This window comes from Echiichthys vipera (genome assembly GCF_963691815.1).
Source record: "Echiichthys vipera genome assembly, chromosome: X".
Taxonomy (NCBI): Eukaryota; Metazoa; Chordata; class Actinopteri; order Perciformes; family Trachinidae; genus Echiichthys; species Echiichthys vipera.
The window spans coordinates 21,436,814-21,647,858 of NC_139825.1; the positions used below are offsets into that span (position 1 = coordinate 21,436,814).

Sequence of the window (211,045 nt, forward strand, 5' to 3'; positions counted from 1 at the left end):
CACACTCTCTACTTGCCCCTGTGACTCTTTGCTTCTGTCTGTCTTACCTCATTAGTGTCCATTATCTGTGGGGATAGCTGAAGATGCAGCATTCAGAATCATGATGTCAACAAATCATTTCCTGCCAGAGTCGCCGGACGGTGTGTGTGTGTGTGTGTGTCTGGGCTACTAATGATCTACAAATCCTGTGGTCGTGTTGCAGCCCAAGCTCCTTGTCAGTGCTACTTATTGGCAAACATGGATCTGGGCTTTACAGCACAGCAGCTGAAACACACACACACACACACACACACACACACACACACACACACACACACACACACACACACACACACACACACACACACACACACACACACACACACACACACACACACACACACACACACACACACAGATTAGTTTCTATCATCACACAAAGTGGAATCCCTTAAGTAGAAGAGGGATTTCTGCTCTGTAAGTACTAGCTCAGTAAATTACATCTGTTAAATATATCCTGGTATAAAAAATGCATTTATTGACAACAGCGTCTTAAAATAGAAGCATAGGAATATGTTTCTTTATCATGAAAAGATGAATCTGAAAGTGGTGAACTTAAACAGATACTTGTTTTTCACCTCAGTTAACATGTCTTCAGTTGCATTTTCAGTGGGGTTTTGTTGTTGTTGTTTTTGTTATTGTTGTTGTTGTTCATGCCTAAACCCCACTATTGATCTGTGGGGTCAAAATATTTAGTTTTACTTTTTTCTTGCAAAAGTCTGGGAGCTTTCACCTCTTTTATCCTCAGAAAAAAAACACTCTTTGGTTGCCTCCAGCTCATGTCAACACTGAAGCCATACCCTGAAGGATCACAGACATAGCTTAATTTTATGGGGTTATAAGCCCTGAATGGATGGAAACGACAGTCAGTTTAGCTGCAAACCATCAATCAGAGTTTTAGTGTCTGAAACTTACAATAACTCTAAAACTTTTAGCCTTTAACAAGCTTCCTAGTCTGTCAAAACATAAACTGTTAATGGCTGGCAAACTTTTTAATGTTTCAGGGGGTTGTACTGCAGTCGAGTAACACCAAATGGCGTATGAATAACAAGCCTTTGTCTTAAATTCTTTTGCAGTTTTATCACAAGGCATTTTCTGGCTTTTTGCATTTAATTTCATGTAATTTAGTTTGACTGACTTATATTGTGACGTAGTATAAAGTGCTATACAGTCTACATAGGAGGGAAGAAGTCAGGTGGATGAATTGGTCAAACAAACTGGGCATATGAACATGTGAATCTGAGTTTCAGTTTCCTCTCTCACAGTTGGTTGGTGGTTGTGATATTGTTTCTGATTAAAGTGTTAGCCACAGCATGTGACAGGGTCAAGTCAAATCTGACCTCTCCCTCTCTCGGCTAACAAGCCACACAGTGACACATGGTGAGTTCTTGTGAGCTAAAAACAGATCATTAATGTAAGATGCTCTGCTGTGAGCAGGGATGAAGAAACTAGGAACATCTCAGAACATATACACTACACAACAATATCTACAGTACACAACTACATTACTGAAAGAAAAATGTATTGTTGCAATCAACCTCATCAATCTTCTCCTTGGTAACAGAAGAATCTCACCACAAGGACCATTATTAGCTGCTCTGAGCTTGTGATTGTATCACGCAAGCTTCTTCCGTTGATGAAATTTTTCTTTTTGTCTTTCAATACTGACGCCAACATTTACGAGAAGTCCTTTAAATGTTTAATTTGAACATAAAATATATGTCAATCAGGCAAATTTACCTCTATTTTGGTTAACAACTGGGCTTTTATTTCTTGATACATGGGGCATACTAACAGATAGTGTTGCTCTGTCCTGAACTGACAGAAGTGACTCTCTTTTGCTGTCTGTCTGTCTGACTAATGCTCTGACTGTGGGAAAGTCTTGGCCTGTCCTTGGCCCGTCACGACGGATTCCACCATGTGATCAAAGGCGACATATTCCCTACATTTCAGACGACTCGGGTGTCCACGTCCGCTTCCTGCCCTCACGGACACACACACACACACACACACACACACACACACACACACACACACACACACACACACACACACACACACGCACGCACACACACACACATACATGCACATGCACACGCACACGCACACGCACACGCACACGCACACACACACACACACACACACACCCACACACACACTGGCACTTAAAACCCCAGTGTCCATTCTGCCTTCCTGTCCTGTGCTCAGGGCCAGTGGCCCAGTCCGGTTCCACACAGCTGCCAGTCGTCTCAGGTTGCAGCACTCGACCCGAAAATAGACTCTATGACCATTAACATCTAACGTGCTAACCACCGAGCTTCCTGTTAAAGCAATGATGTGCGCATTGGGTTACAGAGAGAGCAGATGAACCACTTATACTACTTATGGTTAAAAAGAGGAGAAAAAGAAAATAATAAAATAGATTAGAAAAGGCTCATGTGACAGACTGTAATTTAAAAATAACCTAATGCAGCTAAATAGAATTCAGCCATTGTTCATTGTATTATTTACACCTCTGCTTCCCAACTAATATCAAAATGCCTTCTGTACGAAAAGGTGCATTTCCTCTCTGCCCTCCAGTTTTCCATTTCATTGCCTGAAGTTTATATTCACTTACACACCTAGTCCCACCTCATCATTTATATACTCGTCAGTATATAAACCAGCCCCTTTGCCCTAATTACCTGCTAGATCATCTTTTGTGCAACCCAGCCTTACCGGTCCAGTTGTCTTGTCCCTGCCTGTCTTGTTGTGACCTTTTGCCTGTATTTTACCTCACTGCAAACAAGCAGCACCTCTCCTTCTTAATTATTTTGACATACATATACATATATGTGTGTGTGTGTGTGTGTGTGTGTGTGTGTGTGTATGTATATAAAAAAAGAATAAAAACAGTATTTTCTGAATGACAGGTCAGTCCCTCTCTTGAACTAGCTGGACATTGGAGAGTCACTTGAGTTTACATGTCCAAGTTCAATCAGAATAAAGTCAGATAGGCCTTTTTGAAGACTTTTTAACTTGTAACATTAGGAAAGGAGCATTTCCTAACCGTCAAATGCCTCATTTCCACTGCACGGTTCAGCTCGTTTCAACTTACTCTTGGCACAAGGGACCAGAATTACAAAGAAATTTTAGACTACTCTTTAGTGTTAGACCAGTCCTACAGTTATTTTGCTGCTGGATTGGTCTAGACATTTTAGACTTCTTTAAGCCTAAAAAGTAAGCCACCCTGTCCCCAAACTAAAAGCAATGTTATTCAGTTATCGAGGACAGAGTCAAAGTCCTTCTCTGTGAAACCAACCCCGGGTGGTTTTCTCTTTTTTCCTTCTCTGCGGATAGTATCCCCTCTGTGTAGGTGGGATTCTGATTTCCACAGTAGGTGTTGGTGTCTGGCTCTACATGTTGCAATAAATCATCTGATTTAGTATATTTTATCCTAATGAAAAGTTATAATGTAGACCACATTTTGCAAAAGTTAGTCAACCGGTTGACTCAGGGAGAAAATTCACAATTTTTGCAACAGAGTGATTTTCAGTCTGGGCTCAATGGAAAAGAGGCCCTTATCTGGAGAGTAGGTGTTCACAAGGCCTATTTCTGGTTGGAGCGCCAACAGACAAGCCCAAGTGTTTCCTCTGGTTTATCATCCTCACACACACACAATGACACACAGCAACACACACAAGTAAAGGCACACACCGAGATAGACCCACACACATTTGCGTGTGAACACACAACAGTTCTGTGGCAAAGCACTGATGAAATCCCTACAAATCAACACTCAAGACGATCTGGGTGAAGTGTGACAAAACACACACACACACACACACACACACACACACACACACACACACACACACACACACACACACACACACACACACACACACACACACACACACACACACACACACTGAGCTCAATATTCTGTCACCCTGTCACTATGGCAACTGGGGCACAGCAATAACTGGTGTGTTGAAGTGTGAACGTGTTTATGTGTGAGTATGAGTACCTCTATACATGTGCACATTTGTTTGTGTATATAAACATGTGCTTATGCGTTGAGGTGTCTGTGTATGTGCGGCAGTGAGTAACTTTTATGGATATACAGTAACATCTCACCTCTCTTTGAGCCTGTGAAGAAGATTTAAGAGCAGTTACTGTGGGGATCCTCTGATCTCACATGTAAAACAACATATGTTCTTCCTCACAACGGATGTGTTGTTTTTTGGACCCCAGGCAGGCTGTTTCCAAAAGTGAATGTGTCTCACTACCCTTTAATCCAGGTCTAGAATTTTAGGATAAAAGGGTAGTGAGACACGTTCATGTCAAGTGCTTGAGTGGTCCTGTTTTTTATCCAGCTGAGGAAGATTGTAAATACAATTTAACCAATGCTCTACAGTTAAATTGTTGACCACAACTACATTTTAGGGCGCACTCACACTGTCCATCCGTACCGTGCCCAAGCACGCTTCACGGTTAAAGTCTAGTTTGTTTGACCATTGTGAGTGCAACCGTAAGGAGCGGTACACTTGCCGTCCACGACCCGTTTGGGAGAGGTGGGCTTTTGTAAAGCATGTTTGCACGTTTAAGAGCACGAGCGCCTACGTTCGGACATAGAAAAAAGAAGGACGGACCATGCGCGGACATTTAAAACAATGGCGGCGAAAGGTTCACGTTGGTCTGATGTGGGGGTGGAGTGTTTACTGCAGATTTGGTCGGATGAAAATATTCAAAAACATTTGGCCAAAAGGCAGCGCGCTTTTGTAATCAAAGCAACGCATTGCAATGACATCAATCAATGCGTGTGACGTGTTACGGCGTGATGCCGTATAGGCGGGCAAGAAGCATTTGTGCCGAGGACAAGGTAGTGTGAGTACAAACGGGACTGGGCCGTGGGGGGAGGGGGGGGGCGGGGGCGTGTACCCTAAAGCACGGGGCACGGTACGGATGGACAGTGTGAGTGCGCCCTAAGTTGTCCCACAGTGGCCCTGAGGGGCAAATCACAACGACAAATCTGAAAGCACAACAACATATCATAAAACAAAACAACAAATCCTAAAGCACAATGACAAATCTGAAACAACAACGACAAATCCGAAACCACAACGACAAATCGTAAAACACAACAACATTAACTTCTACCGGAAAGGGTAGGTCTCTGTGATCAGAGGATGGACCCTCCTGATTGGACAGACGGACTGTCTGTCTTTTAACAGGAAGGAGAGATGGAAAACCCGGAAAAGAGCCTTTTTTCAAAGCATGAGTATTTCCGAAGATACTTTCGTTATTATTAAGGATTATTTTTGATGCAGGGCAGCCGTACGGCGTGACAGATGATATGTTTTCAACCAACCTAAACATCAGGATGAGTATATCGGACTATGTGGGAAGTACTTCAGCAAAAACACCAACTGCGTGTTAAACGCAACCTTAGCTCACAGCAGATAGCCGAGTAGCTGCCCTGGTCCACGCAGCTCTGGAAGGACGGCACGTCTCACCTCATCTGGATGTGAACAGTTTTTCCTTCTGTACAACCCTGCTTCTCTCAAACGTGACTTTCATTATTTACCGTTACACTACGTGTATGTGTAATGTCCCTGAAGAGGGAAATGTGAATGAATAAAACAGACACGGTGTTGAACCTTTTGCCAGCTTCATTACAAGTGAAAACAAATATTATTTTTCCATGTTACATTCACATGTATCAACATGGCGTAATCAATACAAAATATCAAAAAACTGTATACATATTGCACTTAAAATACTTACTTACACATACTATATACTCAATATTAATAAATAATACCCGTGAGTATACTGTACATGACTCAACATAACCATTATGTATAAACATCTCGCTACTTAGCTTCTCTCTCTTGTTCTCTACACGCGCGCACACACCGTGTCTTCTCAGACCTAAACAGTATGCCATGAGCCACATGTCGCTAGCTAACTAGCTCATACTACACTAAGAGCTACATGAGAACTAAACAACAAAATAACTTTTTCTGCGCGACTCTGCTTCACGTAAGGGCATTCATGCATTGTAAACAAAAATACAGCACAACCACATTATGCATTGACCGTGTTTTTCGTACCTGAAGAGGGAAATGTGAATGAATAAAACAGACACGATGTTGAACCTTTTGCCCGCTTCATTATAAGTGAAGCAACGTGCGGCAAGGGCTCCCCCTTCAGGCCTGCAGGCAAAACTAATCGATCACAGAACACAGATCCGAAGCCACTGTAATGACTTGGTGTCACTATACAGATGTTTTTATCACCTCAAATGAATTAGAATGATTTTAACTCTGGAACACAGGCTGGCATACTGATAACTCAACTATCTCTTGAATATAATATCAACATAATAACTATTTTGAAATGACAATAAGTCTGGATGTACTACCTAAAGATTAATAACTTTCAACTATCAAATTAAAGGAACATACTCACACTAAATACACCAACTGTTACTCTGCTGCTGATAATACCCACCGCTCAGTATGCTGGCAACACAGATAATTCAATCCGTCACATATGGGGCTGTAACGAACCGCAGGAGAGCGAGGACAGAGAGAGAACTCATTTATTATTTTTACTTTATCACATTTTCTAGACCAAGTGGATCTACCATAAACACTGATGCTGAGTGTTCAGCAGCTTTTAAAACCCAGAACTCATTGGTTTTGTAACATACCTGGTGTTTCATATGTAAGGTTGACTTATCTCTGAACTTGCAAATACAACTAAATAGATGAATAGTAACATTAAAAAAGGGTATCCTATAAATAAAACAGTAAATTGAAGACCATTTAAAAACTGAATCTGGGTTATTTTCTGTACTATTTTTTAAGCATGAGATCATCATTACCTATATCTACCTTTGAAATGTCTCTCTCATTAACTGTAGATATTGTGTCCATATAACCACGCACTATTATTACACAGCTAGGAGGCAGGTCGTCTGCTCGGCCTGTGGCTGGCACAGAAAGCCCTTACCTTCACTAGGTCCATCATCAGGAGACAGTTTCCAGAAGGAGGAGGACTTTAGATTATGAAATTTCCCGTTTAGGTGACAATCTACAAAAATACTCAAAGTGTCATACTGTATAAAAACATTTCATGCGGTTAAGATCAGTTACTGCATTAACGTTAGACCTGCATACAGAAGTGAAACTATTAACCAACATCCCAAAATATACAATTAAATATAACTATTTATGTACTTTTATATTCAGGAACTACAGTTAAAAGAAACATTCTGCAATACAAATGTAAAATAAGTATAACTGCACCAGCAAAACTTAAAACACAAGACTGGATCTTTTTGAAATATGAATGTGGATGTGCCAAATGGTCAAAAGTAAAAAAAAAAAAAAAAGATGTATCCATTTAAAACTAGAAAGCACTCATTAGATTTGTACGATCCTAAATTAATTATTTTATTATTAGAAAAATGTTTTAATTGATCAAAATACATAGACAATCATGAGTTATATGGAACATTTTTTTCTCAACGTAGTAAAATATGCAAATGTGAATAGTGACAAAGGTAAAAGCAAACATCTTGCAATGTTTTCGTAAACATTTTTTTTTATTCATATGAATTTTAGACTTTGGTCTGACTTTTTCTTGACGAATAATAATCTTAAGCTTAAAACTTTCACACTGATGTCCTGTGTTAAACTGCAAATGTTGTGTGAGAGACAGGCTGTCCAGCTGTCCCCGGTGATGTTCTGGCAGGATGTGGAAAGGGCAGGCAGCACGGCTCTCTGATACAGCAGTCTTAGATGAGGTGATGATGTGATGAAGACCTCTCTGTGACTCTGTTAGGGCCGATGTGAAGGCTGAGGAAGCAAACACATGCATTTAGATCACATTCAGTGATTCAGCGTCTCATTGAAAGGGCGATCAGACGTCACCATCACTGGTCCAACAACCTCTCAGCTGCCATCATGGTTTAAAAGCAGGACTGCCAAGAGAAGCCTGGAGGAAAAGCACATTATGCAGTTTACAATGTGATCATTTGTGAAGAAACACAGAAGTAAAGAAAATCTAGTATACAAATAAAATCTAGTATGTAGAACAAAACACATTTTTTTGTATTTTGTAGATTAGGGGATCACTACCACTCTGATAAAACTGTTGCATTAAACACTGACAATAAATCAATAAATCAATAATGTAGTCAAACACAAGGGCCCTGCAATGAATTCAATATGCATGACGTATATAATGTGTTTGTTCAAACTGTTTTATAGATGATTTAACTTTATTGTTTTTGTTAGCTGGTGTGTTTGGGCTGCTTTACAGCAAGAGTACTAACCACACTTCGGTTCTTATGACTGAAACACTAATGCTGGTTCATGTAGACGCTGACAAACATAAAGAAATTAAGCTTACGATGCACAGTTCATGTTTTTGTTCAGCTGAGTCTTCATGGCCATGACCAGCCCTCCCACCGGGGGCGTCAGCTGTGTGTCGGTGTCGGCTTCAATATCTCACTCTGAAACCCGCCATATCACCGGGAAAATCAGAGAGCACCCTAATGTTACACGGCCATGTACAGCTGCAGCGGGTTTCCATCTTTCCTTCCTGTTAAAAGACAGACAGTCTGTCTGTCCAATCAGGAGGGTCCATCCTCTGATTAGAGAGACCTACCCTTTCGGTAGAAGTTAATGTTGTTGTGTTTTACGATTTGTTGTTGTGGTTTCGGATTTGGCGTAGTGTTTTCTATTTGCAGTAGTGATTTGCACTTCAGGGCCATCGTATTGTCCTGTTATAGGCTATCTGAAAAATGACACACTAATAACAAGGCTCTAGAGATGGTTATGTTGGTTGTTGGTCAGTCCGTCACTATGGTTTAGACTGAGATGTTGTTAAGAGTTGACACCGGGGAACTGGACCTAAATGCTAAGGCACCACGAGAAGTCAAAAAACAAGTGATTTAATTGGTGAAATAATTATTTACAAATTGCACGAAGCATGAGGGGAAAAGGAGTGTAGGTTGTGAGTGACAGTGAGCACTCCTGAGAATGCCCAGTGCTGGTGAAGTCTGTAGGATATGAACAAGGAGTGTGTAATGGTAACAAACAATTCACGAAGAGGGAAACAATGGCCACTGGGAAAGTACATGCAGGAGAGCTGAGGAGTGGCGAGCAGGCAGGCAGACTCTCAGACAGGAACAGAGCAAAAAAACAACTTAAGACCGCTCACTACCACTCTGTCTGATGAAATGATGTGGCGACGAATGAGTCTCAGTCCGTTCTATTTATACTTGTGCAGATGATTAGTTGAGATGAGGAACACCTGGTGCTGCTAGCAGGAGATGTCACGCCCCCAGCTCCAGAATGCACACACTCACAGACACACACAGAGAGGGGAGAAACAAACAGGAAAACTAACACAGAAACAAGAGGGAAGAGGAGGGCTGCTATGAAGCCAACTTGACAGTTGTTTCTTTTACAGACATTCATGCTCCCAAGAGAATAGGTTGTTCTGAATGATCCCTTGAATTTTCCACTAGTACCACCAGTAGGTAAGAATATTATCCAGTAACATCTCTCTACATCTACTAAATGCACTGGCACACAATGTTGTACATTCATGGTTCCCAGAGGATGTATGACTCTAGACCTTTTATCAAGTTAAACTTTCAGTTTTTGTCTTATGACCAAATAATAATCTCATCATCCTTAGCTTTACTGAGGTATGCTAATAAGCTAATGTTAACATGGTATCACCCTCGCCCATTATGGCGACCATCATACCTTCCAAACATCAGCATGTTAGCCCTGTCATGCTGAGCATGCTGACTTTAGCATTCAGTTCAAAGCACCAAATACAGAGCAGCTAGCATGACCGTAGACTCGTAGTCCTATTTCCGTGACTCATCCAACTTGGATTACTCTAACTCTCTTTTTATTTCCATTAGCAGAGTGAAAATGCCAGTCATCTGACAAGGTGCGCTAAAAGGTCTCACATTACACCCACTGATAATGACCATTGACCATAGATGTATTAAGAGAGCTGGCTACGGCCCCTGCACTCAGCCATGTTGCAAAATCATCCCAGTGGCCACTTGCATTAGTACTGCAAAAAAATAATAATCACTGCGGTACAAAAATCATTTCCCCTTATACCTCTATTATAAAAGAGACAACCGACACGTCCACCTGCAAACATGGTCTATTATTACACTGTATATCATGAATTTCCTTAACCCAGGAAAGTATGGTATTCACCTCTTTTAATACATCAATGAAACTGACTCCCCATCCAAAATTAAAATAGTCCTGGGTGGGAAGCCAGCGAGGGACCTGTCTGTCTGTCCAGCTGCATGCCCGTCTCCTCTGTGCCTGGATCATTAAAGTTAAAATGAGTGAGCGTACTGGGTTACAAGGGGCTTTCCCTGCTTCATTAATAATCTATAAAAGGCCAATTCCCCTCCAGACAGCAGGAATACTAACTAACCTCTTCGTCTCTCCATCCACAGACTCTCCCTTTCTTCTTCTCTGTGTTAGTGTGTCTCACATATCTTCTTGTTTGTTTGGTCTACCTTTTGTGTCTGTGTTTTTTTATAAATGACCTCTAGACTAGTCCCGTCTGGAGGTCAGCTTGGTGAATTAGAGAACGTCTCCTGTTTACCTTCTAATATATTTGCTTAAGTAAGCATGTGGCTGGTGTTGTGTGAATTACCTACACCTCCAACATGTTTGATTTCTTAGCTGGGACCATAGTCACAGCTATGGCTATTTTGCACTTGTTTCATTTCCTAAGACGTGGGGTCATATGAAAAAGTTTGCTGTATATTTAAAAAAAAAATGCATGTTATAGAAGAGAGCATCACACGAGGCCAAGCCCCCATTCGGGTGAAAACAAACTGCTTGCTTTGAATGGTGGTATATACAAATCCTGCCATAATCTATCCTGATTTTCGCCTTTTTTACTGGCCTGGAAACCTCCTCGAATGACTAACAATAGTCAGGCGGACAGCTATATTACGTCGCTGCAGAGTGATGACCGGCATTACATGGATAAAATGAAAGAGTTAGGGAATGTTTGTTAGTTTACCGGCATAATAGTAGTAGTAATTGTATATACAGCTGTACATCTCCGTTTCTTTTAATTAGTTCAATGCAACATCACCAGCATTGAAATCAGTTGTTGTTGTTGTTGTTGTTGTTGACAAACACGTTGCCTTTCTTGAAGGTGCCCCGGCCTGTAACATCAGACTGGACTGAACCAACGTAGAAGGATGGATGAGCGGATGACATTAATGATTCATGGCTGGGGCTTGGTTGTTGTCTGTAACTGGCAGAGCGCCTGATGTCCCTGCAGACTGGCTAAACGATGATGTCATGCTTTAGAGTATCGATTAACTTCTACCCTCTAACACATCACTCTGTCCCTCTCTTTCTCTGTTGTTCTCTGTGTTTTTCGATTCACTCATGCCTCCTTCTCTCCTCTCCCCCAACACTGACCTCATCAGGTCCATCATCAGAAACCATATGCGGCTACTAAAACAATAAAGCTCCCACCCAGAGAGTCATAAAACACATCATAATCAGGTGGTCCATGCCAGGATCAATAATTTCCAGTTAGACCTGGTACCCTAGAAGGCAGTTTTGGATGCTGCAGTGAGATGCAGAAGGGGGCTGAGAGGATTGATGGGGGCAGAGAGTTGGGTTACATCTAAAGTGCACCATACAATCAATAGTTTGCGGAGGCCTTGGCACACAATCAGAGTTATGGACCGCTCTCTCATGGGATCTGGAACACATAGGCCTGCTCTACAAAACAGCCCTGATAAAAACAACAGATTGGATTTCATTTTCAAAAAGCATTACACACCTCATCAATATAAATTAAAGCAGTATTGTCAGACAAAATATGCATATATTGCAAAATATGTATATATATTTTTTATCCATCGGCTTTGTTACAAATTGCCTTTGAATATAAAAGTGAGATGTTATTAGGCGTGTCAATATCAGTAAAAAATTTCATGGCAATCCATCCAAAATTCTGAGTTATTTCATTCTAGAGAAAAATGCTGGACTGACTTGTCACTACTTTAACACACCAGATTCTAATGATCTGCTCGTTATCAAGAAGCTGAAGCTTGCCAAGGGTTTGAAAATCATTAAAGTAGCATTAGCTCTCCAGGAGCAGGGTTGGACAAAATGCAAATGGTTTGTCCGTTTGGGCTCCTGTAGTTACATGATGCACTCCATGGAAGAGGACCTGCTGTGTATATAAATGTAATGGCTTATTCTAAGGTAACAAAAACAGCGATTTGTATTTTCAGTTGATTATACACTGCAGAGAACATGCACATTAATGTCACAACTCAAACTGGTTGTGGTGTAGCCTGCGACTCAGCTTTTCAAGTCACCAGCAGTAGGTTTTAGAACGTAAGACACGTCACTGTTTCAGAAGCCAATTCTCTTGTAGCATAGTCCGCTGGTCGGGTCAATTACAAACTGTCAGCTGGTCGGAAAGGCAGAGTTTTGGACAGAGGCTCAATGAGCATGCAAAAGAGTGAAAAATAGACGGAGAGAGACAGGGTCAAGGAATCTTAAATGATACACACTGAACCTTTAAGCCTTTTGAGGAAGGTTGCACACTAGCAGTAGCAGTATAATAGATAATGGTACAAAGGACCTGAATGGTGCATAATAAATGCATATTTTACCATAGTGTGGCATTGAAAAGATTAACATTCATGCTCAGACATTCAGGAATTTTTATGTGACATTTACAAACGTACATTCATGCAATTTTGCTCAGAATTTCAAGGTGCTATAAAAGCAGCAGATAACTTGACACTAATACTACTAAGTTACTGTAATTCATAGAAAGCAAAGACAAATATATGACAAATGGCCAAATGAAGCCTTTTCTTTCCATCTGAAGTTTGCACTGTTGTCTGTAAGGGCTGTGAAGCAGCAAAAGGCAATAGTAGACCTACAAACTCTTGCTGTAATTCATAAAAATCAAAATTTCCCCCTTTTCTTTGTCCATCTTCTCATTCTTAATATGAGCCCAGCTACTGCTGGAGTACTGACTAGAGTGCTCCTCAGAGCAGAACTGATCATCAGACTATTCACATATGACTGTGCTTCACTCAGGATGTTTGGACACAGCCACAGATTCTGCTCGACCACGTTTGTGTGTTCACACGTACGCACGCACGCACGCACGCACGCACGCACGCACGCACGCACGCACGCACACACACACACACACACGCACACAAACACACACACACACACACACACACACACACACACACACACACACACACACACACAGTGAGTTCCCTGCATTTGCCTTGCTGACTGGACTGCAGAGCTCCATTCATAGTTAATCAATGGAGAGGAAATGTAGATCCTAGATTCTAATTATCCTTTGCAGTGGCCTCTTTCCTTTCTCTCTTTTTTCTTCCTTCCTATATGTACCTCTCTGATATCTTTTTTTCTACTAAATGTATCTCCCTTGCCTCAGCCAAAACTTGTATTTAGTTGAATGATATATCAAACAGAAGTGAGATGTTGAATGAGAGGGATTTGCCAACACTCCCTTCTTTTGCACTCTATCTCTTTCTCACACACACATATGCATAGCCATCCAAAGTACTGAGAGATCCGCAAGAAGGGATCAAAGGCAGCATTAATTACATTATACTCAACACACACACACACACACACACACACACACACACACACACACACACACACACACACATTATACTGAGAGCTATTCATCCATTAATGCTGCACATCTCAGTTTCACACATCAGTGGCCTTGAGTTAGTGAAAGAGACAGAGAAAGCGAGTGTATGTGTGCATGCCTGTGTATACTTTCTCAATGTTTTGTTTTTCCTGGTACATGCATACGATTTTGTCTGCACATACGCAGACAAAATAGGGAGTCTGCAGAAAGGAGTATGTGCTAACAAAGCACGTTTGCTCTCACGCCTGGAGAGATACATTAGTGTGTGCATGAAGAAATGCGCAATTGTGCATGCATGCTCCTGTGAATTGTTGTATATGCAGTTGCTCTCTGCTGCCTGCTCGCTCGCTCGCTCGCTTGTATCTGCTGTCACATGGCCTCTGCTCAGGAGCACACGAGGCAGCAGCAGTACAGAGGAAAATTATCACACTGTCAGGATTTTCTTCAATCTCTCCACCTGCGTGTGAGAAAGTCTTTTAGTGAGCTTGTGTTCATCAGATTTGTTACAAATTCTCTTTGGCTATAAAAGTGAGAACTTATTAGTAGTGTGAAGGGTTACTGCAATAATTAATCAAGTGAAAAATATCCTCAACTGGGACCACATAGTGTTTTTTTAACCCACCCCTGAGGGATTTCCTATCACTGCAGCTCAAACTCTTACAGATGCATCATCCCACTCCCACCCTGATCACTCCACCCACACCAGTGTTTTGTATTGGAAATCCGTCTACCTCACCCCTGCAAGAAAACAACACACATGCAGCCCTTATGGATTACTCTAAGCTGTGGGACCTAAAATTGGATAAAAATGTTATGGATCGGGTCCTTTTTTCTCTGATAGTTTGTTCTGTTTCCCATAACAGCAGATACAAACCAGATGCTGGAATGTCTGATTTCCGAGAAGCAGTAATATTTGTTACTATCTTTACAGATTTAATTAGAGTAAGGGATAGCGATTTTTGAGTCATTTATGAAGTTTACTTAACTGTATATTATGAGTGTACATAGTGCAAGAGAGGAAGTGTGAAGGACAATCTAAACAGGATCGTTTAGTGCATATGGTGCATATTATGGTGAATGGTTTACTGGAAAGCCACACAAGTACACACACAGTGAAGCCCAGGGATATTAGATCTCCATATTTATATATATAGATTTTTTTTTCAATAGTGATGCTGACTGCCTTTTCCTGCCCACATTACAGTAAATACTGTATATCTGGTGCCCACTGTATATCTCTTTGCAGTGTTTGTGTCTACTGCACCCAACAGGAATTTTGTGAGTGGGTATAAGAGTATCTCAACCATTCAAGAGGGATTCTTGGTTAATATTACAGGATCATTTTTTTATTTTATTTTTAAATTAAAACTCAGGCCTTATTTTCAGAGTTTTAGGTCAATTTACCACATTTGAGAGATTATTACTAACATTTTGGTTGTGCTCACTTATGGTTTCTAAATAAAGGTGCAGGTATCCTGGAAAGCATTGTTTCCAAAAAAGATGTTAGCTGAGGAGAGATGTTATCCCTCTGATGTAAAATATATGTTGTTGTCTGCCATTTTTTCCATTATTTTGAGCGCCTTATAGGCATTTAAATCATACACATAGATTATGTAATCAAAGCAAACTCACCTACTTTATTTTAATGTATTTTGTTTAAGCAAGCCAAATAGTGAAATCCTACTATGTTAAAAGATGAACCTGTCCAAGGACATTTTTTACACACCTTATGGGAGAAAATACTTTCCACCAGAGGAAAAAATCCTGCAGGAAAACACAGCATCTGATCAGCAGAGAGATTTTGGGCTGACCTAAAAATTCCCTCACCATAAAAATCCTCAGGCAGAGCTGCAGCTCTCTTTTTCTCATGCCAATGTGTTTAATCAACACCTACATCTAGCAAACTGCATATGTGCGATTAACAAGATGAGAGACCTACTTTTCCCCCCATCACACACACAGCAGCGGGTTTCCAGCTGTAAGCACCGCTCTCCCTCTCTCCCGTGTCGACATGTACAGGCCATCCACAGAGCTTCCACTATAATTACACATACCTTGACAGCAGATTAATTCCTGCTATGAAAAAGAATGAAAAGAGAGGATATTTTTAGACAGACTCCCTGTGCTAAATGTAGGGCTAACATTGTGAAATCAAACATTGTTGCCATGTTGCCATCATGTTGATGCTCCAAATCCTCTCCATGACACAAGAAGCAATACTCCTATTAGCTTCATTACATTATAATAATTTCACTCTTATCCAAAGCTTATTTTCAATAAGAGCATTAAACCATGTGAATACAGCCAAAAAATAGCAAGAATCATGCAAGTACATCAGCGTATAGATTGAAGATGATTGTTTTTGGCCCCTTTCGCTGCTGCAGCTCGGTGCAGATTGAAGGTCCGCTGAGGGTCCACTATTCAGCCACAAAGGGAAGCCAAACACTGTTCATCTGCACACACTGTCCACACTAGCATAACTCAGATGGATTCAAAAAGCAAAGTATCGTTTTAAGTTTTAGTCAAGTCAAACTTTATTTTTGGCCACACTCTGGGCTGCCCGTTGCACCTGAGCCAAAAGACAGAGCGATGCAGGAGATTAATGCTCTCAGGACAGAGTAGACTCCTGCCATCTGTTGTGGCAAATAACATGCTTGTTGGCATCAACGTGGCAGAAAGATCTATAAGGACGAGACATAGAGCTGTATGTTTTTCTGTCCTTTACCTGATACACACCTATTTCTGTGGGTTTACAGACATGCTGCATCATTGTCTCTTGACTGCTCAGTTTGTCTCTGAATTAAGTTGTGTTTTTTAATTTTTATCCTTGTAAAAGTTGCCGTTTGCTGTTTTTATTGAATTCTCCTCCCAAACTTTTAGAGAATCGAAGACTTTGGCGCTCTGTTACGTAAAATTGTTTGAGAAACAAGGCCACCAAGCATGCCTTCTGTGAACTCTAACAACTGCACTTCTAAAAGCAAAAAAAAAGATCACTGACCTCAGAGAACACACAAAGCGGCTCTCCAATGAACTAAAAAATAAAGACATACTTTTATCAATTCAGGGAAATAGCCACAGAGCAGGCCAAATGGATTTCCTCGCTCCAGGACACAGTGGTATGGGATCCTGACACCGAGCCATCAGCCGTCTTGGTCGGAGGTAGTGATCCGCGGTTGTAAGGGCCGCTAAGACGGGGCTGTTTCATCTGGCTGCTCCTCACCTGGACCCCCCTCAGTCAACGGCTCCGATGGCCACAACGTCTCTCTCGTCGGTGGTATACACTGAAGAAATGGCCTCCAAGTCCACTGGAAATCTAAATCCCTCATCCCGGTCAAAGGCCCCTTCTTCTCAGCATATGCTCCTGAAAGACGCTGTGATGAGACGCTCTAGAAGTTTTCCTCGCTCCCTTACCACCTCGGCCACTGCCTCACTACAGTACCAGACGGATAGGTCTTCACCAGCATCCCCGCGTCCCCTTTTTTCTCCTACCACACAGATTGTTAGGGACTTCATAACTAGAAACATCCGCTATTTCAACGCAGTTACGCACTGCATTCCCGGAGCCACGGTCCAGGCCGAGAAGGATTTTAACAAGCTTTTAAACTTTTTAAGTAACTGTGGAAAGACTGTTTTTATTTCCGGACCTATCCCCACACTGGGCAGTGGCGCTGGTTGCTTCAGCAGAATTCTAAGCCTTAACACATTTCTTCACAGTTTGTTTTGGAACCTTCCTTCTGTAACCCTGTTAAGTATCCTTACTTATAAAATAAATAATTTATGGTATACATGAGTTCATGTTTGGTTAAAACTTTTATTAAAAGTCTATCAAAAATGCAAAAGGAATAGTGTTACTATTGTGTACATTGTTAAATATTTCATTTTATTTTGAAGAAACTCATGAGGAGAGAGGAAGTACTGATTGAGAAGAAGTGTGATCCTGGCCATTTTGTTGGTTAAGGTGTGATTGACAGGTGTAGACCGGAAGTGTGTTTGGGGAGAACTGAACAGAGAGAAAAAATTGTGATATTTCCTTTGCCAAAGTTGAAAGGGTGAATTCATCTAGGTGTATCAGTTGAGTGTGTATAAAAGACAAAGTCCAAATTACTTTCAGAGAATTACTTAAAACATACAGTAAATGAACCCAGAAGCCTCCCCTTAGTAAAAGATCTATTGAGGGGAGTGCTACACTTCTTTGGAAGTGACAGAGTCCACCCCAACAAGCTGGGTAGCCGGACGCTAGCGGCTAACCTGCTGCAACGCTGTACAGTCTGCTCCACCAACTGGCTCCACATGATTGACTGTTTACATTCCACACACATGTCGACCGAGCCACTGTTCCGGTTCACCAATCCTGTGTTTTAGAAGCTAGCCCTCCTGCAGTAATTCAGTGCTCCCTATTTCTGTACTGATAAACCACAGAAAGGCCCTGGAAGAAGAAGAAGAAAGAAAGTCAGTGGTCCCCTTTTTGTTCATAAAAGGTCTCTTAAAAATGTAGATGGGGAAGCATTCTTGCACGACCTTCATTTAAATGGAATAAATTCACTCAAATTTATTCCTGATATTGAAATGGCTTTTGATTATTTCATGTCTGTTTTTAACTCTGTTTCTGATGTACATGCCTCTTTAAAACAAAATTAGGGTAAAAACAGATTTAATCCATGGTTCACCCATGAAGTAAGTCAGCTCATCCACCAAAAGAATAAAGCATGGCAAGATCTCCTGGTACAACAACCAACTGGCAAACCTTTAGGCAACTTCGCCACAAATATACCTATTTGATTAAGACATTTTATGTAAACAGTCTGGCTACTTGTGGAAATAATTCATCTAAATTCTGGAAAACAATAAACTCAATTAATGGGGTTTCTCCATCTTCCTCACCTGCACTCCCAAAACTAATTGATCTCAACTCAGAGGTTTTAAATGACCCAGTGGAGATTTTTTAATGCTTTTCATAATAATTTTTATTAAAAGTGGTGATCTATTTGATCAATGCTATTGTAGGACCTTATAGGAAGTGCTCCATGTGAGTCCTCTGTGTCTGCTTTTCTGCTCAGCGTCACAGGAAGGGAGTGGGAGATAAGACTTGTCTTTTATACTTGTTTCAATATGAGATAAGGTGTGTTATACAACCTCAAACCCTCCTAGGGTAATTAAAACCCAGAACTTCAGCATGAAGGACCCTTTTAACCTAAATCAACATCCAATCTGACCGCAATTCGAACTGGAGGATCGGTCTCTGTTTTGGAGACAGAGGGACTTTCAGTGAATGACTACACAACAGGATTTTATTTGAAAGTTTCATCGCGACTGGCTGTTCAAAGACATTCTTGCAAGTGTGTAACAGTATATGCATTATTTGTATCTTGTTGTGATTCTGTTTATGTGGTTTCAGAAGTGCAAAGTCTCTGTGTAATTCCTGAAATATTTTTTGTTTTAATAATAGGCCCCGTCACTCAGTATCTGTATCCGTTAAAACTGTCTGCCTAAAGATTGTGGTTAAATTGGATATCCAGAAGATTAATAACGGAAAATCAACCTGATATAGTTTAATCCTCCCTGTTAGAATTCTGGCATATAAAGCAGTTAATTCGCTCAGAACCAGAGGGCTGGGTCAGAAAGAGCCGCCTTCTCACTCACCCCGTAGATAAGGAAGGGACAGTGCTGTCTCTCCTCTCTTCGCACCTCTGACCTTTCTGTTTACTTCACTTCCGGCACTTCTCTCTTCTTTCCCTCTTCTGCCCTTCCTGCGTTTTGTTTCTTTTGTTCAACTTAGTTAACCCAAAGTTAGCAAGAGACGTTACTTTATATTTTGTATTTTTCGTTATTAATCTATTTTTATCGCGCAAGTTTTCTACGACATGTTTTATCTTTGATAAGTATAGTAAAACCCCTCGCGCTGTCTTTGCCTTTTTGTCCGGCCGACAAATTACATCAAACTCTAGTTTAGAACCGATCAGAATTTTTGTCAACCTACAACAACAGCCAGAGGCAAGCCACGTGGAGAGCTGCAAGCCACCTGAAGAGCTGAATCCGATGGACGGGGGCAGACAAGCCCCGCCGATCCAACTGCGCAGCTGACCCAGTCTACAGACCAGAATTCAGGTCTGCCAAACACCGGGACGCGGACCCACGGAACCTGCATCGGTACTGTAAGACGCCAGGGCGACTGTAATATCAACAGCAAAGTAAGGTTGGCCTTTTAATACGGCTCCTGGTTGAAACGTTGGTGAATTCTGATCCGAGTTCTGTTGACAGGCTAAGTAGAGCCAGTTTAAATCCACCAGTAATATTATAAACCAGCCCCGTAGGTCTGAATCACTCTGGTCTTAAGCTTTTTATATCCACATTAATCCCTTTTTCACTTCTCTATTCAGTGTTGCACTATCCTGTATTCTCCTTGCTAGGTAGTCAAATAAATGTTTATGACCTTACGTCATTGTGAGAATCTTCCGTTCTGTACAGAAAGTTTTGGTCACTGATAAGGCTCTGGTATGAACTAATGCGTTCAAGACGAGACTGATAAAATTTAAACAATCAATTACTTTAAATTACTAACAGGTATTAAACCTTCACCAAAGTTTAATAAACATCCTGTCTTATTTTGGTGTGGTGCCCTACTTTGAGGTAAAATAAATCCTAAATTTCAACAAGTCGAGTTAATTCATAATTAATTCAGCGACTAATATGTTCTAGCCATAACAAAGGTAGGCTTACTCTCCTGCATATTTGGGTGCCCCGTGTGAGGCCTATCAAACCAGCCTGTCTGCAAGAACGGAAAGATTATTGTCAGAATATCAGCGGGTATTTAACCCCTTTCCAGTGCAAATTACTCTGTATGTTTATTTATTGAATGTGAGCGTATGATTAAACACTGAGTGTGTTAATGTTATGATAAAAAACTTTTCCACTTCGCTGAACGCGGAGGGAATAAATACTCCAGGCTGCGATTGTGCACATTTATAAACCGGTTAGAACCGCTTGCGCTGTGCCGAGGTTCTGGATAATAAAATTCTGATCATATAGTTGTTGCTGCGCGATGCCAGATCAAATTAATAGACAGAAATAGCCCGTTTCGTTAAGAGAACAGCTGACTCCAGGCTGCGATTGTGCACATTTATAAACCGGTTAGAACCGTTCGCGCTGTGCCGAGGTTCTGGATAATAATTTCTGATCATATTGTTGTTGCTGCGCGATGCCAGAACAAATTAATAGACAGAAATAGCCTGTTTGTTAGAGAACAGCTGACTCTGACGAACCGCTGTTTGCAGCATGAGGCCCGTATTCCTGCATGTGAAGGAAACAAAAACCCACATAGCAGAAGAAAATATTCCGATCACTTGAATAAAAGTGAAAATTAGTGCTTGAGAAACGTTGTGAAAGTTCCCTGCGTTCTGAGGTCTGTTGTTGAAAACCTTGCATTCTGAGTGTTGATGACGGCAGCTGAAGCCGGTCTGCGTGTATTGTGAATTACTGCAAAGCAGCTGCGGTGAAGTTAACTCTTTAGCGTCTGGACCAAACTGAATGAAGCAGTTTGAGTGACAAGCGGCCTGATTAGAGGAGGCGGAGCCAAGGAAGCTCTTCTTAAAACTTCCAGTCAGCCTCTTCCTCTAGGAAATGAGACTCACCAGGAAGTGAGATTCACCAGGAAGTGAGACTCACACAGGAAGTGAGATATCGTGACTGCGCAAACCCAAGACAGCGCCCCCGGTGGCTGGCTGCCTAAGGAACTAGGGCCCCTAGTGGCCGAATTGAATAGTAAATTGTAAAACCTGGAAGTGGCTACATCTGGTGGTGACATTCGGTAATTACAACCTGGATTCTTCAAGTCAGCAAACTGAGGCCCAGGCAATAGTGAAGCCCATTGACGTTAACGTTATAGCAACACGCTGTCATACTGCAGTATTGAACTGATGTGCTTTGTTGTGAAATAGCAATCATTGATTGAGTTTGTAAACAACACTTTAATTAATAACCATGTTTTTAAACTGTATTATTGATTTGAAGGTTTGATTTAAAATAATCTTGTAAAAACCTCTTAGGTTTAGAACCATTGTCTCCCTTATATTAGAAACTTTAGATTTCTTAAAAGTGAACAAGAATAAAACCACTTCAACACCCAGACACACTAACAAAGTGTTGTGTTAACCCAAAAGAATATATTCAAATAGCAATTGCAAATACACATTTGATATTGACTCTTATCCTAATACTGATTGACTTAGGGATTAATTGACATTCACTATCACACCTTTCCTTAGGTTTTGCCTGAAACGGCATTGCCTTGTGAAGCTGATATCAGGTGTTTTTAATTTGAATTTAAATTAAATTTAAATTAGAAGTTTAGGCATCAAAACCCTACCCAGCCAACAATTTTTTTTGCTTTGTTTGTGACTCTTAAATAAAATTTCTACAAAATGAGTGCAAACGAAGAAAGGAACAAAAGCCCTGGCAGTTTCACGCCAATAAGCATAACAGACCCCCAGGAACACCTGGAGACAGCCTTGGTAGACCTAGCACAGGAGGTGATACCTGGTTATGTAGACACGATACGTAACACAACACCTCCTGGCCTGGAGGGAGTTCTGTCTGAACTTTCATGTAAAGCCATAACGACACCAGTGGAAGATAAGGCCCGCGAACAGATGTTGGCATCCTTGGCTGTGGCGTTGTTTTACAAGCTTAAACAGGCTAACCACCTGTTAGAACAGGACAAGTGTAGACACGAGTTCTAGGTACTGGAGACCCAAGCCCTCAAAACAGAACTTGAGGAAACGAAGGAGTCTTTAGTAAAAGCAGAAAAACAAGTTTCTGAGCTAAAAGACCAACGTGAGCAACCACGGGATGAATCCACAGCGGAAAGAAGCGAACTTCAGCTCAAACTGATAGATGAGAATGAAGTGCTCGCTAGGCGCCTCAAAAAGGTAATAGCCCATGTTGTAAACCTTGACACTCGTCACGAGAAGATTGAAAAGCAGCTGGAGTCAGCTAAGGTCAAGCTGGAAACTCCTGAACTAGCTAGAGAAGCTTTACTTACACGTTAGAAAATTAGAGACGCTGACATGTTGGAGCTTCAATATGCTGTCGAGATGGCTCGACAGCGACAGGAAAGAGCAGAGGCTGAGCTTGAAAACCTCAAGCAAAAGACATCCTACCGGGAGCATATCTTGTATCGACAAGACCCCTTAGCTACCGCTCTTCCGAAACTAAACCCCCTGAGATCATTCCTGAAACTCCTTGGCAACACTCTCTGCCGCCCACAGCCTGTTTCATATTCTCAAAGTGGTTTAAAAACACTCCAACCAGGTAGGCGCTCTCCCTCGCCTCAACCTACTCCACCATCCAAAGCATATCAGTCTCACGGTTTCATTGACCTGAGGATTCGTGACGCAAATCGCGCTGGACCCAGAACAGGTGCCTCATACAACTCGTATGACGCGACCTTCCCACATCTCTTACCGTTCTCATCTCTAGCCCTTCCTTCACGGACTGGCATAGGGTTTTCTGATCATATGAGGGGTTTCTCCCCCTCAGCCTTCCCCACCTTCAACCGGTTACCCCATGCCTGGACCCTCTGACCGAGACCTGGATAAGATGGCCCGCAATGTAAGCCGATTTGAGCCTAAACCAGGGGGCGTACATGACATCGATTCTTATCTTGAAGATATAGAGGTTTTTTTGCGGAAATTCCCCAATGCTTTAGTAGATGACAAAATCTATCTGATTAGGGTGACTTCCAACCAACGTGTCAGCAAGTTCATACAAAGACAACCTTCTCACGTCAAAGGTGATTATGGTAACCTTTGTAAAGCTTCAGTTCAAAGGCTATACACCCACGCCGGGCTTGACCAACGCCTTGACAGTCAAACAAGGTAGGCAAGAAACCCCTCAGGAGTACTATGAGCGTCTCCATATGGCGTACTTTGGGTCTAGAAATTACATTGAAATGGAAGAAGAATTCCACTTTAAGCAACTTTTCGTTAGGAATCTTCACCCAACAACCAGTCATCACCTTGGGATCATGGCATGCCCGGAAACCCTCAACAGTCAACAGCTACGTGATCTAGCTATGAAGGGTTTTGCCAAACAACAACAAACAATGATGAAAACCATGGAACCTACTGGTGTCTTGAACATCAACACTCCGTCCTTAGACCTGGGGCCTGTTTCACAAAGCAGGTTTAGTGAAAACTCTGAGTCTGTTAACCCTGAAATGAGGGAAACTCTGAGTTTTCCGTTTCACAGAGGGAGGTAACTCAAACCAGAGAGAGAGGGGTAACTCTAGCCTGTTTCACAAAGAGCGGTAACTTCACCTCTCGGTCAGTTACCATGGTAACATGCTCTCTGAAACTAACCTGGTCGGGACCAGGTTTTTCTCAGAAAACCTTGAGTTTCTCTCTGTCTCCGCCCTCTTTCAGCCACACACGGTGTTTGATTTCCTCATTCATTCAGTCAGCACTCGAGTTTTGGCGTAGTATAGTTCCGTCTGTTTTTTCAGAAAATCATTACAAAAATCAGACATTAGAAGTTATATTAGGTGGCGACTATTTCACTACCATGGCATGTCCTTTTGATAATGATCCCGTGGATGAAGGTGACGCATTACTGCACAGAGAATTAAATATTTGTCAGGAGATGATTATCAGACCGCGCATAGACGTCCTTAATATACTGCAGCCATAATTACAAAATGAATGAAATGGATCTTTTGAGCAAGTTGAATGTATTTGACTTAGCGTTTCTTAAATATAATCCAAGCTTTTCTTGCAATTCATAGGTTCAAAAGTGTGTGCTTTTAGTTGGGTTACCGGTATATAAACTACTCCTATAGGTGGAAACAACAGCCTTCTGATCCAGAATATCACCTATAATGCGAGGGGGTCAATTTCACGGCAGGGGTGCTGAATACGCACAACACCGTTTCATGTCACAGTCCATCTCATCCCTCCTTACATTTCCAACATTAACAACCAGTAATGCTCTTATATCACAGCAGATATTGTGTGTTGCGCTGCTTTTTTTTGCAAAAGGGAGTTTATAAAACAGCCACTTACGGTAATATTTACTTTACCATGTAAAACATGCTCAAAATGAGGCGTCACCATGAGATTGTGCCGATGTTTTACCTGTTTGAACAATGTTTTTATTTTCCATCTTAAGCTGCTGCCAAGTGCGCTTCTCCCCCGCGGGGTTGCACTTAAATGAAATAAACTAATAGGCTCCCACTCAAGCAGTTCCCCCTGTGATATTACTGTGATTGCAACAGGACTACATTTAAACTTATGCACTGACCCGAGCAGCAATGTTCTCCCGCACCGTCTCCCTCTCTTTTGCTGCTGCAGCGGTGTAAACCTGCTCAAACTCACCGTATGAGCGCATTAATATTTCCAATTCCAGTTGTAGCATAGCCCTTCGCTTCCCCGTTGCCATGGTGACTCGTCGAATCAGGGCTCCATTGATGCTGTCTTTTTTTACTTGTGGTGCACGCGCTTAACTCCAGGTCAAACTACTCTGAGTTGATCAACCTAACGCAAATCTGCTGTTCTGGAACTGAAAACTCAGAGTTTTCTATCTCAGAGTAGATCAACTCAGATTTCAGGGTTAGACTCAGAGTTTTTTGAACCTGCTTTGTGAAACGGACACCTGGAGTTGGAAGGAGCTGCAGGGGCTAAGCCAAGGCCGGCCCCAAACTCCTCACAGTCTTACCAGTCGGAAAGCAGACATAAAGGTTACCCCTCTCAACGATCTGACTCCGGACGTGAGCGCACACAAGCACCATGGTCAGGTAGAAACTCATACTCACAACGGTTTGACTCAAACCAGCATCCCTCGTATTTTCGTCGAGATAGGTCTCCCCCTAACCGGTGGAAAACCTGGCAAAACCGAGATTATAGGGATTACAATGGAAATGGGTCACAAGACAACACCCGGAAAGACGCGGCCGCAGTCCGTCTGTCGATGAAAATCCAGACGAAGAGAACAAGCAAATAGGCGAAAACAAGGCAGACAAAACCAAGGGTAAGTCTTACCAACCACAGTCAGGTGAAAGAGACATTGAAAGCATTAGACGCCTACTACAGGAACTGAGTAAGGAGGAGAGGAAAAAGGTGGGACTGTTTACAGTGATGGCCGCTGTGCCTGCAAACCCTGCCTCCTCTCCGAACACTCCACCTTACCAGCCTGATGTGATGGAGGAAGAGTTGTATCAAGGTTGTGAGGAACCTCAAAACATGACTCTGCCAAGTCCGACTCCAGAAGCCCAGGTTGCTACAACTACATTACCAGAAATGAAGGGTGAGGACCCAGTCCCACCCGCAGTCCTAGTGGTCCAGGTAAAACCAAACGACACCCCAAACAGAGGTCACTCTGTCATTCAGGGTGACCCACCTTTTCGACAGTTCTTAGGTGACCTGAATAGAAAGGGGGTTGCAAAAAAGCTTTACCTGTCAAACATACTTGAAGATGAGCTTGAACACGAAGCGCTTCTGGACACAGAGGCAGATGTCACCTTAATGTCCTCTTCACTATTCAACAAACTACAGGGAATGGTGCGTAAATCCAACAGGAACTTGACCCTACAACCCTGCTCGCTGGAGATTCAGCCGTACTCATCCACATGTGAAACTGTGACCGCAAAAGCGGCAATCCACTTCACCATCGGGCCTATGAGCCTCATCCATCCAGTGTACGTGTCTCATCTAGGGTCCATCCCTCTTCTAATCGGTCAGGACCTCCTTAACCGCTTCGAGCCACTGCTTGATTACAAGCGTTTGGAACTCTGGGCACAGGTGAGGAGGCCTCTTTCCTTGACCCCTTCTCAGGGCGCTGTAAATGACATCCAGTGGCAATTCTACACTGAGTCTTTTCCCTGCCCTCCCAACCCACTGGTCTGTGTGGTCACTCGGGCCCAGGCAGCGGCTCCTACCCCCGCTACGGCGCCGGCGGCTGTTCCTGTTGCACCCGAGTTCACCGATCATGATCCCCATGCGCAGGCCATAAAGGAACCAAAGCAACATGCCAAGCGCTCCAACAGGTCGCCTATGGGTACTTCATCTTTGCTCAACTGAACAGAAAGGACAACCAGGGAGCCTGGAAACTTACTCGCAAGCTTCTCCCTCACTGGGCTGGTCCTTATGTAATCACAGACAAACTCTCTGCCGTGGTTTACCAGATCAAGGTTAGCAGAGGTCAGAAAGAGCCAACGTTTAAATGGGTACATAGAAACCAGATGAGACCACACAAGAACCCCAATGGGACTTGTAGGGGATGCCAACGTCTCTATTTAGGGCATAAAAAGGGGATAAAAACACCTAAAGCACAGAAGGTGCCAATAGCGAGTAGGAAAAGAAGAAATCTCAGAATTATTATACATTTTTTTGTTTGTTTGTGGTGTGTTGTTTGCAAATTCAAAGAAAACCGATTGTAGGTTCCCTTTTTGGATTGGGACTCTCAACGCTGTCAGCCTGTCCACGGTAAAACGCCAAATGGGTGAATTACAGGCCAAAATTCCAGACCTCAGAGGACAGGTTAACCGACAACAGCGCGAGTTACAAGTGGTGAACACTCACAGCGAGGCCCTGAACAAGACCATCCGCGCCGTAAACTCTCTCCTGTGAGTCGTTTCGGTTTATTATGCTCACATTCAACTAGTTACTCTGCTGATGAACGACATGCTTAGATACATAGGATCGTCAGTGGATAGCTTAGCGATGGGTAAGGTTCCCCCATACCTCATTCCCCTTTCTCTGGTGCAGTACATTCTGGCAACCACCACAAGGGACGTAGTCACCCCTCTTCAGGCCCATTTAGCATATTCACTAGGTAGCACCATTCCCATTTATGCCAATCCAGAACAGAGAGAGATGGGGTTCATCATCAACCTCCCTATCATTGCTGCTGAAAACATTTACAGATCTGCTGATCGTGAGAGCTGGGTCTGTCTGACGTTCCTGCCTGTAATAGGGAATGACTGCGAATAACCGAAGAAATCAGTCTAGAGATAGCTAGGTTTCTTTATTAACGGTATGCCCCTATCTTTCCTTATTCCCTTTTACCTTTACAAAATCAACACCAACGTTTAACCATGAGCTGTGCCATAACCATTTTTGCCTCCTCAACAACGACGGGCAGAACTCCCCATCGATGACCAGCGGAGCCCTTCCACGAGGCCTTCACGACTTCTCGAGCCAAAGGTTCCAAGTCCTTTGCTCGACAACAGGGGGGAATTGTACGACCTTAAAGGAAGTGCTCCATGTGAGTCCTCTGTGTCTGCTTTTCTGCTCAGCGTCACAGGAAGGGAGCGGGAGATAAGACGTTTTTATACTTGTTTCAATATGAGATAAGGTGTGTTTTACAACCTCAAACCCTCCTAGGGTGATTATAACCCAGAACTTCAGGATGAAGGACACTTTTATCCTAAATCAATGTCAAATCTGACCGCAATTCGAACTGGAGGATTGGTCTCTGTTTTGGAGACAGAGGGACTTTCAGTGAAGGACTACACAACAGGATTTTGTTTGAAAGTTTGAAAAACAGTTAAAGTTCGATGTTTCATCGTGAATGACTGTTCAAAGACATTCTTGCAAATGTGTAACAGTATATGCATTATTTGTATCTTGTTGTGATTATGTTTATGTGGTTTCACAAGTGCAAAGTCTCTATTTTGTGTTTTAATAATAGGCCCCGTCACTCAGTATCTGTATCCGTTAAAACTGTCTGCCTAAAGATTTTGGTTAAATTGGATATCCAGAAGATTAATAACGGAAAATCAACCAGAGATAGTTTAATCTTCCCTGTTAGAATTCCGGCATATAAAGCAGTTAATTCGCTCAGAAGCAGAGGGCTGGGTCAGAAAGAGCCGCCTTCTCACTACCACCTCTGACCTTTCTGTTTACTTCACCTCCTGCACTTCTCTCTTCTTTCCCTCTTCTGCGCTTCCTGCGTTTTGTTTCTTTTGTTCAACTTTATTAACCCAAAGTTAGCAAGAGACGTTACTTGATATTTTGTTTTCTTACATTGAGAGGACACTGGTCAAGTCCCTGGAAAAGACGCCTAGTTGGTACGACAAGGTCACAAATCATTTTCTTGAATAGGAAAGAAGGGTAGAATTTACATACAAACAAACAAATACATTTATGATGTAGGCCGGAAAACTTAGCTTCCCTTCCTGAAAGACCAGCAGCCGCCACTGATTCCAGTGGTATGGAAATCTAGTGGTGCCATTACATAAAGGAGGAAATCAAAAAGATTTGAACAATTACAGACCCATATCAAAGCTCCCCTCTCTAGTCGTAATTGAACAGCTCATCTCTTTTCTCTCCACAAATGCTATTTTTTGTCCCACCCAGTCAGGCTTCAGAGCTGTCCACAGCACCACTACAGCTGCAACTGTTGTGATGAGTGACATAGCAACTGCTATTGACAATAACCTTTATTGTGTGGCATGGTTCATTGATCTATCAAAAGCCTTTGACACTGTCAATCACAATATTCTTCTGGAAAAACTAGCCTCCCTTGGTTTTGACAATACTTCCCTCATATGGTTCCGGAGCTACCTTCATCACAGAAGGCTACATTTTGGGCCCACTATTATTTACACTCTACATCAATGATATTTGCACCCCATTAGCTGAGTGTAAAACTCAATTTTATGCAGAAGACACAATACTGTATGCCTATGCAACCTCTGTAGAAGAAGCAGTGTCCAAGCTCCAATATGCCTTTGATGGTGTACATAAATCCCTGCTAAGTCTCAAACTCATCCTAAATGAGTCCAAGACCAAATTCATGATTTTTTAAAAATCAAGGACGCCCATTTCTTCAGACCATACGATTTTGTCTTTCAATCGTACTTCAATTGAGCGAGTTCTTAGTTATATTTGGTCAGATGACAGACTGTCTTTTAAAACTCATGTACAAGAACTTGCAAAAAAGGTTAAAAAAAATCCCCCAAAAAAACAACTGGGTGCACTTTACAGAATTAGGCCATGTCTTAGGGCGCACTCCCACTGTCCTTCCGCACCAGGCCAAAACAGTTTTTTCAGCTAAAGCCTAGTGCGTTTAAGCAGTGTGAGTGCACCCGCTCCGTGCATAACTGCGGACAGCGGCCCGTCTGAGAGAGGTGGGCTTTTGTAGAGCCCGTTTGCACATGTACGAGCATGAGCGTGCGCACGTGTATGAGGTTCTGACGTCCTTTATGTGCGCCTGTTCGGACAAAGAAAATAGAACGACGGACCATGCGCGGACATTTAACAACAACAACAATGGTGGCGAAAGGTTCACGTTGGTGTGATGCGGAGGTGGAGTGTTTACTGAAGATTTTGGTCGGATGAAAAGATTCAAAAACAGTCGGACAAGACGCACAAACACTCCGAGGTCCATGGAAAGATTTGTAAACAAAGCGACGCATCGCGATGACGTCAATCAATGCGTGTGATGTGTTACGGCGTGAAGACATATGGACAGCAAGAAGCATTTGCGCGAGGCCAAGGCAGTGTGAGTACAAACGGGCCTGGGGCGCGGGGGGAGAGGGAGGGGGGACAAGTACCCTAAAGCACGGGGCACGGTGCGGAAGGACAGTGTGAGTGCGACCTTACACTGGAAAACAGAAAACTGACTGACTCAATAAGAGTTTCATTTCTCTAGATATTCCATACATAAGATCTGATTTTGGAAAACTGTCTTTTAGCTTTTTTGCCCCCTACAGATGGAATACTATTCAAGAAGCTCTTAAATTAAAAATGTTTGTCTGTAAATGAATTTAAGAGCTTACTAAATGAGATGGATGTAGCTCAGGGCTTTTGTTTTAAATTAGATGGATGTATCTCAGTGCTTTTGTTTTTAAATGAGATGGATGTAGCTCAGTGCTCTTGTTTTATTTCTAGTTACGTATACTGTTATTTATTTGATTTTACTCAATGTAATTACTGATGTAATGTTCTGTCCTCTTATCAGGGAATTGCTGTAAAAGGCCCCAGGGTATCTATCGCCAATTTCGCAGTGCTTCCTGCATCCCCCTCGTGGCACTAGAGAACATACCAAACATGTTTTTTGTTGTTGCTCTTCTTCAAGTGTAGAACACACATTGAAATTTGAATGTAAAATGGATGAATTTTGTCCTATCAAGCTGACTTCCAATTGCCAGTAGGTGGCGCTGTGGCTGTTGGTAAATATTGGCATGTTTGTCTTCAGGCCTGGACTCTGATCATGTGCAGGAAATTTGATGCAGTTTGGACAATGCATATTATAGTTAGAGCGACTTCCTGTTTCATGGCGAAAAGCCCAAAATGGCCACCATGCCATTACCCAACATGCACAAAACATGCCTTATGTTTCCATACATAAAGTGCAGAATCCACAATGGAAATTTCATGTAAATCGGATAATCTTTGTAATTTTTCATCCTGCCAAGAGGGGGCGCTATCATTGTGAGTTTATATTAAAATGTGGGTGTCTTCAGGCCATAACACTTGTCTTACATGAGAAATTTGGTGCAAAGTGGACAATGTATGCTCAAGTTGCAGCAACTTCCTGTTTCATCGGGAAAGGCCTAAATTTGACGCCAATCTATGGCCACATGGAGCAAAAAATAGAAAATGTGCCAAGTATTGTTTTGTCAGACCGCTCTTTAGATGATACTGACTGATTCTGAAGTCGATCGTGTTAAATCCCTAGGAGGAGTTCGACACGGGCAAATGTGAAAAAATGGCCATAGAATTCAAAATGGCTGACTTCCCATTGACTTTAGCATATCGCTCCAAGAGGCTTTTTTGTACGTTTCAATGAGTTATATGTGCGTACAGGTTTTTAGAATCAGTCAATCCTGGGGGAAGGGCTGTAATTAAACTTTTGCCAATGGGGATGCTATCCCTATAAGTAAATATTGAGATATAGGTATGTTCAGACCTGGATTCTTGTCATGTATGAGAACGTTGGTGCAAATTGAACAATGTATGGTCAAGTTACAAATACTTCCTGTTGTTGGCAATACGGCTGAATTTCAGGCCAAGCCAAGCTCGTTTTCAGTATCGTTTCATCTGATATGTGTTTAGATGGTTCTGATCTCATTTTGGAGTCAATCGTGTTAAATCTCTCGGAGGAGTTCGTTAAAGTATAAAGACATGTAAAAACATGTGACTTCCTTTATATTATAAAGCTTCCGAAAGGGTAATTTATTTGCATGAATAACAAAAAAAAACCAATTTCTATTATTTTGACAGTAAAGATTAGTGACAGTGGAAAGTGTCAGGAGTGATTTTATTTTGGTCAGACAGTCACTGAGGGTTATATGGAAGACTTTGGGACAGGGGCTAGAGAGTTAATCAGTGTTAAAGTGACACACGTGGTTTGCTTCTGATACAATTCCTTTTACACTTTTCACTTTGTGCCACTCTGCATTAGTAAATGTTTATATTTATGCATTTATTACAGTATGAAAATAGATCTAAAATTGCTATGCTCTGTGTGTAGGATTTAGCCACTATGAGGTGCCAGGAGGCCATGTTTGAAATTAACTCTCCCACAGCAAAGGTGACAAGGTGCATCTGTTATTTTGACAAGTTGTAACATAATTATACATGTAGACCATGTATCAAATTCAAATATGTGTTGTGGATAGAAAGTGATTATATACTTCTTTTTTTATTGGTTGTATCATTGTTTTGGCACAGTAATAGGCAACACGAAGCAATCGAAATGTAGACATGGCAGCATGTGACACTTAAACTAACTACCAGTGCAGATTGCATGGGCTAACTTGTGCTCAGCTGGTAAATTTAAACTTGGTGCCAGGTTTTCTTAATACATCAATGCCTGGGGCCGGTTTCACAAAGGCAGATTTTTACTATATGACTCAAACTACTCAGACTTCAGCACAAGGCTGTCTAGTTATTGACCATCTCAAGCAGGACCAATTTGCTATGAATTCTGGGTAACATAGAAATTGTAAAAAAAAAAAAAACGAGCCCTGTTCACTCTCAGTTTGCCCTTTAGAAGGATTAAAAAGTTACGTGGACATAAAGTGCTGCAGGGATTACATATTTTGTAGTCCAACCCAGAAGTTAGCAGCACCCTGGTTCTGTGGACAAATTGGATTGGATTGGATTTTGGATCAAAATAAGCTCTGTGGCAAACACAAGTTTTTGATACATACACGTTTCGGTAGGATCATCTTAAAAAATCAACACCACTTATGATTTTTGCAAAGTGTAAAGTGTAAATGAAATTGCCCGTGGTAAAAAGCTAACATTAGGCTATTTGAACTACACCACGTTCTCATGACTACATCACTACCACTATCTTCCAATTGATTTTGCACGTTCAGTGGGATGACATTTGACAACCTCTGTAGTCTAATTTAGCTGCTTGTTAGCAACAACCTTTTTAAGACATGTAAAAGCTTCTAAAATCATGAGACAGGTATTTACCAAAGTACATTATGTCGTAGAACAAAGCATGAAAATCTCTTAAGCTTGTGTTAATCATACTTTATTTAAAGCATCTAACCAAAAACCCATTGATTTCAAGACGAGGGAGCAAGAATGCTAACTAATTTCCGGGTTTTAAGAATCATTTCTGCAGCACTCTATGTTCTTTGAAAATGATTAAGAAGAATACAAAAAAAACCTTCTGTAACATAACAATTAAACACAATGCAGACCTGTAGCAGAGCTCAGCTGCTGCTTCCGTTTCTTAATGTAGCTAGATTTGCAATACTACTGCATTGTCAGTCAGGCCCATGGGGGAATGAAAATGATGTCCTCACTGCCGTATATTTCCAACAGATACTGCACTCTCTTAAACTTGTTTTTACTCACGCAAAACAACACAAATCATGAGCCATGTTTTTTTGTCATTTAGTTACACTGGTCAACAAGTGTCACTGATGATCACCATGGAAACACTTGTTAGCAGGTGTCACAGGCAGGTGTCACTGACTGTTACCATCATTTGGAAACTTTGTTGATTTTGTCTGATGGTGCTGATAGGGGTTTGTCTCTACTTTTTTACAACACCGCTGCTCTGATTAATTACTAATTAATGTCTAATGTCTAGGTTCTAAGAGGAGACTGAAATTAAAATAGAACAGTAAAGTTGTAAATGAAACACTTTTATTTCTTCCCAACAATAACTCATATCAAACTGTTTCAAATCACGTATTGGTTTCTGTTTCAATGTTCAACGGTTTGTTTCACTTTTTTTCCAGTATTCACCTTTAAGTTAAACACTAGCTTTACATGGATATTTTTCACTTCAGTACACTTTTTTATACTTGTAACGAAGACCTTTAACTTGTACACAATTTGGCATGACAAAATTGAAACACACATCTGGCCCAATTTAAAGTTAAATTATCAAAACCGAAAAAAATATGGCAACTTAATTATCACCATGATATTTTCACAAATAAATTGTTGGGACCCAACCAAAATAAAAAAACAAAACAATTGAGATCTCAATAAACAAAACAAATGTACACAACAGAGTGAGTATGAGTCGGTCTTTGGTTACTCGACCCAAGTTTGTGAATGTTTCAGTTAAATTTTGAGTGCACTCAAGTTTCCTACCATCCTTTATGAGAAAGACTGTCCATCCTGGTTACAGACGATGAAGGCTGTGAGGTGAGTAGAGGAGAGGTGGACAAAAAACATGGATAATCTGATACCAGAATGGCTGTTTAAACTGCCGGGCCCAGTTTAGACCAGCAAATCGGGACGACACGAGATGAAACTTGCAAGTAATGGTAGCTTCATCTCATTAACTTTAATATGTCGTTTAGAGAGATACGTTACCCATTTCAATCCAGTTCTGTTACATGGCCATGTGTGCATTATGTTCAGATGAACAGTGTTTGGTCTGACTCTACGGTGGAAGTACCTGCAGAACGCAATATTCATGAAATCCACCAGATGACTCAAAATGTGGACCAGACACTGTTTATCTGGACACACTGCCCACATTGCCATGGCACAAACCCCCCCTCTCTGGAAGGACAATAGTGAGTCGTGCGTGTTAGTGAGGCCGGTCTCTTCTGCCCACCTTCACACTGAGATAGAAAACAGGTCAGAGTAAGACTCACTGCCTGAGACGCAAATTGTATAACAGGCTACCTAACACTGTGTTCAAAAATACCCAATGCTGCACTGCACTGTGTCCAAGTGTGTGCGTAGGTGTGTTGTGAAAGCATATATATAATGAGTGTACTGTATGTGCGATAAATATGTGTGCACTGTGTTAATGTGAGTGAGTTTGGCAGTGGTACAATTGAGTCACCAGAATGTGATTAATACAGTTTGTTTGCCTCTGTTTCTGGTTATTTAAAGGAGCTGTAGTCAACATTCAAAGCGTAAATATAGGGCGTGTTTTGTTGTGTAATTTGGAGGACTTGTTGGTGATAGTTGGTTGATGACACTCTCAAACTGCTGCTCCTGAAATACAATTTTTAAAAGATAATAAATTGAGGAAAAAGGAAAAGTGTAGAGGCTGCACAGGTTCAAAAACACAACTTGTGTTGTGTGCATGTATGAGTATTCTCAATGCGCCAATGAAAAGAGGCCAGTATAATGTAACTATATTTACTGGCAAAAATTTTCTAGCTGCTGAGTTCTGAATTAGTTTGATTGAGATGCCAGGGACACTTACATTTCAGCAACACTGGAAGAAATGACAGCATGGAAGTCTTATCTTGGGTGTATTTCTAAAATGATTGGATGTTTTGGATATCATGTTGATATAATTTTCAGAGAAAAGGTTAGATTCTTGAAAATGTGTTAATGTCTATCACAAATGAAATCTTTGTGAAATTATTTATCTTTGCATTCACTCGGATATGTAAATATTTTATATTTTTTTAGCTTTTATTAAACACAAACGCATTTATTGCGTGTTTGTACAGTCCATCCCTAGATGGCAATAATGTAATCTTACCAGCTTAAATACACAGACATGTCAACCACATATACATTAAACATATCAGAGAATAACATTTATATGTATGAGTAAAACTTGCACTGATATGTGTGTGTATGAGTGTATGTGTAAATTTATTTACACTGATGACTCTCTAAACTACAAATCCCCCTATGCATAGCATCCAACATGATGTTCCAACTGATGTCGGTGTTAGTTTAGTCAATAACAGTGGTAAGGATGTTTTTATTGCTAACCAGGCAGGAAGATATACGTCACATGCCTCGCATGTGGTGAAATAGGATTTGCACAAATATTCACTACAATTCTTCCTGCTAAACATGAGCAATCAGTGATTAATTTGTTGCTCAATGGCACTACTGCAGAAGCTGTTCAGGAAGGGCATGTTTGTATTGTCACTTCAGCTATTTTAGAGGGCTGTGCAACTTCAAGAGATATTCTACTTTTACATCTACTGCATCTATGTTTTTACTTAATTCTTCTGACCTACTGTGATGACAAATGTTCTGTATGTAAACCTACTATATCCTGAGTTATTTATCTAAGTTGTATACAAAAACCTGTATACCTGCAATTATCTAATAGTGTGTTTAAGTGAAGGAAAAGGTGTTTATTCTCTCCACCAACTCCTGAGGAACATCTATTCTTTAGTTGCTAAATGTGTCCATCTCTGCTGATACAGAGCTTTTTCGCGAAAAACTACGCTGATGAGAGCAGTGAGGGTGAACCAAAAGAGTAAAGCTGCGGGACAGAAAAACAAAACAACAAGCTTAAAGAAGGATGTTCTGCAGAAGAGAGGAACTGCAGGCTCAGGTGATAATAATCTGTGGCTTCTTTTTAACCATTGTTAACATAGAAATATTGGTTATATGCTTTACGTTAGAAGTGTGTGTACATCTGTCAAAAGTGCCCATGTGTTACTGTAACAGGGATTTGACTCAGGAAGTATATCTTAAAATAAGTTTTTAATGTTTGAAGAACTCATAATGCAGTTTTTCCCAATTGCTAAGACACGCCTAATGAAACTGGGATCCATCTGATCTTTATTATCACTTTCTGAGAACAGCAGAAATCTTTTGCAAATGTGTTCACACTTTTTCATTGGTTACACACATTTTTTCACAACCTTTTTCAAAACAGTTGATACACAAAAAGACAAAAGACAAAGGCAACAGAAAAAAAGAATAGATTAACCTTTATAAACCAAAGGAAAAAATCTATTTACAACTAACAGAAATGACCTTTAATTCCCCCATGTGAAACTCCTTTGCACAATACTTCAGTCAGCAATCAGTCAAGGACAAATCATACATCATACATCTAAAAGTGAAGTTCTGAGTATTTCACCTCTTTATTTTGTGTTGTAGATATTTCTAACCATACGTTTTCTTTGGTTGCTTTGGTGGACTGGAATTGAGGACCTCAGCTAACAAAAGCTAATTAGCAACAAGATGCCTCCCTTTTCCAGCGATGATTACTACAAACTGCTCCAGAAGATAGCAGTATTGGAAAAAAAAATGCTTCGGCTCGAAGTGAACGTGGGGATAAATGGACAATATTGGAATGAAACTACTTTGCCGATAACCTAAAACACTGAAAGGGAGCAGGCTAACAGAAAGCTAACTAGCACCACCAAGACATGGCAGGAGCCAGGTATAAATAAAATAATTTCCTTCTGGGATTATTAAATTATTTCTGATTCTGATTCTGATTAAATGGCAGTAAATCAAACAGTTCTCCCTGGAACTCTCTTGGTGCAAAGCAAAAGCACTACAAATTCCCTCCCTCAAATAGGGGTAGGCGGTCATCACGCCGAACCCAGCACCCAGCACTCATCATGACACAGAGGGGCCTGCACTGTCATCACACAAGAATGTCTCTTCAACCCCAATACAACGGAGAAAGCAACCACAGACCGAGGCTAGACACAGGGATTCTACTAGAGAACAGATTTGCTCCACTTTCACAAAAACCCAACCCCCCAAAAGAAGGCTCATCTCCTGGGACCAGAGAAAGGTATGAGGCTAAACCATATGCTAAAGGTCTACAGAAAGAGCTAACCACTGGGCCTCAAACTCTGATCGTGGGTGACAGAGCTGTGAATGAGATAAAACGCTTTTGCATCAAGAAAACACCAAGGTACTCTGTTTTCCCAATGACATGGTGTCTGATGTCTCAAGGAAGATCCTGAAGGTATTAAAACAAGACTTAATTGATCTGATAAACAAAGTTCAGTGTTTAAATACTGAAGTGTTTTTCAGAGGACCTCTACCAACAGTTCGGTGAGGAGATGAGAGATCTAGCAGGCTGATGATGCTAAACAGATGGCTCATAGACAGGTGTACTGCTCAGTCAATGTATTTTATTGACAATTTCAACATCTTTTGGGAATGCAGGCACCTCTTTAAGGCAGATGGATTTTGCCTTAACTTTGTTCTTGCCCAGGAAAAGTCAGGGCCATGGAGTTCAGGCAGCCTTCTCAATCCCTGTGATGATGAACAGAAAAGTGTTCAAACTGGTGAGAAATAAAAAGGGTTCAATTAAATCTACCAACCTATTGAGTATAGCTTGTCAACCTCAAAAGTCGCCAGTGTCTCCTGTTATCTCCACAAGGTTAGCTTTACTCAATATCAGATCACTAGCCAACAAATCCTTGTTAGTAAATTAAATCATTATGAGCTATAATCTAGACTTTTTATTTCTTAGTGAAACATGGCTGACTGAATGTAGCTGTGGTACCATTGTCAATGAGGCAGCACCAACAAATTTCAGTTTTATGAATAAGTGTTGAAGTGGTAAAAAAAAAAAAAAGGCTGGGGAGATGCTGCCATTTTAAAATCTGTATTTCAGTGCAAGGAAACTATATTTGGTGTTTTTAGCTCTTTTGAATATCTCTATTTTTACTAAAGGGGGAAAAGTTCTCTTCCTAATTATTTATAGACCACTGAGCTACCCAGGAAAATTATTTGATGAGTTTGCTGAACTGCTGTCAGTTATCTGCACTGACTACAACTTATTTATCATAACAGAGGATTTTAACATTCACATATACAACAACATGGACACAAATGCCAAATAAATTTGTTCTCTTCTTGACACTTTTGGCCTTTTCCAACATGTGAAAGGGACTCACGCACACAAGGCTACAATCTGGATCTAAGGTGTTGAAATTACTTCTATTGATATTAAGGACTTGGCTCTTTCTGATCACTTCTGTGTGTTTTTTGACTTACAGATAACTCTTATCATTCAGTTAAGCTCTGCGTCTGTTAAGAAGGGGTAAATTAATGAGAATACCAGTGTTAAGTTTAGGGATAATTCTCCTGGATAATTTCAACAGCAAAAAACTCAAATGTCATTGATACCATTGCACCGAGTAAAACTAAGATGACCATGACCAGACAGAGAACACCGTGGAGGAACACTATGATGGTAAAGGCTCTGAAAACTGAATGCTGAAAATCAGAGCGTAAATGGAGAAAAACTAAACTTCAAATTCACCATGACCTCTATAAACAAAGTCTTTGCAATTTTAACCATGGGTTATTCAAGGCTAGACGGCAACACTTTTATGAAATGAATAATAAGAACATCAACAACACTTGTGCTCTGTTTGCTATGGTTGATAAGCTTACAACCCCCCCCCCCCCCAAAAGAGAGTTTCAGAACTTTCCTCCACAGAAAAATGCAATGAATTCACTTGGTTTTTCAATTAAAAACTAACTAACTATCCACACAAATCAGCGAAATAATACAATGATGCAATCCCTAAAATCACCTAGAAACGAATAGACTGTAATGTCAGAGTTTAATACACTGACCAAAAAACTGTCAAAGAAACAGCTCTTATTAGAGTGTTAAATGACATAAGGTTGAACCCTGACTCAGGCAAGGTGCCAGTTTTGGTCCTGTTGGATGTCAGTGCTGCCTTTGACACTGTGGATCACAGTTTACTGCTGAACAGGTTGGAAACCTGGGCAGGACTCAGCAGGACAGTCCTAAAATGGTTCAGGTCCTACTTGGAGAAACAGAGTTCTTTTGTGACCATTGGTAGTTATCAATCCGACCGAGTGGCTATGACATGTGGAGTTCCTCAGGGGCCAGTCCTTGGACCCCTTCTGTTCAACTTATATATGCTTCTCTTGGGTCAAATTCTGCAGAATTCTAATGTCAACTATCATCGTTATGCAGATGACACACAGATATATCTCACACTGTCTCCAGATGACTGCAGTCCAATAGAGTCATTATGTCACTGTTGAGAGCAAGTCAAAAATCGGATGAACCAAAATTTCCTTCAGTTAAATCAGGAAAAAACTGAGATCATTGTTTTGGCAATAAAGAGAAGACGGTTGCTGTCAGTAAACATCTTGAGTCACTGTCCTTAGAAACTACAGACCAAGTCCGAAACCTTGGCGTGCTGATAGACTCAGATCTGACCTTCAACGGCCATATCAAATCAGTCACCTAATCTGCCTTTTATCAACTTAAGAACATATCCAGAATTAAGGGTTTTATGTCACAAACTGATCAGGAGAAGCTGATTCCTGCTTTCATCTCCAGTAAACTTGACTACTGTAACGGTCTTCTGACAGGACTCCCCCAAAAAGTATCAAACAGCTGCAGCTCAAGTTTTAACCAGAACAGAGAGATCAGATCACATCAGCCCAGTTCTTAAGACCGTACATTGGTTCCCTGTCAGCTACAAAATAGATTTGAAGTTCTGCTACTGGTTTACAAATCTCTGAATGGATTTGGTCCAGAATACATGAATGACATGTTAGTAGAGTATAAACCCAGTAGAGCTGAGATCTACAGACTCAGGTCAGATAGTGGAGCACAGAGTTCAGACTATGGTGAAGCAGCATTGAGCTGTGATGCTGCACACAACTGGAACAAACTACCAGCAGATCTGAAATCAGCCCCAACTGTGAGCACTTTTAAATCCAGGTTAAAAACATGTCTCTTTTCATGTGCTTATAGCTGAGCTCTTTTTAATGACTTTAAACATTATCTATTTTCTTTTCTTTTTACTTTTTTATTCTTCTTGCTTTTAACTGTTTTTTGTTTTGTTTTATGCTGTTTTAATGTATGTAGTGCTCTTTATGTAAAGCACATTGAGTTTTCTTGGTAAATGCGCTATTGAAATATAGATGCCTTGCCTTGCCTTATATCTGTATTCTTTTTTTCCGTATTCAGTATTTCTAATTTTTAAAAGGATGGAAACAAGACTCCGAGTTTATGGCTGTGGTGGTCCAGACAAAAGAATGACATTGAAATCTCTGATGCAGTACAAAAAAATAAAATAAAAATCCTTTTTGGTTATTTGGTGAAGAGAGAATGCAGCACAAAAGCTAAACCATAATGAATGTCTGAATGTGTCTAATCTAGACACTTATTGTAGGTCTTATATGGAATCAGGAGTTCTTGGGCAGAGTAAGACCTGCACACAAAATTAACAGTTTAAAAAGTAATAAATCATTACATTCCCTTTGGAAAAAAATAACTCTGTGATCTGCTTTCTTGCCTTTTTGGCACATACTATAAATATCAACATCAATAAATCAATCAATCAAATTTTATTTGTATAGCCCTTTACAATAGCCAGATGGTACCCAAAGTGCCTTACATCAAGGCAATAAAATAAGACATAAAAACAACACATAAACACACAAAAAAGGTGCTATAGTGCTGCAGGGTGTTAAAGGCCTTCTTAAGAGCATAAATTATACAAACAGGCAAAAATAAGTACACAGAACTACACTAGTCAGAGTTGAATGCCAATCTCAAAAAGTGTGTGGTCAACTATATCAAAAGCCGCTGTGAGGTCCAGCAATACCAGCAGAGCAGGGTTCCCAGCATCCACCAACAAGGCAATGTCTTTATGCACCTTAACCATACTGAAATGTATCAAGAACAGAATTAATCTCTAAAAGAGTTCGTAATTGAATAAAAACAACTTTTTATACCTTAGAAGAAAGGCAAGTGGGAGACAGGCCTACAGCACAGAGGGGTCAATATGTGTTTTTTTGAATGCAAACTTGATTCAACAGAACTAAAAACCTGCTTCAGAAACTAGGCTGAAATAATGTTTAAGGGACAGTTAGTTTGTTTTAAGCCACTAACCACCTTAGTGAGAGACGACAGAGAAATAGACTCAAATTGCTCGAAAACAGCAGATTGTGCAGGAAGAGCACACACATCATAAGCGGACATAAGCCTATTACTGATATTCTGCCTGACTGATGCCACTTCATCTATAAAGAAAAAGAGACAAACTCTTCACAGGTTGTTGTGGAGGCATCACGCAGGACAGTAGAGCATGGGTTAATAACAGTCAATAGTTTTAAATAGCACTCTCGAGTGATAATATAATATGAACAAACACAGGCTAAATCAACTAGATAGCTGCATTTTGTATTTCGTTGTCCAGTGTGTAATAATTGATTGAAAGTATATATTAATTTGACCACAAGTTGTGTTGTTAGATGGAAATATTTGCTTTTGTTACATGTGTTTTACATCATTTTGCAAACAAAATGTATCATTTTGTCCAGAAACTTTCAGTTTTTGAAGACCTCACATCTGAGTGGACCAATGTGTACAAGCAAGTGAGGAAAAACTGTAAAAGGTAGGTCTTACAGAGCTACAGATGAATCAAATAAAAAAAGACAGTACTCATTATTGTAAGCATTAAGATTTACCCTCCTCATTAGCTCTCACTTGTGGTATGAGCAGTAAGAAGAATTTACAGTAAACAATCTCAAAAATACCAACCCCTGTTGTATGGGCTTGTCAAATTTCGACTCTTAATTTACAGCCAAAGAACATAACCACTGTGACTCCTCAAAGTCTTCAATATCATGGTGTTTCCCCCCCTGTTTATTCGCACTGTTGTATGCAACACCTAATGGATCCTCGATTCTGTTTGGATGTGCCTCCCTATAATGCCTTCAAAATTCAGAGACATAATAAGCAGCCTCTTTCATGTGCTGAGGTGATGTGAGTCCCTGAGGAATTGACTCTGTGCTGCTCAAAGTCAAGATTTCCTCTCGCAGATGAAAAGGATATTAAAGTGGGTGGGGAGCGTAAGGGGGCCTGAGAGCAACACAGGGAGTTCAGGGGTAAAACTGAAAGACAGATGTGAAGTGGGAAAAGAGCAAAAAAAATAAGTTAGAGTAAAAAAATAAGAAAAAGGAGTGGAAATGGTGATTATTTGAATACAAGTAGAGCAGAAAGATAGGAATCATAATTGGTGAGAGATAACAGTTTTCTAATGCTACAATGTTAAAGTCTAGCAGTCATAATTAATAGAAGTGAGATGTCCATGTCTATTTTTCTTCATTGTAAAGCAGGTCGAGGTGCTATATACATTCTGTGAGTATTTCAAAAATGCTAAATCCAGACAGAAATGCACACAGCCGGTATTCAGAAACCGTATTAAATTAAATGAAAAGGACAGAAAATTCGAAACACCTCTATGACCTTAGTAATAAACACTAAAAACATAATGATATTCACGACAATGTCAATAAAAACTGAACATTATGAACTTCATAAAGATATATGCTATGGCCAGGTTGATGTATTGAGCTGTATGAGATTATACAGGTGTATTTATTAAACTGACTTAAGCAATCTGGCCATTCAATAAATGTAGTGGAGTAAAGAGAATATGTCCCTTTACAGTTAATGGTGTAGAACTATGACATAGTATTTGATTGAACTATTAACAAGGAAAAAATAACGGAGTGAAAGAGAAAGAAACAATGACATCAAGAGGATGACAGATACAGAAACAAAGCCACAGAGAGCCCCGCTGCATGCTTGATTACTTTAAGTAACAGAGCAGTGCTGCTGCTCCCCTATAGACTTCATTATAGGTGGGCGTTAAAGTACAGCATCTCTGAAGATGCTGATCATTCTGCAGAACCATCATTATACTGTACATGTTGTAGCTATGTGGTTTTAAATGAGAACCTCTTCTTGATCATACTTAATAGGCCTTTAAAGCTTTCTACCCTAAGATAATTGCAACAGACCAATCATGGCATCAAATGAAAATGTGATACGAAACTTTTCTGTGATACGAAAGTGCAATGCAATATCAGAGAAGCAACATAGCGAAATATTTAATAAACATAAACAATAATGGATGTGTATGCACAGTGTTTTTTTTCCCTTTATGGAAAACTGGTTAGATTAAATGTAAAATGTATTCTGTAGCTGAATAAGTGTTGGTCTTGGGAGAACTGATAGTGTGTGAGGGTAGAAGCTCTCAGTGCTGGCCTGGTGCATCTGGTAGGTTCTTTCAAGAATGGAGTTACGACCAGATTGGTTCTCAACGCAGTACAATACATTTTTTTAAATGAAAAGCTTGATCATCATCAGATGATAGCCGATGGGTTCCAAGACTGCATTTCAGCCTCTTTTGCTCCCCCTATGGACTGTTTATTTGATGTTCAGTTAAACTAACTAGGACTTGTTGAAAAAACAGTAAAAATCAAAACTAACTAGGCAAAAATATGGTTAGATAAGAAAAGCGATTCCCCATTATGTCTGCTAGTTTGTATTAGCCAGGTTATCTCTGGTTGGTCTGGTGATCAGTGAACCTTTACTTTGAAAACTTAAAAAAAAAAAGCTTACCAAGCATATTCATTTGTAGACCATTACTTAGTGGACATTTTGAACACTTGACTTTTCAGTTCTGTTTCGCTCAACGATCACAAGGTGCAACAAAGAGCCTTTTCCACATTCGAAAAATAAGATATTTTATACAATAGTTTGTTTGAAGATTTTCTCATAGCATCACATGGGGAAAGTTATGATCACTTTGAGTTTCAATCAACAAAGGGAGATCATTAATAAAAATTTCACATGGATAATACTGTGACATTTTTCACAGAGATGTGTTTGTTTTGCTGCATAAACTCACACTCCTGTACCACCAAAACTATCACGTGTGAAGAATCACAGGGGATTTGGAAACCCGTCCTCTCTTGACCACTATGAGATTGAGAACAAAGTCTGAAATAACGCATGCACCCAAGTCTGTTTACTGAGCCGAGCTGAGCGTTGCAGAGTCTAGCGAAGAGGCTCGTATGATCAAACAGGGGTCTAAATATAGAATGCTGCTGCATGATTTCTTCTGCTTGAGCAGGGATTCACCCAACCTCGGCTGAGAATGAAAGGAGAAAGAAAGGTAGGAGAAAAGCTCTTTCAGAACAAGTGTGCAAGTGTGTGTGTGTGTGTGTGTGTGTGTGTGTGTGTGCGAGAGAGAGAGATGTGAACTCAGTCACATGGCTATGGAGGTAGAATTGTCTCAAAAAGATTAATACATATCGAAATTATATATATTAATATGCATACATTTATAAATAAACAAAACACAAATATAAAATGTGACATACAAATAAATAGACTAATTTGTATAAATGAACGTGTATTTGTAAAAATATTTTTGGGATTTAAAAATAAATGTGCTTGAATTTGCGTTTGGATTCTGCATTCGTGGATTGCTTTTTTGGCTTTTCTCTCGATCACGTAATTTTTGTGTTGTAAAGCTCATTTGTTGCACGACAACAGAAATAGAATTTCCAGGTTGTCTGTGGGGAGCTGAAGCAATTACGGTAATAACGCTAGCTTACCTGCTACTGACAGACCATCTAATGCAACATAGTGTAAAAACCAAAACATAAGTCCCGCTGTTATTAAAGCCGGTAAGTGTTCAAAACTTCAGCGCCAAGTAAAGAAGACTTCTCTGCACTGCTGTGTACCACTTCATCATGGTGTAATTCCATCCTGAGTTTCCATCGTTTCCCTGTGAATGAAGAGGTGAAGGCTGTGTGGACAGTAAAGGTTTGCCGGGAGAACTTCTCCCTGACTGCCGGTACTTAGGTTTGCAGTGTTCATTTTTTTTCCAGGGGATTTTGTGGACTCAACGACTGGGCCGAGATGTTTAAAGAAGGGCGCAGTCCCATGTCTGTTTGCCTCTCTGGCACCTAGGCTCAATGTGCTGACGGCGGACAATGTTAACCGCAGATAGAGTCTCTGCAGCTGCGGTCTACTTTTACTGTATAACACATCGCTGGGAGTTTGTTACATGCCCATCTTTCAAGGACTGCAGTTAGCCATTGGCTAAGAAGAGAGTTATGGCTACAATTGGACCAAGAATCAGACCAGGGACGAGTGTACTGAAATACTTGAGCAATTTTTCGCGGCCAATGAAATTGACAATGCAGATTGGCAAAAGGCTATACTGATCAGTGTCATAGGAGCGCAAACCTACAGCTTGATGCACAAGAGAAATGTCAAGCTTGTGACAGAGTTGGACATATAGCAAGAGCTTGTAGAAGCAAAGCTCAACTGAACCCGAGAAAAACGTAACTTGCAAATGAAAAGAGTTCACGCTACCATTCTCACAAAATACACGAAACAGAAGATGAAAGTAAAAGTGATAGCTCTGAGCAAGACTCCTACACATTGAACTGCATCAAGAGTAGACCAGAGCAGCGAAGCCAACTGTACAAATTAGGACGTCGGAGCACAGCGTTCCCGCAAAAACTAGTCCCCTAAAATGCTGATATGAAACTCAAGGAGGAAGATGTAACCTTTGAAGTTGACACTGGATGTGGCCTAACAGTCATGAGTGAAGAGATATTTAAAGAGACGTGGAGACACACTAAACTCCCTAGTTTGAAGCCCATCAAAATTAAACTGGAAACTTACAGAGGGGTTTCTGTAAAGGTGATAGATGCCACACATGTCAGAGTCCGATACCATCAACTAACAAAGAAACTCGCCCTGATCGTGGTCAAAGGGGATGGGCCCAGCTTGCTAGGACGAGGCTGGTTAAAGGACATATAATTTGGACTGAAGAGAAATAGAAAAAAGATGCAAAACTGAAAAAGTGCACCAGATTACAACAACAGAATAAACACTCGTGTTTAAAGTGTTAAATAAGCATGAGAAGGTGTTCAAAGAAGAGTTGGGCACCCTAAATGGCACCAAAGCTACTATTTGTATAAAACAGGATGTCGTCCCACGTTTCTTCCGCCCATGGTCTGTCCCATTTGCCAAGCGAGCAAAATTAGATGAGGAAATAGACCAACTGTTGAAGGAAAACATCATCTCGTCAGTGAAATACGCCAAATGGGTGGTGCCCGGGGTGCCATTCTGAAGCCTATAAGGACAGTAAGACTGCGCGGGGATTACAAACTTACAGTAAATACAGTGGCTTCCCCGCAACAGTATCCAATACCCAGAGTGGAGGACCGGTTCACAGCACTGTCTGGAGGAAAGCAGTTCTCTAAACTAGACATAATAATAATGGATTTTATTTATATAGCACTTTTCTCAGTACTGAAGGCACTTCTAAGAGTCCAGGTTCCATTCATTCACACAGACATACTGTATATGGTGGTGAAGCGTGGCTGCTAATCAGCACCTGCGGCTCCTCTGACCACCTCCTCAAACATACAGCAGTCATACACATTCACACGAGGCAAGGTGGGTGAAGAGTCTTGCCCAAGGAAAGCACACTGCCACAGCCCCAGCTGTTATGCTTACTAACAAATACTCCTGGATGAGGAATATGCGAGAGTAAACAGGCATCGAGGGCTATTTACGTACAACAGACTGCCTTTTGGAGTGGCGTCAGCGCCAGCCATATTCCAGAGGACAATGGAAGGCCTTTTGAAAGGGATACCTAGATGATATCCTGGTGAGCGGGGAAAATGAGGCAGACCACCTGAAGAACTTAGCCAAGGTGTTGAATAGGTTGGAGGAGGCTGGGCTGCGTCTGAAAAGAAGCAAGTGCGCCTTCATGCAAAAAGAAGTGGAATATTTGGGGCACAGAGTGGATGAACAGGGGCTCCACCCAGTGGAAAAGAAAGTTAAAACCATCATGGATGTTCCTACTCCCCTAACATCACAGAACTCAAAGCATACTTGGGTTTGTTATATTATTGCAACAAATTCCCCCCCAACCTAGTAACCCTGTTGGCTCCCCTACACAAACTTTTGAGACAAAATGTATACTGGTCATGGCAAAAGAAACAAAAAGAAGCGTTACAAAAATCCAAGAAGCTGCTGAACTCAGCTGATGTGTTAATTCACTCCAGGAATGGGAATTAATTTTAACAATTATTTGACATGTTTGGATGTAGTTTGTGTGTGTGTGTGTGTGTGTGTGTGTGTGTGTGTGTGTGTGTGTGTGTGTGTGTGTGTGTTTGCATGGGTATTTGCGTATTAGGAACCCTAACAATGAAATCGCCACAGATATCTAAATGTTAATTTCAGTTTATTGTCATTGTTTTTTAAAACCCAAATGGGTTAATGTCTTGTTTTTATTTCATTTTATTTCAGATATGCATCGTACAAATCTTTCCTGGCCTTTTGGAAACAAGTGGAGCCAGCTGCAAAGGCAACATTTGTCAGAATCTCCTCTGCCAATGCTGCCTCAGGTATCACACCACACCAAGCTACAAAACTGCTACTCGTCGATGAATTGCTGCTATTTCTGATGTATCTTTCTGTGGGCCTGTCTCTCAGGGATCTAGCCAATCATTTTTCGATTCACCGGACCACAGTCAGCAGGATTAAAATATCATGGACTCCAGGGTCCTCGCTGAAACTGTCTGCTGCCGTGCTGGAATCTTGATTGAAAAACAATATTGTTCAAAAAATGTATTTGTTGAGAGTGGATAAGTGTATGAATGTATGTACCTGTATTTGTTCAAGAGGGGGCGCTGTTGCGCCAAATATGGCATGGGGTCACGTGTGACTGATGACACCACTACCTTGTAAGGGGAATGTTTCCCTCTTCTCTCTGTACCTGACTCTCACAGAGAGCAACATGTTGTGCACAGTTCCAATAAACAACGTCACAGATTGATGGCTGAAGAAACAAATGTCTGAACATCTGTTCATCTCTTTGGAATTATTAGTTTGCTGTGTAAGGTAGGCAGAAGGAATAAGCCTATCCGCTATAAGGTTATGGGCCCAGGAACCGAGAATGATTCGAAAGTTTGACGGACGCGTGCATCGATAGTTAGCAAGATGGCACTAGCATACAGTAGTAGAATACAAAAGAGCTAGTTTAGCATCAGAAGTACTGGGAAGCTAAAGCTAGGCTGAAAAGGAACAAAACTGATCTACAAACACATAGGCATGGCGAGACATGAGGTAATGGGTCACTGCAATTACGAGGATATCTTGAAGCTGCAGGATGTAACAGAAGACATGCACATTAAATGTGCGAAACGTAGACCTGATAAAGAATGTGCAGTGTGCATAGAGAAAAAGTTCACCCAAGCAAGAAACAGAGATCCGACGGATAAGGTAAAGACACCACAGCTGGTGAACACTGATCTAGCTGGTCCAGTAAACAATGTGTCCATAGACTATACATGCAGTCTTTCACAGATGTGTGTATGGGGGCAGTGTTTGTTTACTTCTGAAAGCAAAAACGTGATCTACCGTAATTTCCGGACTATAAGCCGCTACTTTTTTCCCTCGTTCTGGTCCCTGAGGCTTATACAACGGTGCAGCTTTTCTACGGCTTACGGTAACCAGGGGCGCACACTACCGAGGATGCGCGAGACCGAGGCAGACATCTGGCGCCAGGTAACGAGAGCAAAACAAAGAGTAAGAGAGCTTCAGCGACAGTTTGCGCGAAGGAAGTGTTCATGCAAACACCCTCAACATGGAAAACAAACGGAGAAGTGCATATGATGCTGCTTTTAAGTTAAAGGCAATCGATCTGGCTGTCAAAGAAGGAAATAGAGCTGCTGCACGTACCCTTGACATCAATGAATGGCTGGTTATTTTGATAACGTAAACGGCCGCGGGACTGCACTTTTACTGCCGTGTTACAGGCGAGCACTTTGTATTACTTTGCACCGTTGTATTATTTGTACTCTGCACAAATGCTGTTCGCCATGTCAAAGATGTGAAAGTTTGATTGAATGATTGAAAGATTTATTGTTAATAAATGGGACGCTTTGCGTTCCCAAACAGTCATCTCTGTCCCGACAATCCCCTCCGTGGTAGCAGGAACCCCTATATACTACGGTAATTACACATCAAAACGCCTGCGGTTTATAGTCGGGTGCGGCTTTTATATGGAGCAATCTGTATTTTACCCTAAATTTAGCTGGTGAGGCTTATAGTCAGGTGCGCTTTATAGTCCGGAAATTACGGTAGTTTGGGCCACTGAGAAGTATCTGGCAGATGTAGTGCCTTATGGCACTGTAAAATGTTTTAGATCAGATAAACAGGGCCGAGTTCACAACAGCAACAGAGAGTTTGAGATACTACTGAGAAAGAACAAAATCAGACACAAGACTTCCTGCCAATCTGAAAGGGAAGGGCACATTATTTTCGAGATGGCCGGATGAAAGCTTATTGACAGTGACCTACCTAAGAGTCTTTGGCACTATGCCATCCAGGAAGGAGACTATACCAGGAACCGGTGCTTTTAAGCACACAGGCACTACCCCATATACAGCATTGACAGGTAAAAGGGGCAATCTAGCCAGGGTGCATAAGTTCAGGTCAGTGTGCTATGCCTACCAGTAGGTATCTAGCTTACTACCCCGGAAAAGGAAAAGTGCAGAAGCACAGACCTGTGAAAAACGAGACTCAGACACAGGAGCGAGGGCTGGACCCCATAGTAGATCGGGAGTAAAGCAGTCGGGGCGTAATTGGAATGAGATGCTTCACACATGTCTAGTAGATGACCACTACACTCAGAACCCGACACACCACTGCGTCTACACGTCTAAAGAGACAGGGAAGGTAACAGTAGTTATCTGGGTGGATGATCTTATCATCGCAGCCAGCAACAATGTGAGTCTAGAGAAAGTGAAAAACATGTTTTCTATCAGATTTTAGAAGAAGGACCTAGGTAGGTTGAATTGATTTCTGGTCATGGACTTCAGCCAGCCAGACAGCTGTGTAAAAGTGTCACAAAAGATGTACGTTGAAAAGATACTGGAACGCTTCGACATGCAGCAGTGTAGGTTTAGAGAGACACCATGTGTTTGACTACTCTGAAAAGGCGCCTAAAATGTCTGATGTGAAGAAGTACAGGGGGGCTGTCAGCAGTCTCATTTACTTGATAACCTGTACACGACCTATGTTTTGTGGTGAGCAAGTTATCACAGCATTTGGCTGAACCTACAGATGACCACTGGGTTACGGTGAAACATGTTGTGCTGATCTGTTTCAAAAAGATCAGCAAGAGTCTAGGCCTAAAGGCATACAGTGACGCAGACTCGGCTGCAGACACTAGTGGCAGACGCAGTACCACTGGGTATTGTGTGAGTTTGAAATGCTCCTTAGTTTCTTGGAAAACCAAGAAGCAACCCACAATAGCACTATCCACATGCAATGCTTAGTACATGGCTCTAGCTCTAACAATACAGGAATGTATCTATTTGGAGCAACTCCTGGAAGGCAGTCTTCTTATACTTGCTTCCTTGTTTATGAGGACAACCAGGGGACAGTTAGAAACCAGTGTTTAGACGAAGATATAAGCATGTGGACATATCCCTTTATCAGATCTCTTGCTTACTGTCCCACAGATGACATGATTGCAGATGTTATGACAAAGCCTGCCTCCAGACTTAAGCTGGGGAAATTTGCAGCAGCCATGTTTGGTGTGTAAAATGTTGACATTTAATTATGCCATGTTTTTGTTTTGTGTATTTAGTTATGTAAAAGTTGTACAGTATACACGTCATTCATAAGTGGAAGTGTTGAGAGTGGAAAAGTGTATGAATGCATGTCCCTGTATTTGTTCAAGAGGAGGCGCTGTTGCATTGGTGGCATTGGGTCACGTGCGACTGATGACACTACTACCTTTTAAGGGGAATGTTACCCTCCTCTCTCTCTCTCTCTCTCTCTCTCTCTCTGTCTCTCTCTCTCTCTGTCTCTCTCTCTCTCTCTCTCTCTCTCTCTCTCTCTCTCTCTCTCTCTCTCTCTCTCTCTCTCTCTCTCTCTCTCTCTCTCTCTCTGTACCAGACTCTCAAAGAGAGCGGCATGTTGTGCACAGTTCCAATAAACAACGTCACAGATTGATTGCTGACGAAACGAATGTCTGAACATCTGTTCATCCCTTTGGAATTATTAGGAATAAGCCTACCTGCTAACAGTATTAAAAATATTTTGCACAATGTATAAATTCTGTATGAATATTCTGGGAAATGATTTTGACACACGTAGGCTATTAGGTGTATTTTGTCATTTAATGTAATAAGTGTGAGGCCTAATCAACACAGGTTCATGGAAGTTACATTGTCATAGTCAGCCAGGCTAGTGGTCACCGAGTAAAGAGGTTTCCCGCTTGTTCCATGCAGCATACATCCATGGCAGAAGCAGATTAGCAAATTAATATAGACTAATGACAGAACAAGTAAGAAATATGGCATGGAAAAGCATTTCTAACACTGCAACCACGACAATGGAGAGCAGCCGGTGAGGAGACTGTCCGCTCGCCTCTGCTGCAGTTGCAACGACAGGCCCAGCCCCAGCACCCGCAACCCAGGCTAGCGTGATTTGATTGGACGAGCCTTTTCAGCCAACATCCAGTTTCAGATTTCCATTGGGCTAATGAAACATTTTCACATTCTGTGGCACCGGCTTGGTACTTGGAACTCCAGCTCAAAATGCTTGGGCCAAACATCGCCAAAAAGCTTACCGATCTCACAAAAGACAGAGGGCTTAAGTGTGTCACAGTCCAAGATGTAGCATTGTGTTTGACAAAGCTCCAGCCACAAACAAGAGCCATGTTTTTAGAGACAGAAAAACTGATCAAGTTATGTCTGTGCCTACCCATCTCCGTGGCCTCACCCAAGTGCACTTTCTCCGCCTTCCGTGATGCAAGGCGCACCTCGACATTCGTTCACCTGTAACCATGGCGCCCTGCCTGTAGCTCAAAGTAATTGCATGGTGCCTCTGCGCAATTTCCAACTCCTGCTATTCATGCAGTTTAACGTCACACAAGTATTTGTGCAAGGTGGTAGCGATGGAGGAGAGAGTGTTATTTTGACTGTGTCTTCTTTGCATAATAGATGTGGAGAACTGTTCAATAACATTCAAATTGTCAGAGATTATTTCCTTGTGGTTTGCATAAAAAGGTTGAAGATGGAGACAGAAAGTGTTAATTTGTGTGAGTGTTCTTTGCGTAATGGATGTGGAAAACTGTTTAATAACGGGCTTAAATAGTCAGATATAATTTCCTTGTGATGTGCATAAAAGGATTTTGGAGCTAACAGAGTCGCGTGTGACATAAACATAGATGGTGCAGTGACTCAGGGCCCGTCCAGGGCACTACTTTAGTATCGTTTTGGTCGACCATCCACACGCAGGCGGCATTATCAGAGCCTGAAAACGGTATTTTGTGTAACCAGGTCCCGTCTGGACGACGATTTCGTTATCGCCCTACCTCCGACCTCTAACCCCGCGGTGTCACATAACAAGAACAGTGTTGCTGCGAGAGGAGAGAGACACAGACCTGTGGACTGAACTGTACTCTGAGCGGCTGCATGTGAATTAATTTGGCAGACTATATATTTCTCCTTTTCACTGATGGTCTGAATAAGTCGCTAAATTGGTCGCTTGTAGCTTTTTATAAATAAAGTTGCCAAGAAGGTCGCGAAAAGTAGCAAGACAGTGCCTGTCTGTGAGTGCTTTGGGATAGGGAAGGGCTCAAATCAGCACCCGCTGCTCGTTGAGTACTCTAACTAAAGAGTGATTTGTGCATCACACCACAAAAGTATCCAATAACACCAGAAACAGTCGACAGATCTCTCACTAGGATGGAGGAGGATTTGGGAAGTCACCAGATTTGGCGAGTAAGTCTCCGGTGTGTTTGACACAACAGCGGCTCTCCCTCTCTTCTTCTCCTTTGTTGCTGCATTTCTGTGTGTTGAAGATTGTCGAGATGGGACAGGCTTATGGAGAGGAAAAGATTTAAGCTGTCTCTCCCCTCTGTTGTGATGGGAAATGTATGGTCACTCTACAACAAAATGGATGAACTAACGGCACTAACATGGAGCCACCAGGAGTTCCGTGAGTGCAGTCTGATGTGTTTCACGGAGACATAGCTGCACAGGGACATCCTGGATCAGAACGTTTTCATGGATGGCTTCCACAGAGACTGCATCACCTACCTGCTGAACAGAGTCTACAGTCATCTGGACAAGCCTGCGAGCACTGTGAGTGTCATGTTCTTTGACTTCTCCAGTGCATTCAACACCATCCATCCGGCTCTACTGGGTGAGAAAATGTATGCGATGCAGGTGGAGGCCCCCATCGTGTCCTCGATTATGGATTACCTAATGGGAAGACCCAGGTATGTACACCTACAGAACTGTGTGTCTGACAGGGTGGTCAGCAACACTGGGTCCCCACAGGGGACTGTCCTCTCTCCATTTCTCTTCACCCTCTTAACCTCAGACTTCAACTATTGCACTGAATCTTGCCACCTTCAGAAGTTTTCTGATGACTCAGCAATAGTTGGCTGCATCGGAAAGGGGGATGAAAGTGAATACAGGACTGTTGTGGGCAACTTTGTCACTTGGAGTGAGCTGAATCATTTGCAGCTCAACGATTAAAACAAAGGAGCTTGTAATGGATCTGAGGAGGGTAAAAACACCTGTGACCCCTGACATCCAGGGGGTCACTGTGGACACTGTAGAGGAGTATAAGTACCTGGCGGTGTACTTTAATAATAAGTTGAACTCGACTAGAAACGTCGACTCTTCTTCCTGAGGAGGCTGAGGTCCTTTAACATCTGCCGGACGATGCTGAGGATGTTTTATGAGCCTGTTGTGGCCAGAGCGATCTTCTTCGCTGTCACATGCTGGAGCAGTGGGCTGAAGGTCCGGACACCAACAGACCGAGCAAACTGATCAGGAGGACCGGTGATGTTGTGGAGAGGAGTTGGACACCCTGACAACCATGGCAGTGAGGAGGATGCTGTCCAGGCTCCGGTCTATCCTGGTCAATGTCTCCCACCCTCTCTATGACACACTGGCCCAGTAGAGGAGCACCTTCAGCAGAAGACTCCTCGCACCCAGATGCACCACAGGAAATCTTTCCTGCCTGTGGTCATTTAACTATACAACGCATCCCTTGGAGAGCCTGTCGACCCTCTCTGTAATACGGACTCAATCATAAACAAATGTTCTTTTGCATATTTTACGGTACTTTGCAAAACATTATAGTACTTTTGTATATATTACTATTGTAAAGTTGATATTATATTTATATATATATATATATATATAGTTTTATATTTCTGTTTTTTATATTTATGTTCTCTGTATAATATTGTTGTTGTTAAATATGTTGTTTGTATAGCTGGAGTTTGCAATGAAAATAATTTCCCCCTTGGATTCAGAATCAGAATCAGAAACGGTGTGTTCCTAAACCATCTGTTTGTACAGTTGGTCGAAGAGTAAACCATCTTGTCACTTATAGTAATACCTCCACACAAATGACCGCAGTCGAGGTCGAGATGACGGAGTTAGCATGCTAATCCTGACAACTAGCCTCCGGGGCGAAGTGATAGCCAGAGGCTAGCTGTCACTCAAGAGGCTGCACCCCTAATTATTCATAAACTTTAACCTCCAATAAAATAAAAACAAGCCTGTTACAAAAATATTCACCCTCCTAATTGTTGTCATGGAGATATGACTTAAACATACAGACTAGAGTGTTTTTTTGTAAACAAGCCCTGAATAGATTTAATTATGCTGTGAAAATCGGCCTGTTTAACATGGGGGTCAATGAGAAACTACTCTATTGTGCAAACTACTCTTAGTGGCAACTCGGAGAACTGCAGTTTTTGGATCAACCAGGAAGTCGCTGTGGTGGGGGCTTGGTTTTCCACTCAGAAGTGTCTGTACGCCTGTTGTTTACAAACATTCTGAAATGTCACATACTGAAAAGTAAAAATGATGAAATGGCCCTTGCTACTGATTTATGAATATACAGTAAATCCCTCTATTAGATTGTTTACACAGATGCATCAATGTGTAAGGTAGCAATTTATTGTCATTTATGTTTTCAGTTATGTCCTGAGATAACCTTTGTCATGATTTGGCACTATAAATAAAATTTAATTGAATTGAATTGAATTTAAATGAATTATGTCCAGTGGGTCCCAGCCTAGGGGCCGGGCCCCCCTAAAATGACTTAGAAGATAAATAACGTTCTGCTACAAAAAACGGTATTATTTTTGTGGACTTTTTGGTCAAATGTGGGGTTTGACCTCCTTGGGGTTTGTACAGTTATTTAAAGTAAACCATCTGAGAAGTTTAGAGGGGAAACATTTCTCACAGCTCATAGATATCTGAAATCTGATAATGACACTCATGTAAACATGTTAATTGTCTGTGCACTATACCTTTAACATATTATTTCTTTAACATTTTTTTAACAATATAAAATCTTAATCTCCAAAGTAACAGATAAATATAGCTGTGAAACAGGTGAAGTCTATTGCATTAAGAAATACAATATTTCCCTTCAAGTAGAAATATAAAGTAGCAGTAAATGGAAATATTCAAAAATGTACGTAACTGACAGCACCTCAGTAAATTAGCTTAGTTATAAGAAAAGACACAGGAAATCATGCCATTTCCACACTTTCATTTCTAATGAAGAAACGTGTGTTAACTTTACACACACACACACACACACACACACACACACACACACACACACACACACACACACACACACACACACACACACACACACACACACACACACAGTCACACCACAATCCACCAACAGGGGGCAGCGTCTTTAAAACACACCACACTGACTTCCTCCACTCTTCTTCTCTTCTACCGAGTTGGATTTCCTCTCCTTTCTTTTCCCGTTGTCGTCTGTTCGTGTAGCAGGTACGTCAGTTTTCTCCATCTATGGGACATTAAAATCTTAATCAATCCTCTTGTTTTTTAAATCCCCGCACTTAATCAGCCACGGATGGTGATAAATCACTTTATCGGTAACATTTCCACCGTAGTATTTTTAAGATGTGATCTTGATTAATGGTTAAATTTCACATTTTGGAAGTGCTCGCTACATGAACAGCCAAAACACGGCTTAGTTGTGTTTCAATGTATGTTATAGTCTAGCACCCACTTTTTCATTCACATTTGAATGCTACTGTTAACACTTAAAAGTGCAACTGTTTACGTCGTGCAAAGTTTACTTGACTGCCGATGTTGTGCTGATTAAATTATAACACGTAATGTACCTTTTTTTTCAGATTAACCAGTGTCGAAATGGCCAAGTCTAAGAATCACACAACCCACAACCAGTGTAAGTATGACTACTGTGTGTCATAAATGCATGACCAATATGAATGTGTTATTTAGCTTTATTTTACATGCGTGTACCCATTAACTTCCTGTCCTGATATATATATTCCAAGGTGTTATATTTAATACACAGTATGTTTTTTGTAGTATGTATATGAAGGTAATGTTTAATGTAGTTTGTATATCCTATTATGCTTATTAGTGTATTACATTGCATGTATTTTATTACTGTGTAATGTAGTGTTAGCAGGTTGATCATTTGTATCATTTTGTGCCGGTTATGTTCAAGCCCAACTGGGGACAAGAGTTGAAAATTAGCAACAGCGTGCAGCACATCGGTTGCATTCTTCGTACTGGATCCTTGTTAAACTGAATCATCCCTATTTAATGAGGATGCAAGGAGTGTGGCAAATGGTCTGTATTAGTGTTAATTGTTCTTTCCCTTGTCTGAATAGCTCGCAAAGCCCACAGGAATGGCATCAAGAAGCCCAGGTCGGACCGTTACGAGTCACTGAAGGGAGTACGTACAGTTCTGTCATATTTGCATGCACCCAAGAAAACTAATTATTTTGAGAAAGAGGTGATGCAGGAAATCAGATGTTAACAGGTGTGGCAGTAACCTGCTTAACTGCAAAGTGTCTGTTAACATGCAGCACACCAGTAATAAGTTCTGGCCTGCTCGGATCTTATTTTGGACCGATGGTTTACTGATTTTAGGTATATTAGTGGTACTTAGGGTATTATTGTGTGTTGGAACCTTTGGACTAACTACAATGAGTAAGTGGTTGTGGAAGACAGCTCAGGCTTATGGAGGCTACCTCCCTGCTTCAGTGGGCTTTTTTTGTTTATTTTGAATAGGATGATGTGTCCCTAAAGGTAATAATATATCCTTTAATCCTGATGCTTGCCTCTCAAAACAGTTCTTTCCATGTCTGAGATCTTTAAGCACTTGTAGAAAGTGGAGTGAAAACAGAAAATGGGCTTTGTTCAGGAGAAATTATTTAAGTCCTTTCCCAATCACAGAAACTGGTGTTGTCATATTTAGGCATGTAGACATGGTGAAGACGATGTGCTGCATTTCAAACCAGCATCAGAACGGGGAAGAAAGGTGATTTAAGTGACTTTGAACGTGGCATGGTTGTTGGTGCAAGACGGGCTGGTCTGAGTATTTCAGAAACTGCTGATCTACTGGGATTTTCACGCACAACCATCTCTAGGGTTTACAGAGAATGGGCCGATAAAATATCCAGTGAGCGGCAGTTCTGTGGGCACAAATGCCTTGTTGATGCCAGAGGTCAGGAGAATGGCCAGACTGGTTGGAGCTGATGGAAAGGCAACAGGAACTCAAATAACCAATGGTTACAACACCTGTGAACAGACAACACAACCTACTTTCCAGCAGAGAGGGAACAGCAGCAGAAGACCTCATTGACACTTTATTAAGCTCTAGGTATACCTAATAAAGTGGTTGGTGAGGGTAAATGTTTTTTAAATCAAGATTACTGCAGCAAGCCATTGGTAAAATGGCAACTAGAATATGAGTTTTTATTATTTAGCTAATTTAGGAGTTGGTACTGCTGTTAAATTATCACGTTGTCTTACAAGGAAAGTTGATGACAAATCTTTTGCAAAAATATTAACGCTACATGGGCAGCTGAAAAATGACGAATTAAAAAATGATAAAAGCATTGTTGGAAGTTGTCATCCTGTTGGTTGATTGCATCGTGGCTGGACAATATGTAGAATTCAAACATTAGTTTTTGACCAAAAACTATGTCAATATTGCATTGATACGGCAGGGTTCACTCTTAAGGCTTTCATAAATATTTACAGTTTTTTCTTAAATAAAAATGTGGATGAAGGCACACAGAATGGCTAGAAACTGTTTTAGTAAAGAAAATCACATTGTAATGCAGCCTTTAAAACAAGACAACACTGTTATATTATAATACCCAAAGATGATCTATAGTCTCATAATGATATGCAATGCCATATTAATGGACAAATCAGTTTTGCTCAGCTGAGACTGAATCATTGCTTAAATATTCAAGTGTAAAACTTGGGAACATCATCTTAAGATGCTCCATAATTGTTTTTTCATGCAAACCATACCAGTCTTAACCATGTCTCTCACAAGAGTGCCTGGGAAATAATGCTACTGGTTACAGTTGATGCTGGTGTTGAGATGTAGTGTTTAGAATTAATTAGCTAGAGACAGACTACTGTCTTGTGGATGAAAATGTGTTGTACCTTGGCCACTGGTTATTTCATCTTAACTGTGGGAGTGACTGCACATTTGCAATTTGTATAGACCAGATATACTAGTGAGAGTTCTATTACTATATAACTTTTTAATCCCGATACTACACAGCCCTAATGCAGATTAACACGTTTTTGTCTTTTGCTTAAATTGGTTGGAAGTTGGTTGATTATTTACCTTTAAAAAAAAAAATAGATCATAGATTTTTGCACCACTTCAGCACCTGAGTCCCACCTGCTCACTTCACTGTCTGTTTTTTCTTTCTTGGCTACAGGTGGACCCCAAGTTCCTGAGGAACATGCGCTTTGCTAAGAAGCATAACAAGAAGGGCATGAAGGCTGCACAGAAAGCACAGAAAGCTGCTCAGGCACCGAAATAGATCGCTGGTCACCTCCATGTCTGTCAGTGTTTCATAGACTCCACCATCACAATAAAGCTATGCTTTAACAAACCAATATCAGATGTTTCCCTTTTTATTGTACGACCTCAGTTTGATCCTACGTAATGAATTCCTTGATTTGATGCCTGGGGTTCCTCCAGTGCGGTGTTGACTCTTTGTTCATCAAAATAGGGAACGAGGAATGAAATTTCAGAGGGCTTGTTTCTGGTCAAGAACCTTTGTTACAGGACTCTACCTACGTTTCTGGTCTATTATCGCTCAAATAAAGGAAAACACCCCTAAAATCTATTTTATTTTTAAATAAGGTTCAAATTTTAAAAAGATTACATAATAGTGAGTTTTCTGACACGTTTTTGTGATGGAACCCCGGTTTCCACCAAGCTTGTTACCGCCAGTTAAATGTTGAGATCCATAAGACTTGAATAGTATCAAACACAAGATTGAACTCTTGTCAAGTTTTGGTTATGGGTTTAAAAAAAAGTAAATTTATGTGCATGACAAATTACAATAGAATACTTAATTCACCCCATCCAAAATACTGCGAAGCATGACAAATTATAAAAGTAAGGTCATAAATTGATTTGATAATAAGTATAAAATGCATGTGTAGAGGTGAAGTTTGCCAGTACACGTTTCACACACTTCACTGCTTTCAAAAATCCTCATAATTGGATATTTAAAAAGTGGGTAGATGTTAAAGGAATTTATATATGTATCATCCCACAACTATTTTGAATAAGATATGCAACGGCTATTCTCAGTCATTAAATCAGAGGAAGTACATAAATACTTTACTTAACAGCAATACCTCAGTCTAGAAATACTTCTGTTACAAGTGGAAGTCAGGCATTCAAAATATTAAGTTCAAAAGTCGGGAAAGTAAAAGAGCTCATCATGCAGAAACACCCGTTTCAGAATAATGTATATAGTATTTCTGGAGTATAATTAGTGATGGATTAATGTGTAAATGTTGTCAAGTGAGTCTATATGTCAGATTCACAAGTTTGTTTATATGTTGTATTAATAATCTGAATGTCCTTCGTCAATAGTAACTTAAGCTGTCAAATGTATTAGTCCCAGTATAAAGTGGCATATTTTATTTTGTTTGTCATGCAGATTTAAATTTTAACATTTTTATTTTTTATTCATCAAAAATTACAATCATAGACATACAAAAACAATACAATTTCAGAGCAAACATAAGTTGCACATATTCAAGATGTGTAGAAACCAAACGACAATACATGTAGAGAGGTGAGGGATGAAAATAATATTGTAAATATACAATTGTAAAAGGATACACAGTAAATAACACCACTAAACAGGTAAATTAATTATACAATATAAATAAATAGAGGATTATCATCAGGGTGGCAGGTACTGCTGCATTGGATACATGGTACCTGGCGCCTTGGCCTCACTACAACAATATCCGACCCAAAAGGATTTCTCGCTTAATAATTTTGGTGCTGTACCTGTTTTTTCTGCTGGGTACAAAGATGGGGAAGTTGGCGATCTCGAAGTATCACTCCAGCAAACATCATGTCTGATTGCAATATTGGTCAAATGCTGATAACTCCAGTCCCGGGCAGATTCATCCCAACTAAATACATCCACTCAAGCCAGCTTGTGCCTTAAACAACAGCAGATGAAAACTGTTCCAGACTGCCCGTCATGCACGCGTGTTGTGGGACGCTACAACGAAACCGAAAGGCCTTACCACTTGTTTGCTATATTAAGTAATTCATATATTTTTATGATATTAATATGCAGAAAATATCATTTTTGGTCAATAGCTTCCATGTCATGTGACCCAGTGATTCCAGAAAAAACTGGTGTGTCTTATTTGATCCCTGTATTAAACGATGTGAGAACTTCACCGTGGTTGAATACGTGGGGCCAGAAATTACTTTATCCCCTCAGACGTCCTTCACTGTTTCGTATGGAAGTCTGGATTATTGTTTTCATGTTGGCTGGCATGTTAAGTTCATCCAAGCAGTGACGTGCAGTGAGGGTTGGGGTTGGGGAGGCACTGACTCACAAGTCAGATTTACAAACATACAGTAGGATGCCAATAGGATAGGAGGAGAGAATAGGATGCTGAAAACCATTTTAAAACACCAGTGCAACTGTATATTGCAGTATATCTTACCTTTACTGTAAATGACTGTATATTGAGGTATATTTTTCCTCTACTGACTGAAAGTCCAGCTTTGAAAAATGTCTTAGTTTAGAAATCAAATCCTCCATTTTCAGGGGGAGAAATGACAGCTTGTCGCTAAGCTCTACAGCGTCGCACAGCACACACTGTGTTTCCTTTTTGCACACAGGTCAGAGTTCATCGTGACCTGGCTGGATGCAGGCTATCAGGCTGCTCACTATCGCCGCCTTCCTTGAGGCAGAGGTACTGCCTGCCTCAAGGAAGCATTTTCCCCTGTGGATTTATGTCACATCAATAAGATGTAAATATTACACACATACGTAAAATACATCACTGAACACCATGGAAAAGAAGACGTATGCTTTTATTTCATAAAAGTGTCCTCAACCATCATATTGGAAACATAAACAGAAATGGGAACAAGCACGCGCAGAGGGCACGCGCTCAATCCAGTTTGTGAGTGATTGCGCAATCTGGAGGGAGGCACGGACTCACCTCTCGTCTCCGAAGACTCCGTTTATTTAAGCAGGAAATACAGAATTTTCTGCCATTTTTACTATAAAAACTGTGAAAATACATTAAGAACCACACCAAAATCATAGTCCAGAGGACAAATATTAATACTTGTGTTATTTTATTATTTCGTTTCTTTTTCCTCATGATGACAGGGGAGGCACTGCCTCACCTGACCGCATGTCACTGCATCCAAGTATTGTAAATTCTCCATGACGTTACAACACAAATATGCAAATACAACGCATAAGCCCGCAGCCCCTTTGCCCTCTGCTTAAAAAATCCAATGATTTTGTCCACATACACAGCTGTAATCTTTAACTCATGGCCAAAATGTGTTTGAAGAAGATCTTTGGCCACCGTGTACCCTCTGGTAGGTGGCATGTACTGACAGCTGCGCAATAGGTCCTTAGGCTGCCCCCTGGTGAACTGCTCGAGGTAGTGCAAGCGGTCTCCACTACTGGGTGTTTTAGCCTATGCACTGCTCCAAGGCTCCAATGAATGATCTATATTGCTGTGGGTTTCCATCAAAAACAGAAATATCTCTGTGTGGTAGAGATTGGTAACATTGTATCTGTGCAAGAAGCGCTACGGTGTTGGTTTGGCTTTGCAACAGATTGTAGATGTCACCAGTAACCCGTGGATTACCAGGATGTGAGTCTGCTTGATGTTGTCCTATTTGATGAGATGTGGTTTCATGTCTGTTCACTTCCCTTGGTCTTGTTGGGTTTGATTGAGTGTTAACATACAATTAATGTTTCTGCTGAGTTGTAACCGTTTGCGGTGCATTGTACTCCTTAACGTGATGTTTGGGTCCTGTACCTTTTCTGAAGTAAGATTCCAGTCCATCTGTGCAGTTGAACCACCTGCAACACTGCTATGACATGATGCCCCAACAAACACTGACAATTTTGCTGCAGATGCTGCCAATTCAGTCTCCAGCTCCAGTTATTCCTTTTGCTTCCTTAGCTGGTCTGCTTGCTCCTGCAAGTTATTTTTCTTTTGTAGTGCAGCAGCACATGCCAGTAGTGCAACTCTTTCTGCCTCTGCTTGCAGCCCTGCAGAGGATGATGTTGAAGATCTACTGGTCTTTGATACACTACTTTTATAATAAACACTGGATTTGACATTTGAAATACTGTCTTGAGGCTCTACATTAACTTCTTCCTCTTGAGGATCCACATGTAACCCATCATTACCAACACAGATGTCATGAACACCCTTTTCCTTCAGAACCAACCATTTGTTTATTTATGACACAAACTCATCGACACTAAGCATTTTAACCTTGTACCACATTCATGTTTTTCCACTTCAACTTTAGGCAGTAAACCCATCAAAATGCACATTTTGTCTTTTGCTTCATCATAAAAACGTTATACTTTGAAAATGTACCCTTTTCTTCTTTTGCATAGTTTTTATCAAACATTAAACCCACAATTGTTTTTTTTAAGACTGAATGCCCTTTTGAGGTTCCCACCTCTTTCCTTTTCTCAGTCATTTTCACTGTCCGCTTTTTTACATTGGGATTTAAAGGATTCACAGAGCCAGACGCATCCTGTTCCTTTTCAGTAAATAATTCATAGTAGAGTCTGCGCTCTTCATCCATAGTTATTATGCAAATGCAAATTGGCACAGTCTCGAATAGCACTTTTCTTTATTGTCATTTATTTGCAAGGATATGTGCAAATCTATGTTTGTGTGTGCGTACTTTAACTGTTTATCATCTTTTAGTTGACAGCGCCACACATACCTGACGTCAGCCGGCAGCTGATGTGAGGTCGGGTTTACTTCTAACGACTCACTGCCAGCCACTTACCACAATCCTGTAGCCTCGACTGCAGGGCTCTCAAGTTTTGAAGACAGGCAAGAGTGACATTCTCTTTCCTGGACGGGGATTAGTAAACCTATTTTTGAAAATATATTTCCTATAAAAAAATGTTGTATGTTATGATTATTTTCTCATTATTAGGTAAATTCTATATACACACGAATTGGCAAGCCATTTCTTACTTCTCTTCTTTCTTACAACCTCAAAGCTGTGAAAACCAAAGTCATTTGTAATGAATTTGATCTGTAATTATTTATGTACTTCAATGTTTTGTTTTATTTATGATATATGCACTACCTCGAGCGATATTGTCACTATTGTTATATTGTTTGAAGATTGAACAGTAATCACTGGTGTACGTCGATTTGTGTGAATACAGTTATGAAACAAAAAAAGAATCACCTGAATAAAACTATTTCATTGGTTATTGGGATGTACTATATTTGTGTATGTATGTATGTGGCTGGGGTATCAGAGAAACTCAGGAGGATCTTCAACAAACACTGCATCCCTGTGTATTTCAAACCCAGTAACACACTCAGACAGAGACTTGTACATCCCAAGGACAGAATACCACACACACACAAAAGCAATCTGGTTTATTCTGTCCAATGCAACGAGGAATGCAAAGATCTCTACATTGGAGAAACAAAACAACCACTGCATAAACGCATGGCTCTGCTGTCCACTTACATCTGAAGGAGAAAGCCCACTCCTTTGATGACAACAATGTCCACATCCTGGACAGAAAGGACAGATGGTTTGAAAGAGGAGTAAAAGAAGCTATCAATGCAAAAGTAGAGAAACCATCGCTAAACGGAGGAGGAGGTCTGAGACAACACTTATCTCCAATTTACAATGCTGCCCTTTCATCCCTACCAGGAGATTCAACAATCTAACCTCAAAGAACAACTGTTCACAAACGGCCTCCTGTGACTCCAACGACTGTCGTTAAGACTCAATAGAGCACTAACGAAGTCTAAACCAACTTCCCACCAACGACTGTCACTCTAACGACGGTCGTTGGCACTTGGAGCACAAAGGGTCCCAGTGACATCATCACCCTTGTGAAAGGTTAAATACCTGGATCTCCACACCAGATAGCTGGACCAGTCCCAGCCTGGTCCTGGTCCAGTCCCAGCCTGGTCAGATTCGTACATGAACTGATGAAGCCTCTTAGATGAGAGGTGAAACGTCTTCCTAGACAAAAAAACAAGTCCAGTTGCTTTTGACTGAAATAGCTTTGGGGACTTATTTTGATTGTATATAACTTGTAAAATTGTAAACTTCAATAAAAAAAATTTCTTTTTTAAAAAGAAACGCCTGGGCTCCTGCTGAGGTGGGGGAGGAGGGGATGATGACCAGGGGCTCAGACCTGCACTGTTCTTTAAAACGGTAGTAAAACTCATTCGGGTTGTTGGCGTGAGTCGTCACTGGAGTAGGGGGTGGACGGTCAGTAGTTGGTGAGCAGCCTTAGACCCGTCCAGGCAGATGCTGAGTCGTTTGCTGACAACTGCTGTTGGAGTCTCTTTGACTACATGCGTTTAGCACCTCTCATCGCTTTGCTAAACCTTTCAGTCAGATATATATTTTTTGGCATGCGCCTTTTATTTTCTTGATATAAACCGGTTTGCGTGTCGTCACTTCTGGTCTACCCGACTCCAGTTTACACCACCGGTCCTCTTACGCCCTCTCTCTCTCGCCGGGGACAGACAGCATGTGAGTACATCCATTGAAATTTGGTATTCACCACACAAATGGGTAATTACAGTCACACTCCTCTTCTCATCTGGCAGTATTTTTGAGTGAGCGTCCAGAAACGCTGTCTTTCACAAACTTTACTATCCGTTTAGCTACAAGCTAACTAGCCAGAAGCATTGGCTAGTTAGCCTGCAAGCTAACGATAAGGATGCGTCATTATTGTGCTGCCGTAAGAAAAGTTACTTAATGATTTATTAGATCGTTTAACTAAAGCGCACACAATGTTAAAAAATATCGCATGTTCTGTTAAACTGTCCAGCACTGACATGTTTTGAAAAGTCGGCTATTAATAAGACCCTGAAGTATTTGAAGAGTGTGGGAGTCATTCAATCAAGAGGGCACATTTTAATACACATAATGTAGGTTTAATTTAGAAATGTGTCTCACAATGTGTGCTTGAAGTGGGATTTACTCAGTATTGTTTCAGCTTTTTGTATTAGGGGCAGTAATAATACAATTTCAATACAACTTTATTAATGGAGCACATTTCACACAAAAATTGCAACTCAAAGTTCTTAATGTTAAAAGCCTAAAAATGAGAAGAGCATTTAAACATGAAACATAAGCAAATCGATAGGGGGCACAAGAAGAACAGCATTTACAGTATTGAAGAATAATGAAATATTTAATAATGAAATAGTTAAAAAAATAAGGGAACCGAAGTGACAAGCAACTCATGGTGGAAGCAGCTGAAATTATTGAGCAAATCATACAATAATAAATGCCAATTAAGGCAGAAAATGTCTTAAAAGATGTGTAATTTGGTGTTTAAGACATGGTGTGGGAAGGTGTTTTTTTTGTTCTAGTCAGGCATCTTTTAGGGAGGCCGTTATTGAGTCAGGCTGTATATGGGACATCTATGTTTTGAGGCTGGGGTCCTTACAGTGAGCGTGTTTTCATGTGTGTACGCAGCTAACGGCTAATATTCGTTCTTCTGGGTGTTCACCGATGGCACCACAAGAAAACAAGTCCTTCCTTGGAGGGGTTAAGGGGGTAGTTTGTTTGAAGGCTCTGTTATTGAGGTTTTGAAAACTTCCTAGACAGTTATCTTTCGACAAAAAATAAGAACAACTACACTATAATTGCACGAACAACTCCTGAGCCCAAGGAGTTTCTTATTTTCGAGGCTGACTTTTTTTATACCCTCTGTTTTACATCTTGGACGAGATGGCTAACGATAGCCAAGCAGCTAAAGCTCAAACACTAACAGACGCCGACTTTAACCTGACGGTCCTGCGAGAGGCAGGTGTTGAAGAGGAAATAGAGGCGATGGAGGAAGAACACCGGAAAATGCTTCACAACCACACACCACTGCCCAGCCCAAAAAAATTAAACCAAGGAATTAAGAAGAGAGAAACCGGTCGGGTGAGATTACAAATGAAACCACCTTTAATGCAATTCAAGTTTGATAAAAAGATTTGATGAACAAGGTGAGAGACTGAAAACCTTTGAAATTCGAATGGAAACTAACACACAGGCAGTGAGAGAAAATAAGAAAGAAATGATGTGCTGAAAAAAGAAAATGTTTCACTAAAGCGGATTTGTTTGGAGCAAACCAGATATAAGAGACGTGGGGATCTCAGACTGATGGGCCTTCCTGAAAAAGACAAGGAGGATACAAGAGACTGTGATCGGCATCCTTACAAGAGTAATCCCGCGGTCAGTGGAGAGACTATGTAAGTCAGTAGACACGGTGAACCGCCTGGGAAAGAAGAACGATGCAGCCACCAACAAGATGACCAGACCTGTAATCATCCAGTTTGCCTTTCGAACTGTTAGTGATGAAGTAGGGAAGAGATCAAGGGAGGCAAGAGTACGAACATGCAGTTCACGGAGGACTTCTCAAAGGAAGATCGTGAGGCTCGTGCTAAGCTGTGGCCCAAGGTGCAAGAAGCCAGATGAAATGGAAAGGAGGCCTCCCTAAGGGAAGGATGTGCACTCATCGATGGACACTTCAATGTCAAAGTTGTTTTTCTTCTTTTTTTTCTTCCACATTTTTGATTTGATTTTTTGGACATGTTCATTCCTGCATGTGAAAGAAACCCGAAGTGAAGCGCATATAGAAGCAACCATAATGTCTTTTATGTCATTCCATGTTAGGGGGTTTAAAAACATTACAAAGCGTGTGTCTTGTAAGGATCGAAAATCGCAGTGTTTCTTTTTAATTTTAATTTTAATTTTTTTTACAGGAGACTCATTCTGTTATTTGAATGTGTTTATGGCTTCAACAACCAAGCAATCGATGTGAACTTTTATGCTAAATTAAGCCAACTTATAAATGAATGGAAAACAACATATAATTCCACAGAACAGAAACAGTATGTCTGGAGCAATCCGATGAAAAGTTTGCAATTTGCAAGGGTAGGATGGTTAGGCTACATGGGTTAGCCGGATACATAAGTGTTTTGGAAGGAGTGTATGGATGGGTAGATGAATATCTTGGAACTATAGTTAAATCTTTAAAAGCACTCCATGTTGTTAAACTGTTTACTTTTTTAATGAAGAAAATACTTGAAATACAGTAGCCTATGTGTTCCAGACTATTTTTCTCAGGTTGTGAGAGTTTGATTTATTGAATTTGCTACAGTTACTGTAAACACATATACACTTTATATTGTTTGTGTTTACCTTTGAAGCAAATGCTTAAAGAATGTCTACCAGACCAGTCGCCTGAGATTGGGAGTTTGATTTATTTAATTACCACTACATCATTAAATGCACTTTTTTGGTTTAAATGTTGACTTTTGTTGTGAACAAAATACTTGGAAGTACAGATTGTTTACTTGAACAGTTGTCTCAGGGTGTGAGAGTTTGATTTAATTTGCTATAGAGTTAAACACACTATATTGTTTACTTGTACTGTTTACTTTTGTTACAAAGATAATACTTGAAGTGCAGGATTATGTATAAGTAACTGCCTGTTCTACTGATTTCAACTGTCTTGTGAAAACTGCTCAGAAAAACCGAAATTCTTTGACATATAGCAACTTTTAAAAACAGTAACGCAAATAGTTACTTTCCCTAGTAACTAGTTACTTTTATTATAGAGTAATTCAGTTACTAGCTCAGTTACTTTTCTGAACAAGTAGTGAGTAACTATAACTAATTACTTTTTAAAGTAATGTTACCAACACTGACTGTAATAGAAATTGAAAATGCATTAAAACAAATGAAAAAGGGTAAATCACCAGGGATTGGTGGTTTAACATCTGAGTTCCTAAAACATTTTTGGACGGATATCCAGAAGTTACTATATAACGCTTTTCTGGACGTCTGTCCCCTATTATGAAAACAGGCTTGATTACCTTATTGCCAAGACCTAAAAAAGATTTGTTGATGCTAGACAACTAGAGACCAATAACCTTACCACGCAATGATTATAAACTACTTGCTTTAGTTTATGCAAATCGCTTAAAGCATATAATTGGAAAACTTATAGCAGAGTATCAGTCAGCTTTTATAAAGGGAAGATAAATTCACAACCATATGCGACTGATTTTGGATATGATTGACTACCAATCATTCATTCAGTCAGATAGTTTTGTGTTATTTGTAGATTTTTCTCAAAGCATTCGACACAGTGGAACATGATTTTACGTTTACGACGCTCAAAAAATTCGGATTTTGAGAAGGGTTCTGCTAGATCAGATTTTATAAATCTTTCTTTGAAAAAGCCTTGGATATAATATCAATATTTTCTAGAGCTTCAGGACTATGTCTAAACTTGAAAAAATGTGAAAAACTTTCTCTTCATCCGTGAGCTGAGACAAATATAACCTCCATTCCTGTCAAAAGTGAATTAAAATACGTAGGTTTAATAATGTCTAACGATAGAACTAAACATTGAAGAGGAAATAGCTAGTATGAAAAAATCTCTCAACCATTGGCTTATGAGAGATCTCTCTATCCTTGGCAGAATCTTATTAACAAAAGCAGTAGGTTTATCAAAATTAGTATACCCTTGTCAATCTCTGTTGTTTACAAACATTCTAAACTGGATGTTGGCTGGAAAGGCTTGTCTAATCCAATCACACTAGGCTGGGTCTGGGCCTGTTTTTGCACCTGCAGACAGTCTCCCCACTCCGGCTGCTCTCCGTTATTGTGGTTGCGGTACTAGTGTTCTTCTTCACTAGAAGTGGTTTTCCAAAGAAATCAGAAATGCGTTTCTGTGCCACATTTTGTCCTCGTTCTGTCATTATACTGTAAATTTAGTAGTCTGCCGCTGACCTGGATGTTTGCTGCAGGAAACCTCTTTACTGGGCGTCAGGCGTGTCGCTAGCTAGTGAAAACATTCGGGGGTCCTTGTGAATGCCTCTGTTTAGTTTTCATTACAATGTTAAACATAACGTTACCTACCTGATCAGTCTTTATAGTTTTGTTTGAGTAAATGTGTCAGTGGAGTTTTGTTTTTTGCTTATTGGTACAGTAAACAGGAAGAGTGAGTTCTTAATATTTACTGTATTTCTAATTAATTTTCTAAATAAATCCATTTGTCTTTGAAACCCTCTTGTGTTAAACATGTGTGCGTAGAATTTTATTAACCACTGAAAAAAAACAACCCTTTTTACTCCTTCGTAGTCATGCTGTTATGAGAAAATAAATGAAAGTTATACAAGATTAACTCTGTGCTCCACCAGCCACAAACCTTTCCCCCTGGTATAACGTTAGTAAAACATATCTCAGAGTATCTCCTTTTTAAACTCTATGAGTAACTTTCTTAAAACATAATCCTGTTTTCATCCTCAGCAACCGCAGAGGCACTCAGCTGAAAGTCTCCATTTAACAGGGTCACTCCTTAAACCGAAACACCGGCAAGTCAGTTTGCTTTAAGAACGAATTTGAAGTTATCACTTGTCAGTGTTGCATCTTTGGCTGCTGGTAATGCTACCGAATAAAAGTCTACTGTACTTGGCTATTTTCATCATTATTAAGTTTTTCTTTTTTTTCTTTTATTAGACACAAGCACAGAGATCCGGGGCTATAACCCCAAATCCCCAGGTCTAACTTCGCGCCTGCTCAGCGTCAACAAGCCTGCCTGACGTTGACAACGTAACTTCCGTGAACCTGCGTTGAGGCCTCAAAATAACATGCAATAGCCTACGTGTGTCAAAATAATTCCCAAAAATATTCATACAGAATTTATAAGTTGTGCAAAGCATTTTTAATAAATAAAAAAAATAAATCTCAAAGTACATTCATTTTTCAATCAGACGCCTCAAAACTTATAATGCAGAAAAAACCCTGGTAGTGTATCTCAATCTATTTATTTTTTAAATGTATTTTAAATAAGCCTATAAGCTCATAGATGTTTTATAAAGAAAAAAAACTTCAAAATTACTTCCAGTAGTTCTGCCGGTATGTGACTGAACAAAACGTGCAAGTATCATAAAAATGAGGCCGGGGGGGGGGGGGGGGGGGGTCTTATTTTAGAGTGTGGTCTTTACCTAGTTTGTAAAGTGTCCTGAGATAACTTTTGTTATGATTTGGCACTATAAATAAAATTGAATTGAATTGAATTTTCTGACATACTTCGTTTTGGATTATGCAAACCAGCGTGATGCTTGACTTCCGTGTGTTGCTGTCGGCCCTGGCACACTTAATAATAATAATAATAATAGATAATAATAATAATGTAAACAGTGAGTGATATTTTTTAGGGAACTGTTTTGGTACTTGGGCTGTGGGTGACAGAGATGTATGAATGAGAAAGGTCAGGTGGATGTGGTATTGTGGACCTAACGTTCAGTATTCAGTGGCTGGGCACTTCATGCACATATTACTTGACTTGTGTGCACGTTTCGGCTGTCATGCATGCGCATGTACTGCAAAATTTTTGCTCCCCTGCCCGCCTCAGCCCAAACTTTGGCCAGAAAAAACCACAATAACACTTTTTTTTGTGTGCTCTAGCAAAGGCCATGGTGGAGCCAGTTCCTGAGTCAATCAACTTTCCGTCCGAGGAGGAGAAGATCCTGCAGTTCTGGCAAAAAAAGGACTGCTTCCAGGAATGTCTCAAGCAGTCCAAGAACAGGCCCAAGTAAATTATTGTTTCTTGGTTACAAATATTAATGTAGCTGTTGAAGCCTAAAATAAATGTTGTTAACTAACCTTTCACTGAAGACAGCTGCTTTGAATGCATTTGTTTTAGGATAACATTTTTCTACAGTTTAGTGTGACACCCTGTCACATTAGCATAACTCACTTTAACCTGCTTGTTAAACTAGTCTATAAAATGTAATGTATGTTTGTTTGTTTTTTTTGTTGAGAAAATGTATTTAGATATTTTTTGGTGAGAAATTACTCTGAAGTGTTTTAGGATAGCAACATAGTGTAGTAATTTTGCTCTACATGCTGGCAGTGGTTAAGGGTTGTTTTTAGGGATTGTCATTCTGCTGCTCGGTCAAATGAAGTTGTCTAACCAGTTATTGTTAGACTCATTACATACTTTCAGAATTTGATCTTCATTGTCCATCACATGGAAACATGTATTAAGAAACAATGGAGCACTGTAGTCTGTGTAACTCGTAATAGTTATCATGTAAGCAAAGTTATCATGTGTTACAAAGTTAAGTGTTTATTTTTAATTCACCACAACAAATGGGAAAAGGGCGTTGAAAAAAAATCTTTGGCAGTGGAAAAAAAAGGATAGAATTGTCAATTATCTGCTTATATCTCTTACTTAGGTTGACACTGCAGGATTTTTACATGAATTACCTTTGAAAATGATTCTGATTTTTATTCCTTTTGGGCTGAGAAAAGATTGTATGTCATGATAAACTTTGCTAAAAAGGGCAAAATTGCTTTAGTTAACAGGTACTTTGGTCAAAAGCAGACCCTCACCAACGCTCACCAAGACATTAAACACGATATTTGCTTTATAATGCTATCAAGTTGCCCTCTGGGAGTTTGTTGTCCTGCATGTTTAGTTGAGAGAAAGGTGTTTCCAGACATCATAGCCAACTTTGTTGTTTTTTTTATCACTGAGAAAATGCTATCAACATTTCCAAATATTTTACTGCCCATTTCCAAAACAGGTACACCTTCTACGATGGCCCTCCTTTTGCCACGGGTCTACCCCACTATGGGCACATCCTGGCTGGCACCATCAAGGACGTTGTTACTCGCTTCGCCCACCAAAGTGGCTTCCATGTAGACCGGCGCTTTGGCTGGGACTGTCATGGCCTCCCTGTGGTAGGAATCTGTCATCCTGAATATTGTTAAAGTGTAATTCCAGCAGAAAATCATCCCATGGTCTTTTTCGGCACTTACATACTTCAACTAAGCCATCGAGACAGTTTTTTTTCGTGTAGGGCTACTTATCATGCTAATGCAGAGGTTTGGTGTTATTTTGAACAATATTTGTGGTTAAAAAGCCGTTTTAATGGCTTCACCGTACTGCTCTGACTGAGCTAATCAGTGTTGGCCACGTCCAGCTGTTAGCGACTCTCCGGGATTGCTCCGTTAATAGTTCTTACATGAAAAAAAAAACTGCGCCGGAATTAAACTTTGTGTAGATCTGCAGTTTTATCCATGCGCTATTTATTTATCTCATGTTCTGAATGTTTTTGTAGGAGTATGAGATTGATAAGACTTTGAAGATCAAAGGGCCTGAAGATGTTGCCAAGATGGGCATTGCTGAGTACAACAAGCATTGCAGAAACATTGTCATGAGATACTCCAATGAGTGGGAGGTGAGCATACAAGATGTACTTTTGTAGTCATACTTGAGAGACCAGTTTATGTTTTTCTTTTTCATGTGTCAATCAAATAAAAGCATGTCTGACTTCGAACAGTGAGTTGAACATAACAAAGTGAGGCTACACCATTAGTATATAGTATGTGCAAAATCTGTGTTGGTTTTTTTTTTTTTATGGAAAGGTTTATATTTCGTGTTAAGGACTGACCTAAAAATATTAGTTTCTCTGCAGAATTCTGCCATATGATCAGTACGTTCTTTTGATTTGTAATAATGTGTTTGTTTCTTTATCCATAGATTTCAGTGACGCGAATGGGAAGGTGGATTGACTTCAAGAACGACTACAAGACCCTCTACCCATGGTTCATGGAGACTGTCTGGTATGAATGTCACATTTACCATCTTATATGTACAAGTTTTGTCTTAAAGATTGATTGTTTTTATTTTACTTGTATACAATAAATTAAATATAGATCCTATTTGGTATACTAAGAATAAAAGTATTGATAGATCTGCTCCACTTGATACTTTCTTCAGCTTTAACTTGATTACTACCCCATAGTATCTACTACTAAAACACTAAAAACAATATATATCGTTTTTAAAAAAATGCAATACAAACCAGACTAAATCCATGTTTGGAGCATCCTCTTGTGTGCAGTTTGTCTCTTCTTCCTTTTTTTAAAACTTTTTTTTCTTGTGTCTTATTCATTCAGGTGGGTGTTCAAACAGCTGTACAACAAGGGTCTGGTTTACCGAGGTGTCAAAGTCATGCCTTTCTCCACTGCCTGCAACACCCCCCTGTCCAACTTTGAGTCTCATCAGAACTACAAGGTTGGCACAAATCAAAGACCCCATCACAACTCAAGTGTCCAATGCAGCACTAGTATCAAGTTTTACTGTCTGGAGGAAAATGTTGAATTGAATTAATCGCTGTTCCTTTTTTTTCTCCAGGACGTTCAGGACCCATCGGTGATCGTCAACTTTCCATTAGTTGAGGATGAGGATGTGGCTCTGATCGCCTGGACGACCACACCCTGGACGCTGCCAAGCAACCTGGCCCTCTGTGTTAACCCAGAGTTCTTGTATGTCAAGGTCAAAGGTGAGAGTGCAGTTTCTAGGTCCGATACTACATACAGTATTACATTCTCCTCTTTATAATATAGTGTTTTTGGATTATACTTTGGATTATTGGTGCTACTGCTAATTTAACTTAACAAACAGTTAAGCAGAATGTTTTTATAATGTTTAATAGTTAATTATTTTTTTCTGACTTGAAATTGAGTTCCTGCTACAGTGCTGCTGTGACTCTGCTTCAGCTGCTGCTGTACGGAGCAGAGCAGACACTTAAACATGGGCGCTGATACGCAAAAATGTGGTCTTATTTCTTTTTAAAAAACGGTGGAGGGCGGATGGTACGAAATGTAATCTGGACATGCGCAGACACCATGTAAAACCAGTAACACAACAACACCCACTACAATGGCAATTCTACTGTGAACACACGACATACTCAAAACCAGCTTAGAATTGGTGTGTAGTAAATGCACAGCCAGCTTAGGGCTTTGAAAATCACAGTTGGGTCACAATTGCAGACATAAAGAACCCATGGTGTGCTGATGGGACCGAATGCATCTCTGCGGAGCTTGGTTGGTCAGTTGTTTCTATACAAATGCAATCTGCTCCCAGTATTATCCTGTGGTCAGGATACCAAACACCATTACTCTGTTGCTGTCTCATCTGTACTTCCTTCAAGTCATTGTTGGGAGAGAAAAGGGAATTTCTGCTCCCATATCCTGCCCACAAACATGTTTGTGTTGATGATTACTTGAATTACCAGGATTGATAGTTTTGTTGAACGATGTTGCTTGAATGCTGTAGCCTGAGGCCAAAGTTTTTCTGGCTGAAAATCTTCCCTTGTGGGTTTAGTGTTCTGGACCACAGTATCAGCTGATAGGTGTTTTTATCCACAAAGAACAAACAGAAACAAATTAACAGAGGAGGAGTGCAGCTGTGGCAAATTTGTACCCAGGGGAAGGGATTTCTGTACCATAAAGTGGCACGGGAGTTTCTAGCTGCTAGCTAAGTGTTAACTGATGAAATGGACTCTCTGTGACTGGAACTTTGTTTTTATCTACAACTAAAGAGATGCTTCACATTCACGAGCAGTTACTCGATGCTCGATGCACCCATGTGAAATGGCCCTGACCAAGGACAATTAAATTCACTGAAGATCAAAATTAGTGAAAAAAATTATAAATACTTGATTTATTCTGAAATACCCGCTGTGGCTATACCACTGCTGAATTAGCATGTTTTTTTTAAATAACCAAGACACTCTAACAAAAAACAGTGAGCAAAATTAGAGAAAATTAAATCTAGGGTGTACCCCACCTCGCGCCCAATGCCAACTGGGATAGGCTCCAGTCCCTGCGGCCCCGACTGGGATAAGCGGTTGCAGATAATGGATCGGTAATTATAGACAAAGCAATCTATTACTATTACTAGTTTCATCCCTGGTTGTAGTACATCAGTACTCATTACATTAGCAAGGTTTTCCCAATACACTGGCCACTGAAATGATGGGTTGATTAGCTGATTTACAGACAATTGCTGGATGACAATTTCAGAATTAAGTTTATAGCTAAAATGTTTTTTTTCTCTACAAAACATTTGCAGATTATACCTTTCTCAATTATGAGCACTTGCTAGTTACATATCATTGTGGATTTATTATCTTCAGCGTTTTGCCCTTTCAAATAAAGTAAAACATTTTTAGAGGCCTCTATGGGCTCTGAAGACTTGATATTCATATAGACAGCACACAACAGACTTGACATTTAATTAAAATAATAATAATAAAAAAATACAAAAATACTTAGGAATTGCAGCCAACATGTGTAATTTATTAATCAAATACATATTTAGTTTGCATTAGGCAAGATTGACCTTTTTTTGTATAATCCTTTATCATATCTTTTGTTTTTATGTGATGCTTGTCACATTAGGAAATACACATGTTATTAATTACATTAACGGTGACTCCATTATATTCAAGTGTCCCAGTAAGCCAGCGTGACAGTGAGTCAGCATGCACAACACCGGGACTTAAAACTGAAGCGGCTAAACGTAATTCAGCCATCATTCATTGTATTAATTAAACCTGTGTTTTCCCTACTGTTACACATCAACATGTCTTCAGTGGATAAAAGTCCATCACTGTAACATAAATCGTCAGTTTTGCTCATGTGTATGTCATCTACACTTGTGTGTGGTTCACAGAAATGCGGATGAACGGGAAATCAGGTCATTTTAGAAAAAAGGGTTGTCCTTGTTGAGATGCATCTATATAATTACTCCAGAGAGGTGGCTAGTGGTTTTCTGTTGTCCTACTGCTTTAGTTTTTGGTTCCCTGAGAGAAACTAGTTTTAAAAAGGATGACCTAGATTCATACCAGTTTGTCATAACCTCTTTGATCATGCAGGGGGCACTGTGGAAGCACAGTTTGTTATCCTGACTGCACCGCCCGTGCTGTGCTGCATGGGAGACCGCCTTGGAATACCAATGAATGTTTTTATATATATATATATATATATATATATATATATATATATATTAGCTCTGTCTTTCGTCCTCTCTCTCGCTCTCTCTCTCTCGCTCTCTCGCTCTCTCTCTCTCTCGCTCCATCTTCATCCAAATTTTCCCCCTCATATCTCATTGCTCTCTTTGCCTCCACATCCACCTGTTTCTGTGCTTTGATGTTCCTATTTCTGTCTCTTTTTGTGTCTGTCGCTGCTTTTGTTGCCATTTGAGCTGAGGGCTGTCAGCAGCAGCAGGTCTGAGCTGTGCAGTCATTTGTCACACCACTGAGGGGCAGAAAGATATTTTATTGATGCTGCCCCCTCTTCTTTCTCTTGTGTCCCACTGTCTCAGGCCGTTTAATTTTTGCCCGCTTCACAACTGTTGTACCTGATGGGGCTCAACCTCTCCTCTCAGATTTTTCCTGAAATCCCCATTTGGCCAGTTTCCCGAAAAGGCAGTTATATCCTGCATGAGGTGGCAACTTTTCAATAAGCACTGTTGCTGGTTGATTGCCTGTTGCCACATGATGGTTCTATACATGACCTTGACTTTATGTCTGCATTAGTGTTAGCTGACTAGGAATTTCTTAGTCAAAGAATGGATGACAGCCCTAATGAGTTCCTGGGTATCATACATGAAATTCAGTTCAACATAAATCATTCTGCAGGGGCGATTTAGACAGCAGACTTTAAAAAATGACCAGAATCTTTTTTTTTTCTCCATATCAATCAATATCTTTATTCCCACTGAATTCCATCGACTGTGGGGTTTGAAAGCTGTACATAAAAGAAAAAGGGAAAACACCTGCTGAGATCTTTTTGTTAATGTTGTGGCCATCTTCAAAGCGTTTTATATAGTCACGTGACGACCTACTTCATATTAACTGCGTTAGATTACGTTATAAATGTTGCAGATGGATAATGCTCTTTGTTGTTGTTACCTCTCTGTTAATAGCCATAGACCGCACAACAGAGATGATCTAGTAAACCTCTTTGGTTGCCACTGTAGCTTTCCGTTTATATCAGGCAACAAACATTCAAGAAGTAAAATACAAGTGAGTTAATAACTTAAATACATATCTTAAAAATAACAAGCACAAACATAAAACAAATACTATTAGACAAGCTAAAATAAAGTGACAGTTACAAACGTCAAAAGCGAAGATTTACATTATCTTTGTCATGTTCACACTCTTTAATATGTTGTAATTACTTGTCCTTACTGTTTGTGGCCGTAAAATGTGATGTGTTCTTGTTTAAAGTGTGCCTCCATAACAGCAGTTCAGGATTTCATGTAAGGAGCCTTGGAGTAAGTCTGGATTCATTCCATACACAGGCCTGGAAGCGAAGTGTGACAACTCAACAAAAATAAATAAATATCTTTTTCTTTTCATCTCTTAGATAACGCCACAGGGAAGACCTACATTTTGATGGAGGCCAGGCTGGGAGCTCTGTTTAAGTCGGAGAGTGAGTACACTCTCCTGGAAAAGTAAGCATACAAGGCTCTACAGTCTCTTTGAAAAAAATTGTGCTGATGACTAATGCCTGAAAGACAGTGAAATGAAAAATACATTTTCCAAGTCTAGTCGTGTGAGCCTGTGTTAATTGTTAATTGTTTGTCTTGTTACTTGCTATTTTAATTTTTAAATTTGTCGTACAAATTCCGTCTTTTTTTGATAATTTATCTTTAACTGTGGAGTGGTCACAGGGATGCCTTCAATCAAATGTGATTTGGGGCGGCTAGATAACCTCACCCATCATCTAAAACTGCACTTGACCAATTAGCTAGTGGATAGCTAAATATTAGAAATATTATCAACCAGAAGATACGGTTCAGGGAAATATTAGTAAGTAAATGAAGGTGGATTACAGACTTTCAAATGAGGACTTTAAATGTGTTATGTTCTTTCAGATTTCCTGGAAAGACGCTGAAAGGCAAAAAATACAAGCCTCTTTTCCAGTATTTTGCCAAGGTTAGTAGTTTGTGTTCTTGTTCCTGGATGTTCCACAAGTTTATGTAATGTTTGCCTAAATGTCAAGGCAGATTTATGTCTCAATTTAATTACCTGTCTGACCAAAAATTGGCATCTCAATTTACGTTCTCTAAATCTGTCTTTTAATCTGTTTCTATTTATCACTATCGCTACATGTATCTGTGGCTCCATTACTTTTGCTTCCTCACCACTCACCCGCATTCATCTAATTCTCCTCTTCTGTGTTTCACTACAGTGTGGGGAGAAAGGAGCGTTCCAGGTGGTGATGGACAACTATGTCAAGGAGGAAGAGGGCACAGGAGTGGTCCACCAGGCACCTTACTTTGGAGCTGTGAGTGTGGTCCTTCACTCTTCTTTGCTTTGTCCTTTTTTATCGAGAGATTAATCTTTTGGTTTATAAATTGTCAGACAACAATTATGTGGTTTTTTTAAATATTGTAATAGATTTCCAGACCAGTCAGATACTAATCAGTTATGGCTGTACTTTGACAAAACTCTCAGTCAAGAAACAAATACTATGAGTCAATCAAAACACAGAGAAATGCACACAGCCTGTATTCAGAAACTGCCTTTAAAAGAGCCGTCAGGACTTGCCAGGAGCTCAGTTGCAGAAGACCAGGAAACACTGATCAATCAGAGCAGACTGCGCTTTTTGGGAGGGGTGTTTAAAAAGACGGGCTAAAACGGGGCGTTACAGACAGAGGATGAATACAGGTATATTCAGACAGTATGAGAACAACAGTGTGTTTTTTTTAACATTGAAGCATGTAAGCGTGTTCTAGTAATACTATTGGACCGCAAAGACAAGGCAGAAACAAAGTGTGAGATAAATATATCAAGCTTATTCAAAATTTAGAATTGCACAGGAATATGTTATATTGTGATGGCTAAGTGTATTGTGTGTTGCCCTTGTCGTTGATCCTAGTCCCTTCTGTCGCTGTCACAGGGCTCCATCTGCCTCTTGTCAGCCTCACCCTCCTCATTTTTAATTATAATGCACTTCACTTCCTCGAGTGGCTTGGAATGAAGTTGAGAAATGTACTTTTGAAACGTTGCTTCTAGTAGGCTTGTTTATCCAGTTTTGCAAATGGAGGAAAACAAGGTCACCTTTTGTCAAGTGTAGCCCTATGAATGGCTTCCCTGCCATCCTACTGTATGTTTAAAAAGTGCAAGCAGACCTGTTTAGTCTTTCACGTACCTCCTAGAAGAATTACCTTTACTATAACTCAAGTCAGTTATGTTCTATTTCTGTATGAGCTTTGTTGTTAAAGCGTCAGCATAGTCTCACCATTTGCTCGTGTTTCCTCTAGTTTCACTGCTTTGAGTTCCTTTAACCTTCACAAGTGTATGTCTATACTGGAGTCAAAACATGCAGTCACAAATATGACTAGAAACGTGCACTCAGTAGATCTCTGACAGGGTTGTCTCCTTTTTATTAGTTTCACCTGTGACACAAATACCTGTCTCCTGGGTGTAAGTCATGCAGCTCCCCTCCCCCAAAAAAGAAAATGCAGCACCCCAAGGCACTTCGCGCCACCTGCTGTGCCTGATTAAAAACAAAAAATTGCTGATTGTGCATCCTGGCTGACGTAGCAGCTTCAAAGTCAAAATGGTGGTGAAGCTAACAAAATGGAGACAGAACTTTTCTATGGACCAAATTGTGTCCTGCAACACACTAGGTAAGGCTGGTTTTTAGCATTGCTGGTTGACAGAAATGCCTTTTACTACTAAAGTAGTAATCATTTGTGACCACTAATGGCCGGTGAAGGGGAGCGAGGAATCGGCAGGCAACTAAGGCAACAGTAATTTAAATATATTTTTCAAAAAGTTTGAAACACAGCAACCACAAGAGGTCTTTAAGCACACAGACATAAATCTTCACAACAAGTATTAGGCTGAGGGTCCAGCAGTATGCGAGACAGAAACACAAGCACACATACACACGGCCGAATGCATAATCTTCTACACTTGGCAGATATTAAAAGGCTTTTATTATTCTTTAATACATTTGGTGATTCAAAACTTGAGCTGAAGGCTTACACATTTCATCAAGACACATCAGGACCTGCTGGTGGAACTATTAAAATAATTTAATTAAGAGTTTTGTCTTTGAATACCTTCCTGGGCAGCTGTGGCTCAGTTGGTATAGCGAGACGGCCAATGTCCCAAGGGCCGATAGTTCTATCCCTGCCCAGGCCTTCATGACACACATGGTCGTTGTCTCCTTGAGCAAGACACTTCAGTCACCTTGCCTCTTGTGAATGTGTATGACTGCTGTATGTTTGAAGAGGTGGTCGGAGGGGCCGTAGGCGCTGATTAGCAGCGCTGACCCACTCTGTGGCCTGGTGGCAGAGTGGGTCGTCCTCTGTTCGAGAGATTGGTGGTTCGATCCCCAACTCCCCCCGGTCCACATGTCGGAAGTGTCCTTGGGCAAGACACTGAACCCCAAATTGCTCCCCGTGCTCCGCATGGGTGTGTAAAATGTGGTGTGAATGGTTAGATCAGATTAGATGGTATGTAGATGTCCACTGCCATCAGTGTGAATGTCTGTGTGAAGCGCCTAGCGCTATATAATTAGGGCATACTCCCACTGTCCTTCCGTACCGCCACCCGTACTTTAGGGTACTTGTCCCCCCTCCCTCTCCCCCCCGCGCCCCAGCCCCGTTTGTACTCACACTGCCAGGTCCGGCCAATGCTTCTTGCTGTCCATACATCATCACGCCGTAACACGTCACACGCATTGATCACGTGTGTGTGGCTTTGTTTACAAATCTTTCCACAGACCTCAGAGTTTTTGTGCGTCTTGTCGACTGTTTTTGAATATTTTCATCCGACCAAATCTGAAGTAGACACTCCACCTCCGCATCAAACCAACGTGAACCTTTCACCGCCATTGTTGTTGTTGTTAAATGTCCACGCATGGTCCGTCCTTCTATTTACCTGTCCGAACAGGCGGACATAACACTACTGCCGTAGGGCTCGTGCTCGCACACGTGCGCACGCTCGTGCTCGTACATGTGCAAACGGCTCCAAAAAAACGGTTTTGGCCCCGGCCAAAAGGACAGTGTGAGTATGCCCTAAGTACAAGTCCATTTACCATTTACCACGCTTTCGTCAGTCTGTGACTACTTTTGTGACCATGTATGTCTGTGTGAATGAATTGAACCTGGACTCTGTAAAGCGCCTTGAGTACTGAGAAAGGTGCTATATAAATCCAATCCATTATTCTATCTTCTTTCCTCATATTTTGTGGACATGTGCTTATTGAAGGAAATTTCCTGAAATACTGTATTGAATGCTACAGTATCAATATATTCCTCCAGTGTAGAGATCAGTGCTACTGTGCCAACAGAGGTAGTAATAGGTCATTGCTATTTGGTTAGATGCCTTTGTCAAGGCCAGATGGATGCCCCTGTGGATACACACTCTGCCTTAGCTTCCTCTTCTGCACTCTCTGCTTATTTCACTGCAGCTCAGTCTCTACGGCGCTGTAAAGTAAACCCTTCACTTCATCATTCCATGTACACTTGCATTTAAATGTTTTCATCTGATAACTGTTATTTAGTGATCACATTCACATTGATTGGTTGGTGGAAAACTGGAACACAAATTCATTTTCTCTAACAATAAACTGTGGAAAGAAATGTGCTGCCAAAATACATTTTTCAAATTTTATGTTGTTATGACTGGGTGTGAAATGACCCTGTGAGCCATCCATCTTGTATCTTGATAGGGCATTTGAATACAAAATACATTTACAGTTGGACAGTACTCCGATCTTTAATGCATAGCTGTCACATGCCAGTAGTGCTTCTTTCACCACTGCAAAAAGTATCCAGCTCAACAAGGAATTTAATATGTAGTCATAACATCATTTAAACTAGTGAAACTGGCTGCCAAGGGGGTTAGATAATGAGTCAGTTTTATGTACAGTTCAATCTTTGTGGATAATGTTATTGAAACAAATAACATAACTTGAAATAAGTTGGCCACTGTATCAAGATAATGTAAATTGAGCTTTCAGCCCTGCAGACCCCGTCTCTGGAATTCTTTCCCACAAACCATCCGTGACACTGACTTTCTCCCTACCTATTCAAATGAGCCTACTCTGTAACTTTTATTTAACTGTTCTTCTCTAAGTCGGTTGCTGTTTATTGCTTTGTAATTTTGTTAATTTTGTTTTTTACTTCTCTCTTGCTGTTTTATTTTTTGTTTTATTATAATAATAATAATAATAATTATTATTATTAATTACTTAGAAACACATTTTAAAGATGTATCAATAAGATTACTTTTTATAATTTCTTAAATTGGGCTTTGAGATTTTCAGCTGCTTGTTTTGTTCACCAAACAGTTACCAACCCAAAAGCATTACGTTTATTATCATAGATGACTAAGTAATCCTAATCTTCTCAGGGACTTTTTTTCCTTAAAAAATATTTAAAGATGAATGGATTAACAAAATTATTGCCAATCAAATTTCTGTTAATCAACTTATTGATTAATCAATCAATCGTCTCTGCTCTAGTAACAATATATATATTTCTTGCATTACATTTGTAATAAATATTGAATTGTTACAAAAACCTTCGCTCACTAAACACTGTATTTTTTCTGTCTGTAGGATGATTACAGGGTGTGCACTGAATACAAGATCATCCAAAGAGACCAGGCTCCTATCTGCCCCGTGGACGCCTCGGGCTGCTTCACTTCAGAGGTCACTGACTTTGCGGGACAGTATGTCAAAGTGAGTGACACTTTAGACATTTAAATGTAGATGAGCTTAGCGGACATTTCAGCCTTCCATCCCTGGTAATAGCCTCTGGTCTGACACACGGGATAAAACACTCATCAATTTTTACCAGACATAGCAACATTGCTGGTATTGTTTAAATGTGATGTCGGAGACATCTACTGTAGCAGGACCAACCACAGAGGCGGTTGAGACTGCGATAGCTAGATACAGACACAAAAAGTCACAGGTGTTTGGTTGAGATCAAGATTAAGGTTGAGTTAGTTAGTTAGTTATTCTTGGTTTGTTTTTTGTCTATAGGTTGAATGCTTCTTATAGTTCATAGTATCATAGTTGCTAACTTAGATGAGTAATATCCATCATGTCTTCCAAATGTCATTTTAAATGATGTTGTAGGTGCATGATTGACTCTGGCACCTCCTGTTTCCCAGGCTTCCAGGATGTGATTAGTAAAATGGGTAACACCAATGCTGGCTGAGCTCCCCAGCTATATAAGCTTTAGGAATCAGCCATTTTGTCCCTCTCTGCCTTGCCATATGGTTTGTTTAGGTTCTTGGTTTAGCTTTGCTTTGATTTGCTTTGCACATACACCACACTCTTCACTCATCCACACACATCACTGATTACTGACCTACATGCAGTCCATTAATTTGCTTTATTTAATTTTGGTTAAATAAACTATTTTTGCTAAGCTTAAAGCCATGTGTGGTCTCCTCTTAGTCATTCCCTTGAGCCGGGCTGTGACGTGGAGAGAGTTAAAAGAATCAGCGTCAGAGTAGTTTCACAAAGGTGTGCTGGAATACCTGCTGTCAAAGCACATTGTCACTGTTTACCAGTGCACTGGGTTCCCTCCCTGTCACACCCAACTTCATTAACATCCTAAGTGGATAGTGAGTGAAAAATAGCACTCATACATGATCTGATCACTATTTCACATTCTGGTGCTAAGGCCAGGGAGTGGACTTGCCTGGCCAGTAACAATACAGCGTTAGCTAATAAAGAGCATGCAGCCACATCTCTCTGAAAGTCTGTCATAATCCACTTTTGAAATATGTTAAAACCAAGCGTGAGTTTCATGGCTGTCTGAGACATTCTTTATTGCCAGATAAAAACTCAGAGGTGATCTGAGGGAGTGTCAGTCGCAACGTGGGCTACACAAAGAGAAGCCGAGAGAGCAGCTGTTCCTCTGTAAACTGAAAAACAAACCCAGTACTTTACACAGCATGAGAGCTGCATCTTACAACCAGAAGAGCCTGCAGGTTAGCGGCTCCAGCGGCAGAGTAAGGATTCAAAGCCCGTCACCTTCCCGGTGCCGTGGATCCTCATATGACAGCCGCGGACGCTCCGGTTATCGCAGCACTGCCGTGGAGTTGGGCACAGAGATACACCAGCAGCATGCCAACGAAAAAGAGGAGATGCAAGAACTCAATGTCAAGTTTGCAGGATACATCTCAAAGGTCCAGGCACTAGAGCAGAGAAATGCTGCTCTTCAAGATCAGCTGGCTGCACTGCAGAGCCGCTACAAGGGTGGCCCCACAGGCATTGGAGAAGAATATGAGCTCAAGTTTAAAGAGGTGCGGGAGCTGATTGAGACCCTGACTAATGAGAAGGGAGCAGCTGATATTGAACGAGGCTACATTGAAGAAGAGGTTGAAGTGTGGAGACTGAAGCTGGAGGAGGAGCTCGCACTCAAAGAAGAGGCAGAGGTGATCTTGAGGGAGTTTCGCCAGGATGTTGACAGTGCCACGCTGCAGAAGGCTGAGCTCGAAAAGCGCATTGAGCAACTGGTGGCCGAGATAGAGTTCCTCAAAAAGCTGCATGATGAAGAGGTGGCTGACCTCATGAAACAGATTGAGGACTCAAAGATTACTGCAGAGATGGATGGCGATCGGCCTGACCTGGCAGCTTATCTGCGCAACATGCGTGCAGAGATAGAATCTGTCGCTGCCCGCAATGTCCAGGAAGCTGAGAAGTGGTACAAGAGCAAGTTTGACACCCTCAAGGAGCATGCTGGTAAACATGAAGAACAAATGAAGACCATGAAAGATGAGATCACAACCTTCCACAACCAAGTGACAGAGCTGCAGAACCAGATTGATGGGATGAGGGCTCGCAACGCATCCCTGGAGCAACAGCTGGAGGACATGGAGATGTCCCACATGGATAAAGTGGGGACCCTTGAGGGTGTCATTGCTCAGTTGGAGACCCAGCTCTGCGAAACCAAGCTAGAGATGACCAAGTATCTCCAAGATTACCAGGAATTACTGCACATTAAGCTCAAGCTGGATGCAGAGATCGCCACCTACAGGAAGCTGCTGGAAGGGGAGGAGCATAGGCTTGGAATCGCCAAAGATGAGTAGAGCAGCAGAGCATCGTGGAGCGATTGGCTCATTCACTCAAAAGATTCTTCTCTGTCTTACCCATTCTTACTCTGTTTTACCCTCCTTACCTCAAGGACTGGGTATTGTTTGAAATGTTTCTATACCAGTGCCAATTTGACACCTGAGTTTCAGTACAGAGGCCACATATATACTTTCTTAAAAGCTTACTTTGAGAAATATGTTTTATCTACAAAAACATTTTTTTTTTCATTTAACAAACAAGGGCAATGATATCAAATATAAAATTTTGTCTAAATGCATCTTCATTGACAAGAACACCCCCCCCCAAAAAAAGTCTTTCCAACAATTTGGATTAAAATCAGAGTGTTTGATTAAAAAAAATAAGGAAACAAGATTACGAATGTGACCAAACATTTGATGCCAGCTTTCTGTACTTGACTTTAGGATACATTTTGGTACCCAAAAAGTATTGAGATTTGATACCCAGGCCTTGTTACCGGATTGCTCAACTTTCCACACCCTGACCCCATTATCTTTTCGTCTTTTCCTTCAATGTCTGCTTGCCTCCCAATTCCTTCCCGTGCTTTGTACTTCAAATTTGACATACTTTTCTCAGAACAAAACCTCCTAGTACCCTCCTTTCCCCATCCCCTTTACAAAAAACACATTTGTCCTGCTGTGATGTGTCACATCTCAACCCAAACTAAACATAGCAGATATCAGTGTTTTGACTGGTCTTTACAGTACCCCCTGAATATTCTAAATGTTTTGACAAGAAGCAACTATTGACCATATACACTAATGTTGACCAACTGTTACTTAATAAAGATTGAAGTGAGTGCATACAAAATACTGCTTTGATATTTTTTTTCTTTCTCCTGTGAGTTGCATGTGTCTTATTACTGGTTTAGTCTCTTTTTGTAATTACTGTAATAACTACTATGTCTGCTCTCCATCTTTCTCTTTACCTTTTCCTACCCTTATTTTAACCTACATAACAGTAAACATGCTGAAAAGCTGTTTTTTTCTGAGTCAGGCCCAGTAAATTACAATTATTTTAGTATTTGGCTTTTTGCTTTATCCTAAAAATAAATTCTAAAAACTGAATGTGCCACTAAGAAATAAAATGGCTGTGTTGGTCTGGCAGTGAAGCAAGGACGGTTCCAATTATTACAACAAAAAAACTGGTTTGGAACTAGAAACTCTGCTGTGTGATTAGCCTAGTAGACTTTATCACGGAGAGATTTTAAACTAGTAGAAAATATTCGTGAGTAATCTAGTAAATATATAGAGTCACCCTAGTTTATACTCAATTGACCAGGTGGTGGAATTCTCTCAATTGGTTGCAGGCGAGGTTCCAGTGAAACTGCACATCACAGATGTTCCTTCATGTTTTAATGAGCCTGGGTCTGGGCATGACAAAATCTACATCTCGTTGAGAAAGTTTAAAATCCCTCTCTCTACAAAGAGGTGATGACCAACAGTCTGCCAAACTTCTTGCTGAAAAGCCATATTTATGAGCTTCTTGTGAATTGCACTATGAGCTTTGTTAGGGGGAGATGGAATGGTGTGAGCTAAGGCACATGGCTGATTGCATAGGAGTTTGTTTGCCATAAACAAAAAGCTGGATGACAAAACGGACAATTTCTCCCTACCTGTTTGGTGGAAAATATCATACCTGAATGAGTAGACTGGCACCTTGGATGCAAATTTAACTTGATTTTTCACGGTAAAGCATAAAGCCATGATGCATTAAATGATCCAGAGCTTTTTGAATTTTGCGGTACAAGCTCGTCAAGTAACCGGTGCATGTAGTGCCCAGCCACTGAATACTGAACTAACATTATGTGCACAAAACCACGTCCACCTGACCTTTCTCATTCATACAACTGTGTCACCCACAGCCCAAGTACCAAAACAGTTCCTTACAAAATATCACTCACTGTTTACATTATTATTTTTTCCAGCCTTATTATTTGTGAGCAGTAAGTGTGCCAGGGCTGACGGCAAAACATGGAAGTTTAGCATCACGCTGGTTCACATAACCCAAAAACGGAGTACACTTACTTATTATAGTCTACTTATCAAGCATTCACCAGGACTTCTTATCACTCTAGTACTTTTTATCACACTACGAGTGTGAAAGTCTCAGAATTTTAAACCCGATGGTTAAGCAGTATGCACACTATCTCGCTCATTGTCTGTCGGGTAAAAAACTGCACGGAAGGTTCAGACATAATTCAGAGACATTTCAGAATGACTTATATGCAATGTATATTGGGGATAATACGTGTTGCTTCTGGTAATTTGACGTTAGCAGGTGTGTTGTCATGCTTAAAGTGCATTTTTTTCAGAGGCAGTATATCAAAATCCTTCAGTGGTACGCCGTACCGGACAGTACCGGCTTACTTTCACCCCTAAGTGTGAGACAGAGCAAGATCTGCAACGCTCTTAAACCTGCCCGGATAGACCAAGGAGACATTGCGAGACAGGTTATCATCTCCATCGCCTCTCTGTACTTCTGTTCTAACCTCAACTTTTCAGGCTTGTTTTTGTTGCTGGATATAATTTGTAGCATTATAAAATATAAATGAGGACAGAGACAGTGAGATACTTGCTACAGCTGCATTTCTAATTGTGATGAAACAGCAAAAATACTGAAGCCGACACTATGCTCCGATAGCGCAACATAAATCATCCGGTTTTAGAAAAAAATATCACGCGCGTAGAGCCTGTTGTTGGGGGGCAGTATGTCGGTCCATAAGTGACTCTGCTGGGAACCGTAGGGATGCCGGTTCGAGTCCCTGTGTGGACCATGAATGGTGTGGACTGGTGCCAACAGCAGCAGTTGAGCAAGGCACCGAACCCCCAACTGTTTGCGGCACTGATCCATTTGGCAGCCCACTTGCTCTGACATCTCTCCATTAAGTGTGTGTGTGTGTGTGTGTGTGTGTGTGTGTGTGTGTGTGTGTGTGTGTGTGTGTGTGTGTGTGTGTGTGTGTGTGTGTGTGTGTGTGTGTGTGTGTGTGTGTGTGTGTGTGTGTGTGTGTGTGTGTGTGTGTGTGTGTGTGTGTGTGTGTGTGTGTGTGTGTGTGTGTGTAAACTGAATAGTATAATAACAGAGTGAAAAAATTGAATTTCCCCATGCAGGATTAATAACGGAATTATTTTTCTATTTTTCTTATGGTTTGTTTTGCCATCCTGTCCACTCATCGCAGTGCTGTGTGAGAGCTGAATGTCAGGCACAGTTTGTGCACACGCCACAGTCCCCCCCCCCCCCCTCGCTCGCACATGTTACAATATCACAGGCACACGCCTCAAGCTAGGCATATGCTAAATGACGTTTGCAGTTGCTATCTATGAGTAAGTTAGCCAGCCGACCTCCATGTAGCATGTACTCCATGCCGTTTGTTGAGAGACGACACAGGCGCGTACACAGGAATCTGGTGCACGCGCACTGACGAGCACTCGTGGAGAGTGTGAAAGGAGCTTGGTGGTAGTGGGGAGGGGCGTGAGAGTAAACATTCAAAATTTGACTTTTTCTATTCCAAATCGCGCACTGCAGTGAGTGTACTGAAATTTGTGCACTGTGTGCCCTATGTACTGACACAATCAGTACACTTAATCTCCCCAGTAAGTGCTGTCTCAAATCACACACCCCACACTTGCCGGAAATGAAGATTGTATTTCTTCGGTTTCCCCCCCCAAAAAAAATGTTTCCGACAACTCTTCTGACTCAGCCAAAAAGCCCTGTGATCCTCTTCACATTTATAGTTGTGGCCGCTCCATTGCGCTGTTGTTCCGCCATTTTCCAGTTTTGTATTTAGTCCCGCCTCTTCAGCTAAGTAGACAAAATGGCAGCGATTGAGGGCGTTGAGTGTCGATCCACACTCAGCAGTTTGTCCGTTTTTGAGTGCGCGACCGGGTAAATGCAGTTCAATGCATTTTAAAACTTCAGGTGTGAACGCACTTTCAACCTCAAAAAAGCCAGTTTGAGGGTGGAAGTGCGTGATTTGGGACACAGCAATTGAGTGAACTCGATCTGCCAGACTTACTGACTGCAGCTTCAATGCTATGTGAAAAATATCATGAGAAAATGGGCAAAAAGGAAAAAAAGGTGATTTTAAAAAATATGAAATTTTAGTTTTTGCCGACTGACTTCTAATGCTTTAACTTCTCACCTTGGATCAATAACAATAATATAGACATTACCCGGCGAAAACTGGTGTTCTCCGAGTGAGCCCATGTGTGAATACAGCCCTCATCTAAATTAGACGGGGGTATTTCTAGTGAGAACACATCTGACATGGACAGGTATCTCTTGTTGTGTACAACATGTTAAAGGGAAAGTCTGGACTGTGTCCAAATCTGATTCTCCTCACGTTGTCTGGAGTTTGTATGAGAAAACGGTTGTAAGGATGTACAGGTGTAATCCATGCTGATATCACAGCTGGCCATAGTTACTCCTAACACCCAAGCACACTAAACTTAAACCACAGAGAACCCTGAAACAGAGTTTATCTGCCTGATGTTACATCACTTACATCATATAAAGCTGCATTTTGTTAATCATGTCTGTTGTTTTGGTTTGCTTTTAAAGGATGCTGACAAGAATATCATCAAGTGGCTGAAGGAGAACGGTCGCCTCGTCAATGCCAGCAGTTTCAAACATAGTTACCCCTTCTGCTGGAGGTGAGGCAAACTGTGAAACTAATGTTACCTTTGTGCAATATTGTAGTAGCTCATACAACTCAAACTAACAGCTTCACTCTTGAGTCTTCCACCGTCGACCCTTAAAACAACGGTTATAAAAAAAAACCACAATCTGCAGATCAGGTTTGCAGATTGCAGATGTAAGGTCTGTACAGATTAAATATTATATTTCAGCAAAGTCATTAGGGTTTACTCTTTGGGCACTATGGGGGGCAACAGTAGCTCAGTCTGTGGTGACTTTGCTTGGGAACCGGGGCACCATTTTAAGTCTCCGTACAGACCAAGTATGCAGCTGGAGAGGTGTCAGTTCACCACCTGGGCACTGTTCATGTGATCTCGAGTAAAGCACCGAACTCCCATAATTGCTCCAGGTAGTTCAGCAGCAGGACAAAATATATCAAAATACACCATTTGCAAAAGTGAAATACAATAGGTTAATGTCTGAAAACAAATGTCTTGCTTCATGAATTGTGATTTGTCTTAGAAATGCAGCTTCATGTTTTATGTAATGTGTGCAACTTTCAGGTCTGACACACCCCTGATTTACAAAGCTGTCCCCAGCTGGTTTGTCCGAGTGGAGCACATGGTGGAAAAACTACTGGACAACAACAGCAAATGTTACTGGTAAGTAGTTTTCTGAGACAGGTGATAACTAGCAGGGTGCTAAGTGAATTGGCAGCTATAAGCATCAAGTCATAAATATTTAAAGACAAGACAGACAGCCGACTTTTTCCCAAAACAATTACAGCTGCGATTCTGCATGGCCACGTCAGGTTGTCTGTCTCTGCGGGATAGCAGCGTTCTACTGGGCATAGATATTTTAAATGTGAAGATATTGCATTTAAAATCCAAGTTGTTCAAAGGATTTTTATTTATCCTGTTGTTTTCTTGAAAGCATTAGCATTATGCTAATTGTAAAGGCAGAACATGGAGAAAAAGTATGAATCAGCATGATGGCTTTGCTAAGTGGTATTACCCCTGGTGCTCCCAGTGCTCTTTTCTGAGCCACAGTAGCTGCCTCTGGTAATGGGACTGTCAAACTGAGATGAATGACTAGCCGCTAGGAAGGTGAAGACGCACAGACACGCGTACACAGAGACCGGCACAAACACACACACCACTTTAAAGGCTATATTCCTTTTGTGAGGAGTACAAGTGTTGTATGTAATACAGGACGGCCATGTACATATGTATGCTAGAGTAATTTACAGCATGTTATAGTTATTTAGGTAGAATGGGGATGTTTTCATTTCATAATCAGTTAATCTGCCTTTTTTCTCTTGGTCTATAGAAGGTCAGAAAATGGCAAAAGATATTACATCTAGTTTTATATAAAACTGAGAAAAATAAGCTAATATGCTTTGGATGATTGATTTTAAGATTTTATTTTTTATTTTTTTTACTTGACTTTCATACTTTAGCAGGGAAGTCTGTCTTCTGTCTTCTGTCTTCTGTCTGTTAGGTTTGCCAGCTTATCAGCATCTTAGAGAAAGTAAAATCATTGAAGAGCTCAGTACCTCTATAAGTTCATGTCAGCTGAAGCAAAACGTAAAAGAATCCTTCAGCAAGCAAAATAATTTTTTCATTTTCTCTCTTTCCTCAAACGGTGCCGTGGGTAGACTAAATATATATATTGAGCAAGCTCAGACTGATCTCTCCAGATGTGCGTCCGTCTGATTAAATTTAGGACCAATTTAATGAGTGCTCGCAGGGAGAGCTGGTCTCTTTTGAGGCTCAAGGTGCAGAAAGCTGAGTCATGCCTGATTTCATAATGTAGTTTTTTGGCCATAAGTAAGAAGAAAATGTGATGCGGATTGATTGGTCCTACAATGAATGAGGTCTAATAAGACCGGAATCAGACATGTTTTCTTCCTTCTTTCTTTAAAAAAAAAAATTAAACCCAACTGTTACTCCTAACTTCTAGGCCACTTTGAAACTTTGAGTCCTTGATTTCAGACAGTGGTAGACAAAAGCAGGCTTTCTTTTTTCTAGCCGAACCAATTTCAAATCTGTCAGCTGAAATAACAACTGTTGTTAGCAGATATTAGTAGGCTAGTTAGCTGGACATGTTAACATTAGCAGATAAATCTCAGGACAGACACATAGGATTTAAACCAACATGTGAGAGGGCTGAAAAAAGAAACCACCAACCAAATTCTTCATGTACGGATTGTCATTCACCACAGCCCCGTGCTGTGGAAAAAGAAAGCTTAACAGACCAGCCATAGCAGTTATTTAGCTATGATTGGATGATCACTGTTAAGGAGGCGATTTCCTTCATCAGTTTCTTTTTCTTCCCTTCATTTTTATACTTTTTTTCATTCTCCTTAGCTTTTTTCCATCATGTACACAAACAATCAATCAATCCTGACAACAATCTCTGTCCCTGTTTCGCTCTCTTCTATCCATCCCTAGCGTCTCTGAGAAGCCCGCACATGTCAAATAGCCCTTTTGTACATCTCCAGCACAAGACAGCATACTTTCAATTCTACATTTAGCATAAAGCAAGAGCGGAAGGGCGATGGGTGGAGTGGTGAGCAGCATCAGCAAAAAAAATAAATAAAAAAAAATCATTAAATTGATATATTAGGGGCCTAAATAGAAATGCCTCCCACAAATGGGAATTGATGAACTCGTTGCTTAGCGCATGGATCCTGACAACGATTTATACCCTCCGTTCTGTTCTCCTGAGCAACACAGCCTGGCACAGCAAAAGAGAGGGACAGGGTGAGAAGAAGAGACTGTGAGATAGTGGATTAAAGCTAGAAATCGGTCGAGGCGAAAAAAGGAAAAGGGGAGAGCAGAAATGGGGTACAAAGAAGGAAGATGCCTTGGGAATGTTAACCTTTGCAGTAGAGCTTCATAAAGAGAGCAGCACAGTTTATTTTTTCAGCACAGGACTAAAACGAGGAAGAAGAGGAAAATAATCCAGCACAATAGGAATAAAGAATAATAATGGACTTTATAATAATGCTTTTGTTGTGAACAAAATGTATTGCACATCAAATTATCAGGGTTTCTGCAGGCCTCATTGCATTTAAAGAAAAATGCCTTATAATGTAAGAAAAAAAATAGCATTTGGTTTACAAAAGTCTTGTTTGTTTTCTCTTGCTTGACATAGGCAGTAATATTTGATGGACAAAATGGATTTGTATCTGATTAAAGACTGTTGGGAAACATTACTCACTTCTAAACTATAAGTGGGATTGTTTTGACAGTGGATGGTGGGAAGAAGGCTTTTCAGTCTTGTAGCAATAACTGTCACTACTGCCAGCTATTTAGTATCCATTTATTTAGTATTACTGTAATATTCTATTTGTGTGTCATTTCAAACAAACGTTGACCCCCATCCTACAAGCAGATTTAATGTCCTTGTGGTTGAAATCATGTTTTATATTAATTACTGAAACCAAAACACACATCATAATCTTTCTGTCTCTACAGGGTTCCAGAGTTTGTGCGCGAGAAGCGTTTTGGAAACTGGCTGAGAGACGCTCGAGACTGGGCCATTTCCAGAAACCGTTACTGGGGCACGCCAATCCCTCTCTGGGTCAGCGACGACTTTGAGGAGGTCAGGAAAATACACAAATACGTACTTACTGTGCTTTAATAGAGTACATAATGCTTCTAATGTGTCTTTGTACTCTACAGAGATCACACAATTTGTCTGTGTCATGACCAAATACCAAGACAGTTAGTCTTTTCTCCGAGTTGACAGCACTCACAAATCAATTTGGGCTAAGCATGAAAGGGCATAATTGAAAAGTTGAACTCTCCATAACTCTCTTTTATTTACCATAGAGATGGGTTTGTGGGAAAAAAAGTCTTTAGTTTCTCCAAAGAGGAATACTGGTCTGCTGCAAGAGTACAGAAATCCAGCTAAAATAAAATAAATTGGCAGAGTGAAAATGTTCTCACTGACCTCTTTTTGACACAAACATCCATCCATCTTCAACCGTTTGTCCCTATCGGGGTCGCGGGGGGGCTGGTGCCTATCCCAGTCGTCATCGGGATACACCCTGGATAGGACACCAGTTCATCGCAGGGCACATAGACAAACAAGACAAACAAAGACAGACAACCATCCAAACTCACATTCACACCTACAGGCAAGTCATCAATTAACCTAACACGTGCGTGTCTTTGGACTGGCAGAGTGAGGTGACCATAGTGTCAAACCAAAGAGTGTACATAGCGTGATTTCATACTGCAGTCAGAGTCAGCTCCCCTCAGGCTACATTACCGAGGGCCTCCGTAAACTCAACACATGAATGATTCATTAATGTAAACAGCAAATAAACATGAACCAAAATGTGTTTGGTTTCTCTTCATGCCCGTTAAGGCAACTTCAAAGGTCCACAAGACAAACAGTGATCGGGGGCAGGAAAGGAAGGAAGGCACGGAGCATAAAGGGAGGTAGAGGGGGCAGAATAAATTAAAGACGAAAAAAAAAGAGGGGGAGGGAAATAAATGGAAGAGAAAAAATAAGCGTACAGCAGAGAAGCCAGCCAAACTGTATAAATGTTCGTCTGGTTATGGATGTTAATTTCCAAACCCGGCTGACTGTATGAAATAGACTGAACTGAATAGAGAACTCAGAATTGGGTTGTTTGAGCGTTTGAGAAATTAAGTGTTGGTCCCCTGGCTGAAAGAGGGACAGCCAGCGACCTGCTTGCTGGAAATAGCATTGTGACTATTTCCAGAACACTTGCGCTCCCTGGTGCCTCTTTTGCGCACACCTCATCGGCAGATCCCACACCCAAAACTAATGCTGAAAGCGAGTGTGTCTGTCTCCGTGTGGCAGTATGACTTCTATATCTCAGTATTGTTTATTTTTTCCACCCGCTCTCTCTCTCTCTCTTTCTCGCTGTCTTGTCTGTATATGTTTCTTTTACTCTGTGCTCTTTTTTATCTGACGCGGGTGCATCAGTCTGTATCTGGGCCATGTTACCTGGTGCTGTGGTAAAACTAGAGCAGAGCCTACAGGTTAACTCTCTGAGGAGACCAGATAACACACTTACTTACCATACTTTCTAAGGTAAAGTTACTCAGGAAGTGTGTTGAAGTAGGTCTACTTTTTAAGTTGTGTTGTATTGTGATCATTTACATCAGGGCTGTGGGGTTTTGCACCGATAGTCTTTTGCAGGTCTTAAAGTAATAGTTTAACGTTTTTTTGTAAATAAGCTTTCTTGCCAAGAGTTAGATGAAAAGATCAATGTAGCTGTTACATGTACAGTAAATATGAAACTGCAACCAGCCAGACTGTTGGCTTAGTTTAGCACAAAGATTGGAAAGAAGGAAATAGCTACCCGGGTTCTGTCCAGAGGTGACAAAATCGACCAACCAGCACCTCTAAATCTGTTAGATTGCCCTGACAACCTTCCACATGCAAGAGCGTCTTTGAAAGCGGCTGCTGCCGCCACCACAGTCCAAGGTAGTGGTGACAGGCAGGTGCTTCATTTAAGGTCATAAAGGCTTGTTAGGAAGACTACAATTACGGCTGGACAGTACAGCAAAAGAATACCCAGGCAGGATAGAAAATGATTTGTAATTATGAATTAGTTAAGTAACATTTACCAACATTACAACAGTAGTAGCAACCGGGTATTTTTTTCCAGCAGCTTATTAATGCTTAGTGTAAACTACACATCCTTGCGAATCTTACTTTATGATATGTGCAGAAAAGAAGTTCACAATGTGAGAGGATTTTGAAATTCCTGTAGTGTACACATAAGAAGCTGCGTTCTTTATCAAGACAATGGAAATAATAAGGGCTTTTCCCAATATGTCAAACAATGCCCTTGAATAAAAGGAACTGTGCTTAACGTAAAGTGTTTTGAGACCAACACTGATAATGATATTTGGCAGTTTAAAAAAAAAAAATCACATAACAGTATACTGTCCAGTTAACTATAATTTAGTAAATGGGATTTTCATACTCTTCATTCAACTTTTAAAATTGAGTGGTTAAAAAGATATTTAACTTATCCAGCTTCGTTATGGACTTTTATTTCAAAATATATATATTTAGAGCTTTAGGGGGATTTAATTTTTTTATAAAGATGTAATAATAAGATAGAAAAGCATCCCATAAAAGTTTCTGATTCCTATAAAGTTACCTTTAAGCTGGTCCCTAGTGTATAAACATATTTTTTCCCATCACAAATGTTACATTTGGAATAACCAAGATAGCCAAGATGTTATAAATGCAAGTCATTGTTTTTAAAGAATTGGGTTGATAATGGAATACTTCTTGTCTGTCAACCGCTTAACAAGGAGGGTAATTTGTATACATTTTTTATCGGAGAAAAACATTCCTGTGCTTTGTTCCTTGTCTTTGATGCGGTTCCTTTAGGTATTAAAAATCTACTTTCATCTGCAATCTGAGATACTATCCAGCAAACTTTATATAGGAAATGCAGATCATTTTTTGAGTATAAAACTAATAATGGACGTATAAGGCAATTAATACAAATATGCACAATTAGTTAACCTGCTTCTATAGTTTTTTTTTGAGTAATCTGTAATTTGATATAGAATGTGAAGACACGTGGTTATTACCCAGCAAATTTTTTCTCAACCAAGGTGCAAGAGGTGTCTCTGAAATAACTGCAAAGATAACATTAACACTGTGTGATATTAACCTCTTTTTAAACAGGAAGATAGGTATACAACAAAACTCAAACTCAAAATTTATTTTATTTTTTCGTTAGTATTTTGAAAATATATTTACTATAAAAACGTTGTATGGTATGATTCTTTTCTTATTATTAGGTAAATTCTATATACACACAAATTTGCAAGCCATTTCTTACTTTAACTAGTATAATACAGTAGTAAGTATTGCACCAACCTCAAAGCTGTGAAAACCAAAGCCATTTGTAATGAATTTGATCTGTAATGATTTATGTACTTCAAAGTTTTGTTTTATTTATGATATATGCACTACCTCGAGCGATATTGTTACTATTGTTATATTGTTTGAAGATTGAACAGTAATCACTGGTGTAAAGTTACGAAACGAAAAAAAAATAAGAATCATTTGAATAAAACCATGCTTTTTTTCATTGGTTGTTGCATTAAACTTACCCAGATACAATAGTGCTATTTTCTGAGCTCCTGATGAGACTTGCTTGATTCCTGCCGGTTCCATAGTGAGAGCCGCTCTTCTGCGCTGCAGCTTATTATAAAATGTTTTTCTGCGTGAGAAATACAATGTGTGGCGGGAGTGCGGGATAAGAGATCGAAATGCATGACTGTCACGCTCAATGCGTGACTCCTGCAGAGAACAAATCAGACATCTGATATGCTGGAACCAGCAAATGATTGATCAGTTTGACAGTTAATTGATTATTCAAATTGTTACTTTTATTTTACATCTACTAATTGATCAATCAACTTATCAGCAATAATCATTCATTCCTGTCTTGAGAAAACCTTTCACTATGAATTCTGTTGTGTGACATTGTTCACTCAAGCTGCACTGTGTGTGTTTTTTTGTGTGTGTGTGTGTGTGTGTGCGCATGTTCACTCAGGTGGTGTGTGTAGGATCCATGGCTGAGCTGGAGGAACTGACTGGAGTCAAAGTAACTGATCTCCATCGGGAGAGGTGAGTCACTGATGAAACACTTAGATTATCAGCCACCCACCTGAGCATGTACTCAGTGTTTGTGTGTACATAAACTATCAACGTTAGCTTGTTACTAATGTTAGCTTTGTAAGAGATTAATTTTTAGATCGGCGTTCATTAAATTACATATTTTTGAAAAGTGTTCTCTTGCCATCTAATGCCGTTAAACCGGGAGAAAAGCACATTCAATTTTAATGTCAGCTTAGGGCAAGTTTATGTTACAGGTTTATTGTTGACCACATAACGTTAATGTTACTGTGTTTTTAGCTTTAACCATCACATTGTGTTTGAGAGGCTGGATCATTTTTTATTTATTTCACAGAAAGAGCTCGCTGACGTTAAACATTTTTTTTTTCCTGAGTGTCCTGAGACAGACAGCAGCACGACTGTCAACGTTTCTGACAAACATAATGAGCAGCCAATACAAAATACATGACTATAATACAATAAAAATGTATCAAATAACAAGTAAATCAGCAAATATACATCACAATCGAGCATAATCATGAATATATCATGCAGAATATCTACAGCCAGATGTGTCTTCCTCCATGTTATTTCAAACTTCTTTAAAATCCTCCAATGAGAGCAGGACCTGGAGTTTCTGTAATTAGTTCCAGGTAAAGGGGGCAGCAGACTTTCTTTATTTACACTAGATTGTAAGGTGTCATTAGTTGGGACTTTGTGTAATTATACAATATAGTTGCACTTCAATTCTTGTTTTATTATTTATTAAAAGCATAAGAGACTTGACTTGGACTTGCAAAAAGTGACTTGTTACCATCTCTGCTGTCCAGTCAGAGCCATATATTGTGTAATTTATTCTTTCAGTTTTTATTAATTCACTCCCAGTCAATGGAATACTCACAAGATGTCCCCAAAATCACACTGTCCCTTTAAAATATTTAAGAAAATCATGTAAGTGTATCGTATCGAATCATACTGTTGGCTGAATATCGCGTTATATATCGTATCGTGAGCTGAATATTGTGTATTGCATCGTGACGTTAGTGTATCGATATAGCCCTATACCTCACACAGGCTGAAACTGTATAACTTTTCCTCAGCCTTCATAAGTCAGTAAATTAATCCATATTCTTGTTTTTGAAGCTTATGACCCAAAGCAATACCCAAGCTTATTCTAGTGGGTGTCAGCACAGCATTAGCACTATTGTTTTTTTTTTTCTTTAACCTCGTTCCCATAGGTGAAAGACTATAAAATTGTTCTTTTGGAGTGCAGCCAAAACGCCTATAGACCCATAGAGCCATATAGTGTACAAATAGAAAATATCCTTATGGCAATATTAAACCTAAAACTGGGTAAATTGCTGCTATTTGTCTTAACAATTGTGCCTCCTTTCTCTGTTCAGCATTGACAGTCTGACAGTCCCGTCGCGGTGTGGAAAGGGTGTGCTGCGGAGGGTCACAGAGGTCTTTGACTGCTGGTTTGAGAGCGGCAGCATGCCTTACGCCCAGGCCCACTACCCCTTTGAAAACAGGAAGGAGTTTGATGACACTTTCCCAGCAGACTTCATTGCCGAAGGCATTGACCAGACAAGGGGATGGTAAGCTGTGGATGAATGGATGGGTGTAAAGAGGCTGACAGATGAGGAATAGAGACATTGCGACCTTCGCTGCTGAGTTCATTGAAGATCAGAGCAGCGGATGAGTGTGTTCCTAAAAGACATAATCATGACTTTTGAACTGAAAGTAAAGTAAAATAATAACAGATAGAATAAATGAATTAAACCTTCCTCAGAGCAGGAATGACTTGTAATTCAGTGTTGCTTTTTGTGACCATGTTACTATCTTTTTGTATCCTGCTATAGGTTCTACACCCTGTTGGTGCTCTCCACCGCGCTGTTTGGCAAACCGCCCTTCAGAAATGTCATTGTTAATGGATTGGTACTCGCTAGGTGAGTCCATTGACTTATTAAAATAACCCTCCTCCTCATTTTTCTTTCATTTGCAAATAACATTAATTTCCGTTAAAGATCAAGGAAGATCTATGTTTTTATTATTGTAAACAAATGCTGTGAAAGATTAATACCAACAATGTGTCTCTCGCTACTTTCCAATTTCCCAACTAGGCTTTGACTACAAGCAATATTAAATTCCTGTAGGGCTGCGTATTGGTATACTATACCTTGAAGGGTTTGACGAAAATAACCCACTACCAAGTAGTATTATAACTTCTCCAGTCAAATTATATCAGCAATCAATCTTTTTTGAACCTATATATACAAACGAGGAGCTAAGAAAAAAACTGATTTGGATCCAATTTAAAATGGTGTAAAATTGATTTAGATGCAAATGTAAGTGGCTTATATGGATGAATATGTCTGGGCCCACAGAACCCAGGAAAACAAATTGTTTCTGACACAGAGTTACATTACAAGAGTTTGCTCCAAATACGACAAAGCACTCCTTTGGATCCCCCGTGATACACCCGCCAAGTGTGAGGTAGATCGGATGAACTATTCTCAAGATACGTGAAAGACAAAGGCGAAAGACATCGATGCCTTGCTTTATAGTCAGATGAGATTTGTTCACAGCAGGAAAAATGCAGGAAAATTCCAACTACATCCTGTCAGTTTCAAACACATTTAAGGGCTATTTTCTGCAGACATCAAATCTTCCTGTCTGCCTCCACTTATGCACGGTTTGCCCTTCCATTTATATATATTCCTTTTCTTCTCCAATTCTCACATACCCATCCTCCTATTTTTTTCTGCTGTTTCTCTTGATCAGCCTGGTATGTGTGCTGTACCATTTAGCGCCTAGAGCTGCTCTACAATAGAGCTGCTTGTCCTCAGCCTCCGGATCTGAATGCAGCACTGTGCTCACAGGCCTGCTGACCTGGAAGGACTTGACTAATTTGAATATCAAGTGCATGGTTCCTAACATACACTTTTGTGCATGCGTGCATGCATGCATGCATGCGTGTATATGTGTATTAATGCCTTTGCTTGTTTCATTCCCACAGCGATGGACAGAAGATGAGCAAGCGCAAGAAGAACTACCCAGATCCATCACTGATAGTGCAGCACTATGGAGCCGATGCCCTCAGGTCAGCGCTGTGCTTGAATTTGTAGGAGTGTGTGATTCTGAAGCACGAAGGCCTGTGTGCCGGTGGCAGGGTTCTGTGTGGTAACCTACCTTATGTTATTAGCAGGCATGAATCGCTATCCATGCTTAAATAGGCTCATTCTCCTTCCTACAAACAGTATAGGCACACTCACGCATACTGTACATACGTATTCATACACGTTGCTTTTTGTCATACATTCACTCCTTTGCCCTGAGCATCGAGAGTGCCAAGCCATATGGCCTAATGAATAAAGCACTATGCAATTGCGCCATATGCTCGCATACATACTAATGGAGAGTGAGTTGCAGAGATAGAGAAAGAAGGAAGTCTTTCTCTTGAGGCCTTTCATTAACATTTCTCTTTTGTGCCTAAAAACTTAATTTGCAGTATAGCTGTTTCGGTACAGTGAGCTCCGAGACTTAAAAACGGATCAAGATGAAACCATGGTATCCTACGATGTGACTTCCTTGTTCACCTGTATTCCAACCATGGATGCTCTGGCCACAGTAAGAGAGCGGCTCACACAGGACAACTCCTTACACAGCCGAACAAATCTCAAACCAGACCACATTTGCCAACTTCTGGATTTGTGCCTGAACACCACATATTTCCAGTTTAATGGCACTTTTTACAGACAGAAACATTGCTGTGCCATGGGTTCACCAGTATCCCCTATTGTGGCAAATCTATACATGGAGGAGGTAGGAGACAAGGCTTTAAACTCCTACAAAGGAGTAACTCCGAGCCATTGGTTCAAGTCAAGGACAATAGTTTGCTTTTCTTAGACTGTGACGTCCATATGGAGAATGACAGGAGCCTCCACATTGGGGTATACAGAAAACACACTCACACAGATCAATATCTGTTTGACTCCAACCACCCCCTGGAACACAAGCTTGGGGTTATCAGAACACTGCAACACAGAGCTGATAACGTACCCACCAGCTCACAGGCCCAAGGGGAAGAACGTAAGCACCCGAGAGGTGCCCTCACAACTTGTGGTTACCCCAGCTGGACCTGTGTGAAAACGGCAGTATCAGAGAAACTCAGGAGGATCTTCAACAAACACTGCATCCCTGTGTATTTCAAACCCAGTAACACACTAAGACAGAATGTACACAAAAGCAATCTGGTTTATGCTATCCAATGCAACGAGGAATGCATAGATCTCTTCATTGTAGAAACAAAACAACTAGAGCTAACTCCTCAGGCCTGGACTCTGCTGTCCACTTACACATCTCAAGGAGAAAGCCTTTGATGTCAACAATGTCCACATCCTGGACAGGGAGGACAGATGGTTTGAAAGAGGAGTAAAAGAAGCCATCCATGTAAAAGTAGAGAAACCATCTCTAAACAGAGGAGGAGGTCTGATACAACACTTATCTCCAGTTTCAATGCTGCCCTTTCATCCCTTCCCAGGAGATTCAACAATCTAACCTCAAAGAACAATTGTTCACAAATGGCCTCCTGTGACTCCAACGACTTTTTCGTTAAGACCCAATAGAGCACTAATGAAGTCTAAACCAACTTGCCACCAACAACTGCCACTCTAATGACGGTCGTTGGCACTTTGAGCACAAAGGGTTCCAGTGTCCTCATCGGCATTGTGAGAGGTTAAATACCTGGATCTCCACACCAGATAGTTAGACCAGTCCCAGCCTGGTCATTTGCGTACATGAACCGATGAAGCCTCTTGGATGAAAGGTGAAACGTTTTCCTAGATAAAAAAACCAAGTCCAGTTGCTTTTGACTAAAATTGCTTTGGGGTAAAGTGACCATATAAACAATAGTGTACTGAATGCGTCTGTGTACTTTGGAGGTATGTTGTACTTGTTTAATGTTTAATAAATGACAAAGAGACCCTTTTTAACCAGAGATGCTCTTCTGCTTTGTCCGCTGATATATGCTGTCTAGATACTAGCTTTGCATAGCTGTACTTCGTGGGCATACCCAGTGTGCTTTTCGTGGAGCAGATGACCCTGTTTAAAAATCTGCAAAGGCTTTACGTCAGACTGCCGGAAAAAGTAGAAAAACTGTCTGAAAGGTGGCATTTACAGCTGACTGTATCCTGGGGAGTTTTGCTCATTGGGGGTTGTACTGGTCACCCATAAACACGTTTACCTCTTTATTTTAAACTTTGGTCATGTTTAGCAAGAACATCTGAAATTATAACAATATATATGTGACAGAAAATAAGGGAAAGCATAATAGGGCCACTTGAAGTTATTACCTTCAAGTGGCCCTATAAACCCCAAAGCAGGCAGTACTATCTGCTTGCTCGCCCTCACTCATAATCAATTCTACCACGCTCATTAACTTCTTCAATGTCTCTCTTTTTAGACTGTACCTCATCAACTCGCCTGTAGTGAGAGCAGAGAACCTGCGTTTCAAAGAGGAGGGTGTGCGAGACGTGTTGAAGGATGTCTTCCTGCCGTGGTATAATGCCTATCGCTTCCTGGTGCAGAACGTACAGAGGTTACAGAAGGTAATGAACAGAATGAAAAGGTTGTTTCTTCCACAACTCCTACTTTGTTACTTTAGCTGCCCATGGTCTAAAATACAGTACATAGCACAGTTTGATAGAGCGGCAGATTATTACTATTATTAACAAATTATTCCTTATAGGGTATTTCTCAAGGGAATTACTCGTTAGTGCCATGAAATATTGTTATAAAGGCTGCAGTATTACCTTCATCTAATGCTCCTATCTAATTGGTCAATGGATGGCTGGGTATTTCGGTCCAGACTGAAATGAATCAGAAACAGACTTTGTTTCCCCCGGATAGTCCCTGCTCTGCACATTAAAAAACATCCTGTGAGAGCAATTTTATAAAAGAAGTCAGGATGTTGCTCTAGCAGACTGATTCTCAACAAAGACTTGCTTTTCAGTCACTTCTACTCAACCGCTTTTACAACTGCCAACCCGCAAAGTCAATTTAAAGGTATCAGTGTTGTCGCCCACAGACAAAGAAAATAACATCTGCAGCACTTGAAGCTACATGCACCACCTGCAGGCAATCTGTGTTACAGATGTAGTTCAAACTCAACTTGCACCCGTAAGATGAAAATATTGTTATGAACCACAGCTTATCCAGTTGGAATCCAACCAGGGCCCATATCTCTCTCACTTTACCAGTGAACAACAGATATGTAAGAATTCAGTGACAAAATATCATAATATCAAACTCAGGTTTCAGGCCTGAAAATGGTAATTTGTTGATGATTTTTTTGTGTGTGTGTGCTTGTATATTTATGTGTTTTAGGAGGATGAGATTCAGTTCCTGTACAATGAAAATACGGTGAAGCAGAGTGACAACATCATGGACAAATGGATTCAGTCCTTCACACAATCTCTCATCCAGTTCTTCAAGGCTGAGATGGACGGTGAGACACGAGACATAAACACACACACACACACACAAACACACGATGAACACACTGTGTGGCCATATCCAATCACATCACAAAACCAGCAGCGCCCATTGTTACAGAAACCACGAGGTGAAAGGGTTGTCTTAGCAGGGCCACGTGAAGCGCACGGCTTATTCAACGGTATTAGCGTCCGTTTGCCGACTCTTGTAAAGACAAAGCTTAAGTAAATGGTTAAAACAATATTCTTTTAAGAAGGTTGGAATTTAAACTTCAGTTTTGAACCATTGAATCAACTGCAAACGTTATATTTGGGGTTAAAAGGAAATCCTGAATGGTGACACTATTAATCATAAAATCTGTGCCATTTGTCACATACATTTTTCAAATATCGCTAATGCTTTCTTTTATTTCATTTTTATAGTTAAATTTTTCATCTCTTTATTTGAATTTGATTTAAGTTATTTTGTTATTTTAACTTTGATTTAATAGCCAAACGTCACATCTGTCAACTTTTTCATGATTTTTCTAAAAGTAGTTTCTTGTTGCAGCTTACCGCCTGTACACCGTCGTCCCTCGTCTAGTCAAGTTTGTGGACATGCTCACCAACTGGTATGTGAGGACCAACAGACGTCGTCTAAAGGTGAGATGACAGCTCTGAATCATGACGATCAAGTATAACTATACATAAGTTCACTGTCCTGTATCTTTCTTGTTTTTTTGTTAAACACATACATTATTCATTGGGTTAATGGAAACCATAATTTAAGGTCCCACTAAGTCTCTTCATCATAGCCTCCATCTGCAGACATTTTATAGCAATCAGTTTGTGGTCTTCCTAGTCAACATTTGGTTGTAGTGAATACATGTCTGATGCTGATGTGTACTTGGGCAATTTTATCTTTTCATTGTTCTAAGGGGACTGACTGCGTGTGTGTGCGTGCGTGCGTGCGTGCGCGCGTGTGTGTGTGTGTGTGTGTGTGTCTGTGTACTTTGTAGGGAGAGAGTGGCACTGAGGACTGCCTGTGGGCGCTGGAAACCCTCTTCAGTGTTCTGTTCTCCATGTGCAGGCTGATGGTGAGTCATACTACTTCTGTGAGTGTGAGACCAAGAGAGAAAAGAAATCGCATGGGGGAAATTTTTTGGTGGTGAGGTTTTGCTTTGTGTATGCAAAACACAAAGAAATAATGCTGGTATGGAAGAGGTGCATGTGTGTGCGTGCAAGCACGTGTATTTGTGTGCACTTCATGGCTATGAATTATGCATGAGCAGTAGGAGTTTTTATTTATAACACATTGAAGATGTTTGCATGTGAGGCGAGATGCACGCTAAGAGCCAGTTAGCCTAACCAAGATCAATACAGATCAGCTGTGAGCTACACAAGTTAATTATCCGTGGTTGAAATGGAAGAGAATTGCATTAGAAGTAACCTCACTCTGGCACAATTCTGTTTGAACTTTTGCACCATTGAGGGGGGGGAAACTACAGTAAAAATGTGTTTTGTATGCTGATTTTAAAGCTGCTTCTGACTTTTAGACCTTTATGTCAGAAAATGTAAATTAAATAAAGTACAGAGCAGCTAATATTCTTCATTTCTTCCTTTTTCTCTCATGTCTACTTGCTTTTTTCCTTCCTTCATCTCAGGCTCCCTTCACACCCTTCATTACAGAGATGATGTACCAAAATCTGTGTCACCTCATCGACCCTGCCTCTGTTGAAGAGAAGGACAGCAGCAGCATCCACTATCTCATGCTGCCCCAAGTCAGGTTGGAAAAATCCTTTGAATTCTTCATGCCACCTTTATGAAAGAGAAAAAAAGCAAAGGGCTGTGAGAGTTTTCGCTCTCCATATTAGCTAAAAGCAGCTATGGTCATCTGGTGTGCTCACACAGCATGCGTGTTGCTGCTTGTCCTTCCTGCTGTCAAATGGGACTACTTCACCCCCTCTCCCAAAGGTCAGCCACCAATCAGGCGGTGGGAAGAGCTGCTCCTCAATCAGCTCATTAAATGATTGGCTGTCTCTGGAGTCCTCTCCCCTTTAATTTTACATCCACACACAGAGAAACAGACTCCTGGAGTAAATGAATATTACACGCATGCACGCACACACACACGGACGCACACACACACACACACATACACACACACACACACACACACACACACACATACACACAGACGCATGCACGCACGCACGCACACACACACACACACACACACAGCCTGTGTTCATGCAGGCCCTACAGTAAGGGCTAACATTGCTATTATGTAAGATTATCAGTGACTGTGCAGCTCTAATTTGGATTCAGAGGTAAAAGTCTCTGTGTACCTTGTTAGTGGATGCTTCTGAGATAAACTCTGGCGCTGGTGGTTCTGAACTCTGTCTTTGATGTGTGGTAGTAACCTTGTCATGCTCTATTGTTAATTTTCCTCAATAGAAAAGCAATTAGAATTTCTAAACCACTGATTAATCTGGAGAGCGACCACTGCCAGTGGGTTATGGCATAACTACACCGGCATTCCCTAACTGTGCCCTGCAATTGTACAGGATTTCACAGAGCAAAGATGAGTTGCTTTTCAAAGATGGTCCTCTCATTCTCCTACATCCACTTTTTATAAGAAGGCAGCTTGGTCAGGCTGCACCCATTGCAATTGGAAATGACTGACCACTTGTACAGTTTTGGATAAAAACTTTCTCTCCTATTTGACCCAAACCGCAGAGTTAGGAGGTTATTCAAATGCTCATCCCATGGCATTGTAACAATTTATGAGGTGTTGAGACTTCAATTTTCTTCATTCGTGTTTCTGTTTTTCAGGGAGAGTTTGATCGACAAGCGCATTGAGAGCGCTGTCTCTCAGATGCAGTCTGTGATTGAGCTGGGCCGAGTGATCCGAGACAGGAAAACCCTGCCTGTTAAGGTGAATCATCAACTGGGGGGGGGGGGGGGGGGGGGGGTAGTGTATCTGGTTTTGTCATATTAGTGTTTTATTGATCCACTGTTACATTGGTGTGCATTTCAGTACCCATTAAAGGAGGTGGTAGTTATTCACCAGGACCCAGAGGCTCTGAAAGATATCCAGTCCCTGCAGAAATACATCCTGGAAGTAAGTAAGCCAAGAACATTCATTTTTTATATTGTGTGATAATTTGTCTAATCTTAAAGTTGTCTGGGCCCTTTTTTCCACTGCCCTGTTTCAAGGCAATAAGTGCATCTCCTTTCAATGTTTTTTGTCAGTTTACTATGCTCTGATCAATGCTATTAAATGTATAAGTTCAAGAGAAAAGTAGTTTCCGAACACTGTGAAGCATTTAAGGTGCCAGATATATAACAGAAGAAGAATTTCTTTTAAGACTTTTTTGAGATGGTTTGGTAGATTCCGGATTCTTTTAAAACACTTGTTTGATCAACTTGACGTTTCAACCATTCACCGATCCTGTAAAGAGTTGTTCCGATACCAATACCAGTATCGGAGGAACCTCCGTTAAAACTGACTGTCAAACGGCATAATAAAAGAAAATTCTATGGCATTTATTCTCTGTATGTATAAGCCAAGCCAGGTCAAACACAATGATAATTATCATATCACAGCCATACAGTGTTAGTAACGTACAACTGTATAATTATTCCAACCAGAGAGAAATGATTGGATTCAGCATTTACAGTACATTTACTGTACATGGTTGTTGGGAGCTAATATTTTCCTATTCAATGGATTTTTAAAGGTTTACACCACTCTTCTCCACCAGTCAGCCTCTTCGATTGAGGCATTTCTTTTCTGATTATTAGGGGAATATAAAGGTCCATGTAAACATAGATACTGATGAATCTTGGATGGAAAATTGATCCCTTTTTGTTCCCATATTCTATTCATATATAATCCTATATTAAGGATTAAGTGGGATAAGGGCTTCTGGTTCAACCTTCTGTTGGATCCAGCAAGATTGATCGTAGCTCGAGACACTTCTTATCTCACACTCAGTTTCAGATTTCGAGGAAAACATTTAACCTTGCTAACTTCCCTTCAGCAGACACTCACAACCAAGAGCAGTTTAAGGTCCTGCAGGGAAGAAGCTTCAAACTCTTTTACTATTGATGTAGTTTCCAGTCAGCTGAGCATTTGAAAGTTAAAGTTGGATCCAACTTTTCACTATTGCTTTTACTTAGGTTCCTTTCTCATTACACTGTAATTATTGCTACTCAATGGGTCATGCTTTGACATTAATTTTGCATTTACCAGTACTTAAAAGTTGAATTATTGGGCACTAACTGGTTGATTTCATGGCTGACTTGCTCTCTGAGTGAATTATTGTCCCTATACAGCACATGTCTGAAGCAATTACAGTTATTAATGTGACTCCTACAAGATGTAACAAAGCATTTAGCTTATATTGAAACCCCTCACATTCCTTTTCTAATGTATAGAGGAGCTGTGCCACTGGTATTAATACTAGCACTGGCATATTACATGGGTTTGACCACCTTAATGTCCAGTGCTGAAGGCTTAACTTCATTTAAGTCACTACAACTTTGCATTTCACACCAAGCAGTGGTACTATACATTCTAAATGATGCTGATTACATTTTATCGACTATTTCTTAAGGAAAAACATTTAACAAACATTCAGAGGGAAGAATGTAGGCATAAAATGGGATTTGCTGTTGACGGTCAATGGCCATTTTAAGTTTAGCTTTGTTCAGCGTTGCTTGGCTGACAAGCTTGTTGATGACTCCACTGTCAGCTGAGCTCAAGATGTTCAGTGAAAATTTCCAATGAGCTGCTGTTTGATTTGACAGCAGCCTGAATGCATTGTAATGCAATCTCTCTCTCTCTCTCTCTCTCTCTCTCTCTCTCTCTCTCTCTCTCTCTCACTCTCACTCTCACTCTCACTCTCTCACTCTCACTCACTCTCTCACTCACTCTCTCACTCTCACTCTCACTCTCTCTCTCTCTCTCTCTCTCTCTCTCTCTCTCTCTCTCTCTCTCTCTCTCTCTCTCTCTCTCTCTCTCTCTCTCTCTCTCTCTCTCTCTCTCTCTCTCTCTCTCTCTCTCTCTCTCACACTCACACTCACACTCACACTCTCTCACACACACACACACAAAGCTATATGCCCTCAAGATAAAAGAGGTTCTTTTTTTTTGCACTTTTGCATTGATTCGGTCTGATTTACACAACCCAAGCTCAGCTAAAAACACAATTTCTAGCTACTATTTTCAACCCCACAGTGCAAATGTCAGCAAGTCAACTTAGCTAACACTCACTTTTCAGTTTGATTGACTGAAAGAGGTTGTGCATGGCAGGCCAGAGTGGGTGTCAGTATGGCTAAATTTACTATCTCCGTATAGCTTCACCAGATAGGACTAGATCACAGATTTCTATCTCCGTTTAGATTGAAGAATAAAACGTACTGTAGTGAAAGGCAAAAGTATTGACTGAATAGGAGGAATGGCTTACTGACAGACTTACTGGTTGATTTCATGGCTGACTTACACTTTGACCTAATGACTCTGTAATCAAGTATTGATTTGCTATTTTCAGTACATGTCTGGGGCATTTAAAATGCTTAAGTCTTATGTTTAATTGTATTTTAATTCAACTTAAAATTGAATTATAAGTTCTTAACTTAAGTAAGTACTTCTTAAATGTATCTTAAAACTAATTTTCAGCATTATTTTGTCTAGATTTTGTTTTGCAGTGCACATTAGTTTCATTTTTTTCTTTATATTTTTGTATTCATTTTACCCTGGTTGTGTCTTCTTTTTCATCCTCCAGGAGCTTAACGTGCGACAGCTGACAATGTCAACAGACAAGGACAAGTACGGTATCCGTCTGAGAGCCGAGCCAGACCACATGGTGCTGGGCAAGAGACTAAAGGGGGCCTTCAAAGCTATCACTGCTTCCATCAAGGAGCTCACCAGCGAACAGCTAGAGACCTTCCAGAAGACGGGTATTGCTGTGTGTGGCTGTCTGGTTAAAATCACAGTTGGTGTGCAATGGGAAATCATCAAGCTATCAGCAACCTGATATTATAACAACCTCCATATTGTGTTGTATTTTATATTTATTTATTTTGAATCCTTACAATGAAATCGAGTACAGACAGACAGCCAGTTTATCCTCAGCATCCAAACCCTAACCCTCTGAAAACTATAATCAGACCTTGAGTACGGTTCAAAGCAGTGCAAGGTATCCTGTCTCTCCAATTATAGAAAGACGAGGAGAGCCCCCAGAGTCTCTGGGGAAGGGAGCAGTGGAGGTCAGCTGGGCTGTGGGAACTTAACATTTCCAATCATTGGATGTTTGAAGTCTAGCCAATTGGAAGGAAAGAATGAGGATGAGCGATGGAAGGAAAGAGATAGATGTGGTAGAGGATGGTGGAAAAATGATGGAGAGAGGAAACACACAAAGAAAAATACGCAGAACCAAGTATCATTTCACTCACAGGAAAGAAGTGATATAAGAATGTACAAAACCTGCTTTTAGGGTGCTAGACTGTAATGCATCACCTATCTTTACTTAAAGGAGTTCAACACAGTAACAAGTTACTGGAAGGTACACCATTGTCTCTGAACAAGTCTCCATATCTCACTTTGGAAAAGAGCTCACATTCAGTTGAGAGTCCACTTTTAACCTTTTGAGCTATTTCTAGTTGAGAATCTATGGCTCAAAAACACTTTTTACACAAGAAGGGTAGCAATTTGGCTAGAAACTAATTGTGCGTTCATGACTGGTGTTTGTATTATTCATTATTCCTTAGCTTACGATCCCATCATTTTGTTGGATCAGAAGAAAAAAGGTTAAGAGAGAAGGTGGAAAAGAGCAGAGAAGCAGGGAGGGGCACAGGAAATCAAAGCATGGAAATCTAGGATTAGAGTGACTGTTTCACCCAGCCTCTGGGTGTGGAGAAGTGAAAAGGAGAGGAGAACACGGTCATGGTTTTTAGTCAGAACACAGACGTGGGTAATTGCTGCCACTGGCAAAATTGTGATATAAACCTGACTAGATTGGGTTCGCTGTAAAGGAAGACTATTTTGAAAAAATTTAAAAGCAAATACTGGTCCAGACCCTAGCTAACTCGAAACAAAGCCTCGGCCTGAATGCAAGTTAAGAGAGCACTTTATTAATTATGATTGGGTGTAATTGAAACCATTTTTTAGAATCCTTCTCAAGAGACAAACACCCAAATATAGACCCATTTCACACAATGAGTTGGTACTTTATTCAAATTTCATTAGGAGGATAGTGGGCCGCTAAATAATTTATCATCACATTTGCATTTACGTCTGTTGTCAGCATGGATATTATCATAATGGCCATCAATATAAATCTTTTTTGAATGTATCTACACATTTTCATCCTTTCTTAAATGATTCACAGGAAAGCCTCTGAAAATCAGTGTTATAATTGTCTAGTTGAATTATTATTATGATTATTATTATTATTACATATATTTAACTAGTGACGTGGGTGATCTGACAAATGTTACTGAACATCCCACTGACTTAATACCGGAATATTTCCATGATTGTCTGTAGGCTCTGCCACATAATATTGTCCTACATGATTGTTGCCGAGAATATCTCAGCCAAGGAGGAAAACTGATATTTCTGCTGGCAAACTTTTTTTAATGGATGTATATAAAGAATGGTTTGAATCATCTTGTCATCCTGCCTCCTGGTGAGTTTAGTTTGGGCTGTGTTGTCTGATGATGCTGAGACACAGTAGGGTTCCCTGGTGTTGAATTCTGCATGAACAACAGTTTTCTATGAACTGAGGAATGTTATTGTATCCTGCCATATAACAAAGTGTATTTTCAGGTTCAGCAACAGTGGCTCTAAACATTGTCATATTTTCGTGTTTAATTTTAAGGATCCATCAAGGTTGACGGCCATGAGCTTCATGGGGAGGACCTTAGACTCATGTACACCTTCGACCAGAGTTCTGGCTCAGCAGCACAGTATGAAGCACACTCTGACTCACAGGTAGGCTCGAAATATCACCCAATACATTTTTGTATTCAATACCCTTTGCATACAAATCAGAATCAGAAATACTTTAATAATCCCAGGGGGAAATTGTTTTCGTTTCAAACTTCCACTATACAAACAACATATTTAACAGCAACAATATTATATAGATAATGTATATTTGTAAAAACAGAAATATAAAATAGTATATATATAAAATATCAAATTTACAATAGTAATATATACAGATCAAAAGTACTGTCATGTGCAAAGTATCGTAAAAATGTGCAAAGAACAGATTATGATCAAGTCCGTATTACAGAGAGGGGTGACAGACTCTTCTAGGGATGTGTTGTATAGTTTAATGACCACAGGCAGGAAAGATTTCCTGTGGTGCGTCTCGGTGCGATGAGTCTTCTGCTGAAGGTGCTCCTCTGCTGGGCCAGTGTGTCATAGAGAGGGCGGGAGACATTGTCCAAGATAGACCGGAGCCTGGACAGCATCCTCCTCTCTGCCACGGTCGTCAGGGTGTCCAGCTCCTCCCCCACGACATCAGCGGCCCTCCTGATCAGTTTGTTCAGTCTGTTGGTGTCTACGACCTTCAGCCCACTGCTCCAGCATGTGACAGCGAAGATCGCACTGGCCACAACAGACTCATAAAACATCCTCAGCATCGTCTGGCAGATGTTAAATGACCTCAGCCTCCTCAGGAAGAAGAGTCGACTTTAGCCCTTTTTGTAGACAGCCTCTGCGTTTGTAGTCCAGTCCAACTTGTTGTCCAATAAATACAATGTAGCTTTAGTGGGGGAGTGGGGGGGGGCAGCTCCAGCGAACAAGGAGTAGAAATACTCAGCGCCTCAGTCTGCTCGCATGCTCTGGTCCAAAGCTAACAAAATCTGCCAACGAACACCTTTAAAGCTCATTAAATAACACTATATACTTGTTTGTTTAATTTGTACAACAACCGAAGTGTAGCAACATCTCAGCGTGGATTTACAGGGGTACATGTGCCAGATTGTTTCTTGGCCCGAGCAGCATCTTTCTTCTGAGTCTTGTCATCCCTACAAGGTTGCCAGCCGAACAGTGGAGACATCTGGACTTTACTACACCCAGCCAAGCAATAGCCCAGTCTTAGTCTCACGCTTAGCTAATCATCTCCCGACTGTAGCTAACTATTTAGAGTACAGACATGATGGTGGTATCAGTTCTAACCCATGGAGCATAGGCAGACGAGAAACCTGAGAACGCTGTTTACATGCATTAATAACTGGGGTATGAGAGCTCCTATTTTACCCTGGGTAAGGTGTTTTAAACTGTGTACAAACATACTGACTCTCCTGCTGTGTGTGTTGTAATCTGTGTTTCTCTGTTGTTTGTTTTGATAGCCTGTCCGGTAGAGCCAATCCCTGCCCTTGTTTTTTTTTTTTTTTTTTGTATTTTTAGTAGAGCCCCTTAAATTTTGCTGTACCAATGAATAGAGATATCTGACTTATTTTTTAACTTGTGAGATTTGATAGACCATTTATTTGCAAATTTTAGCCAGTTAACACATATGAAAAGGTATAGAATTACACATATCATCCATCACCCTCCCTCTTAAATTACTATTCTATAGGTTGAGCTCCAAGATATAATGTAACCTGATCTAAAACCATAAAATGCTTCTCCGCTGCTGCTTTTGCACCAAGCTGCCATTTATTGGAAATGCATTTATTTGTCTTTACTGTGAGTGTGATGTATGAAATAATTTCACGGCTAAGTGGAAACCAGCATGTATGCGTTTCCCACAGGCCCTCTCTAATCAGTGCTCCTCCAACCGTATACAGTACACACCACACACCACACTGCTGTACCTTCATACCAGTTTACTGAGCTGGCTTTTTAATTCCCTCTGTTACTCTCGCTCGCATTGACACTCCAGCTCCCACCTGTCTGTCTCTCCGGCCTTTCTCTCTTTTCTCTGTCATCTCTTTCCCTCCTACCCATGGTAAACTGTTCAGGTATGCCAGCAGCTCAGCGTTGCACAACATGACCTGGCCATTTTACTTTAGTGACTCACACAGACTAAATTATTGTCATTATTGTATATTACTTGGTTACAGAGATGTGGACTTGGACTTGGTTTTGATGACTTGCAACTTGACTTGACAGAAAATAAAAGACTTGTGACTTGACAGGATGTCTCGAATGACTGGTCTGTGTTCATTTAATGTTTTCAGTTTAAATATTAAAACTGTACAACGTTGTCAGTGTTGACATTACAGTTATGAGTGTAGGTTACCCGGTGTGTGTGAGGGCTGATGATACTTAACATTAGCCTGATACAACCTGCTCCTTCGCGGCCTGGGATCAACTCCAACCTGTAGTCCTTTACTGCATGTCATCCCCTCTCTCTCTCCCCCATTTACTTTCGATTTTCAGCTGAACTAAGAAGTAAAGGCATAAAAAGCCCAAAACAAATTAATAATAGGATTTTTTTTGTTTGATCACATTATAGGCTGTTAGTATTTAACTGTTTAAAAGTGTTAGGGAGGCAATAGCTTTTCGATTGAGAAGAAATAAAGAAGCTTTTATAAAGTGATTTGTTTTTTCTTTGATTACATTTATTTAATTTAATATTAATAATTAGAATTCAAATTCAATTCATACCTTCTGAACAGGTTAGATACTGTAGATTGGCCAATAATATTAGAAGGTAATTAATACCTTGTCTTTTCTCTTTATAAAGACTGGATATTGTGACTTGACTTGCCAAAGAAAAAGAGATAGATGCTATATCAGTCTTTGGAAATATCAGTTCAATATGGAGCTTAAAAACCTTCCTTTTGGTTTTCGGGTCTGTTGTCCTTCAGGTCCTGGTGCTGCTGGATGTCTCCCCGGACCAGTCCATGGTGGATGAAGGCGTTGCCCGAGAGGTCATCAACCGCATTCAGAAACTACGCAAGAAGGTGGGAAAATTATTTCAGGAGCACTACTAGCTCTGGAAACTAGATTGACACATAACACACTACTAGTGAATTTTACAATCCTGTGTCTAATGAATAAAATACGACATATTACAAACAGTTTGCCAACACATGTAATCAGGGCTGTTCCAGGGACTGCATGCCACTGAGGCAGTTTGATGAGTTACACTGGAAAACAAATTACCATTAAAGGCTGTTGTATGGTGAGTAATGTGTGACTGTTTGCGGGGGAAAGAAAATTGACTGAGTACAGGAAGCATTTAGGAACATTGCACATTAGGACTGAAAAAATAACACAACATGCTTGTGCTATTTTAAAGGGTGAAGAGCCTGCACATTCTCCAGAAGAGTTGTAGGTCACTACATGCTCCCTGGAAAATAAAGTATTTCTACTACTTGAACTTTTTCTCGCTGTTGTCAGTTTCACCCTTTGCGTCCTAATCCAGACTGTATCCCTTACTACACATTCCTTCCTCTTAAAATATTTTGATCAATACAATATCTACGTTATAGCAGAGTTAAGGGTGGCACCTCCGGCTGGAGCCCTTTTGTGTGCCCTTCTCCTTGTGTCTGTGTGGCTCCTCCGGCTTCCTCCCACAGTCCAAAGACATTCAGGTGTTTAATTGGTCAATCTTAAATTGCCCGTAGGTATGAGTGTGAGCCTGAATGGTTGTCTGTCTCTATATGTCAGCCCTGTAATAGTCTGGCATCCTGTCCTGGGTGTACCTGGTGTACCCCACCTCCCCCAATGTCAGCTTGGATTGGCTTCAGGCCCCATAACCCTAAGTGGGATAAGTGGTTGCAGATGGATGGATGGTGTTAGTGATTCATTGAGAAAAAATACTTAAGCTCGGTGTACAGCTTCTCAAATGTGACAAGCCCATTTCATAATTATATACTTAGAAAATTTTGAAATCTGCAAATGAGATGAGTAAAATAGGTTTGTTTTAAGTTAAGTAGAATCATAGAGTATAAAGTATAGAGCTTCTTAGCTAATGTTAATACCCCATTTTAATTATTGTGATGATCATTTATTTGTTTTTTTTTGTTTTTTCTACATTTTTTTATTGAATTCTGCAGACATACAAAGTACAAAGTGCACTATCAGGAGCAGCAGTGAGTTCCAAGTTTTGTGGAAAGCTGTCAAAGTCATCTCTGTGAAAACCTCAACTTCTCTAACCTTAGACATTCTCTAACCTTAGACATTTTAAAATGTAACGTACGTTACACTCATACGTGAGTCGGTGGGGAAACATGTTTCTATTTAAGGAGACTATTACGTTTAGCGAGCAGGGTGGTAAAGGCCACGACACGTTGTGTAGTAATGGGCAGATTTTTAGACAGTGGAAGCCCAAAAAAAGCAGTCAGGTCGGCTGGGAACTGCTTACAGCCATTGGCACACAGATCAGGGGATGGATGGCCCTAACAAAGAATTTTGAGACAAAAAAGGATGAGAAAAAATATACTGGATATTGAAAAACATTATTGAAATAAAGATGGGAATAAAAATCCAATGCATACAGTCTGTATTAGTTACTGAAGTTGGAACGGTGACAATCCTCCTGTTCCTTTGTGTTCATCCTCGAGGCCGACCTCCTCCACAAATCTGTATTGGAGTTTCCTCTCCCAGGCAGTATTTCCTCGAATTTTTTATAAACCTACTACCCCTGAAAAAACACTAATAATGGCAAAAAAGACACACAAACTACGCAGAAAATACGCCAAAAACACGGCATAAGCACAGCAAAAGCACGACATAAAACACAGCCAGAACACGGCATAAAACTCACCAAAACACTTCAAACTCTCATAAATAATGTATTTAGTATTATTATATTATTATTTAAAAGATAATGATATATAAACAGAGAACACCACAAAGCACCGATATAATTCTCCCGAAATCTCTCTCCTTCATCTGCTTCTACCTTCCTGCTCCATTCACTTCCGCCACTGTGCCACAGGCAGTCCCGCATGTTACGTGTAACAAAAAATGCATGCACTTTCTGTCGCTGGTGACAGTGCAGTCCTTACAGGGTTTTAAATCACTGACGGCCTGATCTCACTACAACACAACGGCTCTTTTAAGAGCCACACAATTCCTCTGAGACCTCATTTCTGTTCTTTTAAAAGCATTCAGATCCCTGTTAGCACTAGCATAACTTCCATTTAGCACAACAGCAGGCGTAGGCGTGGCCAGGGGTTAGCTTCAGTTAGCTAGCCGCCTCGGCTGCTACATGCGATTGCAGCAATGATCAAAAATGTGAGCAAGCAATGCGATACAAGCGATGCGATACAAGCGTTGCGGGTGATTTAATCTTTTGGTGTGAATGCAAGGTTAGTGTGGCACAGGATGCCTCAAGCGTAAGCAGACGTTCATCTTGTAAATTTGCATTTACCTCGAGGGAGCCTATCTTTTGAGTGTGGTCGGACACTGTGGCATGGACGTAGTCCAGCTTCGCTTAGAGCGTTGAAATGGAGGCTTTATGATCGACGGAAGAGGGCTTTGAACCATAGACTGTATTGAAAAAATGGACGTGGCCTCTCCGCTGGGGCCCGTTCTCTCAACTTGATCCAATGTGAGCTGCCATCTTGTCAGACTTTGACTCCTCCTCATTTCCTTTGACCAAAAAAGGGCATTGATGTGTTAGGGGTAGAGGGATACTACACCACCCGGGAGCTAGGCTAACACAACAAGTTACTAGATAAACAGGAGGGGGGGGGGGGGTCCCGTGTCTCTAGCAGAGACTACAACGGCTATGATATAAAAAAAAGTTAGGGAAAAAACAAAAAACCACTGGCTCGTCGAGTCGAGTGCAGGGACTCCGTGTCTCTAGCGGAGATTATAGTGGCTCCAGGAGTGAAGTTCATGCAGCCAACATTGCTGATCTCTGATTTAAACTAATATTCAACACAGTACCATGCTCATAGACTCATAGACACAGACACTCATAGCCCAGATCCACCCGCTGCACCAGATTAGCATCTAGTGTATGTGTCATAGATAGCAGGCTGTACTGCAAGTCATGGTGAAAGTGCAGCTATTTAATTAGCATAAAAGAGCTAACGTTTAAAGGATGTGTTCCTAAACCATCTGTTGCTACAGTTGATTGAAGAGCAAACCATCTTGTCAGAGTTAGCATGCTAATCCTGACAATTAGCCTCAGAGAAGTGATGGCCAGAGGCTAGCTGTCACTCAAGAGGCTGTGCCCCAATTATTCATAAACTTTAACCTCGAATAAAATAAAAACAAGCCTGTCACAAAAATATTCACCCTCCTAAGTGTTGTCATAGAAAATTTGACCTAAACATACAGACAGAATGTTTTTTGTAAACAAGTCCTAAGTAGGTTTAATTATGCTGTAAAAATCGGCCTGTTTAACATTGGGGTCAATGAGAAACAGCTCTATGGTGCAAACTACTCCTAGTGGACACTCTGAGAACTGTTTTTGGCACTTCAGTATTGGATCCACCAGGAAGTCGCTGTGGTGGGGACTTGCTTTTGCTATGAATGAATAGAATTGTTAGTTGCAGCCCTACAATGTACACCAAGCATAGAACATTTGCCATATTATTCACCCCGTGCTCTGCCCTTCCTCTTTATGTCCCATGCTAATTTTGAAATCTTTCCACTGCAGCGCCACAGTTAGAAGTTTCTCCATCATAAAGCAGGCTTAATGGAAGCTTAATTACAGTCTGGCCCCTTTCAGATTCCAATGTTAGAGCTTTGAAGTGGTTTGGGGAGTAAAGATGGATTAGCCAACGGCCCCTGTTTTCACAAGCAACAAACAGTTTTTTCCGTCCCCCTATAGCAGTGGTGTGCACTGGCTCCTGGCCAGGCTAAATTCCTCCAGTTATTTCAAACTGAGATCTGTCAAGGAATTTTCCACTCCAGGGATGGGAATTCATTTGTGTGTGTGTGTGTGTGTGTGTGTGTGTGTGTGTGTGTGTGTGTGTGTGTGTGTGTGTGTGTGTGTGTGTGTGTGTGTGTGTGTGTGTGTGTGTGTGTGTGTGTGTGTGTGTGTGTGTGTGTGTGTGTGTGTGTGTGTGTGTGTGTGTGTGTGTGTGTGTGTGTGTGTGTGTGTGTGTGTGTGTGTGTGTGTGTGTGTGTGTGTGTGTGTGTGTGTGTGTGTGTGTGTGTGTGTGTGTGTGTGTGTGTGTGGTTCCTTTTTGTTATTGATTGGGCTTCTCACAAACTGGAGATCTCTAAAGCCTTCAGTGATGTGACAAACACACACACACTGTAATACCCCCTTTAGGGTAGGGTCAGTACCTTGACTTGGCAGGAAAAACCTATAAACCTTCCACACCATTGATTGACTGCTCCTCTGTATCTAGCTATTGTTATTCCTCTGCCCTTGAGCCACATACTGCAATTGGTGTGTGTGTGTTATACAGTCAATCTATGTGTGTACGGCTGCACTGCAGATTAGGATGAGATCAATGTGTTTGAATGTGTCAAGGTTAGAGGAAGCTGTTGGCACACAATGCCAAAATAGACAGGCTTTTCATCCAATAAAATATCTCCCCATCCTCCCTTCTGCCTTTATTTGTCATGCTGTTTGTTTCTTTCAGGGTTTTTTTCCAGATTTAATTTTTTTACAGCAGAGAATAAAATTGAAGAGACGTACTTGTTACAAAATAGTGATTCTTTGCTACCTTGACAATCATTTGTTTTAATGAGTTAACAGGTGTTTCGATAATTGTGCATAGTTGTTTGATGACCTATTCAAGCAGTACTTTGAGCATATTTACTCACTTGATAGTTCCTAGTGTCTATTTTGATCCAAACATCTTCACCTAGTAAAATACTTTACTTGGTATTCATGTACATAATTAAGCCCCCAACCTGTCTCTCATCCTTTTTCCCACAGGGTCATTTGGTGCCCTCAGATGAGATAACTGTGTACTATCGCTGCCAGCCAGAGGGGGAGTACTTGGGCTCTGTCATCCAGGCTCACACTGACTTTATCTTGGCTACCACCAAGGCTCCACTGTTGTCCTTCCCTGTCCCCAAGGCTGCCAGCGTCATCATAGAAGAAAAGACTCAGGTATAAAAGGACACTTTAGGGCATGCAGGATTATTATTATTATCATATAATATAAGTACAGTTTAACAGGCATCTTGTTACCGCAGCCTTTCAACATGTTGGTAACAGACAACGTGTGTTGTCATAAGTGATACTTTGGTGTGCCGTTGGTTGATTTTATGCCCAAAATCAGTTTTAATTATGAAACTTTTCCTCTGACTTTTAGTTTAAAGGACAAAAAAAGTCTCTACGTATTTTTCTCCTTGCCTCCATCATATTCTTTCATTTCTTTGATGCAGCTGAAGGGCTCAGACTTGGAGTTAACCATAGTAAAGGGATCTTCGGCCCCTTGTGCTCCTCTTAATGGACCAGCTTGCACCTTTGTGAACCTCAGGATGCATATTAACGACAAAGAACAAGGTACCACATGGGAAGGCCTAAAAGGATGTCTATTTTTTCAGCTAGAAAAGCTCTAACAAGAACACGTTTAACTTTTAACTTTTAAACTGTCAATTAAACATCTACTGATTGTCAAGATAATAGGATGTGTACCACACCATTTTACCTTGTCTAACCTCTTTGACAGCGTTAGTAATCCTGTCCGACTGGTTTCTTGCTCAGAGGGAGTGGTGCTGTTGGAGAACCCCAAAGGGAATAACATACTTGACTTTGACAAGCTGAAGAAAGCGGTCCGCAGCATCTTTGGAGCCAATAACGTCAATCTCAGACACTTCCACTGCACTTCTGGTGAGAACTGGTTTTGGTCCCTTAGAAAGAAACATCTGCCATCATAATACTTTAGTGACTGTGGGTCATCTTACAGTCACCTTCTTTCTACAATCTCATGTTAACACTGAAGTACTTAAACTTTTCTGTTGTAGCATCTTTTTGATTATTGTATTTAACTGTGGAACCCTAAAACCATTAAAAGCTTCTCAATGATAGGTTATCAAAAAAAAATTTAATACATAGAATAAATAATACTGTGAGTTAAATAATTGAATATGTTCAAATAATCTAAGACTTCATACTTTTCCTTGTAAGTTAAAAAAAATCAATTAAATACATTTTTTACGTTTTATTTGTCTTTTTATCACATCTTGGCACACAATCATTTATCTACAGTATTTACTCTTATTATTTTTCCCACATAATATTGATAACTTTCCTAATGCCTTTATGATAATAATATGGACGTGCAAATGCATGTTCAGAGCAACTGTAACTGGACTGTGTGGATTAACAGAAAAAACTGTTAGCTAAACTCATTGAGCAGCTGCCTTTTCAGCTAAGTCGTGTCATAATACAACACCAGGCAGTGCAGATAATGTCAGTCATCCAGATACTGTACTGTAAACTCAAGCATTTGAGCCTGCTAGCATCAAAGTTAAATTCTAATGTTCCTCTGTGTGTTTGGGTGTGACTTTGTATTTGTGACAGGGTTGCCCAGCAAAATGGATGTTAAGGCTTTGAACAGTAAAACTTTGTCAGCAACTTCAGACTCCTCTGGCCCCGCCTTAGCCACCGACACCATCCTGTGTCCTTATGTGAACCTGCTGCTCTGCAACGCACAGCCAGCCGGTGAGAAATTCACACACACACACACACGCACACACCTCAAAAGTTCTAAGTGGGGAAAAAGTACTACTTTCTCTTAAGTAAAATTAGCAATACCTACAAAAAAAAATGAAAGTCCTGCATTTATGTTGGAAATGGAGATAATTCTAAAAGAACAGTAAGACATTTGGAAAACAATTGCCATATTCTTCACTGTGGTTTGGGGTTGCAGCCTTATCATCAGGTTGCAACCCCAATTCCTGTATAGGAACTATAAAGATAAATAAATTGATTGATGCATTTATTGGGCTTTCTTGCTCTAGATTTATGCCACACTCAAGTCTCTTCAGAAAATATGAAGCGACACCCAGCCGGCAACTGCCAACATGTATCCCCCCCTAAAACCACAACTTGCTGTTTTAATACTTTGATTTTATATGGAAAAATTACATAGAACAAAGTATAGGAAGGTTTGGCCTGGCTCTCTTTTTTCTGTTGATTTCAGTCTTCCTACTATGTGCTAAGCTAACCTGTTTCTGGCTGTAGCTTCTTTTTTTAATTAATGTTTTTAGTCAGACATTTACATTGAAATAACAGTCACATTGTCGAATCAATGGTTTTCCAATTAATGCCTGCCTGAACTCGAGTCGGCATAGAGGACCACAGAGGGCGCTGTACAACTCATACAGTTCCTTTACTTTTATTGACCAGGATGGTATTGCTTTGGGTATAGGTCTAGGTGTAGGTATGGGTTGATAACTTTAAAGAAACGGATACAAAACAGCATTACAAAGAAATTATTTCATCCAACATCCTGTCTGTTTTGTCGCAATCACACAACATATACACTAGAGTTCCCACTTTTCTGTCACATCTACAGTGTATCACTATTTCTTTGTTTAATTCTTGCTAATTCTGTAGGTGTCCAGTTGGATCTATTTAATATTTTATAAAACATGAGTTGTCACTGTGTTTGGCTGTAGCTTAATTTTTTTCCCCCAAAATGTCAAACTCTTCCTATAACAACTTCATATACCAGTATTTCCCATACATAGACCAAAGTGTGGTGCGTGTCTGTGCGACACTGACCGCCTCAAATTGTTTTTTGCTATTTTTTCATATTGTTGCGTTTATTTATTTCCGCATAGCACTCTTTTTCCCTTTCATCCTCGTACACAAACGCACCTTATTGCAGCCTGTGTGCTGATGGTCTGCAGTGTGTGTGTGTGTGTGTGCGTGCAGTTTCGCTCTAACTTCTGGTTGGTGATCTTGAGACAGTTAAAGTCGATTAAAATGTGTGACGATTCAAATAGGTTGAGATGATAAATCAATAGCATCACGCTATCTACTTTTGACTTTGTTTGTTGAAATCGGTGCAAAGATGGCGGCGAGCGCAGCAGGTCGCTCCAGTCTGTTTTATTGTAGGTTCTAACTCAATTATTTTTGGAAATGAAAGAAGTTATGTATCTTCATCCACTGATTTCCTGTCCTACTCGCTGTTAGTGACACAGGCTGGCAGTGGCGCGGAGCAAGTTATTATGTAAATCATTTCAAGAATAGCTCAGTACGCTACGAAGGCTAGTCTGTGTGTGTGCCGGTGAAAAGAGCATAGGATGAACTCAGATCAGACAGCTAAAGCTGCAGATGGTGGGATTAGCAGTTAAGTTGTTACGTTTTTAGGAAGTAATTCAGATTTCCTGAAGCTGGTTTGTTTCTGTAAACAGAGCCTCTGCTAACAGAATGGTATTCATCATGTGTACGGGAGAACACAGGCCAAGCCTTAGTTGCTTTTGTTATTTAAAAAAATATATGTTCAGTTAAACTTTTACAAAGAAAAGGAAATGTGCTTTGTTTTGCAGTTCATACCTCAGAAATAATATATAATAAGAGAATAGCCTATATATTTTGTAGATTTTATCCCTTTTTGTTGAAAACGTATCGTGAATCGAATCCAATCGTGAGTTCAGTCAGTGTATCCTTACATCCCTACTGAGCAGTCTCATTAAACTGTGTTTAATAACAGGCTTCTGTCCCAGCTGCAGTATTGTTATCGTTATTACTGTTACCAGGGTTTTTTTCTGGCCAAAATTTGGGCTGAGTAGGGTAGGGGAGCGAAAGTTTTGCGGTACATGCGTGTGCACGAGAGCCAATATGTGTATGAAGTGCCCAGCCGCTGAATACCGAACTAACCTTATGTGCACAAAAACACGTCCACCTGACCTTTATCATTGATACAACTCTGTCACCCACAGCCGAAGTACCAAAACAGTTCCCTACAAAATATCACTCACTGTTTACATTATTATGATTATTTCCACCCTTATTATTGTGAGCAGTAAGTGTGCCAGGGCTGACGGCAAACCATGGAAGTTTAGCATCGCCCTGGTTCGCATAATCCAAAACGGATTATGTCAAAACAAGTTCTATGACTCGCATGTATGATACATACACATTTTGTTCAGTCACTCTTCACATTTGAATACCATTTATTATATTTGAAGTTTAAATGTGATACTTTCTTATTAAATAGTCGCTGATTTTCCACAACAAAATGAGGTCTGCAAAGCATAAAACATGTTTTTTTCGTATGAATCTATGTGATTATATGCAGAACAATTCACCTGATCCGTTTCCAGGCGCGTCACTAGCAAATGAAACACCCGTGCTGTAGCCCAGAAGTTAGAATTCTTTTCAGATGGGGGTTCGGGGGTTGCTCCTCCGAGATTTTTTTTTAATTGGGCTGATAAAATTACAATCGTGATGTCGTTATAGAAGGACAGGAAAGAGCAATGGTCATGTGTGACTCCCATCGAGGCAGGCCTACTGACTAGGTTAATGTTTCTGTTAGGAAAGGGCAGCACAGACACCAGCAGCAGAATGAGACACATGAGAACAGCCTACAGCCTCAGAAACACTGACATGCACCGATCTAATGTCAAGTGGACCGGGCTGAATCCACTGCAGGTCGTACGTTTTCTCTCCCATGAGTGGCGTTTTTGTTTGTTGTTACAGTAAACAGGAAGAGAGCGAGTTCTTCTTAATGTCTATCTCTAATTCATTTTCTAAATTAATCTACTTTTATTTGAAACCTGCTTGTCTAAACATGTCAAATTTTATTCACTTAAAAAAAAACTTTTTTACTCCTTTGTAGTCATGCTGTTGTGGGAAAATAAATAAAAGTTAAGAGATTAACTCAGTGCTCCACCAGCCATGAACCTGTCACCCTGCTGTACTGTGGTATCTGAGTATCTCCTTTTCATACAGTCTGAGTATCTCTCTTAAAAACATAATCCTGTTTTCATCATCTGCAATCGCAGAGGCACTGAAAGTCTCCAGTTAACAGGGTCACTCGTTAAACAGAAACACCGGCAAGTCAGTCTGCTTTAAGTTTGATTTTGAAGGTATCACTTGTCAGTGTGGACACATCAGAATTTTGCACTATTAACTGCTGCAATGTTGCAGAGTCATTTTGTCACCACGCAGCAAATGAAACCACCGTGTTGCTCTGCACCGGTGGGGAGCGTTCACGCTCAGCACAACGTTTGAACGTCTCTGAGCCCTGAGGGAACACAAGCAGCGCATCGTCATTTTGCGACCGGAGCTAAAATCAAACACACCCCTTCTGCTGCTGGTCGAGTTGAAAGCATCGCCACTGAGCTTCCATAGAACTACATTGATTTTCAATCGAAATTCCAGCGCAGCGACTGACAATTTCAGCGAGGCAGCCGCCTCCAAATTTATAATGCAGAAAAAAACGTGGTTACTGTTGTCAGGCACCTGTCCTGATTAAAGATTGTCCAAACAACGAAAAGGTCTGTCATATCTGTCATGGTGCCAAAAAGATATTTCAGTCAAATAAAAAGATATTTCAGTCAAATAAAAAGGTATTTCTGCAGATCAAAGGGATTGGCTCTAATGTGTCCCACATAAATATAAACAAGTATAGCCTAATAGATGTTTTAATCACATAAATGTCAGCCCAATCACGCTATAAACTTCAAATGGGATTCTTCCAATTTCCTCCAGAGTGCCAGGCAGGAGAGGTGGGCACCCTCCTGCTGATGAACCCAATGGGCCAGAATGGGCTCGACTACTCAGGCCTGCTGTCTGAGGCTGCTAAGGTTTTCGGCCTCCGGGGCAGACAGCTCAAACTCTACCTGGACCAGGACCTCACCCAGGGTAAGATGGAAACATACTAGATATCATTTTTGACTTGAGCATCCACATAGGAGACATTTAAACTTTTTTTTTTTTTTTTTTTTACTTTTTGAATCCTGTTTTTTAATCATTTCATTTGGATAAACTAATCTAAACTCACAATCTGATTTTTGAAAACTCCACTCTTGTGATTGCTTAAATGTTTTTCCACGCTTAATTTTGGCCATATATATATATATATATATATATATATATATATATATATATATATATATATATATATATATATAAACAAACATAGTTTAAAACTCTTTAATGTATGTCTTTTTTTTTCAGAGCTGCCAGCTGATTCATCAGTGAACTCTCTAGACACCAAAACTCTGTTTGTGAGAGTTCTTCAAACAACTGCCCGAGCATAAACCCAGAGAAGCCCTCTATAGGAACAACCGTCTAAGATGCCTCACAGGTTCCCTAAATGAAGTTTTTTACCAGTGAAATCCCATTTTATGCATAGTGGATTTATAGATGCTTTTTTGGAAATCCTGATGCAAAACAGTTTTCTCTGTCAAGTTCACAACTGTTTATCCATGAAGTCCGTATTAACAAAGTCTTGAAATATCCTGATACAACTTCAGGCACATAAGGAGTGTGCCTGAAGAGGTGTTTTAATGTGTTTCAGTGCATTTTAAGATGTGATTATAGCTTTCGTTAATCATCGTATTTAGCCAAGACTTGCAGAATTGTTCTCCCTGATGCAGTTTCCTTACCTCACACTGTCTTTCATTTGTCACCAATTATAAGTGACAGTTTACTCTGAAAGCACAGGGTGTTGCTAGGCTATTTTTATTCTTGAGAGAGAAGAGATTTACATAATTTCCACACTAGAAATTGAATGCACTTCAAGAACAGAATGATTGTTCATACATAAGAGTTGAATAGATCGTCTGGTTAGATGTGTAAGTGTGGTCATGGAAACTGGGAATTTCAGTTATGTTTCCCATCTGTTCTTGGAAATAAAGATTCCAGGGAACTATCTAACCTGTCCAACTGTAAATATTACCGATGGATTAAGTGTCTTTATTGTGTTAATGATACAAATTATATAAGCTGCTTCTCTTCAATGCTTATTTTAGGTGAGTTTAGTGCTGAGTAATTATTGCTTTGGCTCATAATCAGGGAATCAATTTGGCCTTTTATGCTTACACACAGTTTTGAATTTAACAGATAAACCTGCTCTATTCATTGCATTGGGAATCCTTTGATAATTGTAAAGGCATTGGAAAGGTGTAGTGAATTTCTTAGACTACTGTACCTGAAGGACTAAAAGGTTCTATAATAAAAAAAGAGCAACAAATGGGTATTGTACAATTTTAATTGAAAAAATTGAATAAATCAAATATGACTAAGAATGTTTTTTTTTCTTTCTGCTCAGTTTCTGTACTCCGTATGACAAGAGGGGACACGTCCTATCTGTGACTGACTTAGCTGCAAATATGGAAAAATCTGTTTGCCTCTGTTCTCTGGATGCATGGGACATTTTACTGACTCATGATACTTTCTTAACAGGGTCAAGTTACAAATACAACAAAGGGGATTACAAATGCCTTCAGCAGCAATAAATGGATTTCAATGAATAGTTTAACAATTACAATTATTTGCTTTTTTGCCGAGGGTTGGATGTGAAGATCGATAACACTGGCACATCTGTTCATTTATTAAAACACTGGAGCTAGCAGCTGGTTAGCTTATAAGCATAGAGAATTTAAATGGGAAAACCGTATCGATCTTCTCAACTAACTCATCTAGAAGGTGGATAAGCATATTTCCCAAAATGTAATAAGAAAATCTAAGGTTTTCCTGGTTTCTGATGAAATCTTGGTCATTGTAGTGTATTTGTTAAAGAAAATGAGAATAATGATTAAAAAATGATCATGACTCATATTGCAATATCTGTCAGAATAATTGCAATTGCATATTTTTTCCCCAAATTGTTTAGCCCTAATCCTGTTGGCCATCTTATTCTAAGGGACTTGATGATTCTTAATGTCAACTGACAGTGTCATAAGCATGCACGCCACTCCTTCTAGTTTCCAGGTATGAGTAATGAAAAACTACTGTTTGATACGTTGCTTGCTGTGGAAAGGGGAATTAATCATCCACTTTAAAGAAAGACAATGTCATCAGACTTAATGTTCTCATTATTATTACACTGTAAAACCTGATGAGTTAGTTCAACTGAAATGGTTTGAGGAAACGAATTGCCTTAAATAATTTGAGTTATCCAACTTTAATTATTTAAGGCATTTGACTACAAGTAACTAATAATTATTGTTACAGTTACAAAGGTGAATTCAGTTAATAGTACTTATTCCATTTAGTCAATTGAACTTAAACTATTAAGTATTTTGCACTCTTAACGTTACATTTATCCAAACTGATTCAAATGTGTAATCAGAACTAGTCTGCATTAAGTAAGATTAACTTAAATGCATCTTCTTTACACTAATGTTACCACTTAAGTTATATTTAGTCAGTTCTCTTCCATTAAACCAAATTATTACATTCTACTTGTGACATCTTGTTGCTACTTATTTAATTTGAGGAAACCGATGCCTTAAACCTCTTAAGTTGCATTAACACAATAAACATGTCAGGCACAACTTAAACCATTTATTTAGTTGAATGCTCAAGTTAAATTTCGGATTCAGTGCAAAGTTGTTTTTTTTTATTATACCATAATCAATATAGCTTCTTTAGTCACAAGCCAAAGTATTGCTTACATACACAAACAATGATATATTTTGCCTTTTTAAAAACTGATATATCACCATAAACAAAATGTCACTCATCTTCAACCGCTTATCCGGGTTTCGGGTTGCGGGGGCAGCAGCTCTAGCAGGGGACCCCAAACTTCCTTTACGGGGCCACATTAACCAGCTCTAACTGGGGGATCCCTAGGCGTTCTCAGGTCAGTGTGGAGATATAATCTTTACACCTAGTCCTGGGTCTTCCCCGAGGCCTCTTCCCAGCTGGACATGCCTGGAACACCTCCCTAGGGAGGCGTTCATAGGAGTTTTCTCAGGGATGGCTGAACTTCTCACCCTATATCTAAGGGAAACTTCAGCCACCCTCCTGAGAAAACCCATTTCGGATGCTTGTACCCGCGACCTCGTTCTTTCGGTCATGACCCAGCTTTCATGACCATAGGGGAGGGTAGATCGAGAACTTTGCCTTTCGGCTCAGCTCTCTTTTTGTCACAATGGTGCGATAGAGCGACTGCAACACCGCCACTGCTGCTCCGATTCTCCGGCCAAACTCACGCTCCATCGTCCCCTCACTCATGAACATGATCCCGAGGTACTTGAACTCCTTCACCTGGGGTAAGGACTCATTCCCTACCCAGAGTAAGCAGCAAAAAAACAATACATTTGTCCATGGATTACAAAAGGCCTGCCAAAAAAAAAAGGAGGCACTATACAGAGATTGTACAAGACGGAGAACTAAAGACTCTGAAATAAATACGTAAAAAAATAAGTTTATTATTATATTATAAGAGCAACCAAGAAAGATTATTTTAAGAAATGATTAGATGACAAAAACAATATAAAAATAATATGGAGTATACCTCATGGTATTATCAGAAATGGCCCAGAGAAAACAAACTACCCTAAATATTTTATTGATAAGGACAAAGAAAATTATATTATCGAGGATTTAGCTAACAGCTTTAATCATTTTTTTTTGTAAATGTTGGACCAGACCTGGCCCAACAAATTCCTGATCCAGGGGCATCTGGAGAAACTCCTAAGAATGCATTGGAGTCAAATCCCTATCATTATCATAATACTATTATTATAAACAGAGTGCGTGTGAGTTCCTCCCCAGTAATGTTTAAGTGTACTATGGAGTGTGTTTAGGGAATTGAAAATGGTGCAGTGAGTGAAGATCAAAGACAATGATAGCCTACAGCAACCTCTTAAGGCAGGGGTGTCAAACTCAAACACACAGTGGGCCAAAATTTAAAACTTGAAACAAGTCGCAGGCCAACATATTAATCTTTTAATAAAAATAAGTTTTGCTTTAACATTGAGTATGGAACAAGCAACACTTGTCGTTACCATACAATATGTAACTTAATGGTGAACATGCAAAATTTAATTTCAAATAAAAAAACACATCAATGGCATCAATTTATTAAATAAAATTGAAATAAAAATCCTATGTCTCTTTTCTATTTGCAGCCTTCTTAATTTAAATATCAAATTAAACTTTTTCAACAGGCTGATAAAATTTAAAATAAAATAACAATAATAAACCACTCAACCATTCAAGCCCATGCCTTGGAGTAGCAAGAACAAGTGCATAAAGAAAACATTAATTGTTAATTATTGGTTGGTTTGCTACACACTGATCTAATCTGATGTGCCCAAGCCAGATACCTGTATTAGGTACTGTGGAAACTGTGCGGCGCCCATGGCATCATACTGTAACGTCCCTCAATGATCAGGCGGTAAGACTTTATCCAGTTTGTTGCGCTTTATTTTCTAACTGAACACGTATACTGTGGGCCGCAGCCGACGGCAACAAAGAACAACCTCCTAACCCTCGTTTTTACTCGTCTTTTTAACTACAGGCTTTTTTTCTAAAAAAACATCATGTAACTACACTGACCTGTGGGACATCTCAGTGATTCACTTGAACAGTGACACATTCTAACATTAACGGTCCGTTACACTACCCCCCCTTTTCAAAGTCCCTTGTCCCCGATGGGGCAGACAAAGTCTCTCAGGTGGGCAGGAGGCCTGCGGTTCCTCCCAGGCCGTGCGTGAACCGGGTAAGGGTAAGGGAGAGATGAAGGGGGGTGGGGGGGGGGATGCAGACACAGGGGAAACGGCAAAAAGTCCATCTTGAGGGGGGTCGGAAGAGGAATTCAAGTCACCAGAAGGGAATTGGGGGGGGGGGAGTCTGAGCAGTGTCTGGGATCCCAATTGTGTCTGCAGGGCTGGCCGTATCACGGTAAGGGGCCATCCTGTCCCGATGTAACACAACTTTTCTCCCTCTCTGTGGCAGCTGGACCCTGTATACGACTTCACCCAGTCTCTCCAGGACCCTGCAAGGTCCTACCCATACACTGTCCAGCTTTGGGCTCCTGCCTTTGTTTCTCTTTGGACTGTAAACCCAGACCAACTCCCCAGCTTTGAATTTACGACCTCTGGCGTGTACGTCATAGTTTTGCTTCTCTCTTGCCCCAGCGCTCCGCAGATGGTTCCTGGCAAAGTCGTGTGCTGACTCCAACCGGTTCTGGAGCTTCCTTGCATAGTCGGGGCCTGGCGGAACACCTGGGTCATTGGGAGGTCTGCCCACCATCATCTCGCCAGGAGTTCTGATCTCCCTAGCTAGCATGGGAAAAACAGGGGGGCAAGAGGTAGAGTCCTGCACAGCAGACCGGCACGCCATCAGCACAACAGGAACATGGCTGTCCCAGTCTCGTTGATGTTTAGCCGTCACTATGGCCAGCTGTTGTGCCCATTATGTTACGGCCTCCAAACAATTGAATAAATTGACTAGTGGCTCAAACTGGAGACCGAAACATAAAAGGACACCAAAGAAGATAGAACATTTAACGTTTTTTTTAAACAACTTATCCCAACAGGAAACAAACATTCCTGAAGGAAAACTAGGGAAATACAAATGAGGATCTTACCAAAAAAGAAATTGGCAAACCCAAAAAGGGACCTGGAGATGCCAGCCAAACTCAGCAAAAATGGAGGCCTATTAAGGCCACCCCTTATAGGGACGTCGGAGCTGCCCCCCCTCCCTACCTAACAAAACCAAATTATAAACTAAAAACCAAACGAAGAAAGAAGGCTGCTGGCCATCTCCAGGCCAAAAATAAAACAACTACTAAAACAAAGCTTACCAACATAATCATAATGTGGGACCAAAGGTGCTGGTGGGTCTGTGTCCCCCGAGGGAATGGTCTTGCTGGCTTTATATAGCAGGTTGGCATGAGAAGCCTGCTGAGAAAAGGGAAAACAGGTTTAGGCACATGGAGGAGATCTTTCATGGCCACACGCAACACCCCCACCCTATGATGGCAAATACCGGGAGTGCAACGTGAGGTCATTCACTCATCAGAAAAAGAGCGGGACAATGTGTCGGCCAGGACATTATCCTTCCAACGGACATGCCTGACCTCCACATTGAAATACTGCAGGAATACTGACCACCTCATTAACCTACGGTTTGTGTTCCGCATCTGGTTCAGAAAAACAAGAGGGTTATGATCAGTATATACGAGCGTAGGTTCCTTAGAAGAGCCTACATGAACCTCGAAATGTTTTAAGGCCAAAATAAGCGCAAGCGCTTCTTTCTCAACTGTGGAATACACACGTTGATGCAGATTTAATTTTTTTGAGTAATACGGGACCGGATGCTCAATCCCATCATCCCCATCTTGAAGAAGGACCGCACCCGCCCCCGCATCACTTGCATCCACAGCGAGTTTGAACGGCCGCTCGAACGCCGGTGCAGCAAGAACTGGAGCATTAGTTAATAAGGCTTTTATGCCATCAAAAGAATGCTGACAGCTCGGAGACGACTTGTAACGCACTTTTGGGCTCAACAGGTCGGTTAAGGGGGCTGCGACAGCAGAAAAGTTCTTGCAGAAACGTCTGTAGTATCCTGCCCTTCCTAAATACCGCATTAGACCACGGCGAGTGACAGGTGGAGGAAATGAGAGGATTGCTTCTACTTTAGAATGGACAGGCTTAACTTGACCCCGACCCACAATTTTACCGAGGTATGTCACTGTAGCCTGTCCGAACTCACACTTGGCAAGATTCAAAGTGAGATTGGCCTCAATCAATCTGCCAAACACTGCACGAAGCTGTTGAATGTGTTCCTCCCATGTTTTGGAATAAACAACAATGTCGTCCAAATAAGCCTAGCAGCCCAATAAACCCGACAAAACCGTGTTGACTAAACGCTGGAACGTTCCCGGAGCGTTTCGGACCCCAAATGGCATTGCAGTGTATTCTAGGAAAGCGTCAGGGGTCACAAAGGCAGATATAGCTTGAGCCCTGGGTGTTAACGGCACCTGCCAATAACCTTTTAATAGGTCGAGTTTTGAGACATACTTGGCACAGCCAACATTATCAACACAATCATCTATTCTTGGCAGAGGATAACAGTCAGGTTTTGTGACCCCGTTCACCTTTCGATAATCAGTACAAAACTGATCCGAGCCGTCAGATTTTGTAGCCAAAAGACAGGGTGAACTCCAAGCACTTGTGCTAGCCACAGCTATGCCATTTTCCAACATGTAGTTCACCTGGTCTTGGAGACAAAGCCTTTTTTCAGGATTAATGCGATAGGCGTGTTGTTTGATTGGTGGAGAACTATCAACATCAATGTCATGCTGCAACACATGCGTGCGAGTCGGCACATCTGAAAAGAGAGTTCAATTTGAGCCAATTAAACCGATCACATCCTCACGCTGAGGCTGAACCAAATTTGGAAGACAATCATGAAGATTAGAAAGCATTTCTGAGTTTTTAAGGCACCCATGAATTACGTCACTGGATATACCTACAATATCATCTTCGTTATCCTGAGATTCAGGAGATGGAACGCTGATGTTGCTAGACAGCACCATCATACCTTGTCACCATCAGCAGTTCCTACACTGGACAGCCCCGGTGCCACACTGATGTCTGGACCATCAGAAGAAGTAGAGACAGACTGGGACTCCCTGTCAAAATAAGGCTTCAACATATTAATATGACACAGCCGTTGACGTTCAGGGGTGTCAATGATGTAGTCCCGATCGCCCACCTTCTTTTTGACCTAGTAAGGGCCACTATAACGCGCCTGCAAAGAAGAGCCAGGAATAGGCAATAACACCAGCACTTTATCACCAGGACTAAAACTCCTGCTTTTTGCATCCTTGTCAAACCATCTCTTCATTTTGCCCTGTGCAACGGTCATGTTTTGCTTTGCCAATTCACAAGTGCGGTGAAGTTTGAAACGGAACCTCGACACATAGTCGAGCAGATTTTGAGGTTTGCTATCACCTAGCCACTTCTCCTGCAAGAGACTAAGGGGCCCTCTCACAGTGTGTGCAAACACCAGCTTGGCGGGACTAAAGCCAAGGGATTCTTGTACCACCTCACGAGCGGCAAAGAGGAGGAGATGGACACCCTTGTCCCAGTCCCTGTCAAACTCAAGGCAGTAGGTGCGCAACATGGACTTCAATTTCCTATGGAAACGCTCAGTGGCTCCCTGACTCTCTGGGTGATAAGCACTTGAACACAAATGAGTGATGTTAAGCTGTTTCATAACTTGTGCAAAAACATAGTTTAAAGTTAGTTCCCTGTTCGGATTGTACAATTTTGGGAAGGGCGAAAAGAGAAAAACTTGACCAAGGCTTTAACAACAGCTGGAGCTGTAATAGAACGCAAAGGAATGGCCTCGGGAAAACGAGTTGCTGTACACATTATAGTTAACAAGTACTTCTTACCAGTCTTGGTGCGCTGGAAAGGCCCAACACAGTGAATTTGCACTCGCTCAAACGGCTCACTAATAACCCTGGCCAGAAAAAGTACCGCAAGATACGATCAAAAGTCTTATTAATTCCTAGGTGACCAGAAAGTGGATTATCATGTGCTAATTTCAAAATCTCACTGCGATACGTCTGAGGGATAACGATCTGTTCCACCACCCCCCAACTATCATGGCCAGATAACCGTGGAGGTTTCCACTTGTGCATGAGCACGTTACCTTTTAGGAAAAACCCTGTTGACAAATCTTCTAACTCCTCTCCTGAAATCACACATTCAAAGAGAGGAGCTAGTGACGGGTCTTACTTTTGATCGGCCACTAGCTGCTCACGTGACATGCAAACCTTGGAGTCCAGTTGAGGCAAAACAGAACAGGCAGGAACCTCTGGAGAGGCAGGTGGAGAAGTTGAACAGTCAACCAGAAAACTGTCAGACAGTTCCTCCTCAGCCTCCAGTTTTTGACGCTCGGCCATTGCTCCCGTCGCGGCACTGACAGAAAACACTTTGGGAAATCTCAATGCCAAATCGTCAGAGTTTTCTGGCAGAGGAACCGCAATTACCTCTGGATTAATGAGCATTTTACCACCAGCCAAATCATTACCCAAGAGCAGAGTCACCCCCTCGATTGAGAGTTGCGCTCGGAGCCCCAGCTTAATGCACCCCCTGGCCAAATCTGACTCAAGATAGATGTTATGAAGCGGCAGGCCCACATATCGCATGTCAAAACCTCGAACAAGCACATCTGATTTAACAGCAGATTTATCTGAAAATGGCAACACATGCTCAAAGATTACAGATTGATTAGATGCAATGTCCCTGATGATATGAACTGGTACCCTAGGGTCCCCCTCTGTCAAAGAGACAAAACCCTTTCATTAAAAAGGGCTGGAATTCAGGGTCAGGACTGCGCACCGGCTCTGCTGAAGCTGAAATCAAAGACTCACTTTTAATTAACACAACAGATTTTGGTGATTGAGACTTGTTAATGTTGTGACCAATTTTCTTGCAATAACTGCAAGTTGGCCTCTCCGCACCCTCCCCACTGTCTGACTTTTCAGGCTTCTCTTCACCCCCCCGTTTAACAAATGGAACATAGGTTTTCACTTGAACATTTTCTGAGTGAGAAGAGCTAGATTTGTCTGAGTGAGGAGGGTAAATTTGGGCCGTGAGGAGTAAGAACTATGCTCCGACCCAGGAGTCCTCTCAAAACTGTCTTTATGAGTGAGCACATACTCATCTGCAAGGACAGTTGCAGCTGCGAGAGTCAGCGCCTTTTGCTCATTAATATAGGTTGCCATTCTATCTGATAAACAGTTTTTAAACTCTTCTAGCAGGATGAGCTCATGTAACTGTTCAAACTCCATTACTTTAGATGAATGACACCAGCGGTCAAACAGAGCCTCTTTCTCCCGACCAAACTCAGAAAAAGTGTGATTGTCAAACTTTTTATACCGAAACTTTTGCCTATAGGCTTCGGGCACCAATTCAAACGCTCTAAGTACGGCAGCCTTGACTTTGTCGTAGTCAAGACTGTCAGCTGGTGACAACGATGTGTACGCCTCTTGGGCTTTCCTAGTTAACACACATTGCAATAGTAACGGCCAAACCATTTTGGGCCATTTCAAAGTGTCAGCTGTGCGCTCGAACAGAATGAAGTATTTATCAACATCTTTACCATTAAATGGAGGAATCATACAGATACATTTGTTAATATAAAAATCAGCCTGTGCACCTATTGCCATGTTGTGGGGGAGGGGGCCGGTTTAGCTCTATCTCTTTTAAGCGTATTTCTTGTTTAGTCTGCTCCTCTACTTCCATCTGTTTAAACTTGAACTCCTGCTCTTTAAGCCTGGCTGCTGCTTCCCTCTCACTAGCTTTGTCCTGCAACTCTAGCCGCCGCAGCTCTAGCTCCAATTCCAACTTCCTAATGCTCTGATCAGGAAAGGCCTGTATTATTGGCAAAACAACCACGTCAGGGTCAGTCAACATGCCTTTTTCAAACAATGCAGTCCATAATTCATGTTTTATCACTTTCTTTGCTTTTGTCTTTGAGACTATGATGCTATAATGATCAGCAATAGAAGTCAACTTATCTTTAGTGCAGTTATGAAACACCTCAAGAGAAGGCTGCTTAACAAACTTTTCCAAAATAAACTCCATCCTGAACTATGGCTACTAAATTAACGAAAAATACCAAAAAACAAAGCGCATCAAAATTTGCAAGAGCAATAAAGGTTTTAAGGCATAAAGCCACCACAAAAACGCTTGTCAAAAAATACAAATAAGGCAAAAAAGCAATGCCTGATGAGACACAGAACAGCAATGAAAAACACTGCCCAACACAGCGTTACATAATGGTTTCCTAATAAGGAGTGTGCCCAAATTGAGGTCTACCAATGCAAATGACAAATCAGAAACTCAGTAAAAAAGTACCTGTAACTAATACTGAAAAAAATACTGATATATTTTGCAAACAAAAGATAGACTAACCAATTCAATTAAGGTGGACAAAAAAAATTCCAAATGTGCACACAAACAAAATTTACCAGATTTCAGTTAAATTTAAGGAGCAAGAGAGAAAAAAAAAGTTGTGACGAGCCCCCATTAAATCTCTCAACCAGACCATCACTCTGAGGATGGAGGGGTGTGGTGCGGGTCTTGTGGGAGCCAAGCTTTTCGGACATGACAGCAAACACACGGGACTCAAAGTTCCTGCCCTGGTCATTGTGAATGACTTCGGGCACCCCGAAGTCTGCTGAACATTCCTTCCACCAACGCATCCACTACCGTCACTGCCTCTTGATCTGGCAAACAGTATGCCTCGGGCCATTTAGTGAAGTAGTCCATGGCAGTAAGGATGTAGCGGTTACCTCTTTCAGTACGGTGAACAGTCCGAGGACATCAATGCCCACTCTCTCTATAGGACACCCTGTTTGGAACTGTTGGAGTTGGACATGAGACTTGTTTTTAGGGCCTTTACGCACTGTGCAGCTGTCACAACGGCGGCAGTAGTCTTCCACGTCCTGCTTGTGCTGGCCCCAGTAAAATCTCAGACGGAGCCGCCAAAGTGTCTTTCCGACCCCAAAGTGGCCAAACCCAGGGGCCCTGTGCACTGCCTGGAGCACCCTCTCCCGCAGGCTTCATGGCACCACCACCTGCCACCGTGTCTCCCCCACAGCTCGTTCCTTCCACCCCCTCTCAAACACCCCTTCACACAGACGCAGGGTGTTGAACATGGACCAGAGTCCTTTTGTAGTTTGAGAGCACATGCTGACCTCGTCCCACGTGGGTCGGCGCTGCGATGCCACCCATGTGAGCACTGGCCTGATGTCATCGTTCTGCTTCTGCTTGTGTCCCCACTCCGCCACCTCCACAGCTGTTAGCCCTTGGCCCGCCGCCAGCCCCTCTGGCTGCCCCGCTGCACATTTCACCTCTGTTTGCAGCTGCTTGCCCTCCAGGATCTCCCTTTTCTCACAATAGCAGCAATCATCTGCGATGCAGGGCCGGCGGGACAGTGCATCTGCGTGAAGAGTCGGATGGCGCTGACAATGGCGAGCAGCTCCCGTCCGGTGACACAGTAGTGGCGTTCAGCGTTGTTAAATGTCTTACTAAGATAGCACGAAAGACAGGGATAGATTGGGTGGGGACAGGACTGGGGCCTCCACGAGGGCTGTCTGCAGAGAGGAAAATGCCTTGCGACACTCCTCCGTCCACACGAACTTCTCTCCCATTTTGCAGCAGCCGAAACAGGGGGGCAGCTATACAGGAGAACCCCCTCACGAACCTCGGAGCACAGTCCCAGAAATCTCTTCAGGACATGTACAGAATTCGTGGTGGGCCAGTTCTTCACAGCTTGTACCTTGTCATCCACGGTGCCAACGCTGCCTCGAGCCTGCGACCCAGAAACACAACCCTGTCTCATAAAGCAGCAGGGTGCAGTTTCAACCCTGCTGCCACCACCCTCTCCACCACCAGCCCAAGGGCTCTGAGGGCTGATCCGAAGGAGTTCCCATGGACAAGTATCTCATCCAGATACATGACACACTCTTGGCGGGAGATGTCAGCAAGCACCCTGTCCATCAGTCTTTCAAACGTAGAAGGGGCATTTGCAGAGGCCGAATGGGAGGACCTTAAACTGCCACAACCCCCGTGCTGGTGATGAAGGCAGGTTTTGGTTCGGCAGCTGGGGCGAGGGGAACCTGCCAGTATCCGCTGCGCATGTCCAAGGAAGAGAACCAGGAGGACCCCGTTCCTCAGGTCACAGGCATTTATTTATCTTGCAATCCGCCGAGGAATTGTCAAGAAAATGTCCACCGAGTCGACGAATGTCGTCAGAACTAAATTAAACAAACATAAACAAACAATTAAATTCACTTAACACAGGGAGTTACGAAGCACAATATAAACAATGATGATACATAAACATACCTCATTGGCCTTCTTAACTAAACGTTGTTAAGGACACTTTATTCTTCTTCTTTCATCTGCTATGCTTCTTTCATCTGCTATTCTTCTTTCATAACGGACTGACCGCTGATCACTTCAAACATAGTGAAGATAAAGTGCGTCAATACAAAATGACGCGAGAGCATTGACACCGGCGAACATTGGTTCTGCTACAATAAACAGTTCCTTTTAAACATAATTACATCCATAGGAAGTAACACAAATATAGTCTCTTATTTAAACTTAAATTATTTATTATTAATTTAAATAAACTTAACTTGATGGCAGCTACACTCCCACCAAATCACTGGCGATTTCTCTAATGAACTTAAGATAAAGATTCAAATAATAATTCAGATGATGTTTATGATATTTGGTGTGAGGAAAGGCAGTGAGACAACAATGCTGCATTACTCAGCTTCAAGCAGGGTGTCTTGTGGATTGGCCTGACTAGGTAGACTGGCTTGTTGAGTCCCTTTCCTTGGTCATCTAAAGCTGAGTCACCGATAAGCAATTGCAGCTTCCTCACACATCCATCTTCACCAGGGTACACTTCAGTGACCTTGGCCAGTTTCCACTCATTTCTTGTTGCTAGGTCATCTTGTATTATCACTACATCGTTGACTCTTGCATTCCGATGTGTCTTGTTCCATTTTTGTCTCTGTTGCAGGTTTAACAGGTACTCTATTTTCCATCTCGACCAGAACTCATTGGCCAAATGTTGCACTCTCCGCCATCTTTTGCGAAGTTAAAGGTCTTCTTTCACAAACTCTCCCGGTGGTGGCAGGATTATGGAGGGCTTCATCGTCAGGATGTGATTGGGTGTGAGAGGCTGCGGCCCAGTTGGATCATTGAGTAAATGTTCTGTTAAAGGTCAGCTATTTATGATCGCGATGACTTCATACAGATAAGTTCTCAAAGACGAACATCGAGTCTCCTTGATCCAGAATGGATGTCAACACACTTCGTATTGTCCTGATTTGCCTTTCCCAGGCTCCCCCCATATGGCTGGCGGATGGAGGATTCATGACAAACTCGCAGCCCAGTTGCTTGAAGCACTCTTGCTTCATCTCCTTCACAGCTTCCAGGAACTCATGTTCCACACCAATAAAATTGTTTCCTTGGTTGGATCGAAGTTGTCGCACATTTCCATGTACAGCGATAAAGGTCCGAAGTGCATTAATAAAGGCGTCTGTTGTCATCAAGTAGTTCAATGTGCGCAGCACTAGAACACATACAAGTGAACAGCAAACTGTAGCGTTTCAGCTCTCCCCGACCCTCCTTGACATAGAATGGACCAAAACAGTCAATCCCACAATAAGCAAAGGGTGGAGTTGTTTCCATGCGTTCACGTGGTAAATCTGACATTTTCTGTTCTTCTGTAGAACGTCTAAATTTTCTAGTTCACACATTTGTAAATGTAGGATGCCACAGTATGATTACATCCAGTTATCCAGATGTCGTTTGATCATAGTGCATTCATTGTTATGCCACGCACTTGGAGGTGCACTTGCTGATGATAATGCTTGATCAGTAAGGTCATTGTGTGGCTAGACTTTTGCACGACTGCTGGATGCTTGATGTGAGGATGTAAAGCAGCATTCCCAAGTCGACCTCCCGCTCTGAGGATACCCCATTCATCCAAGAAATGATCCAGTCGATGCAGCCTTCTGGTCTTATTCTTAGCTGTGTAGGTACTTTAGGTTTAATTGGATCAATAGTGTGACTATCAAATGAAATATTTGAAAAAGAAAATTAATAGAGAAAAATTACTAAAAATGAATAACTTTAATCTAATAAAAACTTCACACGGGGAACCAATAAAATGTAGGGCCTTGACTCACGTTCAGATTATGAGATTGAGTATTCTCAATAAACTTATCGTTAATCAAGTAAATATTAGCTATCACCAAAAATTATCAAAGATAATAACAAAAATGACTCTAGTTAAACCAGAGTTCCTCAGGGCACCACCGTCATAGACGGAGTGACAACTAATATAAAAGTCTCATTAAATATATTAAACTACTAATTAAGGGTTGAACACGATAAATGTAATAGTTTACTCAGTTGAAGGATTTAAAAGTTATTTTCTTAGTAGAGGCTGGCTCATTCATCCTTGTGTAATATTAAATAAACAGACATATGGTAAACACAAACATTTATTAACAAATGAATAAATGCAACAAACAAAACACACAATAAACTAACTAAAGCTAACAGCAAGTGTGTGTGTGTGTGTGTGTGTGTGTGTGTGCGTGCGTGTGTGTGTGTGTGTGTGTGTGTGTGTGTGTGTGTGTGTGTGTGTGTGTGTGTGTGTGTGTGTGTGTGTGTGTGTGTGTGTGTGTGTGTGTGTGTGTGTGTGTGTGTGTGTGTGTGTGTGTGAAACAAAGAGGAGGGGTGTGGGGCTTGGACCCCAGCAGAGATGGTGTGAACATTTAAGTTACACAAAAGCCAGCTATAATTCAGGTTATACCAAAGTCACAGTTCTATGCTTAGCCGTTCATACAGTCTTATAACATGTAGTAATGCCCAGTTGGTGATTAGTTACCAGTCCATGAGATGGGAGATGTCTTGGTTGTTGCTCTTAGACAAAAGAGGACTCAGATCGCTCTTTGTTCTGCTCAGTTGAGTTGGTAACCTGTTGGTTAACATGGCTGCTACTCCATTCAGGCCATGTTCAGGGCCTAGGGACAGCGGGCAGCTGGTCCCTGGATCCAGCAGGAGAGCGCCGAGTTGAGTGTGGAGATTTCGAAGAAAGAATCCAAGGAAGAGGGTAAGCAGGAAGTGTCCTACAGTTTATAGACACTGATGATGTTGTCATCACCAGAGGTCAGGTCAGCCAATAGACTAACAGTTTGGGGGTCCCTTGGAGAGTTCACTCCCGGGTGTGACCTGTTGGGGGAGAGTTGCATGACAGGCCTTTGTCTGTGACCATGCCCTCAGGGACAAAGGCTGCCAGGCTTTTGGGCCTAGTCTTTCCCTTTGTTTAATCAGGCTGAGGCCTTCTCATAATCAAACTAAAAGTTCACGTCAATTCAGACATGAACAATCATCTTTGGGATGCCGGTTGCACCTACAGCTGTTCTTAGATTAAAGATTTTGGATTTCTTCTGAGAAAGGCTGCCCGTTGCACAATGCCGATGATGGTAAGTTCTGCCTCCTTTCTCTCTTCGAGACTTGTGGCTTCATTGGTTCTGGATACCGACCCTTTCAGCTCTCTGACGCACCGTACAAGCCAGGCGATAGCTTGGACTAACCTTGTCCAGTTAGAGAACTTAAGGAAGCGATTGAGCAGTTAATCTTCTGTTGTTAAAGTCTTGTGCACAAAAGCTTTACGCACTTCTGGATCTTCAACTGCAATTTTTCCCACCTTTCATATCTCCGCTGGGAAGCTTGTCACACCAGGGAAAGCTTGGAGCCGTGAACCAGTTGGAAGCAATAAGCTCCTTTGACTTAAGATCCCAAGATGCGTGGTCTTCTAGCTTCAAGTCTTTTCTTAGCAAGTCACTGGTGCAAACAGCAATAACAGCTGCTGAAAGCTCAAGTTTTGGTACTGTAGTGACCTTCGTGGGGGCCACTCTGGCCTTACCCATGACCAGCGAACAGTGGATTTGTCCTGTTGCACTACCTGCTATCAGGTAAGTGCATTCTCCATATTCGGTGCCACTCGCGTCCGAGAAATGATGGAGTTTGTTTCTTTGGACTTACCGAAGCTTGCTGGGAGATAACATCGCTGAATCTTAGCATCCGCTAGATTCTGTAGGTCCAACAATCAAGATTCCCACTGTGACCGAAGATCATTAGATAATGGTTCATCCCATCCGGTTTTCTCTCGGTACATCTGCTGGAGAATTTGCTTTCTGACAAGAATGAAAGGCGCTATGAAGCTGAGTGGGTCGTAGACAGACTCTACCATTGACAAGATGCCTCTTCTAGCAAGTGGGCATTCAGTCAGCACTACTCTAAAGAGGAACTGATCTGAAGAGATGCACCACTTAACACCTAGGGCTCTCTCAATCAGTGGCTCACTCAAGGCTAAGTCTTGATATCTTTCTTTTTCCGCACACTCTTCTCTGGGAAGTGATGCAAGTACTTTCTGACGATTGGAAATTAACTTGTGGATGCGTTTCTTGCCAGCGCTGCAGAGCTGCCTGGCCTCTCCAATTAGCTGTATCGCTTCATCATCTGATGACACACTCATCAGGGCGTCATCCACATAAAAGTTCCTTTCAACGATCGGATGCTTGCTTCACTGAAACAACCCTGTCCTTGAGCTGAAATGTGCTTGAAGCCGTAGTTTTCACAGCCTGGTGATGAGGCGGCCCCAAACAGGTGCACTCGCATACGATATACTGATGGTTGGGCTTGCATCGTCCCACCAGAGGAATCTCAAATAGTCCCGGTCTTATGTTCTGACATGAAACTGATGGAACATACGTTCAATGTGGCACATCATTGCTACAGGACCCTTGCGAAACCGGCAGAGAACACCAACCAAATTGTTCGTCAGCTCTGGTCCAGTAAGCAGATGCTCTTTCAATGATACGCCTTCAAACTTCGCTGAACAGTCAAACAGGACTCTTATCTTCCCTGGTTTCTGTGGGTGGTACACCCCATGGTGCGGGATGTACCAAGCAAGGCTATTATTTACATCTTCCTTTGAAACCTTCTCAGCATCTCTGTGAGACATTGCTTCACTCATGCTGGCTACGTAGTCCTTACAATATTGTTTGTCCTTTTCAAATCTTCTTCTCAAACATTTCAGACGATGCACTGCACATTTCCCATTGTCTGGAAGATTAGGCCTGCCTTCTTTAAATGGCAAGGGCATTTCCCAGTGACCATCTTCCTTGATTCTGATTCCTTCTTACATTATTGATAGGAAGCGGAGATCCTCTTGAGAGATGTGAGCATCTTCTACACCTCTTTCATTGAAGTCAGACCCAAGTGCTTTTATCACATCTGGTGGAGTGATGACTTCCTTTACTTGTGTTTGACATATGTATCGGACTTCACTTGTCAGATTAGCAGGCGGTTGCTGATAAGGTGTCACTTGTCTCACAACGACCGTGTGGCTGCTTCCAAACGCATCACCATGGTCAACACAAGGATTCACACAGCCGGCGATACTCCAGCCAAGGTCCGTTCTTTGGGCAAATGGCTCATTGTCTTTGCCAGCCACAACCTCTCTTGGTAGCAGGGCTTGAGAACAATTGTAACCTATAAGCAGGCCAACATCACATTCAATTAAAGGAGCAATCTCTTCGGCCAGCTGCTCTAGGTCAGCCATACTCTTGGTGTCTTAGGTGGGGAATATGACTTAGATTGACAGGAATAAACTCTTTTGTGTAAATTACCTGGAGAGGGATTTTCTTTCATAAATAAAAGCCTTTAACTTGCAACCCAGTCAGCTTCTGACTTGGAATGACTGTACTTCTGGATGTGAGCATTGAGAGTTTCAATTGCACAGGCTCCCTTTGTGTATCCAGAGTATCAGCCTTTTCTTGCAAAACAAAGGTGGTATCACTTTGATTGTCCAAAAGTGCATATAAGAGAACTTCACTGTCCTGGTTACTTGTTGTGGATAACCATACTGGCATAACCGAGGAGGTATGGGTGCTCTTCATATCTTGTACGACCCAGTGAGATGTTGCTTCACTCAATGTTGCATCATTTGGTTTAGACTCTGTTCTTTCTTTTGAACTTTCCTTCTCTTTTGAGTGTTTCACACTGTCCTTTCTTTCTGCGTCCCGATGTTCCTTCTTTCTGTCCTCCTTAGCTTGATCTTCGTGCAAGCATGTTGGATGCTTCCTTTTGCATGTGTTGCAGACACTCCTCTTTTCACAGTTCTTTGAAAGGTGTCCTGTTTTCAAACATCCAAAACACATTTTATTTGTTTGCACAAATTTGACTCAAAATTGACTTGTCCATGAACCTTCGACATGTATGAATACTATAGTTTGACTTCTCACAAAATACACAACCTTTAACATCTGAGTTTTCTTGAGAGCTGCTTGCTAGCACCTTCACACCAATGCTTCGGTTCTTTGGTGTCTTCATCTTTTCAACATCATTAGACTTCAGAGCATGAAGAGAGGCCACAGGGCTAGAGGCTATCTAAGCTTCCCTTGCGACAAACTCAACAAACTGACTGAAGCTGGGGAATGTCTTAGCTTCTTCTTCAATCTCAATTACCTTTCTCTTCCATCTGGCTGTCAACCAATCAGGAAGTTTGGTAAGTATCCTTCGGTTTTTACCACAATCATTTAGGACTTGGAGACCTTTAATCTCAGACATTGCTGCTTCACAGCCTTGAAGAAAGTCTGAGAACTCTCTGAGTTCAACACTATCCTTGGGTCCTATCTTTGGCCATGAGGTGAGCTTATCTCTGAAAGCTTTAGCGATCATGAATGAGCTTCCATATCTTTTTTCCAAAACGTCCAACGCTGAATGGTAAGCTGCAGCCATGCCTTTCAGAAAATAACTCTCAATGGCTTTCTTTGCAGGTCTGCCGACATACTAGGGTAGGGTAGGTAGTAGACCTTCTCATTGACTGGAATGTGTTTCCTTCCTATCAGAGTTTGAAAAGACATCTTCCAGTCCTTATCTCCACTGAAGACAGAAGGTTCTGGTACAGGCAGTCCGCCTGCATTGATTGACTCTGCTATTGCACTGGCAAGTGATGTAGTGCTATGCTCTTGATGGATGTTAACAGCTGGCTGCTCTCTTGTGGTAGTTTGCGTTATGTATGTGTATGTATGTGCACCAGTCTATGTTATATGATGCACTGGGCAACTTCTGGATTTAGATGCAGGTTTCTCTTGCCTGGGCTTGCAGTCATGGAGCAAATCTGATATCTCTTGATCTGAGTCTACTTCTTGTTGATAGACATGTAGTCTTGCCTATGCAACATTCATCTTCTTGACTGTCTTTAAGCGCTCTATCTGCATGCGTTTCTCTTCTAAAGCATTTTGCCTTGCCGCATTTTCAGCTTCTTGTAAGCCAAGTCTCTGTCTGTTCTAATTTTCAAGTGTTTTAAGCTCTTGTTTCTCATGTTCCATTTCTCGTAAGACTTCCAAAGTGGCTTGAGTTGCAGCTAACTGCGCTGCAGCTTCTTGTACCCTTGCAGAGGACAGACCTGAACGTTTTGAGCTTAAGCTTGAACTCTTTGTAAACTTAACTCCTTGAGAGTCCACATTAGATCTCTGGGATGCTGCAGATAAAAACACTGAGCCAGTCACAACCCAGTATGCTTGATCATTATTAGAATCTTGTCCTTTATTTGTCTCTTCGCCCAGATCACATTGCAAGATCTTTCTTCTGAGAGCATCACATGTGTCTACTCGACGGTGAGTCTCTCCATCATGTGCCTTATGTTGACTTAAGTCTTCATAGGCTTGTTTTACAACAGTGGAAGCATGGTGGACTTTAGTCATGGGGTCTTGCAGTATCTCATTGGGAAGGAATCTGTCATATGCTCTATTAGCCTCCCATTCTTTCCATTTCTTGTAAGCAGTTGTGAAACTGTTCAACAGCCTTTTAGATTTGTTGTCTTGAAATTCTTGACCTTTTTCAGTCAGTGTTCTGTTTCTCTGACTTCTTCTTGGTCCTTCTTGTGCACCAACCCCACTCTCTCGTAATGAAATTGTTTAAATTTTTATCAATAAGATTTTTAGACTGCTGTTGTACTTCTATAGCTTCAATATTACCATGATACACAGCCATGTTCAGAATTGTTGGAGTTAACCTTACTTTTATTTTTTTTTACCCTTTAAATGTAACTGAAGTAGTTAAGTTGACTAGCTTAGCTTGAAGATTAACAGTTGGTATAGCTGTTAAATTGTAATAAAATACAAATCTCAATTAACCTAACCCTTTTAACCTTTAAATTCAACCAACTATTTTTTACAGTGTCTTAATGTTTCCCAAAAAATCGCTTTCACAACACAAATTAACTTATTTCCACTTGCAATGAATTATATCACTTCTTTGTAACTTTAACAGTACCAAATAATGACACTTTAAATGTCAAAACACTTCAAATGGCTAAATAATAAACAATTATGATTAAATCAGAAATGACTTGCTTGTTATGTACATAACACCAGAAACTTGGCTCTTCAGCACTTATAGAGTCCCTTATAAACAGATGATAATCTAGACCTCTTAACATTCAACTTGTTTTAAATGTATTACTTGCTCTTGGGATCTGCTTGCTGCTTGCTTGGGTTACCGGTATGTGCATAGTCTTATTTTCTCGGTGCTGGCGTGCGTTGCAACTTTCTTGCAGCTCCGTCCACGGCGGGCGCACACATCGTCTTTCCACCTCACATCGGACAGGCTGACTTTTTACTATAACTCCCGTTCAGTCAATCATGACACAAGGTGTTCCTCAGGTCATAGGCATTTATTTCTCTTGCAATCAGCCGAGGAATTGTCAAATGTCCACAAAGTCGACGAATGTCGTAAGAACTAAATAAAACAAACAATTCAATTCACGTAACACAGCGAGTTACGGAGCGCAATATAAACAGTTATAATACATAAACATACCTCATTGGCCTTCTTAACTAAACGTTGTTAAGGACACTTTCTTCTTCTTCTTTCATCTGCTATGCTTCTTTCATAACGGACTGACCGCTGATCACTTCAAGCATGGTGAAGATAAAGTGCGTCAATAACACTGACACCGGCGAACATTGGTTCCGCTACAATAAACAGTTCCTTTTAAACATAATTACATCCATATGAAATAACACAAATATATTCCCTTATTTAAACTTAAATTATTTATTATTAATTTAAATGAACTTAAATAGTATAACTGACTTTGATGGCAGCTACAGGTTGGTAGTGATGTGGTTTTCCACATCAACTGCGAAAGGGCTTCTTGAGCAGTTACATTTCTGGACATCAAATTCGGCAAATTGCAGGCTAAACTCAGTGCAGAGTAGACTGAGTTTTTCAGCAAACTGTGCACATGGGAACACGGCGGTAGAGATCTGTGTTTTTATGGTTTGGCAGCAGGGAAAATGGCCAAGGTTTCCTTGCAGCATCTGATTCTGGCACAGGCACAGTTTAGTTTTAAAAGCCCTCACTGCAGCGTACATGTCTGTGATGATGTGCCCCCGCCCCTGGAACTGCAGGTTCAGCATATTGAGATGGCTAGTGATGTCACAGAGAAAGGCCAGCTCACAGAGGAACTTTTGCTCCTGGAGCTCTGCTGTGTCCTTCCCTTTGCTTTCCAGAAACTGACATATTTCCTCACGCAGCTCGAAACATCTGTTCAGTATTTTTCCTCGTCTTAGCCATCTCACCTCTGTGTGATAGGGCACGTCTGCGTATTCTGAACCACATTCCTCCAGAAAAGACTTAAACTGGCAGTAATTCAGAGTTTGGCTCTTATAAAGTTGACTATTGTAACTGTGGTCATAACATGTTCCATCTTTAGGGCTTAAACAGTTAGCTCACCTGTACATTTCTCTTCCCGCATCTTGGAGCACACATCGCTGGCGCCCCGTCTGTCATTAATCCTGAGTTTATCCCACGGCAGCTTTATTTCAGTTACACATTTGGAAACCTCCTCGAAGGTTTCGTTTCCTGTGGTTGTGCCATGCATGGATTCCAGTCCATTCCACAGATGAAGACCGACAGCTGAGCAGTATCAGATGTGTCAATGCTCTCATCCACAGCAAAGGAGAATGCAACGAAACCTTTTCCCTTTTCCATCAGTTGGTCATTCAGATTCGTGTCAAGATCACATTCTGCTCAGACTCACGTTTGAAAATGCTTTCTTTTTCTCTGGGCACACAAGGTCACAAACTTTCATCATACACTTTTTCACAAACTCTCCCTCATTAAAGAGCCGTGCTGATTTTGCGATCTCTGCTGCCACAATATAACTAGCCTTCACAGCAGCCTCACTTTGTGATGTGGCTTTTTTGAACATATTATGTTGTAAAAACCAAACTTCTTTTCATCTCTTCTACTTTCTGGCTCCTTTGAGTCATGTCCAGGTCCTTGTACTTGTCCTGGTGTTTCGTTTCATAGTGTCGTCTAATGTGTAGCCACCGTGGCTCCACATACAAGACAAACCGGTTATTCGTTGACATATGTAAACAGGTATTCTGCCTCCCATCTGTCCAGAAAGCTCCTGTTTTCTGCCTTTCTTTTTGTCATTTTTGATAAGAGGTAGCACGGTGTGAGATGTCGCTGTGACTACTGCCACAGAGGAGGAAGCGTTTCTTGGTCCTGTCCTGTTACAAAACCGTAATACAGTAAAATGTCTTCGTCTTGATATTTTCCATAATGATAGTCAGGATCATTGTGAACAAGAATCCATTGACGAAATGATTGGTAACTTCGGGCACCCCTGCCATAAGTGCAGGAACAGATGTGCAACACATTTCAATCGGCGGCTGGCGTGACCGCCGTCACCCTTTCTAGTTGACCTTATTCAAGCCATATCACAATAATTTACACTCATAGCGCGACTGCACAGTAACATTAATAACATTAACTTCGCTCTTGTTAAACACATGCAACAAACGTGTAAGTTAGTTGTTGCTAATGTTTCCGCAACCGACCTGGTTTGACCAGCATTTGCATAGTGCAAAGAGTTCAAAGCCAGTCTTTATGATACTGTCAGTTGTTCACTTTCTCTCCCACCATAAATGTACACAGAAAGGTCATGTTGCACTAAAACAGCACAATTTTGAATTCTTACCTTCTTTAAGGAGTTTCCTGACACAGTCCACTCTTGTGGTCCGGTCCGGTCTGCACTTAATGCGAGGAAACAACAATGGTTGACTTCAACGTCGAAAAAAAGCGCTCTGACGTGACGTCACATGGTCACGTGACAGGAGACCGTTTGGTTTGAAGTAAACCGTGTGAGTTCAGTAGAAGTGTTTCTTTTAATTTTATCCACAGGAAGTGATATTTTTTTGAAGCAGACTGAAAACATCAGGTTTCAGATCATCAAGCTTCAGCTGCCTGATAAGGAGCAGATCATTACAGACAGGAGTGTTGGAGTAGAGAGAAACCTGAAAAATGCAGGGCAGTAGTTCTCCGGGAGCAGCATACGACTGATCTAGACATTCCAAGTGTATGAAATAACTGAGCATCATATTCACTATGGCCAGAATGAAGTAAAGGAGCTAACCCAAATATAAATTAAAACAAAATAAAGTTTTGGTGGGCAATGACTTATCAGCACGCTGACAGTTTTTAAAATCAATTGTTTGGTGATGTCATCACAAACCTTGTTTGTTCAACCACCAGTCCATATCTTAAATATCCACTTAATACTACACTACTTAATAGACAAGGAGAAGACAAAACAAAATAAAAAACTCACATTGGAGAAGCTGCAAACATAAAACAATGGTCATTTTTACTAGAAAATATAGACTTACTTACATGATTAATCAATTATCAAAACAGTGGCTGGTTTATTTGGTAATAGTTGTTTTTTATTTTACTAACATCAGATCTATAAATGTAAAAACTGAAATTAAAACAAAACATAAAACTATTATTAGAATTATAGAGCCTGTGGTTTTCAGGACTTACATGTATGTATTGATATAAAGTAAACTCAAAGTAAATGAGTCAGTGGAACAAATTGGAATCAGTATTAAAATGCTCCAACATTTTAGTGCACTCAAAACAACTGAGTTACTACGTCAATAATTTGTTATTATTTATTATAGGTTAAATTCTTGGAATGAGTGACTTTTTTCCAAGTTTAAGTTATGTTAACTTGCTTCTTTTTCTTAAGATGCACTGTTTTCATAGATCTGAAAAAAGCATTTGACACCATTAACTATGTATATAATAGTTTGATGGTAAACTGGAGAGATATGGTATTAGAGGTATAGTACTGGAATGGGTCAAGAGCTACCTACACAAGAGATCTCAATTTGTTAAAATGGGTGATAACACATCAACTTCCTTGGACATAGTTTGTGGAGTCCCACAGGTCCAAGGCCTTTTATACTATATATAAATGACATATGCAAAGTATCCAATATTCTGAAATTAATATTATTCGTGGATGATACTAATATTTTCTGTTCTGTGGAGGATTTAAACCAATTAATAGAAACAGTCAATAATGAAATGGCCATGTATCATGTGTGGTTTAATATAAATTAATTACCACTTTATCCAGAGAAAAACTAAATGCTGTTTGCTGTATTAACATTCAAGTTAATGGGGTGAATATTGAAAGGGTTAGTCAGAAAAAGGTGCTGGGAGTGATTATCTATAACATGTCGAGTTGGAAGCCATATATAAGCAATTTAAAAAGTAAGCTGTCCAGGAGTGTGTCCATACTTTGGAAGGCACAAAAACTACTAAATCCGAAAGCACTTCATCTTTTGTATTGCACACGAGTCTGCAGAGGTGTGGGGACACACTAATAAAGGCAACACACATCCCCTGCTAATACTCCAAAAGAAGAGCTTTGAGAATTCTACATTATGCCAATTATAGGGCACATAACAATCAATTAATTATCAAATCAAAAATACTCAAATGATATGATTTAATTAACTATCGAACAGTACAGACAATGTACAAGGCCAACAAAAGCCTACCCTCGCAACCCAGGATGAGGGTTGATAAATGTCAAAGGCAGGAGACAGCAGACACTGTGTTGAGACGGGATGGGAGTTTGTACCTAAACAATAGCTGACACTGAAAAGCAAAGTACGAGGCAAATGTCAATTTGTGCGTAAGCAAGATGTTTTTTGTCTTTTTTTTGTTGGTACAATTGTGAGAGATCACAATTCACTACTATCTCAGCTGAGTTCTGTAAATGGAGACACAATGAAGCTAAAGCTGATCAGTGCCTGCTGTTGAAACATGTTATGTTAAATGTCATAAGAAAAATAGTATGATGAAGATAATGTATTCTGTGGGTAACGGGGGTGGGACTAGATAAGCTTTTGCTTATCCCGCTTTCCCTTTCGGACATGTGCATTGTATGATTTAAACTAGGATAATGTGTGATGATGATTGATCTAACTGACATGCCCGAAAGTAAAGTAAATAAATAAATAAATAAATCATGGTGACCTTGAATTTTGATTGTTGAGGATTAAACATGGTGTCACGCTATCTTGGCTTTCCCGGGGATGTTTATAGGGTGCTGACATCCACAGTCATGGTGTTAATCTCTGTCTTTAAAACCAGGTCCCCATTGGTCCGCAGCAAATATACTGTAGTGTGTGTCTGTATGTCTGTGTGTGTTTTGGCAGTTCAGGTAACTCTCAAATGGTGGTGCTGCTGCGGAACCCCTCTTCTCTTTTCTATCTTTCCAGCATCATACTATAAATTAACTAATTTTTATTCAAAATGCATAAATACTTACCACTACACAAGAGATCTCAATTTGTTAAAATGGGTGATAACACATCAACTTCCTTGGACATAGTTTGTGGAGTCCCACAGGTCCAAGGCCTTTTATACTATATATAAATGACGTATATTACCTTATACCATACTAATAATGTTCATAAAAATGTGCTCACTTCGGGCTGCTACACCATTAGCACAGGCACTGTGTATGAAACTGCTTCTCACTTTGAAAACCATTAACCATGAATGCATCAGGTAAGTACACTAGCTCATCTGTGCTTATTGTATCAGCGCATCCACAGTGATGTATTTAAGTAAATTACACATAGATATGAAAGATGTACTCAAATCATTAGCCTTTGTAAACGCACTCCAATAAAAGTTATGAACTCAAACATATATCTAGATTTACTTTAATGACTTTATTTGTGTAGCAGATTTAAAAACAGCTTTGACATAACACAAATCAAAATACACACAAAGTATAAACTCAACTAATAATAATAATACTAGTAAAATCCAGTAAGGTACAACATAACATATTTACACATCATTGTATAGAAAAAAAGATATAAATAGGTACGACAAAATGTCAAACATGATAAAGACTGGGAGTAAGTGTCTAAGTAAATTCTATAAAACTCTCAGAAGTAAGTATAGTATATTGATTAGAATCATTGGAGTAAAAGTGTAAAGTCTCCCCAACACTTGAAAAAGTGACGCTTTAAAAATTGAGTGCCTACTTCACTTTCCACCTGTTAATTCCAGCATCTCTATTATCAGTGTCATGATTTCTCACACAACACACACACACACACACACACACACACACACACACACACACACACACACACACACACACACACACACACACACACACACACACACACACACACACACACACACACACACACACACACACACACACACACACACACACACACACACGCACACACACACACACACACACACACACATCCCTCTTTTGGGCAGAGCAGCATGCACACAGTTCTTGTCTCATCCTCCTCTTATCCGTCTCGCTCCCATCTGCTCCTGTTGCTCCATGTGCCTCTGCACAATAGTAGGAGAGCAGGTCAGTGACCCATCTGCTGATAGACAGAAATACTGTATGCAGCATGCGTGAAGTGAACATGACCCCTGTCATCAAACTCTAATAATGGACAACAAAACTCATTATGGTGTGCCGCAGTGACAGTTGGCAAAGAAAAAAAGTTTTGTCTCAGTGCAGGATAAAGACAGGTGTGTTTTCAGGACCATATAGGCCAATAAGGGTTTCCAACCAACCAACCAACCCTGGCAACATGAGTGCTGCGTAATGGAAAATCTAAATCTCTGCCAGTAAATCAATTTCGAGCGCCCTGCATGTTGCCAACTCCAGAATGACAGCAGCGAATACAACAAATATGCAAGAACATTAGGTTAGGTTTGTTATTTTGGCCGCAGAAGGTCTGCATGACATTGACACAGTTTAATATTGACATCTACATTGTATTTTCTCTTTAAAGTATGTCCATATTGCCCAGAATGTCTGTATGAGCAGGAGCCCACATAATGTGACCTCTGTGCCACATATGTTATCATGATTTCATAAATTAAATCCTGCTATAGGGCTACCGGATGAAACTAATACCAGAAATAACAGTTGTCACAAAAAATAATTATGTTGTTATTATGTTAAAAAACAGAAAGAAAAAAATTAAAACAGACAATACGTCCAGCTTTATAGAAAGGATAGGATAGGAGTCCAATTTCACCCAACGCACAATATAATCGTTCAAATGTTCTTAAATATTTTGATTTTTCACAATAGGCCTATATTTGTACTGATTCAAAGCCCAATATATGTATAGCATAGCCTATGTGTTTATCAGATTTTTTTTTTTTTATTCTGACACCAGCACCATCTGGCTAATAAAACAAGTTTTGTCATCAGCTTCTTTTATCTCTATTAGGCTAATCTTCTAATGCAGGGGGCTTTTTTATGCCAAAGACCCCTTAGCTGAAAGAGAGACGAAGTAAGGACCCCCTACGACAAATATTGTATTAAATTGAGTTGCATATTCAATTGGTCCTATTAGGTAGAGTGGCCCAATGCCTATACCATAGACTGTATAAAAATATACAATGTGGCCTATACACACACAGCTATTCATGGTGCATATAACACTAAGATATTACAATGATCATTATTAACATATTCACATATTTATACCGTACATCATATGATAGAGGTTGAATATGTAGAATGAGCAGAACACCGCCATCTAGTGTCTCAAGATCGTAGTCGCAACAACAGTAAATAATTCCAGCAGCCGGGATGCCAGGTTGGTCAGACCCGGCCCAGTAGCCTAAAGGAGACCGGAGTCAGTTTGAGCCTGTTTGAACCCATCCCATCTGGCAAATCCCACCATAAAAACAAGTCACCGTTAGCCATTGCAGCTAAGTAAACATGAAAGTTAGTTTACCGATCAAGGAGAAACGTAGCCATTTCGGCGTGTGTTTTAATGCCGTTTTAATGCCGTTGAAATCCTTTATCTTGAGCATTCAGCTTGGCCTTTATTGACTCTTGGCCTGTATTAACTCTTGTTTTTGCCTGTCTCCGGTTACTCACCTGCTGGGACAAATAAGCAGCTGCAGGATTGGCAAACTCCATTTAACCAGTGCCAGTCTACAGTAGCTGCACCCAACGACAGATGACCCAGGCAACCTGCAATGTCAGCCGCTATTGACTGGAACAATGTAAACAGAACGTGACAGAAAGTCATTGTCAAACCCCCTCAAAATTATTTCTTTTCGTTTTCTAAGTTCGGCATGGAGTTTATTGAGAAAACCAAATTCTAGGAAGCTAGCATTAGCGTCCCAAATGCAGGTCTCCTAACTAACTTCACAAAAAATGTTAAAATCATCCTTACATGACACACAAACCAGGTCAAGTAAGGACAGGTTTGTTGCCTTATTATGGCTGTTATTATTAAAAGGCGTTTTAATGGAAGGGCGAACATTTGGAAGCCACCAAACACCTGTTAATGTTAACATTAGCATTAATGTGGTTTAAAACCTAAAGCAGGGACGAAGTAGATAGTAGAGTCATCCATATTAATTTTACTTACCTCCGTTTAAGAATTTTATACATTTTATAAAGCTGGTCTAGTGCCTTAAAGTTAACACTAAAGTCAGTAAAGTAGTCGAAGTGATGTCATGTTCAGGGCACTGCAGGTCACTAGTGTTTCCCCCATTACCTCCTTTAATTGCATCATTCCTTAGAAGCTTTTTGGGGGAAAACAAATGAGGATTCAATTCAGAAACAGTAGGTATTATTGTGCAACAATTTGTTCTCCTGCCCTGCATATAGGAGAAGCTACATGTGAGCCAAAAGTAACTAAGCGCAAAGTGTCGGGACGTGAGTCGGTGCATGCACGAGGGAGCAACACCTCCTTCCTGTTACAGCTCACTTTCCCGTATCTCCTGATCTTCTAAATGCGGCATCTATCTTCATCCTGATGCTCCTGCTCTTACCCCGCCTCCTCTTCATCCTGGAACAGAAGACACAGGTAGGACAGGCTTCCAATTTGGGGGAAATGTCGCCCACATATGCAGTTATTGGGGGAGGTGGGAGGTCCCTCGCATTGTAGTTTGTGCCTTCCCTTTTTAAGTTTGTCTATGTCGTGGTGGTTAGGAGCCCGCGCTGTCAGATGAGGGAGTCGGGGATAACGGGAGATGCCCTGGCATCAGTAGTGAGATGCGTCGGCGGGAATGACACTCTGTTGCTACCCACTCAGTCTGCTGTTGTTGCCACAGAGACGTGCATTCTGCAGCAGGTGTGCAGTGGCACTGATGGGACGGATGCAACCAATTACTTTACTATTTTCTACTTCTGTTTTAGTGGATGTATGCTGTACATGCAACCTGATGCATCTTTTATGTTATAGTTTGCAGATATAAAGGATGGTTGATGATACAATAGAGCAAACTAGTTCAGTTCTTTATACTTTCAACAGAGAGCAGTAGGACTCAAAGTAACCCCAGATTGTGCCTTTTATGTGACTGCTTTGAAGCTTTTCCCAAAAACTCTTCCAATCACCTGAAGGAAAAAAAATCCAGTAGTATGGTTAAAACCATCCAGTTTGGTGCAAAAGATGACGCACCCCACATTAATGACACTTACTGTAAAAAGAGCCTGCACACAGAAGAAATATTTTCATCGCAAAATATAATGTAAAGTTTTTTTAAGACACCATCTTCTTCTGATAGCTGCAGTAGGTTGTACACATTGCTGAGATTAAGGATGTTGCAATGTTTCACTTGAGGCCCCATTTCAAATGCACCTTTAGACTAGACTTTGCATAGTTACCTAATACGATAGTACTGTTGATAATGCACTTCCAAATATATATTTTAGGTGCCTGAGCTTTTGTCTCTATTGTGAAGCTGTGGCTTCCAGTGTTGCCATGTTCCCAGATTCCAAACTAGTGAGTAAAATCCATTAATACCCAGCAGGAGTATAAGCTTATACTATGAAAACAAATAAACCTTTTTTTTAAAAAAAAGCGATCCGACTTTTAAAGTAAAGGGGATGTATATCAAAATCTTCATCATCCTCATTAATCCTCTTCACAAACAAACTCCATTACTACTGCTCCTCTGACACTGCCAATTAATAATGCATGTATAATTACTTTGTGATTGCAGAATAGTATGAGGTGACTTCTTATTGTTACATTACGACAATTATCAATGTCTTATAGAGTTTCCTAACTGACGGTTGTTTGAGCGTTTGATCCAGCTGTAAAACTAAGGCCAAAAGTAGACACTACAGTCAATGCAGCATTTAGGTAATTCAGAAAAAGCAACAATTGCATTATTTTTAGACAAGCATCAGTACTTTAAAAACTTGATTAGTTAATAAAATCCTAAATTCTAATGAGCCATTTAGGATGGTTAATTGCTGCTGCATATTCAGTGATCCTTCTGTCTGTCATTTGCCTGTTTGCCTGCACAGTGTTAGAATTAATTTAACCATGACCAATTTCACTGCAACAATCAAAAACACTATTGCGGGCATTATGGTCCTCGCAGAATCCCTGGACAGATGGATGAAAAATCAGTCTCTGATTATGTTCCTTGTATATCTGTTCTCTCTCTCCTCCATCCACCTTCTCTCTCTGTCTCGCTCAGTAGCTTGATTGAATGCATGATTTTCATGGTGCAATCTCACAATGATAAATGGCACCATTGTTTTGGCTGTCCAGACGTGCCAATTTAAAACTTGATATCACATGTATTTCAAATGCTTTTTAAGTGTTCAGTTTTATACCAATGCACACGTCAGTTTCCTCTTTAAATTATATAAAATCATCATTATAGCACTTGATAGACATTTTCAAAGTTGTGAAGCAGTTGTCTCTTATTCTGTTATTTGTACATAATGGACAATAGCTATTGGTTGTATTCTTTTCAAGACAGTGGCCATGATTTTCTTGCATACACTGAGGCACAGTATTCACTGGATGAATTCAGCCATTGTCCTGTGAAGGACACAATTTTTAAATTAACAAAACACCTAAGCAAAACAACTCTTATATGTTTCTTTCACAATTTGATGTTAGCTGTACTGCCTCTAAAATATGTGGCTGCTTGATCTGTAAACCCACTGCTGCTATGTTATTAGACATCTAGAAAAACTGATAGTACTGCTTGCCATCAGTGCCCGTCATCAATACTGAGGTGCAGCGTGTCTAATTGTTCTGACTGTAGCTACCAGATTGCACTATACTTTTAAACAAACAACCACATTTTTTAAATAACTTTTTATTACCCAGTTTAGCTTTGTGCTACTGTTTACTTTATTATGTAAGGAATGTCTAATTAGGCTAATGTTGGCCATGCTTGGTCAACTCGCATGATTTCAGCACTTGCGGTTAAATAATCTAGACTCAGGATAAACCGTGCATTAGAGAGCTTACTGTGGGCTATTTGTATTTGGTGCATTCAGGTCAAACAAAGCTTCCAGTGAGACTAAAAAACTTGCAGGATTTCATTTTTCGAGGAATGGCACATACAACAATGTAAGTGACAAACTTGTAGGTAACTAACTTGCAATAGAATATACATTTGTCTACATATTACTTATTTGAAGTGCTCTTAGTGGCATATGTTTCTGTGTATGTTTTTTTTTACATGGATTGTTTTTAGGATTTTTCATACTCCTACCTTCTAGGCTTAAAATTCCTGCCATGTTTGTCACAGTGGGTACCTCCTGAGTGGTCACCTAAGTTCCTTCCAGCTGACTTGTTGTTCTGTGTTATACTTCCCTGGAACGGTGGGACATTTTTTACTGACACGGTGGTCATGTTTGTGAAAGTGATAGCTAAGTGCAAAATGCTCAGTGGCAGAAATGAATCACTCAAAACAAAGCATGTAGAACCAAAACTGTTGTCGATATGTTGTAGTATTATTAAATCAGTATGAAACCAGTTCCTTTGAGATTTTGTTGGAGAATGTATCATCTCTATTTGCTACCGGTTGTGATCAACATCTACCGTCTTAAAGCACATGAAACAGATTTTTCCTTTTGTGCAAATAACTACTGATCTGTTTAGGATAACATTTTTCTTTCTAGGATGGTTCAACTAAAGAAAAAATGGAGGTCAACATGGAAGTCATAATGCGTGTTTCCACTAGCCCTGTAAGTGGCCGCTCAGAGAGTTTCAGGGCACGCCCTCTCAAATGGCTGCTCACTCACCGTGTTTACATTACAAAAAGAGGCCCCAGAAGAATTTACGAGAATCTAGAGGTGACGTTTCACTCTAAATGGGTTTCGGTTTCTGGTTATCACCTTATTAGTGATACAGCGGCGCACCGCTCTAAAGTGAGAAATACAGAATAATTGTAGTTTGATTTAAGGTGGCCCATATGATTCACAATGTCAACTTATGTACAAGTAACATGAAAGAAAACACTCCACGTTAAATATTTGAGGCACTGTAAAAGTGTTTGTTGACAGACAGGCTGTCATCCCGCTGCAGTACGGTGTGTGTGTGTGTGTGTGTGCAATTGTGTGGAAAAGGGGAGAGAGAGAGAGCATGCAGCAAAGGGCCACAGGTCGGAAATTCAATCCTGAATCTGTGCACAGATCATTTTCTGCACTGCGCACAGATCATTTTCTGCACTGCGTTCTACTATACCACTGGATAAAAATGTCTACTTCGCCAAGTTGTTTTGGGGTGTATATACCACACATCCAATCGGCAGCCGGGCTTCTCTCAGGGTTTTAGCGGCCGTTTGGCAAAAACGGCCTCCTGGGCAACTCACATGCAAATTAGGGGCGTTTTTGGCAAGATAGACCTGTCTCATTCAGGGTAGTTGACCAAAGTGGAAAAGCATCTATAGAAGCAATTGGTGGAACTAAAGTGAGAAAAGTAACACATTGATGAGCTAGTTAATGAACTAACATACATTTTTTTCCTGTTCTCTTTAATTTTCAGTGTCTGCTTTGAGAATAATGTGGTTTCCTATGTTTAGAAAAATCCACTAGTATACCAGGGTATTTAGAAAGCTGCCCTAAAATATGCCGACTGCCAGCGGAATAACATCAGTAAAAATATAAATATTTGATTGGTTTGGATTAATTTGGGCAACATGGTCTATCTGCGGCGCCTGTAGCGACAACACAAGTGTCACATACGTATATAATGAGGCAAGTACCCTTGGGTATGGAAAAAGAGACTTTCTTTTGTCTCTGTTGGACAGGGCAAGTAGTGTAGAAGTAATGTTGTGATAGAGCCACAAGGTCCATGTGGTACACTGCTTTGTGTGTTTTCAGCACGTTATAGCTGTGAAAGTAGCAGTGCTGTGTTTTTGCAGTTTAATGTCTCAATAATAATTTTCTCTTATTGTCATAAGATACGATTATAATTGTTATAATTATATTTACTATTGCACGTTTATAAAGCAAAATTATTTCTTATCTGATTACTCAATCAATGGAATAATCATATTTTGTTGTTTACGCGTATGAGGCCAGGCCTACTAGGTGTGATGAACCTTGAAAAATATCAGCAGTCCAGAATGAAACAACATAGTACTGTGGGGGTTTGCATTGATGTTAGCTGTAATATATTGTATAGTAAAGTCATGCAGAAGTCACAATCGTTTGTCATGTCGAATTGCGACATTGAAGTTGTCCTTGTGTTGTTCACGTTGTCACTCTTCCAGAACAGGCTGTTCTTAAACACACATTGTTGTCATCATGGCAGTGCCACTTTTAAAATTTTGCAGCCATACATCGCCACTGTGCTGTTCTTTAATAATGATGCAATATTGATGCTTAATACATATTGATTTCAGAGACTTAAAGCACTTGTATGCTAGTATAGTATAGTATATATATAGTGCTAGTATAGTTTCTTATCTTAAATCACCTTAAGCCCTGCAGATGGACCAATATTCCTACTAGGACTATTAGAGTACTTCATTTAAAATAATCTTTCTGCATTTAATACATTTATTTTTTTCAGACACCACAGGTGTGTATTATAGCCATACTTTTGAACGCATGCTGAACTGCCTACTCCTTCAAATACATGGTGCTCGACCTCACCACTGTATGTGTTGTAGCTGCTGCGTTAGTGGGACATTCACATGTTGTATTAAATTGAAGAATTCTTGCTTTGATTGGCTCTGTGCAAAACCATGAATGCAGGTATTGTTTGACTAGAGAAGTTCTGATACTACAGCCCAAATTCCTGCTGTGATCCTTGGCCTCTATATTGTTGTTGCCTTTTTCTCTGTGATGTACAAAAAAACATTGGCCAATATGATTGCCAATATATATTGTGCATCCCTATTTATTTTGAAAGTAAAACAAGTCATAGGTTTGTTAATTTCAATGTTATGTATTTAAAATATATAAAATATATTTAATAATAAATACATATATTAAATAATAAACTCTTTAGGCACATGGGCAAAATGATCAGGATTTTATAGTCTTATGGGCTTTATAAAGATTTAGGTACAGCCATCTTTGAGGTTCCACTTCTCCTGCAAGGTCACAGTACAACAGCAAATGCTACACTGCAGTGCTAAAGATGTAATGTTTTTAAAGTCAATTAGTTGTTTGATTGTTTGGCTTTGCAAGCCTCCTCTCTTATACTAAAGTTTATTTGAAAAGTAATTGGCTGTAGTTGCTACTGCAGGGCTACCAGTAAATAGATGCATGATGATAGGTACCACTGTTAGCAGTACTGTAACATCCATGTCCCAACTTCAAGCAGATTTGTATTTCTTCACTGCCTCTTGAACTCCTGTAGGCAACATGTTAGTTTACTTCTACTTCAGTTTCACTGATGGTTTGTCCTGATAAACTAATGAACGACACATTTTTGGAGTGCTTTTTTGGCTGCAGGGATCTGATGATATGTCACGACATCTCAGTGTCTGTGTGAGTTAGTGTGCCTGTATGTGTACACATTTTCCTACTGTAACTAGTCTACCCGTAAGAATTGAAGCCTGAAGGGCAATATTAATTTATAGCACCTAGGTACAGGTTGGCCATTGCAGTGTTTAAAAACAGTAATTTAAAGTGCAATATTTGACGTGGCTAGCTCTTAACGAATAGTACATTGAAAACTTGTTCCTGTTCTGTGGTATTGCTATTAGAAAACCTCCTGACATTTCATAACCTATTATTGTTTTTTGTTTGGACATTAACGTTTATGTGAGCTTGCTAGCGAGGCTTGAAAGTAGTGTACCTTATCAAACCTTTGAGTGTATAGTGGCAGCCCAGGCAAATATTGTGTGTGTGTGTGTGTGTGTGTGTGAGAGAGAGAGAGAGAGAGAGAGAGAGAGAGAGAGAGAGAGAGAGAGAGAGAGAGAGAGAGAGAGAGAGAGAGAGAGAGAGAGAGAGAGAGAGAGAGAGAGAGAGAGAGAGAGAGAGAGAGAGAGAGAGAGAGAGAGAGAGAGAGAGAGAGAGAGAGAGAGAGGGGTTTCGGGGGTACTGTCTATTTACGGCTCAGCCTGTGGGAGATGTCCAAGTCCAACAGAAAGGCAAGGGGGGCATGGGAAGACCTCCACTCTGCCTCTTGTCATCCTTTTCTGCTAGAACTTTAAGCATTGTGTATTTAACTGTTGTGGCTGAAAATAGTCTCAGTGCATAAGTAAATAATATGACTGTCTTGCTCATGCATACACAATTGTTCAGGGTGGATTGTCTAACAAGATTATAGTATCCTTGTGCCCCCCCCCTCCACAGCTGGTGGTTTACGAGCCAATTACTTTCCCTTCCACTGATACTGATTCAATATTTTCAGAGAGGAGAGAGAGACAGAGTAAAAAGAAACAAATGGTGAAACAAACTTTTGTTTGACTTTATTTAACTTTGAATTGAAGAATGTTTCAATGCCAAGATTACTTCGCGACATTAAATGTGTTGGGATATTTCTAACTTAAAATATCCAAATTCCGATCCTTAAAGGCCCTTTGAGTAATCTTTTTGACTGTGTAAATTACAGTTATTTTCCACACAAAATATTCGTAACACAATGGAATTACCCCTATATACTTGCCGGCTTAGCCACAACTTGGGGTTGCCATCTTATCTACAGTGGTTACTAAAGAACTAGTAAGCCATTCTCTTATAATTGTATTGCTTAACTTTGAGTGGAACATGGCAGATTTTTTTTTAATCAATTGTATTATAATAACATTCCTTTACTGAAGGCAGGTGATGTCTGTGCACTCTCTGAAATTTGAAATTCAAACTGGGCAAGCTTTAGTTGTAACGTCACTAATCCTTTAACCAATCAGTGTCTAATATGTGAAAAACTATTTGATGGGGAACGACTTCAACACAACACCGGCAAAGAAACCTTGACTGCACTGGAATCAGGAGCAAATACATTTTCTGTTTAGTTTTACTTTTTCACTTGCTTACCCTCTCATATTTATGCTGTATCCAGCTCTTTAGTTACCTTTTAAACAAATTTTAAGTAAAACTCACCGGATTTTTAGTGACATTCAAAGCCACTTTTTACTGTAATACTGAACTACTTGAGGAATATGTATTGGTGTTTTTTCTGAGGAATATCAGGATTGCAAATTATATTGTGATTATTTTCTACAAATGAAATTGAATTGGTCTTATTACCTTAACTTATTAACCATATGTAATGTGCAACTTCTCATCCCATTTTTAAAAACTGAAAGAGGCAGGTCTGAGAGCTCATTTAAAGTTGTATTGAATTGAGATACTTGTTTCTAGCAGTATCTTTGACAGTAAGATGTAACTGCAGGGGAGCCTGTCCTTTCAGAGCCCTCCATCCTGTCATGTTCATGGTCACTAATTGTGTTGACATTTTTTTTTGTCCTTTGTAAACTTTAGTGAATCCCATTCACCTCACTACTTCCAGTCTACCCCCTCCCCCACACACATGTTACTATAACACTACTGCCCTTACTACAAGCCTGACTCAGATGTTGTAAGTTCCCATTTTCTGATTACAAGTGAACACAGCATAACTGTTAGTGGCGATCTTGGCAAGCAAACCAACCACTGTCAACAGCGTCACTAACATTGTGGCATATTTACATCTAGCCGGGAATGTGGGATACTCAGCAAAAAGGTGTACGAGTACAAGCACTTTCATTAGTGGGTCATATGATCAGTGACCATTGTTTTAACTCACCCTTTGATAGATAGTAACTTAAAAGGCAATTAAATAGATACAAAATCTTATGGAGTACAACTTTAACTTGACTAACAGCTTCTTTGTGCTGTATAATGATTACTGTTTGATTACCAGCTCCACCCTTCGTTCAAATGTAGATAGAAAAGGTAATAAGCTGCAGTCAGCGATAAAGCCAAACTCTAAGCTTCAAAGCACTTAAAACCTGTGGGTAACATGACAGTTTATGATTCTCTCAACTTCATGTCATCTACCATGTTGTTAATGAAAAGATTCACCAAAGGAAGGTTCAGAGCTTATAAAACTATTGCAGTTATTCTTTCCATTATTTGTTAACTTTACATGACAGGAACAGGAAGGATGACAGGTAGCAAAGAGCTTAATGGTAACTTTGGTCTTAATCATGAGAAACGTATATGCACTTAGTGTCTTAGTGCTATTTAAGATGATTAACGTGTTTTTACTTGTATTTAGATGTAAAATAAACAAACGCCTAAAACCAAAGAAAGCAGGAGGTTGCAAATGAAGCATATACTCACCTGCAGAACAAAAGGAAGCCCTTCGAGTGTTAAGTTGATGACTATCAGTATTTTTTTAAGACTGACTGAAGCCTCTGGCTATGTTTGTGTCAGTTTGTGCTCTCATTACAAGATGTCATGCCTAGGAGGTCTTATATATACACAACACCAGCTCTGTCCCTCCCTGCCTCCCTCTCTCTCTCTTCTCCTTCATCTATCCCTCCCTCCCTTCATTTGTTCTAGGGACATAGCCCTAGTTTGAAGCTTCTGTTCTTGTACTTTCCGGCGCTCTGCAGCTTCCAAGACGTTCAGAATGAGTTGGCTTATGGCAAATACACTGTCCATGTGGTATGGAAAAGCCCAGTTTGGCAAGCTTTTTGCTCCTGCTACAAGCTCTCTAGGTTATATTTAGTTTTGGACAGGCCACCCTGCTACTACAACTATCATCAGCACCAAAAGGGATAACCGGGGAAACTGTACCTGCAAATTCTCTCTGGATTTCACTGTAAGTTAATCCTTTTAAAACATTGTCATTTCATTTAATTTGAGAGTCTGTGTTTGCAACTCTGGTGAAGGCACAGTTTGATTAGTTGGAAGCAGTTACACCACAGTTTTTGTAATCTTTTAATGTGGTTTCACTTGATATTTCCTGTGACTGCTGTGGTAACAGTCTACTTTACTGTATGCCTCAATGTATCAGACTGCTTATGAAATAGGCTCAATAATCAGCACTGCTCTAGACCGTGGTGTGGAAAGAACATGAGGTGCAATAGTATATTATTTATTTATTCATTGTTCAAAAGCAATTAGAAGAGACTGCATGTAAGTGACTTGGTGGAATAAAGAGTAGTAATATAACTATTACAACATCGTCAATATATGTAAATATGCTTTTACAACAATCAAGTTTGCCCTTGGTAGCTTTTGTTTAAACACAACTACGTATATATAACAATAATGACTGTTATGTCATTTCTAGTTTTAGCTCCCCTCTCTTTTTAATCCTTATTTCTGACAGTTTTTTTCTTTTCTCGGAGCACTTCATGCTTGTGTTTAAATAGGAAAATGCTACAGTTGGGTACATATTTGTCTGCAGGGAAAACATTTCTCTTACTCATCATTTACAAAAGGAAGGGGGAGGGGCAACGGTTGTGTTCACATTTGACAGAGAAAGCAGACAGCAAGACATGGAAAGTTTAAAAGTGCGATTCTCATCCCTGAAAATGGAAAAGTCAGAGAGAAGGCAGGCATAGAGAGAGAGAGAGAGAGAGAGAGAGAGAGAGAGAGAGAGAGAGAGAGAGAGAGAGAGAGAGAGAGAGAGAGAGAGAGAGAGAGAGAGAGAGAGAGAGAGAGAGAGAGAGAGAGAGAGAGAGAGAGAGAGAGAGAGACACACACACACACACACACACACACACACACACACACACACACACACACACACACACACACACACACACACACACACACACACAGAGACAGATGATAGAGAGAGAAAGGATGGTGGGAACATCTGGAGAAACAAGACCAGTGCCAAACCCTGTGACAACATGAAGGGACTGGAAAGTCTCCTGAGAGAGGCTTGAACACAAAAAGTCTCACAGAGTCACACATGTGCATACATGCACACCAGAGTTGAATGATAGTTTTAGTATATTGCCTAATGGTGCATGATCTGGCCAATGAACTTTAGATGATTTAAATGACCAAAAAAGTGCCTTTTTTATTAATGCCTCGTCAGCATTCAAGATGTTAAATGTGGCACAAAATGTGTGCGCTAGCCTTATATTGCTCCTATATAGGTAGTTCCAATGTGATTGGCAATATGCGGCTTCAATCATTGCCTGCGCCGGCACAATGTTCTACACAGCTCACCTGCTGTGCTCTACTGTGGCCTTTAAGGAGACATCATGTGGCTATATGTTCTGTTTAAAAGGCTTTGTAATCCAATGGCATACTTCAGATTTTATACTGTAATCCAGTGGTAATTCCCTACAGGGGGTATTTACTGAATTTACCTTTAATCAAAATTTAATTGCGTCTGTTACGGATGTGTCTTTTTTTCTTCCTAGTAACAGGAATTATTAAGAATTAACATACAGTTTTAAAGATTTGTCCGGGATGGCATTTTGTATACTTTTAATTCTCTACCAGTAGGTAGGTCTGAGAATGATTTTCTTAAGATTCTCAGACTTTCCTTTTCAGTACCATAAAGAGTCATTGGTTATGGACAGATATGTGCAGTTTAAGGACTCAGGTAGCACAAAAAGTGCAGCACCTAATACACCCAAGGGATGTGGATGGAGAGCAGGAAGATGATGGGGTGAGGTGCGGGTCTTGGTGTAGGAGAGCACTTCTACCTTCTGGTGGATTGACAGGCTGGTTTCAACATCCTGTACTGCATGAGAAAAGCTGCTTGATGGAGCACTGACCTCTCCTTTCTCTTTCTGTTTCTCCATTCTCACTTAACCTCACTCCCAACTTCTCTTCAGCTTTAAGACTTTTTCTTTACTCTTATCCTTTCCATGTGTAGGGGATTCCATCATCTTGAAAAAATAATAATAATATTTTGACATACCTCTGTCTCATGGTCCAGCTTACAATGGACAGTGCAGACTTTATTTATCTACATGTCACCCAAAAACAGGGATTGGGGATTTCTGTTGATTGAGGTAGTTAGACAAAAAGATCTGTCAGTTTCCTAAAGCTGTTGACCTCATCTCTTGGTCTTTTTCTTTTTTCATTCATAAATGCTGTGCTCCCTGTATTACCAGGCAGTGTATAGGAAATAATGGAAAAACACAGCTTGTCGTTTTCTTACGCAAGTTTGAAGGAGTGAACGGAAAAATCCTGTTCGGTCAGTGGAAATAGCCCCTGAGAGGAAATAACTTGACCATGCTAATGCTTGGTCCAGAGACGAGTGTACCACGACCATTAAAGTGCCAGGATAGAGATACAATCAATGAACCCACGCACTCAGTGCACTAAAGAACAGCGCAGGACAGAGCATAGTGAGGAGCTACCTACATACCCAAGCTCACACAGAGTCCCTGCTTCACAGAAATACAGGGACACAGATATTCCTCTCTGTTAGCTATCTTTGTTTCTGATGGGGCTGAGGCATAGTGTCCATTCTGTGCATAGTATCTCTATGTTGCCTTAACAGCAAACCTTTCCTAAAAATAGCCAGCTGCTCCAGTCCGCTCATGGGGTTACTCAGTTCAGTCCTTGGTCTTAGCTAATTAGCTTCTTGTAATGATTGCAGCTAGAAGAAGAAAGATGAGATTTGTAGAAAGAATGATGTGACGGTAAAGAAAGAGGAGGAAAAAGATCAAAAGCTTCTGAGATGTTATTTTGCACATATTCAGTGTTTCCTATAGGATTTAGCAGCTGAGGGAAAAGCGTTTGGTGCATGCATGCCGCTGGTGGGCAATCATCAAACAAAAAATACTTTTAGATTTAGATATTTATTGACAAATTAATTAATTGGACATTGTTGTAACAGCCCTACTTTCAGCAAAAAAAGAAGATTTGAGAGCCATGTAATCTATCATCATGTATGGTCACTTCCTTCCTGACCTTGCACATGCAATTTCATAGCTGTGTGAAGAAGTATGCTGATTTTACAGTACAAACATTGATTTTCACATATGAAAGTATTTTTTGGGACAAAGTCTATATTTTGACTAGTACTGTTACTGTTGAAATGAGAATTATGTAATCTTTAAAGATTAGAGAGAAGTCTTGCAAAATGTGAGGTATTTCATCTATACTCATTTGAAACCCCATGCTGTTACAACATCAGTTGACAGAATTGGGAGTGGTTGTCTCAAACTGTTACAACTAACCCCTAATGACACACATCCAGGCCAATATAGAGATAAACATCAATTAGTTAATTATGTGATATAGTTGGCAATGTTGGAATTATTGCTAATTGTGTAGCCAAATAAGGGTAGGCTATTTAATGTAAAAATTGGTTCGTGCTGATACAAAAAGTGTCACAACCATCCCTGGTCTCCCCTACATAACACATGCTACAGTAGGTGTATATAGCAGAGGCAGACATGATGCGTCAGCTAGCTAATTCTGTGTCTTTTGTGTTCTGATAAAGAGTAAATTAATATAATTCAGTGCCCACAACTCTATTTACTAAGCTACCGGGACCCACGTGAGTGCAGTTTTATGGGAATACAGCCATCTACGCTTTAGTCCCCGTTTGTCACTCGAGAGAAAATGCTGTACTTGCACTGTTACTGGATTAAGGAGCGGTTAATTTAAAATATTCACTGTGCTTGGCGCTCTGTCTCAGAAGATGAAGTAGCAGAGCGCCCTTAGCTCTGCTGCTCAGAGGGGGTGATGCTCTCTGAACGGAACCTTTAACTATGTTCTGAAGGCACGAATGGTCCAGTTTGTGTCCGAGTGGCAGAGTTTATCTGGCAGCTCTCCGGGTTACTTTGCAAACAGCAGGTTGTCCAGATAAAGGCCAAAGGGATGACCCTTGCAGCCATCGCATTAGAGGTTTGGCGTTCCAAGTCTCTGATTCCAAGAATATTTAAACCTTTACAAGGTTACACATTCATTTAAGTCTCTCAAAAAGGCCCGTCATCCATGTAAAACAAGTGCACCAGAGGACAGGATAATGAGAAGACTCTCAATGGGGATTTGGTTCAACACTGCAGCTGGGGTTGCTCGACAGTTCACTGCTGAACAGGGCAAGGATCTGTCTCGGCACACAGTGTCTTGTCGTTTAAGAAAATTTGGATAGAAAGGCTTCTCTGCAGTGACCAAACCTCTCATCAGCAGAAATAATAAAAAGGCGAGACTTGCCTTTGCTGAGGAGCATGTAGTGTGGACAGAGGAGAACTGGTCCAGAGTGACTTCAGTGATGAGAGTACCTTCAATTTATTTGTGTCTGATGGGAAAAATTATGTTTGGCTTAGGACTGGGGAAAGACTGAACCCAAAGTGGGTAAAGAAGTCAAATAAATTTGGAGGAGGAAGTGTCATGGTTTGAGGGATGTTTCCTGCATCAGGAGTTGGGCCTCTTGTACAGCTACATGGCGGTTGCAAATGTGAACCTCCTTCGGCAACACACAAGACCTCCACTGCAATTATCTCCCAATCAGCACACAATTTCCATACAAGACAATGCCCCCTGTCACACTGCAAAATGGGTTACACAGTTCCTTGAAGCTAAGAATATTGGAACACTGAAATGGCCAGCTCAGAGTCCAAATCTAAATCCCATAGAGGATCTCTGGAAAATCCTTGGCAACAACGTAATGGCTAAGAAGCCTGCTACTGTTACCGAACTGTGGATGAGACTGAAGAAGAATGGATCAAGATGAAACCAGAGCAGTGTGAGAAACTAGTGATGTCCTGTGGACGCAGATGTGCTGAAGTCATTCAAAGCAAGGTCCTCTACACTTCCTATTCATTTTTGAATCCTATATCCCTGAGTAAACATTGTTGAAATCTTGTGTTTTTTTATACAAAATAAGGGTTTTGTTGAAGTGCCTTGTTTTTTACTCTACAAATTACTACAAAAAAAAAAAATCAAATTTTGAACAATAAAAACATAAGAATATTTCAGTATAATTCAAGTATTAATCATTTTGTTCTCTAATTTTGATCTCCAGTGTACACATAATTTTCCCACTCTATATCAATACTGAGTGTGAAGCATGTTCAGGCGACCACTTAGCTCTTGCCTTTGGCAACAGCCTGAGGTCCAAACTGTTTCCTGTTGTTATCTAAGCTTTGTCTGTCTTATCTCTTCATGATATATCTTAGTTAAAATGCAAAAGCTTGAGCGTGACAGTAGAGAAGACATCCTATTACACTTATGTCTGTGGTAGCAGCCAAGTGGTACAGTCTTCTGGAGGAAGAAACGGGTCTTTCAGAGCTAATGCAGGTCCATATTCCCAAATGCACCCTGCAATTATTTGGGAGCTAACATAATTTGAATATTGGGTGGGAATGAATTGGGCCATCCCTCTGAGGAAAGATTGCTTCCTAAAAATGAATACATCTTTCTAGATGCAATTATATCTACCGGTAAATGTAAGTAAGGTTTGTTGACATACACCTGTTGATTAACCCTGGTCCTGCAAAGTAACAGACATTTACGGACTTTTAGTTGCACATCATTGTCTCTCAGCAGCATATATGGTGCTATATACCCTGTTGTGGTGTTCGACACAAGGACATGAGTTTCCTGGCGGACTGTTCTCTTCTGGTATCAAATTGCCAGGACACAGCAGTGAAGAGCACTCTGCTTTTTGAATGAAAGAAAAAGTAGTGAATTTAATGGTTATGATTGAAACCAGGCAAATCACACTTACTGATACTGTTTTACTCCTAAACTGAGCCCTGTCAAGCACATCTGTGGTCAAAGCATTACGAAATTTGGAAAGAGATTAACTAGGTTTGTCTCCCTCCCTGCCCCTACTGGCCAGTTTTAGAGGAGAGAGGAGGCAGCCGACAGTAGGAAACTGAGGAGTCAGCAGTCAATGGCGATATAAAACAGTCAATAAAATAGATATTTGAAGCTTTTATGAAGCACCAGACTGAAGAGGTCCTTGATACATTGTCATGCACAGGAGTGTGCGCAAGAAATAAAAGGCTCATGAGTCCAGCAGTATGCGAGATTAGGCCCTAGGTGCAGACACAGGAACAAACACACACACACACACACACACACACACACACACACACACACACACACACACACACACACACACACGACCGAGCGCATGATGTCCTTACAATCCTGGTAGTAAGATAAAAATTGGTCACCATACATGTGCATTTTACTGTACTTCAGGTTATGCCATTTTACTGTACTTCAGGTTATCCCATTTATACTTACTAATAGTGTGTTTGATGTGTATGCGTTTGTGAGACAAAACAAGAATGAGAGAGTTATGTATCACTGTATTCTCCTGCAGAAGCAATACTGGATGCTTGCCCAGTTTCTTTAAGCACCATTGTTGAAACTCTGCTGTGGAGAGGCTATAACTTCCACACACAGCTACTTGTAAAAACATATAAAATTCTCTGTTGTTGTATTCATGACATTTTTTCATTATGTGTAAATTGTGTCAAGCTTAAAGACATCCCCAAAGCAATTACAGTCAAAAGCTACTGGACTTGGTTATTTGTCTAGGAAGACGTTTCACCTCTCATCCAAGAGGCTTCATCAGTTCATGTACGCATCTGACCAGGCTGGGACTGGTCCAACTATCTGGTGTGGAGATCCAGGTATTTAACCTTTCACAAGGCCGATGATGTCACTGGAACTCTTTGTGCTCCAAGTGCCAACAACCCTCGTTAGAGTGGCAGTCGTTGGTGGGAAGTTGGTTCGACTTCGTAAGTGCTCTATTGAGTCTTAACGACAGTCGTTGGAGTCACAGGAGGACATTTGTGAACAGTTGTTCTTTGAGGTTAGATTGTTGAATCTCCTAGAAAAGGGATGAAAGGGCAGCATTGTAAATTGGAGATAAGTGGTGTCTCGGACCTCCTCCTCTGTTTAGTGATGGTTTCTCTAGTTTTGCATAGATGGCTTCTTTTACTCCTCTTTGGTTGTTTTGTTTCTCCAATGTAGAAACCACTGCATAAACGCATGGCCCAACACAGGAGAGCTAACTCCTCAGGCCTGGACTCTTAGGGCGCACTCACCCGTACCGTGTCCCATGCTTTAGGGTACTTGTCCCCCCCTCCCTCTCCCTCCGCTGGCCAGCCCGTTTGTACTCACACTGCCTGGTTCTCGCGCAAATGCTTCTTGCCTGTCCATACGTCATCACGCCGTAACATGCCACACGTGACACACATTGATTGACCGCATCGCGATGCGTCGCTTTGTTTACAAAATTGAAAATGAAATTGCTTTTGGGTTAACGATGACCTGGACAAATGTGAACATTCACAGGCTTAAAGACATCATTCACATGTAAGAATTGCCATGTTTTAAAACGGAGTTCAAATAGGCAACTGCAGAGGAGGACTTACATTTACACCTCAGGGTTTTCCGCACACTTTACAGTTTAGGTGACCAAGCAACATGCCTGCCCCCTTTACTAACGTCTTCCAAAAAAAATAAATTAAAAAAATATATATAAAAATTTCATGAGCGATATTCGCTGTGTCACTCTGTCCAGTTTTCTCCCTTTCATTCGAAACAGGCAGTTGCCGCGGGTTCAACTCCGACCTATGGCCCTTACCTGCATGTCTCCCCCCTCTTTCTTACCCCATCTCCTGTCTGTCCTATATAATAAAAAGGCTTAAAAACTGCCAAAAAAAAATCTTAAAAAAGAAATGAAATAAACGTTTATAAAATCTAATATGGCTCTGTAATATATGCCTCCGAATTGTGTTATGCGTCTGAACAGCGGCATATTACCTGTACAGCTTCCACACTCCAAACCGTAGTCGGGAGCGAGCTGTTCTCATCCTAATAACTTGGCTCGTTGTAGATAACTTGCGTCTAGTGGTCCGGGTTAACAGAGCCGACGAACTAAACAGTGAGGCGGTGGTTTCAGCAATTTAACTCTGGCCTTATTACTTCACAGTGGTACATATTCAAGGGCATAAAATGGACTTTGTTTTGCTAGCACGCGGCTGGAGTATGGACTGTGTTACCATCACATTCACACCATAGACTCAGACTAATTACTACACTACACTTTTGTATACACTACCCAGAACACACCTGTCCCACTACGCCCCACATACGCATTTTCCTAATAAACTGCGAGGGGGAGGCTGCGATTGCAACAGGAATCTGGTGGTTGAATGTCACCGTGCTGTCTATCATCGTTTATTATGACGTGATATTTAGTGTTTAATAAATAATTGCTCAATGCAGTACATAATCTGTAGTTTATATCGCGCAAAGAAGACCATTTCGATCATTAACATTGAAATGATCTATCACTTGCTTGTTATCAGAGTTTACCTTTTATTATGTAACCAATCTTTCCGCATTTATGAACGTTGGTTTACCTAATACACAGGGATAGTTTTGATGTCACAAATGTTCTCATCAGCCATTTATAGTGCAGATATCTGTGCAGAGTATTAACAGTTTGTGATTGTGCTTCAGCACATGCTATCCTTAAGTTCTTTTTTTTCATATTAGGGTTTTCTATGTTTTATCCCTTTTAACAGATTTTTATATCTGGTGGCAGGTTGATGAATGTGACATACTCTGACTCTATCCAAGGCCCAGGGCTACTCCTTGTTGGACCCTAGGCAGACCGAGGTAATTGTCCTCTTCTTTATATTTTTCACAAAAAAAGCATTAAGAAATATCCTTTGAGCCATTTTTTTCACCTTACCTCATCCTGTGTAAGTCTAATATTTAACATATAAAGAAAACCTTATAGCTAAAGGTATGCTTAGATGTTGGTCATTAATTCATTCAGTTTCATGTGAACAGTCCATACTACAAAAACCTTGCTTTTTATGTCATACTTTCAAAAAGCTGTGAATGAAAAGCTTGACTTGCTTCGGGACAGATTTACATGCTCTATACTAAATGTAACACATACTGTATCTTGGATACTGTACTTATACTGCCAAAGATAAATAAAGCCATGATATTAAAGGCATAATAAAGTTGGCAGTACGATGGAGCTGCTTGTTCGTGTGTGAGATAATGTTCTAATTATATGAGGTCATGAAAGATGTTTCACACAATCGGGCACTCATGGCATTTAAATAATTAGTGCTGTCTTCATTATTCTGGACTTTGACACTTTGGGGTCTGGCTAGTACATTTGAATGAACTGCCTTTAATTCACCTAACCGTCTAGGTTATGACGATGGAATTGGGGGGATAGAGTTGTTGTGGTATTTTTCAGATGGACAAATAAGGAAAAATGAACTTGTTTCGTGACCTGTCTCTGTCTCAACACACTTTTGCGTGATCAGGAAACATAGATGCACTAACGACAACAAATGTTCTTAAATCCCCTAGCAAACAAAAAACATATATATATGTAACCACACCATGTAAATATATCTTTTCATCCATCCACACTGCTTTCACAACACGTCCACATGATGCTGCATCCAATGCTTTGGCGCTAAGATGTTACTGCAAGTGAGCCACTGGGACCTCATGTCCAAGATACATAAGCGTGAGCCTGACTCACATGTGCGAACAGCGACAAATGTTTGTGAATGCCCTAGCAGACTAAAAAACACTAAATTTAAACAAACTTAAGTTTTTTTTGGTCAATATGGCAGTTGGCTTTGTAAATATCTAATGTTAGCCAAATCAAATATAACCATACCAATCAAATATATCTTTTCATCCACCCACACTGCATTCACAACACTTCCAAATGATGCCGCACCCACCGCTTTGGTGGTACGATCCAGTCCTGCCTCTGGGACCTCATGTCCCAAACACATAAGAGTGAGCCTGACTTGGAATTCAGACTTGAATTTTCCCTTTCATTGGACTTTTACTAGTCAGGAGTTGGAAGGTACTGATTTCTGCGTAAAAGTGAACACAGCATAACATAAACTGACAAACTCCAGCTGGCTAGACCAATGGCTGTTGAAAAACTCATTTGCATTTAGGGAGGGAATGTCGCTACAGACACACAGATGGGAATACTCGGCAAAGAGGCAAGTACAAGCGCTTTCATTAGTGGGTCATATGATCATTCACCATTTTTTTTAACTCACTCTTTGATAGATAGTAATTTAACAGATAATTACCTGGATGGAAATCTTACGGATTATATCTTTAACGTGCTGTTAATAAGCCGGTTTGTAAACTAGGCTACCAATGTTATCTTTACATCACCTATTCAACTGACTTCAGAAGTTAAGATAACAGAAACTCAACTGTTGTGCAGTTATTATAGACTCTTAAACTAACCACAGACATTTGCATAGTACATTGAGTCACGGTGGTGCGCTGCTGCAGGATGAATACAGGGAAAACACTGAATATAGAGACTGAATAGTTCAAAATTCATAACAGGCATTTATTATTGTGGACACGTGAGGACCATTATTGTGGCCAACCAATATTGTGTTGAATGAGAATTTAATCATGTCGCCCAAGCCTATGGCATGCTTTTTTTAATCAAAGAAATAATAAAATGACACTGGGTTGCTGTGCATATTCCCTATTGAGAAGCTGTGGTTCACACATATATATATATATATATATATTGTGTGTTGGAGTTTATCTGGCACATGGCAGTGTCTATAGAGGTGGTTTGCCTCATGGCAGTGGTTATGTTTTTCATTTCCCCCCTGATCTGCCTTTTTCCTAGTGCTATCGTTGATGAAATTGTCATTTTTTTCTTTCTGTTTTTTTTCAGACTTTAGGGACCACATATTAGATGATTTGCTGCTCTGCAGGGTCAGCAGTAGTTAAAATGTATCATAACAGCTGCCTTCATGTAAGAAGCTCTGTGTCAAGCTTTTTGGTAGGTTGTTTGAGCATTTTAGTGTAATTGAATAGCGAGCAGTAGTAATGGGAGAAGGAACATAGTTTACTAGCTGACACAATATTCCAAGTTCTAACGCTTATCTGCACATCGTCAAACTTTCTTTTTTTTGTCCCCCTCTCTATTCTTTCATCCGTCCCTCTTCCTCTAATCGGCCTATCCCCTACCACCTCCTCTTCCTTTTTCTTCTACTTCTTCTTCTTCCCTCAGTTTGCTGCAGTGCATCACTAGCAGGCACATTAACATCTCATCTCCATTACCCAGCAATGTCCTGTCCTCTATCTCTGCTTTTTACCACCTTCCGTTATCTCCTCTTCTTCCTTCCTTCACCTGCACTAAATGTCATTAGGCATTTTCTTTTACCAAGGTGGGTAAATAATCATTGACACTATTATTTCAACCCTATTTTTTTCTAGTATTCTTTCTGGCTCTTATGCATGTAATCTCCATTATTAAAGGTACCCCCTCCTCTTCTGTCCTATGATAAGCTTTGCTGTACTGTTTCAAGGGAGTGGATGCCCTTGGTGTGACCGTGAGAGTGATGCGCTAAAGCTCTGCAATGGCAAGCCAGTGAGTGAGCAAGTCGCTCCCACTTTGTGTGTGTGTGTGTGTGTGTGTGTGTGTTTGTGTGTGTGTGTATGTGTGTGTTTGTGTGAGTGTGTATGTGTGTGTGTATTCGGATAATAAGAGATGGAGAGTGGAAGAAGCACAGCCTGTGTGTGTATATGTCCTGGGAAGCACCAGTCGGTGTTATTTGCATAATGCAACTCAACCAGGCAGATCTGGTTAACATGCATCCCAGGCTGTCTATCATCTGAAGCTCACCATTCCCAAACCACCAGCCTAGTCACTCCTTTGTCCTTCATCACATGCTTCCTGGTCATCTAATCTGACTCTCCTCTCCTCCTTTGCAGGGAGTTAGAAGCTAATCTTACTTCATAAAAATATATTTTTTTACATTTACTGACACTTTATTCTGTTGCTCACCAACACAGCTTTGCCTCATTGAGTCCATTTCCGTTGGGAAGGATTTCAGGCCAGTTTTGACTCAGTAATGCAGTATCCAAATGGCAGAATGCATTTTGATACTGCATAGCGTAACACACTGGCAACTGGCACTGAAAGAGGAACATACTGTAGATTGTATCAAGACGGTATATTAGGGGCAGTCATCTTCAGCTACAGTCTTTAGCCAGGAGCAAGTATTTCAGACTCATCCTAACAACCTCCATTTGAAAAGAAATGGCTAATGACTTAAAAGGATTGGGGCTCTTGTCTGATTACTACCTTGAAGGTGTCTTTTTGAGATTAGTCTCTCCCTCTTTAGTTGTCCCTGTAGGGATGCCCAATACGGTATATATCGGTATTGATAAATTACCGTCTGATCGTGGGAAAATTATATTATGTATTATTTTGATTATGGCCAATAAATCATCGGCCAATAATATTAAGCCAAATTGCTTTCATTGACCTAACAAGTGCAGTATCTACACACTCGGATACAGTAGGTGGCTGTATGCACCTTTAAAGTTGGTGTGCAATCTGCCAGTAAACACATATTGAGTATACATATGCAGTCTGTACATATACATGTCTGATTTGATGGATTAAGTCAACACATTTGATGTAAATTGAGACAAAAAGTTTATAAAAGCCAATGCAGAAGTTGGTGAAGTTTTTTGATGTACTATACTTAACTAGAAAAAAAACGACGAATCCCAACTTTAACATTTTTTTTTGATGTCAGTTAGATTTGGCTAGGTCGGAGCTATGGAATATTAAATCATCCATCTTTTCTCACGACATCGTAGCCTTTCTTATACTCAGGTGTGCATTAACTACAGGTTATAAAATTATTTTTAAAATACAAAAACTTGAATTTATTGGTTATTTTTTTTGTTAAATAACCATAATAATCATGCATGTGTAGTCTATGTCGTTCCCTTTGACTCTGTCTTTTTCAATCTGTCTTTCACCCTCTTTCTTTCTCACGGTGTGTGTGTTTCTCTGCTCTTTCCAAAACTTTGACCTAACCGAGTGCCCAAGAGGAACAATGATTCAAGTTAAGCTACATGGATTAGCCTAGTCAAACTTGCAAGTGTTTGATTTTCATGTTCTATAATATAAGTCTTTTTTGGTGGAAAATGTCACCTGCATTTGACCACTGCCTAAAGAAAACATTTATTGCATAAACATTAAATTAATTGTCTAAATTAATTGTAGTTCATGGCTACAAATTATAATTTTAACTTGTCATGGTAACTTAAAGGTATAATGTGTAGGATGCTATATGTATATGCTAGAGAGTGAATGAAGAGAGAGAGCAGTGCTAAGGAGGATAAAGCTGTCTGTCGTGTACGTTTGTTAAATAGACACTAAGGTAATCAACAGCAGAAGTAGCCTACGCTGCTGCACACAGGCACAGCTCTTGGAGCTAAGGATAGGGAGATGAGCAGGGAAACACTGAGGCACATAAAAACACACAGCGATGTAATAGCAACTTGCCGATGTGTCGGTATGAGATGATGAGGGGCATGACAAACCCATGGTTTGGCATCAGAACCGACTGTTTAACCTGCAAGGCTGGGGTTTACACACCCATGTGGGGCCCAAAGGCCTTGATGACGATTGTAAACCTCCCGCACGCAGCAAAAGAAAAAGAAAATACAGGCAGGGGGCAGGGTCCCTGGAGATACAGATACTACCATACACTTCTAGTGGATCATAGGTGATGATTGAGAGGGATTACTTATGTATAAGTATATGCATTATTTTTTAGGAAAATACAGCATATTATATTTTTAATGCCAGCTATCGCTTTGTATTTAACATTTTTTCAGTTTCCCATATGCTTTAATGTGTCAGTGTGACATGTCTTCATCATCTTGCCATTTAAAACAAAGACAGCATAAATCAGTCAGAAAAATGTTGTAATGTACCAGTTCACGCTTTCTTTTTCTTGTAATTTTTGAAAGATTTAACAGAGGTTGAACATTACTGTAAAGCAAAAGGCTTATTTAGTCAAAAACAATAACAGACTGGCATAATAGCCAAATCTTTTTTAACAAGCACAGGATGTAGGCTAAAAGCTGCTTGATGTGTCACTGAGTGTGTGTAGGGTTGTACTCTGTGTAGCCTTTGTGAGCTAGCATTATTTTCAGTGCCAGGCAGATCAGTTGCATAGCAACAAGCACTTTTTGCGGGCAAGAAATTAGTTTACTAGTGGAATGCATTCTGTACAAACCTAAAAGATCCCATATCAAGTATAAAAAATGACACAAAACAGATAGATTGAAGAAATGATTGTCTAACTTTTAGGCAAATTGTTTTATTGTCATTGTCATTTACACAATTGTATTGGAAATCATGCAGTCAAATATACTTTGAATTTGTACCCCTTCATTTATGTGTGTGATCAAACAGTTACAGCCTGTGTTAAAGTGAATTTCTGTACTGTAAAGCTTCAGAAGTGGCTACAGTAAGAAGTGGCATTTACAACCCTGTAGAATGTGTATCCTGCAGGACTTGTGTGTAAGTAGTGTGTGTGCATACAGGATGTGTGTGTGTGTGTGTGTGTTTGTGTGCGTGTGTTTGTGTGTGTGTGTGTGTGTATGTGTTTGTTTGTTTGTTTGTGTGTGTGTGTGTGTTTGTTTGTGGTGCCAGAGAAGCAGAATCCAGTTAAACAAGCTTGTTACCTTCCTTACTTCCTCCTCCTGTATGCTTCTCTTATGCTCTTTCTTGACTATTCACTAGTGAAATTTACCAGCTGTAACAAGTGATGATATACTAAATGACATTTCAGTGCTTCTCACATACTTACCTGTTTCATTAGCATAGTAGTGATTGAGGCCTTCAGTGTGAAAAAGAAAACCTTCTTTGCTTACTCTGTGTGGTACATTAATAATGACTTGTCATCGAAGGATTATTTCCATCACTGCCAAAGGGATTCTAAACATCAGTTAAAAGTGTGGTAACATTAAAAAGAAACTAGAGAAGGCAATCTGTGAAGATACTGTTAATGATGGATGTTGAAAAGGTGACGCTAGATTGCTGGCTTTCAAACTTGAATAATGTTCATAATGTAATGAAAGATTTGGAGCATTGTAATGTTTGAATAGAGATTTTAGCTGTAGTAGCTCTAGTATGTATAAGTAGGAAAGGAGAAATGATTGAAAAGGAGTGAAAAAGTCCTGTGCATGTGTGTCAAGGATGCTAATTTACATTTTTCTCTGACCGCTAGACAACCGTGTGATATCTGTGATGTCACACATTCTGGCTCTCAATATTCAATCCCACATCCCATTCATGGAGAATAAAATCTGCACATTATCTGTAGCTTAGTGAACAGTTAACTGAGATCACTTTACCTGGTAGCATTATGTGTTTACCAAAGCATTTGGTCCTGAGGGCAGCCTCATGCATTTCAATAAACCTTTATGTGCACGCTACTAAAAATACCAGCAGTGACAAGACACTGAGCATCTATTCTGCGCTGCATGTTGGGCATTTTTTTTCTGGTCGCTGAGTTGAAAGATGGTCATCTTTAAATGCTGCACTCATCACTGTTTTTACCCAGCCATCCAAACACAAAGACCAACTGTAACATCCTACATGTACAAGTACTGAACAACAACAACAACAACAACAACAACAACAACAACAACAACAACAACAACAACAACAACAACAACAACAACAACAACAACAACAACAACAACAGAGGACAATTAAATATTCCTGGATTGTAAATATCTGTGTGTATATATCTCTTCTTTCTGCCTATGTCCTTCATAGATATAGATATTATTATAGTTACTGTGTGTCTGTCTCTGTCTTTGTCTCTCTCTGTCCATCTGTCCATCTTTTCTCTCCCTCTCTCTCCTTTTCTTCCTCCCCAACCGGTCAAGACAGATGTCCATCCTCCACAGAGCTGGGTCTGTCCGACGTTCTGCCTGTTATAGGGAAGGTTTTCATTGCCACCGTACTCTACGGGGGAATTGTTGGGTCTATGTAAATCATAAATAAGTCATAGAGTGTGGTCTTTACCTACTCTGTAAAGTGTCCTGAGATAACTTTTGTTATGATTTGGCACTGTAAATAAAATTGAATTGAATTTAATTGAATTCAGCCTTCATCCAGAGTAAGTACTCAGCCTTGTAAGGACATATTTACTTCTGCGGATATTCCACACCAATGAACATTTGGTCAGATGAGAGCATATGATCATTGTGTGCAACATGTCAGCCCTACCACACACATTAATGTAAAAATGGAGAAGGAGTGGAATGAACAACTACATGGAGATAAATGACATAGGTTTAACGGGTTGTCAAGAGTTTGCTTCATCCTACTCCTTTTAGAAAATGTAATATTCGGGAAATCTCCTGTTACAACAAGAAAAACTTTATCTTTTCATAACCTTTCACACTATAACGTGATACTGATCCCTTTTTCAGGCAGTGGCAGCAATATGCTGCCATACTTTTTTCCTTCATTTTTTCTATAAACCTATTTGTGTGGCTCAACATTCTGTGACACTGTTGGCTACAGTATTAATGTGACACTGGGTCACCAATAAAGGCAAGCCAAGCCAAGGCGAGGCCTGACTATCCTGTGTAGTCATCTTTTCTTCTATTCACAAGCAAATTCTAAACACACTTCTCAATTAACTATCGACTAACAATTATTCATTGTCAAGATTTTTTTTAAATTTTTGCTTTTTTGGATCAGAATATCTAAGGATAAGACTTGAAAAAAAATACTTTTCTTTCAAATTTTCTTTTCCATCTTATCATCTTTAAACCAGTTTTCTCACTGTCTCTTAGTCCATATTATTTACGTCTACTTTACTGACATGTTCAATCTACACTGGAAATCAAAATTAGAGAACAAATGATTAATAATTGATTTATTCTGAAATATTAATTAATTAATTAATTAATTATTTTTTATTTTTCAGAATTTTATAGAATATCAACTAAAGTAATTCCACTGCTGTCCTAGCCTGTTTTTTTTTTAAATAACCAAGGCATTTCAACAAAAACATTTATTTTGTGAAAAAAAGCAGTGAGCAGAATTAGATTGACCATTGTGTCAGAAGAGAAGATTTCAACAAATTTTTCTTTCTTTCTTGCAGTCTTTTCCACAGTTCAGTAAATCTTTCTTTGTCTGCAAGGATTTTCCAGAGATTCTCAACGGGGTTAAGATCTGGACTCTAGGCTGGACATTTCTTTGTTTCAATATTCTTAGCTTCAAAGAACTGCGTGAGCACTTTTGCAGTGTGACAGGCAGCATTGTCTTGCATGAAAATTGCGGGTGATTAGGAGACAAATTAGGTGGAGGTATTTCATGTTGGCGAAGGAGGTTCACATGAACATTTGCATTCCCCCTGCCATGCAGATGTAAGGCCCAACTCCTGCTGCAGAAAACATCCTCCAAAACCATGACACTTCCTCTTTCAGTCCAAATTTTCTTAAATGACGAGACACTGTGTGCTGGGACAGATCCTTGCTCTGTTCAGCACTGAACTGGCAAGAAACTCCAGCTCAGTGTTGAACCGATTCCCCAATGAGAGACTTTGCGTAATCCTGTCCTGTGAATCTGTGTCCTTGTAAAGTTTCAATATTCTTGAAATCACAGACGCCCAACCTCTCTTGCAATGGCTGAGATGGTCATCCCTTTGGCCTACATCTGGACAACCTGCTGTCACAGGGTTTCATTAGAGCGGCTTGCCATCTTGCAGAGTAACCAGGAGAGCTGCCAGATAAATAGGGTGTGTCCAACAATTAAGTCAATTTTCACCAGGTGCCAGATTAACACCAATAACTGGGATGTATCTGAAAGTGTTTTTTTAAATTAAAAAACTTGCTAGGACAGCAGTGGTATATCCACAGATGATATTCTATCAAATTTTGTAAAGAATAACAACATTTCAGAATAAATCCAGTATTACAAATTCAATAATAATTCAAATGTCCTGAACCATTCACAATGCTGGGTGAGGGTCGTTGCCATGTTGTCAGCAAATCTCTCTTGTCAGTGCGGCATAGAAACCTAAATAGAGCTGTCTCCTCTTTATGCTGCTACTTCTGCACCAAAACTGTTGTCTAGAGCTATGATTCACAACATGCATGTATTAAATACAACACTGTTTCTGTTTTATATTTTTTTCGTCGAAGGATTCAATGGGCTTCAAACACTGAAAATTGAATTTCTTATTTCTTCCTTATATATAAAATGATCCATTGCCTTTGAATGAACAGAAATTAGTTTTGTTTAGTGGTAGTGTAACTCAGCTGAAATTGCACTTGTCATTCTCATTGTAGCATGCAGATGGCAGATGGAGGTACCCAGCGCAACTGTGTACATTGCTGGCAGAGGAGTTTCATACTGTAGTTAATGGAGCATGCTCATAATCTGCTCTGGTGTAGTGTCACACTTAGTCATTTGAGTAATGTACAAGCGTGGCACTATATTGCAGTACTATATACATTACATATTATATATACATATATATATATATATATATATATATATATATATATATATATATATATATATATATATAAGACACACCACCTTACTGATATAGCAGTAGGATCTAGTTGTCCCCACATCAAAATTGGGGGATGGTCTATTGATCGGCTTGTCTGCCTATCAATCTGTCACGTACAAAGCTGACATACCAGTAATCAAATTTTAAGACACCTCTTGGGAATAATGCATGCCATTATTCATTTCTGGCGTTCCCTTAATTGTGCTGATTGGTCTACGGGGGCACTGCAGTGTTTGCTTAATTGTCTATAGGTCATGCTCACTATATCGGATACTGCTGATCAGACCCGCAGACAATGTTTGGAAGAGGGGTAAGTGTATCATAGCACTTTTGTGATTCATTTCTCACTGGACATTTGACCACATCAATTTGATTTTAATAAGATATGGAGCAAAAAAAAATACATTTAAGAATTACACTAAGCTTAAGCACTAAAGTGTGTGTATTATTGTCAGTACAGTACATTCCATACATGTTGGACACCAGTGAATAAGAACTCCTCACAGACTTCCCGTACTATACTAAATATATACATCTTTTGTCTCTCTAATCATCTGCATCATTTGAGGATAATACACTCTTCTCTGTCAGCAATCTTCTCTTATTTCCCTCTTCTCTCTCTCTGCTGTCCTGTCCAGCAGTGGAGATACCGTATACAGTCAGTGTAACTACTTGGCTCTGATTAATCTAATTAACTGTTAAAAAAACCAAACAGGGTCCTTGAAAAGTTCCCCTCACTTTTAAACAACTAATTTTAGGAGAGCATTATGTTTATTTGTGGGTACTGTCACAGTGTGTGTTGTACTCTTTTAAACCTCAAAGTTTGAAAATATTCTTCCCAATTTAAACAAACTCAAATGGCTCTTGTGTTAGCTAAATAAAACTTCTGGCTTAAATGCATTTAAGACACATCATCCCATAAATAAAGCATTTTTTTACCCAAAGCAATGGTCAAGCTATGCCCTGGTTAACAAATCAGTATGGATAAGATTGGCCTTTTTATAGATTTCACTCGATTTACTAGATAAAACCATTTAACAAGTGGATTTGTTACAGTTTATGTTTTTGTATTCCAACGACAGTAGTCTCAACTCAAGAAGTAACTGCTAGTTGATGAAACCTTATAGTTAAAGGTGTTAATAATGACAATGCTAACCCGCTGATGATTAGCAGATATAATGTTTGCCATTTTCACCATCTTAGTTGGGCATGCTAACATTTGCTCATTTACACTAGACTAAAGTCATTAATTTTGCAGGTATATCTTCATGAACTAAAGCATTGGACTAATGGAAATTTTGACCTGATAATGGTGCTAGATGAAAACTCAGGGGGTCACCAAAGTTATTTCTATTCATCATTAGGGGTCCAAAATATTACTAATAATCCATTGACGAATCATTACACTCATAACCCTAAATGTGTAACTCAAAGTGTTGTCAGTAGGATTTATCCTCTGGGCACCAACCATGCCATGGCAATTCATTCAATAGCTGTTGGCCAACATTGCTATCCCTAGTGACACACCGCTAGCGTGGCCAAAAAAAATTAAATTAAAGAACTGTAAGAACTTGCTGTAACAACTATAGCCTAATGTACTGTTGTAGTGAACAACTCATATACTTCACTAAAATTCCTAAAGAACATTGTGGTGTACCTTAATCTTCATAGTAGTAATCCAGACTTCATATGGAAAACACTTTAATGGAAAAACACAGAGTTCAATGTTCTGCGGCGGAAATTACATTTTTTTCTCCTCTGTCTGAAAGGAGGTCACAGTGCACATTTAGTTGTGTGAATCCGACACAGAATATGGAAGATATTTAGGGCAGATGGCTAAACTGTAGGCCTTGGGATTGAATGCTGGGTTTCAGTTGAAGGAAAATTTTACTTTCACTAAGGCAGTGGTTGTCAACCTTTTTCTTTTCTAGGACCCCCCCCCCCCCCTTATTGAATAAGGGGGGGGGGGGTCCTTATTGAATAAGGAATGAAAGACAAGCTGATTAAGCTACTGTAAAAAGCTCAACAGTATATTGTGCGTAGTTTAAAATGTTTCACAATAGACTGTTTTAGACTTCACAGTGTTTGCTTTAATTTTAGTGAGTTACATAGGGATATTCCTTACCTCCAGCTAAACTGACTAACTTATAGCCATATTGACTTGTAAACACTTGTTCCCCTCCTGCCGCTGGGTCAGAAAACCTGTCATTGCTGACAATAACAGAATAATGTAGAAGGACAATGGGAGTGGTTTTGGAAAAGCAGCATGAGGGGGGCACTTGATGGCTCAGTGGTTAGAGCAGGCTATAAGTCCTCGCTGCAGCAGTCTAAGTTCAGATCCAAATTGTGGCCCTTTGCAGCATGTCGCTGCAAAGAACTAAGCTAACTAAAAATCATACTTGGTGTTTTAGTATTAGAAGATATTAAAAACTATAGTCTCATCAATCAATTTCATTGGTTAGTTACCACAGTCCGTCCGTCTGATGTGCACTCCAGGGATTGGAAATGTAATGGGGAGAAAAGGCACAGATGAAATATTGAGGAGACTTTTCAGTTATCAGTAAATTTCAGTTATCTTTTTGAATAGCGCGGTATTTATGGAAATATTTATGGTTCATTAGCACAAATAATACAGAGGATTTTATTGTCTAAGATAAGGTGAATCTATAAGTAATGTGTGATATGAAGTAAATAAAAATATCAGAGGCATCATTATATGTATAATTATTCCTTTAACATTTAATTTCTGCAATCAGGCTTCAATTTACTACCTTACCATCCGCACCATCAATTTTTCCTTGTCTCCAAAATTTTTCATTATTTTTTTATAAATCATAATTTAACTTTAACTTTGCAGGAAGAGCTATTAGGTCCGCCAGCTGCTAGTGTCGCTCTTAAGCATTTCTATCTGTCTATCCAGCAGAAATGGGGACTCAAGATTTGAGATTTGTGCACAATATTTTTATCTGTGTACTTTTTGGAGCATTAACATTAGGAGCAGAAAGTCATTCTCTCCCACAGAGATGCGCGAGTGGCCACACTCCACAGATGGACGGAGAGCATGTCACCGGCTGCTGCTGCTGCCCAATCTGCTGCAGCAGTTTCATTACCATTATATACTTTATATATATATATATATAGATATTGTTTGGCTTTAATAACTCCATGCACAACCGAAACAAAAGAATCACAGAATGCAACGTCTGAGTTAAGCTCAGCTTAACTGACTCAGCGTCAGCTTGTTACTAATGTTAGCTTTGTAAGATATTAATTTTTTAGATATTTTTGAAAAGTGTTCTCTTGCCGTCTAATGCCGTTAAACCGGGAGAAAAGCACATTCAATTTTAATGTCAGCTTAGGGCAAGTTTATGTTACAGGTTTATTGTTGACCACATAACGTTAATGTTACTGTGTTTTTAGCTTTAACCATCACATTGTGTTTGAGAGGCTGGATCATTTTTTATTTATTTCACAGAAAGAGCTCGCTGACGTTAAACATATCTTTTTTCCTGAGTGTCCTGAGACAGACAGCAGCACGACTGTCAACGTTTCTGACAAACATAATGAGCAGCCAATACAAAATACATGACTATAATACAATAAAAATGTATCAAATAACAAGTAAATCAGCAAATATACATCACAATCGAGCATAATCATGAATATATCATGCAGAATATCTACAGCCAGATGTGTCTTCCTCCATGTTATTTCAAACTTCTTTAAAATCCTCCAATGAGAGCAGGACCTGGAGTTTCTGTAATTAGTTCCAGGTAAAGGGGGCAGCAGACTTTCTTTATTTACACTAGATTGTAAGGTGTCATTAGTTGGGACTTTGTGTAATTATACAATATAGTTGCACTTCAATTCTTGTATTTTATTATTTATTAAAAACATAAGAGACTTGACTTGGACTTGCAAAAAGTGACTTGTTACCATCTCTGCTGTCCAGTCAGAGCCATATATTGTGTAATTTATTCTTTCAGTTTTTATTAATTCACTCCCAGTCAATGGAATACTCACAAGATGTCCCCAAAATCACACTGTCCCCCCATCGTATCAATTTGAATCGTATTATTCGCTGAATATCGTGATATATATCGTATCGTGAGCTGAATAACGTGTAACGTATCGTATTGTGAGATTAGTGTATCGCTTCAGCCTTATGTGGGAGTGTCGAAATTCTTATCTGACAATGTTTTTAAATATTAATTTAACAAGGACATTATGTAATTACTCAATGTAAGGAAAATAATGTACAAAAGCATTGCAACGAAAGAGTATTTAAAACACAATACCAAGTTGTCCTGTCTTGCTGGAAAGACTATTATATTCAACCCAGAATGGATTATATTCAATCACAATTGGTAGTATCTATTCATATGTGTGTTCCAGTCTTTTTATAAACTATGTCGAATTGTCCAGTTTACAGACATTCAAGACAGATTAATCCTCTGCCACAGATTAATCCTCACACCTCACATCAACTGGGCATTGATTTCCCCTGGAAACGGGGGAATTAGAACTGAATAAATGGCTATTTAGGAGGGGGTGTATGTGTCGAGGGGGAGAGGCGATAAATGAAAAAGAAAAAAACCCCAGAAAGCTAGGGTAGATTAATGGCTTTGGATACCCAGCTTTTCTCGTCTGTACATCATTGAATACTCTACCAGCTGAACAGATTTCAGAAGCAGGAAGATTTGTTAGAATATCAGTACAACAATGTTTTTAAGAATTAGCTCTGCTCCCAGGGGTCATCCAATTAGGAACAAAGACTCCCGTCAGCAAGGTGATGGGTTTCCCCTGAATCACAGAATGCATCGTCTGAGTTAAGCTCAGCTTAACTGACTCAGCGTCAGCTTGTTACTAATGTTAGCTTTGTAAGATATTAATTTTTAGATTGGCGTTCATTAAAGAACAAAGAAACGGGCATCTTTGAGGGTTGTAGTCGCAGTGATCGGCCAAGGAAACTTAGTGCAGCAGATGAAAGACATATCAAGCTTATTTCCCTTCAAAATTGGAAGATGTCCAGCAGTGCTATCAGCTCAGAACTGTCAGAGACCAGTGGGACCCAGGTATACCCATCTCTAAAATGGCAGCAGGTTCTGTGGACTGATAAGTCAAAATAAATATATCTAATAAATATTTGGCTGTAGCAGAAGGCAGTTTTCTGCCGAAAGACTCGAGATCAGTACAATAATGAGTCTCTGCAGGAAAAAGTGAAGCATGTTGGAGGATCCTTGCAAGTTTGGGGCTGCATTTCTGCAAATGGAGTTGGAGGTTTGGTCAGGATTAATGGTGTCCTCAATGCTGAGAAATACAGGCAGATACTTATCCATCATGCATTACCATCAGGGAGGCGTGTGATTGGCCTCAAATGTATTCTGCAGCAGGACAACGACCCAACACATACAACCAATGCCATTAAGAACTATTTTCAGCATAAAGTAGAACAATAAGTCCTGGAAGTGATGGCACGGCCCCCACAGAGCCCTGATCTCAACATCACCGAGTCTGTCTGAAAATAAACTACTAACACTTCCATTCTTGAAAGCATTCTTAGTTTACAGCATTTTTTCCACACCTGCCTAAAACTTTTGTACAGTAGTGTATATATTTAGCTATATGCTTTGCAATAACACATGACCAATCCAAGCACTTCACACTTTTTTTCCTCTATATTTGTATTAGGAAAGAAAAATATGAATTTTAATTTTAATGTCAGGTATGTAGAGAGCTAACTAAGTCGGTCACATCTTTCATGTGCAACATTTACTGTGCTCTTTGTAGAAAGTCAATTACAGAGATAGGAGTGGAAAAAGTAAAAGCTGTGTTTGACCCGGATGTTTCAACAGTCAGTCTTAGTCCTCCACCCACACATAACAATTACCTTTCCCCAGACTCTTTACAACCTTCTAAAACCCCTGTGCTAGCACTATTTGTTAGGTGTTAAGAATAGACCATGTGGTATTTCATTAATATTCCAACACTACCACCCAAGTGCTGAGCCACCAGCCTCTCTGCCTAGTTTTCACACTGCCACTCAGCCTTTCAACATTTTATTCAGATTTAATTAGGGACATACTGGTGAAATAAAATGAGGCGCATTGGCTGAATTCAGTAAAGTAAGGAAGTAAATTCACATAAGCATTATTATACATTCATATGAGCCTAGTAATAGTTGAGTTCTGTCAGTGATTGAATTTTGATTCACGCTACATTATGCTCACGTTTAAATTAATTAAAATTCAGTAGTTACAGTACATAAAGTACTAGTCATACAGTATTTTCTTCTCTAGATTATATGTTTGGCATATTGCCTGATGTTTTAGTAGCAAATTCATTTTAAACACCAGTTGATATACCTATCTTATTTGTCATAGTAGTAGATAGAAATACTTTAATAATCCCTGGGGGAAAAATATTTTTGTTAAACAACTTCTGATATACAAACAACGGATATTATACACACTAAACATATATTAGAAAAGACTCAAATTTGAATTTACAGAAATTAATATTTAAAGTAGTGAAGTATATACATGATAAAAGATTGTCTGTCGTTGAGTCTGAATTACCGAGAGGAGGTGACAGACTCTCCAAGGGATGCATTGTATAATTTAACGACCATAGGCAGGAAAGATTTCCTGTGGCTCTCTGTGGTGCATCTGGGTACGAAGAGTCTTCTGCTGAAGGTGCTCCTCTGCTGGGCCAGTGTGTCATAGAGAGGGTGGGAGACATTGTCCAGGATACACTGGAGCCTGGACAGCATCCTCCTCTCTGCCATGATCGTCAGGGTGTCCAGCTCCTCCCCCACAACATCAGCGACCCTCCTGATCAGTTTGTTCAGTCTGTTGGTGTCTGTGACCTTCAGCCAACTGCTCCAGCATGTGACAGTGAAGAAGATCGCACTGGCCACAACAGACTCATAAAACATCCTCAGCATCGTCCAGCAGATGTTAAAGGACCTCAGCCTCCTCAGAAAAAAGAGTCGACTTTGGCCCTTTGTGTAGACAGCCTCGGCATTTCTAGTCGAGTTTATTTTATTATTGATGTACACCCCCAGGTACTTATACACCTCTACAGTGTTCACAGGGACCCCCTGGATGGAGAGAGGGGTCACAGGGGTTTTCAACCTCCTCAGATCCACTATGAGCTCCTTTGTTTTATTCATGTTGAGCTGCAGATGATTCAGCTCACTCCAAGTGACAAAGTTGCCCTCAACAGCCATGTATTGACTTTCATCCACCATTCCACTGCAGCCAACTATTGCTGAGTCATCAGGAAACTTCTGGAGGTGGCAGGACTCAGTGCAATAGTTGACAGTTATGTAGGCGTACATACTGTGGCCTGTCCATCCGGTAATCCACAATCCAGGACACGATGGGGGCCTCCACCTGCATTGCAGCCATCTTCTCACCCAGTACAGACGGACGGATGTGATGACGGAGTCTCACAGTGCTTGCAAGCTTGCAACAGGTAGGTGATGCAGTCCTCAACTTCCTGGCAGGGCTGGTAAGCGAACTGTAGCAGATCAGTGAAGGGCCTGACCATAAGCCTTAGCCCCTCCAGGACGAGTCTTTCCATTGTCTTCATGATGTGGGACGTCAAGGCCACCGGTCAGTTGTCTTGAGGGCCACTGGGACGCAACGTCTTTGGCACAGGCATGAGGCAGGACGTCTACCACAGCAGAGGGACTCTCTGGAGGTGCAAGGCTGAAGACTTGACTCAGTACTCCACACAGCTGATGGGCCCAGGCTGTCTTCTCACAAGGTCAGGTGTGAAGTGAGGTGGTGAGGGGCAGACAAAGGGTCTGTAAGGAGGAGGAGTAGGGGGAGGTAAAGTAGCGTTGGTTGAGGGGCCGGCAGCAGCAGAGTCATGTGGTGGATGGGCCACAGTATCAAACCTATTAAAAAATAGGTTCAGTTCATTGGTCTGGTCCACACGGTCCTCCAACTCCATGCTACGTCTTCTTGAATCCGGTTATGGTTCTCATGCCACTCCACACATCCCTCATGATGTTTCTCCTATAATTGTCTTTAGCCTCCCTGATTTTAATTATGAGAACCACTTGCACTCTCCTCACCTCTTCACGTTTGCCATCTCTGAATGCTCTCTTCTTTTCATTCAGGATGGCCTTAGTGTCCTTGGTGATCCAGGGTTTATTGTTGGCGTAGCAGGTTATAGTCCACAAAAATTATTAAGTTATTTTCCATTAGTCTTATGGCTGTCCTTTGGGAGTTAGATGAAGCTCTCCATCACTCTTTTAACAAGGACTGAGCGAAGAGAAAAGGGACATAGCAGTGTAAAGAGATGTATTTGAGAGGAAAATGGGATGGGATGATGATGCCCTCATACTGTAGTAGTATACTGCCTGCAATGCTGGTTGTGATTATATGAGTCACACTATGATTTCTCCACATATTAAATACCTCTATTCTTTTGTTAATCTTCTCTTGTTTGCTTGTTGTTTGTTGTTGATCGGACGAAACAACTAATTTGAAAACGTTACTTCAGACACTGGGATATTGTGATGGACATTGTTTATTATTTTCTGACATTAGTTGCAGCCCTACACAGGGCGTTGATGGGTGGTAATCAATGTAAGGTGATGGTGCAGTGCCAATAAGAAAAGCCCCTGTATTGTGTACCATGCTTTGAGTATTTTTGCCAGTTGTTTGTCTGTTTGACATCTTCCCAACAGTGCAAGATACAGTCACAAAACTATAGAGGCGTGTAGTTGAGATCTAAATGAATGTCAAGGTCGAAGATGGGTGTGGTCCGAGCAATATTGCTGGAAATTGGGGAGTAAGAAGTAAGGAAGGAACCATTACCTCCAAACTGCCCATTTAGGCTACTGTCCTGATTTGGCACTGCAGCTAGTATAATCCCTCTAGTTTTGTTCTGCAGGACTCTCTCTAAAACTCATACATGGGTCACTAGTCATTTAGTCATTCGGCATCACTAGCCTTTCTGATTCTGATTCTGAATTAGTCATTTGTCCTTATTTGTGAAACAAGTCAGCATTAACATGAAAGAAACTTATTTTATATTCCAAGTTGCAGCTTGAATTTTGCACATTTGGTGAAACAGGCCCCAGTCTCTTAGCACAGAGTTGAAGAATTGGCAATGGGCTTTCACTCTTCATAACCATCAGATTATTGCTACAAGGAAGTGCAGACATGCAAGAGTGAGTGTGTGTGATGGTGACCTCTCATAGAAAAAGGTTAGAGACCTTTGGGAGTCATCTACTTATCCGCATGAGTGTGTGTGTGTGTGTGTGTGTGTGTGCGTGCGTGCGCCCGTACACAAATACAGTGCATGGTTATATTTTACTACAGCACTCAGGAGATGGTCTAAGGCTTGTGCAATTAATAAGGCTAATGGTTATTGGCTGGTGGCTAGTGACCAGGATATAAGATGTCTGATTGACCCGAGGTAAACATGGCCTTTTACATGGGTTAACATATCTCTTCTGGAAGGAAATGGAGCTTTTATGGGAAGAAGGTAAGACACAATTTATAGAGAGAAGGACAAAGAGGATGAGCCTTATACTAATGTGTCAAATAGGCTTCTTGAATGACAGCCATTGAATTAAAATGGATGGCACAAATTACTCTTAAGCTCAATATGTGTGTGTGTGTGTGTGTGTGTGTGTGTGTGTGTGTGTGTGTGTCTATGTAACATTGGCCTACCTGCAGGATTTTGGGTGGGGGAAGCTGACCTTCATATAAATGACGTTCTACTAGCAGGAAGGCTGTAAAATGGTAGTTTTTGCAAACTAATCTTTTTTTTAAATTTAAACCTAGGATTTCTATGACAAGGACAATTTTACATGTGAAGTCAAATAGAAAATCAAAACTTGGGGAATGCCATGATGTGTTATGATTCATGTGGCTGGAGCAGGATGGTAACTTTGTGGTCTTGGCTGTGCAGAACAGGTACCCCCAGGTCTTGCTGCCTGTGATGTTATTGTCCTCTTGTTCTCTTTCTCCCAGGTTTTGGTGCACTGCAGCCCTGAATTCTCTCAGTCGTGCTGCATTGATATTCAGGGCCTGTTTCTGATCCCATCACTGCTCTCTCTCTCTCTCTCTCTCTCTCTCTCTCTCTCTCTCTCTCTCTCTCTCTCTCTCTCTCTCTCTCTCTCTCTCTCTGTCTCTCTCTCTCTCTTCCCTCTTCCCTTCTCCCGTCCTGTTACAGATAAGTTTGTTTTTTCAGTTGTTCTTTAAAATGTATATTGTTCACACTCTACCATCATTGTATATGAACTGTTATACGTCAAGTAAGTACAAAGTTATTCAGTCACCTCAATAACGTAAAAGGCCATTGTATTGCAGACACTGGCCTCACCTGCATTGCTACAGTTACTCAATTCAGTTAAATTCAGTAATTTTATTTACAGTGCCAAATCATAACAAAAGTTATCTCAGGACACTTTACAGAGTAGGTAAAGACCACACTCTATGACTTATTTATGGTTTACATAGACCCAACATTTCCCCCATTGAGTACGGTGGCAACAAAAAGCTTCCCTGTAACAGGCAGGAACATTGGACAGACCCAGCTCTATGGAGGACGGACATCTGTCTTGACCAATTGGGGAGGAAGAAAAGAAGAAAGAAAGAGAGAAAAGACGGAGAGATAGAGACAAAGACAGACACAAAGACAGACAGGCAGAAACAATTCCAGGGATGCAAGCAACCACAAAAGTAACAGTTATTATAGTGATAGCTAAAGTAATGTGAATATGACTTACAATTTATGGCAGTTAATACAGCAGAACAGCAAGAAACAGGCACAGTCAGGGTAACAGAACATGACAATGTATTGTGGAAAACATGAAGTTGAATTAGTAACATGCATTGATGAGACATGAATGATAAGGAAAGACAGGATAAAAGCTCAGAGTATCAGGAACAGTATTATCCCCCGGCAGACCAAGCCTATAGCAGCATAATTAATCAGAACAAACTCTGCTTAGGCCCCCATAGTTAGGGCTAGTAAGCCCTAACTATAACCATTATCAAAGAGGAAAGTTTTAACATTACTCCTAAATATGGGGACAGTGTCTGCCTACCGAATAACACTTGGGAGTTGGTTCTACAGGAGAGGAGCTTGGTAGCTGAAGGCTCTGCCTCCTATTCTACTTTTGGAGACTCTAGGAACGACAAGTAGCCCTGCATTCTCAGAGTGCCGCGATCTAGTCGGGTAATATGGTACTATGAGCTCTTTAAGATATGACGGAGCCTGACCAATAAGAGCTTTGTAGGTAAGGAGAAGGATTTTAAATTCTATTCTAGATTTTACAGGTAGCCAGTGCAAAGAGGCGAATACAGGAGAAATATGTTCTCTTCAATTTGTTTTAGTTAGTACACGAGTTGCAGCATTTTGGACCAACTGGAGACTCTTAACAGACTAATTGGAGCAGCCTGATAATAAGGGGTTACAATAGTCCAGCCTAGAAGTAACAAATGCATGGACTAGTTTTTCTGCAAATTTCTGAGACACAATTTTCCTAATTTTTGCAACATTACGCAGGTGAAAATATGCAGTTCTTGTTGTTAGTTTTGTGTGAGATTAGAAGGACACATCCTGATCAAAAATAACACCCAGATTCCTTACTGTGATGCTGGAGGACAACACAACAACATCCAAAGTATAAATATCTATAGCTATTGAGTTTCAGAGGCCTTCGGGGCCAAGTACAATAACTGTCTCTGTACGTCTCTATGTGCCCTGTGATAGACTGGCGTCCTGTCCAGGGTGTACCCCGCCTCACGCCTGATGTCAGCTGGGATCGGCTCCAGCACCCCCGCGACCCCAACCTCGGGATAAGCGGTTGAAGATGAATGAATGAATGAATGAATAATGCACATTTGAAGTTTATCTTACTGATGGGTTTCATCTGGTTTGATCGATAAATATAATTGTGTATCATCAGCATAACAATGAAAGTTTATGGAGTGCTTCCTTATAATATTTCCTAAGGGAAGCATATATTAGGTGAATAGAATCGGTCCAAGGACAGAACCCTGTGCGACTCCGTGACTTACTTTAGTGTGAATGGAGGATTTGTCACGAACATGTACAAACTGAGATTTATCTGATAAATATGACTTAAACCAGCTTAGTGCGGTTCCTTTAATGCCGATCAGATGCTCTAGTCTGTGTAGCAGGATGCGATGGTCAATAGTGTCGAAGGCAGCACTAAGATCTAGTAAAACAAGTACAGATACAAGTCCTTTGTCTGAAGCTATTAGAAAGTCGTTAGTAATTTTTACCAGTGCTGTCTCAGTGCTATGATTCATTCTAAATCCTGACTGGAAGTCCTCAAACAACTCATTACTATGTAAAAAGTCACACAACTGATTGGAGACTAATTTCTCGAGGATCTTAGAGAGAAAAGGAAGGTTAGATATAGGTCTATAGTTGGCTAGTATCTCAGGATCAAGACTGGGCTTTTTAAGAATAGGTTTAATTACAGCTACTTTAAAAGACTATGGTACATAACCTGCTGATAAAGACATGTTAATCAGGAGTGCTAACTAAAGGTAACACTTCTTTAAGTAACCTAGTTGGAATAAAGTCTAGGAGACAAGTAGAAGGCTTTGATGCTTAAATAGTACATGTTAATTTGTTAAGGTCAACTATAGAAAAGCAGTCCAAGAATATATCAGGTCCCACAGTTGCTTCTAAGGTTCCTGGGTTTGAAGAAAAATTGGTTCCAAGCGAATTGATTTTGTCTCTAATAGTTATAATTTTGTCATTAAAGAAGGTCAAGAAGTTGTTACTATTGAGGGTTATAGGAATACAGGGCTCAATAGAGCTGTGGCTCTCTGTCAGCCTGGCTACAGTGCTGAAAAGAAATCTGGGATTGTTCTTATTCTCCTCTATTAAAGATGAGTAATAGGCTGCTCTGGCATTACGGAGGGCCTTCCTATATATCTTTAGACTAAGCAAGATTCCTCCAATTTAGTGGAATGCAATTTACTTTCCAATTTTTGCAATACTTGTTTTAATTCACGGGTTTGTTTGTTATACCAAGGAGCTAACTTCCTATGTTTCATTCTCTTCTTTTTTTAAGGTGCAACAGAATCGCGTGTTGTTTGTAGTGAGCCTGCAACACTGTCACTACTGTGGCAACTCTCTCCTAGTGATGCTGGAGTCAGGTGTTGCTTTGAGAAATGATCATCTAATCTTTTGTCCATCTTCCCTAAATTATTTGTCATTTGAATTCTTATCTCATCAGATTAGATTAAGGACATGCATATTTTCCCTAATGAGACCAACCAGTATCACTGGACTTCCCGTCACTTCGGTTCTAGAAAATATTTGGGATCACTCGTGCCCAGCTTTTATTGTATTTGCTTTTAAAAAACATGGACCAAAGCTTTAAACCAACATGCCTGTGGTTGCCTCTGATTACACCGGAGAAGTAAAACACGGAAGCCGTGATGCCGAATCGCACTAGCGAGGCGCCACGTTTAAAAAAAACAAACAAAAAAACCCAAACTTTTTTATTCTCCCATGGGATCTAAAAGCAACTGGTGAAATGTGCTGCCTGTCTCCCCACCCTCTCAAAACTCAAGGAGAGCATCTCTGGCCTGAAGGCTGACCTCAAGGAGAGGCACAAAATCCTCCTGGATCTCTCCAGCGTCGCCATGACCCAGGCGAAGCTCGTTGCCCATCTTAGACCATGACGACCGCTGACAAGACCACCCTGCGTGGACTGGCTCCATCACCACCGGATCTCCGGCACCAGCACTCGCAGAGTCCCGCTGGCACCACCAGGGAGCCAAGCCCAAGTCATTGGCACCCTCCACCTCCTGCCTTTGCCCTGCGGAGTGGCAGTGCTCCATCAGGGAGGACGGAGCGGTGGCTTGGTTCTGGTGAGCTCAACTCCACTCAAGCCGAGTTAGCCCTGGTCAGTGGTGAACAGGGGCTCGTCCATCTCTCCCTCCTCCGCCTCCGGATCTACCATTGGATGACAGGTATGACGTCCCAAGCCTGCAAGATTTCCCTCCTCTTGATGTGTGCTCCAGCTCGTCCCCGGGATCCATCCATCCAGTCCTCTCGTCCAACCTGACCCCTCCCCTCCATCTCTGTTAGGAGCAGCAGGCGCCCCTCCAGGAAGCCCGTGGAACAATCCATTCCCTGCGTGCTGGTTGTCAGGACCTCGATGGTCAGGCACGACTTTCTGCCGCCCTAGAGCCCGGGTCAGGGAGGTTGAGTCCTCCACAGCTCGGCCTCCATGCTGGTCCTGCAGGCCGGTACCAACGATTTAAAGAACCGACAGTCCGAGGTCCTAAAGCAGGACTTGAGGTCTATGGTGAACCGCCTGCTAGACACAGGGTAGCGACTGATTATTTCCGGCCTGCTTCCCCCGCTGCATTTTAGTGACGTCCAGCTGCAATTGTAGTTCGAAGGATACTGCCTGGGGAAAAGTATTCCATTTGTGGACAATTTTATGGCTTTTTTAAACAGCACCCTAACCAGGAGGGGTCAAGACTTTTATCTGTGAACATTGACCTGACTGTCCAGTCCTGCATCACCACAACCTCCTGACTCACTGCACCCACACACAGGACTTTAAAATGTCTTTGCTGAATGTACGCTCTCTTTTAAAAATAACCCTGGACAGCATTCACCTTACAGAGACATGGCTTGGCACTGATGCACCTGTTGTTCTCACTGAGGCTTCCCCACCAAATTTTAACTTTTTATTTTCAACAAGGGGGTGCAGAAGAGGGGGTGGCACTGCTTCAATTATAAAGAACACTATAAACATGAACAAAGTCTTTTTAAACAGCCACACAGCATTTGAGTACCATGCCTTTGTTTTTAGCAGCCCACCTATTCTCTACAGACCACCTCAGTATTCTACTTCTTTTATTAGTGAATCTTCAGAATTTTTATCAATTATTCACACCACTTTTAACAGAATTTTAATAACCACTGATTTTAATCTACACATGAACATCGCCTCATACTCAATGTTCAGAGACTTTTTAAACCTTTTGATTTTTTTGCCTTGATTTTAAGCAAAATGTCATGCAGCCGACCCACCAGAGACCTTGGACCTGGTTATTTGTTTAGGCCTGTCTATTGGGGCGCCCTCTGTTGTGGGCCTGGCTGTATCTGACCACTTTTGTGTGTTTTTTACAATCACCAGTTTTAATCAGCGGAAGGCCACTTTGAGAAAAGTGAGGAAACGCTACCTTACTCTTGAAGAGGTTGAAATTTTTATCCAGATCTTGAAGAGCACTCCTGCCGAAATTTTACCAGCAACAATAAAATTAAGACAACACTGGACTCAGTAGCTCCTTTTTATTAAAACAATTAAAACGAGACCTACACACTTATGGAGAACTGAGGAAGTTAAAAAAAAAAGGAGATGGAGGAAATCAAAGTAAACAGTTCACTATAAAATTTTACATCAAAACTTCTAAATTTACAATAACACAGTCAAACAAGCAAGAATTTCCCACTTCCAAAAACTAATCAATGACCATAAACATAACCCCAGATTCCTATTTTCCACAATTGATTTTTTAACAAACACAAATTTTAAAAAATCCTCGAAAATACCAGATAACGTCCTTTGTGAGGACTTTGCAGACCACTTCAGAAGAAAAATCAATGACATCAGATCCAGTATTTTATCCCAACAGCTCTTAACACCTGGATCATTGCTTTTACCAGAGGAAACACTGAGGAGTTTTGTCCTGGTTGATGCGAGGACGCTTGGTCGTGTTTTCTACCAGGTAAAGCCCACAACCTGCCCTTTAGATCCAATTGCCACACCGTTTTTTAAAACACTCTCTTCAGACGGGTGTCTTCCTGAGGTCCTCTGGTGCTGGCCTTTTAAGCATACCACAAGTAAGAACCAAAACACATGGGGAGGCGGCATTAAGTTATTATGGCCCCCGATTGTGGAACAGCCTGTCGGAGAACCTCAGGGCCACAGAGAAAGTTGATGTATTTAAAAAGAGGCTCAAAACCCACCTTTTTAATCAGCGTTTTAACTGACCTTTTTAATTCTTTCTAAATCCTTTTATGCTTCTTATATTTTTTTTTATTATTTTTAGCTTCATTCAAAGATAAATAGATTTATTTAGAAAATAATAGCGAGTTGCTCTCTTCCTGTTTACCGTAACAACAAGCAACGTACAAAATGTGACTGACGCATTTACTCAAACAAAACTATAAAGACTGATAAAGTAGGTGACGTTATGTTTAACATTGTAATGAAAAACTAAACAGAGGCATTCACGAGGACAGCTAATGTTACGCATTATCTTCCTGTTTCTCCGTAACTACGGCAAGGGAACAGCAGCACTCTGTGAAGTGGCTTTACAGGCTGCTTTGGGCTCAGACGCTGAATCATTAATTTTGTGCTGTTATGGTAAAACAGTTCTAGTTTGCAGTGGACATATTGCACCTTTTTGGCTTCTTTTTAGGTGTGAAATGTTCTCAAACTTATTCTCTGCCTTTTCCGGATGTAGTGGTGTGCATCCGCAAAAACGGTCCGTGTGGGACAATGATCCCTATGCTGAACAGGCCGCATAACGCGCGTTATAAGAATTAAACGAATCATCGAGGCAGAGATTTGATGCTCGATGCATTTTTGTAATCGAGTAAATCGAGTAACTCGAGTATCTCGATTAATTGTTTTAGTCCTAGTTGAAGTTTAAGTTTAAGAGTTCCTTTAAAGTGATCCTCTGCAGCAAATGTTCAGGGCTCCATTAGAGATTAATCCTAGCCACAATGGAATGTTTGCCGTTGTTGAGGCTAATTAAGCAAAAAAGCAAGCCCAATAGCTTGCTTGACAGTAACCATGACAGAACCTGTTCTTACTTCGGGCAGCCACACAGTAGCCCCCTCTTCTCCTTGTTGCAAACTTTTTGCTGAACGCTTCATTTTGGGACTCATAACATGTCAGATAACAGAGTATGTACTCCTCCTCAAGTGGAACAATTGTGAAGCAGTAGTGCTACTGTACAGCATGCACAAACTGAGACTTTGGCAATACTAAAGGTATGTCAGCACATGCTGTGTATTGTATCAACTGTCCCAGCCCAGCCTGGATGTGCACAGCTCAACTCTCTTTTTATTCTGTTTTCATCCTAGTGGGAATAACCTAATGTCGGATGAACTCTGCTACTGATAATGGTGCTGTCCAGCATTTGATATTTACATAATACACTGCTGTGACAAAGCAGTGGAGAGACATTGTGTTACACAGTGAGAGAAAGGCAGACAGAGATGAAAACAGAAGTCAAATAAGAGAGGGAGAGAGGGATGGCAGTTTGACACAGTAAGGCTCTCGCTCCCCTCCTACCCCCTTTCTCTCCCTGCAAGCCGTGAAAGGATGAGATGTAGGATAGTGACGTGATGGCAACATGACACAAAGCTGTTATCCTCTCCTGTCAAGACTGGCTTGCTGATAGCCAGATGACTGGCTGGGGCAGAACAGGTGTGTTTTTGTGTGTACCTGTGTGTGGATGAGCTAGACTCAAATACTCACATGCACAGGCACACAAAAGAATTTTTTCCTGCGTCCATCATGTCCGCTGGGGTATGGAAGTTTGCATGTGTTATATGGGTATCACGATCTGCAGAAGACAAAAATGAGACTGACAATGCTTCTTTACCTTCAACATCTTTCATCTAATTTCTGCCTTTACAGCCTCTACAGTTTTCTTCTTTCACTCTATATTTTCTATTTTACATTTCTGACCTCTCTTTCTATCCACACTTCTTGTATTCCTTTTACCTTACTTGCTCCAGTGTAGTCTTCTTCCACTGTACGTCATCTTTCTATTCTTTCTGTCTCACTCTGTCCCTCTCCCTCTTTTTTCCAGCTCTCTTCCTTCTCCAGTCATTTCTAAAATGAGGTTGCGTGCATGTCTACAGTGGACCTCCTGCTCTGCTCTGAGGGCAAAATGTCACAGAGAGGGAGTAGGAGAGAAGGAGATGTAGAGAATATCTGTTGTATCCGACCCCTTATTACCTTTATTTCTCTTTGCTTTCAACTTGTCATCTCTCTATCCACTTCAACCCATCGATTCATTTTATCTATCTATCTATCTGTCTATCTTGATCCCTCTATCCAGTCAGGGAAAAGCTTTGTCAAGTGAAGAGCACCCTCTCTGCTATGCAGCACTGTTCACACACACATGCACGCACGCACGCACGCACGCACGCACGCACGCACGCACGCACACACACACGCACACCCCCCTGCCGCCTGTCGACATGGTACAGGCTGTGCATTGAGACAGCCCCAGCTGAGGCAGTAGCAGTGAGTGTGCAGCTTTGCAAGTCTCCACACACATACGCACACCTACACTCACTCACACACACATACACACACATACATACTGCACACCGCTGTGGTGCTTAGTCTGCTGCTGCATGTATTGTTGCAATATCATTTTTAGGTAGGAGGATTTTCATGTTAAAGGATGGTGGTGATAACCTTGCTTCCATGTAAGTATAGATTGTCCTTGTGAAAAATGTCAATGAAGTAACAGCTTATCTGTGTTGGCTGGTTTCGTTAGTTGCTTTTGATTCTGTTTCCGTAAATAATCTGCATGTAGGAAGGCTGTGATGTGTGAATACTAATCTCTACATGTTGTTCCATGCGTGTCTGTGGGTGTGCGGAACATGGATAATATTGTACCCTGTATCAGTAGGCAAGGTAGTTAAGAAGCAGGTGATCTGTTAGAGAGGGAGAGGGGAGGTGAAGATAATCTGCAGAATGGATTCATGTTTGAAAATCTTGATCTGTGTGCATTAATCTATATATCCATCAATATATATATATATATATATATATATGTGTGTGTGTGTTTACAGTATACACTGTTTGTGTATATATATATATATATATATATATATATATATATATATATATATATATATATATATACACACCGTATATTTGCACATGCATATATATTATTCATGTTGTGTAGGTCCATTTTCTTTGTTGAATTCAGATATTTTGAGAAATCAAATACCCCTCTTGTAATTTCTCTAGATGAAGAAGCTTTATAGCACTTCTTCACTCAGTCAGGCCATCTGTTGGCTGCATGCAGTCTGCAGTCTCTCTTCTCTGTCACACTTACTGACTGGTTCTGTCATAGCAGCAGGCTTTACTGCCGTAACTGATCATGTGTATTTGCTTGCTAGCTGTCTTTACTGCATTCTCTAACTGACTACTTGGTATGGTGACTGAATTAATAGGGAACATTATCACCTCTCATCCTTGATCTGTTGGCTGTCTGTTTTTCTAGATGGATGACTGTAGCTGATTGCAGTCTGCGGCCATTGATTTGGACACCAAAAAATTAACCATAAAACAAAAACGAATGAAAGTAATGCCAGTACAGCTATGCAGTCAGTCAAACAACCAGTCAGCCATTTGCCAAGCCACCAAGTAATTCAGTCATTCAAGCATTTATTCAGTCAGCAAGTCAGTCAGCCACACTGTAAGACAGGCTGTCATAGGAAATTGATTGTGCCTCTTTTGGGGCTGGGATGACTGTGTGACCTCAACCATCAGCTCCACTGCACCAAGACAGCCCGAAAGCTCAGAAGCATTATCAGTTCTCTTTCTGTCCCTTTTTTCCCCTTAGTCTTTTTCTTACTCTGTTTGTTGTTGAACACAAAACATTCAACACAAAACATACAAGTCTAATGCAGAAAAGTTCACACAAATGTGCTCACAGACTGAAAATGGAGGCAAGAAGGAAAAACTATGCACCGGCTGTGTACTCGTCCTCTAAAACTTCATGCCCTTAAACACAATTTTAGATATTTGAGCTACACTTTTTATGACGTTATAGGATAGTAGTAGCACAGTAAGCATACAGTGAGATATTATATGACTAATTTTTTAACTCAAGAGTTGATAATAGTTACCATGCAAACTTCAACTTCACTTGCAGTTTGGAAATACAAAGGTTCCCTTTTCTTTTCCCTTTCTGCTCCTTTATGCTTACATAGACATATGTATATATGTATAGTACTATTTATTTATGCTCCATCCATCCATCTTCAACCGCTTGTCCCTAATGGTCCGGTTGCAGGGGCAGGGCTGGAACGATCCCAGCTGACATTGGGCGTCAGTCGCCATCTGTCGCAGGGCACATAGAGACAAACAGAGACAGACCCTATGGGCAATTTAGGGTCATCAATTAACCTTGCATATCTTTGGACTGTGGGAGGAAGCCGGAGAACCTGGAGAGAACATGCAAACTCCACAAGAAGGGCCCCAGCTGGGATTCGAACCAGGAACCCTCTTGCTGTGAGGCAACAGTGCCAACCACCATTTCACCGTGCCGCCCATCTGAAATACATCATGACTAAAAAAAACAGATGTGTACAGCAGCCTAAATACCTTGCTCTGCTCTGTTATATCTCATATATTAAAGAAAGAATCTGTAAGAGCCGCAGTGCATTAGATTTTGCTGTGTCATCCTCACCTCTGTTTAGCATACCGACAAACACACTACTAAAGTAGACCTGACATTCATTTTTCTATGCAAAAAAATCTTGAGGAGATTTGAGCAAAATACAGGTACAGTGAGCATTTCTTTATTTTCTTCATTCTTGTTAGTAATACCAAATGAAAGGAAAAGTAACATTATAAATAGATACATTTGGTTGGTGAATATTTTTTAACCAGTGGAAGAATTCTTAGAAAGCAGGAGAGGAAAGAAAAGGGAAGGTAAGAAAGAAGAGATGAGTAGAGTAAGTACAACTGAGAGGGACTGCCATGCTATTTGAGGATAGTTTTAATTCAGTTATTATTCCTATTTTTAAGGATTTAGAGTGGTCCTATGCTGTGCAGATAATAAAGCTCTTTGAGGAAAACTTGGGATTTTGTGCTATATACCGGTAACTAAAATACACTATGTTTTATTTCTGTATTTGTAGACGTTAATTGTTTATTTTCTTGTTTGATTTCTATAGTTTTGTCTGAAAGGTTAAAATTGGGTTTATTTTGGATTCAGGACATCCTCATGAAATGTACATACAGACTGCCTGCAGGGTTTAAACTACTGCAAGCAGTCACTTGAAACTGACACCCACTTACTTTGAGTGTAATGTTAGATTGCTCGGTCCATGAACAAGCATCTGTGTTTTTCTAATTAATTTTATCTAGATGAAAAGACATTGAGTTCCAGTTTCCCATTATGTGGGTCTGGCAGCACTGAATGTGTTAGTGCACATACATACAGTATATGTGACTCAGCAAGAGACAGTGATTAATAGCTTTTATCTAACTCTATTCCTGACCTGCCAATCATTATATTCTTGGTCTATTTCTTGGCGATAGTTGGGGAGGTGCTTTAGAAAGTGTGGTGAGTGAGGCCTTTTCGCATACACAGTTAGGTTCCATATGTCTGACTTGCCACATTTAAACAATACAACGTGAGGGTAAATGCATTCACTTTTGTACAAGTTCATTTAAAACTTGTACTGCTATCTTGTTCAGATCGGTATGATGGAAAAGCCATTTTGTGGTCATTTTGTAACTTCAAATAAATCCACTTTCACAGATGCATCATAGCTAATGGTTGTTTTTATGCAGATCAAATGGTGTAGTGTAATTTTAATAGTCCATCATGCACTTGCGATTCTGGCTGCCTAGACCACCTCTCCTTTCAAATTCATCTTCACAGAGCAGTTTTCTTGGCTTTACTTGGTAGAGGTGTTTATATATTTTCATGTGTAAACATTTAAATGTACATGAAATACAACTATTAATGAGATTAATGGAGTGTTGATGTTGATGATTAACAGTGTGAATTGCTGTTTGCTGTCATTTTTGACAATACCACTGGGGGTACTAAAGGCAGGAATTTTCAATGCCTACAATTAGTTGTTTATTGGTAATGGTGTTTTTATGTGTAATATGTTGAAGTACAGTTGTTTGTATAGGACTTCTTAGCTTGTTGTTCAACTGTCTCCTCTTTCTTAAATTAATTGATCAAAAAGGAGCAGGAAGCACTCGTACTATACTGTAGCTAAATCCAATAAAAGTGGTGATATCAGCTTGTATCATGTCATCACCAGCTAACACTCTGATGATGTACTGTATGCCATATGAAATTTTATAGCCACACGTGTATTGCCATAATAGCGCAGGTGTAGTAAAATGTTCCCATATCATGACATAATCTAAAATGTCATGCTGTAATATGGCAGGTAATAAACATGATGTTTGTTTTGTCAGTGTTTGTACTTGTTAGCAATGTGTTGGAATTCAGTATATCCAGGTAAGTAGTAGAGATTTCTTAGGATGTAACTGTCGTAATTGTTACCTAATGTTTCTAAAATTTCAGATGAAAAGGTAGACACGTTCTCAGTTTAACTATCTTTGCTACAATATGGGTTGACCGTGTGATGCCTTAAGCCCGTTTTGCAGAGTTTTATATCTTCATGTGATGTGCATTAAGGATATATTCAAAGTACTATTGTTACTCATTCACTCTTCTTATTTTTTTTCTCCTCATTCTGTCTTTAGTCCCCTTCTAGCACACTTAGGCTGCATGTGTTGAATTTAAATAGACCAATGACTCCCTCATGATTTCCACAGGCTCATCTGGAGCATGGAGAGGGCCACAGCAGTTTTTCCTTTTTTCTTTCTGTCTTTCTGTGACCTTGCAACAGAAAGTTAATGTGTGTGTGTGTGTGTGTGTGTGTGTGTGTGTGTGTGTGTGTGTGTGTGTGTGTCCGCCTCTGTGTCTGTGTGGGCATGCATAGGAATGTGCACACAGTATGTACATAGTTATTAGAAAGTATGAGGTGTGTGTGATCTCGCATAGTCAATACATGAATATAAATCCACGAATGTATGTTTGGTTAAAATTATTGATATAATCCATGGCCTTTGTCGGTATAACAGTTTTTTAGCCTTCAGAATACCCAACTGCGTTGAAACAAAACAACACAACAAAATAATAATAACAGAGTGCAGCTTGTGCTAATTCAGGATGAAAATGGGATAAATGTGTTCTGGCGGACTAAAACGGCTACTGGTGACTATTTGGTAAGCCGTCTCTTTAGTTCTATTAACAGTTAGACGTGCTCTACTGCGCGCATCCTGCAGCCAATTTGACACCTTTTCTGTCTTATCTCTCTGTAGACAGTTGAATTCAAAGCAAGAATAATATTCTTAACATTATTATCAAAACTCTTTCTATTTCTAGTCTATCTTTCTGGGCCTACTTTTCAGTGAAAGCTGAAACACCAGGATTAGTCATTTTCTTCCTGTGCCTGAACCAATGTTTGTTCTCCCATAATGCATCATCAGTGCCAGATGTTTCGCTAACTATTGTTGTAGAGATTAGTCCTGCATGCTCGGTGGACCAACGAGACAGATTGTTTACAGATACCAATTCCTCACATGCACATGTTAACCCCCATCCAGTATAGGGTCCTAACATACTTCTAATATCCCCCTGTATTGTAGGAAGGCTATGTCATTGTATAATGAACCATCAGCAGGCAGAGAGGAAGGCAGGTGTACAGGAGGTAAGCAGGCTAAGCAAAAGTTCAAAGTAAAAACAGGCAGACTGGCTGGGTTGTTCATAAGAATGCTAATAAGGAAATTCGTAGAAATAAAACATGTATAAAGTTGCTTTCTGAATCGGAATTCCTCCGAACTTATTGGTTCCTTATATCAATGCCGGCACATTTTTATGACACTTGCGTATTGCAAAATTCATCATCAAACTCATACAGCTACACTGCTGGAAAATAGCAACAAAAAGGAGGCATGCCGGAGATGAAGAAACAGTCTGGAGCTAAGCATTATAACATTAATGCTAGACAGGCACTCTTGGCAGATTTTTTCTTTGTTCAAACTCTCAGATAATAATATAATAACAGGACCAATAAGCAGAATCAGCATTCTCATCCCTAAACATACATTAAGAGAGGGACAGAACCAGATAATTTAGAAAAAAATGCTACAAAATCATCAAGCGTGAATGATGAAAAATGTCTTGCTGACTGATGTTACAACACAAAGCAGATGAAGTTAATGTTATCTGATTTGTTAGACCAGTTCTAGCCATCCTTTATTATGAGTGATGTTCAGGATGAGTTTGAGCCTGCATTAGTTTGGAATGATGACACAGTTGACACAAATTACCTTGTAATTTTTAGGATTAAGGGCTTTATTCACTTACTTTCCAGTTGGCTGAAGCCATCTAACATTTGATTTTTTTGCAACTTGAAGGCAAGCCCTCAAATCTTGATGTAATGATACTCAAAATATCAAATCCAAGTGGAGACGAGCTGGCAGCAGTCAAGGGCTCAGTCTGAGAAAGGGGAAGAAAGATGTTTCACCATGTTTTTTTGTGTTTGTATGTTTTAGCTACACCACAAGAGTTTCTTCTTGTGAGATCTCGAAGATGAGAGGTTGTTACTCAAGTGGTGTATGATCTCCATCTACACCTTGTCATCACATGCATGGTCCCTACATCAAGTGTGTTCTGTATCTGTGTGTGTGTGTGTGTGTGTGGGTGTGTGTGTATTTTTTTTTCCAGTATCCAAGTTCCAGTGCACTAATTGTTTCATGTTATAAATAGATGTTCTATTTTGTTCTATTATTCTATTCTGTTTTTTACCTCAAATGTCATTTGACCATGTGTGCCTATTTAGTTGCACAGGAAGGACTGTAAAAAGCTGTATCATGCATTTTGACTTATGGGTATTTTCCGGAAACAGATTAAGCAGCTTGTCATGCTGAAAAGCCACATAGTGCTTCCATAAAAAAGGCGTACAAATCTAGGAAGAGATGAATATTCTGAGGTCAGGATCCTGGCCTACAGGGAAACAAAGACGGGGGTTAAACTTAGTTTTTGCGAACCCAATATTGTGTATCGCGTTGTGTACTGTGTATTGTGTATTGTGTATCGTGTGTCGTGTGTCGTGTGTCGTGTATCGTGTATTGTGTATTGTGTATTGTGTATCATGTATCGTCTCATCTCGTCTTGTGAGTCTTGTGCCTGAGCACCGACTGAAAGTCGGGCCAGCGAAGGCCCTATTGAAATTGCTCAAATTATTATTATTATTTTTATTTTTTTTCTCAAATTAATTGCCCATTGGAGTCTTGATAATATACAAAAACTCCCCAAACTTTACACAAAATTCAAGCTCTGTGAAAATGCATGTATTTCATTGTTTTCATGTAGAACTCTTCCAGACAACCAAAAAAGACTCTTGTAGCCATATCGTAAACTCAACAGGAATTTGGCCTTTTTGAATTTAGTCGCAATTTTTTTTGGGACATTTTGGAGATTTGCACGTGTCATACTTTAGCAAACTCCTCCTAGAGATTGAACTCGATCAACTTCAAAATCAGTCAGTACCATCTAAAGACATGTCTGATCAAACAGTACTCGATGTTTGCGTTTTAACTGCACTGTGTGGACGTGGCTTGGTGCCAAAGTTAAGAAACAGGAAATAGCTGCACTTTCAGCAAATATTGTCCAATCTGCACCAAATTTCAACTGCATGACAGGAATCCAGGCCTGAACACACCTAAATGCCAATATTGACTCACAGTTATAGCGCCCCCAGCTGGCATCCCTTAGAGTACAGCCCATATTCCCAGATTGACGTAAATGTATGCAAATCAGTAGGCGCTAGATTTTTAACACGATCGACTTTAAAATCTACCATTATCATCTGAAGACAAATGTGACCAAACGATACTCGGCACATTTTCTATTTTCTGCTCCATGTTGCCGTAGCTTGGCGTCAAAGTTAGGCCTTTCGCCATAAAACAGGAACTTGCTGTAACGTGAGCATACAATGTCCAATTGGCACCCAATTTCTCATGCATGACAAGAGTCATGGCCTCAACACACACACATCTCAATATTGACTCACATTCATAGTCTCCCCTATTGGCAGGATGAAAAATTACAAACATCATCCGATTTACATGAAATTTCCATTGTGGGCTCTGGACTTACGTAGTCCAAGTATGGAAAGAAAATACATGTTTTGTGCATGCCAATAGTGACCAACAGTCACAGAGCCACCTACTGGTAACAGGAATTCAGCTTAATATCACAAAATTCATCCGATTTACATTCAATTTTCAATGTGCCTTCTACACTTGATATAGAGCAAAACAAAGCATGTTTAGTAAGCGCTCTCTAGTGCCACACAGGGGACACGGGAAACGCTGCAAGAGTTGTGATAGATAGCCTGTTGGTGCGAGTTGCGAGGGCTGGTTTATCGTTGTTTGCGGCTTTAATTACCTATTATTATTGCTAGGGTTATACCTTTGTCCAATAAATGCTCACAATACAACAAATATTGACATAATTTCGACTAAATATTCCTTTGCCTGTTGACATCAAAAGTAATCTCTGAAAGTGGCCTGAAAACACACACGTACTCTATGTATGACTGAGCAGATTTATTTTTCTGTGACATGTACAGAGGTGAGCATTTTGCAGGAATTCCAAGCTTTAGTGGCATTAGTGATGAAGAAATGCAGAATTTAGGTGTGTCTGCACATGAGAATTCAGAGCCTTAGGTATTCCATTATGTTATGGATCCAGAACCA

General features: G+C 40.5%; 3 protein-coding genes and 1 long non-coding RNA gene across 4 annotated transcripts; all 4 read left to right on the forward strand.

Moving 5' to 3' along the window:
* Positions 1–44,771: 44,771 nt before the first annotated feature.
* LOC310965050 lies at positions 44,772–48,588 on the forward strand. The gene is made up of 3 exons (XR_014593773.1): positions 44,772–44,908; positions 48,073–48,170; positions 48,259–48,588. It is a non-coding gene; the product is annotated as an uncharacterized lncRNA (long non-coding RNA).
* Positions 48,589–56,585: 7,997 nt separating this feature from the next.
* On the forward strand, positions 56,586–59,762 carry rpl29 (ribosomal protein L29). Its single transcript, XM_083939810.1, has 4 exons — positions 56,586–56,624; positions 56,996–57,048; positions 57,503–57,567; positions 59,582–59,762. The coding sequence occupies exons 2-4, from the start codon at positions 57,012–57,014 to the stop codon at positions 59,684–59,686; spliced, it is 207 nt and encodes a 68-aa protein (XP_083795936.1). The 5' UTR covers positions 56,586–56,624; positions 56,996–57,011; the 3' UTR covers positions 59,687–59,762.
* A 6,121-nt stretch (positions 59,763–65,883) lies between these two features.
* Positions 65,884–128,214, forward strand: iars1 (isoleucyl-tRNA synthetase 1). The gene is made up of 34 exons (XM_083939819.1): positions 65,884–65,931; positions 71,881–72,007; positions 73,005–73,161; positions 73,542–73,661; positions 73,964–74,046; positions 74,383–74,500; positions 74,621–74,768; positions 78,649–78,736; positions 79,160–79,220; positions 79,477–79,572; positions 83,866–83,988; positions 90,937–91,028; positions 91,575–91,673; positions 94,494–94,620; positions 98,585–98,658; positions 100,050–100,244; positions 100,509–100,595; positions 101,666–101,749; positions 104,111–104,255; positions 105,034–105,154; positions 105,691–105,782; positions 106,139–106,216; positions 106,784–106,905; positions 107,955–108,057; positions 108,160–108,243; positions 110,912–111,086; positions 113,009–113,121; positions 115,959–116,054; positions 120,947–121,123; positions 121,402–121,522; positions 121,724–121,849; positions 122,543–122,683; positions 126,686–126,838; positions 127,154–128,214. The coding sequence occupies exons 2-34, from the start codon at positions 71,889–71,891 to the stop codon at positions 127,234–127,236; spliced, it is 3,801 nt and encodes a 1,266-aa protein (XP_083795945.1). The 5' UTR covers positions 65,884–65,931; positions 71,881–71,888; the 3' UTR covers positions 127,237–128,214.
* LOC310965620 (vimentin) lies at positions 85,142–86,653 on the forward strand. The gene has a single exon (XM_083939325.1). It carries the CDS (start codon positions 85,218–85,220, stop codon positions 86,352–86,354), a length of 1,137 nt encoding a protein of 378 aa, XP_083795451.1. The 5' UTR covers positions 85,142–85,217; the 3' UTR covers positions 86,355–86,653.
* Positions 128,215–211,045: the final 82,831 nt, after the last annotated feature.

Coding starts and splice junctions, on each gene's coding strand:
- rpl29 (XM_083939810.1), top strand. CDS start 57,012: ATGGCCAAGTCTAAGAATCACACAACCCACAACCAGT. Junction 57,049..57,502: donor TCACACAACCCACAACCAGT/GTAAGTATGACT, acceptor TTGTCTGAATAG/CTCGCAAAGCCCACAGGAAT. Junction 57,568..59,581: donor GTTACGAGTCACTGAAGGGA/GTACGTACAGTT, acceptor TCTTGGCTACAG/GTGGACCCCAAGTTCCTGAG.
- iars1 (XM_083939819.1), top strand. CDS start 71,889: ATGGTGGAGCCAGTTCCTGAGTCAATCAACTTTCCGTCCGAGGAGGAG. Junction 100,245..100,508: donor ATTGACCAGACAAGGGGATG/GTAAGCTGTGGA, acceptor ATCCTGCTATAG/GTTCTACACCCTGTTGGTGC. Junction 100,596..101,665: donor AATGGATTGGTACTCGCTAG/GTGAGTCCATTG, acceptor TCATTCCCACAG/CGATGGACAGAAGATGAGCA.
- LOC310965620 (XM_083939325.1), top strand. CDS start 85,218: ATGAGAGCTGCATCTTACAACCAGAAGAGCCTGCAGGTTAGCGGCTCC.